At 46.3% G+C, this 257872-nt stretch overlaps 1 protein-coding gene across 1 annotated transcript; it reads left to right on the top strand.

The window, feature by feature from the left end:
- The first annotated feature begins 49357 nt into the window (after positions 1-49357).
- On the top strand, positions 49358-219947 carry LOC134980685 (uncharacterized protein C14orf132-like). The gene is made up of 2 exons (XM_063947609.1): positions 49358-49854; positions 213612-219947. Exons 1-2 carry the CDS (start codon positions 49828-49830, stop codon positions 213834-213836), a joined length of 252 nt encoding a protein of 83 aa, XP_063803679.1. The 5' UTR covers positions 49358-49827; the 3' UTR covers positions 213837-219947.
- The last annotated feature ends 37925 nt before the right edge of the window (positions 219948-257872 follow it).

The following is a 257872-nucleotide window of genomic DNA, read 5'->3' as shown; positions in this document are numbered from 1 at the left end:
ACCAGTATTATACGTTCTCTGCCTGAAAAACGCTCCATATCTGTGCTGCATTGTAGTATATAGTAGGAGGACAGTGCAGAATTTTGCTGACCAGTGACCACCAGTATTATATCAGTACGGTACAGTAGTCCACTGCTCTACCTACCTCTGTGTCGTCAAGTATACTATCCATACATACCTGTGGTGCATTTTAGTTGTTGTGCGCAGTAGTAGGAGGACAGTGCATAATTTTGCTGACCACCAGTATATAATATATAGCAGTACGGTACAGTAGTCCACTGCTCTACCTACCTCTGTGTCGTCAAGTATACTATCCATCCATACCTGTGGTGCATTTTAGTTGTGGAGAAGATGATGTTCATCAAAATTAATTATAATCAATTCCTCTGTGGAGACATTCACCAGCAATTTCCTCCAGAAAGTACACAGGGACCTGAGATGGTGGATTCCAGTGGGGACGAATTAATAATCTGTGGTGAGGGGGATGTACACAGTGAAAGGGGTGAGGAATCGGAGGATGAGGAGGAGGTGGACATCTTGCCTCTGTAGAGCCAGTTTGTGCAAGGAGAGATTGATTGCTTCTTTTTTGGTGGGGGCCCAAACCAACCAGTCATTTCAGTCACAGTCGTGTGGCAGACCCTGTCGCTGAAATGATGGGTTTGATAAAGTGTGCATGTCCTGTTTATACAACATAAGGGTGGGTGGGAGGGCCCAAGGACAATTCCATCTTGCACCTCTTTTTTCTTTCATTTTTCTTTGCATCATCTGCTGTCTGGGGAGTATTTTTTGAAGTGCCATCCTGTCTGACACTGCAGTGCCACTCCTAGATGGGCCAGTTGTTTGTGTCGGCCACTTGGGTCGCTTAGTTTAACCATCCAGCGACCTTGGTGCACCTCTTTATTTCTTAGCATCATGTGATGTTTGGGGACTATTTTTTAAATCTGCCATCCTTTCTGACACTGCAGTGCCACTCCTAGATGGGCCAGGTGTTTGTGTCGGCCACTTGGGTCGCTTAGCTTAGCCATACAGCGACCTCTGTGCAAATTTTAGGACTAAAAATAATATTGTGAGGTGTGAGGTGTTCAGAATAGACTGGAAATGAGTGGAAATTATGGTTATTAAGGTTAATAACACCATGGGATCAAAATGACCCCCAAATTCTATGATTTAAGCTGTTTTTGAGTTTTTTTTGTAAAAAAAAAAACCAAATCCGACAAAAAATTTTCAGGAAGGTTTTGCCAAAACGTGTCCGAATCCAAAACACGGCCGCGGAACCGAATCCAAAACCAAAACACAAAATCCGAAAAATGTCCGGTGCACATCACTAGTTATAATATATTAAGTATGTGTCCTCTGTGTATGCATTAAACTAATACTATAGTATATTTGGTTATGTACTCTGTGATTGGGCGTTGTCATATAAATAAAGGATAATAATAATAATAATGATAATAATAATGATAATAATAATAATAATAATAATATACAATACAGTACGTGTGTGCTATACATGCTATATGTATGTGATCTCTCTGTCTCATGTAATGGTTAGCATTACTGCCTCACAGCACTGAGGTCATGGGTTTGATTTCCACCATGGCCCTGTGTGGAGTTTGTATATTTTCCCTTTGCTTGTGTGGGATTTCACTGGGTACTCCTGTTTCCTCCCACAATCCAAAAATATATTGGGCCGAGGGGGTCATTCCGACCTGATCGCACACTAAGATTTTTCGCTACACTGCAATCGGGTCACCACTGCGCATGCGTATGCACCGCAATGCATCTGAACAATGGATTTAACAAAGAATCCATTCGTACAGCCGATCGCAAGGAGGTTGACAGGAAGAGGGCGTTTGTGGGTGTCAACTGACCATTTTCTGGGAGTGTTTGGAAAAATGCAGGCATGTCCAAGCGTTTGTAGGGCGGGTGTCTGACGTCAATTCCGGACAAGAACAGGCTGAAATTATCACAGCGGCTGAGTAAGTTCTGAGCTACTCAGAAACTGCACAAAACTTTTTTGTAGTGCTTGACTGCACATGCGATTGCACGCTTGCAAAGCAAAAATACACTCCCCTATGGTCCTCATTCCGAGTTGTTTGCTCGCTAGCAGTTTTTAGCAGCCGTGAAAACGCTAAGCCACTGCCCTCTGGGAGCGTATCTTAGCTTAGCAGAAGTGCAAACGAAAGGATCGCAGCACGGCTACAAAAATTTTTTAGAGCAGGTTCTGAGTAGCTCTAGACCTACTCCTAGCTTGCGATCACTTCAGACTATTTAGTTCCTGTTTTGACGTCACGAACATGCCCCCCGTTCGGCCAGCCACGTCTGCGTTTCCCCCGGCACGTCTGCGTTTGTATCTGACACGCCTGCGTTTTTACACACACTCCCCAAAAACGGTCAGTTACCTCCCAGAAAGAAACACCCACTTCCTGTCAAGCATCGCTAGACCTTGTGTGAAACTGCATAGTTTGTTGTGAAAGTACTTCGCACGTGCGCATTGCGTCCCATACGCATGCGCAGAAATGCTAATTTTTAGCCTGATCTCTGCGCTGCGAACAACGGCAGCTAGCAATCAACCTGGAATGACACCCTATAGGCGGCGACTATCTGTTCGCAGCGCTGCAAACAATAGCTAGTGAGTGATCAACTCGGAATGACCCCCTTAATTCAGAGTTGATCGCAGCAGCAAATTTGTTAGCAGTTGGGCAAAACCATGTGCACTGTAGGGGGGGCAGATATGACATGTGCAGAGAGAGGTAGATTTGGGTGGGGTGTGTTCAAACTGAAATCTAAATTGCAGTGTAAAAATAAAGCAGCCAGTATTTACCCTGCACAGAAACAAAATAACCCACCGAAATCTAACTCTCTCTGCACATGTTGGCCCTCATTCCGAGTTGATCGCTCGGTAATTTTCATCGCATCGCAGTGAAATTCCGCTTAGTACGCATGCGCAATATTCGCACTGCGACTGCGCCAAGTAATTTAACAATGAAGATAGTATTTTTACTCACGGCTTTTTCTTCGCTCCGGCGATCGTAGTGTGATTGACAGGAAATGGGTGTTACTGGGCGGAAACACGGCGTTTTATGGGCGTGTGGATCAAAACGCTACCGTTTCCGGAAAAAACGCAGGAGTGGCCGGAGAAACGGAGGAGTGTCTGGGCGAACGCTGGGTGTGTTTGTGACGTCAAACCAGGAACGACAAGCACTGAACTGATCGCAGATGCCGAGTAAGTCTGAAGCTACTCAGAAACTGCTACGAGGTGTTTAATCGCAATATTGCGAATACATCGTTCGCAATTTTAAGAAGCTAAGATTCACTCCCAGTAGGCGGCGGCTTAGCGTGTGTAACTCTGCTAAAATCGCCTTGCGAGCGATCAACTCGGAATGAGGGCCGTTATATCTGTCCCCTCCTACAGTGCACATGGTTTTGCCCAGCAACTGCTAACAAATGTGCTGCTTCGATCAACTCTGAATTTGGCCCATTGTTAGGTTTATTGGCTCCTGACAAAAAAATGAACCCTAGTGTGTTTAGGGCAGTGTACATGTATATAAATTATATTTTTATACCCCGTCCCCCATTTACAAATCCTGCATTTTCCACTTGCACAGTCCCAATTCTGTTACTTGCCATGTAATTCTGGTTCTGCTTTACCTTACTTTTTCTCAATGCTGTTTGATATACAGTGTATGTACAGTAATTACACTGGTTGACAAATATTTATCACAGGGCACCTCAGGGATGCTCCTGAGGCAAAATTCAACAGAATGTCCTATACTTCTACATTTTAAGCGAGTTAATTGTTTACTATACACAGTATGTATTATTAATAATGTAATATTTAAACTTTAATTGTCTGTCACTCAAAATCCTTACGTGATAGAGATATTCTAAAACAATGTTTGAATTCAGCACAAATAAATACTATTTCACCTATATTCACTCTTGACCAAAATGTAAGAAAAATGTGTTAACCAGTGTTATCAGTGTCTATTTTTATGACATATGTACAGATTAAGTATCACTCTTCTTTTTGTGGGGAAACAATTGAAATAATGAATCTCAGGCTGTGCAGCATAAGAATGTACCTCTGTCCTAGATATCACATACAGGAAATGCTACAATAATCTATTGCAGAGAGGGGTGTGGGCAGGGGCACTTTAAGAGAGGAGGAGGCCCGGGCGCAGCCTCCTCCGTTCGGGCCCCCTCCTCTCTGCCGGCAGCGCTCAGACTCTACTGCGCAGATCTACGGGAAAATGGCGCTGAGGCCATTTTCCCTGAGATTTCTCTACCGCGCATGTGCAGAACTCTGTGAAAATGGTCGCTGGGCCATTTTCACAGAGTTTTAATTTCACCGTGGATGTCGCCGTGGGACTCCGGAGGGGTGAGTATTTAGAAAATGGGTGCAGCGTGTGCGGTGGGGACCCCCCTAGACTCAGGGGTCCGTGTGTACCGCACACACTGCACCCATTATAGAAACGCCAGTGGGTGTGGGACATAAGATCTACAGATCTACAGAAATTAGACAGTCATTAGATTGACACCATACAGTCATCATGCATTCGGTCGACAGGGGCAAAAAGATCAACATGGAAAAGGACAGTAGAAAAGGTCGACGGGCACAAAAGGTCGACATGAAATCATCGACACAACAAAAGTCGACACTGGTTTTGTGGGTGTCATTTTCCATGTTTCATCAGCATTACATACCCCTGGGAATGAGCCTGACACCCGTCCCAAAGCATGGATCCCAGATCATAAAACTCGTGGCATCGATCATGACACCCAGCGCATGAAACCCCTGGCAATGTGCAAGACACACAGCGCATGAAACCCCTAGCAATGAGCATGACACCCATCTTGTGAAAACCTTGGCAACGAGCAGGTAATTTAAAAGTAATTAGAAGCTTTACTGTAGGGCATAATGTATCACGGGCATTGCGGTGTATGGCATAATATGGTGCCAGAGGCATTTCTGTGTGGGGCTTTATATGGTGGATTTTTTTTTTCCCCCTGTGGTGGCCAAGGTCTATTGGTGCAGGGTTAAAAACTGGGGTGTAAAGTAGTTTTTTCTTAATCGGGAGTGAGTGTTTTTTTTATGTGTGTGTGTGTTGGAAGGGGCGCATTTTGAATGTCAATTGTTGGCGGGGGGGCGCATTTTCGCCCTGGGAGTCAAACTGTCTAGAACAGGGGTGGGGAACCTGCAGCCCTCCAGCTGTTGTTGAACTACACATCCCAGCATGCCCTGCAACAGTTTTAGCATGGCCAAATAGCAAAACTGTAGCAGGGCATGCTGGTAAGTGTAGTTCAACAACAGCTGGAGGGCCAAAGGTTCCCCATCCCTGGTCTAGAAACAGACCTGCTTGGTGGCAAACATAATTCTATCATATTAGTAAAACAGTAAAAACAAGTGGCAAGGGCTGTGTTTTGTTTAGCTCTCTCTATAACTGTCCAATAGCTTATTATTATTAAGTTTAGTAAAATACCTGCAGTTTGTCAATTGAAGACTAAGCGGGTTATTTAGAGATGAACGCTGCCGGATCTGCGTTCATCTCTGCATGTGCTGATGGCTGCCCAGCACAGGGCATCGGATCAAGGGTTGAACCCTGGCAGCACAGCCTGGCTGTGCTGCCGGGCAGTCGGCTGCCATTTTTTGGGGCGCGGCTGCGTGTGATGTCATGCAGTCGCCACAAATATGGTCCCGACCTACCCCGTTTTATGTAGCCCACCCAGGCAACACTTGGTTTCCACACCCCAAACAGCCTCTCCTGTCAATCAAAATGCGGCTGCATCCTTCAAGGATGCGCGTGCGCAGATGGCCCAAATGCAGCCGATACATAGGAATGCACGGCTGCATTCAGGTCTGGACAGACCCCTAAATGCTGATCGCTGAAAACAGACCGAATTTTTCTTCCTAGTACACTTAGGGGTATATGCAATTGCGGTCGAATTGCCACAAATGTCGAAAAACGGGGCATTTTCGACACAAAAAAAAACCTTGACAATGCAATACAGTAATTTTCGTCAAAAAAACGGCCGTTTCAGATTCGACTTTTTGAAATTCGCCAGTTGTCAAATTCGACATGTCTGCAATGGTAAAATTGCGGCTTTTCGACAAAAGTATATTCAATTGAAGAATGTCGATTCGACAACAGTGCTTTTCGACAGTCATTTCGTCAATTTCAGTCTGCCTCATTTTGCTGGCGGAATCTAATAAAAAAAATTCAAAACATGTTTTTTTTCCCTTACTAATAGCATATCTATTTGTATTAGAAGGGATTATCTACTTGGTTTGTCTATTAGGAGCCACAAGTATTATTTATATATTTTTTTAAAGAATATATATATATTTTTTTACTGACTAAAATAATATGAAGAGATCAGAGCATGTTTTTCAGTGGGAAGGGGTGGGAATGGGTTAAAAATCTTGAAAAAAAATGCGTGGGGACCCCCTCCTAAGCATAACCAGCATCGGGCTCTTTGAGCCGGTCCTGGTTGTAAAAATACGGGGAAAAAATTGACAGGAGATCTCCCGTATTTTTACAACCAGCAACGGGCTCTGCGTCCGGTCCTGGTACAAAAAATATGGGGGACAAAAAGCGTGGGGGTCCCCCGTATTTTTAACACCAGCATCGTGCTCCACTAGCTGGAGAGATAATGCCACAGCCGGGGGACACTTTTATACTGGTCCCTGCGGCCATGGCAATAAATCCCCAACTAGTCACCCCTGGCCGAGGTACCCTGGAGGAGTGGGGACCCCTTAAATCAAGGGGTCCCCCCCCCTCCAGCCACCCAAGGGCCAGGGGTGAAGCACAAGGCTGTCCCCCCATCCAAGGGCTGCGGATGGGGGGCTGATAGCCTTGTGTCAAATAAAAGAGTATTGTTTTTTGTAGCAGAACTACAAGTCCCAGCAAGCCTCCCCCACAAGCTGGTACTTGGAGAACCACAAGTACCAGCATGCAGGGGGAAACCGGGCCCGCTGGTACCTGTAGTTCACGCACACCATGAAAGTAAAACTTTATTACATACATGCAAACCAACATACACACATACTTACCTATGTTCACACGAGGTTCGGTCCACTTCTCCAAGTAGAATCCACGGTGTACCTGAAAATAAAATAATACTCACAAAAATCCTGTGTAGCATCTGTCCTTTTCTCTTTATAATCCACGTACTTGGCAAAAAAACAAACCGCATTACCCATCCACGCACTGAAAGGGACCCCTTTCCCGACTGCCAAGACCCCCCGTGACTCCTGTCACAGATGGTCCCTTCAGCCAATCAGGGAGCGCCACGTTGTGGCACTCTCCTGATTGGCTGTGCGCGTCTGAGTTGTCAGACGCGCATAGCACATACCGCTCCATTATCTTCAATGGTGGGAACTTTGCGGTCAGCGGTATGTGCTATGCGCGTCTGATAAAGCAGTGATAAACGCAAGGTGATAACTAGTGATGAGTGGGTTCGGTTCCTCGGAATCTGAACCCGCCCGAACTTCACCTTTTTTTTACACGGGTCCGAGCAACTCGGATCCTCCCACCTTGCTCGGTTAACCCGAGCGCGCCCGAACGTCATCATCCCGCTGTCGGATTCTCGCGAGACTCGGATTCTATATAAGGAGCCGCGCGTCGCCGCCATTTTCACACGTGCATTGAGATTGATAGGGAGAGGAGGTGGCTGGCGTCCTCTCCGTAATAGAAAAGACTAAGAGTGACATTGTTATAATTGTGGGGAGGATTGGGGACGGGGAGCAGCTGTTAGGGAGTACAGTGCAGGGTTTTGATTATACCACCAGTGAGTTTAATCCTTTGTTTCTCTGCCTGAAAAAAACGCTCCACAATATCTGTGCTCACTCAGTGTGCTGCACTGTCTGCTGCATGATATATCTGTGCTGAGTGCACTGCTCACACTGCCTAATTGTGGGGACTGGGGAGCAGTTATAGCAGGAGTACAGTGCACAGTTTTGCTGACAGTGACCACCAGTCCAGCATACGTTTGTCTGCCTGAAAAACACTGTGGTGTTTTTTTTTTTTCTTTCTTCATGCTAGTTTGTTTAGCAGTCTGCTGACAGTGTCCACTAGAGATGAGCGCCTGAAATTTTTCGGGTTTTGTGTTTTGGTTTTGGGTTCGGTTCCGCGGCCGTGTTTTGGGTTCGACCGCGTTTTGGCAAAACCTCACCGAATTTTTTTTGTCGGATTCGGGTGTGTTTTGGATTCGGGTGTTTTTTTCAAAAAACCCTAAAAAACAGCTTAAATCATAGAATTTGGGGGTCATTTTGATCCCATATTATTATTAACCTCAAAAACCATAATTTCCACTCATTTTCAGTCTATTCTGAATACCTCACACCTCACAATATTATTTTTAGTCCTAAAATTTGCACCGAGGTCGCTGGATGACTAAGCTAAGCGACCCTAGTGGCCGACACAAACACCTGGCCCATCTAGGAGTGGCACTGCAGTGTCACGCAGGATGTCCCTTCCAAAAAACCCTCCCCAAACAGCACATGACGCAAAGAAAAAAAGAGGCGCAATGAGGTAGCTGTGTGAGTAAGATTAGCGACCCTAGTGGCCGACACAAACACCTTGCCCATTTAGGAGTGGCACTGCAGTGTCACGCAGGATGTCCCTTCCAAAAAACCCTCCCCAAACAGCACATGACGCAAAGAAAAAAAGAGGCGCAATGAGGTAGCTGTGTGAGTAAGATTAGCGACCCTAGTGGCCGACACAAACACCGGGCCCATCTAGGAGTGGCACTGCAGTGTCACGCAGGATGGCCCTTCCAAAAAACACTCCCCAAACAGCACATGACGCAAAGAAAAAAAGAGGCGCAATGAGGTAGCTGACTGTGTGAGTAAGATAAGCGACCCTAGTGGCCGACACAAACACCGGGCCCATTTAGGAGTGGCACTGCAGTGTCACGCAGGATGTCCCTTCCAAAAAACCCTCCCCAAACAGCACATGACGCAAAGAAAAAAAGAGGCGCAATGAGGTAGCTGTGTGAGTAAGATTAGCGACCGTAGTGGCCGACACAAACACCGGGCCCATTTAGGAGTGGCACTGCAGTGTCACGCAGGATGTCCCTTCCAAAAAACCCTCCCCAAACAGCACATGACGCAAAGAAAAAAAGAGGCGCAATGAGGTAGCTGACTGTGTGAGTAAGATAAGCGACCCTAGTGGCCGACACAAACACCGGGCCCATTTAGGAGTGGCACTGCAGTGTCACGCAGGATGTCCCTTCCAAAAAACCCTCCCCAAACAGCACATGACGCAAAGAAAAAGAAAAGAAAAAAGAGGTGCAAGATGGAATTGTCCTTGGGCCCTCCCACCCACCCTTATGTTGTATAAACAAAACAGGACATGCACACTTTAACCAACCCATCATTTCAGTGACAGGGTCTGCCACACGACTGTGACTGATATGACAGGTTGGTTTGGACCCCCCCCAAAAAAGAAGCAATTAATCTCTCCTTGCACAAACTGGCTCTACAGAGGCAAGATGTCCACCTCATCATCATCCTCCGATATATCACCGTGTACATCCCCCTCCTCACAGATTATCAATTCGTCCCCACTGGAATCCACCATCTCAGCTCCCTGTGTACTTTGTGGAGGCAATTGCTGCTGGTCAATGTCTCCGCGGAGGAATTGATTATAATTCATTTTAATGAACATCATCTTCTCCACATTTTCTGGATGTAACCTCGTACGCCGATTGCTGACAAGGTGAGCGGCGGCACTAAACACTCTTTCGGAGTACACACTGGAGGGAGGGCAACTTAGGTAGAATAAAGCCAGTTTGTGCAAGGGCCTCCAAATTGCCTCTTTTTCCTGCCAGTATAAGTACGGACTGTGTGACGTGCCTACTTGGATGCGGTCACTCATATAATCCTCCACCATTCTTTCAATGTTGAGAGAATCATATGCAGTGACAGTAGACGACATGTCCGTAATCGTTGTCAGGTCCTTCAGTCCGGACCAGATGTCAGCATCAGCAGTCGCTCCAGACTGCCCTGCATCACCGCCAGCGGGTGGGCTCGGAATTCTGAGCCTTTTCCTCGCACCCCCAGTTGCGGGAGAATGTGAAGGAGGAGATGTTGACAGGTCGCGTTCCGCTTGACTTGACAATTTTCTCACCAGCAGGTCTTTCAACCCCAGCAGACTTGTGTCTGCCGGAAAGAGAGATCCAAGGTAGGTTTTAAATCTAGGATCGAGCACGGTGGCCAAAATGTAGTGCTCTGATTTCAACAGATTGACCACCCGTGAATCCTTGTTAAGCGAATTAAGGGCTCCATCCACAAGTCCCACATGCCTAGCGGAATCGCTCCGTGTTAGCTCCTCCTTCAATGTCTCCAGCTTCTTCTGCAAAAGCCTGATGAGGGGAATGACCTGACTCAGGCTGGCAGTGTCTGAACTGACTTCACGTGTGGCAAGTTCAAAGGGCATCAGAACCTTGCACAACGTTGAAATCATTCTCCACTGCACTTGAGACAGGTGCATTCCACCTCCTATATCGTGCTCAATTGTATAGGCTTGAATGGCCTTTTGCTGCTCCTCCAACCTCTGAAGCATATAGAGGGTTGAATTCCACCTCGTTACCACTTCTTGCTTCAGATGATGGCAGGGCAGGTTCAGTAGTTTTTGGTGGTGCTCCAGTCTTCTGTACGTGGTGCCTGTACGCCGAAAGTGTCCCGCAATTCTTCTGGCCACCGACAGCATCTCTTGCACGCCCCTGTCGTTTTTTAAAAAATTCTGCACCACCAAATTCAAGGTATGTGCAAAACATGGGACGTGCTGGAATTTGCCCATATTTAATGCACACACAATATTGCTGGCGTTGTCCGATGCCACAAATCCACAGGAGAGTCCAATTGGGGTAAGCCATTCTGCGATGATCTTCCTCAGTTGCCATAAGAGGTTTTCAGCTGTGTGCGTATTCTGGAAAGCGGTGATACAAAGCGTAGCCTGCCTAGGAAAGAGTTGGCGTTTGCGAGATGCTGCTACTGGTGCCGCCGCTGCTGTTCTTGCGGCGGGAGTCCATACATCTACCCAGTGGGCTGTCACAGTCATATAGTCCTGACCCTGCCCTGCTCCACTTGTCCACATGTCCGTGGTTAAGTGGACATTGGGTACAACTGCATTTTTTAGGACACTGGTGAGTCTTTTTCTGACGTCCGTGTACATTCTCGGTATCGCCTGCCTACAGAAGTGGAACCTAGATGGTATTTGGTAACGGGGGCACACTGCCTCAATAAATTGTCTAGTTCCCTGTGAACTAACGGCGGATACCGGACGCACGTCTAACACCAACATAGTTGTCAAGGACTCAGTTATCCGCTTTGCAACAGGATGACTGCTGTGATATTTCATCTTCCTCGCAAAGGACTGTTGGACAGTCAATTGCTTACTGGAAGTAGTACAAGTGGGCTTACGACTTCCCCTCTGGGATGACCATCGACTCCCAGCAGCAACAACAGCAGCGCCAGCAGCAGTAGGCGTTACACGCAAGGATGCATCGGAGGAATCCCAGGCAGGAGAGGACTCGTCAGAATTGCCAGTGACATGGCCTGCAGGACTATTGGCATTCCTGGGGAAGGAGGAAATTGACACTGAGTGAGTTGGTGGGGTGGTTTGCGTGAGCTTGGTTACAAGAGGAAGGGATTTACTGGTCAGTGGACTGCTTCCGCTGTCGGCCCAAGTTTTTGAACTTGTCACTGACTTATTATGAATGCGCTGCAGGTGACGTATAAGGGAGGATGTTCCGAGGTGGTTAACGTCCTTACCCCTACTTATTACAGCTTGACAAAGGGAACACACGGCTTGACACCTGTTGTCCGCATTTCTGGTGAAATACTTCCACACCGAAGAGCTGATTTTTTTGGTATTTTCACCAGGCATGTCAACGGCCCTATTCCTCCCACGGACAACAGGTGTCTCCCCGGGTGCCTGACTTAAACAAACCACCTCACCATCAGAATCCTCCTGGTCAATTTCCTCCCCAGCGCCAGCAACACCCATATCCTCCTCATCCTGGTGTACTTCAACACTGACATCTTCAATCTGACTATCAGGAACTGGACTGCGGGTGCTCCTTCCAGCACTTGCAGGGGGCGTGCAAATGGTGGAAGGCGCATGCTCTTCACGTCCAGTGTTGGGAAGGTCAGGCATCGCAACCGACACAATTGGACTCTCCTTGTGGATTTGGGATTTCGAAGAACGCACAGTTCTTTGCGGTGCTACTGCTTTTGCCAGCTTGAGTCTTTTCATTTTTCTAGCGAGAGGCTGAGTGCCTCCATCCTCATGTGAAGCTGAACCACTAGCCATGAACATAGGCCAGGGCCTCAGCCGTTCCTTGCCACTCCGTGTGGTAAATGGCATATTGGCAAGTTTACGCTTCTCCTCCGACAATTTTATTTTAGGTTTTGGAGTCCTTTTTTTACTGATATTTGGTGTTTTGGATTTGACATGCTCTGTACTATGACATTGGGCATCGGCCTTGGCAGACGACGTTGCTGGCATTTCATCGTCTCGGCCATGACTAGTGGCAGCAGCTTCAGCACGAGGTGGAAGTGGATCTTGATCTTTCCCTAATTTTGGAACCTCAACATTTTTGTTCTCCATATTTTAATAGGCACAACTAAAATGCACCTCAGGTAAACAATGGAGATGGATGGATACTAGTATACAATTATGGATGGACTGCTGAGTGCCGACACAGAGGTAGCTACAGCCGTGGACTACCGTACTGTACTGTGTCTGCTGCTAATATAGACTGGTTGATAAAGAGATGTAGTAGTAGTATGTATGTATAAAGAAGAAAGAAAAAAAAACCACGGGTAGGTGGTATACAATTATGGACGGACTGCCCAGTGCCGACACAGAGGTAGCTACAGCCGTGGACTACCGTACTGTACTGTGTCTGCTGCTAATATAGACTGGTTGATAAAGAGATGTAGTAGTAGTAGTATGTATGTATAAAGAAGAAAGAAAAAAAAACCACGGGTAGGTGGTATACAATTATGGACGGACTGCCCAGTGCCGACACAGAGGTAGCTACAGCCGTGGACTACCGTACTGTACTGTGTCTGCTGCTAATATAGACTGGTTGATAAAGAGATGTAGTAGTAGTAGTATGTATGTATAAAGAAGAAAGAAAAAAAAACCACGGGTAGGTGGTATACAATTATGGACGGACTGCCCAGTGCCGACACAGAGGTAGCTACAGCCGTGGACTACCGTACTGTACTGTGTCTGCTGCTAATATAGACTGGTTGATAAAGAGATGTAGTAGTAGTATGTATGTATAAAGAAGAAAGAAAAAAAAAACCACGGGTAGGTGGTATACAATTATGGACGGACTGCCCAGTGCCGACACAGAGGTAGCTACAGCCGTGGACTACCGTACTGTACTGTGTCTGCTGCTAATATAGACTGGTTGATAAAGAGATGTAGTAGTAGTAGTATGTATGTATAAAGAAGAAAGAAAAAAAAACCACGGGTAGGTGGTATACAATTATGGACGGACTGCCGAGTGCCGACACAGAGGTAGCTACAGCCGTGAACTACCGTACTGTGTCTGCTGCGACTGGATGATAAATAATGATATAAAAAATATATATATATCACTACTGCAGCCGGACAGGTATATATTATATAATGACGGACCTGCTGGACACTGTCTGTCAGCAGAATGAGTTTTTTATAGAATAAAAAAAAAAACACCACACAAGTGAAGTCACACGACGAGTGTTTAACTTTTTCAGGCAATCACAATATAGTATACTATACTACTAACTATACTGGTGGTCAGTGTGGTCAGGTCACTGGTCAGTCACACTGGCAGTGGCACTCCTGCAGCAAAAGTGTGCACTGTTTAATTTTAATAATAATATGTACTCCTGGCTCCTGCTATAACCTATAACTGGCACTGCAGTGCTCCCCAGTCTCCCCCACAATTATAAGATGTGTGAGCTGAGCACAGTCAGATACGAGTGTTTAACTTTTTCAGGCAATCACAATATAGTATACTATACTACTAACTATACTGGTGGTCAGTGTGGTCAGGTCACTGGTCAGTCACACTGGCAGTGGCACTCCTGCAGCAAAAGTGTGCACTGTTTAATTTTAATAATAATATGTACTCCTGGCTCCTGCTATAACCTATAACTGGCACTGCAGTGCTCCCCAGTCTCCCCCACAATTATAAGATGTGTGAGCTGAGCACAGTCAGATATATACATAGATGATGCAGCACACTGGGCTGAGCAGTGCACACAGATATGGTATGTGACTGAGTCACTGTGTATCGTTTTTTTCAGGCAGAGAACGGATATATTAAATAAAACTGCACTGTCTGGTGGTCACTGTGGTCAGTCACTAGTAAACTCTGCACTCTCTACAGTTCTACAGTACTCCTAATCTCCAGTAAATCAGGTCAATCTCTCTCTCTCTCTCTTCTAATCTAAATGGAGAGGACGCCAGCCACGTCCTCTCCCTATCAATCTCAATGCACGTGTGAAAATGGCGGCGACGCGCGGCTCCTTATATAGAATCCGAGTCTCGCGAGAATCCGACAGCGTCATGATGACGTTCGGGCGCGCTCGGGTTAACCGAGCAAGGCGGGAAGATCCGAGTCGCTCGGACCCGTGAAAAAAAACATGAAGTTCGTGCGGGTTCGGATTCAGAGAAACCGAACCCGCTCATCTCTAGTGTCCACCAGGTCCGTTATACAGTATATTATATATATAAGCACTAAGCAGCAGTATGGTAGGCCACGGCTGTACCTACCTCTGTGTCATCAGTGCACTCGTCGTCCATAAGTAATATAATACTATACTATCCATCCATCTACATTGTATACCTGTGGTGTTTTTTTTTCTTTCTTCATACTAGTTTAGCAGTCTGCTGACAGTGTCCACCAGGTCCGTTATACAGTATATTATATAAGCACTGCAGTACGGTAGGCCACGGCTGTACCTACCTCTGTGTCGTCAGTGCACTCGTCGTCCATAAGTAATATAATACTATACTATCCATCCATCTACATTGTATACCTGTGGTGTTTTTTTTTTCTTTCTTCATACTAGTTTAGCAGTCTGCTGACAGTGTCCACCAGGTCCGTTATACAGTATATTATATATATATATATATGCAGCAGTACGGTAGGCCACGGCTGTACCTACCTCTGTGTCGTCACTCGTCGTCCATAAGTATAAGTAATAACAGTATACTATCCACCCATCTACATTGTATACCTGTGGTGTTTTTTTTTTCTTTCTTCATACTAGTTTAGCAGTCTGCTGACAGTGTCCACCAGGTCCGTTATACAGTATATTATATAAGCAGCAGTACGGTAGGCCACGGCTGTACCTACCTCTGTGTCGTCAGTGCACTCGTCGTCCATAAGTAATATAATACTATACTATCCATCCATCTACATTGTATACCTGTGGTGTTTTTTTTTTCTTTCTTCATACTAGCTTAGCAGTCTGCTGACAGTGTCCACCAGGTCCGTTATACAGTATATTAAATAAGCAGCAGTACGGTAGGCCACGGCTGTACCTACCTCTGTGTCGTCACTCGTCGTCCATAAGTATAAGTAATAATAGTATACTATCCACCCATCTACATTGTATACCTGTGGTGGTTTTTTTGTGTTTTTTTTGTTGCTAATAGCATATCTATTTATATTAGAAGGGATTATCTACTTGGTTTGTCTATTAGGAGCCACAAGTATTATTTATATATTTTTTTAAAGAATATATATATATTTTTTTACTGACTAAAATAATATGAAGAGATCAGAGCATGTTTTTCAGTGGGAAGGGGTGGGAATGGGTTAAAAATCTTGAAAAAAATGCGTGGGGACCCCCTCCTAAGCATAACCAGCATCGGGCTCTTTCAGCCGGTCCTGGTTGTAAAAATACGGGGGGAAAATTGACAGGAGATCTCCCGTATTTTTACAACCAGCAACGGGCTCTGCGTCCGGTCCTGGTACAAAAAATATGGGGGACAAAAAGCGTGGGGGTCCCCCGTATTTTTAACACCAGCACCGTGCTCCACTAGCTGGAGAGATAATGCCACAGCCGGGGGACACTTTTATACTGGTCCCTGCGGCCATGGCAATAAATCCCCAACTAGTCACCCCTGGCCGAGGTACCCTGGAGGAGTGGGGACCACTTAAATCAAGGGGTCCCCCCCCTCCAGCCACCCAAGGGCCAGGGGTGAAGCACAAGGCTGTCCCCCCATCCAAGGGCTGCGGATGGGGGGCTGATAGCCTTGTGTCAAATAAAAGAGTATTGTTTTTTGTAGCAGAACTACAAGTCCCAGCAAGCCTCCCCCACAAGCTGGTACTTGGAGAACCACAAGTACCAGCATGCAGGGGGAAACCGGGCCCGCTGGTACCTGTAGTTCACGCACACCATGAAAGTAAAACTTTATTACATACATGCAAACCAACATACACACATACTTACCTATGTTCACATGAGGTTCGGTCCACTTCTCCAAGTAGAATCCACGTTGTACCTGAAAATAAAATAATACTCACAAAAATCCTGTGTAGCATCTGTCCTTTTCTCTTTATAATCCACGTACTTGGCAAAAAAACAAACCGCATTACCCATCCACGCACTGAAAGGGACCCCTTTCCCGACTGCCAAGACCCCCCGTGACTCCTGTCACAGATGGTCCCTTCAGCCAATCAGGGAGCGCCACGTTGTGGCACTCTCCTGATTGGCTGTGCGCGTCTGAGTTGTCAGACGCGCATAGCACATACCGCTCCATTATCTTCAATGGTGGGAACTTTGCGGTCAGCGGTATGTGCTATGCGCGTCTGATAAAGCAGTGATAAACGCAAGGTGATAACTAGTGATGAGCGGGTTCGGTTCCTCGGAATCCGAACCCGCCCGAACTTCACCTTTTTTCTACACGGGTCCGAGCGACTCGGATCCTCCCGCCTTGCTCGGTTAACCCGAGCGCGCCCGAACGTCATCATCCCGCTGTCGGATTCTCGCGAGACTCGGATTCTATATAAGGAGCCGCGCGTCGACGCCATTTTCACACGTGCATTGAGATTGATAGGGAGAAGAGGTGGCTGGCGTCCTCTCCGTAATAGAAAAGACTAAGAGTGACATTGTTATAATTGTGGGGAGGATTGGGGACGGGGAGCAGCTGTTAGGGAGTACAGTGCAGGGTTTTGATTATACCACCAGTGAGTTTAATCCTTTGTTTCTCTGCCTGAAAAAAACGCTCCACAATATCTGTGCTCACTCAGTGTGCTGCACTGTCTGCTGCATGATATATCTGTGCTGAGTGCACTGCTCACACTGCCTAATTGTGGGGACTGGGGAGCAGTTATAGCAGGAGTACAGTGCACAGTTTTGCTGACAGTGACCACCAGTCCAGTATACGTTTGTCTGCCTGAAAAACACTGTGGTGTTTTTTTTTTCTTTCTTCATGCTAGTTTGTTTAGCAGTCTGCTGACAGTGTCCACCAGGTCCGTTATACAGTATATTATATATATAAGCACTAAGCAGCAGTATGGTAGGCCACGGCTGTACCTACCTCTGTGTCATCAGTGCACTCGTCGTCCATAAGTAATATAATACTATACTATCCATCCATCTACATTGTATACCTGTGGTGTTTTTTTTTTCTTTCTTCATACTAGTTTAGCAGTCTGCTGACAGTGTCCACCAGGTCCGTTATACAGTATATTATATAAGCACTGCAGTACGGTAGGCCACGGCTGTACCTACCTCTGTGTCGTCAGTGCACTCGTCGTCCATAAGTAATATAATACTATACTATCCATCCATCTACATTGTATACCTGTGGTGTTGTTTTTTTTCTTTCTTCATACTAGTTTAGCAGTCTGCTGACAGTGTCCACCAGGTCCGTCATACAGTATATTATATAAGCAGCAGTACGGTAGGCCACGGCTGTACCTACCTCTGTGTCATCAGTGCACTCGTCGTCCATAAGTAATATAATACTATACTATCCATCCATCTACATTGTATACCTGTGGTGTTTTTTTTTTCTTTCTTCATACTAGCTTAGCAGTCTGCTGACAGTGTCCACCAGGTCCGTTATACAGTATATTAAATAAGCAACAGTACGGTAGGCCACGGCTGTACCTACCTCTGTGTCGTCACTCGTCGTCCATAAGTATAAGTAATAATAGTATACTATCCACCCATCTACATTGTATACCTGTGGTGGTTTTTTTTGTGTTTTTTTTGTTGCTAATAGCATATCTATTTATATTAGAAGGGATTATCTACTTGGTTTGTCTATTAGGAGCCACAAGTATTATTTATATTTTTTTTTAAAGAATATATATATTTTTTTTTACTGACTAAAATAATATGAAGAGATCAGAGCATGTTTTTCAGTGGGAAGGGGTGGGAATGGGTTAAAAATCTTGAAAAAAAATGCGTGGGGACCCCCTCCTAAGCATAACCAGCATCGGGCTCTTTGAGCCGGTCCTGGTTGTAAAAATACGGGGGAAAAATTGACAGGAGATCTCCCGTATTTTTACAACCAGCAACGGGCTCTGCGTCCGGTCCTGGTACAAAAAATATGGGGGACAAAAAGCGTAGGGGTCCCCCGTATTTTTAACACCAGCACCGTGCTCCACTAGCTGGAGAGATAATGCCACAGCCGGGGGACACTTTTATACTGGTCCCTGCGGCCATGGCAATAAATCCCCAACTAGTCACCCCTGGCCGAGGTACCCTGGAGGAGTGGGGACCCCTTAAATCAAGGGGTCCCCCCCCCCTCCAGCCACCCAAGGGCCAGGGGTGAAGCACAAGGCTGTCCCCCCATCCAAGGGCTGCGGATGGGGGGCTGATAGCCTTGTGTCAAATAAAAGAGTATTGTTTTTTGTAGCAGAACTACAAGTCCCAGCAAGCCTCCCCCACAAGCTGGTACTTGGAGAACCACAAGTACCAGCATGCAGGGGGAAACCGGGCCCGCTGGTACCTGTAGTTCATGCACACCATGAAAGTAAAACTTTATTACATACATGCAAACCAACATACACACATACTTACCTATGTTCACACGAGGTTCGGTCCACTTCTCCAAGTAGAATCCACGGTGTACCTGAAAATAAAATAATACTCACAAAAATCCTGTGTAGCATCTGTCCTTTTCTCTTTATAATCCACGTACTTGGCAAAAAAACAAACCGCATTACCCATCCACGCACTGAAAGGGACCCCTTTCCCGACTGCCAAGACCCCCCGTGACTCCTGTCACAGATGGTCCCTTCAGCCAATCAGGGAGCGCCACGTTGTGGCACTCTCCTGATTGGCTGTGCGCGTCTGAGTTGTCAGACGCGCATAGCACATACCGCTCCATTATCTTCAATGGTGGGAACTTTGCGGTCAGCGGTATGTGCTATGCGCGTCTGATAAAGCAGTGATAAACGCAAGGTGATAACTAGTGATGAGCGGGTTCGGTTCCTCGGAATCCGAACCCGCCCGAACTTCACCTTTTTTTTACACGGGTCCGAGCGACTCGGATCCTCCCGCCTTGCTCGGTTAACCCGAGCGCGCCCGAACGTCATCATCCCGCTGTCGGATTCTCGCGAGACTCGGATTCTATATAAGGAGCCGCGCGTCGCCGCCATTTTCACACGTGCATTGAGATTGATAGGGAGAGGAGGTGGCTGGCGTCCTCTCCGTAATAGAAAAGACTAAGAGTGACATTGTTATAATTGTGGGGAGGATTGGGGACGGGGAGCAGCTGTTAGGGAGTACAGTGCAGGGTTTTGATTATACCACCAGTGAGTTTAATCCTTTGTTTCTCTGCCTGAAAAAAACGCTCCACAATATCTGTGCTCACTCAGTGTCATGTGCTGCACTGTCTGCTGCATGATATATCTGTGCTGAGTGCACTGCTCACACTGCCTAATTGTGGGGACTGGGGAGCAATTATAGCAGGAGTACAGTGCACAGTTTTGCTGACAGTGACCACCAGTCCAGTATACGTTTGTCTGCCTGAAAAACACTGTGGTGTTTTTTTTTTCTTTCTTCATGCTAGTCTGTTTAGCAGTCTGCTGACAGTGTCCACCAGGTCCGTTATACAGTATATTATATATATAAGCACTAAGCAGCAGTATGGTAGGCCACGGCTGTACCTACCTCTGTGTCATCAGTGCACTCGTCGTCCATAAGTAATATAATACTATACTATCCATCCATCTACATTGTATACCTGTGGTGTTTTTTTTTTCTTTCTTCATACTAGTTTAGCAGTCTGCTGACAGTGTCCACCAGGTCCGTTATACAGTATATTATATAAGCACTGCAGTACGGTAGGCCACGGCTGTACCTACCTCTGTGTCGTCAGTGCACTCATCGTCCATAAGTAATATAATACTATACTATCCATCCATCTACATTGTATACCTGTGGTGTTTTTTTTTTCTTTCTTCATACTAGTTTAGCAGTCTGCTGACAGTGTCCACCAGGTCCGTTATACAGTATATTATATATATATAAGCAGCAGTACGGTAGGCCACGGCTGTACCTACCTCTGTGTCGTCACTCGTCGTCCATAAGTATAAGTAATAATAGTATACTATCCACCCATCTACATTGTATACCTGTGGTGTTTTTTTTTTCTTTCTTCATACTAGTTTAGCAGTCTGCTGACAGTGTCCACCAGGTCCGTTATACAGTATATTATATAAGCAGCAGTACGGTAGGCCACGGCTGTACCTACCTCTGTGTCGTCAGTGCACTCGTCGTCCATAAGTAATATAATACTATACTATCCATCCATCTACATTGTATACCTGTGGTGTTTTTTTTTTCTTTCTTCATACTAGCTTAGCAGTCTGCTGACAGTGTCCACCAGGTCCGTTATACAGTATATTAAATAAGCAGCAGTACGGTAGGCCACGGCTGTACCTACCTCTGTGTCGTCACTCGTCGTCCATAAGTATAAGTAATAATAGTATACTATCCACCCATCTACATTGTATACCTGTGGTGGGTTTTTTTGTGTTTTTTTTGTTGCTAATAGCATATCTATTTATATTAGAAGGGATTATCTACTTGGTTTGTCTATTAGGAGCCACAAGTATTATTTATATATTTTTTTAAAGAATATATATATTTTTTTTTACTGACTAAAATAATATGAAGAGATCAGAGCATGTTTTTCAGTGGGAAGGGGTGGGAATGGGTTAAAAATCTTGAAAAAAAATGCGTGGGGACCCCCTCCTAAGCATAACCAGCATCGGGCTCTTTGAGCCGGTCCTGGTTGTAAAAATACGGGGGGAAAATTGACAGGAGATCTCCCGTATTTTTACAACCAGCAACGGGCTCTGCGTCCGGTCCTGGTACAAAAAATATGGGGGACAAAAAGCGTAGGGGGTCCCCCGTATTTTTAACACCAGCACCGTGCTCCACTAGCTGGAGAGATAATGCCACAGCCGGGGGACACTTTTATACTGGTCCCTGCGGCCATGGCAATAAATCCCCAACTAGTCACCCCTGGCCGAGGTACCCTGGAGGAGTGGGGACCCCTTAAATCAAGGGGTCCCCCCCCCTCCAGCCACCCAAGGGCCAGGGGTGAAGCACAAGGCTGTCCCCCCATCCAAGGGCTGCGGATGGGGGGCTGATAGCCTTGTGTCAAATAAAAGAGTATTGTTTTTTGTAGCAGAACTACAAGTCCCAGCAAGCCTCCCCCACAAGCTGGTACTTGGAGAACCACAAGTACCAGCATGCAGGGGGAAACCGGGCCCGCTGGTACCTGTAGTTCACGCACACCATGAAAGTAAAACTTTATTACATACATGCAAACCAACATACACACATACTTACCTATGTTCACACGAGGTTCGGTCCACTTCTCCAAGTAGAATCCACGGTGTACCTGAAAATAAAATAATACTCACAAAAATCCTGTGTAGCATCTGTCCTTTTCTCTTTATAATCCACGTACTTGGCAAAAAAACAAACCGCATTACCCATCCACGCACTGAAAGGGACCCCTTTCCCGACTGCCAAGACCCCCCGTGACTCCTGTCACAGATGGTCCCTTCAGCCAATCAGGGAGCGCCACGTTGTGGCACTCTCCTGATTGGCTGTGCGCGTCTGAGTTGTCAGACGCGCATAGCACATACCGCTCCATTATCTTCAATGGTGGGAACTTTGCGGTCAGCGGTATGTGCTATGCGCGTCTGATAAAGCAGTGATAAACGCAAGGTGATAACTAGTGATGAGCGGGTTCGGTTCCTCGGAATCCGAACCCGCCCGAACTTCACCTTTTTTTTACACGGGTCCGAGCGACTCGGATCCTCCCGCCTTGCTCGGTTAACCCGAGCGCGCCCGAACGTCATCATCCCGCTGTCGGATTCTCGCGAGACTCGGATTCTATATAAGGAGCCGCGCGTCGCCGCCATTTTCACACGTGCATTGAGATTGATAGGGAGAGGAGGTGGCTGGCGTCCTCTCCGTAATAGAAAAGACTAAGAGTGACATTGTTATAATTGTGGGGAGGATTGGGGACGGGGAGCAGCTGTTAGGGAGTACAGTGCAGGGTTTTGATTATACCACCAGTGAGTTAAATCCTTTGTTTCTCTGCCTGAAAAAAACGCTCCACAATATCTGTGCTCACTCAGTGTGCTGCACTGTCTGCTGCATGATATATCTGTGCTGAGTGCACTGCTCACACTGCCTAATTGTGGGGACTGGGGAGCAGTTATAGCAGGAGTACAGTGCACAGTTTTGCTGACAGTGACCACCAGTCCAGTATACGCTTGTCTGCCTGAAAAACACTGTGGTGTTTTTTTTTTTCTTTCTTCATGCTAGTTTGTTTAGCAGTCTGCTGACAGTGTCCACCAGGTCCGTTATACAGTATATTGGGGGTCATTCCGAGTTGTTCGGTCGGTAAAAATCTTCGCATCGCAGCGATTTTCCGCTTAATGCGCATGCGCAATGTCCGCACTGCGACTGCGCCAAGTAAATTTGCTATGCACTTAGGAATTTTACTCACGGCATTTTCATCGTTCTGGCGATCGTAATGTGATTGACAGGAAATGGGTGTTACTGGGCGGAAACAGGCCGTTTTATGGGCGTGTGGGAAAAAACGCTACCGTTTCCGGAAAAAAAGCAGGAGTGGCCGGAGAAACGGGGGATTGTCTGTGCGAACGCTGGGTGTGTTTGTGACGTCAAACCAGGAACGACAAGCAGTGAACTGATCGCAGATGCCGAGTAAGTGTGGAGCTACTCAGAAACTGCTACGAGGTGTGTAATCGCAATATTGCGAATACATCGTTCGTAATTTTAAGATGCTAAGATTCACTCCCAGTAGGCGGCGGCTTAGCATGAGCAAATCTGCTAAAATCCGCTTGCGAGCGAACAACTCGGAATGACCCCCATTATATATATAAGCACTAAGCAGCAGTATGGTAGGCCACGGCTGTACCTACCTCTGTGTCGTCAGTGCACTCGTCGTCCATAAGTAATATAATACTATACTATCCATCCATCTACATTGTATACCTGTGGTGTTTTTTTTTTCTTTCTTCATACTAGTTTAACAGTCTGCTGACAGTGTCCACCAGGTCCGTTATACAGTATATTATATAAGCACTGTAGTACGGTAGGCCACGGCTGTACCTACCTCTGTGTCGTCAGTGCACTCGTCGTCCATAAGTAATATAATACTATACTATCCATCCATCTACATTGTATACCTGTGGTGTTTTTTTTTTCTTTCTTCATACTAGTTTAGCAGTCTGCTGACAGTGTCCACCAGGTCCGTTATACAGTATACTATATATATATATAAGCAGCAGTACGGTAGGCCACGGCTGTACCTACCTCTGTGTCGTCACTCGTCGTCCATAAGTATAAGTAATAATAGTATACTATCCACCCATCTACATTGTATACCTGTGGTGTTTTTTTTTCTTTCTTCATACTAGTTTAGCAGTCTGCTGACAGTGTCCACCAGGTCCGTTATACAGTATATTATATATATATAAGCAGCAGTACGGTAGGCCACGGCTGTACCTACCTCTGTGTCGTCACTCGTCGTCCATAAGTATAAGTAATAATAGTATACTATCCACCCATCTACATTGTATACCTGTGGTGGCTTTTAGTTGTGCGCAAAATATGGAGAACAAAAATGTGGAGGTTAAAAAAAAATGGAAAGATCAAGATCCACTTCCACCTCCTGCTGAAGCTGCTGCCACTAGTCATGGCCGAGACGATGAAATGCCATCAATGTCGTCTGCCAAGGCCGATGCCCAATGTCATAGTAGAGAGCATGTAAAATCCAAAACACAAAAGATCAGTAAAAAAATGAGCCAAAAATCAAAATTAAAAGCGTCTGAGGAGAAGCGTAAACTTGCCAATATGCCATTTACGACACGGAGTGGCAAGGAACGGCTGAGGCCCTGGCCTATGTTCATGGCTAGTGGTTCAGCTTCACATGAGGATGGAAGCACTCAGCCTCTCGCTAGAAAAAAGAAAAGACTTGCGGCAAAAGCACAGCAAAGAACTGTGCGTTCTTCGAAATCACAAATCCCAAAGGAGAGTCCAATTGTGTCGGTTGCGATGCCTGACCTTCCCAACACTGGACGGGAAGAGCTTGCGCCTTCCACCATTTGCACGCCCCCTGCAAGTGTTGAAAGGAGCACCCGCAGTCCAGTTCCTGATAGTGAAATTGAAGATGTCAGTGTTGAAGTACACCAGGATGAGGATATGGGTGTTGCTGGTGCTGGGGAGGAAATTGACAAGGAGGATTCTGATTGTGAGGTGGTTTGTTTAAGTCAGGCACCCGGGGAGACACCTGTAGTCCGTGGGAGGAATATGGCCATTGACATGCCTGGTGAAAATACCAAAAAAATCAGTCTTCAGTGTGGAAGTATTTCAACTGAAATGCGGACAACAGGTGTCAAGCCGTGTGTTGCCTTTGTCAAGCTGTAATAAGTAGGGGTAAGGACGTTAACCACCTCGGAACATCCTCCCTTATCCGTCACCTGCAGCGCATTCATAATAAGTCAGTGACAAGTACAAAAACTTTGGGCGACAGCGGAAGCAATCCACTGACCAGTAAATCCCTTCCTCTTGTAACCAAGCTCGCGCAAACCACACCACCAACTCCCTCAGTGTCAATTTCCTCCTTACCCAGGAAAGCCAATAGTCCTGCAGGCCATGTCACTGGCAAGTCTGACAAGTCCTCTCCTGCCTGGGATTCCTCCGATGCATCCTTGAGTGTAATGCCTACTGCTGCTGGCGCTGCTGTTGTTGCTGCTGGGAGTCGATCGTCATCCCAGAGGGGAAGTCGGAAGACCACTTGTACTACTTCCAGTAAGCAATTGACTGTCCAACAGTCCTTTGCGAGGAAGATGAAATATCACAGCAGTCATCCTGTTGCAAAGCGGATAACTGAGGCCTTGACAACTATGTTGGTGTTAGACGTGCGTCCGGTATCCGCCGTTAGTTCACAGGGAACTAGACAATTTCTTGAGGTAGTGTGCCCCTGTTACCAAATACCATCTAGGTTCCACTTCTCTAGGCAGGCGATACCGAGAATGTACACGGACGTCAGAAAAATACTCACCAGTGTCCTAAAAAATGCAGTTGTACCCAATGTCCACTTAACCACGGACATGTGGACAAGTGGAGCAGGGCAGACTCAGGACTACATGACTGTGACAGCCCACTGGGTAGATGTATTGCCTCCCGCTGCAAGAACAGCAGCGGCGGCACCAGTAGCAGCATCTCGCAAACGCCAACTCGTTCCTAGGCAGGCTACGCTTTGTATCACCGCTTTCCAGAATACGCACACAGCTGAAAACCTCTTACGGCAACTGAGGAAGATCATCGCAGAATGGCTTACCCCAATTGGACTCTCCTGGGGATTTGTGGCATCGGACAACGCCAGCAATATTGTGCGTGCATTACATCTGGGCAAATTCCAGCACGTCCCATGTTTTGCACATACCTTGAATTTGGTGGTGCAGAATTATTTAAAAAACGACAGGGGCGTGCAAGAGATGCTGTCGGTGGCCAGAAGAATTGCGGGCCACTTTCGGCGTGCAGGCACCGCGTACAGAAGACTGGAGCACCATCAAAAAAACCTGAACCTGCCCTGCCATCATCTGAAGCAAGAGGTGGTAACGAGGTGGAATTCAACCCTCTATATGCTTCAGAGGATGGAGGAGCAGCAAAAGGCCATTCAAGCGTATACATCTTGCCACGATATAGGCAAAGGAGGTGGAATGCACCTGTCTCAAGCGCAGTGGAGAATGATTTCAACGTTGTGCAAGGTTCTGCTGCCCTTTGAACTTGCCACACGTGAAGTCAGTTCAGACACTGCCAGCCTGAGTCAGGTCATTCCCCTCATCAGCTTTTGCAGAAGAAGCTGGAGGCATTGAAGGAGGAGCTAAAACAGAGTGATTCCGCTAGGCATGTGGGACTTGTGGATGGAGCCCTTCATTCGCTTAACCAGGATTCACGTGTGGTCAATCTGTTGAAATCAGAGCACTACATTTTGGCCACCGTGCTCGATCCTAGATTTAAAACCTACGTTGGATCTCTCTTTCCAGCAGACACAAGTCTGCAGGGGTTCAAAGAACTGCTGGTGAGAAAATTGTCAAGTCAAGCGGAACGCGACCTGTCAACATCTCCTCCTTCACATTCTCCCGCAACTGGGGGTGCGAGGAAAAGGCTACAAATTCCGAGCCCACCCGCTGGCGGTGATGCAGGGCAGTCTGGAGCGACTGCTGATGCTGACATCTGGTCCGGACTGGAGGACCTGCCAACGATTACTGACATGTCGTCTACTGTCACTGCATATGATTCTCTCACCATTGAAAGAATGGTGGAGGATTATATGAGTGACCGCATCCAAGTAGGCACATCAGACAGTCCGTACGTATACTGGCAGGGAAAAGAGGCAATTTGGAGGCCCTTGCACAAACTGGCTTTATTCTACCTAAGTTGCCCTCCCTCCAGTGTGTACTCCGAAAGAGTGTTTAGTGCCGCCGCTCACCTTGTCAGCAATCAGCGTACGAGGTCACTTCCAGAAAATGTGGAGAAGATGATGTTCATTAAAATGAATTATAATCAATTCCTCCATGGAGACATTCACCAGCAGCAATTGCCTCCAGAAAGTACACGGGGACCTGAGATGGTGGATTCCAGTGGGGACGAATTAATAATCTGTGAGGAGGGGGATGTACACAGTGAAAGGGGTGATGAATCGGACGATGATGATGAGGTGGACATCTTGCCTCTGTAGAGCCAGTTTGTGCAAGGAGAGATTGATTGCTTCTTTTTTGGTGGGGGCCCAAACCAACCAGTCATTTCAGTCACAGTCGTGTGGCAGACCCTGTCGCTGAAATGATGGGTTGGTTAAAGTGTGCATGTCCTGTTTATACAACATAAGGGTGGGTGGGAGGGCCCAAGGACAATTCCATCTTGCACCTCTTTTTTCTTTCATTTTTCTTTGCGTCATGTGCTGTTTGGGGAGTATTTTTTGAAGTGCCATCCTGCCTGACACTGCAGTGCCACTCCTAGATGGGCCAGGTGTTTGTGTCGGCCACTAGGGTCGCTTAGCTTAGTCACACAGCTACCTCATTGCGCCTCTTTTTTTTCTTCTTTGCGTCATGTGCTGTTTGGGGAGTATTTTTTGGAAGGGCCATCCTGCCTGACACTGCAGTGCCACTCCTAGAAGGGCCAGGTGTTTGTGTCGGCCACTAGGGTCGCTTAGCTTAGTCACACAGCTACCTCATTGCGCCTCTTTTTTTTCTTCTTTGCGTCATGTGCTGTTTGGGGAGTATTTTTTGGAAGGGCCATCCTGCGTGACACTGCAGTGACACTCCTAGATGGGCCAGGTGTTTGTGTCGGCCACTAGGGTCACTTAGCTTACTCACACAGCTACCTCATTGCGCCTCTTTTTTTTCTTCTTTGCGTCATGTGCTGTTTGGGGAGTATTTTTTGGAAGGGCCATCCTGCGTGACACTGCAGTGCCACTCCTAGATGGGCCAGGTGTTTGTGTCGGCCACTAGGGTCGCTTAGCTTACTCACACAGCTACCTCATTGCGCCTCTTTTTTTTCTTCTTTGCGTCATGTGCTGTTTGGGGAGTATTTTTTGGAAGGGCCATCCTGCGTGACACTGCAGTGCCACTCCTAGATAGGCCTGGTGTTTGTGTCGGCCACTAGGGTCGCTTAGCTTACTCACACAGCTACCTCATTGCGCCTCTTTTTTTTCTTCTTTGCGTCATGTGCTGTTTGGGGAGTATTTTTTGGAAGGGCCATCCTGCGTGACACTGCAGTGCCACTCCTAGATGGGCCAGGTGTTTGTGTCGGCCACTTGTGTCGCTTAGCTTAGCCATCCAGCGACCTCGGTGCAAATTTTAGGACTAAAAATAATATTGTGAGGTGTGAGGTGTTCAGAATAGACTGAAATTAGTGTAAATTATGGTTATTGAGGTTAATAATACTATGGGATCAAAATGACCCCCAAATTCAATGATTTAAGCTGTTTTTTAGGGTTTTTTGAAAAAAACACCCGAATTCAAAACACACCCGAATCCGACAAAAAAAATTCGGTGAGGTTTTGCCAAAACGCGTTCGAACCCAAAACACGGCGGCGGAACCGAACCCAAAACCAAAACACAAAACCCGAAAAATGTCCGGTGCACATCACTAGTGATAACACACCAGTCAATCATTATTGATTTGAAAAATGACAGGAGCTGATTGGCTGGTGCATTATCACCTGGCAATCACTTCCTCATCCCTTCTCCAGGCTTAATACATTTGCCCCAATGGGCCTAATTCATCTTTGTACGCAAATGAAGCTGTGATTTTCTAGGCTACATAACTGCTAATGTTTGTAAGTGAAGCTGCCGCCCAGACATGAAAAGAGACGCCTAGTGGATCCATCGCAACTCATTCACAACTGTGCACACATTAGCAGACTATGCACAAAAATGAGGAATATCAAGGTTAAGGGTTGGCCTATTGCTACTCAGTCTGGACACGGCAGTAGCGACACAGGTGCCATGTTTTTGCACATACAAGCTCGCAGCTGAAGGCAGATACATGCCCTGATAACATCCATGCCAGCATTTCTCCAACGCTCCCTATTAACACCTCTAAATGGTCACTTGCTGTCAATCACTTCTCCATGAAATCCTCATTGCGAGTGAGATCGCAGCAGCAGCACCCTGGCGCCTGAACATCGTGATTGCTGCACATTTGCAGTCTGCTGATAATCGCTTTATTGCGTGAAGATCAGCCATTGCGTACAAATATGACTTAGGCCCAATGACTGCAAGGTTTGGGGAGGTCTCCATTGCTGTCAGTGCTATGTTTATTAGACAACATTCTCAGAAAACAGAGACCTTTGCCTATATTTACTAATAATCCGAGTTTGACCGAATTGTGTTTTTTTTTCTAAGTCCCAACACGGGAATTCACTAAACACAAATCTCGGCAGTGTTTGGGCTATTCGTAATGGTTTTCAAGGCTAAGTTCAGAAATACGAATGAACCATCGTTCAATGGGGGTAATTCCAAGTTGATCGCAGCAGGAATTCTGTTAGCAACTGGGCAAAACCATGTGCACTGCAGGGGAGGCAGATATAACATTTGCAGAGAGAGTTAGATTTGGGTGGGTTATTTTATTTCTGTGCAGGGTAATACTGGCTGCTTTATTTTTACACTGCAAATTAGATTGCAGATTGAACTCACCACACCCAAATCTAACTCTCTCTGCACATGTTATATCTGCCTCCCCTGCAGTGCACATGGTTTTGCCCAGTTGCTAACAGAATTTCTGCTGCGATCAACTCAGAATTACCCCCAATGCTGCTGTTATTTCATACAACACGGGTATTCACTATTAACTCATATTTGGATGTTAGTCTCTGAGTGCTCAAGTGCGGGTGGTTTTTTTTTTGCGACCCACGCACTGAAAGGGGTCCCATATTTACACATGGAACCCCTTTCCCCGACTGCCGAGACCCCCCGTGACTCCTGTCACAGAGGGTCCCTTCAGCCAATCAGGGAGCGCCACGTTGTAGCACTCTCCTGATTGGCTGTGCGCGTCTGAGCTGTCAGTCAGGCTGCGCATGGCAGAGATACAATGTAGCGCATAGGCGCTCCATTGTATCCAATGGTGGGAACTTTGCGGTCAGCGGTTGACCGCGAGTAACCTCACCGCTGAGCAAACCTTCACCCCTGGCCCCTTTACCCCTGGCCCTTGATTTAAGGGGTCCCCACTCCTCCAGGGTACCCCGGGCAGTGGTGACTAGTTATTGATTTAATGCCAGGGCCACAGGGACCTATATAAAAGTGTCCCCCGGCTGTGGCATTATCTCTCTGACTAGTGGAGCCTGGTGCTGGTGTTAAAAATACGGGGGACCCCTACGCTTTTTGTCCCCCGTATTTTTGGCACCAGGACCAGGCGCAGAGCCCGGTGCTGGTTGTTAAAATATGGGGGAACCCCTGTCAATTTTTCCCCCAGATTTTTGCAACCAGGACCGGCTCAAAGAGCCCGAGGCTGGTTGTGCTTAGGAGGGAGGACCCCACGCAATTTTTTTCTTGATTTTTAACACTTTAATTTGTTTTTAAAGGTGCACAATGAAGCCCTGCACGGATCTCACAGATCCGGCCGGGATTTCTTGTGTTTTGTCAGGCAGTGTTTTACTCATCACTCCCGTAAAACACTGCCTGACATTATGAATCACATCGACATCGGAAAAGACGAATGTTGCAAACTCTGCAGCTTAGTAAGTGACCGAATCAGGATTCAAAAAGTTGCAGTAAAATGCACCCGATACCATTCGAGTTCAAACACCCTTAAAAACGGCTAAAACACGAATATTAGTAAATATACCCCCTGGCCGCGGTGATTCACTGCTGCTTGGAACCAACCATCTAATCCTCAACAGTCTTTAGAACTGTTAGCCTGGAGCTGACCTTAGAATGGGTAACATCAGGGGCACCTAATGCAGAGACAGGGGAACTACTTGTCTGGCGTGGAAGTTATTATTATTATATTTCATTTATAAGGTGCCACATGTGTTTTGCAGCACCGTACAAAGGACAGTACAGGGAGACAAAACTTAACATTACAGTAAATAAATAACAAAAATAGAGTACAGGTAACAAAGAGCACCACAATTCTCATACATAATACAGCTTAGATGTAAGTAGTGAGGGAGTAATACGAGGAGCTGGTGGTCATAGATAGAGATGAGCCTTTACCAGCAGGAGAAAAAGCAGGTAAAGATAAAGATGGTTGCTGAGTAGGAGAGGGCTGTGAGTGAAATGTGTCGAGAAGAGGATTTTGACAAGAGGAAAGTGAGCCCTACTCTGCAGAGCTAGCAATCTAGTAGGAAGGGGAGACAGACAGATGACATGAGGTGCAAGCAAGCGGGAGGTAGCCTGATGGCAGGATGTAAGCAAAGCAGAGATGGTCAAGGCATGAGGGAGGGGGATGGAGGACCAGCCTCAGGACTAGGTTATGCATCGGAAGGGTACGCTTTGATGAATAGGTGGGTTTTCAGTGCCCGTTTGAAGCTTTGCGAGGTCGAGGAGAGTCTAATGGAGCTCCTAAGTGTGGCAGTAGTTTCCCATGGGGTTACAGCTAGAAGAGGGACAGTTAGCTAGCTGGGGGTTTGGGAAGGGATACCCCCCATGGAGCTACAGCCAGAGACCCTCTCTTCCTGCCTGATGTGCCCAGGGCCAGATTAACAAAGCCTGCACATAAAAGCAGGCCCATCATCATGACAGCGTGGAGATGATGATTAGCAGCCCAGTTGGCCACACGGTCGTCCATAAGTCATACAAATTATAATTGTATTCATATTTTCCTCATAAAATTATGCATTTTTAAAATATTTTTTACATATATTATGGAGACAATGTTGTTAGTGTAGGGAATATACACACCCACATAACACTGGCCATAGCTCCTCCTCTTCTCACAATTGCATGCCCTCCAACATGACCCAGTCCATTATGTACAAAATGCTCTGTTCCTGGACTTTCTTGCCAGTGGCAGGTGTAGAGGTGGGGCTGCAGGTCAGTCCAAAATTCAAATAGGGGAGCCACACCCACTGTCATTCCAAGCATTGCCGGCCGGGACTCACTGGCAGTTGGTGTGGCTCCCCTATTTGAACTTTGGGTTGTGCTGCAGCCCCATCTCTACAACTGCCACTGGCAAGGAAGTGCAGGACAGGGCATTCTGTACCTAACGGAGTGAGTCATGTTAGAGGATATGCAATAGGTCCTTGAACATATTCAGCCCAAGGCCCATGTGGCCATTAATGATTAATAATCTGGCCCTTGATGTACGACTGCGTTATAGCGGTCAGCGGTAGTGGGAAGAAGAGTAGTGTTCTGTGAAGGGGGTTGGGAAAGATCGCCCTGTGGGCGAAAGCATCATATGATGGGGTGCAGTCATTTTGTATTCATTCCTTTTAGATCATGAATCCCCAAATGGTGTTTTAAAGATATTTGACTCTATGTCTCTCTCTTGTGAGTAGATTTTGATGGCAGCCAAATGGTTTATTCATATCAGTGCAGAAAGGATGTGACAACAAGTCCAAATTTTACCTAGAGTTAACTGATTGTTAACTCGGTTTCCATGGCAACAGAGTTGCAGGGCGACCTCAGAGTTTGTATGCGAGGTAGAAAAATGAAGCGTTACATAACTGATGTACCTGTTACATTCCACACACTTTCCACTAAGCAGTGCACAGCTTGCAAACGATTGTTCTGGGTTCCAAAGCTATTCATTTTCCTTCTGCCCATTATTCATGTGGCATTAAGAATAATTCCATGTTCAAGTCAACGATGCAGTATATATACATTTTGTTGAATCTTTTTTGGAGTCATTTCACCTCAGTAGTATAAGCCCAAGGTATCCACCAAAGGAGTAGTTTGACTCACTACTGCCAGGGAATAGGAACACCACAGAAATGCTTGTAAGGAACAATGGGGCAGATGTATTAAGCCTGGAGAAGGGATAAAGAAGTGATAAAGCAGTGATAAGCGCAAGGTGATAACACCCCAGCCAATCATTATGGATTTGAAAAATGACAGGAGCTGATTGGCTGGTGCATTATCACCTGGCACTTATCACTTCCTCATCCCTTCTCCAGGCTTAATACATCTGCCCCAATGGGCCTAATTCATCTTTGTACGCAAATGAAGCTGTGATTTTCTAGGCTACATAACTGCTAATGTTTGTAAGTGAAGCTGCCGCCCAGACATGAAAAGAGACGCCTAGTGGATCCATCGCAACTCATTCACAACTGTGCACACATTAGCAGACTATGCACAAAAATGAGGAATATCAAGGTTAAGGGTTGGCCTATTGCTACTCAGTCTGGACACGGCAGTAGCGACACAGGTGCCATGTGTTTGCTCGTACAAGCTCGCAGCTGAAGGCAGATACATGCCCTGATAACGTCCATGCCAGCATTTCTCCAACGCTCCCTATTAACACCTCTAAATGGTCACTTGCTCTCAATCACTTCTCCATGAAATCCTCATTGCGAGTGAGATCGCAGCAGCAGCACCCTGGCGCCTGAACATCGTGATTGCTGCACATTTGCAGTCTGCAGAATATTGCTCCATTGCGTGAAGATCAGCCATTGCGTACAAACATGACTTAGGCCCAATGACTGCAAGGTTTGGGGAGGTCTCCATTTCTGGCAGTGCTATGTTTATTAGACAACATTCTCAGAAAACAGAGACTTGGCCGCGGTGATTCACTGCTGCTTGGAACCAACCATCTAATCCTCAACAGTCCTTAGAACTGTTAGCCTGGAGCTGACATTAGAAGGGGTGACATCAGGGGCAGCTAATGCAGAGTCACGGGAGCTACTTGTCTGGGGTGGAAATTATTATTATTATTATTATTATTATTATTATTATTATTATTACAGGTTGAGTATCCCTTATCCAAAATGCTTGGGACCAGAGGTATTTTGGATATCGGATTTTTCCGTATTTTGGAATAATTGCACACCACAATGAGATATCATGGAGATGGGACCTAAGTCTAAGCACAGAATGCATTTATGTTTCATATAGATCTTAAACACACAGCCAGAAGGTCATTTAATACAATATTTTTAATAACTTTATGTATTAAACAAAGTTTGTGTACATTGAGCCATCATAAAACAAAGGTTTCACTATCTCACTCTCACTCAAAAAAGTCCGTATTTCAGAATATTCCGTATTTCGGAATATTTGGATATGGGATACTCAACCTGTATTACATTTCATTTATAAGGCGCCACAAGTGTTTTGCAGCGCCGTACAAAGGACAGTACAGGGAGACAAAACTTAACATTACCAGAGCCGGCCCTAACCAATATGATGCCCTAGGCAAGATTTTGGCTGGTGCCCCCTAGCACCACCGCTGGTTCCGCCTCTGACCTTGCACCTCTTTCCCATCACCCCTCAACCATAGCAGTCCTTATTTTGGTGTTTGTAGCCCCTATATTTTAAATAGGAACAGTTCGCACATTTGGCGCACAGCCCAGAAAGGGGTGTGTTTTTGCTGGCATGGGGCATGGCCACACAATAGTAACCCCAATTCCAATTACACAGAGCCGGCCCTAACCAATATGATGCCCTAGGCAAGATTTTGGCTGGTGCCCCCTAGCACCACCGCTGGTTTCGCCTCTGACCTTGCACCTCTTTCCCATCACCCCTCAACCATAGCAGTCCTTATTTTGGTGTTTGTAGCCCCTATATTTTAAATAGGAACAGTTCGCACATTTGGCGCACAGCCCAGAAAGGGGTGTGTTTTTGCTGGCATGGGGCATGGCCACACAATAGTAACCCCAATTCCAATTACACCACACAGTACCGCAACTTTTTTCACATTTTATCATGCGATAGTGTCCATAATTCATATTGCATCCCACAGTAGTATCACTTTACCTTATAAACGTTACTCCTCACAGTAGAGCCCCTTATTCACATTACATCACAATGAATTGCTCCTTATTCACATTACACCATACCCTATTGCTCTTTATTCACATTAGACGACACAGTAGTGCCCTTTCTATACGCAACGCCACATAGTAGAGCACCTTATACACATAATGCCACACATTAGTAATGCATTTATACACAATTCCACACAGTAATGTCCCTTACACATGAGACACATTAATGTCCTTATAAACATAATATACCTTACACATTATGACAACCTTTATTAATGCCCTTTTACACATAATGTCCCGTACACATATGCCGCACATTATTAGTGCCCCTATACACATAATGACACACATACAGTAGTACCCTGTTACACATATGCGCACATTATTAATGCCTTTATACACATAATGACGCACATAGTGCCCCTTTACACATATGTTGCACATTATTAATGCATTTTTACATGGCACACATAATGCTCCTTACACTTTTTCCGAACACTACTGCACAACTAACCCACTCACATGCACACAGCCTCACACTGCCACTAACACTGTGACCTCTGCCTCTGCTTGGATACAGATGTGCCCTCATAAATCTTGCCTCAATGCTAATATCGGGCACCTTTTTTTATGAAAATGCATCTTATTAGCATTGCTATGTGGCTGGGATGCACAAGCAGCTTCTGCTGATTAATTTGATATGCAGCATGCCTATATACTGTGTGAGACTGTGGCTGTATCTGCATATGAAATGCTGCATACAGAATATAGGCATGCTGCATATCATTTTAATCAGCAGAAGCTGCTGATGCCCCTAGGCATATCAAATGCCATAGGCAATTGCCTAGTTTGCCTATGCCTATGGCCGGCTCTGCAATTACACCACACAGTACCGCAACTTTTTTCACATTTTATCATGCGATAGTGTCCATAATTCATATTGCATCCCACAGTAGTATCACTTTACCTTATAAACGTTACTCCTCACAGTAGAGCCCCTCATTCACATTACATCACAATGAATTGCTCCTTATTCACATTACACCACACCCTATTGCTCTTTATTCACATTAGACGACACAGTAGTGCCCTTTCTATACGCAACGCCACATAGTAGAGCACCTTATACACATAATGCCACACATTAGTAATGCATTTATACACAATTCCACACAGTAATGCCCCTTACACATGAGACACATTAATGTCCTTATAAACATAATATACCTTACACATTATGACAACCTTTATTAATGCCCTTTTACACATAATGTCCCGTACACATATGCCGCACATTATTAGTGCCCCTATACACATAATGACACACATACAGTAGTACCCTGTTACACATATGCGCACATTATTAATGCCTTTATACACATAATGACGCACATAGTGCCCCTTTACACATATGTTGCACATTATTAATGCATTTTTACATGGCACACATAATGCTCCTTACACTTTTTCCGAACACTACTGCACAACTAACCCACTCACATGCACACAGCCTCACACTGCCACTAACACTGTGACCTCTGCCTCTGCTTGGATACAGATGTGCCCTCATAAATCTTGCCTCAATGCTAATATCGGGCACCTTTTTTTATGAAAATGCATCTTATTTGCATTGCTATGTGGCTGGGATGCACAAGCAGCTTCTGCTGATTAAACTGATATGCAGCATGCCTATATACTGTGTGAGACTGTGGCTGTATCTGCATATGAAATGCTGCATACAGAATATAGGCATGCTGCATATCATTTTAATCAGCAGAAGCTGCTGATGCCCCTAGGCATATCAAATGCCCTAGGCAATTGCCTAGTTTGCCTATGCCTATGGCCGGCTCTGAACATTACAGTAAATAAATAACAAAAATAGAGTACAGGTAACAAAGAGCACCACAATTCTCAAAACATAATACAGCTTAGATGTAAGTAGTGAGGGAGTAATCACCGTACTACGAGGAGCTGCTGCCATAGATAGAGATAAGACTTTACCAGCAGGAGAAAAAGCAGGTAAAGATGGTCGCTGATTAGGAGAGGGCTGTGAGTGAAATGTGTTGAGAAGAGGGTTTTGAAAACAAGAGGAAAGAGGGCCCTGCTCTGAAGATCTAACAATCTAGTAGGAAGGGGAGACAGACAGATGACATGAGGTGCAAGCAAGCGGGAGGTGGCCTGATGGCAGTATGTAAGCAGAGCAGAGATGGTCAAGGCATGAGGGAGGGGGATGGAGGAGCAGCCTCAGGACTAGGTTATGCATCGGAAGGGTACGCTTTAATGAATAGGTGGGTTTTTAGTAGTGATGAGCGGGTTCGGTTCCTCGGAATCCGAACCCCCCCGAACTTCAGCCTTTTTACACGGGTCCGAGGCAGACTCGGATCTTCCCGCCTTGCTCGGTTAACCCGAGCGCGCCCGAACGTCATCATCCCGCTGTCGGATTCTCGCGAGGCTCGGATTCTATCGCGAGACTCGGATTCTATATAAGGAGCCGCGCGTCGCCGCCATTTTCACACATGCATTGAGATTGATAGGGAGAGGACGTGGCTGGCGTCCTCTCCGTTTAGAATAGAAATAGATAGAGAGTGAGAGTGAGACACTTGATTTACTGGAGCTTAGGAGTACTCAGAGAGTGCAGAGTTTACTAGTGACTGACCAGTGACCACCAGTGCAGTTTTATTATTATTTAATATAATCCGTTCTCTGCCTGAAAAAAAACGATACACAGTATACCATATCTGTGCTCAGCCTCAGTGTGCTGCATCATCTATGTATATCTGACTGTGCTGAGTGCTCACTGCTCACACAGCTTAATTGTGGGGGAGACTGGGGAGCAGTAATAGCAGGAGTACATTAACAGTGCACACTTTTGCTGCCAGAGTGCCACTGCCAGTGTGACTGACCAGTGACCACTGACCACCAGTATATTGTGATTGTCTGCCTGAAAAAGTTAAACACTCGTCGTGTGGTGTTTTTATTCTATAAACGCATTCTGCTGACAGTGTCCAGCAGGTCCGTCATTATATAATATATACCTGTCCTGCAGTAGTGATATATATATATTTTTTATATCATTATCATCCAGTCTATATTAGCAGCAGATGCAGTACGGTAGTCCACGGCTGTAGCTACCTCTGTGTCGGCAGTCGCTCGTCCATCCATAATTGTATACCACCTGCCTGTTGTGTTTTTTTTTTTCTATCTTCTTGATACTAGTAGCTTACTTTAGGAGTCTGCAGTGCTGACAGTGTCCAGCAGGTCCGTCATTATATAATATATACCTGTCCGGCTGCAGTAGTGATATATATATATTTTTTATATCATTATCATCCAGTCTATATTAGCAGCAGACGCAGTACGGTAGTCCACGGCTGTAGCTACCTCTGTGTCGGCAGTCGCTCGTCCATCCATAATTGTATACCACCTACCTGTTGTGTTTTTTTTTCTATCTTCTTGATACTAGTAGCTTACTTTAGGAGTCTTCAGTGCTGACAGTGTCCAGCAGGTCCGTCATTATATAATATATACCTGTCCGGCTGCAGTAGTGATATATATATATTTTTTATATCATTATCATCCAGTCTATATTAGCAGCAGACGCAGTACGGTAGTCCACGGCTGTAGCTACCTCTGTGTCGGCAGTCGCTCGTCCATCCATAATTGTATACCACCTACCTGTTGTGTTTTTTTTTTTCTTTCTATCTTCTTGATACTAGTAGCTTACTTTAGGAGTCTGCAGTGCTGACAGTGTCCAGCAGGTCCGTCATTATATAATATATACCTGTCCGGCTGCAGTTGTGATATATATATATTTTTTATATTATTATCATCGTCTATATTAGCAGCAGACGCAGTACGGTAGTCCACGGCTGTAGCTACCTCTGTGTCGGCAGTCGCTCGTCCATCCATAATTGTATACCACCTACCTGTGGTGTTTTTTTTTTCTATCTTCTTGATACTAGTAGCTTACTTTAGGAGTCTGCAGTGCTGACAGTGTCCAGCAGGTCCGTCATTATATAATATATACCTGTCCGGCTGCAGTAGTGATATATATATATTTTTTATATCATTATCATCCAGTCTATATTAGCAGGAGACGCAGTACGGTAGTCCACGGCTGTAGCTACCTCTGTGTCGGCAGTCGCTCGTCCATCCATAATTGTATACCACCTACCTGTGGTGTTTTTTTTTTTTTCTATCTTCTTGATACTAGTAGCTTACTTTAGGAGTCTGCAGTGCTGACAGTGTCCAGCAGGTCCGTCATTATATAATATATACCTGTCCGGCTGCAGTAGTGATATATATATATTTTTTTATATCATTATCATCCAGTCTATATTAGCAGCAGATGCAGTACGGTAGTCCACGGCTGTAGCTACCTCTGTGTCGGCAGTCGCTCGTCCATCCATAAGTATACTAGTATCCATCCATCTCCATTGTTTACCTGAGGTGCCTTTTAGTTGTGCCTATTAAAATATGGAGAACAAAAATGTTGAGGTTCCAAAAATAGGGAAAGATCAAGATCGACTTCCACCTCGTGCTGAAGCTGCTGCCACAAGTCATGGCCGAGACGATGAAATGCCATCAACGTCGTCTGCCAAGGCCGATGCCCAATGTCATAGTACAGAGCATGTAAAATCCAAAACACCAAATATCAGTAAAAAAAGGACTCAAAAATCTAAAATAAAATTGTCGGAGGAGAAGCGTAAACTTGCCAATATGCCATTTACCACACGGAGTGGCAAGGAACGGCTGAGGCCCTGGCCTATGTTCATGGCTAGTGGTTCAGCTTCACATGAGGATGGAAGCACTCAGCCTCTCGCTAGAAAAATGAAAAGACTCAAGCTGGCAAAAGCACAGCAAAGAACTGTGCGTTCTTCGAAATCACAAATCCACAAGGAGAGTCCAATTGTGTCGTTTGCGATGCCTGACCTTCCCAACACTGGACGTGAAGAGCATGCGCCTTCCACCATTTGCACGCCCCCTGCAAGTGCTGGAAGGAGCACCCGCAGTCCAGTTCCTGATAGTCAGATTGAAGATGTCAGTGTTGAAGTACACCAGGATGAGGAGGATATGGGTGTTGCTGGCGCTGGGGAGGAAATTGACCAGGAGGATTCTGATGGTGAGGTGGTTTGTTTAAGTCAGGCACCCGGGGAGACACCTGTTGTCCGTGGGAGGAATAGGGCCATTGACATGCCTGGTGAAAATACCAAAAAAATCAGCTCTTCGGTGTGGAAGTATTTCAACAGAAATGCGGACAACATTTGTCAAGCCGTGTGTTGCCTTTGTCAAGCTGTAATAAGTAGGGGTAAGGACGTTAACCACCTCGGAACATCCTCCCTTATACGTCACCTGCAGCGCATTCATCATAAGTCAGTGACAAGTTCAAAAACTTTGGGCGACAGCGGAAGCAGTCCACTGACCAGTAAATCCCTTCCTCTTGTAACCAAGCTCACGCAAACCACCCCACCAACTCCCTCAGTGTCAATTTCCTCCTTCCCCAGGAATGCCAATAGTCCTGCAGGCCATGTCACTGGCAATTCTGACGAGTCCTTTCCTGCCTGGGATTCCTCCGATGCATCCTTGCGTGTAACGCCTACTGCTGCTGGCGCTGCTGTTGTTGCTGCTGGGAGTCGATGGTCATCCCAGAGGGGAAGTCGTACTCGTAAGACCACTTTTACTACTTCCACCAAGCAATTGACTGTCCAACAGTCCTTTGCGAGGAAGATGAAATATCACAGCAGTCATCCTGCTGCAAAGCGGATAACTGAGGCCTTGGCATCCTGGGCGGTGAGAAACGTGGTTCCGGTATCCATCATTACTGCAGAGCCAACTTGAGACTTGTTGGAGGTACTGTGTCCCCGGTACCAAATACCATCTAGGTTCCATTTCTCTAGGCAGGCGATACCGAAAATGTACACAGACCTCAGAAAAAGAGTCACCAGTGTCCTAAAAAAGGCAGTTGTACCCAATGTCCACTTAACCACGGACATGTGGACAAGTGGAGCAGGGCAGGCTCAGGACTATATGACTGTGACAGCCCACTGGGTAGATGTATGGACTCCCGCCGCAAGAACAGCAGCGGCGGCACCAGTAGCAGCATCTCGCAAACGCCAACTCTTTCCTAGGCAGGCTACGCTTTGTATCACCGCTTTCCAGAATACGCACACAGCTGAAAACCTCTTACGGCAACTGAGGAAGATCATCGCGGAATGGCTTACCCCAATCGGACTCTCCTGTGGATTTGTGGCATCGGACAACGCCAGCAATATTGTGTGTGCATTAAATCTGGGCAAATTCCAGCACGTCCCATGTTTTGCACATACCTTGAATTTGGTGGTGCAGAATTATTTAAAAAACGAGAGGGGCGTGCAAGAGATGCTGTCGGTGGCCAGAAGAATTGCGGGACACTTTCGGCGTACAGGCACCACGTACAGAAGACTGGAGCACCACCAAAAACGCCTGAACCTGCCCTGCCATCATCTGAAGCAAGAAGTGGTAACGAGGTGGAATTCAACCCTCTATATGCTTCAGAGGTTGGAGGAGCAACAAAAGGCCATTCAAGCCTATACAACTGAGCACGATATAGGAGGTGGAATGCACCTGTCTCAAGCGCAGTGGAGAATGATTTCAACGTTGTGTAAGATTCTGCAACCTTTTGAACTTGCCACACGTGAAGTCAGTTCAGACACTGCCAGCCTGAGTCAGGTCATTCCCCTCATCAGGCTTTTGCAGAAGAAGCTGGAGACATTGAAGGAGGAGCTAACACAGAGCGATTCCGCTAGGCATGTGGGACTTGTGGATGGAGCCCTTAATTCGCTTAACAAGGATTCACGGGTGGTCAATCTGTTGAAATCAGAGCACTACATTTTGGCCACCGTGCTCGATCCTAGATTTAAAACCTACCTTGGATCTCTCTTTCCGGCAGACACAAGTCTGCTGGGGTTCAAAGAACTGCTGGTGACAAAATTGTCAAGTCAAGCGGAACGCGACCTGTCAACATCTCCTCCTTCACATTCTCCCGCAACTGGGGGTGCGAGGAAAAGGCTCAGAATTCCGAGCCCACCCGCTGGCGGTGATGCAGGGCAGTCTGGAGTGACTGCTGATGCTGACATCTGGTCCGGACTGAAGGACCTGACAACGATTACGGACATGTCGTCTACTGTCACTGCATATGATTCTCTCCCCATTGAAAGAATGGTGGAGGATTATATGAGTGACCGCATCCAAGTAGGCACGTCAGACAGTCCGTACTTATACTGGCAGGAAAAAGAGGCAATTTGGAGGCCCTTGCACAAACTGGCTTTATTCTACCTAAGTTGCCCTCCCACAAGTGTGTACTCCGAAAGAGTGTTTAGTGCCGCCGCTCACCTTGTCAGCAATCGGCGTACGAGGTTACATCCAGAAAATGTGGAGAAGATGATGTTCATTAAAATTAATTATAATCAATTCCTCCGTGGAGACATTCACCAGCAGCAATTGCCTCCACAAAGTACACAGGGAGCTGAGATGGTGGATTCCAGTGGGGACGAATTGATAATCTGTGAGGAGGGGGATGTACACAGTGATATATCGGAGGATGATGATGAGGTGGACATCTTGCCTCTGTTGAGCCAGTTTGTGCAAGGAGAGATTAATTGCTTCTTTTTTGGTGGGGGTCCAAACCAACCCGTCATTTCAGTCACAGTCGTGTGGCAGACCCTGTCACTGAAATGATGGGTTGGTTAAAGTGTGCATGTCCTGTTTATACAACATAAGGGTGGGTTGGAGGGCCCAAGGACAATTCCATCTTGCACCTCTTTTTTCTTTCATTTTTCTTTGCGTCATGTGCTGTTTGGGGAGTAGTTTTTGGAAGGGCCATCCTGCGTGACACTGCAGTGCCACTCCTAGATGGGCCAGGTGTTTGTGTCGGCCACTTGGGTCGTTTATCTTAGTCACACAGCTACCTCATTGCGCCTCTTTTTTTCTTTGCGTCATGTGCTGTTTGGGGGGTGTTTTTTGGAAGGGCCATCCTGCGTGACACTGCAGTGCCACTCCTAGATGGGCCAGGTGTTTGTGTCGGCCACTTGGGTCGCTTATCTTAGTCACACAGCTACCTCATTGCGCCTCTTTTTTTCTTTGCGTCATGTGCTGTTTGGGGGGTGTTTTTTGGAAGGGCCATCCTGCGTGACACTGCAGTGCCACTCCTAGATGGGTAAGGTGTTTGTGTCGGCCACTAGAGTCGCTTATCTTAGTCACACAGCTACCTCATTGCGCATCTTTTTTTTCTTCTTTGCGTCATGTGCTGTTTGGGGAGTAGTTTTTTGAAGGGCCATCCTGCGTGACACTGCAGTGCCACTCCTAGATGGGCCAGGTGTTTGTGTCGGCCACTAGGGTCGCTTAGCTTAGTCACACAGCTACCTCATTGCGCCTCTTTTTTTCTTTGCGTCATGTGCTGTTTGGGGGGTGTTTTTTGGAAGGGCCATCCTGCGTGACACTGCAGTGCCACTCCTAGATGGGCCAGGTGTTTGTGTCGGCCACTAGAGTCGCTTAGCTTACTCACACAGCTACCTCATTGCGCCTCTTTTTTTTCTTCTTTGCGTCATGTGCTGTTTGGGGAGTAGTTTTTTGAAGAGCCATCCTGCGTGACACTGCAGTGCCACTCCTAGATGGGCCAGGTGTTTGTGTCGGCCACTTGGGTCGCTGAGCTTAGTCATCCAGCGACCTCGGTGCAAATTTTAGGACTAAAAATAATATTGTGAGGTGTGAGGTGTTCAGAATAGACTGAAAATGAGTGGAAATTATGGTTATTGAGGTTAATAATACTTTGGGATCAAAATGACCCCCAAATTCTATGATTTAAGCTGTTTTTTAGGGTTTTTTGATAAAAACACCCGAATCCAAAACACACCCGAATCCGACAAAAAAAATTCGGTGAGGTTTTGCCAAAACGCGTTCGAAACCAAAACACGGCCGCGGAACTGAACCCAAAACACAAAACCCGAAAAATTTCCGGTGCTCATCACTAGTTTTTAGTGCCCGTTTGAAGCTTTGCAAGGTCGAGGAGAATCTAATGGAGCTCCTAAGTGTGGCAGTAGCTTCCCATGGGGTTACAGCCAGAAGAGGGACAGTTAGCTAGCTGGGGGTTTGGGAAGGGATGTCCCCCCCCCCATGGAGTTACAGCCAGAGACCCTCTCTTCCTGCCTGATGTGCCCAGGGCCAGATTAACAAAGCCTGCACATAAACGCAGGCCCATCATCATGACAGCGTGGAGATGATGATTAGCAGCCCAGTTGGCCACACGGTCATCCATAAGTCATAAAAATTATAATTGTATTCATATTTTCCTCATAAAATGATGCATGTTTTAAATATTTTTACATATATTAGGGAGACAATGTTGTTAGTGTAGGGAGTGTACACACCCACATAACACTGGCCATAGCTCCTCCTCTTCTCACAAATAGGCCCTTGAATATATTCAGCCCAAGGCCCATGTGGCCCTTAATGATTAATAATTTGGCCCTTGATGTGCGACTGCGTTATAGCGGTCAGTGGTAGTGGGAAGAAGAGTAGTGTTCTGTGAAGGGGGTTGGGAAAGATCGCCCTGTGGGCGAAAGCATCATGTGATGGGGTGCAGTAATTTTGTATTCATTCCTTTTAGATCATGAATCCCCAAATGGTGTTTTAAAGATATTTTACTCTATGTCTCTCTCTTGTGAGTAGATTTTGATGGCAGCCAAATGGTTTATTCATATCAGTGCAGAAAGGATGTGACAACAAGTCCATATTTTACCTACAGTTAACTGATTGTTAACTCGGTTTCCATGGCAACAGAGTTGCAGGGCGACCTCAGAGTTTGTATGCGAGGTAGAAAAATGAAGCGTTACATAACTGATGTACCTGTTACATTCCACACACTTTCCACTAAGCAGTGCACAGCTTGCAAACGATTGTTCTGGGTTCCAAAGCTATTCATTTTCCTTCTGCCCAATATTCATGCGGCATCATGAAGAATTCCATGTTCAAGTCAACGATGCAGTATATATACATTTTGATGAATCTTTTTTGGAGTCATTTCACCCCAGTAGTATAAGCCCAAGGTATCCACCAAAGGAGAAGTTTGACTCACTACTGACAGGGGATAGGAACGCCGCAGAAATGCTTGTAAGGAACAATGGGGCAGATGTATTAAGCATGGAGAAGGGGTAAAGCAGTGATAAGCGCAAGGTGATAACACCCCAGCTAATCATTATGGATTTGAAAAATGACAGGAGCTGATTGGCTGGCTGCTGCGTTATCACCTCACACTTATCACCGCTTTATCACTTCTTCATCCCTTCTCCAGGCTTAATACATATGCCCCAATGGGCCTAATTAATGTTTGTACGCAAATGCAGCTGCGATTTTCTAGGCTACATAACTGCTAATGTTTGCAAGTGAAGCTGCCGCCCAGACATGAAAAGAGACGCCTAGTGGATCCATCGCAACTCATTCGCAACTATGCACACATTAGCAGACTATGCACAAAAATGAGGAATATCAAGGTTAAGGGTTGGCCTATTGCTACTCAGTCTGGACACGGCAGTAGCGACACAGGTGCCATGTTTTTGCTCGTACAAGCTCGCAGCTGAAGGCAGATACATGCCCTGATAGCGTCCATGCCAGCATTTCTCCAACGCTCCCTATTAACACCTCTAAATGGTCACTTGCTGTCAATCACTTCTCCATGAAATCCTCATTGCGAGTGAGATCGCAGCAGCAGCACCCTGGCACATAAACACTGTGATTGCTGCAAATTCACAGTCTGCTGATAATCGTTCCGTTGCGTACAAACATGACTTAGGACCAATGACTGCAAGGTTTGGGGAGGTCTCCATTTCTGTCAGTGATATGTTTATTAAGGGGGCGTACACACGGAGCAATGTTCACCTAATTTCTAACCAATCTGACTAGATTGCTTAGAAATTAAAAACACATCGCTCCTTGTGTAGGGGTGCCGGCGACAGCGATGCGCGGTCCCGCGTGTCGCTATCGCCGGTGCTAGATTGGCCTGCATGCAGGCACAATCTAACAGATTGATCATTTCACCACTGGGTGAAATGAGCGCTCCCCCCATCCATCCCCCCTAGCTCAGCACACATCGCGCTGTGCTGAGTGGGGATAGAGATGTGTGCTGAGCGGTCTGTGCTAGACCGCTCAGCACACATCTCCCTCCACATCTCCCAGTCTGTATGGCCCTTTAGACAACATTCTCAGAAAACAGAGACTTGGCCGCGGTGATTCACTGCTGCTTGGAACCAACCATCTAATCCTCAACAGTCCTTAGAACTGTTAGCCTGGAGCTGACATTAGAAGGGGTGACATCAGGGGCAGCTAATGCAGAGTCACGGGAGCTACTTTTCTGGGGTGGAAATTATTATTATTATTATTATTATTATTACATTTCATTTAAAAGGTGCCACAAGTGTTTTGCAGCGCCGTACAAAGAACAGTACAGGGAGACTAAACTTAACATTACAGTAAATAAATAACAAAAATAGGGTACAGGTAACAAAGAGCACCACAATTCTCATACATAATACAGCTTAGATGTAAGTAGCGAGTGAGTGATCAGAGCATTACTAGGAGCTGGTGACCATAGATAGAGATGAGCCTTTACCAGCAGGAGAAAAAGCAGGCAAAGATGGTCGTTGAGTAGGAGAGGGCTGTGAGTGAAATGTGTCGAGAAGAGGGTTTTGACAACAAGAGGAAAGAGGGCCCTGCTCTGAAGAGCTAACAATCTAGTAGGAAGGGGCGACAGACAGATGACATGAGGTGTAAGCAAGCGGGAGGTAGCCTGATGGCAGGATGTAAGCAAAGCAGAGATGGTCAAGGCATGAGGCAGGGGGATGGAGGAGCAGCCTCAGGACTAGGTTATGCATCGGAAGGGTACGCTTTGATTAATAGGTGGGTTTTCAGTGCCCGTTTGAAGCTTCGTAAGGTTGGGGAGGGACTAATGGAGTGGGAAGTAACACTGAAGGGGTGCAGCATGGGCAATATCTTGAACTTGAGCATGGGAAGCAAGTTCAGTGAATCGTGTGGAGTGCTCAGGTTGCTCAAGTGTTTCAGCAGTTTGAGTGCTCTGCCAGGGGCAAGGCCCGCATGGACTGCCCAGTGGACTGAGCCGCCAGGTAATGGTCTCTGCTATCCTCTGGGTCACAACGCAGTAGGTTATATTGTACACTGACCACCATGGATTGGCTCTGTAACATTAATCACCAGATAATGGTCTCTAGGGTAAATATTCTAGTATATTAGAGTGTCGACAATCGAAATGTTGATATTCAGAATGTTGGCATAGATGGAGGTTGAAGTGTCAAATGCCAACAATCACAATATTGAAATTGCCTGAATTGTGAACACATTGTGAATGCTGACACTTGACAGATGACGTCACCCATGCTATTTTTGGGATCCGTTCAGGATATTAGAGTTCGGCATCCCAGCACCATACATGTATGCCTGATTTCTATTCATCTCTGCCTCAGGCCCTTGAACTTCATATCTTAATAAACTCCACCTAAACTGCTTCCCCAGTTTTTGACCATAAGAGCAGTCCCCATAGCAACTGATAAGGGCTGATTTCATATGGTGATTCAGCAGGCGGCACCTAGTATGAGTAGACACCTCCTGAATTCATGTGTGATCCTCAGCCAACTGAGTACCCCATGAGGTTACGCAGACTAGTTCCTGCAGCTCCATCCTAGAGGCCAGAATATCTCAGCCGGAAGACAGAACCCTGACCTCAGCACTCCCACAAAATGGAGACGACACTCCTTGGTTTGTTGACCAAGGCCTGTTCTTGCCCTTTTGGCGCCCTGGGCGGTAAATAGGGGTGTGGCTTCATACAGGGGGTGTGGTCAGTTACGCCCCTTGTACAGTAGAGTAGCGCCACTGAAAAAGAAAAAAAAAAAGAAAAAATGAATACTTACGATCCCCGCTCACGACCACTGCAGACCTCCGCCGGCGCCGGTCCTCTCCACGGATCTGGCATAGACAGACACTAGAGGTCAATTATGACCCCTAGCGTCTGTCAGTCCCACAATGCGCGATGACGTCATCGCACACCGCACAGCAAAGGTCCTCTCCACGAAGGGAAACTAGACGCGTAGCGTCTAGTCCCCTTCACAGCGGGGAACCAGCGGGGGACATAGCGGGCAGCGGGAGGCACAGCAGTAGCGGATCTTGCCATGGTGCAGCGCTCTCCGGATGGTGCGGCGCCCCGGACAAAAATCCTGCTTGCCCGTGGCGAGATCTGCTACTGACGTTGACGCCACCCCTTATCGCCAAACCGCTGCAGACTGTCAATCACTTGATGTCTGCATCCATAATACAGTACGTCCAACAACGCAGAACCCCTACTGCATATGCACAGTATGGGTCCGGCACTTGTGCAAACATTGGAACTTTGTGCATTTAACACTAATCCATCCACATCTGAATCATGCCATGTATTACTATAAACAGAATGTTTTCTAACTGTGGGGGAGATTTACCAAAGCTCAGAGAGAGATAAAGTGGAGAAGCATAAAGTGCTAACCAATAAGCTCTTGTCATCTTTCAAACACAGCCTGTGACATGCCAGTTAGTAGCTGGTACTTTATCTCTCTCTACTTTACCTCTCTTCCAAACTTTGAAGAATCTCTCCCAGAGTAACAGGGTTGTATTTTAGAAATACCTCATGCGAGGCTGTAACTGTTACAATTAGAATAAGGGTGCTGATGGCTGTAAAAAAAACGATCTCTTAATTTAGCGCAAGTAACAAAATAAATGTACAATTATAATAACTCACAAGAAGTTGTCAGGTTTGGTAATGACCCCAGACAAGTTATCTGGCTGGTCTTAATTAGCTGTTACATGAATACACCGTGCTGTACTAAATAAAATGATATCATCATTAACTGTATGTATTGCTCCTTTTAAAAAAGGTTCAATCTCATTTTTTGCCCAGCATTAACATATGCGAAGATGTATATACTGTAGAACTGTTCTGATCAATAGAGACATATAAATGACATTATTAAAGCATGAAAGGAATTGATTTTTTGGTTCACCATTTGGAGAAACGGTGACCTGTTTCTAAAGGATTCTGTTGCCTCTTCATAAATCAATATAATTGTAAATACATAAACAGTTTCCAATTTGAGTGGAATTCATCAAATGTCGCTATCAGTTGACATTTATTTAATCCCTCCGTCCCTACTGCATTCCCTATGCTTAATGAGCGTACACCTGGAATTGTGACCCTTTAGCGAGGACCAAAACCACGACCGCCACCAACTTCCAAACACTGACTGCATCTGCTCGGAACTTCCCTGTCAGTAGCAATGCTCATTCATTCTGTCCCTAAGGAGCTTTTGTTTCCATAGGAACACAGTTAACCATCACATCACTTTGGAAATGAAACTCGATTCAATGCAGGCTGCAAAATATTCTGCCACAGAGCACAAATCCATGGCAGGGCTTTCGCTCTGGAATAGCATGCTATAGAAGAACACCTAAACCATACATCTGTTCCCTCCCTCAGCCTGGTGACCCCCACTTTGGATGACTGCTCATCTGCCCACAGTGTGATGAAGTTGGCGAGTGAGGAGTTAACCATGGATGGTACTGCTGCCACTTAACCAAGGGGCTTACCCTTCCCAAACAGTGTGAGTGAGATGCATTGTGCCTGGTCAGTGGTGGCCAGTAGTCTTGTGTTGATAGTGTAGCTTGGATGAGACAGGTCCTTATACTAGACACTTGCACACTATCATCTAACGCAGGGAAGCTACTGGGAGAATGATTTCAGCTGAGGTCTATCTGGATAAGACTCTGTAGACCCATCTACAACCACAAAATAAACATGGACCTCTCCTTCATGGCAGCCCAGGTAAGACGTTCCTTATAAAGTACATTTGTTTTGTCTTTTACCAGCATTACAGTGTAACCTACTTATCAAGTGTTTATCATTGTTGTTGCCAATTGTATATGTTGCAACAGATTATTGGACAAAACACAAAATAGCATCCAAGTACTGTAGTAAAACAAACACAACTATTCCTTTACACAATACAGGTTAAAATGGTGCTTAATGAAGTCTTCTCTTAGAATTCTTACAATTCTTAATGAACCACTTGTGCATTGTGCGTGATTACAATGAATCCCCTTTGTGTCGGTGATTTTGTGTTATTTGTAGGCACTCCTCAGTGATTTATTGGATTACATTTGGCTCCATGCTTTAGATATGAAACATCACATTGGAAAAGAGAACTGTTTACCAGAAGGTCAGACTAGAGGCCGCACTCACCTTCATGGGTTGTGTTGGACAAGTTACAAGTGGCTAAAAACTTGAATAACCTGGTTTAAAAATGACTACATTTAATAGCTGGTTTACAGTATACTCTAAATGCAGAAACAGCAGTGTTCTCAAATCTCTAGAGACAATGGAAAGCAGACTGTGGCTCTCGGCTGTTGTGGAATTATAAATCTCATCATACCTTGCTTTCCATTGTGCAGATGTACTAAGCTTTGGAGAATGATAAAGTCGAAAGGGATTAAGGAGTCTATTTACTAAGCCTTGGATGGAGATAAAGTACCATCCAATCGGCTCCTGTCATTTTTTCAAACCCAGCTTGTGACATAACAGTTAAGAGCTGATTGGCTGGTACTCTGGGGGTCATTCCGACTCGTTCGCACGCAGCGGTTTATCGCTGTGGTGCCAACGGGTCGGGACTGCGCCTGCGCAGCGCCCGCAATGCGCACGCGTGTCATTGCCACAGCGACTTCACCAGCGGAAAAAGTGATCGCAGCGGTGATCGCAAGAAGACTGACAGGCGGGGGGGCATTCCGGGGGGGCCACTAACCGTTTTCCAGGCGTGGTGAGGCGTTTGGAGGGCGGATGTCTGACGTCAATTCTGGGACCTTCGTCGCTGGATCCGTCGCACAGGGTAAGTAAGTCTGACTCTGGTCTTCTTTTGCAGGAAACTTTTTTAGCATATCAGGGCTGCACAAGCGAATGCAGCCCTGCTATGCTAAAATACACTCCCCCATAGGCGGCGTCAAGTTGATCGCACGAGCAGCAAAAAGTTGCTACATGCGATCAACTCGGAATGACCCCCTTTATTTCCAGTGACTTTATCTCCATCCAAGGCTTAGCAAATAGACCCCTAAGTACCAGCCAATCAGCTCCTAACTGTCATGTTACAGGCTGTTTAATAAATGCCAGTAAGGAGCTGGTTGGTAGTTTATCTCTCTCTACTTTATCTCCAAGGCTTAGTACATCTGCCTCCATACTACATGCAAATTCATCTGTTCATGTCGTTTTCCATTCTATTGTACTACAACATGACATGTGGCTGAAGTAATTTAGATTTCATGCATCTCGTCTAACAGAATAAAATAAGGGCAGTCTAATATGTGAGACATGTTTTATTCAGAGGTTATTGATTAGTCATTTCAAAGTTATATGCAGCCATTCTGCATGAAGTCATGTTACTATTGTACTCTACAAAAGGGCAACAATATGGATGCAAAATAAATATTGTTTACTGGGGTTCAGTATGATATGCCGGCTGACGGGATGCCGGCTGTCAGGATCCCGACAGCGGCATCCTGTCAGCCACAATACCGGCAGCGAGTGCGGCGAGTCCCCTTGCGAGCTTGCAGTGCTCGCCATGCCTCGGGTGGTGATGTGGACCCGCCACCTGAGTGGCAATACCAGGGGGCAGTCGATATTCCATCTGGCTGCATTTTACCGGCTGTCGGGATTCCGGTGTCAGGATCTTGAAAGCCAGTTCCCGTCAGTCGGTAAATTAACTACATCCCATTTACTGCGCCTGCTTGGTCATCTTATGCATAAAGGCCCTCAATCGCTTTGCGGAAATCCCTTGGTGTTTTTTGTGACCACTGTTAGTGTGATTGTGTGCCCTGATGGCAATATGTAGGTAGTTCATATCAGGGTCACCCAGCAATGGTGCGCTGCCACCGTAGAGGGTGTGGCCACAAAACCTGGGTGTAACTGCACATCTGTGACCGTCCTGGGCCCTGGTACTTTATACCTGTCCCCTTCCCTTCTCAGTGCTCCTACTCTGAGGTCATCAGAGGTGGTAGAGGCTAAGACTGTAGCGCAATTTAAACATGCTTGGGATAGACATATGAATATCATTACAAAGAATTAAGGTTCAAAAAGGGTTGCGATTACCTAAAGGATAAAAAGAAATGGGCAGACTAGATGGGCCAAGTGGTTCTCATCTGCCGTCAAATTCTATGTTTCTATGTTTACCATCATTCCCTTCATTCATTTCATCTTCTCTTAAAATACTGCACCCTCCAATGTAACTTGTGTCTTAAATAAGTTGTGAGAGTGACATAAGCTCAAAGGGGTCAATACTGAAGGGCCCCATATACTAGAACAATAATGCCTGATTTCATCTGATTTCGGCCATTCGGGCCGATATATTGGATGAAATCGGGCATTTCGGATGTGTTTTACATCCGATCCGATGCGCGGTCCCGTGAGCATCGGATCGGATCCCCTAGATTGACTGTGCTGCACTAGCGACATGTCGGACAAGATACATTGTAAGCAAAAGGACAGCATACAATGTATCTTATGCGATCCTGCCACCCGGAGGCTGCCGGGGTGATCGCCTGCGACATGAGGGTCCGACATGTCGCATTAATGTATGGGGCCCTTAAGACTTGGAGAGAGATAAAATGCAGATGGATAAAGTACCGACCAACCAGCAACTTTATGTAATTTTGCCAACCCAGCCTATAACATGTCAGTTAGGAGCTGATTGGCTGGTTCTTTTTATATCTCTGGACGTTATCTTTCTCCCAGGCTTAGTAAATATGGGGGTCATTCCGAGTTGATTTCACCAAGCAACATTTTGCTGCTGCTGCGATCAACTAATCTCCGCCTATGGGGGAGTGTATTTTAGCATAGCAGGGCTGCGATCGCTTGTGCAGATCTGCTATGCTAAAAAAAGTTTCACTCAAAAGAAGACTAGCCCTGGACAAACTCACCCAGTGCGATGGCTCCAGCGATGCAGGTCCCGGTCCTGACATCAGACATCCGCCCTCCATTCACCTGGACACGCCTGCGTTCTTCTTACCACTCCCCGAAAACATCTGGAAACGGTGAGTATCTGCCCCGGAACGCCTCCCGCCTGTCCATCTTCTTGCGATCGCCACTGCGATCACATTTGTCGCTGGCATCGTCGTTGCCCAGTGACGATCATCTCCAGGCAACAACGCGCGTGCGCAATGTGTCCGCTGTGCAGGCGCATTTCCGACTTGTTCGCACCGCAGCGAAGAACCACTGCGTGCGAACGGGTCGGAATGATCCCCTATACCTCTTAATTACATACAGTATGTAATAGTTAAATTTGAGGGGGAGATGTATCTAATCTTCTAAAGAAAAAGTGAAGAAGTTGCCATAGCACCCAATCAGTCTCTAACTATAAATTATCTAACAGATTATAAAATGACAGCTAGAAGCTGATTGCAATTAGATAATTTCTCCACTTTTTTTTGTCAGAAAGTTTGATACATTTCCCGCTGGATATTTAAATTCCTCTGGCAGATTTGCATCTAGAGATATGCTGTCCCATATCAGGGGCAAACGCAGGATTTGTAAGGGGGGGTTTCCAAATATGCCATATGATTACTGTATATATATATATATATATATATACACAGTAAACTATAGATAGATATATAGATAGACTCTAGATCTAGATGGAAGTTGGATACATAGATATAGTATATAGATTGTTCCCGTGTGCTCTCCCAAATGCAACATCAGGGACATCAGGGAGCACACAGGAACAAGTGTCGTATCTGTTGGCTTATTTGCGAACACTTCACAATTTATGAGGCTCTCTCTAAGTGGGACACTTACCTTTGGAACTATTGGACCATCATGGTTTTGGAATGAGGTCCCCTTTTAATATAGTTTAAATTGTCCAACATCTCTGAACCTAAAGTGTTTTTCAACTTATGTGAATATTCATATGGTCACTACATGGACTAATTCTTTAGCTATATTGACCATCCCTCTGAAGAAGTCAACATAGGACGAAACGCGTCAGGGTTGAAGACAGAGTGAAAAATACCCTATATTATCCATCATTTGATACATTGTGTGATTTGTAATTGCATTAGGGTTATCTCTGTCTTTTTTTGGGGCAATAATTTGCTTTTAATAAATGATCAAAACGCTGTATTTATCTGGTCCATTTTCAGTTGGTACTTAAGTGGTATAGAGCGCCCTCTGATTAATTTGTTGGAGGTGTAGTTCTGTTTGATCCTCACTAACAGGGGGATCGAATTAGAGAGCTGCCAAATTAGCGCAGAAATAAGGTTGAATTTGGTATTGATATATATATATATAGAAAACAATAACAGGTGGCACTCACAGGCTTGTAGAATGATGAAAAAACTTCACCCAGTGAAGTATTTATTAAAACAAGCAAGTAACGTTTCGGGGACGTATCCCCTTCCTCCTGAGGAATATACTGTGCATATATATCACCCACAGGCAACTTGCAGCCCAGACTACAAATTGATGTGCATTTACTATAGAAAATTCAACTTGAACAGACTATATACACACCCGTACATACACTCACACACTCAAATGAATACAATTACATACTGTACATACACACTCGTCATAAACACTTAGCTGAACCTCCACTGGAAGCCCTCTGACAGGCACACTTCTATCTACCTTCTACATCATTATAATGTAGCTGGATGCCCGCCACTCCGGAGCGCAGTCCACTTGATTACCCGCTATCAGCTGCAGCTGCCGCCGCTACAGATGACCCGCGGCTCCCCCCATCTCAGCCATTTTCTGTGCACTGGATAGCACAGCAGAGCTCTGGCTGAGGAGCTGTCCGGCGGCAGCTCCGATCATGGCTGCAGCAGACGCTGTCTCCATCTCCCCCCAAAAAATATCTCAGACCATCACATGCTGGTTCAGGACTGTTTGGCCACAGTTCTTGATAATTTGTTAACTATCCATTGCACCTTTTCATACTGGGGCTCCTGTTTATTTGGATATGCTGCTAATTTTTTCATATATTTGTGTTTCATTAAACTGTGCTTCACTATATACATCTTAATGTCTTTGTTCCATGTCAGACTTCCAACTGTAATACATGGGAACTGACTGAATTGTGACAACTGTGACAAGCGCAGGATAAGTTTGCTTTCCACTTTTAGTTTTTGTAGCACATTTCATCTGCCTTGTATGGTTTCAGCTAAATAGTGTGCTGGCTGTTATGTCTCAATGAACAGAGAGTTTGTGGCTTAATATTGGTCACTGTAGTCACAAGCCCAATAGAGCAGACATGCCTGGTGGGTTACCAGTATTACCTTGCACCAACCCTATCAGAGCAACCCTGTCAAGATGGCAGCAGCTGCACCAGCTATGAACCTGTGAAATTCTGTAACACAAAAAGATATTGTCTATAGAATGCACCTTAGGAACAATTTTAGGATTTGACCAGGAGGCTGTACTGGCCCCAGGGTTCAGGGATGAACATTACTTTGTTCCTTTTTCTTTACTCTACTGTACTTTAGTATTTTTAACAATTTATTATGCATTACTGTAGAGGACATGCATGCAATCCAGACTTTCTAAGAGCAACAAAGAACTACTGTATAATAGAGTTGTCATAGAGTTTTATGTGTCAGATTGGTTTTGAGAGCCACTTTCAAGACATCTAGTAGCATTGTCAAGTCACAAATTATTTTCCTTTTAAACTGGAAAGTGAAATTACTTTATTTTAAACCCCGGTACAAGATACATCTACTGTACTCATATAAGTGACAGTGATAAATGGATATTTTATACTCCTGCATGTCAGTTCTGCAATCTCAGCTTTTTCTGACTAGGCCCTTCTAGGATGAGGTCTCTTGATATAATATCAGTACAATTCTGGATGTGTCTGTAATGAGAAGAGTTGATTACTTTACTACAGATGACAGGAGCTTGGGAACAGCAGGGGGGAAACACTAATTGTAAGTTTACTTAGAAATCTTTCAAAATATAATGTAACGACAATGGTGCGTGATAGTAGGGCCAGCATCAGAGAATGGCCAGCATAGGAATAATAACATCAGCGAATGTCCAGTATAGGAATAACACCATATATATATATATATATATATATATATATATATATATATACACTGGGTGGACAGACACTCTGCCCCTCACAAAACAACCATACCCCGGTGCCCTCTGGAAAACATGTTGTAGTCATTCAAAATCAAACAGCAGCAGCACTCATGGGATTTGTAGACAAATTGAAGTGTATTTCACATATCTCTCATCATTTTAAACAGATATGGGGCAGCACTGATTCATAAAATCTCATATCCGTGATATGATTTTCAGTGGCAGATAGAACTCATGGTGAATTATATAACTTGTTACATATGATAAATGGTACTCCAGCCAATCAGCTCTCAGCTGTATTTTTTTTAACATATTACAGTTAGTAGCTGATTGACTGGAGCACCATTTATCATATGCACCAAGTTTTATCATTCACATGTACAGTATAAGCACATATACTGTAGGTCTAAAAACAGAACTTCAGGGGAATTGTAATTTAAGTGTGATCTTGGTGGCGAGTTCAAACTGGGTATAAGTCGCTGTCAATTTTGGCTTCCAATATGTGTGAATTAAACCCTAGCAAGCAGTTTGGAGAGTTAACATGAAAATCACAGTTTATTTTCAGCAATTTGTGCCAAGTCCAAAAGTCGATGGAAATTTGAAACAAAAAATATGTGTCCAAAGAGATTTCTCAAATTCCATTCAGTTGGAGGCATTCATTAATAATTAAGGGGCCCAAACAATGAATAAATATATTTATGGTGGGCAATTATTTATTGAATTTATTATTGGGGGCAAAAGAAGAACAATTTAAAAAGAAATAACAATTTAATTAAGTGGACTACAGTATGTATATTTTTGAATCAATATGATAAGAGCCCAACATATACTGTAAATGAAATAACAGGGCCAAATATATTTTTATGTTACTCTAATCATTAATAATGGAGACACAAGCATGCACTAATAGCAGATCTATATGTACAGTATGTATGATAAAAGTTAATTAATATTATCAGTACATACGGTAAGTGGATATACTATACAGCATGTTAATTCCTGCTGTGTGTAGTAAAACAAGTACAACTGAGATGGCAAGACATATATCTCCCTTCTCTCTGGGTTGTCAGTCATATTCTGCTTTCGGGGCTTTTGCAGTCCAGTCGTATCATCAGAGGATCCACTGGTGGTAATCTGCCTTTGCCGCATGTCTAACACATCAAATTATGGGGTGTTTTTTTGCCTATTTTACCCAATGTTACAATATCAGTCAACTGAATCTAACTATATTGCACATTTTTATCTGCTTATTACACAAAATATGTACCACAGAAAGTGCACCATGTGTTAGTCTACAAGGCCATTGCAAGCCTTTGTTGCTGGGCCCTGCCTACGTACTGTAGCTGCCTCTAGTCTCCGTACCCACTAGTTCAGAGGTTCTCAGATGGTGTATCCATGACTCAGCACAGATGATTAAATCAAACGGACTGAGGTGCTGATTAAGTCACGTGTAGCCAAGCATGGATAAAGTTAAAACCCAGACCGTTGTGTGCCTTGAGGACCGCGTTTGAGAACCTTTGTACTAGTGGTTTGTGCAGTGTGAGCTTAATGTGTTTTCAAGAGGTTTTTTTTTATAGTGGGGAAGGGAAGTGAAAAAAACATAAACAGTTATGGTGGTTGAATTGGAGATGCTGGTCTTGGAAATTTAAGACCAATTTGAGCTCAAATGACCAAGAGCGCCATATGGTCAAGAGTGCCAGATAAATAGCTGTATTTGAGCAATCAGCACCATTATCCATGCACACTCCTTCCTATGCTAGTGTCTAGTGTACTGCCAAAAATATAGGAGCACCTTGTGGCATCTGACTCATGTACCCACAGTTCAGATGGGTGGTATTCATGTGACCGGCGGTCGGGAGACCGACAGTCACATGACCTCCTCCAGCATCCTGACCCCTCACTATCCCGATGGTCGGCATGCCGACCAACAGGGACTATTTCCACTCGTGGGTGTCCACGATACCCATATAGTGGGAATAGAACCCGTGGCGACTGCAGGTCGCCACCGAGCCCGCAAGGGGCTTGCTGCACTCGCCCCTCCCCACCGGGATCCCGGTGCCGGTATGCTGCTGGGATCCCGACGTCGGTATGCTGACCGCCGGTCAGCCATACTACACCCGTTCAGATCTGTGTCCGGACAAGAGGAATCCTGAATTCGTTTTTTTGTGTCTCTAACAGTGTGTTTATTATCCTATGCAGACGGACTACTTTTATGAGTTACATATTTCTGTGATGCTGTTGTCTGAGCATTATTCTATACCATATATGTGCATTATATACCAAATTAAAGGTCTTGGTCCATATATGTGCAAAAAAAAAAAAATATTGGGGTTGTAAATGGTTGCTTTGTTTCAGAGTTATATGGCAAAATATCTGCTTGCCATTTACAATGCATCACCATCGTGCTCTGGAAAATGTGACAGTTTTTCAATCTCTACCTGTGCACCTGCTGGGTGTCCTGGAACATGTGACCTGCTGGGTGGTCTGGAAACTGTAACAGTTATTGCAGCCACACACTAAGCAGTAATATTTTTAAAAATTCAATTCCTGAAGGCGATGAAAAGGGGTAAAATGTTCTGCCCAGCAAACCTTTGCCCGGCTGAAATTGGGCGCATCAGCTAGTTGTGATTAGTGGCCCGAATTGTGTCCACATCCTCTTGTTCCCCTTCTGAGGAACCAAATGACTTGTTATGTCAGAGCTAGTTACCACTGCTCCCCAATATGAGATTTCTGTAGAACACTTTGTGGCACTCTGGTATTCGCTGGTATTATAAAGCTGGGCATTACCTGTTAGTCCCCAAGGAGCCCTGACTTGTGGAGGGTGTGACTATGCTACAGCGGTGAATTGCGTACAGCAAATTCACTTTAACAAATACTAATGCCGGTTGACAAGTAAAAAATGATGATATTATGGCGCATATAAATTATTTCTATCCTGTTGCTGAGCACTAAATTTATTCCTAACATAGTTTCTGTATTGAAGAAACACAGATGTTGCTGGTATCAAGCTTTGTATGAATATTTCATAAGGAATCGTCCTCTGGGCTGTACTGATATGTGGTGGTGATTATATACAGTATTTAAAGGCAGAATCTGAATAAACATCCTAGTGATATTTGGTGGACCCCTTTTATTAAAGTAAACCTTAGTTACCTTCTATACCAGTAAATAAAGACACGGAGACATGATTTTGGCAGAAAAATTGCTAGCTATTTATTTGACCCTAACCATAGCAAACCTGTAAATGGAAAAATTTGTTAAGCTGCCGAATCAGCCGGCAAAATGGTGGCAGAAAAAAGAACGGCTCTATTAACCTATTGGTAAACTTAAATTGGTAAACTGACCGAAACCGTCCAACACCTTATCAAAAACCGGTAATAGGTGTCAACACAACCCCCACAGTGACTTCCCACCGCTCCTGGGTGCCCTGCCGCTGCCTCCCGGATGGGTGGTCGAGCGGCCATTAAGTCGATGGAGGTGAGTGCACCTAAACCAAATAAACTGAAACTTACTACCTATATAAACGATACAACTACAAACTGCCGTTCTTTTCCGCCTATAAATAGCCAACGAATGAAAACCAGCCAGCAATTAAAACGCCAATGCACTCCGCATAAAACAAAACAACCTCTATCCCATAGGGCGGGAGGGCGGGAAGGAAATTCAAACAGCAAAGAGGCCCAAAATGGCCACTGCAGTCTATATATACCCTAACCCTCCCCCTTTTCCTAAGGCTGTACTACCTCACAGCTAGGTCCACCCCTCACAGGATGTTTAACCCATTCCTCTCCTATGTAGTCAATTCTTTCTCCTAAACATCCTAGTGATATTTGGTGGACCCCTTTTATTAAAGTAAACCTTAGTTACCTTCTATACCAGTAAATAAAGACACGGAGACATGATTTTGGCAGAAAAATTGCTAGCTATTTATTTGACCCTAACCATAGCAAACCTGTAAATGGAAAAATTTGTTAAGCTGCCGAATCAGCCGGCAAAATGGTGGCAGAAAAAAGAACGGCTCTATTAACCTATTGGTAAACTTAAATTGGTAAACTGACCGAAACCGTCCAACACCTTATCAAAAACCGGTAATAGGTGTCAACACAACCCCCACAGTGACTTCCCACCGCTCCTGGGTGCCCTGCCGCTGCCTCCCGGATGGGTGGTCGAGCGGCCATTAAGTCGATGGAGGTGAGTGCACCTAAACCAAATAAACTGAAACTTACTACCTATATAAACGATACAACTACAAACTGCCGTTCTTTTCCGCCAAAAGCGAAGGACTCCCTCCCAGAGTCCTCGCACCGCCACCATAACCTACCCTAACTCCTGCAACACTAGGAACAGATCCTCCAGGAAAAACATCATCCCCTCATTGGATAGATGTACACCATCAGGCCGAAAAAGGTGTTTGTCTCGGAACCGAATCCTAGGGTGGCGAACCACTTTGCCTCCGTGGGCCAAGACCCACTTCGCCACCGCCCCATTCACCTTTATTCTGGCCTCATCTATTACGCGTCCGTCCTCCACACCGCGCCAACTCAACCTTGGCACCATCAGGGAAAAAACCAATACACAATTGGTCCATGCTGCGGCCACCTTTGCCAGATCTTGTATCATGGCCCACCGTAGCTCCAAGGAAGTCCTCTTCCCCAGGTCGTTGCCACCTAAGTGGACAACCAAAACCTTGGGAACTCCATGCTTCCTAGCTTGACTGACTAATCTACTCAATAGATCTGTCCACATCATTCCTCGCCAACCAAGCCATCTGATTCCCTGACCTCCAGGAAACCTCTGAGCCGTATCAGAGGCCAAAAACCTAGCTGCCCAAAAGACATAAGAGTGGCCAACCACCCAAACGGACAAGCCATCAGCGAAACAACCTGAATGGAAGGAAAAGGGGTAAAATGTGTTACTAAAATCTATGCCATAAATCGAAATTGCGTTCACCTGAAGGATCTGCCAAAAAGAAAAATTATTTTTATATTCCTAAGTCGCAGCAGTCACGGCCTAGCCGATCTCCCGAGGTTCTAATAAATTTGAAGCAAAAGCATTAAGACATTAAGGGAAAGGAAAAAGAAATCAAAACGAAATCAAACACGGGGGGGGGGGGGGGGAGGGGGGTATGAAAAAAGAGGGTAAAACATGAAATAACTCAGCTGGAGGTGAAAGCATAAAAACCTGCTGAGGGACTTTGATAGCACAGATTAGCCGAATTAATGATTAGAATTCAGTCCGTCAAGTCAGGCAAAAATAGCAAAATAACTCCAGACCCCCGCTGTCGGCTCACGCCCGCAGCGGCAAGTGGCTAATCCCTGAGTAGGATCACACACGGTAAACGAACCAACATACAGTGAACATAACATATGCATAAACCAAGCAAACCTTATCTTACACTAACTTATTGACGCCAGCTACGCTTACGCAAAGTATCTCAGGCGACAGGGCGAATGTACCGCTTATAACAGGACGACTTCCATCGTCCCACCGCCTGGATCTGTGCTCCCGAAAAACCCGAGGCCGCTGCCGCCGTAGCAGCCCCAATGCGGAAGGAGTGTGTACCGAAGTGGGAGGGGGAAAGGCCCAGGCTCGTCAGACAGCGACCCATCATCCACCGAAATTGGAACTTTGTTACCGGCAGCCCATCATAGTGCAGCAACCACGACCCCCGACAGTCGGGCCTTACTGCTCCATATTGTATTGCCAACCGTACCGGGCATATGCTCTCCTCAAGTGCCGGAACCAGTGTGACCCATCGGCCCTTCCCCACCTGGTCCGTCTTAGAGCGTCGCAATCTGCACAGCAAGGACCTCCCACTCACCACTACGTCCCCCACCAGCATGCGCGAATCCGTTTGCTTAGAAGGCGCTACCAACTCCGAAATCCTAAAAGCGCCGTGGTAGGCCATCGAGAACGCCAATCTAAAAAGCAGCGATTCAAACATAGACAATGCGATGGCTCCAACCGACCCAATGATGCCAGGCAGCAAAGCTGCATCAATGGGCCGCCTCTTGTCAGGCGGCGTAGGTGCTACGCGCGCCCATCCTTTCATAGCCTTAAGCAGAATCCCGCTTTTCGTCAGATCGGGAACACCCTTAATTCTGCAGAAGAACGCAATGCCAGCCAAGTACCGGGACACCACCGCTCTAGATCTACCCGAAACATAAAGCTGCCAAATAAAAGAAAGCATCATCCGATGCCCGCTCTTACCTCGTTGCTTCCGTCCTCTAGCAAATTCTTCCCATTCGCTCCAGGCCTGTTCGTAAGCCTTAAGCGTGGATGGCGCGACCGATCGCAGTGCTAGACCTTCCAGTCCGGCTCGATGACCTGCCAGACATAACCGGGACAATGAAAACCCCGTTGATCGGCCTCGGGAGCCAACAAGTAAAATTCTATCCCAATGCCCTCGCGATAGCGCATCAGCGACCCCGTTCTCCAGACCCGGCACATGCTGCGCACGGAACCACACGTTCCTGCGCAGACAAGTAAGCAGCAACTGCCCTAGCACCCGCAGCACCACCAGCGATTTAGCCCTCTGGTTGTTAATCGCGTGCACCACGCCCAGATTGTCGCATCTGAACAGGATGCTGCGATGCGCTAGCCTCTCGCCCCAGATCTCCAGCGCAACCATGATGGGAAAAAGCTCCAGGAGCAGTAGGTCCCTAGTGAGACCCGCCTGGTGCCATTCCGCTGGCCACGATGCCGCGCACCAAGATCCCTCCAGATAGCACCCAAAACCGGATGCCCCTGCCACGTCGGTGAAAAGCTGCAATCTGGCGCTATCTACCGTCGGTGCCTGCCATATTCGAACCCCGTTAAAATCTTCCAGGAACGAGGCCCACACTGCCAGATCTCTTTTTATCTCGGCCGACAACCGTACAAAGTGGTGCGGCCTGGCACACCCCGCGGTTGCTCTTTCCAGCTTCCGGCAGAAAACCCTGCCCATCGGGATGACCCGACAAGCAAAGTTAAACATGCCCAGCAAGGATTGCGCCTGCCGCAGCTTAACCTTACGCGAGCCCATGAACTGGCCAATGGCCTCGCGAAGCTTAGCCACTTTGTCCAAAGGCAGGCGACACTCGCCTGCCACTGTGTCGATCTCGATACCCAGAAATGACAGGCAAGAGATCGGCCCCTCCGTTTTGTCTTCGGCAACTGGCACTCCGAAGTGACAAAACAATGCTCGTATACTGAAAAGCAGGTTGCCGCACCGCGGCGAACCTGCCGGACCCGTACAAAGGAAATCATCGAGGTAATGGGCAACGCCGTGCCCACCCGACGAAGACTCAACGCACCAATGTAGGAAGGTGCTAAAGCGTTCAAAATACGAGCATGAAACGGAACATCCCATCGGCAAACATTTGTCGATGAAATATTCCGATCCAATCCGGAAACCCATAAAACGGAATGAGTCCGGATGGAGGGGTAGCAATCTGAACGCGGATTCGACGTCAATCTTTGCCATAAGGGCCCCAGCTCCGTAGCTGCGGACCAAATTGAGCGCCTCGTCAAACGATTGATATACCACCGAGCAATGACCCGGAGGTATAGCGTCGTTGACCGAGGCCCCCGGTGGGTAGGAGAGGTGCTGGATCAGTCGGAAGGCCCCTGGTTTCTTCTTGGGTACCACCCCCACCGGGGAGATGACGAGATCAGCCACGGGGGGTGATGCAAACGGCCCCGCCATCCTGCCCAGCCTGACCTCCTTATCGACTTTTTCCCGCAACACTAAAGGCAATGCCCGAGCCGACTGAAGGTTCCTCTGCGCCCTAACTGTAACCTCGCTTGCAACAGGCAAGCGGAACCCAAAACTAAAACCCTCGTATAAAAACCCGGCATCCTCCTTATTCGGATACCAACTCAACCATTTACGCATAGCCTTTAACCTAATTGGCGTTGGCGCCCTGAGGAGCACTTCCGCCGGGTGCTCCTCTAGAGTAGGGTTGTTTAGCGCGGGGACCCTGCCGAGTATTCTTGAAGCAGGAGGAGGCAGGGTGGGAACCCCCGCAATGGAGGCAAGCGTGACGGAACCGACACTGCTTGCCGTAGGTACATGCCGCGTTGTTAAACGCGAAGCATAACCCTTTCGTCGCTGTCTGTTTCCCAGTCCGAACGGCCGACCTAACTGGCTTGGCCGACCCGCCGTCCCCGCCGGGCGCATGGGCGGACGGCCCGACCCGGTGTCCGTCCGCCCCTGTGCCCCGGGGCTCCTTGGCCTGCTGCGAGGCCCTGGTGACCCTAAGCCAAACCTCCACGTCCTTGAACCCGAAGTCCATAACGTACAACCCGTCCTGTTTCTCTCTGAACTCTCTGTTTCTCTCTGAACTCTTCATCATATCTACGCCATTCGTCACCCGCCGACGTGCGTTGCATATCATGCACGAGGTGCAGGTACCGGATGACATTCATATGCTCGTCTGGCCTGTCCTCAAGGTAACAAGCAGCGAAAACCCAAAACCCCGCCAGCCAGTTATCGAACGTGCGAAATGCCTCGGCCCCTATGCCCTTCTTAGCGGTAGCTGCCTTGAACTCTTTCTTCGTGCCTTTCGTCAAGACGAAGACATCCACGTAGTCCCCCCTACGAATGCTTTTGCTGCAGCTATCCCTAAGCCCCCGCATGACAGCGGTATATTCGCAGCGAACCACGCCTGGCAAGTCGCGCCGCTTCCTAGCCCTGCTAGATTCTTTGCTAACCCGCCTTCGCCTCTTATGCCTCTCTTGCCTCCCAGCCGCCTTTTTGGCGTATTTGATCGCCCTTTTCCTCGCCTTCGCCGTGCTACTTATGTCGGACACCGCCGAGGAAAGGGAGGAGGAGGAAGAAGAGGAAGAAGAGGACGAAGGGGACGAGCTGCGCGAACTTGAAGGAGTACTCGCAACCGACCCAGACTGCTCCGCCTCACCTGAAGCCGCTCTGCGCATCATGTGACGCCCGCGGCGCCGTGCGTACCGCACTGCTGGGCGAAAGGCCCCGAAAACCTGGTTGATCTCTACCAGGCCTACTTTCCCTCCTCGCCCCGCCGGAAGCAATCCGCAGCGAGGAGGGCTGAGGGGACACGGAACGATGCGGCGTCGCTGCGCGCACCCGCGTGCGAGCGACGCCGCAGCCGCGCGTTGGCGCGCGCGCCCGTCGTCTCCTGTCCCGGCGCCCCCCGCCGCCGATGCAGCCTCTTGCTGAGCATTTCTATCCGACGATCCCGCGCTGGGCTCACCGACGGGCCCAGGCCGGATCGCCGTAACTCCTGACGCCCGCCCAGCTCTCCCCCGCCGCGTGGAGCCTCTAAGCGGCCCTGGCAGGCGGGACCGGCCGGGTGTCACAGCAGCGGGTGCCGAGCGGCGTCCAGCAAGGCGCGCCGGCGCGCGCCCGCGGGCTCCCACCGTCCCGACACCCCCAACCTCCCCCGGAGGCGAGGACCGTTGGTCCCCTCTCTCCAGGAGGTCAGACCTCCGGGCCGCCACGCGCCGCCCACCGCGGCCGCCAGCAGCTACACCCGCGACCGCAGGGTCGCCGGAGGAGCGTGTCCTGCGCCCTGGACCTAACGACCTCGGAGCGGCCCCATGTGCAGCAGAGGCCTCCCCGGCGCCGGACATCCCGGCCCCGGGCTCAGCCCCGCTGGTCTGGTAACGGGCTGGTGCGCCTACTGATCGGCGTGGGCGGCTGGAGGCCATATTATAATTTGATTCCACAAACAAGTGTACTAAATATAAAAGGGTGAAACAATCTGCCAGGCAGAACTCACCCCAAGGAAATTCAAACAGCAAAGAGGCCCAAAATGGCCACTGCAGTCTATATATACCCTAACCCTCCCCCTTTTCCTAAGGCTGTACTACCTCACAGCTAGGTCCACCCCTCACAGGATGTTTAACCCATTCCTCTCCTATGTAGTCAATTCTTTCTCCATATGTGTAATGTTAAAATCCAGAGTCACTTACTAACCACAAACTATGTGTAGTTTGTTTTATGTGCTAAATGAATTATTTGCACGCACACCACATATTTATAAGTAATCATGCCCTCTGCTTCTGGAAAGTAACAATGATCGTACTATAGTTTTACAGCTTTGTGAATTAACATTTATACTAAATACAATAAAAACATAATTATTAATTTCATTAAACTTAATTATTGAAAACTTTGAAATAGAGTAGGGTGTGATCTTGTACAGGTTCTAAATCACAATGGGGGTAATTCCGAGTTGCTCACGATCATGTTCCTAGACATGCGGGGGGACGCCCAGCACAGGGCTAGCCCACCCGCATGTCTGTCCGCCCCTCCCTTCCCCCCCCCCCCCGCACAAGTACAAAAGCATCGCACCGCGGCGATGCTTTTGTACTTGTTGAGTAACTCCCGGCCAGCGCAGCTCCTGCAGCTGTCCGGGAGTTGCTCGTCACTGCACCTGGTCACAGCGGCTGCGTGTGATGCCACGCAGCTGCTGCGGCCCGCCCCCTGCACGGTCCAGCCATGCCTGCGTTGGCCGGGCCGCGCCCAAAACGGTGGCCAAATGCTGCCGTGCCACCCTCTCCCACCCAGCGACCGCCTCTGCCTGTCAATCAGGCAGAGGCAATCGCTAGGGATTGACAGCCTTCGGCCATCCAGCATGCGCCGGCGCACTGTGGCCCCAGCGCATGCACTGGCGCACTGCAGCCCCAGCATGCACAGTTCCGACCCAATCGCTGCACTGCGATAAACTGCAGCGAGTGATCGGGTCAGAATGACCCCCAATGTACGGTATAGATAAAGGATAAAAGTGATTACTGCAGGTGTAATTGACTGTAGAATAAGTAGATTGCAGCACAAAATATGAATTAGTTGGTGGTGCTCTGAGAAATCAGTGTAACTTGTATACAGATATGATAACAGATAAAGATGGCTTCTTTGTGGAGCTCTCTTGTCAAAACAATGTAATGATTAATGTGTTTAAAACAACTTTTATAAGCTGTATTCAAAATATCAATAAGGTGCTGATAAAGATGCCCAACCCAAACACTAATCTTACATCAATGAAGTATGAATCCTAAATGCTCATGTACTGACGCGGTCAGGGAGCTAACCTACAAGAAAGTTATCGCAGCAATCATGCAATTAAGACCACAACTGTCTCAAACTAGAGTATGTACTCAATGGCCCTCATTCCGAGTTGTTCGCTCGGTAAAAATCTTCGCATCGCAGCGATTTTCCGCTTAATGCGCATGCGCAATGTCCGCACTGCGACTGCGCCAAGTAAATTTGCTATGCACTTAGGAATTTTACTCACGGCATTTTCATCGTTCTGGCGATCGTAATGTGATTGACAGGAAATGGGTGTTACTGGGCGGAAACAATCCGTTTTATGGGCGTGTGGGAAAAAACGCTACCGTTTCCGGAAAAAACGCAGGAGTAGCCGGAGGAACGGAGGAGTGTCTGGGCGAACGCTGGGTGTGTTTGTGACGTCAAACCAGGAACGACAAGCAGTGAACTGATCGCAGATGCCGAGTAAGTCTGGAGCTACTCAGAAACTGCTACGAGGTGTGTAATCGCAATATTGCGAATACATCGTTCGCAATTTTAAGATGCTAAGATTCACTCCCAGTAGGCGGCGGCTTAGCATGAGCAAATCTGCTAAAATCCGCTTGCGAGCGAACAACTCGGAATGACCTCCATTATTCTGCAGAGGGAGAGGTGTGACGCTACATTTCTGATGTTTTTTGATAACGCCATTCACCTCCATTTCAATAGTTACTGTATTATACTATGTACTGCTGTACTGTATCATAATCTGTACAATTGACATTGGGGCTAATTCAGACCGGTTCGCTCGCTAGGTTTTTTTGCAGTCCTGCGTTTGCATAGTCACCGCCCATAGGGGAGTATATTTTCGCTTTGCAAGTGTGCGAACGCTTGTGTAGTGGAGCTGTACACACAGATCTTGTGCAGTGTCTGCACAGCCCAGGACTTACTCAGCCGCTGCAATCACTTCAGCATGTCCAGGACCGGAATTGACATCAGGAACCCTCCTCGCAAATGCTTGGACACGCCTGTGTGTTTCCAAACACTCACAGAAATCGGTCACTTGCCACCCACAAACGCCTTCTTCCTGTCAATCTCCTTGCGAACGCCCGTGCGAATGGATCCTTCACACAAAACCCATCGCTGAGCATCGATCCGCTTTGTACCCGTGCGTTGCGCCTGCGCATTGCGGTGCATATGCATGCGCAGTTTAGACCTGGTGGCCTGCTGTATGAAAATGCAGCCTAGTGATCAGGTCTGAATTAGCCCCATTGTTGTCTCTTATCTATGAATGCAGTGATATCATCGCACCATAAATATTTTGATGCGTTATATTATCTAACCAAGGAGAATTACCAGAAGACACTGAGGTCTCTTAAATTGCAATTATTGCATCTTTTTTTGCAGCAGCAGCAATTTCAGCACTCCTCATTCAAGGGGAATTGATACTATTAATAACAATCATAGGATAATCATGTTTTAGTTCTTTTGTCACACACATATTTTGTATTATGTATTTTGGGGTTTGGTATGAAATACTGCTGGTCGGGATGCCGACGGTCACATGACCGACAGCGGCATCCCAACAATGAAGATCCCGATGCCAGGGGGGTATGTATTGTTACCCCCTCCCATTGCTCTACCTTAACCCTAACCCTCCATGATGGCGGCTAGGGCTACCCCTCCCCTCCCCCCCAGTGCTTAACCCTTACCCCACCCAGTGCCAAACCCTAACACACACACCCCCCCTAGGGCCCTGAACCTAATTTGATTGCTGATACTTACCCTCAGGATGTTGTCTGTCGGTGTTCCGGTGACAGTCTACCGAGTGGTGGTGGGATTCCGGTGTCGGTCACATGACCGTTGGCATTCCGACTGCCAGGATGCTAAACACATCCCGTTTATTGTATACATTGACATCTGACATTTAAGTCACTATATTTTGTTACTTTTTTTCTTATTTTACCCATACTAGGTAGCTTTATAGTCCCTATACTGTACATCAGCAACAGATTAGGGCAATTGCCTGATCCCCTGGCACAGGGGTTGGAGAATCATGGAAACCAACAATGTTGGATTTCCTCAATTTGCCAATACCAAGCAAAAAATTATTGGGATTGGCAAATGGGGCTTTTGAAGAATTTCCCCAATTCCCCAACCGATCGCCAATTAATGATGGTCAGATTGGGGATTCCACATTAATTGCATGACCATCGAGATAACTTTGTTGTAGGTCTGATCGCAAAACCATATGCAATTTCCGGAACATAGGGGGTAATTCCAAGTTGATTGCAGCAGGATTTTTGATAGCAATTGGGCAAAACCATGTGCACTGCAGGGGAGGCAGATACAACATGTGCAGAGAGAGTTAGATTTGGGTGGGTTATTTTGTTTCTGTGCAGGGCAAATACTGGCTGCTTTATTTTTACACTGCAAATTAGATTGCAGATTGAACACACCCCACCCAAATCTTACTCTCTCTACACATGTTATATCTGCCTCCCCTGCAGTGCACATGGTTTTGCCAAATTGCTATCAAAAATCCTGCTGCAAACAATTTGGAATTACCCCCATAGTAACATAGTTGATGAGGTTGAAAAAAGACAAAATGTCCATCGAGTTCAACCTGTACTATATCATTTAGATGCTGTAACCTTGGATATTTCTATCAGTTAGGAATTTATCTAAATCATAACTTACAGTACTTAGTAAGTCCACCATTACTACCTCCTCTGGTAGAGAATTCCAAATCCTTATTACTCTTCCTGTGAAGAACCCTTTCCTCTGTTGTGTATGAAATGTTTTTTCTTCTAACCTCAGGGGGTGTCCTCATGTCCTGTGTAGCATTTTTTTGATAAACAAATCGTCTGATAAGTCCTGATATTGGTGGTCATTCCGAGTTGATCGCTAGCTGCATTCGTTCGCTGTGCAGCGATGAGGCAAAAAAAGGCACCTCTGCGCATGCGTATGCGGCGCACGTGCGACGTACTATTACAACGGCCGATGTAGTTTCACACAGGGTCTAGCGAAGCTTTTCAGTCGCACTGCTGGCCGCAGAGTGATTGACATGAAGTGGGCGTTTCTGGGTGTCAACTGACCGTTTTCAGGGAGTGTTCGAAAAAACCCAGGCTTGCCAGGAAAAACGCAGCCGTGGCTGGGCGAACGCAGGGCGTGTTTGTGATGTCAAAACAGGAACTGAACAGTCTGAAGATATCGCAAGCGCTGAGTAGATATTGAGCTACTCTAAAACTGCACAAAAAAACTTTGTAGCCGCTCTGCGATCCTTTCGTTCGCACTTCTGCTAAGCTAAAATACAGTCCCAGTGGAAGGCAGCATAGTGTTTGCACGGCTGCTAAAAATAGCTAGCGAGCGGACAACTCGGAATGACCACCATTGTTCCTTAATGTATTTATAAATAATAAATATTAATAATGTCCCCTCTCAGCCACCTCTTTTCCAGTGGGAACATACTGTATCTAACCTTATAAGTCTTTCCTCATAATTCAGTGCCTCTAACCCCTTAACCAGTTTGGTGGCTCACCTCTGAACCCTTTTCGAGTTCCAAGATATCTTTTTTATAGTGCGGTGCCCAGAACTGTACACAATATTCCGGGTGCGGCCGCACCAATGATTTATACAGTGGCAGGATTACACTCTCATCCCTTGTCTCCATTCCCTGTTTTATGCATGCTAACACCTTATTTGCTTTTGTTGCTGCATTTTGACATTGCGTACTGCTACTAAGTCTATTATCGATGAGCACACCCAGATCCTTTTCAGTTACCGTTATCCTTACATTTTCCCCATTTAATTTATAGGCTGCCCGATTGCTCTTAGTCCCAAAGTGCATAACTTTAAATTTTTCGATACTGAACCTCATTCTCCATTTGTCTGCCGAGAACTCCAGTCTGGATAATTCATTTAGTAGAGACTCAACGTCCTTGTCTGAATTAATTACGCGACACAGTTTAGTATCATCTGCGAAAATTGACACTGTGCTTTCTAGCCCCACTCCTAGGTCATTAATGAATATGTTAAACAGCAATGGCCCAAGTACTGAACCCTGCGGTATTCCACTAAGCACTGAGGCCCATTCAGAGCACATCCCATTAATCACCACTCGCTGTTTTCTGTTATACAGCCAATTACTTACCCAAGTACCAATAGTGTTTCCCACCCCAAGCTCTCTCAATTTGAAAATTGGTCTCTTATGTGGGACTTTGTCAAAGGCCTTAGCAAAGTCCAAAAAGACCACATCCACTGCTTTAACCTGATCAATATTGTCGCTCACTTTCCCGTAGAAGCTTATTAAGTTGTTTGACATGACCTGTCCTTCACAAAACCATGTTGGTTACTATTAATAACCTTGGAGGTATCTAAGTATTCTAGTATACTATCCCTTAATATACCTTCAAGTATTTTACCCACAATAGATGTCAAACTTACCGGTTTGTAGTTGCCGGGATGAGTTTTAATTCCCTTTTAAATATCGGGACTACCTCTGATGTACGCCAGTCCTTCGGTATAATTGCTGATGTAATTAACCCTTTGAAAATCAAATATAGGGGCCTCAATAGCTCTGAGTTAAGTTCCATAAGAACCCTGGGGTGTAGTCCATCCTGCCCAGGAGATTTATTTATCTTAATTTTACTTAGTCTCTACCGGACTACTTCCTCGTTTAACCAAGTACTTGGAATCGCAGCACACAGGGTATCAGTATTATTCATGTACCATGCAAAATGGCAAAATCCTGACTTGAAGACTATTTTGTATTGTACATGAATATATTACGCCATATACTACTGTACAGACAGCATTAGCGACCCCCATACATTACAGAAAGCATCAGTGACCATATACTACACACAGTATTAGTGGGCGCCATTTTGTACATCCCTTAAGGCCCGTACACACTGGTCGATATATCGGCCGTTCTCTTGAACGGCCGATATATCGCGGCTCCGTCGGCCAGTGTGTACGGCCGATACGTCTGTGAACTCCGTCATTCACAGACGTATCGCATCGGCGCCGCAGCACCACCGACGGCCAATATATCTACCGATATATTGGCGCGTCGCTGTGTGTGTTCGGCGGTCGACCGCCTGCCCGTACACATGCTGCGGCGGCCGGCGATGATTGACAGCTTAACTGGGCGGGCGTGTGTACACGCCCGCCCAGTTCATGACGTCAGTCCCCGACGGATCGGGCAGTGTGTATGCACAGCACACTGCCCGATCCGTCCATAGATATATCTGCAGATCAATTGATCTACAGATATATCTTTCTAGTGTGTACCCACCTTTAGTCTACTAAAAATATTACAGCAGTATAGATTTATCTTGGCGCATGGGCCACGCAAATCAAGGTGTGCTGACACCCAACTATTGGTGTAGTTCTTATGTATAGCCGTGTAACCTGCAGTTTTAATTAGAGATGAGCGGGTTCGGTTTCTCTGAATCCGAACCCGCCAGAACTTCATGTTTTTTTTCACGGGTCCGAGCAGACTCGGATCTTCCCGCCTTGCTCGGTTAACCCGAGCGCGCCCGAACGTCATCATGACGCTGTCGGATTCTCGCGAGGCTCGGATTCTATCGCGAGACTCGGATTCTATATAAGGAGCCGCGCGTCGCCGCCATTTTCACACGTGCATTGAGATTGATAGGGAGAGGACGTGGCTGGCGTCCTCTCCATTTAGATTATAAGAGACTGAGAGAGATTTACTGGAGCTGACTAGGAGGAGTACTGTTACTGTAGAAGTGTAGAGACTGAGTGGAGAGAGTTTACTAGTGAGGACAGTGCAGTTTACTTTATAATCCGTTCTCTGCCTGAAAAAAGCGATACACAGCACACAGTGACTCAGTCACATACCATATCTGTGTGCACTGCTCAGGCTCAGGCCAGTGTGCTGCATCATCTATTATCTATATATAATATTATATATATCTGTCTGACTGCTCAGCTCACACAGCTTATAATTGTGGGGGAGACTGGGGAGCACTACTGCAGTGCCAGTTATAGGTTATAGCAGGAGCCAGGAGTACATAATATATTATATAGTGAGTGACCACCAGACACACAGTGCAGTTTATTTAATATATCCGTTCTCTGCCTGAAAAAAGCGATACACACAGTGACTCAGTCAGTCACATACCATATCTGTGTGCACTGCTCAGGCTCAGGCCAGTGTGCTGCATCATCTATTATCTATATATAATATTATATATATCTGTCTGACTGCTCAGCTCACACAGCTTATAATTGTGGGGGAGACTGGGGAGCACTACTGCAGTGCCAGTTATAGGTTATAGCAGGAGCCAGGAGTACATAATATATTATATAGTGAGTGACCACCAGACACACAGTGCAGTTTATTTAATATATCCGTTCTCTGCCTGAAAAAAGCGATACACACAGTGACTCAGTCAGTCACATACCATATCTGTGTGCACTGCTCAGGCTCAGGCCAGTGTGCTGCATCATCTATATATATTATATATCTGTCTGACTGCTCAGCTCACACAGCTTATAATTGTGGGGGAGACTGGGGAGCACTACTGCAGTGCCAGTTATAGGTTATAGCAGGAGCCAGGAGTACATATTATATTAAAATTAAACAGTGCACACTTTTGCTGCAGGAGTGCCACTGCCAGTGTGACTGACCAGTGACCTGACCACACTGACCACCAGTATAGTTAGTAGTATACTTATATTGTGATTGCCTGAAAAAGTTAAACACTCGTCGTGTGACTTCACTTGTGTGTTTTTTTTTTTTTTATTCTATAAAAATAAAACTCATTCTGCTGACAGACAGTGTCCAGCAGGTCCGTCATTATATAATATATAATATATACCTGTCCGGCTGCAGTAGTGATATATATATATTTTTTATATCATTTATCATCCAGTCGCAGCAGACACAGTACGGTAGTTCACGGCTGTGGCTACCTCTGTGTCTCTGCACTCGGCAGGCAGTCCGTCCATAATTGTAATACCACCTAACCGTGGATTTTTTTCATTCTTCTTTATACATACATAGTTACATAGACATCTTCTCTTTATCAACCAGTCTATATTAGCTGCAGACACAGTACAGTACGGTAGTTCACGGCTGTGGCTACCTCTGTGTCTGCACTCGGCAGGCAGTCCGTCCATAATTGTATACCACCTAACCGTGGTTTTTTTTCATTCTTCTTTATACATACATAGTTACATAGACATCTTCTCTTTATCAACCAGTCTATATTAGCTGCAGACACAGTACAGTACGGTAGTTCACGGCTGTGGCTACCTCTGTGTCTGCACTCGGCAGGCAGTCCGTCCATAATTGTATACCACCTAACCGTGGATTTTTTTCAGTCTTCTTTATACATACATAGTTACATAGACATCTTCTCTTTATCAACCAGTCTATATTAGCTGCAGACACAGTACAGTACGGTAGTTCACGGCTGTGGCTACCTCTGTGTCTGCAGTCGGCAGGCAGTCCATAATTGTATACTAGTATCCATCTCCATTGTTTACCTGAGGTGCCTTTTAGTTGTGCCTATTAAAATATGGAGAACAAAAATGTTGAGGTTCCAAAATTAGGGAAAGATCAAGATCCACTTCCACCTCGTGCTGAAGCTGCTGCCACTAGTCATGGCCGAGACGATGAAATGCCAGCAACGTCGTCTGCCAAGGCCGATGCCCAATGTCATAGTACAGAGCATGTCAAATCCAAAACACCAAATATCAGAAAAAAAAGGACTCCAAAACCTAAAATAAAATTGTCGGAGGAGAAGCGTAAACTTGCCAATATGCCATTTACCACACGGAGTGGCAAGGAACGGCTGAGGCCCTGGCCTATGTTCATGGCTAGTGGTTCAGCTTCACATGAGGATGGAAGCACTCAGCCTCTCGCTAGAAAAATGAAAAGACTCAAGCTGGCAAAAGCAGCACAGCAAAGAACTGTGCATTCTTCGAAATCCCAAATCCACAAGGAGAGTCCAATTGTGTCGGTTGCGATGCCTGACCTTCCCAACACTGGACGTGAAGAGCATGCGCCTTCCACCATTTGCACGCCCCCTGCAAGTGCTGGAAGGAGCACCCGCAGTCCAGTTCCTGATAGTCAGATTGAAGATGTCAGTGTTGAAGTACACCAGGATGAGGAGGATATGGGTGTTGCTGGCGCTGGGGAGGAAATTGACCAGGAGGATTCTGATGGTGAGGTGGTTTGTTTAAGTCAGGCACCCGGGGAGACACCTGTTGTCCGTGGGAGGAATATGGCCGTTGACATGCCAGGTGAAAATACCAAAAAAATCAGCTCTTCGGTGTGGAGGTATTTCACCAGAAATGCGGACAACAGGTGTCAAGCCGTGTGTTCCCTTTGTCAAGCTGTAATAAGTAGGGGTAAGGACGTTAACCACCTCGGAACATCCTCCCTTATACGTCACCTGCAGCGCATTCATAATAAGTCAGTGACAAGTTCAAAAACTTTGGGTGACAGCGGAAGCAGTCCACTGACCAGTAAATCCCTTCCTCTTGTAACCAAGCTCACGCAAACCACCCCACCAACTCCCTCAGTGTCAATTTCCTCCTTCCCCAGGAATGCCAATAGTCCTGCAGGCCATGTCACTGGCAATTCTGACGAGTCCTCTCCTGCCTGGGATTCCTCCGATGCATCCTTGCGTGTAACGCCTACTGCTGCTGGCGCTGCTGTTGTTGCCGCTGGGAGTCGATGGTCATCCCAGAGGGGAAGTCGTAAGCCCACTTGTACTACTTCCAGTAAGCAATTGACTGTTCAACAGTCCTTTGCGAGGAAGATGAAATATCACAGCAGTCATCCTACTGCAAAGCGGATAACTGAGGCCTTGACAACTATGTTGGTGTTAGACGTGCGTCCGGTATCCGCCGTTAGTTCACAGGGAACTAGACAATTTCTTGAGGCAGTGTGCCCCCGTTACCAAATACCATCTAGGTTCCACTTCTCTAGGCAGGCGATACCGAGAATGTACACGGACGTCAGAAAAAGACTCACCAGTGTCCTAAAAAATGCAGTTGTACCCAATGTCCACTTAACCACGGACATGTGGACAAGTGGAGCAGGGCAGGGTCAGGACTATATGACTGTGACAGCCCACTGGGTAGATGTATGGACTCCCGCCGCAAGAACAGCAGCGGCGGCACCAGTAGCAGCATCTCGCAAACGCCAACTCTTTCCTAGGCAGGCTACGCTTTGTATCACCGCTTTCCAGAATACGCACACAGCTGAAAACCTCTTACGGCAACTGAGGAAGATCATCGCGGAATGGCTTACCCCAATTGGACTCTCCTGTGGATTTGTGGCATCGGACAACGCCAGCAATATTGTGTGTGCATTAAATATGGGCAAATTCCAGCGCGTCCCATGTTTTGCACATACCTTGAATTTGGTGGTGCAGAATTTTTTAAAAAACGACAGGGGCGTGCAAGAGATGCTGTCGGTGGCCAGAAGAATTGCGGGACACTTTCGGCGTACAGGCACCACGTACAGAAGACTGGAGCACCACCAAAAACTACTGAACCTGCCCTGCCATCATCTGAAGCAAGAAGTGGTAACGAGGTGGAATTCAACCCTCTATATGCTTCAGAGGTTGGAGGAGCAGCAAAAGGCCATTCAAGCCTATACAATTGAGCACGATATAGTAGGTGGAATGCACCTGTCTCAAGCGCAGTGGAGAATGATTTCAACGTTGTGCAAGGTTCTGATGCCCTTTGAACTTGCCACACGTGAAGTCAGTTCAGACACTGCCAGCCTGAGTCAGGTCATTCCCCTCATCAGGCTTTTGCAGAAGAAGCTGGAGACATTGAAGGAGGAGCTAACACGGAGCGATTCCGCTAGGCATGTGGGACTTGTGGATGGAGCCCTTAATTCGCTTAACAAGGATTCACGGGTGGTCAATCTGTTGAAATCAGAGCACTACATTTTGGCCACCGTGCTCGATCCTAGATTTAAAGCCTACCTTGGATCTCTCTTTCCGGCAGACACAAGTCTGCTGGGGTTGAAAGACCTGCTGGTGACAAAATTGTCAAGTCAAGCGGAACGCGGCCTGTCAACATCTCCTCCTTCACATTCTCCCGCAACTGGGGGTGCGAGGAAAAGGCTCAGAATTCCGAGCCCACCCGCTGGCGGTGATGCAGGGCAGTCTGGAGCGACTGCTGATGCTGACATCTGGTCCGGACTGAAGGACCTGACAACGATTACGGACATGTCGTCTACTGTCACTGCATATGATTCTCTCAACATTGATAGAATGGTGGAGGATTATATGAGTGACCGCATCCAAGTAGGCACGTCACACAGTCCGTACTTATACTGGCAGGAAAAAGAGGCAATTTGGAGGCCCTTGCACAAACTGGCTTTATTCTACCTAAGTTGCCCTCCCACAAGTGTGTACTCCGAAAGAGTGTTTAGTGCCGCCGCTCACCTTGTCAGCAATCGGCGTACGAGGTTACATCCAGAAAATGTGGAGAAGATGATGTTCATTAAAATGAATTATAATCAATTCCTCCGCGGAGACATTGACCAGCAGCAATTGCCTCCACAAAGTACACAGGGAGCTGAGATGGTGGATTCCAGTGGGGACGAATTGATAATCTGTGAGGAGGGGGATGTACACGGTGATATATCGGAGGGTGAAGATGAGGTGGACATCTTGCCTCTGTAGAGCCAGTTTGTGCAAGGAGAGATTAATTGCTTCTTTTTTGGGGGGGGTCCAAACCAACCCGTCATATCAGTCACAGTCGTGTGGCAGACCCTGTCACTGAAATGATGGGTTGGTTAAAGTGTGCATGTCCTGTTTTGTTTATACAACATAAGGGTGGGTGGGAGGGCCCAAGGACAATTCCATCTTGCACTTCTTTTTTCTTTTCTTTTTCTTTGCATCATGTGCTGATTGGGGAGGGTTTTTTGGAAGGGACATCCTGCGTGACACTGCAGTGCCACTCCTAGATGGGCCCGGTGTTTGTGTCGGCCACTAGGGTCGCTAATCTTACTCACACAGTCAGCTACCTCATTGCGCCTCTTTTTTTCTTTGCGTCATGTGCTGTTTGGGGAGGGTTTTTTGGAAGGGACATCCTGCGTGACACTGCAGTGCCACTCCTAGATGGGCCCGGTGTTTGTGTCGGCCACTAGGGTCGCTAATCTTACTCACACAGCTACCTCATTGCGCCTCTTTTTTTCTTTGCGTCATGTGCTGTTTGGGGAGGGTTTTTTGGAAGGGACATCCTGCGTGACACTGCAGTGCCACTCCTAGATGGGCCCGGTGTTTGTGTCGGCCACTAGGGTCGCTAATCTTACTCACACAGCTACCTCATTGCGCCTCTTTTTTTCTTTGCGTCATGTGCTGTTTGGGGAGGGTTTTTTGGAAGGGCCATCCTGCGTGACACTGCAGTGCCACTCCTAGATGGGCCCGGTGTTTGTGTCGGCCACTAGGGTCGCTAATCTTACTCACACAGCTACCTCATTGCGCCTCTTTTTTTCTTTGCGTCATGTGCTGTTTGGGGAGGGTTTTTTGGAAGGGACATCCTGCGTGACACTGCAGTGCCACTCCTAGATGGGCCCGGTGTTTGTGTCGGCCACTAGGGTCGCTTATCTTACTCACACAGCGACCTCGGTGCAAATTTTAGGACTAAAAATAATATTGTGAGGTGTGAGGTATTCAGAATAGACTGAAAATGAGTGTAAATTATGGTTTTTGAGGTTAATAATACTTTGGGATCAAAATGACCCCCAAATTCTATGATTTAAGCTGTTTTTTAGTGTTTTTTGAAAAAAACACCCGAATCCAAAACACACCCGAATCCGACAAAAAAAATTCGGTGAGGTTTTGCCAAAACGCGTTCGAACCCAAAACACGGCCGCGGAACCGAACCCAAAACCAAAACACAAAACCCGAAAAATTTCAGGCGCTCATCTCTAGTTTTAATAGGGAAACTATGCCCAGATCATGTGATCAGGAGCGTTGGGGTGGTTACACTGTGACTGCTCTGTGTGCAACATGTCATGCCAACTTGATGTATTCACTGTTTTGTTTGCACATGTCGGTTTGTTGCTTTAAATGATGCCAGATGGGTGGCTGCACTGTAATTGCTATAATGTTGCCAGTAAGATCATGTGTCACACTATTTGGGTTCAGGTATATACAGAGGAGTTGTGGTTAATTTACCGGCAGTCAGGATACTGGCTGTCGGAATCCCGACACCGGAATCCCGACACCAGTCACAATGCTGGCATATCAATTCTGAAAGGCTTCAGAGACCGACCTCGGAATCCCGACTGTTGGCATCCCACCTGAGTTAGGTTCAGGCCTGGGGCGAGGGAGGTTACCTTAGCTGCCCCCAGGGAGGTTAAGGTTAGGCTGAGGGGGAAGGGGAATTAGGCTGCAGGGAGGGGGGTTTAGGCACCCATAGGGAGGGTTAGGTATAGGCTGTGGAGGAGGGGCGGGGATTAGGCACCCATAGGGAGTGTTAGGTAAAGGCTGCGGAGGAGGGAGTGTTAGGTTTAGTACTGCCGCTGGGGGTTAGGTACTATAGGGGGAGATTGTGGTTAAGCTGCGGGAAAGGAGGGTTAGAGTTAGGGGGTAGGGTAGAGGAGAGAACAGCCCCAACTCACCCCCATTGGTATTTCAACCTTTGGGATCCCGGCGTCGGTCTCCTGACCATTGTGATCCAAAGTGCCGGCATATCATACTGATTCCATACAGAGGTGTACCTGGTTTTGGTCAGAGTTCCCTCTCAGGAGCTTGTGGTAATCATAGATGATTTAGCTCTGACTGCAAATTTAGGACAATTGCTCCATCCCCAACTCTTGAACCTCCTTTGTTTTTCTTTTTGGGGCAAGGTGCTGCCAGATATGTCTGGTTCCTTCCATTAGAAAATACCAAGCGTTTCACCCTGTGTAATGGCCACCTTCTTTCACAGGCAGCTATGCCCATCTGATATGAATGACTGCTTATAGGCAAATGCAGATGTATAATGTCACAAGACAGCACTGGCAGGGACGTATATTCTTCCACTTTGGTAAATAACCCTTAGCAACAATATAATCAGGTCCACACAATATAGATTTGTTGCTTTGTCACAGTTCTGAGAACCTTGGCTACAAAATTAGTTTTTAATTTTTTATAAACAGTAATGCAGTATTGGGTGTATGGATGTAACTGCGTTACCTTAAATAAACCTTGCAGACATAAAGTGGATGGAGATAAAGAACCGGCCAATCAGCTTCTAACTGTCATTTTTCAAACACAGCCGGTGACATGGCAGTTAGAAGCTGATTGGCTGGTACTTTATCACTCTTTATCCATCTCCACTCCATTACTTTTTAAGGCTCAATACATTTGGGCCACAGCCTGTAGCATGGCAGTTATGAGCTGGTTGGTTGGTACTTTATCTCTGTGCACTTAATCTGTCTCCAAGGCTTAGTACACAGATCCCCATAGCGGATAAGTGAGGATAGCATTTTAAAAGTGAAATATAAAAAAAGGAGTGCAGTAAACCATTGGGAACAACCAAACACTTCAAGGGTTGTTACATATGGAACATATTTATATGTATGTTATTCCCCTTTCACACCTCACAAATAACCCCGGTATATTGCCGAGTCAAAACGGGTAAGTCCCGAATTCCTGGGTCACCTGACCGGGTATTTCAACCCAGGAATAAAGCAGGGTTATTCCCGGGTTATTACTGGGTCAGGTGCAGTGTGAACGGGTTGCTGGGTCGATACAATCTGGGACCTGTTCACAGTATAGGCAGAGGCGGCATTAGAGGGACAGGGGGCGCATGCGTCATCGCTGACGTCACCCAACCCAGCAATTTGCTGGGTTGGTGCCGCCAGTCTGAAAGGGGTCTCAACCAGGTCGCAACTGGGAAGAACCCGTGAACAAGTTCAGGGTGCGACCCGGTATAGCGATGTGAAATCGGTATTAGAGAGAAGATACAGAGCAGCATTAGGTTTTTGTTAATTACTGAAAAACAGATAACTAGTCATAAAAATCTCATCCACATTCAACTTCATAGATTTACCTTTAAGATAAGTTAAAACCTTTCCTGACATTGGGTCTCTCTGTGTCTTGTCCAATGTGCATCACAATATAGGACACAGAGGAGCATGTCAGCATGAACTGGAAGAGCTACAGTGATGCAAATTCAGACTGTCAGCTCTTTATCACACAAGTAGATGAACTGTTAGTGCACTAAGTGATCAGGAAAGTGGAACGGATAGCATCGAATCTACATCGTGCACTCCATAGAATGTGGTAAAGAAGATGTGCGTGACTGCCCTGCTGGAATAGCAGAATCACTTATATTGTTTTTCTCTGCAGGAAATTATGAGCGCCCGGTCCCCACTGGCCTGGCCTAATCAGCTAATATTAGTGGTCATTCCGAGTTGTTCGCTCGTTGCCGTTTTTCGCAACTCCGTGATTAGGTGGAAAATGCGCATGCACATGGTACGCAGCGCGCATGCGCTAAGTAATTTAACACAAAACTTTGGAGATTTACACAAGCTTGAGCAACGTTTTTTCAACGCTCGAGTGATCGTAGTGTGATTGACAGGAAGTGGGTGTTTCTGGGCGGCAACTCAGCGTTTTCAGGGAGTGTGCTAAAAAACGCAGGCATGCCAGGTAAAAAGGCAGGAGTGGCTGGAGAAACGGGGGAGTGGCTGGCCGAACACAGGGCGTGTTTGTGACGTCAAAGCAGGAACTAAACGGACTGAGGTGATCGCAATCTAGGAGTAGGTCTGGAGCTACTCAGAAACTGCAAGGAATTATTTAGTAGCAGTTCTGCTAATCTTCCGTTCGCTATTCTGTTAAACTAAGATACACTCCCAGAGGGCGGCGGCCTAGAATTTGCAATGCTGCTAAAAGCAGCTAGCGAGCGAACAACTCGGAATGACCACCATTGTCTATCAAGTCTGCAGTGAGGAGTTGCCCCTTATCCCAGCAACCATAATCCTTAGACCAGAGGTTCCCAAACTGTGTGCCGTGGCTCCCTGGGGTGCCTCGGGACACTTGCAGGGGTGCCCTGGGTTGGTGGTCCAGGACCAATTCAAATTATTCATGGTCAATATAATAGGCAAAACCAGTGCTGGTGGCTGCCAGTCATAAAATATGTGGCCATACAGAAGCAAATCTTGTCCCTCACCACACAACTGACCCTAAGGATGACATATAAACGCGATCTACTTAATGTAATATTTCTTTCTAAATTTCTCAATAAGAAATTTTTGGCCTAGGGGTGCCGTGAAAAAAATTCTGATATTCTAGGGCGCCGTGATTCAAAAAAGTTTGGAAACCACTGCCTTAGACTGTAGCAGAGGGGGAGGGAGAATAGATCCACTCTGCCCTATGGCTGTGGTCTAGGAAGAAGTAACAGAAATACCACAATCGTGAGCAGCTGCTACAGGGATGGTCAGTGATAGCCTATCCCTCCACCTTGGCCTTCACTTGTATGTGTTGCCATGGGCATTCTCAAAATATTAAAGAGGATGTCTCTGTAGTACCTGCTTGGGGTCAGCCTCATGGCAGAACAGAACATATGGGGTCTGGTGATACTGTGCCCTGCCCAATGCTGTGTAGTCACTGAGACTACAAAGTTCCCAGCATAATGGGGAAGGGGTCTATACCTTTAAAAGTAAAGATAAAGATAACAAACATAGGGGCATATGTATTAAAGCTTGGAGAGAGATAAAGTGGAGAGAGATAAAGTACCAGCCAATCAGCTCGTAACTGCCATGTTGCAGCCTGCATTTGAAAAATGACAAGAGCCAACTGGTTTGTAAGTTATCTCTCTGCACTTTATCTCTCTTTACTCCCCTCCTTCCCCCACCCGGAGTCCAGCGGAAGCGGCCCTGCGGTGTGGACACAAATCACTTGGAAAATGTCCGCTGCGGCCATGCCCAAGTGATTTACGCATGCATACTGGAGATGACCCCCCAAGAACAAGGTGCAGGCGGCGCCATGTGCCCGGAGACCTGCTTGCTGCCGGAGAGGGCCCACAACTGAGGCTGCACACGGGTCTCCTCTTCTCTTAAAACGCCCCAGGAACATTGATTGCTGCTCTTGCATTGCAAGCTTTATTTCCAGGGCCGACCCTGACCAATTTGATGGCCCAGGCAAAATTTTGACTGGTGCCTAAAGCCTATCCCCCCACCCTATGTGAGAACCATTGCTGATACCCTAGGGCGCCATGATGCAAGTAAGTTTGGGAATCACTGGATTAAACACATACTGTAGCTTACGTTTCCCATCCATCCTTTTATTAAACAGTCCCTAAAATGTGACCCAAGCACTCGCTAAGACCATTCAGAAATTGACGACCTGGAGTATTTGGAACTGAATTTACCACAGGTAGACTCCAATTAAGCTGTAAGAACTAGAGATGAGCGGGTTCGGTTCCTCGGAATCCGAACCCGCCCGAACTTCAGCTTTTTTTACACGGATCCGAGCGACTCGGATCTTCCCGCCTTGCTCGGTTAACCCGAGCGCGCCCGAACGTCATCATGACGCTGTCGGATTCTCGCGAGGCTCGGATTCTATCGCGAGACTCGGATTCTATATAAGGAGCCGCGCGTCGCCGCCATTTTCACACGTGCATTGAGATTGATAGGGAGAGGACGTGGCTGGCGTCCTCTCCATTTAGATTATAAGAGAGAGAGATTTACTGGAGTTTAGGACTAGGAGGAGTACTGTAGAAGTGTAGAGAGTGCAGAGAGTTTACTAGTGAGTGACCACCAGACAGTGCAGTTTATTTAATATATCCGTTCTCTGCCTGAAAAAAGCGATACACACAGTGACTCAGTCACATACCATATCTGTGTGCACTGCTCAGGCTCAGCCCAGTGTGCTGCATCATCTATATATATTATATATCTGTCTGACTGCTCAGCTCACACAGCTTATAATTGTGGGGGAGACTGGGGAGCACTGCAGTGCCAGTTATAGGTTATAGCAGGAGCCAGGAGTACATAATATTATATAGTGAGTGACCACCAGACAGTGCAGTTTATTTAATATATCCGTTCTCTGCCTGAAAAAAGCGATACACACAGTGACTCAGTCACATACCATATCTGTGTGCACTGCTCAGGCTCAGCCCAGTGTGCTGCATCATCTATATATATTATATATCTGTCTGACTGCTCAGCTCACACAGCTTATAATTGTGGGGGAGACTGGGGAGCACTGCAGTGCCAGTTATAGGTTATAGCAGGAGCCAGGAGTACATAATATTATATTAAAATTAAACAGTGCACACTTTTGCTGCAGGAGTGCCACTGCCAGTGTGACTGACCAGTGACCTGACCACACTGACCACCAGTATAGTTAGTAGTATACTTATATTGTGATTGCCTGAAAAAGTTAAACACTCGTCGTGTGACTTCACTTGTGTGTTGTTGTTTTTTTTATTCTATAAAAATAAAACTCATTCTGCTGACAGACAGTGTCCAGCAGGTCCGTCATTATATAATATATAATATATACCTGTCCGGCTGCAGTAGTGATATATATATATTTTTTATATCATTTATCATCCAGTCGCAGCAGACACAGTACGGTAGTTCACGGCTGTGGCTACCTCTGTGTCTGCACTCGGCAGGCAGTCCGTCCATAATTGTATACCACCTAACCGTGGTTTTTTTTTCTTCTTTATACATACATACTACTATGACATCTCTTTATCAACCAGTCTATATTAGCAGCAGACACAGTACAGTACGGTAGTTCACGGCTGTGGCTACCTCTGTGTCTGCACTCGGCAGGCAGTCCGTCCATAATTGTATACCACCTAACCGTGGTTTTTTTTTCTTTCTTCTTTATACATACATAGTTACATAGACATCTCTTTATCAACCAGTCTATATTAGCAGCAGACACAGTACAGTACGGTAGTTCACGGCTGTGGCTACCTCTGTGTCTGCACTCGGCAGGCAGTCCGTCCATAATTGTATACCACCTAACCGTGTTTTTTTTTTCTTTCTTCTTTATACATACATAGTTACATAGACATCTCTTTATCAACCAGTCTATATTAGCAGCAGACACAGTACAGTACGGTAGTTCACGGCTGTGGCTACCTCTGTGTCTGCACTCGGCAGGCAGTCCGTCCATAATTGTATACCACCTAACCGTGGTTTTTTTTTTCTTTCTTCTTTATACATACATAGTTACATAGACATCTCTTTATCAACCAGTCTATATTAGCAGCAGACACAGTACAGTACGGTAGTTCACGGCTGTGGCTACCTCTGTGTCTGCACTCGGCAGGCAGTCCGTCCATAATTGTATACCACCTAACCGTGGTTTTTTTTTTCTTTCTTCTTTATACATACATACTACTACGACATCTCTTTATCAACCAGTCTATATTATTAGCAGCAGACACAGTACAGTACGGTAGTTCACGGCTGTGGCTACCTCTGTGTCTGCACTCGGCAGGCAGTCCGTCCATAATTGTATACCACCTAACCGTGGTTTTTTTTTCTTTCTTCTTTATACATACATAGTTACATAGACATCTCTTTATCAACCAGTCTATATTAGCAGCAGACACAGTACAGTACGGTAGTTCACGGCTGTGGCTACCTCTGTGTCTGCACTCGGCAGGCAGTCCATAATTGTATACTAGTATCCATCTCCATTGTTTACCTGAGGTGCCTTTTAGTTGTGCCTATTAAAATATGGAGAACAAAAATGTTGAGGTTCCAAAATTAGGGAAAGATCAAGATCCACTTCCACCTCGTGCTGAAGCTGCTGCCACTAGTCATGGCCGAGACGATGAAATGCCAGCAACGTCGTCTGCCAAGGCCGATGCCCAATGTCATAGTACAGAGCATGTCAAATCCAAAACACCAAATATCAGAAAAAAAAGGACTCCAAAACCTAAAATAAAATTGTCGGAGGAGAAGCGTAAACTTGCCAATATGCCATTTACGACACGGAGTGGCAAGGAACGGCTGAGGCCCTGGCCTATGTTCATGGCTAGTGGTTCAGCTTCACATGAGGATGGAAGCACTCAGCCTCTCGCTAGAAAAATGAAAAGACTCAAGCTGGCAAAAGCAGCACAGCAAAGAACTGTGCATTCTTTGAAATCCCAAATCCACAAGGAGAGTCCAATTGTGTCGGTTGCGATGCCTGACCTTCCCAACACTGGACGTGAAGAGCATGCACCTTCCACCATTTGCACGCCCCCTGCAAGTGCTGGAAGGAGCACCCGCAGTCCAGTTCCTGATAGTCAGATTGAAGATGTCAGTGTTGAAGTACACCAGGATGAGGAGGATATGGGTGTTGCTGGCGCTGGGGAGGAAATTGACCAGGAGGATTCTGATGGTGAGGTGGTTTGTTTAAGTCAGGCACCCGGGGAGACACCTGTTGTCCGTGGGAGGAATATGGCCGTTGACATGCCAGGTGAAAATACCAAAAAAATCAGCTCTTCGGTGTGGAGGTATTTCACCAGAAATGCGGACAACAGGTGTCAAGCCGTGTGTTCCCTTTGTCAAGCTGTAATAAGTAGGGGTGAGGACGTTAACCACCTCGGAACATCCTCCCTTATACGTCACCTGCAGCGCATTCATAATAAGTCAGTGACAAGTTCAAAAACTTTGGGTGACAGCGGAAGCAGTCCACTGACCAGTAAATCCCTTCCTCTTGTAACCAAGCTCACGCAAACCACCCCACCAACTCCCTCAGTGTCAATTTCCTCCTTCCCCAGGAATGCCAATAGTCCTGCAGGCCATGTCACTGGCAATTCTGACGATTCCTCTCCTGCCTGGGATTCCTCCGATGCATCCTTGCGTGTAACGCCTACTGCTGCTGGCGCTGCTGTTGTTGCTGCTGGGAGTCGATGGTCATCCCAGAGGGGAAGTCGTAAGACCACTTTTACTACTTCCACCAAGCAATTGACTGTCCAACAGTCCTTTGCGAGGAAGATGAAATATCACAGCAGTCATCCTACTGCAAAGCGGATAACTGAGGCCTTGGCATCCTGGGTGGTGAGAAACGTGGTTCCGGTATCCATCATTACTGCAGAGCCAACTAGAGACTTGTTGGAGGTACTGTGTCCCCGGTACCAAATACCATCTAGGTTCCATTTCTCTAGGCAGGCGATACCGAAAATGTACACAGACCTCAGAAAAAGAGTCACCAGTGTCCTAAAAAATGCAGCTGTACCCAATGTCCATTTAACCACGGACATGTGGACAAGTGGAGCAGGGCAGGGTCAGGACTATATGACTGTGACAGCCCACTGGGTAGATGTATGGACTCCCGCCGCAAGAACAGCAGCGGCGGCACCAGTAGCAGCATCTCGCAAACGCCAACTCTTTCCTAGGCAGGCTACGCTTTGTATCACCGCTTTCCAGAATACGCACACAGCTGAAAACCTCTTACGGCAACTGAGGAAGATCATCGCGGAATGGCTTACCCCAATTGGACTCTCCTGTGGATTTGTGGCATCGGACAACGCCAGCAATATTGTGTGTGCATTAAATATGGGCAAATTCCAGCACGTCCCATGTTTTGCACATACCTTGAATTTGGTGGTGCAGAATTTTTTAAAAAACGACAGGGGCGTGCAAGAGATGCTGTCGGTGGCCAGAAGAATTGCGGGACACTTTCGGCGTACAGGCACCACGTACAGAAGACTGGAGCACCACCAAAAACTACTGAACCTGCCCTGCCATCATCTGAAGCAAGAAGTGGTAACGAGGTGGAATTCAACCCTCTATATGCTTCAGAGGTTGGAGGAGCAGCAAAAGGCCATTCAAGCCTATACAATTGAGCACGATATAGTAGGTGGAATGCACCTGTCTCAAGCGCAGTGGAGAATGATTTCAACGTTGTGCAAGGTTCTGATGCCCTTTGAACTTGCCACACGTGAAGTCAGTTCAGACACTGCCAGCCTGAGTCAGGTCATTCCCCTCATCAGGCTTTTGCAGAAGAAGCTGGAGACATTGAAGGAGGAGCTAACACGGAGCGATTCCGCTAGGCATGTGGGACTTGTGGATGGAGCCCTTAATTCGCTTAACAAGGATTCACGGGTGGTCAATCTGTTGAAATCAGAGCACTACATTTTGGCCACCGTGCTCGATCCTAGATTTAAAGCCTACCTTGGATCTCTCTTTCCGGCAGACACAAGTCTGCTGGGGTTGAAAGACCTGCTGGTGACAAAATTGTCAAGTCAAGCGGAACGCGACCTGTCAACATCTCCTCCTTCACATTCTCCCGCAACTGGGGGTGCGAGGAAAAGGCTCAGAATTCCGAGCCCACCCGCTGGCGGTGATGCAGGGCAGTCTGGAGCGACTGCTGATGCTGACATCTGGTCCGGACTGAAGGACCTGACAACGATTACGGACATGTCGTCTACTGTCACTGCATATGATTCTCTCAACATTGATAGAATGGTGGAGGATTATATGAGTGACCGCATCCAAGTAGGCACGTCACACAGTCCGTACTTATACTGGCAGGAAAAAGAGGCAATTTGGAGGCCCTTGCACAAACTGGCTTTATTCTACCTAAGTTGCCCTCCCACAAGTGTGTACTCCGAAAGAGTGTTTAGTGCCGCCGCTCACCTTGTCAGCAATCGGCGTACGAGGTTACATCCAGAAAATGTGGAGAAGATGATGTTCATTAAAATGAATTATAATCAATTCCTCCGCGGAGACATTGACCAGCAGCAATTGCCTCCACAAAGTACACAGGGAGCTGAGATGGTGGATTCCAGTGGGGACGAATTGATAATCTGTGAGGAGGGGGATGTACACGGTGATATATCGGAGGGTGATGATGAGGTGGACATCTTGCCTCTGTAGAGCCAGTTTGTGCAAGGAGAGATTAATTGCTTCTTTTTTGGGGGGGGTCCAAACCAACCCGTCATATCAGTCACAGTCGTGTGGCAGACCCTGTCACTGAAATGATGGGTTGGTTAAAGTGTGCATGTCCTGTTTTGTTTATACAACATAAGGGTGGGTGGGAGGGCCCAAGGACAATTCCATCTTGCACCTCTTTTTTCTTTTCTTTTTCTTTGCATCATGTGCTGATTGGGGAGGGTTTTTTGGAAGGGACATCCTGCGTGACACTGCAGTGCCACTCCTAAATGGGCCCGGTGTTTGTGTCGGCCACTAGGGTCGCTAATCTTACTCACACAGTCAGCTACCTCATTGCGCCTCTTTTTTTCTTTGCGTCATGTGCTGTTTGGGGAGGGTTTTTTGGAAGGGACATCCTGCGTGACACTGCAGTGCCACTCCTAGATGGGCCCGGTGTTTGTGTCGGCCACTAGGGTCGCTAATCTTACTCACACAGCTACCTCATTGCGCCTCTTTTTTTCTTTGCGTCATGTGCTGTTTGGGGAGGGTTTTTTGGAAGGGACATCCTGCGTGACACTGCAGTGCCACTCCTAGATGGGCCCGGTGTTTGTGTCGGCCACTAGGGTCGCTAATCTTACTCACACAGCTACCTCATTGCGCCTCTTTTTTTCTTTGCGTCATGTGCTGTTTGGGGAGGGTTTTTTGGAAGGGACATCCTGCGTGACACTGCAGTGCCACTCCTAGATGGGCCCGGTGTTTGTGTCGGCCACTAGGGTCGCTAATCTTACTCACACAGCTACCTCATTGCGCCTCTTTTTTTCTTTGCGTCATGTGCTGTTTGGGGAGGGTTTTTTGGAAGGGACATCCTGCGTGACACTGCAGTGCCACTCCTAGATGGGCCCGGTGTTTGTGTCGGCCACTAGGGTCGCTTATCTTACTCACACAGCGACCTCGGTGCAAATTTTAGGACTAAAAATAATATTGTGAGGTGTGAGGTATTCAGAATAGACTGAAAATGAGTGTAAATTATGGTTTTTGAGGTTAATAATACTTTGGGATCAAAATGACCCCCAAATTCTATGATTTAAGCTGTTTTTTAGTGTTTTTTGAAAAAAAACACCCGAATCCAAAACACACCCGAATCCGACAAAAAAAATTCGGTGAGGTTTTGCCAAAACGCGTTCGAACCCAAAACACGGCCGCGGAACCGAACCCAAAACCAAAACACAAAACCCGAAAAATTTCAGGCGCTCATCTCTAGTAAGAACATCTCAAGGATGATGAGTGGAAACAGGACGCACCTGAATTTAATTTTGAGCTTCATGGCAAAGGCTGTGTGAATACTTATGTACATGTGATTTCTTAGTTTTTTTTCTTTAATAAACTTGCAAAAATCTAAAAAAAAAAAAATTCACATTGTCATTATGGGGAATTGTGTGTAGAATTTTGAGTGGAAAAAATTATTTATTCCATTTTGGAATAAGGCTGTAACATAACAAAATGTGAAAAAAGTGAAGCGCTGTGAATACTTTCCAGATGCACTGCATGTTTTAGCGGGATCGGTACTAAATGCCGCCGGCCGGAATCCCGGCGGTCGAAATACCGACGCCGGAATCCCGACCACACAATCCCGACAGGGGTGGCGAGCGGAACGCAGCCCCTTGCGGGCTCGCTTCGCTTGCCACGCTGCGGGCACGGTGCCTCGCTACGCTCGGCACACTATTATATTCTCCCTCTATGGGTGTTGTGGACACCCACGGAGGGAGAATATGTCGGGATTGTGGCGGTCGGGATTCCGGCGTCGGTATTTCGACTGCCGGGATTCCGACCGGCGGCATCTAGACCGCATCCCGTTGTAGCTGTCAACTGCAAATCTGCTTGCTGAAAGGAACAGAATCCTGACTCTCCTGTTACATGGAGAGGCTGCTGCCTCATTGCTTTTCATTTGCAAATATTTTACAAGCTAATATTTGCAATGTTTCTAGTCGGGGATAATGGAAAAACCAGACAAAGAACCAACCTTCATATTTATTCACTGGGAACATTATATTCAGAGAATGACATAAAGCTTGGAAATAAAGAAATCTGATATTGGACAGTTTTTCAATATTAAAACGGCATTTGCCACTAGCAAACATTTCCAGAGATTAATTCTCCACATTTTAATTGTTTCTGGAAATCAAGCGTAGTCAATTAATTAGAGCAATGTTCCCAGTGCTTGTCCTCATTAGAGTTAATAGCTATATTTCTAGCTAGCATGCAATAGCTACAGTATGTATTTAACACAATAAAAATAAGGAACAAGTTTTGGACGAAGCAGGAAAGCTGATAAATCAGTATCAAAGGGTCCATATTTCTTGTATGTTATTATGTGATAACATAGACATATATGTAATCACAGGAACATACAGTAGATAATGCTGGCACGCCTGTATTTTTAGGATGTCAACTACATAATAGAAATAAAACGCTGATAGAGTGTGCTAGGGCATGTGGAACTGCAAGTGCCACCATGCCGTAACAGCCAGGACTCAATGTATCATTTACTTCCAAGCAATTAAGGCAAGCTGAAATTTGCAGTTATAAAGATCTGCTTGCAATAATATGTTAAAACATTACCCTGGCACTCAGGATTGTCATCAGAAATTGTGGGGCTCAGGTCAGGACTGATATAATGGGCAGCCCCCTTCCAAGATTAAATAGACTGTTGTGACCATCCCCCCCCCCCCCATTGGGGCATGGACAATAGCAAAGGGGAAGGGGGGGGGCAAAGGAGTTAGTAATATGCCAGTAACTCTGCCAGTTGAAAATCATCTCCAGCCACTTTCCTCCAGTTCTCTTCAGCCTCTGTGTTTCTGCAGCTCCAGCCCATAGTGTCTCTACAGCTCCAGTCAGCCCCCTTCTGTCTCTCCAGTAAGCTCCCCTTCTGACTCACCAGCCTGCCCCCTTCTGTCTCACCAGCTAGCCCCCCTTCTGTCTCTCCAGCAAGCACCCCCTTCTTTCTCTCCAGCCAGCCACCCACCCACCGGTCTCACCAACCAAACCCTTTTATATCTCTAGTAAGCTCCCTACTTTTGTCTCACCAGGCAGCCCCCTTCTTTCTCTCCAGCCAGCCAGCCACCCACCCATCTGTCTCACCAGCCAAGCCCTTCCATTTTTCCAGCTTCAGCCAGCCCCCATTTTGTTTTTCCAGCCAGACTCCCTTTTCTTATTAGCCAGCCCCCTTCTGTCTCATCAGCCTGCCCCCCTTCTGACTCTCTAGCTCCAACCCATGCAGCCCTCGGGCACTTCCCCACTCCTGTGTAGTCAGGCTGCGGCTGTCCTCTTCACGCTGTGGCCCGCTCCTCTGACAACGGTGTGGTACATGTGACATTATGACTTTACACACGCCTTGTCTAAAAAAAAAAAATCAAACATTTTCTTTATACAATGCAGCCGCTGGTGAGTGCCAGCAGGTGCCCAGCCCAGGATTCTACACCACAGTAATAGTAATAGTAATCTGTACTGGATTCAGCCCATGGTCCATGGTTTTTATAGCTCTCCTCAAATTCTGTCCAATGCCAGTAATTATTATATTAATTTCCAATAATTATTATTACATGGTGGTTTCACACCTTGCCTGAATAATGTTTAATGTTCTCTCTAAAATGAGCAAACAGTTAACAGCAAAACATTTAAGAAGGACCTTTATGCTGAATGAATCCACTAACAATGGGGGGTCATTCCGAGTTGTTCGCTCGCAAGCTGCTTTTAGCAGCTTTGCACACGCTAAGCCGCCGCCTACTGGGAGTGAATCTTAGCATATTAAAATTGCGAACGAAAGATTAGCAGAATTGTGAATAGACACTTCTTAGCAGTTTCTGAGTAACTCCAGACTTACTCGGCATCTGCGATCAGTTCAGTGCTTGTCGTTCCTGGTTTGACATCACAAACACACCCAGCGTTCGCCCAGACACTCCTCCGTTTCTCCAGCCACTCCCGCGTTTTTCCCAGAAACGGTAGCGTTTTTTCACACACACCCATAAAACGGCCAGTTTCCGCCCAGAAACACCCACTTCCTGTCAATCACATTACGATCACCAGAACGAAGAAAAAAACCTCGTAATGCCGTGAGTAAAATTCCTAACTGAATAGCAAATTTACTTGGTGCAGTCGCACTGCGGACATTGCGCATGCGCATTAGCGACTATTCGCTCCGTTGCGACAAAAAAATAACGAGCGAACAACTCGGAATGACTCCAAATATGCAGGATTTTTCCAAACATGTTCAGTTTTTCGCACTATTATTTCTTGGTTGCAGAGCATAGAGGGAACAGTGGCAACAAATTTTGCAGAGTTGCTGTTTTAATAATAATTACAAAATGTATATAACAGATTCCAATAATTATGGAGGCATCCCAATGGTCAGAATCCCGATGGATCCTGGTAAGTATTTTTACCCTACCCCTAATCCTAACCCTAACCCACCTCTCCTGCATCCTAACTGTCCCCTCCCACAGCCTAACCCTCCCCCCATAGCCTAACCCTAACCCTCTCCCACCGCAGCATAGCCATAAACTCCCCCACCTCCATAGTCCAACCCTAAGCCACCCCTTAGTACCTAACCCTAATCCCAGTATTTACCATCGGGATCCGCCAGGATTTTGTCCGTCGTTATTCTGACTGTTAGGATCCCGAATGCTGGGATCCTGAACGCAATCCATTATTACAGGTGTATAGAAACTAGACAGGAGCGCACAAAAAAACGCAAAACAGGAAAGTTAAAAACAAGTGCTACATTTATTGAGTACAAGATACATAATTCTACATTGACACAAGCTTTTTTGGATTAGAAACCCATGGTAGCTAATCCAACCAACATAAACCAAAGTGCTGGTTTAAAGAGAGAGGCTCAATAAACTGACTGGGTATTGTTCCCAGGATGCTCTCATGCTGTATAGGAATTGTTGGCACTTTGAGACCTCCAACATTTTCCACATAACTCATACACGTACGCAGACAAAGTGCAATGTTAGGGTTTGCAGTGTCTACTACAACTTGTGCAGGCGGGATTCCAGTAGCACACTATAACAATCTACGGGGAGAAGTATATTCAGCCTTGGAGAGAAATAAAGTGGAGAAGTTGCCCAAATCAACCAACCAGCTTCTAACTGTCATTTATCTATGACAGTGTTTGAAATGACATCTATAGCCACATAGCTTGATGCATCTCCCCGCAAGTCAGATACTGTGCCTTTAAGTACTGAAATTATTGGCCGGATGTAATGAAGTCCGAGTTGGCTGAAGGTGCTGGTTCCCGGCCGAAATCGGATATTTTTTTAAAGCGGCAATCATGTACAAGGCATGATTTTGCCTACATGATTACTGCCTTAAAAAAGTCAGAGTTTGGCAGGGAATCGACACCTCTGGCCAACTTGGACTTCATTACATCCGGCCCTAAGTCTAAGAACTCAGGCATTTGCAAATCAGATTAGTCAGTGATCCAAGAGTCAAGGTACAAAGCCAAAGAGGGTAGCTATCCAAGAGTGAAGAAAACAACACAGAAAATTAGCCATGGAATAAGAAGATCTGGAGTCCTGGTTCAAGTAGAGGAGGTCAATAAACATGCAGGGTGTTGTTCTAAGGAAACAGGTTATATAGGCCTGAAAAAAAGCCTCAGGTGAAACTTAAGGTCCAAGATAAGATGCTACAACCTATCAAGATGCAACCACACCAAACATGGAGCAACTATACAAATGGGTGCATAGAATAAACACATATGTCAAAACTTGCCGACCAGGCTGCCCCTCTATTCCGGAAGGGGGCAGCCTGGTTGTCTCATAGGGGGTATGGGCAGATGGGCGCTTGGCTTGCTAGGGGTGTGGTCAGCTGGACGGTGGGCATGCAGGTCATGTCACCGTAGCTCCGCCCCTCGCTATACAGTGCTGAGGAAACAGACACTGTAGAGTGGGGGGTGAGGCTACGATTACATGAATCAGCGCAAATTGCTTCATCACACCCCGCACCTCCCACTTTCACTAAAAGCTGAAGGGGTATGCGGGGGATGTTGGCCAGAGACGGGACACTTGCCTGCCTTTCCGGGGGGCTGGGGGGGTCATCCGATTTTTAGGGGCCTCCTGGCCGTTCCGGCAGGATAGGCAAGTCTGTGTCAAAGTCAGTATCAAATACAGTCATCTTTCCTTAATTAAAAGTGCATTCTCTGTAATGGTGATGTCAAAATCTGAAAATAAAAATACATCTTAAAAATAATAATAAAAAAAAAAACATTCAGGGCTAACACAAGACCCTTATCTGTTCAATGCTAAATTTGTGGCCTAAAAGCTGTGATCTCAGGCGTAACATCCTAAATCATGCAAGATACTCCCAAACAACATTTCTGCTACAGTAGTACTAGTGGAAACATTGCAATTTTGAAAAAGAATAAACTAAATGACACCATTAGTAGAAGTAACTGAAAGCTGTATAGAATGAAGGCGTGTTGCATGTTATTAGTTGTATTTGTTTTAAAAAAGGGTTTTGAATACCAGAATACAATGTGTCTTTGCTTCTTCACACCCCGGGCCATGACATGCGAAGAATCTCACTGCTAGATACTATTAAAATTTCATGGCTCTGCTAACACCTTTCAAGCTTCTGCAGCAATCATAAATCATGGGAAAATGACAGATAATGCCACGGCCTAACGCCCTTTATTCTTAAGAAATGTAAAACTGAGCAGCATTTTAGTTGGGGAACAGGCATGTGACAATATGATAATGGGGGCATCTCGCAATCTTTGTGGCAAACAGATGTATTAAAGGGATGCAGTTGATATACCGGCTTTCAGGATCCCGGCATTCAAGAGACCGATGCCAAAATCCTAACAGTTGGTGAAATCCGTCCGGACTCCCAACAAATGCAGAATATTCCCACTCGGTTGGTGGGTCCACGCAGGGCCGGTGCTAGGGTGTTCGGCGCCCCCCTGCAAATGATAAATTTGCACCCTCCCATATTTTACAAAGGGTCAGCATGCGGCAAAAAGGGGTGTAGTATCACAAGGAAGGGGCGTGGCCACACAATAGTACCCCCATTTCAAATTACGCCACACAGTAGCACAATCTTATTCACATTACCCTTCGCATAGTAGTGCTGTTTATACACATAATCTCCCCAGTAGTATCGCCTGTTAAATACATAATAGCCCCTGTAGTAGCGATGGTTATACACATAATAGCCCTTGTGGTAGTGCCGGTTATACACACAATAGCCCTTGTGGAAGTTCCGGTTATACACATAATAGCCCCTGTGGTAGCACCAGTTCTACACATAATAGCCCCTGTAGTAGCGCCGGTTATATATAATGCCCTCAGAAGTGCCATTTATACAATTATGCCCCCCCTCCCACCAGTGATGCAAGTAGAAAAAATGTCTCAGTGGTACTGTGTGCGCGCACCAAAGGCGCGTGTGCCAAAAAATGGGTGTGGCCAAATGCCACATGGGGTGTGGCCAATGAAAATGGAGGCTTGATACACATTTGGGGTGCCAGATACACATATACCCCTACCGTGCCAGATACAGTATGCTCCTACAGTGCCTGATATGCCCCCACAGTGCCAGAATCACAAATACACACAGTGCCAGATACACAAATGCCCCACAGTGCCAGATACACAAATGCCCCCAGCAGTGCCAGATACACTGTGCCCCACAGTGTCAGATACACAGTGACCCACAGTGCCAGATACACAGTGCCCTACAGTGCCAGATACACATTGCCCCACAGTGTCATATACACTGCCTTACACACACACACACACACACACACACACACACACACACATACTGTAGATACATAGATTAGACACACACACACACACACATACACACAGATACACACACACACACACACACACACACACACTTTCTTACTGACGTAGCTCCACCCAGGACACTGACAGACACTGCAGGGGGAAGCTTCAAGCTGCTGGCGCCGCTGCCTGTCAAACGGTGTGACAAGCACAGCACAGCAGCAACGGGGGGTCCAGGCGCAGCAGCGGGGATGCAGAGCAGGGAGAGCGCCTCTCCAGTCAGGCGCCTACCTGCTTTGCATCCCTTTGCTGAGCGGGTAGCACCAGGCCTGGGTCCACACCATCAACCAAGTGGGAATATAGCATGATGAGTGCAGCGAACTCCCAAGAGGACTCGCTGCTGGGATTCCGACAGGCGGGATGTCACTGTCGGTATATACCTGTCTGCTGGTAAAATAGGATTTTAATTACCTACCGGTAAATCCTTTTCTCGTAGTCCATAAGGGATATTGGGGAAACTTAGGGGGTCATTCAGACCTGATCGCACTCTACCTTTGTTTGCAGCGCTGCGATCAGGTCAGAACTGCACATGCGTATAAACATGCCATGCACAGGCACGTTGCATGGGTACAAAGCAGATCGTTGCTCTGCGATGGGTTTTACGAAGAATCCATTTGCACAGCCGATCGCAAGGAGATTGACAGGAAGAAGGCATTTGTGGGTGGCAACTGACCGTTTTCAGGGAGTGGTTGGAAAAACGCAGGCGTGTCCAAGCGTTTGCAGGGCGGGTGTCTGACATAAATTCCAGCCCCGAACAGGTTGATATGATCGCAGCGGCTGAGGTAAGTCCTAAGTTGTGCAGAGACGGCACAAGATCTTTTCGTACAGCTCTGCTACACATGCGATCGCACACTTGCAAAGCAAAAATACACTCCCCTATGGGCCGCAACTATCTATTCGCAGCAGTGCAATAAAACCATAGCAAGTGATCAGGTCTGAATTAGGCCCTTAGTACGATGGGGTATAGACAGGGTCCAAAGGAGCCGGTGCACTTTAAATTTCTTCACTGGGTGTTCTGGCTCCTCCCCTCTATGTCCCCTCCCACAGGCAGTTACAGATAAAACAGTGCCCAAAGAAGAAAGGACATACTTGAGAGAAGGAACATAACAAAAATGAGTGGTGAGATTTATAAACCAGCACACCACTAACATATAACAACCAGCAACGGCTGGTAACAAAACAGCAACAGCTGAACAGGTAACCAGAAAAAAAGAACCTGCAGAAAAGTCAATGCACGGACGTGGGCATCCAATATCCCTTATGGACAACGAGAAAAGGATTTACCGGTAGTTAATTAAAATCCTATTTTCTCTAGCATCCATAAGGGATATTGGGGAGACTTAGGGGGTAATTATGAGTTGATCGCAGCAGGAATTTTGTTAGCAGTTGGGCAAAACCATGTGCACTGCAGGGGAGGCAGATACAACATGTGCAGAGAGAGTTAGATTTGGGTGGGTTATTTTGTTTCTGTGCAGGGTAAATACTGGCTGCTTTATTTTTACACTGCAATTTAGGTTGAAGATTGAACACACCACACCCAAATCTAACTCTCTCTGCACATGTTATATCTGCCTCCCCTGCAGTGCACATGGTTTTGCCCAACTGCTAACAAAATTGATGCTGCGATCAACTCAGAATTACCCCCTTAGTACGATGGGAATGTCCCAAAGCCTCCAGAATGGGCGGGAATGTACGGAGACTTCTGCAGCACCGCCTGCCCAAACTGGGTATCCTCTTTGGCCAGGGTATCAAACTTGTAGAATTTTACAAAAGTGTTCTTCACCGACCAGGTAGGAGCTCAGCATAGTTGCAAGGCCGAGACTCCACGGCAGCTGCCCAGGAAGAGCCCACCGATCTTGTAGAGTGAGCCTTCAGAGACTGAGGAACAAGCAATGGACTGGTTTAAAGCAGTACAACCCTTTTTCTGTGCATCATAGAGCACGAACAAGGAATCAGTCTTTCTGATCCGAACCGTACGCTTGACATAAATCTTCAAGGCTCGCAGAGCATCCAATGGGTCCGGAGGAGCAGAAGTGCCAGAACTTGACGTAACCACAATAGGTTGATTCAAGTGGAACGCAGAGACAAACTTCGGCAGGAACTGCTGCCTAGTCCTGAGCTCCACTCTGTCCTCATAAAAGACCAAGTAAGGGCTTTTACACGATAAGGCCACTAATTCTGAGACATGCCTAGCAGAAACCAGGGCCAATAACATCACCATCTTCCACGTGAGGTACTTGTCTTCTACCATCATCAGAGGTTCAAACCAGGAGGACTGTAGAAACTCCAACACAACATTCAAATCCCAGGTTGCCATTGGCGGCCCAAAAGGAGGTTGTATGTGAAGTACACATTGCAAAAAGGTCTGAAATTCTGGCAACACTACCAATTTCTTCTGGAAGAAGATGGAGAGAGCTGAAATCTGGACTTTGTAAACGTCCGTCTACTTACAGGACTAAAAAGCTTATACTTTAACCACACTTGATACACTTTAATATTGAGCCGCTGCGGCCGCTGTAATTAACCTTTCACCCTTATATTGTTCACAAACCTTACGTACACAAGATCGTACAGTGTCCGCACTCTGCGTACGTACGCCGAAAGGGCGTAGTGACTATACAGTTTGCGTACACAAGCCTACACGCTGTTAACACAATGCTGCAGCCTGAGTGGCTGTAAATACACTTTAAACCTTAGCAAGGAAATGGGACATGACACCAATTGTAATTCAAAACTAGGTTGGGGTCTAACCCACCAACGGTTCTTTACTTGCAGGGTGTAACAATATAAACAATACAATACAATACAATACAATAATGGCTACAATCAATGGTACATACGTGTTTGGTTTCGCCTGCGCTTCCCAGTCTGGTCCTCAGGGTAGATGACCTTCAGAGTCTGTGTACTGGCCGGGCATGCAGCTGGCTCTTTTATACAATATTCAAAAACCTAACACAATGGATACTGTAATCTCTTTGTCCATTGGTCATTTACAGTACAGGAGAGGTCATAGGTTGGTTTGAATAGGTGGGCGATGTCTGTTCCAGGTGCCCTTGCAGGTGGTCTCCTCTGGGTTCCCGCCGCATACCAAATGTACAGTAAACACAGATAATATTTATATTCTGCTCCTGCGCATAACTATTTGCAGGAGCGTGCGATCTTCTGCAAACCAACACCGGAATATTGCCCTTAAAATACCCTACAGCTGGATACCAAACACCACCTTATAACCTTGTTCTGTCCTTTAATATCCTGTAAAGGTGAATCCCTTTGTTCTGATACCATTTAAACTGTTGTAACTTGCTGGTGTGATGCAGGGAGACTATGTGTACATTGTGCACTATTTGGATTAAATATGTAATGTGTTTTTATGGCTTTTCCATGCGACTACAAACACTACCGTAAATACTCATACCACGCTCTAATATGCAGGACCGCGGGAGCGACCATACACAAATTGCGAATATGTGCACGCACAGCAGAATAAGTACGCGCACGGAGGCCATCTGTGTGTAGTTTGTACTTGATGTGTGTACTGCAATATTTTTTGACTTTGACAGTCCACCCTTTGGCAGTCACCAAATAACTGCCACTACCTAATCAATAAACAGAAAAATATCTATACAATATATACAGAAGCTTGGATGATCGGGGGAGAGTTGTAGGTGGGAAATGTATGACCTAGTGGGATAGTAAAAAGCATGTATGTATGAAACCATGTCTGAGGGGCATGTATCATTGTGTCGTATATGTTCTAAATAAGCTTCAAGGTATTGCGAAGTATACATTAAATCCGTCTCATCCCATATTAAGGGTCTGTAAATGGGCCAACAAACATTACCGAGCTCTTTTTGCCTTCTTGTTCTAACAAATGGGGGGCACATTTAGTTGATGATACATGGAGGGGGAACATATGTGAGTGCTAGCATATGTGGATATCACCTGTCGACTATGTGTGCCATTAACTGGAGGTTGAAGAGATGAAGGTAAGACACATATATAAAAATACATTCACGTAAACATTTTGGGTAGGGCTGACGTATTTCCAGTTGGATGTATCTGGGCAGAGGGGAGACAAAGAAAAACGGGTGAAAGAAACAGGCCATGAAATTCATTTGCAATCCTTATCATAACGCTGTCTCTATGGATGGATCATAAATTAAATCTGCTGCTGTAACAGCGCACTCTCTCCTTAGACTCATCAAATTTGTGCAGTGCTTGCGCCGCTTTAGAATTTGAACACACCTAAATATCAAACCAATAATTATGATGACTCCCAGGATACAAAGGAGAAACTTCCCCACACTCATAATGACATTCTGAGCCCACTCTCCTTAACCTGAGAACCATTTGCGTGGGTTCAACCATGAGACCCAGCCGGTCAGTTAATTACCCACAGTCGCTAAGGTAAGGTTGTGCTTCCTCCTGAACTCCCACTTCAACTGCAAGATTTCGTCCATCTTCTGATCGATGATCTCCGAGGTGTCGTCAGTGCTGTTTGTAATATACGTACAGCACTTCACACCATATTGAGTTGCCAGAGTAACACAGTACCCACCTGTCACGGCTGTGACGTAATTAAGGACCATCCTGTGCTGGATCAGTTCCTTCTTGTAGGCTTGTAACTCCCTTCCCGTATACCTGAAGGTGTTATCATACATCTCAGTTATATTATCTATCAAGTTCGCTAGCACATGGATATACTTATAATTTATAGTTCCTCTGGCAGTACGGGTGATGTCTAATGCGAGAAGGAACTGAATCCCGGTGGATTCGTGGATCAAATCAGAGGCTGCGTGCTCTGCCCTATATATGAGGTGTGTCTTGATGATGTGTTCGTAGTGAGTATGAGTATAAGGAGCCTGAGCACTGCGGTGAACGTCTTTCATTTTATCATGGGTTATGGTCATGACCTCTGGTAGTACTCTCCCAATATAACACAATCCCTCTGATCTCGGGGCAAGCCACTTGTACGCTTTCCTCCCACATATGAAATAGGCATCATCTGGGAGAACATAGGGGACAAAATGTAACATCACCATATTGCAAACTTTCCAAGTAAAGAAACCAATCCCTACTTCTCCCATCTGCTCAGTACAAGTATCGGGCTGGATGATATGGGCACAATACCCTGACGATACTTTTCCAACCCACATGGTCTTGCTTCCACGGGTATACCTATACCGAAAATACCTCCCACTGTTGGCTATTTGGCGTACAAGTTCAGAGTCTATGGGTATCCTATCAGCTCTGTGTGAAAAGGTCATTGTCTGGTTATTCCACGTCACTTCCCAATTTCCTGGTATTCGGTAATTGGAAATATTAAAGCACAGTAAGGACCTGTCTACATGATACTGGTGGAGCTTCAAACTAGGGGGCCCAGAGATATTGAATTTCTTGTCCACCGGTCTCCCACCCCGTAATTCGAGTACCTCATCTATTCCTAAAGGGTATGGTGCTAATCCTGACTTACTCTGTCCTTGAGGTACCTGTGAGCACACCCAGCATTCTGTCTGGTTTAAAACCTTACCCACTAGTGAGTGGTAATCACTCAACGGATGGCGGTCCATGTCGATATTAAGGTTGGACTGACATCTCTGGATGCACCCATCCTCGACTATATTCTCACAATTCCTGCAAATACAATATTCATCAGACAATAACCCTTCACAGTGCCTCCGAGCTCCATGACTACCAGAGCGCTTACTGATACTAGCCTTTACTCGAGTGATGTGCTGCTCCTGAGATCCTACAAATTCGTACTCACCATCAGAACCCATTCCAGATCCCTGCTCGACCTCTCTGGGACCCTCACCAAAACAAATTGTTCTGATCAAAAACACAATTACTAGTAGAACCCGAAACGCAGTCTCTTGTGATAGATCCATTTTGTTAGGGGAAAGAAGGAAAATAAGGAGAAAAGAAAGGAAAATGCAGGGGGAGGTGAAAAAAGAAAATGGTGCGACAACCGTCCTAGATCTTGTTGCTCTCCGTGCTCAGGTGCCTTTCAACAGTCCTGCCTCTCAACTTTCCTGGAACAAACACTCCAGTGATACGAGGTTCTCTACACTCTGCTCTTTGTCACAAGTCTTCTCCGGGTCAGCGACCTTCTTGCAGTGGGACGAGTGGACCCAAGTCTCTCTTTCGGCGACCTTTAGTGCTGTCGTGCTGGTTAACAAGACTTGGTATGGTCCTTCCCACCTGTCTATGAGGCAACCTGAGCGTAAGACATTTCGAATCATCACATAATCCCCAGGCTCAATGTCATGACAATTACTGTTTGGTAGGTGAGGAATCACCAGCTTTAGATTCCTTTGTTGATTTCTCAGCTGCTGGCTCATCCCAACCAAATATTTCACAGTCACTTCATTATTACATTTCAAATCATCCTGGGGGTCTATAATTACATGAGGTTGTCGACCAAAAAGAATTTCAAAGGGTGATAAGTTAAGTGGAGACCTGGGAGTGGTTCTGATGCTGTACAACACTAGTGGCAAAGCTTCTGGCCACAACAATCCAGTTTCAGCCATTAATTTGCTCAGCTTGTTCTTAATAGTGCTGTTCACTCTCTCTACCTTTGCACTCGCCTGTGGCCGGTACGGAGTATGCAGCTTGCTATTAATTCTTATCAGTTTGCACATGACCTGAAAGACTTCACCTGTAAAGTGGGTACCCCTATCACCTTCAATTACTCTAGGGATACCATATCTACACACAATTTCCTGCACAATTTTCTTTGCAGTGAACGTAGCAGTATTTGTGGCAGCAGGGAACGCTTCTACCCAAATGGAAAATACATCAATACAAACTAACACATATTTCAAATTCCTACAGGGTGGTAACTGTATGAAGTCGATTTGTATTACCTGAAAAGGTCCGTCTGTCGGAGGAATATGGGATGGCTCTGTTGGTATTGTCTTTCCAATATTCTTCCTCAAGCAAGTAAGACATGCAGGTAAGCTCTCTTACCTGCATGAGAAGAGAATCTTGGCGCACATCGGGTTGGATGATATGGGCACAATACCCTGACGATACTTTTCCAACCCACATGGTCTTGCTTCCACGGGTATACCTATACCGAAAATACCTCCCACTGTTGGCTATTTGGCGTACAAGTTCAGAGTCTATGGGTATCCTATCAGCTCTGTGTGAAAAGGTCATTGTCTGGTTATTCCACGTCACTTCCCAATTTCCTGGTATTCGGTAATTGGAAATATTAAAGCACAGTAAGGACCTGTCTACATGATACTGGTGGAGCTTCAAACTAGGGGGCCCAGAGATATTGAATTTCTTGTCCACCGGTCTCCCACCCCGTAAATCGAGTACCTCATCTATTGCTAAAGGGTATGGTACTAATCCTGACTTACTCTGTCCTTGAGGTACCTGTGAGCACACCCAGCATTCTGTCTGGTTTAAAACCTTACCCACTAGTGAGTGGTAATCACTCAACGGATGGCGGTCCATGTCGATATTAAGGTTGGACTGACATCTCTGGATGCACCCATCCTCGACTATATTCTCACAATTCCTACAAATACAATATTCATCAGACAGTAACCCTTCACAGTGCCTCCGAGCTCCATGACTACCAGAGCGCTTACTGATACCAGCCTTTACTCGAGTGATGTGCTGCTCCTGAGATCCTACAAATTCGTACTCACCATCAGAACCCATTCCAGATCCCTGCTCGACCTCTCTGGGACCCTCACCAAAACAAATTGTCCTGATCAAAAACAGAATTACTAGTAGAACCCGAAACGCAGTCTCTTGTGATAGATCCATTTTGTTAGGGGAAAGAAGGAAAATAAGGAGAAAAGAAAGGAAAATGCAGGGCGAGGTGAAAAAAGAAAATGGTGCGACAACCGTCCTAGATCTTGTTGCTCTCCGTGCTCAGGTGCCTTTCAAAAGTCCTGCCTCTCAACTTTCCTGGAACAAACACTCCAGTGATACAAGGTTCTCTACACTCTGCTCTTTGTCACAAGTCTTCTCCGTGTCAGCGACCTTCTTGCAGTGGGACGAGTGGACCCAAGTCTCTCTTTCGGCGACCTTTAGTGCTGTCGTGCTGGTTAACAAGACTTGGTATGGTCCTTCCCACCTGTCTATGAGGCAACCTGAGCGTAAGACATTTCGAATCATCACATAATCCCCAGGCTCAATGTCATGACAATTACTGTTCGGTAGGTTAGGAATCACCAGCTTTAGATTTCTTTGTTGATTTCTCAGCTGCTGGCTCATCCCAACCAAAAATTTCACAGTCACTTCATTATTACATTTCAAATCATCCTGGGGGTCAATCATTACATGAGGTTGTCGACCAAAAAGAATTTCAAAGGGTGATAAGTTAAGTGGAGACCTGGGAGTGGTTTTGATGCTGTACAACACTAGTGGCAAAGCTTCTGGCCACGACAATCCAGTTTCAGCCATTAATTTGCTCAGCTTGTTCTTAATAGTGCTGTTCACTCTCTCTACCTTTGCACTCGCCTGTGGCCGGTACGGAGTATGCAGCTTGCTATTAATTCTTATCAGTTTGCACATGACCTGAAAGACTTCACCTGTAAAGTGGGTACCCCTATCACTTTCAATTACTCTAGGGATACCATATCTACACACAAATTCCTGCACAATTTTCTTTGCAGTGAACGTAGCAGTATTTGTGGCAGCAGGGAACGCTTCTACCCAAATGGAAAATACATCAATACAAACTAACACATATTTCAAATTCCTACAGGGTGGTAACTGTATGAAGTCGATTTGTATTACTTGAAAAGGTCCGTCTGTCGGAGGAATATGGGATGGCTCTGTTGGTATTGTCTTTTCAATATTCTTCCTCAAGCAAGTAAGACATGCAGGTAAGCTCTCTTACCTGCATGAGAAGAGAATCCTGGCGCACATCAGGCTGGATGATATGGGCACAATACCCTGACGATACTTTTCCAACCCACATGGTCTTGCTTCCACGGGTATACCTATACCGAAAATACCTCCCACTGTTGGCTATTTGGCGTACAAGTTCAGAGTCTATGGGTATCCTATCAGCTCTGTGTGAAAAGGTCATTGTCTGGTTATTCCACGTCACTTCCCAATTTCCTGGTATTCGGTAATTGGAAATATTAAAGCACAGTAAGGACCTGTCTACATGATACTGGTGGAGCTTCAAACTAGGGGGCCCAGAGATATTGAATTTCTTGTCCACCGGTCTCCCACCCCGTAAATCGAGTACCTCATCTATTGCTAAAGGGTATGGTACTAATCCTGACTTACTCTGTCCTTGAGGTACCTGTGAGCACACCCAGCATTCTGTCTGGTTTAAAACCTTACCCACTAGTGAGTGGTAATCACTCAACGGATGGCGGTCCATGCAGGGCCGGATTAACAATGGGGCAGGTGGAGCTGCAGCTACAGGCCCCCCCATGAAAATATGCCCAGATGGTGCTGGTAGACATCGGTGACAAGCAAAAAAATAATGTTTTCTTACTGTCACCACCGTCAGTGGCCGTCCGAAGCCCCGCCCACTATGTCCCTCATCCCTCCACCCCACCTGCTGTCCGACTCCACATGCACTTCTTCAGTAGTGCGGCACAGTTGAATGGCTTCTCTGTGCGGATGCACTGAAGTGCTAAGAGGCTAGCCGCGGGCTGAGGCGGTCCGGCCTCTCCCCTCCACTTATGTTTCTTCCCCCTCCGCTTGGACGCTGCCATGTGCTTTTCGCCACGGCTCAAAGCCGCGAGATCCGAATGACCGGGACCCGCTGCTGCCGGCGCTTTGACCGGGACCCGCTGCTGCCTGCACAAATACGGAGAGCCGCTGCTGCCGCAAATGACCGGGACCCACTGCTACCAGTGCAAATGACGGGGAGCCGCTGCTGCCAGCACCACTGATGGGGACCTGCTGCCGCCAATGATGGGGACCCACTGTTATCGAAGGTGCAAAGTACTGATAACAGGGAGAGGAAGAGGGAGGGGATTGGTTAAGGGTTGAGGTCAGCGCACTCTTGGGAAGGGAATAGAAAGGTGGAAAGATAAGTGGGTTTGGGAAGGAATGAGTACTATGTGGGGAGAATGCACCAAGGCACCAATGGTGTCTGTATGTAAATGAAGACCAAGTTGAAATATGATCAGTGAATGGTGTTTTATTGAGTATAGATTGTGGCTTGATCAGGTGTGTCCTGCAGACCACCCTTTATAGTGTACCCTCCTGAATGGTACACTTGACTATAAAAACTAATGTACACCCTTTTATCGGTGTTCAGACATTAGTGATGCATTGTTATTCAAAGTTCCCTGGAAGAAGGAGGGATGAAATGTCAGGTGTGCCCTAGGGGTACACCTTTACCATAGGAGTATGGTCTCCCCCTTCTCTCCCCGTGTGGGTCTCCCCCTTCTCTCCCCGTGTGGGTCTCCCCCTTCTCTCCCCGTGTGGGTCTCCCCCTTCTATCTCTGTCTCTCTCTGTTTCCCCCTTCTTTCTGTCTCCCCCTTCTCTCCCTGTGTCTCCCCACTTCTCTCTCTATGTATCCCCCTTCTCTCTCTCTCTCTCTATCCCCCTTCTCTCTCATCACCCCTCTCTACCCCTTTCTATCTCTAGCACTTCTCCCCCATCTCTCTGTTTCTCACTTCTCCCTTTTCTCTGTGTCTCCCCCTTATTTTCTCCAAGTTTCCCCCTCCTTTCTTTCTCTCTGTGTCTCCCCCTTCTTGCTCTCTCCTCTCCCTATCACCCTCTCTCTATGTCTTCCCCTTCTCTCTCTCTCTCTCTCCCCCTAATCTCTGTGTGTCTCTCCCTTCTCCCTCTGTGTCTCCTCCCATTCTCTCTCTGTCCCCCATTTCTCTCTCCTCTCCCTCTCATCCCCTCTCTATCTACCACTTTCTATCTCTAGCACTTCTCCTCCCTCTCGCTGTTTCCCACTTCTCCCTATTCTCTTTGTCTCCCCCTTCTCTCCCTGTGTGTCTCCCCACGTCTCTCTATATTTGTATCCCCTCTCTCTCTCTCTCTGTATCCCCCTATTCAATCTTCCCTCTCTCTCATCACCCCTCTCTCCCCCTTTCTATCTCTACCACTTCTCCCCCCTCTCCGTCTCCCACTTCTCCCTCTCCCCTGTCTCCCCCTTCTCTCTCTCCATGTTTCCCCCTTTTTTCTTTCTCTCTGTTCCCCCTTCTCTCTCTCCTCTCCCCCTCATCCCTCTCTCTCACCGCTCTCTCTGTATCTTCCCCATCTCTCTCTCTCCATGTCTCCCCCTTTGTCTTTCTATCTCTGTCTCCCCCCTACTCTCTCTCCTCACCCCCTCTCTCACCTCTCTCCTCTCTCTGTATCTTCCCTCTTCTCTCTCTCTGTCTCCCCCTTCTCGGTGTGTCTCTCCCTTCTCCCTCTGTGTCTCATCCCCTTCTCTCTGTCACTCCCCCCCTTTCTGTCTCCCCTTTCTCTCTCCCTCTCACCTCCTCTCTGTCTTCCTCTTCCCCCTCTGTGTGTGTGTCTCTCTCCCCCCCTTTCCTCTCTCTCTGTCTCCCCCTTTCTCTCTGCCTACCCCTTCTCCCTTTGTGTCTCCCCCTTCACTCTTTCTGTGTGTCTCTCTGTATCTACCCTCTTTCTCTCCCACTTCTCCTCTCTCTCTCTCCACCCTTTCTCTCTCTCTCTCTCTCCACCCTCTCTCTCTCTCTCTCTCTCTCTCCACCCTTTCTCTCTCTCTCTCTCTCTCTCTCCACCCCTTCTCTCTCTCTCTATGTCTAACCCCCTTCTCTCTCTGTCTCCCCCATTCTCTCCCCCATTCTCTCCCCCTCTCTCTCCCTCTCTCTCCCCCTCTCTCCCCCTCTCTCTCTCCCCCTCTCTCTCCCCCTCTCTCTCCCCCTCTCTCTCCCTCCCTCTCTCTCTCCCTCTCTCTCCTTTCACTAATATATAGTAAGTATGGCAGGGAAGGTTAGGCTGCGGGAGGGGAGGTTAGGGTTAGGCACTAGGGTGAAGGTTAGTGTTAAGCTGCAGGTGGGGGAGGTTAGAATTTGGCTGTGCAAGGGGAAGGTTAGGGTTAGACTGCATGAGGAGAGGGTTAGGGAGAGGGTAAAGGGTAGAGTTAGTTTACTTACCAAGACGTGTCAGTATTTTGACCGCCGGCATCCTCACTGTTGGGATCCCATACCCAACCAATAGCGGGGGCACATGTAGACATATTCACATACGGACATATAGACACAGGTACATATGGACATACAGGAGCACATTCAGACATAGGCACATAAAGACATAGCAGAGCACATATAGGTATACTACAGACACAAAAGTACATACAGAAGCACATACGTATATAGGCACATATGAACATATAGGAGCACATACAGATATAGGCACATAAAGACATAGCAGAGCACATATAGGCACTACGAGAACATACTGACAAACAGGAGCATATACAGAAATAGAGTAACACATTTGGACATAGAGGAGCACATACAGAAATAGAGTAACACATTTGGACATAGAGGAGCACATACAGAAATAGAGTAACACATTTGGACATAGAGGAGCACATACAGAAATAGAGTAACACATTTGGACATAGAGGAGCACATACAGAAATAGAGTAACACATTTGGACATAGAGGAGCACATACAGAAATAGAGTAACACATTTGGACATAGAGGAGCACATACAGGCATAGGCACATAAAGACACATAAGGACACCCCTGGATGCCACCCCACAGAACAGGTCGCACACCCACATCACTAGTCACGCCACCACAGCACTGGTCACACTCCTGTGCAGGCACACAATAGGCCCTTCAGCAATTTCAGCTCCAGGCCCATGTGGACCTTAATCTGGCACTGGGTCCATGTCTATATTAAGGTTGGACTGACATCTCTGGATGCACCCATCCTCGACTATATTCTCACAATTCCTACAAATACAATATTCATCAGACAATAACCCTTCACAGTGCCTCCGAGCTCCATGACTACCAGAGCGCTTACTGATACCAGCCTTTACTCGAGTGATGTGCTGCTCCTGAGATCCTACAAATTCATACTCACCATCAGAACCCATTCCAGATCCCTGCTCGACCTCTCTGGGACCCTCACCAAAACAAATTGTCCTGATCAAAAACAGAATTACTAGTAGAACCCGAAACGCAGTCTCTTGTGATAGATCCATTTCATTAGGGGAAAGAAGGAAAATAAGGAGAAAAGAAAGGAAAATGCAGGGGGAGGTGAAAAAAGAAAATTGTGCGACAACCGTCCTAGATCTTGTTGCTCTCCGTGCTCAGGTGCCTTTCAACAGTCCTGCCTCTCAACTTTCCTGGAACAAACACTCCAGTGATACGAGGTTCTCTACACTCTGCTCTTTGTCACAAGTCTTCTCCGGGTCAGCGACCTTCTTGCAGTGGGACGAGTGGACCCAAGTCTCTCTTTCGGCGACCTTTAGTGCTGTCGTGCTGGTTAACAAGACTTGGTATGGTCCTTCCCACCTGTCTATGAGGCAACCTGAGCGTAAGACATTTCGAATCATCACATAATCCCCAGGCTCAATGTCATGACAATTACTGTTCGTTAGGTCAGGAATCACCAGCTTTAGATTTCTTTGTTGATTTCTCAGCTGCTGGCTCATCCCAACCAAATATTTCACAGTCACTTCATTATTACATTTAAAATCATCCTGGGGGTCTATAATTACATGAGGTTGTCGACCAAAAAGAATTTCAAAGGGTGATAAGTTAAGTGGAGACCTGGGAGTGGTTCTGATGCTGTACAACACTAGTGGCAAAGCTTCTGGCCACGACAATCCAGTTTCAGCCATTAATTTGCTCAGCTTGTTCTTAATAGTGCTATTTACTCTCTCTACCTTTGCACTCGCCTGTGGCCGGTACGGAGTATGCAGCTTGCTATTATTTCTTATCAGTTTGCACATGACCTGAAAGACTTCACCTGTAAAGTGGGTACCCCTATCACTTTCAATTACTCTAGGGATACCATATCTACACACAAATTCCTGCACAATTTTCTTTGCAGTGAACGTAGCAGTATTTGTGGCAGCAGGGAACGCTTCTACCCAAATGGAAAATACATCAATACAAACTAACACATATTTCAAATTCCTACAGGGTGGTAACTGTATGAAGTCGATTTGTATTACCTGAAAAGGTCAGTCTGTCGGAGGAATATGGGATGGCTCTGTTGGTATTGTCTTTCCAATATTCTTCCTCAAGCAAGTAAGACATGCAGGTAAGCTCTCTTACCTGCATGAGAAGAGAATCCTGGCGCACACCAGTAGGCTCTTACCAACTTGCACATACCCTCTTTGCCCAGATGAGTCAGACTGTGTGCCGCCTCAGCTAGACTTGGAAGATATGCTCTGGGGGCCACCGGCTTACCGTGTCCACCTGTCCAAAGTCCTGAGGACTCCTGGCCATATCCCTTTGACCTCCAGACTGCCTTTTCCTGTAGGGAACACAAATTTTGTATTTCAATTAGCTGTTGTGTGTTGACCATGTTAAATGTCATCAGTGGTGTGATGTTCGTCTGTATGGGGATGCTTGCTGCTGATTTAGCAGCTTCATCTGCTCGGCTGTTACCAAGTGAAATTAGGTCTTGGTTGTAAGTGTGTGCTTTGCACTTGATAACAGCCACTCTGTCTGGTTCCTGTATTGCTGTCAAAAGCCTTTTGATGTGGGACACATGCGCTACAGGTGTGCCAGCTGCCATCATGACATTTCTGAGGCGCCATAGGGCCCCAAAATCATGCACCACTCCAAAGGCATACCTAGAATCTGTGTATATATTAGCTGACTTACTCTTGGCCAATTCACACGCTCTAGTTAAAGCGACCAACTCAGCAACTTGTGCTGAGTGCGGTGGGCCAAGTGGTTCAGCTTCTATGATACCTTCGTCATCTACAACTGCATATCCAGTGCACAAGTCTCCCGATTCTGTCTGTCTGTGGCAACTACCGTCAGTGTAGAAGGTAAAGTCTACTCCTTCCAGTGGGTTGTCACTGATGTCAGGTCTCGCAGTGAAAGCTTGATTCAGGTATTCCATACAATCATGCATATCAGTATCTGCACTAAATCCTCCTTCACTATTATTCTCATCCTCCACCCTTTGTGCCTGTCCAGGCATACTTGGCAAGTAGGTTGCAGGATTTAGTGAGCTGCATCTCTTAATGGTGATGTTTACCGGGGCCATCAGTGATAATTCCCACTTTGTAAACCGAGCAGATGAGACATGCCTGGTTTGGGCGGAGTTTAGCAAGGCTGATACTGCATCCGGTGTAAGGATGGTCAGGTCGTGTCCTAGCACTATGTCCTCACTTTTACTTACCAGCAAAGCTATCGCTGCAACACTTCGCAAGCATGTGGGAAGAGACCGCGCTACGGTGTCCAACTGTGCACTGTAGTAAGCTACCGGTCTGCTGGCATCACCATGTCTCTGAGTTAAGACACCTGCCACGCACCCAGCACTTTCAGTACCGTACAATTCAAAGGGCTTCTCAGAATCTGGCATACCTAATGCAGGTGCCTGTGATAGACACTGTTTGAGTCTCTCAAACGCCAGTTCAAACTCATCTGTGTGAGAGATCCGTTCCGGTTTGTTCAAAGAGACCATTTCTTGCAAAGGTAAAGCCAGTATAGAGAACCCTGGAATCCAGTTTCGACAGTACCCACACATTCCAAGGAAAGTGCGGATCTGTTGCTGAGTTTGTGGCAGAGTCATGTCGCGAATCGCCTGTATTCTATCAGCAGTGAGGTGTCTAAGTCCTTGAGTCAAGCAATGTCCCAAACATTTGACCCTGGTCCGGCACAACTGCAACTTATCCTTTGAAACCTTGTGTCCTTTATGGGAAATATGAAACAGAAGCTGTTTCGTGTCTTTCACGGACGATTCGAGTGAGTCAGAACACAACAAGTCATCAACATACTGTATTAGTACTGATCCACTCTCAGGTTGAAAGGATTGTAAACAGTCATGCAAAGCCTGGGAGAAAATACTCGGGCTGTCAATTAAACCTTGAATGAAACCTTGGGGGAGACGAGTCCAGGTGTACTGTACTCCCCTGTATGTAAAGGCAAAAAGGTATTGGCTGTCAGAGTGAAGAGGGACAGAAAAGAAAGCAGAACAGAGGTCAATGACAGTGAAGAATTTTGCAGTAGAGGGAATTTGCATGAGGATGACAGCTGGATTTGGCACTACGGGGAATTGACTCTCAACTATCTTGTTTATCCCCCTTAGATCCTGCACTAACCTGTAACCCCTCCCCCCGCTCTTTTTCACAGGGAAGATGGGACTATTGGCAGTGCTGGACGTTCTGACTAGGATGCCCTGCTGTAACAGCCGCTCTATGACAGGGTACACTCCTAACTCTACCTCTGGCTTCAGAGGATACTGAGGGATTTTTGGAGCTATCCTACCATCTTTTACTTGTAGTACTACTGGAGCTACATTCGCCATCAATCCAGTGTCCTGTCCATCTTTGGTCCAAAGGGAACCCGGTATTTGCGAGATCATTTCCTCTACCTTTGATGGACACTCGTCTATAACAGTAGAATGCGACATTAGCCTTTGAGGGGTGTCTAGTATATGTTGTACTTCTTGAGCATGGTTCTCAGGTATATCCAAGAAGACACCCTCAGGAGTACAATATATGACACACCGCCTTTTATACAATAAGTCTCTGCCGAGTAGATTAGTCGGAGCCGATGCAGCCAGCAGAAAAGAATGTTTGGTTTGCAAGGGCCCTATCGTAATCTCTGCAGGTCTACTCAAAGGGTATTGTTGCACAGTTCCTGTTACTCCCATTGCCAAAATCATTTTTCCCGTGGTCTTTACACCTGATGTGGAATTCAACACTGACCTGGCCGCCCCTGTATCTACAAGAAATGGTAATGGTACACCAGCTACATCAACCGTGACCTCAGGTTCACTACCAAAGCTAGCAATCAACTTCACTGGCTGCAGACTACAGGTGTGGCCCAACCCCTATTGTATAGTGGAACCCTCCCGCAGTGCATTGGCAGCTACGATATGTGAGGGGGGTAGCTGTGAGTTTTCGGAGGCCTGCCAGTCTCTCCTTGGTGGGTACCTCCTTGTTTCCCCTGCATGTGGCTCGTAATTTCTCCTATGTGGTCCCTGATCCCAATTATGTGAATTGTAGTGTGGTTCGTATCCTGGTCTAGGGGATCGGTATACATTATGTGTCCCTTTATTCCTACATTCTCTTGAGTAATGTCCTACCTTCTGACAATTATAACATATTACTACACGTGACTTACCATCAGGGGTCTGGGGTTTTGGCTGATGTGGTTTTGTTGTAAGAGCATTTATACTTACTGTCATCAGCTTATCCCCCTGTGACTCCCTGTGCTTACTGATGTTCCGGTCGTGCTCGATAGCGGACTCTCTCAATGCAGCCACCGAGATACCTCTCCAGTTAGGTAGAGAGGTTTGCACTCTTGTTCTCAGTGCCTCCTTTAACCCGTCCATTAATACAGAAATGGCTACCTCCCTGTGGTGTGCATTATCTTTAATGTCCTCGATCCCAGTGTATCTAGCCATTTCCTGCAGTGCTCGATGGAAATATTCAGATGCCATTTCACCTTCCTTTTGTCTTATGGAGAAGATTTTATTCCATTTGACAACAGTAGGGAAATACACTCCTAGTTGCAGATTGATTTGCCGTACATTCTCCTGATTGTATTCATCAGTGAGAGGTACCTCTGCGTCTAACTTACAATCGGTTATGAATTTCGTGGTGTCAATATTTGAGGGTAAACACACCCGTAGCACTGTTCGCCAATCTTTATTTGTGGGCTCATGGGCGTTACCTAACTCTTTAACAAACTTCTGGCATCCGACTAGATCTTTTCTGGGATCGGGAAATTCTGACATAATTGACCTTAACTCTGCTCGGGACCAAGGACAATGCATGGCAATGTTCCTGATGGGAGTTACTCCCTGAGCGTCAGTCTTCCCATTGGGGACTGCAATCACCCTAATAGGATTTAATTCAATTAAATAATTCTGGTTTGACTGTATAATGTGATGAGCTATTGTTTCTGCATAGTGTATGGTACCGTACTTACCTGTGGACATGACCTCACTTATCCCTCTGCTAGGGGGCCTTGCTACAACTCTTGGTGGCTGGGCTGTACCCACCTGTGTGTCCTGTGTGGTGGCTGCTAGAGAGAGTGCCGATATCGCGCTGGGCTCATCTTCCTGCTCACAGTCCTGGGGAAAATTTAAAACGGGATACAACTGGCAAGGGTTAGCGTTAGTACATTTATCAATCACTTTCTTATCCTGTACCAATGCACCATTGCTTGTAGCCACTTTCTCCCCATCAATATATGGTGGTGGTGGTGGTGCAGTCACCATTGTTTTCCTGCTAGATTTGGAACCTGCTGCGTGAGCTAATTCCCTTTGCACATTCCCCTCTTGCTGCCATAGATTTAAGCAATCTGTATGTCTAATCCTTTGTTTTCTGGATTTTATCAGACATATCCTTATCCTTAAGTTCTGTAATACCTCCGGCTCAAAGCTGCCCACCCTAGGGAATGGTACCCTATCTTTGTCAGTCATACTTACCCAATCAGACAAAAAGTCTTCAGCGTGTGGACCATATTTTCCACACATAACAAACCTCGCTGACCCCTTGGGCCGCGGCTCTTCAACCTGAACCCTGGCTACCATACGTCCACCGCTTGTGCAATTGGATCCCATCGCGGACTTTTTCCTTTTACGCAATCCCCAATGCATGACACGAATAGACGTTGAAAGTTCTTAGAGCGCTTTCACCCACTCCTTCTCCGCTGAGTACCACGACTCACTCCAATAGTGACCACCGCGTACCCAATGAGGTCCCTAATTGGTTTATATTTACTGGAAGTGTTAGGAGTGACTTACCTTTTCCAGCAAATATCCACTGCTGGAGATTTTCCTGAGAGAGACCAGCAAAAACTCCCTATGCACTTATACACAAATCACGCTTGCGTATGCTCCACATGGTGGTAATGATACCGCGATTTTACGCAAAAGCTTGTAAAATTGGTATCAAGTTGTGCTACGTATCGCACCCACAAACATGCGATCCAATTGCACGGCGTATAGGTACTTGTTACCTAACTGCCGTACGACCACGAGTCGATGCACAAACTGCGACCCTCAGCCGGAGCGTAACAAAAACCTTTTTACTTCAATACTACACAATGCACAATTCCCTATTATGCTCCTTTGCAAATCTCCTCACGATTCGCGTATTTCAATCTATACTAACATGGGTCAGCCGCCTCACGCCGCTAAGCCTCCACTTACTTGGTGTACCAAACGACGGGATCCCGAATTCCACGGGGTTCAACTCACTCACTCCTGCTTTTACTCATTCAAATATGCTTTGTTTTTCTGTACAGAAAATTGTTTTACTCCCTTTAGGTCAGTAGCTTTATTCCAGAGGTGCTTACAGTTTTTAAACTAAATTTTAGCGTAACCTGTTTTTGAAATCATATAGTTATGTGCTATTGTATTAAATGTCTACTATCCCACCTTAATTGAACAAATATTGTGTGGTTTTATTATGCGCACACAACCCTATGCAAGCTTGCGTAATTACGCAATCGTGCGTACCCCTATGCCACGTGTGCGACCTTGCGCCACGTGCACGTTTTTGTACGCTGTCCTCACGTTCCATACCACGTGTACCAATGTGCGTACGCAATAAAACAAATCACACAACTCTATAAATGTGAGCACTGCTAACTATACTCACTCACAAGCACAACCGCTTGTTCTGTGTAATCTTTAACGACTGGGCCAGTCCTGCGTGTTGTGCTTTATTTTTACTTCCTTAAATACTTTTATTTCAAATGTAACTATATAGCAACAAATGTATCCAATTTCACACAGATCTAAACAAATCTAGCAATCTAAATCTTGCGGCAACAATGGCCCTCATTCTGAGTTGATCGCTCGCAAGGCGAATTTAGCAGAGTTGCTCACGCTAAGCCTACGCCTACTGGGAGTGTATCTTAGCTTCTTAAAATTGCGACCGATGTATTCGCAATATTGCGATTACAAACTACTTAGCAGTTTCAGAGTAGCTTCAGACTTACTCGGCATCTGCGTTCAGTTCAGTGCTTGTCGTTCCTGGTTTGACGTCATAAACACACCCAGCGTTCGCCCAGACACTCCCCCGTTTCTCCGGCCACTCCTGCGTTTTTTCCGGAAACGGTAGCGTTTTTATCCACACGCCCCGAAAACGCTGTGTTTCCGCCCAGTAACACCCATTTCCTGTCAATCACACTACGTTCGCCAGAGCGAAGAAAAAGCCGTGAGTAAAAATACTATCTTCATTGTAAAATTACTTGGCGCAGTCGCAGTGCGAATATTGCGCATGCGTACTAAGCGGAATTTCACTGCGATGCGAAGAAAATTACCGAGCGATCAACTCGGAATGAGGGCCAATGTGAGAGGGTATGCAAAGTATCGGTGCCGTTTGTGTACGCTTTTGGCGCCAAAAAAATTTCACAGATTATTAAATAGCTTTTTTCCTGTTTTACGGGTTCTATCAGCACCTCTGCAGACCAGACAGGGCACACGCAATCTAACAGCACACAAATAGGGTTTTCAGCACATCCACCGACCAGGAAAAGGTTACGTAGGATAACTTTCCGCCCTTTGCTGATAGATTAAGTCTGCTATGAATGGTTAGGCTGTGAGCATGTGAAAACTGGATCGAGCCCTCAATTGTAAACGTCCGTCTACTTACAGGACTAAAAAGCTTATACTTTAAACACACTTGATACACTTTAATATTGAGCCGCTGCGGCCGCTGTAATTAACCTTTCACCCTTATATTGTTCACAAACCTTACGTACACAAGATCGTACAGTGTCCGCACTCTGCGTACATATGCCGAAAGGGCGTAGTGACTACACAGTTTGCGTACACAAGCCTACACACTGTTAACACAATGCAGCAGCCCGAGTGGCTGTAAATACACTTTAAACCTTAGCAAGGAAATGGGACACGACACCAATTGTAATTCAAAACTAGGTTGGGGTCTAACCCACCAACGGTTCTTTACTTGCAGGGGGTAACAATATAAATAATACAATACAACAGAATAATGGCTACAATCAATGGTACATACGTGTTTGGTTTTGCCTGCGCTTCCCAGTCTGGTCCTCAGTCATCAGGGTAGATGACCTTCAGAGTCTGTGTACTGGCCGGGCATGCAGCTGGCTCTTTTATACAATATTCAAAAACATAACACAATGGATACTGTAATCTCTTTGTCCATTGGACACAGGGATGGTCATTTACAGTACAGGAGAGGTCATAGGTTGGTTTGAATAGGTGGGCGATGTCTGTTCCAGGTGCCCTTGCAGGTGGTCTCCTCTGGGTTCCCGCCGCATACCAAATGTACAGTAAACACAGTTAATATTTATATTCTGCTCCTGCGCATAACTATACGCAGGAGCGTGCGATCTTCTGCAAACTAACACCGGAATATTGCTCTTAAAATACCCTACAGCTGGATACCAAACACCACCTTATAACCTTGTTCTGTCCCCTCCTATCCTGTAAAGGTGAATCCCTTTGTTCTGATACCATTTAAACTGTTGTAACTTGCTGGTGTGATGCAGGGAGACTATGTGTACATTGTGCACTATTTGGATTAAATATGTAATGTGTTTTTATGGCTTTTCCATGCGACTACAAACAGTACCGTAAATACTCATACCACGCTCTAATACGCAGGACCGCGGGAGCGACCATACGCAAATTGCGAATATGTGCACGCACAGCAGAATAAGTACGCGCACGGAGGCCATCTGTGTGTAGTTTGTACTTGATGTGTGTACTGCAATATTTTTCGACTTTGACAACTTTAATGGAACCTAGACGTAAGCCCTTGGCCACACCAGCCTGCAGGAAATGTCCCAAGTTAAACTCCGCAGGCGGGTATGTGCGGTCCTCGCACCAAGAGACATCTTCTCCAGATATGATGATAGTGTTTTGACGTCACAGGCTTCCTGGCCTGAACCATGGTAGCAATGACCTTCTTGGAAAGGCCCTTGTGAGCTAGGATGTTCCGCTCAACCTCCATGCCGTCAAATGAAGTCGCCGTACGTCCGAGTAGACGACTGGTCCTTGTTGAAGAAGATCCTTTCTTAGTGGTAGAGGCCAAGGGTCTTCGACGGACATGTCCAGAAGATCCGTGTACCACACCCTCCGAGGCCAATCCAGGGCAATCAGAATTGCCTGTATTCCTTGATTTCTGATTCACATTAGCACCCTTGGGAGTAATGGATCAGAGGCAACAGGTAGACCAGCCAGTAAGGCCAAGGCAACGTCAGTGCATCCACTACTCTCGCCTGTGGGTCCCTGGTTCAGTCGCAATATCAACGAAGCTTCTTGTTGAGTCAAGAAGCCATCATGTCTATTTGTGGGCAGCCCCACTGGTCGATGATCTGCTGAACCACCTGATGGTGGAGCCCCGACTCCCCCGGGTGAAGATCGTGATGACTCAGGAAGTCCGCTTCCCAGTTGTCTACTCCCGGAATGAAGATTGCTGACATTGCTCTTGCATTTCTTTCTACCCAGAGAAGTATTTTTGACACCTCTCGCATGCAGGCCCTGCTTTTTGTCCCTCCTTGCCGACTGATGTACGCCCCTGCTGTGGCGTTGTCCGACTGTACCTGGATCACATGATCCCTGAGTAGAGGAGAGGCCTGAAGCAGAGCATTGTAGATCGCCTGAAGTTCCAGAATGTTGATCACATGCCCTGGAACTTAGCCCCTTGGGTGCCCATCTTCTCAGACTCACATCTGTCATGAGAAGGATCCAATCCTGAATTCCAAAACTCCGGCCTTCCAGGAGATTGGAAGTCTGCAGCCACCACAGAAGGGAAATCCTGGCCTGAGGTGTCAGCCGTATCATCCGGTGCATCTGAAGATGTGATCCGGACCAACTGCTCAGGAGATCCAATTGAAATGTTCTGGCATGGAACCTCCCATATTGGATCGCCTGGTATGAGGCTACCATTTTTCCCAACAATCTTATGCAGAGATGGATGGATAGTCGAGCAGGTCGGAGAACCATGCGGACCATCTCCTGGAGTGTTCTCGCTTTGTCTTCTGGGAGGAACACTCTCTGGTTCACAGTATCCAGCAACATTCCCAAGGACAGGAGCCTTTGAGTTGGCTCCAGGTGGGACTTCTGTAAATTGAGGATCCACACATGGTGTGACAGGAGCTGAATAGTGTGTTCTATATAAAGCAGTAGAAGCTCCCCATGTTCTCGCTTTTATCAAGAGGTTGTCCAGATAAGGGACAATATTGACACCCTGGACCCAGAGTTGGAACATCATCTCTGCCATCACTTTCGTGAACACCCTTGGTGCTGTGGAAAGGCCGAAGGGAAGTGCCTGGAACTGGTAGTGATCGTCCAGTAGGGCAAACCTCAGGTAAGCCTGGTGAGGAGGCCAAATTGGGATATGGAGATTGGCGTCCTTAATATCCAGGGAGACCATGAACTCCCGGTCTTCCAGGCCTGCAATCACTGCTCGCATGGATTCCATCTTGAACTTGAAAACCTTTAAGTAAGGGTTCAAGGATTTTAGATTCAAAATGGGCCTTACCGAACCATCTGGCTTCGGAACCACGAACAGGTTTGAGTAGTAACCTTTTCCCTGTTGTTGCAGGAGCACTGGAACAATGACCTGGGTCCAGACCAGCTTTAGGATGGCCTGTTGCAGGGTAACACGCATATCCTCCAAAGCTGGTAAGCTTGATTTGAAAAATCGTTGGGGAGGAGTGCTGTCGAACTCCAGCTTGTAGCCTTGAGAAATGAGGTTCCTTACCCAGATATCCTGGCAGGAGCCTTCCCAGATGCGGCTGAAGTGACGCAGCCGGGCTCCCACCTTGAGATCCACTCGGGGTGGGTGGGTACTGTCATTCTGAGGCCTTGGAGAAAGCTGAACTGGATCCTGAGCACTGGCGGTTGCTGGTTTTCGTGTCTTACCTCTGGTGCCTCTTGCTGCATTAGAGGCACCTCTGGCCCTAGAACAAAATCTGTTAGACCGAAAGGACTGAACAGATGGCCCCGGGTAGGTACGCCTAGCTGGCGGGGCTCCAGAGGGGAGAAATGTGGATTTCCCCACAGTAACCTTAGAAATCCACGTATCCAACTCAACCCCGAAGAGCCATTCCCCCGTAAAGGGGAGAGATTCTACACTGCACTTGGACTCCGCGTCCACTATCCATTGACGTAACCACAAGGTCTGCACGCTGATACCGCCATGGCAGAGGTCCTAGCATTGATATTGCCCATCTCCTTGAGAGATTCACACATGATGCGTGTAGTGTCCTGAATGTGCTTCAGGAGAGTTACCGTAGTGACTGGGGGCATAGCCCTGGAGAGGCCCTACTGATTTTGAGCAGCCCACGTATGAATGGCATGGGTCATCCAGCAACCTGCTATGCCTTTGTGATATACCTGCTGCTGTGTAGATAGACTTTAATGTAGTCTCTATTTTCCTGTCCCCAGGGTCCTTCATGGTAAAGGAGCCCGGGGCAGGCACCGCCGCCTTTTTAGAAAGTCGAGAGACTGACACATCAACCCCCGGGGGTTCTTCACAGAATTTCCTACCTTCAGGAGCAAATGGGAAAGTGTGCAAAAATCTTTTTGACACTTGGTATTTTTTGTCTGCATTTTTCCAGGCTAACTTAAATAGGTCATCAAACTCTGCAGAATCAGGGAAAGTGACATTAGGATTGTTTTGTGTAAAGAAATACGAATGCTGTGACGCAGCGTCCTCTAGAGGGAGTTTTAACATGTCCCGTATAGCCAGAATGAGGGGTTCAATACCCTGAGCAGAAGTGGAATCCTCACTAACGGGATCCAAGTCCTCCCCATCCTCCTGAATTTCTTCATATGAGTCAGAAAGTAAGGCAAGTAAACCACGCTTTAGTAATCATGAGTTAGAGGGGGGGTTGTGTAACATCAGCCCTGGTGGCCAGGTCTGCAACAGCCTGCTGTAGTAGCTGAGTTTTTTGAGTATTAGCAATTAGTTCTGATGACATATCAGACATCATATTTTTAATGGCACCCTCACTAAATTGTGAAGATTGGCTGCATTGTGCACATGATACAGAATCAGTTGATAAGGGAGAGAATCTGGTGTGGCATACACTGCCTAGTTTGTGTTGACCCATGTTCACAGTAAATCACAGTTACATACACATACACACACACAGACAGTAATATTCAGCAAGCCTGCCCTTACTGTATGTGAAAGGGAGATAGAGAGACAGAGGGGGTCATACCGAGTTGTTCGGTCGTTTTTTTTTTTCCACTACGGAGCGATTAGTCTCAAACTGCGCATGCGCAATGTTCGCAGTGCGCCTGCACCAAGTAAATTAGCATTGGTATTTTACTCACGGCGTAACAAAGTTTTTTCTTCGTTCTGGTGATCGTACTATGATTGACAGGAAGTGGGTGTTTCTGGGCGGAAACTGGCCGTTTTATGGGAGTGTGTGGAAAAACGCTGGCGTTTCAGGGAAAAACGCGGGAGTGTCTGGAGAAACGGGGGAGTGGCTGGGCGAACGCTAGGTGTGTTTGTCAAACCAGGAACGACAAGCACTGAACTGATCGCACTGGAAGAGTAAGTCTCGAGCTACTCAGAAACTGCACAGAGAAATCTTTTCGCAAAATTGCGAATCTTTCGTTTGCAATTCTGCTAAGCTAAGTTTCACTCCCAGTAGGCGGCGGCAAGGCGTGTGCAATGCTGCTAAAAGCAGCTTGCGAGCGAACAACTCGGAATGAGGGCCATAAAGTGGCTTTAGTGCATGTGCAGCAGCAAAACATTGCTCCATTGCTTCTCTGATTGAGAAATCAACATTGTGTCCACTCCCGAATCAGGACCAATGTGAGATAACAGTTCAATAACCAAGGCCATGAGTGGCACAAAAGTACGGGTTGGGGCTGGGAGAAAGGCGCTGGGGAACCCGGCGGTCAGCATACCGACCCTGGGATCCCGGAAGCAGAATGTTGGCCGGGGCGGGGGGGGGCGAGCACAACAAAGCTCCTTTTGGGTTCACTGCGCTTGCCACGTAGCGGGCTCGGTGGCTCACTGCGCTCGCCACAGGTTCTATTCCCACTTAATGGGCGTTGTGGACACCCACGAGTGGGAATAGTGCCTGTGGGTCGACGTTTTGTGTGCCAGAGTTTGTTTTGATTGTTCAAGATCCCGGCGTTGGCATGGCGACCGCTGGGATCACGAGCGCCAGTCACATGATCAGATCTCAAAAGTGCTGGGCGTCCCCCCGCATGTCTGTGTGAGTTATAGTAGTTGTGCTAAATTTAGCACAGCTATGATCAGGTCGGAACAACCCCCATAGACCAGTATTGCGGTTTGCAGCCGGGAACCTTGACACGGTGTTACCCGGCTGCAACCCGCGTCATCCCCCTTTCCCACCGCAGTCATCAGCCCGGCATATTGCCGGGTTGGTGACACTTCCTGTGACGCAGCAGGGGCGGTGCTGGGAGATCACATCATCTCCAAGCGCCGCCTGTACATTCACTGTAAATGGGAAGCCGGGTCGATGCGACTCGGCTACAGTTTACACTGCACACGTGTTCAACCCTGCAAACTACTTGAGTTGGAATACCGGGTCACTCAAACCGGATTATTCCAACTCGGCCCTTTAACACCGAGCAGCAACACGGGTTATGCATGCTTATGTGCAATAACCCGTGTTATATATTGGCGGTGTAAAAGGGGTATAAGACGTCCTGCGTTCAGCATCTTTGATGCAGCCACTTTTAGTGACACACCTGCATCAGCTTATCCACCCCCGATTACTTTCTAGGAATGTCCACTAAATTCCACACATCTCGCTCCCAATTCTGTACTACATCTCTGAGCGTTGACAATAGGGATGAATGCGTTAACGTGTGCACAGACTTAAAACATCGGCACACTGCGCATGAGATCGACACTGGATTTGACTCAAAATAAGGCCCAATGGGGGTCATTCTGAGTTGATCGTAGCTGTACTAAATTCAGCACAGCTACGATCAGGCACTGAGACATGCGGGGGGACGCCCAGCACAGGGCTAGTCCACCCCACATGTCAGTTGCGATGCTTTTGCATTTAAGGAGTACCTCCCGGCCAGCGCAGCTCCTGCGGCTGGCCGGGAGAACCTCTTCGCTGCCTGGGTCGCAGAGGCTGCGTGTGATGTCATGCAGCTGCTGCGGCCCGCCCCCTCAATGGTACGGCCACACCTGCATTGGCCGGCCCATGCCCCCTCCCGCCCAGCGACCGCCTCTGCCTGGCATGCCGTCTGGCATGCGCCGGCGCACTGTGGCACCGGTGCATGCACAGTACTGACCCGATCGCACTGCTGCGATAAACTGCAGCGTGCGATCGGGTCAGAATGACCACCAGTGTGTAAGGAAGCCAACCTCGACCCCAACAGGATAGATGAAAGGTGGTAGGCAGAGAGCACCACCCTTATACTTCCCCAGGATTCTAACCCCTACATATACTACCTACAGAATGTGGCAGAGGTTACATGGAAGTAGTTTATCTCTAATTCCACCCATAGCTAAATGTTTGCAATATGTACATGCGGGGGGACTCACTTCCCCGCACAGTGCGAGAGGCCCCAACTATAGAATCCTTCAAAAGTAGACTGAAGACTTTTCTGTTTACTCAAGCATTTCCATAATGTCCCTTTTAGTATCTTCATGCATCTGTATTTTATGAAAATGTACTTCATTATTTTCTGTACTATATTATGCTATGTATCTGTTAAGCGCCTTGAGTCCTATTGGAGAAAGAGCGCTATATAAATAAACTTATTATTATTATTATTATTATTATTATTATTACAAACCTATTCCTATAACTATCACAAAAACAGAAATCTTTAAATTATCCTCACTATCATCTGGAGAAGCAGCACCTCTCTGGGCTGGAAATATAAGAAAGACAATCTCTCAAAAACATCTTTGAAAAAATAAGACAAAGGGACATATGCATCAAAGCTTGGAGAGAGATAAAGTAGACAAAGAAAGATAAAATACCAACCAATCAACTCCTAATTGCCATTTTTCAAACAGCCTAAAAACTGACAGGAGCTGAGTGGCTGGCATCTCGCTCCACTTTATCTCTCTCCAAGCCTTGACACATATCCCCCAAAAAGACAAAGGGGAAATGCAGTTGTGGCCACTTGCAGGCATTGTCGAGATCCCCCCCTTCCCCCCCCCCCCCCCGATCAATCACCAAAACAGTAAACACTAATTTAAATTATAACAAACATAAATTTTTAACCACTTCATTGACGATTCCCCCCCCCAATAAAAAAAAAATGCTCAGAAATTGTTGTTTTTTTTATGAGTAAATAAGGTGAAGAACATGAATTTAGCCCTATGCAAAATGATTTTCGTAAAAAAAAAAAGTAAAAAAAAAAAAAATTTTGCATTTTTTTGCAAAGATCAAAACATCAGCTGGGAACATCGGTAACATCGCGACCATCGCAATTTTACCCTTTAGAGCCCGGACAGCCACCAGGTACACGGGGGGGGCTGGGGGGGGCTTGGGGGAGTTGTTTTACACTTCCCCAGAGGCTGCTACTGTATGCAGCCGCTGGAGGGGGGGATCCTTCCGTGCTGACTGATCAACAATGATCGGCAGTACAGCAACACTGTGGGGAGGGTGCAGGGAGGCAGAGGGACCTTCCATCCCTCTGACAGCAGCAGCAGAGGGAAGTTTCTCTTCCCTACCGCTGCTAACACTCTCTATCTGACTGGTCGCATCCTGTGCGACCAGGTCAGCTAAAACACTGCCTGGTGTCGTAGCATCTGATGTGACCATGCCAGGCAAGTGGTTAAATAACAAGACACAGAGTTTACATTTTCTTCAAGTCTACAAGAAGACATTGGGGCGTATGCAAGGCACTAATTCAACACAGGGTATTTAATTGCGGGCGTTGTTGCTGTCAGTGAGGCAGGGATTTGCTAGAGTCAGTGAGGCAGGGATTTGCTAGAGTCAGTGAGGCGGGGATGACCTGCTGTCAGTGAGGCGAGGATGACCTGCTGTCAGTAGGCGGGGATATACTGCTGTCAGTGAGGCGGGGATGACCTGCTGTCAGTGAGGCGGGGATGACCTGCTGTCAGTGAGGTGGGGATGACCTGCTGTCAGTAGGCGGGGATATACTGCTGTCAGTAGGCGGGGATATACTGCTGTCAGTAGGTGGGGATGTCCTGCTGTCAGTAGGCGGGGATGTACTGCTGTCAGTAGGTGGGGATGACCTGCTGTCAGTAGGCGGGGATGTCCTGCTGTCAGTAGGTGGGGATGTACTGCTGTCAGTAGGTGGGGATGTACTGCTGTCAGTAGGTGGGGATGTACTGCTGTCAGTAGGCGGGGATATATTGCTGTCAGTAGGCGGGGATGTCCTGCTGTCAGTAGGCGGGGATGTACAGCTGTCAGTAGGCGGGGATATACTGCTGTCAGTAGGCGGGGATGTCCTGCTGTCAGTGAGGCGGGGATGTACTGCTGTCAGTAGGTGGGGATTACCTGCTGTCAGTAGGCGGGGATGTCCTGCTGTCAGTAGGTGGGGATGTACTGCTGTCAGTAGGTGGGGATGTACTGCTGTCAGTAGGTGGGGATGTACTGCTGTCAGTAGGTGGGGATATACTGCTGTCAGTAGGCGGGGATGTACTGCTGTCAGTAGGTGGGGATGTCCTGCTGTCAGTAGGTGGGGATGTACTGCTGTCAGTAGGTGGGGATATACTGCTGTCAGTAGGCGGGGATGTACTGCTGTCAGTAGGTGGGGATGTACTGCTGTCAGTAGGCGGGGATGTACTGCTGTCAGTAGGTGGGGATGTCCTGCTGTCAGTAGGTGGGGATGTACTGCTGTCAGTAGGTGGGGATATACTGCTGTCAGTAGGCGGGGATGTACTGCTGTCAGTAGGTGGGGATGTACTGCTGTCAGTAGGCGGGGATGTACTGCTGTCAGTAGGTGGGGATGACCTGCTTTCAGTAGGCGGGGATATACTGCTGTCAGTAGGTGGGGATGTACTGCTGTCAGTAGGTGGGGATGTACTGCATACTTGTCTACTTTTGAAAACTAGTTTCAGGGAGATTGTAATCAGTAGCAGTATGCAGCGCGCACCGCTGAAGGGGTATCATGTTCTGCCAAGAGGGCGTGTCTAGCTCCACCTAAGGGCGTATCTATTGCCACTTAGGGGTGTGTCCTGCAGTGGCCAATGAAAACTATAGTATGAAGTTGCATATACAACTTGCAAATAACATTTGTTACTTTTAAGTGAGGCCACTGAAAGACAGATTTGCTTCCTTTTACACTAGACTAAAAGTGGTACTCAAACTGTGTACGGTAGCACCCTGGGGTGCCTCACGACACTTGCAGGGGTACCTTGGATTGGTGATCAAGGACTAATTCAAATTATTTATGGTCAATGTAATAGGCAAAACCAAAACCAAAAATCTAGACAAACAGAAGCAAGTCCTGTCCCCCACCACATAATTAAACCTAAGGATGACATAAAAACACAATTTACTTAATTTTATATTTCTTTCTAAATTTCTCAGTAATAAACTTTTGGCCTAGAGGTGCCATGAAAAAACTCAGATACTCTAGGGCGCCGTAATTGAAAAAAGCTTGGGAACCACTGCTCTAACCCAAGATCCATATGCTGACAGGAGAAAGGGGATAAACTGGGTGCAGAGTGTCACAGGCATTACCTGCCCCCAGAGAGAACACTCACTGACAGCCATGTCAAAATCCCCATCTCTCTTCTATTCCTCCTGTCTCCAACTAGTCCTACCGTCTTCCCCTATTTCCCCCTATTCATCCCATCTCACCATATTCTTCCTTTACTCTACCCGTCTCCCCCTATTCTTCCCACTATTTCCTACTATTCCTCCCATCTCACCATACTCTTCCTTTACTCTACCCGTCTCCACCTATTCTTCCCACTATTTCCCACTATTCCTCCCATCTCACCATATTCTTCTTTTACTCTACCCGTCTCCACCTATTCTTCCCACTATTTCCCACTATTCCTCCCATCTCACCATATTCTTCCTTTACTCTACCCGTCTCCCCCTATTCTTCCCACTATTTCCCACTATTCCTCCCATCTCACCATATTCTTCCTTTACTCTACCCGTCTCCACCTATTCTTCCCACTATTTCCCCATATTTATCCCATCTCACCATATTCTTCCTTTACTCTACCCGTCTCTACCTATTCTTCCCACTATTTCCCCCTATTCATCCCATCTTACCATATTCTTCCTTTACTCTACCCGTCTCCACCTATTCTTCCCACTATTTCCCCCTATTCATCCCATCTCACCATATTCTTCTTTTACTCTACCCGTCTCCCCCTATTCTTCCCACTATTCATCCCATCTCACCATATTCTTCCTTTACTCTACCCGTCTCCCCCTATTCTTCCCACTATTTCCCACTATTCCTCCCATCTCACCATATTCTTTCTTTACTCTACCCGTCTCCCCCTATTCTTCCCACTATTTCCCACTATTCATCCCATCTCACCATATTCTTCCTTTACTCTACACGTCTCCACCTATTCTTCCCACTATTTCCCCCTATTCCTCCCATCTCACCATATTCTTCCTTTACTCTACCCGTCTCCACCTATTCTTCCCACTATTTCCCCATATTTATCCCATCTCACCATATTCTTCCTTTACTCTACCCGTCTCTACCTATTCTTCCCACTATTTCCCCCTATTCATCCCATCTTACCATATTCTTCCTTTACTCTACCCGTCTCCACCTATTCTTCCCACTATTTCCCCCTATTCATCCCATCTCACCATATTCTTCTTTTACTCTACCCGTCTCCCCCTATTCTTCCCACTATTCATCCCATCTCACCATATTCTTCCTTTACTCTACCCGTCTCCCCCTATTCTTCCCACTATTTCCCACTATTCCTCCCATCTCACCATATTCTTCCTTTACTCAACCCGTCTCCCCCTATTCTTCCCACTATTTCCCACTATTCATCCCATCTCACCATATTCTTCCTTTACTCTACACGTCTCCACCTATTCTTCCCACTATTTCCCCCTATTCCTCCCATCTCACCATATTCTTCCTTTACTCTAACCGTCTCCCCCTATTCTTCCCACTATTTCCCACTATTCCTCCCATCTCACCATATTCTTCCTTTACTCTACCCATCTCCCCCTATTCTTCCCACTATTTCCCACTATTCATCCCATCTCACCATATCCTTCCTTTACTCTACCCGTCTCCCCCTATTCTTCCCACTATTTCCCACTATTCATCCCATCTCACCATATTCTTCCTTTACTCTACCCGTCTCCCCCTATTCTTCCCACTATTTCCCCCTATTCATCCCATCTCACCATATTCTTCCTTTACTCTACCCGTCTCCCCCTATTCTTCCCACTATTTCCCACTATTCCTCCCATCTCACCATATGCTTCCTTTACTCTACCCGTCTCCCCCTATTCTTCCCACTATTTCCCACTATTCATCCCATCTCACCATATTCTTCCTTTACTCTACCCGTCTCCCCCTATTCTTCCTACTATTTCCCCCTATTCATTCCATCTCACCATATTCTTCCTTTACTCTAACCGTCTCTACCTATTCTTCCCACTATTTCCCACTATTCATCCCATCTCACCATATTCTTCCTTTACTCTAACCGTCTCCCCCTATTCTTCCCACTATTTTCCCCTATTCCTCCCATTTCACCATATTCTTCCTTTACTCTAACCGTCTCCCCCTATTCTTCCCACTATTTCCCACTATTCCTCCCATCTCACCATATTCTTCCTTTACTCTACCCGTCTCTACCTATTCTTCCCACTATTTCCCACTATTCATCCCTTCTCACCATATTCTTCCTTTACTCTACCCGTCTCCCCCTATTCTTCCCACTATTTCCCCCTATTCATCCCATCTCACCATATTCTTCCTTTACTCTACCCGTCTCCACCTATTCTTCCCACTATTTCCCACTATTCATCCCATCTCACCATATTCTTCCTTTACTCTACCCGTCTCCAGCTATTCTTCCCACTATTTCCCACTATTCATTCCATCTCACCATATTCTTCCTTTACTCTACCCGTCTCCCCCTATTCTTCCCACTATTTCCCCCTATTCCTCCCATCTCACCATTTTCTTCCTTTACTCTACACGTCTCCCCTTATTCTTCCCACTATTTCCCCCTATTCCTCCCATCTCACCATATTCTTCCTTTACTCTACCCGTCTCCCCCTATTCTTCCCACTATTTCCCCATATTCCTCCCATCTCACCATATTCTTCCTTTACTCTAACCGTCTCCCCCTATTCTTCCCACTATTTCCCACTATTCATCCCATCTCACCATATTCTTCCTTTACTCTAACCGTCTCCCCCTATTCTTCCCACTATTTCCCACTATTCATCCCATCTCACCATATTCTTTTTTTACTCTACCCGTCTCCACCTATTCTTCCCACTATTTCCCCCTATTCATCCCATCTCACCATATTCTTCCTTTACTCTACCCGTCTCCCCCTATTCTTCCCACTATTTCCCCCTATTCCTCCCATCTCACCATATTCTACCTTTACTCTACCCGTCTCCCCCTATTCTTCCCACTATTTCCCACTATTCCTCCCATCTCACCATATTCTTCTTTTACTCTACCCCGTCTCCACCTATTCTTCCCACTATTTCCCACTATTCCTCCCATCTCACCATATTCTTCCTTTACTCTACCCGTCTCCGCCTATTCTTCCCACTATTTCCCACTATTCCTCCCATCTCACCATATTCTTCCTTTACTCTACCCGTCTCCACCTATTCTTCCCACTATTTCCCCATATTTATCCCATCTCACCATATTCTTCCTTTACTCTACCCGTCTCTACCTATTCTTCCCACTATTTCCCCCTATTCATCCCATCTTACCATATTCTTCCTTTACTCTACCCGTCTCCACCTATTCTTCCCACTATTTCCCCCTATTCATCCCATCTCACCATATTCTTCTTTTAATCTACCCGACTCCCCCTATTCTTCCCACTATTCATCCCATCTCACCATATTCTTCCTTTACTCTACCCGTCTCCCCCTATTCTTCCCACTATTTCCCACTATTCCTCCCATCTCACCATATTCTTCCTTTACTCTACCCGTCTCCCCCTATTCTTCCCACTATTTCCCACTATTCATCCCATCTCACCATATTCTTCCTTTACTCTACACGTCTCCACCTATTCTTCCCACTATTTCCCCCTATTCCTCCCATCTCACCATATTCTTCCTTTACTCTACCCGTCTCCACCTATTCTTCACCACTATTTCCCCATATTTATCCCATCTCACCATATTCTTCCTTTACTCTACCCGTCTCCCCCTATTCTTCCCACTATTTCCCACTATTCCTCCCATCTCACCATATTCTTCCTTTACTCTACCCGTCTCCCCTATTCTTCCCACTATTTCCCACTATTCATCCCATCTCACCATATTCTTCCTTTACTCTACACGTCTCCACCTATTCTTCCCACTATTTCCCACTATTCATCCCATCTCACCATATTCTTCCTTTACTCTACACGTCTCCACCTATTCTTCCCACTATTTCCCCCTATTCCTCCCATCTCACCATATTCTTCCTTTACTCTACCCGTCTCCACCTATTCTTCCCACTATTTCCCACTATTCATCCCATCTCACCATATTCTTCCTTTACTCTACCCGTCTCCAGCTATTCTTCCCACTATTTCCCACTATTCATTCCATCTCACCATATTCTTCCTTTACTCTACCCGTCTCCCCCTATTCTTCCCACTATTTCCCCCTATTCCTCCCATCTCACCATTTTCTTCCTTTACTCGACACGTCTCCCCTTATTCTTCCCACTATTTCCCCCTATTCCTCCCATCTCACCATATTCTTCCTTTACTCTACCCGTCTCCCCCTATTCTTCCCACTATTTCCCCATATTCCTCCCATCTCACCATATTCTTCCTTTACTCTAACCGTCTCCCCCTATTCTTCCCACTATTTCCCACTATTCATCCCATCTCACCATATTCTTCCTTTACTCTAACCGTCTCCCCCTATTCTTCCCACTATTTCCCACTATTCATCCCATCTCACCATATTCTTCCTTTACTCTACCCGTCTCCACCTATTCTTCCCACTATTTCCCCCTATTCATCCCATCTCACCATATTCTTCCTTACTCTACCCGTCTCCCCCTATTCTTCCCACTATTTCCCCCTATTCCTCCCATCTCACCATATTCTACCTTTACTCTACCCGTCTCCCCCTATTCTTCCCACTATTTCCCACTATTCCTCCCATCTCACCATATTCTTCTTTTACTCTACCCGTCTCCACCTATTCTTCCCACTATTTCCCACTATTCCTCCCATCTCACCATATTCTTCCTTTACTCTACCCGTCTCCGCCTATTCTTCCCACTATTTCCCACTATTCCTCCCATCTCACCATATTCTTCCTTTACTCTACCCGTCTCCACCTATTCTTCCCACTATTTCCCCATATTTATCCCATCTCACCATATTCTTCCTTTACTCTACCCGTCTCTACCTATTCTTCCCACTATTTCCCCCTATTCATCCCATCTTACCATATTCTTCCTTTACTCTACCCGTCTCCACCTATTCTTCCCACTATTTCCCCCTATTCATCCCATCTCACCATATTCTTCTTTTAATCTACCCGTCTCCCCCTATTCTTCCCACTATTCATCCCATCTCACCATATTCTTCCTTTACTCTACCCGTCTCCCCCTATTCTTCCCACTATTTCCCACTATTCCTCCCATCTCACCATATTCTTCCTTTACTCTACCCGTCTCCCCCTATTCTTCCCACTATTTCCCACTATTCATCCCATCTCACCATATTCTTCCTTTACTCTACACGTCTCCACCTATTCTTCCCACTATTTCCCCCTATTCCTCCCATCTCACCATATTCTTCCTTTACTCTACCCGTCTCCACCTATTCTTCACCACTATTTCCCCATATTTATCCCATCTCACCATATTCTTCCTTTACTCTACCCGTCTCTACCTATTCTTCCCACTATTTCCCCCTATTCATCCCATCTTACCATATTCTTCCTTTACTCTACCCGTCTCCACCTATTCTTCCCACTATTTCCCCCTATTCATCCCATCGCACCATATTCTTCTTTTACTCTACCCGTCTCCCCCTATTCTTCCCACTATTCATCCCATCTCACCATATTCTTCCTTTACTCTACCCGTCTCCCCCTATTCTTCCCACTATTTCCCACTATTCCTCCCATCTCACCATATTCTTCCTTTACTCTACCCGTCTCCCCCTATTCTTCCCACTATTTCCCACTATTCATCCCATCTCACCATATTCTTCCTTTACTCTACACGTCTCCACCTATTCTTCCCACTATTTCCCCCTATTCCTCCCATCTCACCATATTCTTCCTTTACTCTAACCGTCTCCCCCTATTCTTCCCACTATTTCCCACTATTCCTCCCATCTCACCATATTCTTCCTTTACTCTACACGTCTCCCCCTATTCTTCCCACTATTTCCCACTATTCATCCCATCTCACCATATCCTTCCTTTACTCTACCCGTCTCCCCCTATTCTTCCCACTATTTCCCACTATTCATCCCATCTCACCATATTCTTCCTTTACTCTACCCGTCTCCCCCTATTCTTCCCACTATTTCCCCCTATTCATCCCATCTCACCATATTCTTCCTTTACTCTACCCGTCTCCCCCTATTCTTCCCACTATTTCCCACTATTCCTCCCATCTCACCATATTCTTCCTTTACTCTAACCGTCTCCCCCTATTCTTCCCACTATTTCCCACTATTCATCCCATCTCACCATATTCTTCCTTTACTCTACCCGTCTCCCCCTATTCTTCCCACTATTTCCCCCTATTCATCCCATCTCACCATATTCTTCCTTTACTCTACCCGTCTCCCCCTATTCTTCCCACTATTTCCCCATATTCCTCCCATCTCACCATATTCTTCCTTTACTCTAACCGTCTCCCCCTATTCTTCCCACTATTTCCCACTATTCATCCCATCTCACCATATTCTTCCTTTACTCTAACCGTCTCCCCCTATTCTTCCCACTATTTCCCACTATTCATCCCATCTCACCATATTCTTCCTTTACTCTACCCGTCTCCACCTATTCTTCCCACTATTTCCCCCTATTCATCCCATCTCACCATATTCTTCCTTTACTCTACCCGTCTCCCCCTATTCTTCCCACTATTTCCCCCTATTCCTCCCATCTCACCATATTCTACCTTTACTCTACCCGTCTCCCCCTATTCTTCCCACTATTTCCCACTATTCCTCCCATCTCACCATATTCTTCTTTTACTCTACCCGTCTCCACCTATTCTTCCCACTATTTCCCACTATTCCTCCCATCTCACCATATTCTTCCTTTACTCTACCCGTCTCCGCCTATTCTTCCCACTATTTCCCACTATTCCTCCCATCTCACCATATTCTTCCTTTACTCTACCCGTCTCCACCTATTCTTCCCACTATTTCCCCATATTTATCCCATCTCACCATATTCTTCCTTTACTCTACCCGTCTCTACCTATTCTTCCCACTATTTCCCCCTATTCATCCCATCTTACCATATTCTTCCTTTACTCTACCCGTCTCCACCTATTCTTCCCACTATTTCCCCCTATTCATCCCATCTCACCATATTCTTCTTTTAATCTACCCGTCTCCCCCTATTCTTCCCACTATTCATCCCATCTCACCATATTCTTCCTTTACTCTACCTGTCTCCCCCTATTCTTCCCACTATTCCTCCCATCTCACCATATTCTTCCTTTACTCTACCCGTCTCCCCCTATTCTTCCCACTATTTCCCACTATTCATCCCATCTCACCATATTCTTCCTTTACTCTACACGTCTCCACCTATTCTTCCCACTATTTCCCCCTATTCCTCCCATCTCACCATATTCTTCCTTTACTCTACCCGTCTCCACCTATTCTTCACCACTATTTCCCCATATTTATCCCATCTCACCATATTCTTCCTTTACTCTACCCGTCTCTACCTATTCTTCCCACTATTTCCCCCTATTCATCCCATCTTACCATATTCTTCCTTTACTCTACCCGTCTCCACCTATTCTTCCCACTATTTCCCCCTATTCATCCCATCGCACCATATTCTTCTTTTACTCTACCCGTCTCCCCCTATTCTTCCCACTATTCATCCCATCTCACCATATTCTTCCTTTACTCTACCCGTCTCCCCCTATTCTTCCCACTATTTCCCACTATTCCTCCCATCTCACCATATTCTTCCTTTACTCTACCCGTCTCCCCCTATTCTTCCCACTATTTCCCACTATTCATCCCATCTCACCATATTCTTCCTTTACTCTACACGTCTCCACCTATTCTTCCCACTATTTCCCCCTATTCCTCCCATCTCACCATATTCTTCCTTTACTCTAACCGTCTCCCCCTATTCTTCCCACTATTTCCCACTATTCCTCCCATCTCACCATATTCTTCCTTTACTCTACACGTCTCCCCCTATTCTTCCCACTATTTCCCACTATTCATCCCATCTCACCATATCCTTCCTTTACTCTACCCGTCTCCCCCTATTCTTCCCACTATTTCCCACTATTCATCCCATCTCACCATATTCTTCCTTTACTCTACCCGTCTCCCCCTATTCTTCCCACTATTTCCCCCTATTCATCCCATCTCACCATATTCTTCCTTTACTCTACCCGTCTCCCCCTATTCTTCCCACTATTTCCCCCTATTCATCCCATCTCACCATATTCTTCTTTTAATCTACCCGTCTCCCCCTATTCTTCCCACTATTCATCCCATCTCACCATATTCTTCCTTTACTCTACCCGTCTCCCCCTATTCTTCCCACTATTTCCCACTATTCCTCCCATCTCACCATATTCTTCCTTTACTCTACCCGTCTCCCCCTATTCTTCCCACTATTTCCCACTATTCATCCCATCTCACCATATTCTTCCTTTACTCTACACGTCTCCACCTATTCTTCCCACTATTTCCCCCTATTCCTCCCATCTCACCATATTCTTCCTTTACTCTACCCGTCTCCACCTATTCTTCACCACTATTTCCCCATATTTATCCCATCTCACCATATTCTTCCTTTACTCTACCCGTCTCTACCTATTCTTCCCACTATTTCCCCCTATTCATCCCATCTTACCATATTCTTCCTTTACTCTACCCGTCTCCACCTATTCTTCCCACTATTTCCCCCTATTCATCCCATCGCACCATATTCTTCTTTTACTCTACCCGTCTCCCCCTATTCTTCCCACTATTCATCCCATCTCACCATATTCTTCCTTTACTCTACCCGTCTCCCCCTATTCTTCCCACTATTTCCCACTATTCCTCCCATCTCACCATATTCTTCCTTTACTCTACCCGTCTCCCCCTATTCTTCCCACTATTTCCCACTATTCATCCCATCTCACCATATTCTTCCTTTACTCTACACGTCTCCACCTATTCTTCCCACTATTTCCCCCTATTCCTCCCATCTCACCATATTCTTCCTTTACTCTAACCGTCTCCCCCTATTCTTCCCACTATTTCCCACTATTCCTCCCATCTCACCATATTCTTCCTTTACTCTACACGTCTCCCCCTATTCTTCCCACTATTTCCCACTATTCATCCCATCTCACCATATCCTTCCTTTACTCTACCCGTCTCCCCCTATTCTTCCCACTATTTCCCACTATTCATCCCATCTCACCATATTCTTCCTTTACTCTACCCGTCTCCCCCTATTCTTCCCACTATTTCCCCCTATTCATCCCATCTCACCATATTCTTCCTTTACTCTACCCGTCTCCCCCTATTCTTCCCACTATTTCCCACTATTCCTCCCATCTCACCATATTCTTCCTTTACTCTAACCGTCTCCCCCTATTCTTCCCACTATTTCCCACTATTCATCCCATCTCACCATATTCTTCCTTTACTCTACCCGTCTCCCCCTATTCTTCCCACTATTTCCCCCTATTCATCCCATCTCACCATATTCTTCCTTTACTCTACCCGTCTCCCCCTATTCTTCCCACTATTTCCCCATATTCCTCCCATCTCACCATATTCTTCCTTTACTCTAACCGTCTCCCCCTATTCTTCCCACTATTTCCCACTATTCATCCCATCTCACCATATTCTTCCTTTACTCTAACCGTCTCCCCCTATTCTTCCCACTATTTCCCACTATTCATCCCATCTCACCATATTCTTCCTTTACTCTACCCGTCTCCACCTATTCTTCCCACTATTTCCCCCTATTCATCCCATCTCACCATATTCTTCCTTTACTCTACCCGTCTCCCCCTATTCTTCCCACTATTTCCCCCTATTCCTCCCATCTCACCATATTCTACCTTTACTCTACCCGTCTCCCCCTATTCTTCCCACTATTTCCCACTATTCCTCCCATCTCACCATATTCTTCTTTTACTCTACCCGTCTCCACCTATTCTTCCCACTATTTCCCACTATTCCTCCCATCTCACCATATTCTTCCTTTACTCTACCCGTCTCCGCCTATTCTTCCCACTATTTCCCACTATTCCTCCCATCTCACCATATTCTTCCTTTACTCTACCCGTCTCCACCTATTCTTCCCACTATTTCCCCATATTTATCCCATCTCACCATATTCTTCCTTTACTCTACCCGTCTCTACCTATTCTTCCCACTATTTCCCCCTATTCATCCCATCTTACCATATTCTTCCTTTACTCTACCCGTCTCCACCTATTCTTCCCACTATTTCCCCCTATTCATCCCATCTCACCATATTCTTCTTTTAATCTACCCGTCTCCCCCTATTCTTCCCACTATTCATCCCATCTCACCATATTCTTCCTTTACTCTACCTGTCTCCCCCTATTCTTCCCACTATTCCTCCCATCTCACCATATTCTTCCTTTACTCTACCCGTCTCCCCCTATTCTTCCCACTATTTCCCACTATTCATCCCATCTCACCATATTCTTCCTTTACTCTACACGTCTCCACCTATTCTTCCCACTATTTCCCCCTATTCCTCCCATCTCACCATATTCTTCCTTTACTCTACCCGTCTCCACCTATTCTTCACCACTATTTCCCCATATTTATCCCATCTCACCATATTCTTCCTTTACTCTACCCGTCTCTACCTATTCTTCCCACTATTTCCCCCTATTCATCCCATCTTACCATATTCTTCCTTTACTCTACCCGTCTCCACCTATTCTTCCCACTATTTCCCCCTATTCATCCCATCGCACCATATTCTTCTTTTACTCTACCCGTCTCCCCCTATTCTTCCCACTATTCATCCCATCTCACCATATTCTTCCTTTACTCTACCCGTCTCCCCCTATTCTTCCCACTATTTCCCACTATTCCTCCCATCTCACCATATTCTTCCTTTACTCTACCCGTCTCCCCCTATTCTTCCCACTATTTCCCACTATTCATCCCATCTCACCATATTCTTCCTTTACTCTACACGTCTCCACCTATTCTTCCCACTATTTCCCCCTATTCCTCCCATCTCACCATATTCTTCCTTTACTCTAACCGTCTCCCCCTATTCTTCCCACTATTTCCCACTATTCCTCCCATCTCACCATATTCTTCCTTTACTCTACACGTCTCCCCCTATTCTTCCCACTATTTCCCACTATTCATCCCATCTCACCATATCCTTCCTTTACTCTACCCGTCTCCCCCTATTCTTCCCACTATTTCCCACTATTCATCCCATCTCACCATATTCTTCCTTTACTCTACCCGTCTCCCCCTATTCTTCCCACTATTTCCCCCTATTCATCCCATCTCACCATATTCTTCCTTTACTCTACCCGTCTCCCCCTATTCTTCCCACTATTTCCCACTATTCCTCCCATCTCACCATATTCTTCCTTTACTCTACCCGTCTCCCCCTATTCTTCCCACTATTTCCCACTATTCATCCCATCTCACCATATTCTTCCTTTACTCTACCCGTCTCCCCCTATTCTTCCTACTATTTCCCCCTATTCATTCCATCTCACCATATTCTTCCTTTACTCTAACCGTCTCTACCTATTCTTCCCACTATTTCCCACTATTCATCCCATCTCACCATATTCTTCCTTTACTCTAACCGTCTCCCCCTATTCTTCCCACTATTTCCCCCTATTCCTCCCATTTCACCATATTCTTCCTTTACTCTAACCGTCTCCCCCTATTCTTCCCACTATTTCCCACTATTCCTCCCATCTCACCATATTCTTCCTTTACTCTACCCGTCTCTACCTATTCTTCCCACTATTTCCCACTATTCATCCCTTCTCACCATATTCTTCCTTTACTCTACCCGTCTCCCCCTATTCTTCCCACTATTTCCCCCTATTCATCCCATCTCACCATATTCTTCCTTTACTCTACCCGTCTCCACCTATTCTTCCCACTATTTCCCACTATTCATCCCATCTCACCATATTCTTCCTTTACTCTACCCGTCTCCAGCTATTCTTCCCACTATTTCCCACTATTCATTCCATCTCACCATATTCTTCCTTTACTCTACCCGTCTCCCCCTATTCTTCCCACTATTTCCCCCTATTCCTCCCATCTCACCATTTTCTTCCTTTACTCTACACGTCTCCCCTTATTCTTCCCACTATTTCCCCCTATTCCTCCCATCTCACCATATTCTTCCTTTACTCTACCCGTCTCCCCCTATTCTTCCCACTATTTCCCCATATTCCTCCCATCTCACCATATTCTTCCTTTACTCTAACCGTCTCCCCCTATTCTTCCCACTATTTCCCACTATTCATCCCATCTCACCATATTCTTCCTTTACTCTAACCGTCTCCCCCTATTCTTCCCACTATTTCCCACTATTCATCCCATCTCACCATATTCTTCCTTTACTCTACCCGTCTCCACCTATTCTTCCCACTATTTCCCCCTATTCATCCCATCTCACCATATTCTTCCTTTACTCTACCCGTCTGCCCCTATTCTTCCCACTATTTCCCCCTATTCCTCCCATCTCACCATATTCTACCTTTACTCTACCCGTCTCCCCCTATTCTTCCACTATTTCCCACTATTCCTACCATCTCACCATATTCTTCCTTTACTCTACCCGTCTCTACCTATTCTTCCCACTATTTCCCACTATTCCTCCCATCTCACCATATTCTTCCTTTACTCTACCCATCTCTACCTATTCTTCCCACTATTTCCCACTATTCCTCACATCTCACCATATTCTTCCTTTACTCTACCCGTCTCCCCCTATTCTTCCCACTATTTCCCACTATTCCTCCCATCTCACCATATTCTTCCTTTACTCTACCCGTCTCCACCTATTCTTCCCACTATTTCCCCCTATTCCTCCCATCTCACCATATTCTTCCTTTACTCTACCCGTCTCCACCTATTCTTCCCACTATTTCCCACTATTCCTCCCATCTCACCATATTCTTCCTTTACTCTACCCGTCTCCCCCTATTCTTCCCACTATTTCCCACTATTCCTCCCATCTCACCATATTCTTCCTTTACTCTAACGGTCTCCCCCTATTCTTCCCACTATTTCACACTATTCATCCCATCTCACCATATTCTTACTTTACTCTACCCGTCTCTACCTATTCTTCCCACTATTTCCCCCTATTCATCCCTTCTCACCATATTCTTTCTTTACTCTGCCCGACTCCCCCTATTCTACCCACTATTTCCCCCTATTCATCCCATCTCACCATTTTCTTCCTTTACTCTACCCGTCCCCACCTATTCTTCCCACTATTTCCCACTATTCATCCCATCTCACCATATTCTTCCTTTACTCTACCCGTCTCCAGCTATTCTTCCCACTATTTCCCACTATTCATTCCATCTCACCATATTCTTCCTTTACTCTACCCGTCTCCCCCTATTCTTCCCACTATTTCCCCCTATACCTCCCATCTCACCATATTCTACCTTTACTCTACCCGTCTCCCCCTATTCTTCCCACTATTTCCCCCTATTCCTCCCATCTCACCATATTCTTCCTTTACTCTAACCGTCTCCCCCTATTCTTCCCACTATTCATCCCATCTCACCATATTCTTCCTTTACTCTACCCGTCTCCACCTATTCTTCCCACTATTTCCCACTATTCTTCCCATCTCACCATATTCTTCCTTTACTCTACCCGTCTCCCCCTATTCTTCCCACTATTTCCCCCTATTCCTCCCATCTCACCATATTCTTCCTTTACTCTACCCGTCTCCCCCTATTCTTCCCACTATTTCCCACTATTCATCCCATCTCACCATATTCTTCCTTTACTCTACCCGTCTCCCCTATTCTTCCCACTATTTCCCACTATTCATCCCATCTCACCATATTCTTCCTTTACTCTACCCGTCTCTACCTATTCTTCCCACTATTTCCCACTATTCCTCCCATCTCACCATATTCTTCCTTTACTCTACCCGTCTCCCCCTATTCTTTCCACTATTTCCCACTATTCCTCCCATCTCACCATATTCTTCCTTTACTCTAACCGTCTCCCCCTATTCTTCCCACTATTTCACACTATTCATCCCATCTCACCGTATTCTTACTTTACTCTACCCGTCTCTACCTATTCTTCCCACTATTTCCCCCTATTCATCCCTTCTCACCATATTCTTTCTTTACTCTGCCCGACTCTCCCTATTCTACCCACTATTTCCCCCTATTCATCCCATCTCACCATATTCTTCCTTTACTCTACCCGTCCCCACCTATTCTTCCCACTATTTCCCACTATTCATCCCATCTCACCATATTCTTCCTTTACTCTACCCGTCTCCAGCTATTCTTCCCACTATTTCCCACTATTCATCCCATCTCACCATATTCTTCCTTTACTCTACCCGTCTCCCCCTATTCTTCCCACTATTTCCCCCTATACCTCCCATCTCACCATATTCTTCCTTTACTCTAACCGTCTCCCCCTATTCTTCCCACTATTTCCCCCTATACCTCCCATCTCACCGTATTCTTCCTTTACTCTACCCGTCTCCCCCTATTCTTCCCACTATTTCCCCCTATACCTCCCATCTCACCATATTCTTCCTTTACTCTACCCGTCTCCCCCTATTGTTCCCACTATTTCCCCCTATTCCTCCCATCTCACCATATTCTTCCTTTACTCTAACCGTCTCCCCCTATTCTTCCCACTATTCATCCCATCTCACCATATTCTTCCTTTACTCTACCCGTCTCTACCTATTCTTCCCACTATTTCCCACTATTCCTCCCATCTCACCATATTCTTCCTTTACTCTACCCGCCTCCCCCTATTCTTCCCACTATTTCCCACTATTCCTCCCATCTCTAAACAAACAACCAAAGAAGCCGCGCATGTGAATTAATTATACCGGTGGATCAATTTCTAAAAATAGTTTTAATAAGCACAAATCACCATATTACATAAAAATTCAAACAATGCATCTACTTAATAAAAAACTCAATATTATATGCAGCTTAATATCTCTATTGAGTACTCAGAAACACAGTTATTACAACAGCATAAGATGATTCCCAGAGACTATTCAGCGATGATATTAAGTTACAGTGTAAATCACTGTCATTTGCAACAATGTAAACCGCTGTTACTAGATAACTATTTGCATCCTTGCCACTAAAGATGGTGCAATAATGAAGCTGCCAATCCTCCAAGTTTAGATGTAGTATAGTGGATTGCGATAATAAGTACTGGGGTTCTAGAGGTTGTTTAAACAAAGTGTACATTCGGTAATTCCATCTGGGATAAATAACTGTTTGACTAGGAAGTGAGGTTTTATATTAATTAATATTAATTGTAATTGTTCCACCATTAATGTCACTCGTTCATACTCACTGCACACGGTCTCTCTAAAGCACTGTTGTGCCCACGTACATGTAAACTGTGGCAATGGATGTATTCCCCTTCTGGCAGTGTGTATTCTGATAATGCCGTGTAGATAAGGGTTATTTTCCCGAAGCCTCCTCTTGGGTGCCGAAGTTTAATCCACACTTGTGGCCACTCACTGTAACTGCGGCTAGTCCGACAGCGTGGGGTGCAGGGCTCGGTAGTGGTCAGGGTGAAGGCTTTTCCTCTGGATACTGCCTCTCATGTTTTACGTCCTGACGAAATGTTATACAATAAAATGAAACGCTGATTGAGAAAACTCATGCAGACTATGGCCCTCATTCCGAGTTGTTCGCTCGTTGTCGATTTTCGCTATATTGCGATTAGTCGCTTACTGCGCATGCGCAAGGTTCGTAGAGCGCATGCGGTTAGTTATTTTACACAAAAGTTAGGTATTTTACTCACGGCATAACAAGGATTTTTCATCGTTCTGGTGATCGGAGTGTGATTGACAGGAAGTGGGTGTTTCTGGGCGGAAACTGGCCGTTTTCTGGGAGTGTGCGAAAAAACGCGGGAGTGTCTGAAGAAACGGGGGAGTGTCTGGGCGAACGCTGGGTGTGTTTGTGACGTCAAACCAGGAACGAAACTGACTGAACTGATCGCAATGGCTGAGTAAGTCTGGAGCTACTCAGAATCTAAGAAATTTCTATTCGCAATTCTGCTAATCTTTCGTTCGCAATTCTGCTAAGATTCACTCCCAGAGGGCGGCGGCTTAGCGTGTGCAATGCTGCTAAAAGCAGCTAGCGAGCGAACAACTCGGAATGAGGGCCTATGTGAATCCGCTTTGCAAATTAAGAGTGTGTCTGTGAGTGCTGCAGTAATTTCTCTGAACATACTGTATATACATATACTGTATATATTACATACATTCTTTCCATATTAAAAATAATTGCCCCTGAAGGTGGAAATATCACTATATATATATATATATATATATATATATATATATACACAATAGTCCTCACCATGAGGCTCCGGCCGGGACTATGGTTAGGAAGAACCAGCACTCCATAATGCAAATTGAGGTAGCTTTTAATGTCCTTATTCCTTAGACAAGTCACATATGAGTAAGCATGAACAATGCATAGTTACTTATCAGCCTTGAAATTCGGGTCAGGAATGTATTCCCCAGGTCATGTCGAATTTCAAGGCTGATAAGTAACTATGCATTGTTCATAATGCTGCAACTGCATTTACATGGTAGCAATGATGACCCTGAACACACAGTACTTTTACTTACTATAAGCTTTGGGACTTGATGCGGATCTTGCAGCAGAACTTCAGGCTGTTAAGTGGGGCCAAGCACTTTGCGTAATTAAGCCACGCCCCCCTGATGCAATTTGCCGCGATTCGCGGGCCTATAGGGTGGGGGTGGAGCCAATTAGGTTATATGGAAATTGCAATACATTGCCTCTGCCACCTCCCCACAGGTCTGCGAATCGTGTGAAAATGCCGCGGGGGATGTGGGGAGAGGCGACGATCACAGACAGCGGTCACTAGGAAAAAACATATGGGGGAAGGGGCCACTGACAGAGTCTGCAGTTCGGGACCCTGCCGCGACCAATGCATGCCTCAGGGCAGAATACATCACCTGATGCTCACACCAGGGCCATCTTAACAGCATTGTAGGCCCCAGGGCACAGCAATGCACTGGGACCCCTACCCATCCTAAATCAGTAGGGGTGGGGGGTGCTTTGCTGTCCCTCAGGTGGTAGGGGTGTTCTATATTCCACTCAGCATGTAGGACCTGGAGCAGTAATTTCTGCTAATTACTCCTTTACTGTACAGATGGGGCTAAATTGTAGAAGGGGGCATTAGGCTGAATGAAGAAGCCCTGGTACATGACTTCCAGGGAGGTAATACGTAGGGGATGGGTGGATAGTGGAGTGGGCTTAATATTTATCATTTTCTGGTGGGAGGGCAGCTTGCTTGACTGCAGATATCTCAAGTTCTTGTAAATGTATTTCTTAGCCTTAAATGGGATAAAAAAAACTAGAGAATCCCACCTTTCAGGAGGTCCTGGGGACTGGAGATCAGAGTTCAGGAGCCAGAGCAATCCACCAATGAAAATCTAAAACTGCATATTAGGCGTGTGGAGCTGGAGCAGGGACCAGCTGCTTGAAGGCTGATATCTCTGGTTCTGGGCATAGTAGAGACAAGCTGCCAGTGTCCACCAAAAGGGGAGAGTAACAGCTTTAGGATTATACCCTCAAAAAAACCCTATGTCAGACAGAATTTAAGATATCTGGCTGTGAAGGGCAATTAACAGGCTTGGATGGGGACCACTGCTTTCAAGTCGGACATCTCTAGTTCCCTATGGCCGATTTTAAAAAATCTGGTACCCCTGGAAAGAGGGGACCCTCAGCTATCAGCCTAGGGCCCATATAATCCTGGGGCCCTTGGGCAAGAGCCAATTCAGCCCATATGAAAAGACGGCCCTGACTCACACCGCTAATGGCTTCTCGGGTATGGCTGCATGTTCCGGTTACCTGGGTGTTACCTCCTCATCAGTCCCAGACCATTATGGGAATCTCAGCAGCTGGCTATAGTGCCTTACAGGTGACCGCAGGTACCTGGGTCTTCACACTCCTCCAAAGCTGCTAGCAGGGTTTTCTAATGGGGTTCTATTGCACAGGTGTTGAAGCGCGCGGTTACTTTTTCCATGCATGCCCTGCCTCCCGGCTTTTCAGGTCTCGCACATGCGCAGTCTATAATCTCATGAGGGGCAGGGAAAAAGCAGGAGGACTAGCAGGGCTTCCGGGGCAGCGGGAGGCTAAAGTAAAAATCGGGAGCCTCCCGCTAAATGCGGGAGGGTAGGTAAATCTGATGTACTGCTGTCAGTGAGGCGGGGATGTGCTGCTGTCAGTGAGGCGGGGAAGTGCTGCTGTTAGTGAGGCGGGCATGTTCCGCTGTCAGTGAGGAGGGGATGCGCTGCTGTCAGTGAGGAGGGGATGTGCTGCTGTCAGTGAGACGGAGACGTGCTGCTGTCAGTGAGGCGGGGATGTGCTGCTGTTAGTGAGGCAGGGATGTTCCGCTGTCAGTGAGGAGGGGATGCACTGCTGTCAGTTAGGAGGGGATGTGCTGCTGTTAGTGAGGCGGGGATGTTCCGCTGTCAGTGAGGAGGGGATGTGCTGCTGTCAGTGAGACGGAGATGTGCTGCTGTCAGTGAGGCGGGGATGTGCTGCTGTTAGTGAGGCGGGGATGTTCCGCTGTTAGTGAGGAGGGGATGTGCTGCTGTCGGTAAGGAGGGGATGTGCTGCTGTCAGTGAGGCGGGGATGTGCCACTGTCAGTAAGGCGGGGATGTGCTGCTGTCAGTGAGGTGGGGATGTTTCGCTGTCAGCGAGGAGGGGGATGCGCTGCTGTCAGTGAGGTGGGGATGTGCTGCTCTCAGTGAGGAGGGGATGCGTTGCTGTCAGTGCGGCGGGGATGTAGTGCTGTCAGTGAGGTGAGAATGTGCCGCTGTCAGACGGGGATGTGCTGCTGTCAGTTAGGCGGGGATGTCCCACTGTCAGTAAGGCGGGGATGTGCTGCTATCAGTGAGGCGGGGATGTGCTGCTGTCAGTAAGGCGGGGATGTGCTGCTATCAGTGAGTCGGGGATGTGCTGCTGTCAGGGAGGCAGGGATGTGCCGCTGTCAGTGAGGTAGGGATATGCTGCTGTCAGTAGTCTCCCTATATTGTGTACAGTTGGATTTGTTTACATATTGTCATGTGACAGTTGGAAGTGTGCGGTTACGCTTGGAACTGTGTGGTCATAGAGGAATGAATGCACACTCCAATAATAGTAGTGAGTTTTTTTGTCATAATACCATGTCATATGGTTTAATGTGTGCACGTGCGTACGCACACACACACAGTTACGGGCACACTAGCTGGGGCATCGCTGCAGCCATTTGAGCGTGGCTACATCTGTCTGTATATATATATATATATATATATATATATATTATATATATACTGTAGATATATATGTATACAGTGAAAGAAGGGCGGCACTCACAGGTCTTCATACAGCAAGAATAACGACCACTTAGTCAGTTCTGCAATTTTGCTGTATGAAGACCTGTGAGTGCCGCCCTTCTTCTTTAACTGTATGTATATGGTGATCAACTGACCTGGGATGGCCCCAAGTAGTGGAATTGTGCATCTGGAGTGCCGGCAGTATATATATATATATATATATACCACAAATGCAAGGTGGTGCGGCACTCCAATGATTCACAAAGGCAGAGGGTTTTTTGATTGCAACGTTTCAATGCCCGTTTATTAGGATGGCATTTTCGTCAGGTATATATCATATACCTGACGAAAATGCCATCCTAATAAACGGGCATTGAAACGTTGCAATCAAAAAACCCTCTGCCTTTGTGAATCATTGGAGTGCCGCACCACCTTGCATTTGTTGTTTATTCCCTGTGAGGGCACCCGATGTGTTATTTCCATATAAGTGGCTGTGCCGGACCCACCTCGCTCTCTCTATATATATATATATATATATATATATATATATATAAAATCATAAAGACGAGGCGGCTCTCCAAGGCTTTAACATTTGTGCAAAGCAATGACATCAATGTTACGGGGACTAAATCCCCATCAAATCTATTTATATAATGGCATGGTATAGTGACAAAAAACTCACTATCATTATTGGATACATTAAAAAACAATGTATATACTTTATTTATAAGAAATCCAATTTAGTCAAAGTATACAATTTTTTTTATGTGAATATAAATTATTATGCATGTAAATCTAATTTGGAATTTGCACAAAATGAGTACAAACCTTTATGTCCAGATGTGTTATCTAGAATAGATAATGCATACCCTCCAACAGTTTACAAATAAAAATCGGTACAAATTAGGAAAGGAGGCATGGCCACGTCCCTTTTCCTATACTTTCAATCAGTGCCGTAACTATTGATGAGCGGGTTCGGTTTCTCGGAATCCGAACCCCCCCGAACTTCACCCATTTTACACGGTTCCGAGGCAGACTCGGATCCTCCCGCCTTGCTTGGTTAACCCGAGCGCGCCCGAACGTCATCATCCCGCTGTCGGATTCTCGCGAGATTCGTATTCTATATAAGGAGCCGCGCGTCACCGTCATTTTCACTTGTGCATTGGAGATGATACGGAGAGGACCTGCAGCGTTCTCTCAGTTTCTGTGTTCAGTGTGCTGCAAATATCTGTGCTCAGTGTGCTGCAAATATCTTTGCTCGGTGTGCTGAAAATATCTACGTTCTCTGCCTGAAAAATGCTCCATATCTGTGTTGCATTGTAGTATAGGAGGACAGGGCAGAATTTTGCTGACCAGTGACCACCAGTATTATATAGCAGTACGGTACAGTAGTCCACTGCTCTACCTACCTCTGTGTCGTCAAGTATACTATCCATCCATACCTGTGGTGCATTTTAGTTGTGCGCAGTAAATATAGTAGGAGGACAGTGCAGAATTTTGCTGACCACCAAAATATAATATATAGCAGTACAGTACAGTAGGTCACTGCTCTACCTACCTCTGTGTCGTCAAGTATACTATCCATCCATACCTGTGGTGCATTTTAGTTGTGCGCAATATTATATAGTAGGAGGACAGTGCAGAATTTTGCTGACCACCAGTATATAATATATAGCAGTACAGTACAGTAGTCCACTGTGCTACCTACCTCTGTGTCGTCAAGTATACTATCCATCCATACCTGTGGTGCATTTTAGTTGTGCGCAGTATTATATAGAAGGAGGACAGTGCAGAATTTTGCTGACCACCAGTATATAATATATAGCAGTATGGTACAGTGTCCACTGCTCTACCTACCTCTGTGTCATCAAGTATGCTATCCATCCATACCTGTGGTGCATTTTAGTTGTGCGTAGTATTATATAGTAGGAGGACAGTGCAGAATTTTGCTGACCACCAGTATATATATAGCAGTACGGTACAGTAGTCCATTGCTCTACCTCTGTGTCGTCAAGTATATTATCCATCCATGAAAAAGAAAAGGGGTTATGATGGCGCTGGGCAGACCTGTGTGTGTGTGCACCCTGGAATTAGCTGCCACCTGGTGGGGAGGTAGCCAGCCTCCTCAAACAACAAAACAATTGTGAAAGATTACGAGGTGAGCGCTCAATACCAGTGATGAACACAAAAATATAAAAATAAACTAATTTATTACATGAACTAAAAACATATAACACTTTAAAATATACAAGACCACAACATAGTATTCATGTAAAACTGAGGTTTCAAAGACCTCTAGAATAAGCAATGGTATGGACTAATTATAAGTACTTGGAAGGCAGTCACAATAACCTTGGATAAGAGATAATTCTCTAATAACTTTTATCTGTGTTTAATTACTCGCCCAAAAATGGAAGCACAAGAATTTTAGCACGGCCGTGCGTGTGAGTGTCCTCAGATTAATGTAAGTTCGATTCCAGTTGGAAAAAGTTCATCAGTTTCCAAATCCACTAGATGTATGAGCGGTGCAAAAATGGGAGTTGTATAATAACTGTTACTCACAGTCTTGGACGGCTTTTTCCTCGCTGCACCACAGTAATTTGTTTGTAGCCGCTCTATATCACTCTGTGCACGGGTGAGACATCTGTCAGCGGCGGGACTCGTCAGCGGCGCAGTCCGTCTGCGGCACAAGCGGGGAACCGTTCTCCACTCCGACAAAGTGTGGATGCACCAGTACACCATTCTCTACCCCCAGCACAGATAGAATGATGCTCACCAGGGCAAGATGTAAGGTGTTCCCAGTATGGTCCAGGAAAATGAACGGTGCAGTCTTGCTGGAGATGAACAATTGCCAGCAAATGCTGTAATCAGCTGCTAGGAGGACACGCTCTAATTCTTGTGGGCAATTGGGTATTGGTGACCCCTTCTCTCTGTTCCCTCCATACTATCCATCCATACCTGTGGTGCATTTTAGTTGTGCGCAGTATTATATAGTAGGAGTACAGTCCAGAATTTTGCTGACCACCAGTATATATATAGCAGTACAGTACAGTAGTCCATTACTCTACCTCTGTGTCGTCGAGTATACTACAAAAGTTCAGTAAAATGACCCAAAAATCAAAATTAAAAGCATCTGATGAGAAGCGTAAACTTACCAATATGCCATTTACGACATGGAGTGGCAAGGAACGGCTGAGGCTCTGGCCTATGTTCATGGCTAGTGGTTCAGATTCACATGAGGATGGAAGCACTCCTCCTCTCGCTAGAAAACTGCAGTGCCACTCCCAGGTGGGCCAGGTGTTTGTGTCGGCCACTTGGGTCGCTTAGCTCAGCCATCCAGCGACCTTGGTGCACCTCTTTTTTTCTTTGCATCATGTGCTGTTTGGGGACTATTTTTAAATTGGCCATCCTGTCTGACACTGCAGTGCCACTCCTAGATGGGCCAGGTGTTTGTGTCGGCCACTTGGGTCACTTAGCTTAGCCATCCAGCGACCTTGGTGCACCTCTTTTTTTCTTTGCATCATGTGCTGTTTGGGGACTATTTTTAAATTGGCCATCCTGTCTGACACTGCAGTGCCACTCCTAGATGGGCCAGGTGTTTGTGTCGGCCACTTGGGTCGCTTAGCTTAGCCATCCAGCGACCTTGGTGCACCTATTTTTTTCGTTGCATCATGTGCTGTTTGGGGACTATTTTTTTGAAGTGCCATCCTGTCTGACACTGCAGTGCCACTCCTAGATGGGCCAGGTGTTTGTGTCGGCCACTTGGGTCGCTTAGCTTAGTTATCCAGCGACCTTGGTGCAAATTGTAGGACTAAAAATAATATTGTGAGGTGTGAGGTGTTCAGAATAGACTGAAAATGAGTGGAAATTATGGTTATTGAGGTTAATAATACTATGGGATCAAAATGACCCACAAATTCTATGATTTAAGCTGTTTTTGAGGGTTTTTTGTAAAAAAAAACACCCGAATCCAAAACACACCCGAATCTGACAAAAAAATTTCAGGGAGGTTTTGCCAAAACGCGTCCGAATCCAAAACACGGCCACGGAACCGAATCCAAAACCAAAACACAAAACCCAAAAAATTTCCGGTGCACATCACTAGCCGTAACCAGACATTTTAGTGCTGTGTGCAAGAAACAGCATCTGCGCCCCTTCCCCACCTATTTAAAACAGAGCCAGTGTGTGTGTGACCAAAATGTAGGAGCACGGCTTCATGGGGAAGATGCTTAGCCACAAAATAATACCAATTCATATTACGCTGCACCAGTGACGTGCGGTGGGGTGAGGCAGAGCCTTTTCTGTCATACTAACGATTGCACCAGAGTTTTTACTGTATAAAGTATATGTAAAATACAAAGAATATGTTTGAAATATCTTTTTTGTATTATTCTAATCCTTTTTACAGCCAAAACTCTGCCGTGAAAAGTCTATGGCAGGGGAGGCAGTGCCTCACCTTGCAATCTTTTCCTATAATCCTTTTCCACACTGACACAGCCCAACCTGAGGGGGAGACTCACAGGGAATACACAGTGTAGTAGACTCTTTATCCTTGCAATGTGCGTTATCTGACACCCAGAGGCGTCACTAGGGTTGGTGTCACCCGGTGTGGTAACTCATGGTGTCACCCCCCATGATCCTCCTCCTGTATCACACCACACGGAACCCTTAGTAATGTACTAGTACTAGTTTTACTTGTAAATCATAATTCCTGTATATCACTGAATGCAATGGCAATAGTAGTGACATAAACAGCTAACAAAATTAATATCATACCTTTAAATTACAATATCATATGCACAGCCCACATGAACAAAAAAAAAACCTGTAAAAGCCATATACACTTAAAAAAAAAAAGTTACAGCACTATACTCACCATTGGCTGAAGTCTTACTGTTATGCGGGTCCCTCACCGTGGAGCTCACAAACGGGCAGGCTGTGGGAGACCAAGCAGCAGGAATGCGAAGCTGCAATGCATCAGGCCATCAGTGGGATGGGGATAACCAGGCACAGTGGTGGGCGGCCAGGAGCCATTTTAAATGTGGCGCCTACTTGCGAACCAATAGGAGCTTGCGGTCCGGCAACGCTCCTGATCGGCTGTCGGTCCGTGAGCTCAGAATGGCTGGAGGTCGGCGCCTCATTTGAAGTATCGTCAGCGCTATCATCCATAGCTGTCCAGCCCCTGCCTTACCGCTTGTGTCGATGTTCCCTTCGTGATCAGGACCAGGAAGTGACAGCACGAGAGGGCAGTAGATTACTTCCGCCCTTACAGCACCTTAATGTTTTATCCATTCTCCATTCGTTTGTGGTTATTTCGTTTTACCTATGCACCATTGGACGCTCGACACGCTTTGGGCTGGGTGTCTCGCTCTGCTTCGCTCGCCACAGGTTACTATTAAAAATAGTTTGTGACATGGACCCAGGAGGTTATGGGAAAGGTCCCCTCACGAAAGATAACTAGACGCTACCCTACCTGACCGCATGCCCGGCCCCATCCTCACTACTTTCCCAGTCCCCTCCTCATAGTGTTCACGGCCCTGGTCGCCAGGCACCAATACCTGGTCGCCATGGCGTCTTGGCCGCCGGAATTTGTCGTGCCATGCAATACACACTTACAAAATCTAATCTAAATTACCTTTTATCTTTTTGATAATCAAATAAACATTTAGTATCAGTTGTACAGCAGGCACATAGGGTTGTGTCTATGTTGCCTTCGTGCAAAGGACCTGGACGTGACAAAATGAGTGGGCATGAGAGAACTTCCGCCCTTACAGCTCCTACATGTTTTCTTTGTTCTCTGATTGGGGTATTTTTTTTTTGTCTATGCAGCATTGGACCCTCGCCACGCATCGGGCTCGGTGTCTCGCTCGCCACACTTTTCTATTACAAATAGATTGTGACATGGACCCAGGGGGTTATGGGAAAGGTCCTCTGCACGAAGAGAATCTAGACTCTACCAGTCACATAGGTGTACTAACCTCCCCTGCAGTATTATTTGGCTTGTCTCAGAGCTCTTTTTGTATTATCTTTGCGGATACTGGTCACCGCTCCGCTGCCCGGCGCTACCCATTGCTCCCCGTCTTCATTCTCCTCTCTGCCATCCGCATCATCACCGCCGTGGCCACTGATTCCTCTGCTCTCCGTAGAGCTTAGTCAGCACTGCGCTCCCCCTGTCATCTGCCTAACAGGAAGTTGTGACAAGTGCGCATGCGCAGCTGACAGGGGGAGCGCAGCGCAGACCAAGCTCTACGGAGAGCAGAGGAATCAGTGGCCGCGGCGGTGATGATGCGGATGGCAGAGAGGATAATGAAGATGGGGAGTGTGGGGGCGCAACGGGTAGCGCCAGGCAGCAGAGCGGTGACCAGTAGCCGCAAAGATAATACAAAAATAGCGCTGAGAAAAGCCAAATAACATGGTGGGGGAGGTTAGTACATCCCACCCTGAGACTGTACAGGAGAAGCTTATATCCACTTACTCAGCACTGCAGTCTCAGCTCCAGATGAAAATACGGGCCAGCCCAGCCCCTGCTTCAAGATGTGAGCTGCGCCACAGGACTCAGCTACATGCACCGACCCACACAGTGTCAGCTTATCCCGCAGAGTCCCAGCCCGCTCCTCCCAGCGCTCCCAGCGCCTCCAAGCCTCCCTCTACAGCCGCTACAGTGCAGAGAGAAAGACTCGCGAGATGATGATGTCATCATCTCACGAGTCTGTTCTCCGTCGATAGCTCCGCAGCGGCACAGAGCAGCGCCGGACCCCAGTAGCAATGACAATACCCCGGGCGGCAGCGCACACGAAGCGCGCTGTCCGGTGTCTGTTTAACTTTAAACATTGCGGGCGTGAGTGACTGCGGTCCGCTTTAGGAGGAGGGGGTGCGGACGTGAGAGTGCCTGTACTTGGTGTCACCCTATTGAAGGGTGACACCGGGTGCGGGCCGCACCCCCCGCACCCACTAAGTGACGCCACTGCTGACACCAACAGCAGTATCACCACTTGATTTCATCTTTTTCTCTCTATTATCTCTACCCTTTGTATGCATAATCTGTTAATACAATGATTTAAGACCCTCTGAGCTCCTATTTATAAACAAACCACACAGTGCATTTGGTAGGGGACTGGTGGGAAGTGGGTAATGTCTCACTATCCATTGCCGGACCTGACCAGTTCTTTCATATTTGATAATTGACCATAATCTGGTCTCAACAATACAGATTTTCTGTACTGGTCGTGCTGAAACGGATGTAGAATAGCAAAGTGCCTACATCCTTTCTTATCACATCTTGGGCGGGATGTACTAAAGCAAAAATGCGGTAAAACCCCCGAAAACGGGGGTTTTACCGCATTTTCATATTTACTAAGACCCTACCGCAGCGTTTTCGGCGTCCAGGGTTTCGCCATCTCTGGATGGCGAAACCCTATAGAAGCCTATGGGCTTCTTTTCGCCGACCGCCGCAACCCGCCGACACCGTCGACCCCCGCCGCAGACGCCGACCCCCCTTCCCCCTGGCTTACCTTCCTCCAGGCTGCCCTGGACCCGGAAGGTAGTGTCCTCCTCCCCCTAGCAACGCAGCCGGACGTCCTTCCGGCTGCAGGGGGGAGGAGGAGGTGCCGGGGGCAGCCTGCTGCTGCTTCCCGGCATCTAGCCAGTGTGGGGACCCTGGGGAGGTGACGGAGACCCCCCGCAGACCACCTAACAGGTATCGCGGGGGGCCTCCGTCACCGCATCGCGATGTTGATCGCATATGTTAGTACATATGCGATCAACATCGCTGCGGTAACCGGCGAGGGGTGGCGATGTATGTTAATACATCCCGCACCTTGTGAGACAGGACCAGACCATTCCTTCATTTTTTAAAACGATTTCTGTTAAAAAAAACTTTTCAATTTAATATGCATTTTAAATCACATTTAGTTGTTGGATCCTATTTTGTTTAATGGGTAATCATGAGACACTCTTTTTAATGTATATCCATTAAAAGTTATATTTTAACTACCATGTATAATTAAAACTATTTGAACTTTATTTCAACTAATTAAGAGTGCGCCCACACAAGAGCCTTCCTTTTTTCTTCCTTTGTTGACATATGTTCCTTCTGGCTCTGGGCGCATCACCATACTGGACAGAGATTTGATCATTTAAAGAAAATATATCCTAATTGTCCGAATTCTGGTTTGTTCATCATCTGTTATTTCATTTACACTGAGACCAGTGCCGGGTCACCCCTGTTCTTTTCTCCCATTAGGGATTATGTAAACAGGAGGAGTGTCCATGAAGGAGGAGCCGAGGAATTATCCAATCAGGCTGCATGACAGTATTCAGCCTAACCCTCAAATTAATCATTGCTATGCAGGACAGTAAACTACTTACTTAACCCTCAGTCAGACGTAGCTGGCCTGACAGGCGCCGCAAAGCTGTTCTCGCTCCCCTCTCTGCCCCAAGGGGGCGCAGGGGCCTGTCCCTCCTAGTACCTTCATATCTCTAGGTGCTGATTGAAACCCCCCTAGTCAGTTTTCCCGCCGCCTGCGTGGAGTGCAGTAGTGACTCTCCTGGCCTCTCAGGCACACTGAGCCCAAACTTATACTCGTGTGCGTGTTTTCTCTTTTTTGCTTCAGATTTTCTGCTGAAATGGCCCATAAAAACTACGATTTCTCTTTTTGTACGTCCTAATGAAGGTCACTGATCACTTTAAGAGCATTTGAATTGAGTTAATTAGGTGTTAATGATGATTTTCTAACAGGCGCCTGTGAACGTGGGAGTCCCAGAGGTGTGCCTGACGGAGGGGTAATATAGTTATATATAGTTATATAGTTATATAATAAAAACAACCCAGTCAATCTGACCAAGACAGTGGTTATATTGGTATGACTGGTGGAGAGCAATGCTTTTGCTCCTCACACATGCTGCTACTGCATCCTGTGCTTTTATTTTTCCTTTTCTATGTAGTTGTTAGGGTCAGCCCGTCACACACAGTGTGAACTAGAGATGAGCGGGTTCGGTTTCTCTGAATCCGAACCCGCCAGAACTTCATGTTTTTTTTCACGGGTCCGAGCGACTCGGATCTTCCCGCCTTGCTCGGTTAACCCGAGCGCGCCCGAACGTCATCATGACGCTGTCGGATTCTCGCGAGACTCGGATTCTATATAAGGAGCCGCGCGTCGCCGCCATTTTCACACGTGCATTGAGATTGATAGGGAGAGGACGTGGCTGGCGTCCTCTCCATTAGAATAGATTAGAAGAGAGAGAGAGAGAGAGAGATTGTGCAGACAGAGTTTACCACAGTGACCAGTGCAGTTGTTGTTAAGTTAACTTTTATTTAATATATCCGTTCTCTGCTATATCCGTTCTTTGCCTGAAAAAAACGATACACAGCAGTCACACAGTGTGACTCAGTCTGTGTGCACTCAGCTCAGCCCAGTGTGCTGCACATCAATGTATAAAAGCTTATAATAATTGTGGGGGAGACTGGGGAGCACTGCAGGTTGTTATAGCAGGAGCCAGGAGTACATAATATTATATTAATTTAAAATTAAACAGTGCACACTTTTGCTGCAGGAGTGCCACTGCCAGTGTGACTAGTGGTGACCAGTGCCTGACCACCAGTATAGTAGTATATTGTTGTATACTATCTCTTTATCAACCAGTCTATATTAGCAGCAGACACAGTACAGTGCGGTAGTTCACGGCTGTGGCTACCTCTGTGTCGGCAGTCGGCACTCGGCAGGCAGTCCGTCCATCCATAATTGTATAATTATATACCACCTAACCGTGGTATTTTTTTTTCTTTCTTTATACCGTCGTCATAGTCATACTAGTTGTTACGAGTATACTACTATCTCTTTATCAACCAGTGTACAGTGCGGTAGTTCACGGCTGTGGCTACCTCTGTGTCGGCAGTCGGCAGGCAGTCCGTCCATCCATAATTGTATTATTATAATATATACCACCTAACCGTGGTTTTTTTTTCATTCTTTATACCGTCATAGTGTCATACTAGTTGTTACGAGTATACTACTATCTCTTTATCAACCAGTGTACAGTGCGGTAGTTCACGGCTGTGGCTACCTCTGTGTCGGCAGTCGGCAGGCAGTCCGTCCATCCATAATTGTATTATAATATATACCACCTAACCGTGGTTTTTTTTTCATTCTTTATACCGTCATAGTGTCATACTAGTTGTTACGAGTATACTACTATCTCTTTATCAACCAGTGTACAGTGCGGTAGTTCACGGCTGTGGCTACCTCTGTGTCGGCAGTCGGCAGGCAGTCCGTCCATCCATAATTGTATTATAATATATACCACCTAACCGTGGTTTTTTTTTCATTCTTTATACCGTCATAGTCAGTCATACTAGTTGTTACGAGTATACTACTATCTCTTTATCAACCAGTGTACAGTGCGGTAGTTCACGGCTGTGGCTACCTCTGTGTCGGCACTCGGCAGGCAGTCCGTCCATCCATAATTGTATTATAATATATACCACCTAACCGTGGTTTTTTTTTCATTCTTTATACCGTCATAGTCAGTCATACTAGTTGTTATGAGTATACTACTATCTCTTTATCAACCAGTGTACAGTGCGGTAGTTCACGGCTGTGGCTACCTCTGTGTCGGAACTCGGCAGGCAGTCCGTCCATCCATAATTGTATTACAATATATACCACCTAACCGTGGTTTTTTTTTCATTCTTTATACCGTCATAGTCAGTCATACTAGTTGTTACGAGTATACTACTATCTCTTTATCAACCAGTGTACAGTGCGGTAGTTCACGGCTGTGGCTACCTCTGTGTCGGCACTCGGCAGGCAGTCCGTCCATCCATAATTGTATTACAATATATACCACCTAACCGTGGTTTTTTTATACCACCTAACCGTGGCAGTCCGTCCATAATTGTATACTAGTATCCAATCCATCCATCTCCATTGTTTACCTGAGGTGCCTTTTAGTTCTGCCTATAAAATATGGAGAACAAAAAAGTTGAGGTTCCAAAATTAGGGAAAGATCAAGATCCACTTCCACCTCGTGCTGAAGCTGCTGCCACTAGTCATGGCCGAGACGATGAAATGCCAGCAACGTCGTCTGCCAAGGCCGATGCCCAATGTCATAGTACAGAGCATGTCAAATCCAAAACACCAAATATCAGAAAAAAAAGGACTCCAAAACCTAAAATAAAATTGTCGGAGGAGAAGCGTAAACTTGCCAATATGCCATTTACCACACGGAGTGGCAAGGAACGGCTGAGGCCCTGGCCTATGTTCATGGCTAGTGGTTCAGGTTTTTTGGAAGGGACATCCTGCGTGACACTGCAGTGCCACTCCTAGATGGGCCCGGTGTTTGTGTCGGCCACTAGGGTCGCTAATCTTACTCACACAGTCAGCTACCTCATTGCGCCTCTTTTTTTCTTTGCGTCATGTGCTGTTTGGGGAGGGTTTTTTGGAAGGGCCATCCTGCGTGACACTGCAGTGCCACTCCTAGATGGGCCCGGTGTTTGTGTCGGCCACTAGGGTCGCTAATCTTACTCACACAGCTACCTCATTGCGCCTCTTTTTTTCTTTGCGTCATGTGCTGTTTGGGGAGGGTTTTTTGGAAGGGACATCCTGCGTGACACTGCAGTGCCACTCCTAGATGGGCCCGGTGTTTGTGTCGGCCACTAGGGTCGCTTATCTTACTCACACAGCGACCTCGGTGCAAATTTTAGGACTAAAAATAATATTGTGAGGTGTGAGGTATTCAGAATAGACTGAAAATGAGTGTAAATTATGGTTTTTGAGGTTAATAATACTTTGGGATCAAAATGACCCCCAAATTCTATGATTTAAGCTGTTTTTTAGTGTTTTTGGAAAAAAACACCCGAATCCAAAACACACCCGAATCCGACAAAAATAATTCGGTGAGGTTTTGCCAAAACGCGTTCGAACCCAAAACACGGCCGCGGAACCGAACCCAAAACCAAAACACAAAACCCGAAAAATTTCAGGCGCTCATCTCTAGTGTGAACACACACTATGTAATACAAATTTGTTCAATCACACAGAGGAGGTAAAGTTTAATTGAGTGACAGGTTGTGGCAGGTGGGGGGCGGGGCCAAATGCCGGCCAGCCAGAGCCTCAAGAGTGATTGACATAGAGACTGTGGGGGGTGGAGCCAAATGCCGGACAGCTTGAGCCTGGACTCCTGGTGAGACTTGAGTGAGTGACAGACTGTGGGGGGACAAAACACTAGCCAATTCGATCCTGTAGGGGGGTGGAGCCAAACACCGGGCAGCTGAAACCCGGAGAGCAGACAGATTGTATGCTTGTGGGGGCGGTGCCACATGCCGTGCTGATGCTGGAAGGCTCCTTGGTCCTACGAATTTTATTTTTATCTTCTATTACATAAATGACTCGTTCTTAAAAAGTGTGTAAGATAGATGCTGGGAGCAGGACGAGTGCCATGGGCTTAGGGGCGCGTGTGCACAACACACACTGCACCCATTGATAATATTGATAATTCGCCAGCGCTCCCTAGTCTAGTTACTCTGGATCAGGTAGGCTTTGTCCTAATGAAAGTAATTGGAGAGTGGTAAAGTGCAGCGAGATAAAGTACCAACCAATCAGCACACAGAGGGAGAGTTGTACTAACCTTGACAATGTAGCGAAAACTCCAAAAATGCTGTTTATGGAGGTTTGACCGCATTACCATATGTACCAATGCATTCCGGAGCTTGGACCCGTTGGGTAACCCAATCTTTGTTTGTTGTTACCCAATAGAAGCCTATTCCCCCTGAGAGAGGTCCAATCAAATCCCTCCCAGCACCCCCTGCAGCACCCACCTCTCACTGCGAATGCACTGAAGTAGTCCTGTATCCTACTTTAGGAAGTCTATGGATCGCAAAGGACAGCTCTTATCAGGGAGAGCTGTCCTTTGCAATTTTAATTGCATTTCCAGGTACATACCAGCAGTGCTTAAAGTGGTCGTAGAGAGGTGGTGGAACTCACCCCCTCCTCACAGCGCCAAAGTAATAAAGGTATTGCGCGCGCCGTGAGCACACGCCGCAAAAAGGGTGCGTGGTCTCCAAAAGAATGGGGCGTGGTCACACAATAGTAATAATGCCCACAGTAGTAGCGCCCCGTAATACACATAATGCCCACCACAGTAGCGCTTCTTATACAATGCCCACAGTAGTAGTACTCATTATGCACTGTCCACTGTACTCGTAGTGCCCACAGTGGTAGTGCCCCGTATATAGACCCCATAGTACTGGTGCCCCTTATGCAATGCCCGCAATAGTAGTGCCCCTTATGTCCCCAGGAGTGATGCCTCTTATGAAGTGCCCCCTTTACAATGCCCTCATTAGTAGGGCCCCCAGTAGTAATGCCCTTAATGGTAATGCCCCTGTGTAATATTGCCCCCAGTAGTAATGTTGCTTGTAGTAATTGCCCCAATCATTTAGCGCCCTAGTAGTTATGCCCCCAGTGGTAATGCCCCTGCAGTTATGACCACAGTAGTTTATCCCCCCTTTAGTTTAGCCTCCCAGTGGTAATGCCCCCCTGTAGTTTAGCCCCTGTAGTTATGCCGCCAGTAGTTTATTCCCTGTAGTTATGCCCCCAGTAGTTTAGGCCCCCTGTAGTTTAGCCCCCAAGTAGTAATGCCCCTGTAGATACGCCGCCAGTAGTAATGCCCCCAGTAGTTAGCCCCTTTGTAGTTTGCCCCAATGTAGCTTGCCCCCAGTTGCTTGCCCCTTGTAGTTTGCCCCCTTGTAGCTTACCCCCAGTAGTTTGCCCCCTTGTAGTTGGCCCCCAGTCATAATGTCCCCCAGTAGTTTGCCCCCAGTAGTAATGCCCCCCAGGAGTTTGCCGCCAATAGATGATCCCCCAGTAGTAATGCCCCCAGTAGATGCCCCCCCAGATAATAATGCCCCCAAGTAGTTTTCCCCCAGTAGTAATACCACCCCAGTAGTAATGCCCTTTGTTGATGCCCCCCAGTAGTAATGTCCCCCAATAGTTTGCCCCCAGTTACAATTACAAAGACAATTTCATCGCCCAGCTCGAGACTTCTAGAAATACCTTCAGGTGTGCCACTGGCTCTCCCCGACTACTACTGATAAACCCTCTCTCCTTCCCACTGCGTCACTTATTTGGGATGATTCAGAACTGGGAGAAAAGCAAGAAAAAGAAAGTAATATTGCACCAGGGCAAATTATGTGCCCGATTCAGACCGATGCAAACATTTCAATCGCACGGGCGTTCGCAAAGTGATTGACAGGAAGAGGACATTTGTGGGTGGTAACTGGCTGTTTTCTGGGAGTGTTAGGGAAAACGCAGGCGTTCTCAAGCATTTTCAGGGAGGGTGTCTGATGTCAAATCCGGTCCCGATCAGCCTGATGTGATTGCAGCGGCTGAGTAAGTCCTGGGCTGCACAGAGACTGCACAAAATCAGTTTGTGCAGCTCTGCTACACATGCGAACGCACAACTGCACAGCGAAAAAACACTCTCCCTGTAGGCAGCGACTATCTGATCGCAGGGATGCAAAAATTGCTGCCTAACGATCACATTTGAATTACTCCCTTGGATCCTATCTCACAGCAGATATGTTACAGGCCATATCCTTATTGTCACTAGATCAACTCTGTCCCTGTACTGGAAACATCCTGATGTCCCTCATCCCTTTAATATTATCTCTATTGTGCAGAGAATCTATGACATTGGAAACCTTGGGTTTTACATTTTCAATGACTGCCACCTCTTCTCCATACTTACCGACATTCTGGCTGCTCTCTGCGGGAGAGAGCAGCCAGGTCGGCTCAACAGGCGGGCCAGGAGCACTCTGACGAATGGAGGGGGTGGGCCGGAGGCGGTACGGGGGCGGATCAAGGGTGGGACAGGGGCGTGGTTATGGCAATGTCTCCTTTAAGCCAATCACCGGCATTACAATGCAGGGGGCGTGGATATGATGACGCGATTCAGCAAGAATCGCCTCATCGTCTGCCCGGACCGCCCACTTTACACACAAAGTGGGCGGACGGGCAGGGGGGACCCCGTCAAATCGGGAGACTTGCCTGCTCTTCCGGGGGGCCGGGAGGGTCACCCGATTTTCGGGAGACTTCCGGCCATTCCGGGAGAGTAGGCAAGTATGCTCTTCTCTTGTTAAAGGATACAAGGGTCTGATTACTACTCTGACCACTAAAATCTGCCACGTTCCTCACAAATATTGTGACCACACTGTGGGCCTAATTCAGACCTGATCACTGTGCTGCAAATTTGCAGAGGTCTGCGATCAGATAGTCGCCGCCAGGGCAAGTGTACAAATGCATGTGTACGCCGTGCAAAAATTCTGCCAGACAGCGGACAGCTGCAAACCCGTTCGCAACTCACTCACCATCTAATGATTTTTCCAGGTCTGTGCGTAGCCCAAGACGTACTCCTACAGTGTGATAGAAACAGCTGACGTCACACACCTGCCCTGAAAACGCTTGGGTACTCCTGCGTTTTTCCTGACACTCCCTGAAAACGGCCAGTTACCACCCACAAACGTCCTCTTCCTGTCAGTCACCTTGTGATCGAAATTTCCGCACCATCCTGTCGTTTGGTGACATACGCATATGCAGTCATTCGATAATCGGGTTCTTTGCGATTTTGCACAACAGCGAACAGTTCTGAATCGAGCCCCATGTCTTTACCCAAAATGATGTTTATAGCTGGATTCATGCTCTATAAAATGTCCCTGTTATAGTGGTTATCCTGCACTGGTGTACCATTCTGTGTAATTGCTGGTGTATGTCCTTACTTCCCCCTCACTTCTACTTCAGTAGTTTGTTACCCTCTTTATTTTCTGTGTGTTTCATGATTGTATCTGCTGAGATTCACATTCCTATACCTTGTGTATTAGATTAAGTTTTTATATTTAAAATAACTGTGTAAAAAACAAACTGCTGAAAGCGGGAAGTGAAAGCTGCCGTGCTGCCCTAAACACCGACTGCTGTCGCCTTTCCATTAATGCAGAGTTTCAACGTTTTCAATTACAGATATGTATATTTGGTAGTGCTGTGCACCGGAAATTTTTCGGGTTTTGTGTTTTGGTTTTGGGTTTGAACGCGTTTTGGCGAAACCTCACCGAATTTTTTTTGTCGGATTCGGGTGTGTTTTGGATTCGGGTGTTTTTTTCAAAAAACCCTAAAAAACAGCTTAAATCATAGAATTTGGGGGTCATTTTGATCCCATAGTATTATTAACCTCAATAACCATAATTTCCACTCATTTTCAGTCTATTCTGAACACCTCACACCTCACAATATTATTTTTAGTCCTAAAATTTGCACCAAGGTCGCTGGATGGCTAAGCTAAGCGACACAAGTGGCCGACACAAACACCTGGCCCATCTAGGAGTGGCACTGCAGTGTCAGACAGGATGGCCCTTCAAAAAAATACTCCCCAAACAGCACATGACGCAAAGAAAAAAAGAGGCGCAATGAGGTAGCTGTGTGACTAAGCTAAGCGACCCTAGTGGCCGACACAAACACCTGGCCCATCTAGGAGTGGCACGGCAGTGTTACACAGGATGGCCCTTCAAAATAATACTCCCCAAACAGCACATGACGCAAAGAAAAAAAGAGGCGCAATGAGGTACCTGTGTGACACTGACTAAGCTAAGCGACCCTAGTGGCCAACACAAACACCTGGCCCATCTAGGAGTGGCACTGCAGTGTCACGCAGGATGGCCCTTCAAAAAAATACTCCCCAAACAGCACATGACGCAAAGAAAAAAAGAGGTGCAATGAGGTAGCTGTGTGACTAAGCTAAGCGACCCTAGTGGCCGACACAAACACATGGCCCATCTAGGAGTGTCACTGCAGTGTCACGCAGGATGGCCCTTCAAAAAAATACTCCCCAAACAGCACATGACGCAAAGAAAAAAAGAGGTGCAATGAGGTAGCTGTGTGACTAAGCTCAGCGTCCGAAGTGGCCGACACAAACACCTGGCCCATCTAGGAGTGGCACTGCAGTGTCAGACAGGATGGCCCTTCAAAAAAATACTCCCCAAACAGCACATGATGCAAAGAAAAAAAGAGGCGCAATGAGGTAGCTGTGTGACTAAGCTAAGCGACCCTAGTGGCCGACACAAACACCTGGCCCATCTAGGAGTGGCACTGCAGTGTCAGACAGAATGGCCCTTCAAAAAAATACTCCCCAAACAGCACATGACGCAAAGAAAAAAAGAGGCGCAATGAGGTAGCTGTGTGACTAAGATAAGCGACCCTAGTGGCCGACACAAACACCTGGCCCATCTAGGAGTGGCACTGCAGTGTCATGCAGGATGGCCTTTCAAAAAAATACTCCCCAAACAGCACATGACGCAAAGAAAAAAAGAGGTGCAATGAGGTAGCTGTGTGACTAAGCTAAGCGACCCCAGTGGCCGACACAAACACCTGGCCCATCTAGGAGTGGCACTGCAGTGTCACACAGGATGGCCCTTCAAAAAAATACTCCCCAAACAGCACATGACGCAAAGAAAAAAAGAGTCGCAATGAGGTACCTGTGTGACACTGACTAAGCTAAGCAACCCTAGTGGCCGAAACAAACACCTGGCCCATCTAAGAGTTGCACTGCAGTGTCACGCAGGATGGCCCTTCAAAAAAATACTCCCCAAACAGCACATGACGCAAAGAAAAAAAGAGGTGCAATGAGGTAGCTGTGTGACTAAGCTCAGCGACCCTAGTGGCTGACACAAACACCTGGCCCATCTAGGAGTGGCACTGCAGTGTCAGACAGGATGGCCCTTCAAAAAAATACTCCCCAAACAGCACATGACGCAAAGAAAAAAAGAGGCGCAATGAGGTAGCTGTGTGACTAAGCTAAGCGACCCTAGTGGCCGAAACAAACACCTGGCCCATCTAGGAGTGGCACTGCAGTGTCATGCAGGATGGCCCTTCAAAAAAAATACTCCCCAAACAGCACATGACGCAAAGAAAAATGAAAGAAAAAAGAGGTGCAAGATGGAATTTTCCTTGTGCTCTCCCACCCACCCTTATGTTGTATAAACAGGACATGCACACTTTAACAAACCCATAATTTCAGCGACAGGGTCTGCCACACGACTGTGACTGAAATGACTGGTTGGCTTGGGCCCCCACCAAAAAAGAAGCAATTAATCTCTCCTTGCACAAACTGGCTCTACAGAGGCAAGATGTCCACCTCATCATCATCGTCCGATTCATCACCCATTTCACTGTGTACAGCCCCCTCCTCACAGATTATTAATTCGTCCCCACTGGAATCCACCATCTCAGGTCCCCGTGTACTTTCTGGAGGCATTTGCTGCTGGTGAATGTCTCCACGGAGGAATTGATTATAATTCATTTTAATGAACATCACCTTCTCCACATTTTCTGGAAGTAACCTTGTACGCCGATTGCTGACAAGGTGAGCGGCGGCACTAAACACTCTTTTGGAGTACGCACTGGAGGGAGGGCAACTTAGGTAGAATAAAGCCAGTTTCTGCAAGGGCCTCCAAATTGCCTCTTTTTCCTGCCAGTATACGTACAGACTGTCTGACGTGCCTACTTGGATGCGGTCACTCATATAATCCTCCACCATTCTTTCAATGGTGACAGAATCATATGCAGTGACAGTAGACGACATGTCAGTAATCGTTGGCAGGTCCTTTAGTCCGGACCAGATGTCAGGACTCGCTCCAGACTGCCCTGCATCACCGCCAGCGTGTGGGCTCGGAATTCGTAGCCTTTTCCTCGCACCCCCAGTTGCGGGAGAATGTGAAGGAGGAGCTGTTGACGGGTCACGTTCCGCTTGACTTGACAATTTTCTCACCAGCAGGTCTTTGAACCCCTGCAGACTTGTGTCTGCCGGAAAGAGAGATACAATGTAGGTTTTAAATCTAGGATCGAGCACGGTGGCCAAAATGTAGTGCTCTGATTTCAACAGATTGACCACCCGTGAATCCTGGTTAAGCGAATTAAGGGCTCCATCCACAAGTCCCACATGCCTAGCGGAATCGCTCTGTTTTAGCTCCTCCTTCTATGTCTCCAGCTTCTTCTGCAAAAGCCTGATGAGGGGAATGACCTGACTCAGGCTGGCAGTGTCTGAACTGACTTCACGTGTGGCAAGTTCAAAAGGTTGCAGAACCTTGCACAACATTTAAATCATTCTCCACTGCGCTTGAGACAGGTGAATTCCACCTCCTTTGCCTATATCGTGGGCAGATGTATAGGCTTGAATGGCCTTTTGCTGCTCCTCCATCCTCTGAAGCATATAGAGGGTTGAATTCCACCTCGTTACCACCTCTTGCTTCAGATGATGGCAGGGCAGGTTCAGGCATTTTTGGTGGTGCTCCAGTCTTCTGTACACAGTGCCTGCATGCCGAAAGTGTCCCGCAATTCTTCTGGCCACCGACAGCATCTCTTGCACACCCCTGTCGTTTTTTAAATAATTCAGCACCACCAAATTCAAGGTATGTGCAAAACATGGGACGTGCTGGAATTTGCCCAGATGTAATGCACGCACAATATTGCTGGCGTTGTCCAATGCCATAAATCCCCCGGAGAGTCCAATTGGGGTAAGCCATTCAGCGATGATCTTCCTCAGTTGGCGTAAGAGGTTTTCAGCTGTGTGCGTATTCTGGAAAGTGGTGATACAAAGCGTAGCCTGCCTAGGAACGAGTTGGCATTTGGGAGATGCTGCTACTGGTGCCGCCGCTGCTGTTCTTGCAGCGGGAGGCAATACATCTACCCAGTGGGCTGTCACAGTCATGTAGTCCTGAGTCTGCCCTGCTCCACTTGTCCACATGTCCGTGGTTAAGTGGACATTGGGTACAACTGCATTTTTTAGGACACTGGTGACTCTTTTTCTGAGGTCTGTGTACATTTTCGGTATCGCCTGCCTAGAGAAATGGAATCTAGATGGTATTTGGTACCGGGGACACAGTACCTCAATCAAGTCTATAGTTGGCTCTGAAGTAATGATGGATACCGGAACCACATTTCTCACCGCCCAGGCTGCCAAGGCCTCAGTTATCCGCTTTGCAGCAGGATGACTGCTGTGATATTTCATCTTCCTCGCAAAGGACTGTTGGACAGTCAATTGCTTACTGGAAGTAGTACAAGTGGTCTTCCGACTTGCCCTCTGGGATGACAATCGACTCCCAGCAGCAACAACAGCAGCGCCAGCAGCAGTAGGCGTTACACTCAAGGATGCATCGGAGGAATCCCAGGCAGGAGAGGACTCGTCAGACTTGCCAGTGACATGGCCTGCAGGACTATTGGCATTCCTGGGTAAGGAGGAAATTGACACTGAGGGAGTTGGTGGTGTGGTTTGCGGGCAGTGCCGTAACTAGACATTTTAGCGCTGTGTGCAAGAAATGGCATTGGCGCCCTCCCCCGCCCCATCAATCATACACCGCAAGGGGTGTGGCTTCATGGAGCATCTATTAGTTATATAACACCGTACGGTAGCACCCTTTACTCACACTACACCGCACAGTAGCGTCTGTTACTCACATCACTCTGCACGGTAGCGTCCATTAGTCACATTACACCACACAGTGGCGCCCATTAGTCACACTACACCACACGGTGGCGCCTATTAGTCATATTACACCACACGGTAGCATCCATTAGTCACATTACACTACATGGTAGCGTCCATTAGTCACATTACACCACACGGTGGCGCCCATTAGTCACATTACGCCACACAGCAGCGTCCATTAGTCACATTACGCAGAGCGGTGGCATCCATTAGTCGCAATACACAGTGTGATAGTTTCGGTCAATCGCATTACACAGCGCGGTAGCGTCCATCAGTCACATTACACAGCACGGCAGCGTCCGTCGGGCACATTACACAGCACGGTAGCACGGTAGCGTCCATCGGCCACATTATACAGCATGGCAGCATCAGTCGGTCACATTACACAGCACGGTAGCACGGTAGCATCAGTCGGTCACATAACACAGCACGGTAGCGTCAGTCGGTCACATTACACAGCACGGTAGCGTCAGTCGGTCACATTACACAGCACGGCAGCGTCCATCAGTCACATTACACAGCATGGCAGCGTCCGATAGTCACAGACAGTAGTACATATATATATATACACACACATACATACACATACACACACACATACACACACACACATACAAACACACATACAAACACAGATTAATGTATGTGCAGTTTTTGTAGGTTTTTTTTTTTATTTTCTTTACAAATCTTTATTATCAAGGCCAGTATATCTTAATCTTGTTTAGTTTACTGGCCAGAGCATTAATATACACATAGTGGTGTACAGTACCTACATGTTATGGAGTCTGCAGGAGGGGAGGGTAGGGAGAGGAAAGATGAAACTTACTTCACTCGTGTGAAGGCAGCAGCAGCCGGCTAGGAGCCATCCCCAGAACCCGGAAGTGTGTGCACACAGTGCAGAGAAGAGCAGGAGGAGGGGGGCTGACTGAGCAGAGGGGGAATGATCGTGGAGAGACTACATTCACAGACAGCGCGCCGCTGCCTGCTGTGACTGTAATGTAATGTATATTAGCAGCGCTGTCTTCGGCAGGGAAGGTGCCGGGCGCAGCGCTACTAATATTACACTACACTACAGCAGGCAGCGCTGCAGCTGGTGGGGAGCAATCAGTGTGTGCGAATGGTGCGCCCACAGCCTAACTGTGCTGTGTGCAACGCCCCCTTCGCACACACCTAGTTACGGCACTGTTTTGCGGGAGCTTGGTTACAAGAGGAAGGGATTTACTGGTCAGTGGACTGCTTCCGCTGTCGCACAAAGTTTTTGAACTTGTCACTGACTTATGATGAATGCGCTGCAGGTGACGTATAAGGGAGGATGTTCCGAGGTGGTTAACGTCCTTACCCCTGACAAGGCTGTAACGTACTTACAGCCTGACAAAGGCAACACACGGCTTGACACCTGTTGTCCGCATTTGTGATGAAATAATTCCACACCGAAGAGCTGATTTTTTTGGTATTTTCACCAGGCATGTCAATGGCCATATTCCTCCCACGGACAACAGGTGTCTCCCCGGGTGCTTGACTTAAACAAACCACCTCACCATCAGAATCCTCCTTGTCAATTTCCTCCCCAGTGCCAGCAACACCCATATCCTTATCCTGGTGTACTTCAACACTGACATCTTCAATTTGACTATCAGGAACTGGACTGCGGGTGCTCCTTCCAGCACTTGCAGGGGGCGTGCAAATGGTGGAAGGCGCATGCTCTTCACGTCCAGTGTTGGGAAGGTCAGGCATCGCAACCGACACAATTGGACTCTCCTTGGGGATTTGTGATTTCGAAGAACGCACAGTTCTTTGCTGTGCTTTTGCCAGCTTAAGTCTTTTCATTTTTCTAGCGAGAGGCTGAGTGCTTCCATCCTCATGTGAAGCTGAACCACTAGCCATGAACATAAGCCAGGGCCTCAGCCGTTCCTTGCCACTCCGTGTCGTAAATGGCATATTGGCAAGTTTACGCTTCTCCTCAGACGCTTTTCATTTTGATTTTTGTGTCATTTTTTTACTGATCTTTTTTAACCTCCACATTTTTGTTCTCCATATTTTAATGCGCACAACTAAAAGCCACCACAGGTATACAATGTAGATGGATGGATAGTATAGTATTATATTACTTATGGAGGACGAGTGACGACACAGAGGTAGGTACAGCCGTGGCCTACCGTACTGCTATATATATATATAATATACTGTATAATAATAACGGACCTGGTGGACACTGTCAGCAGACTGCTAAACTAGTATGAAGAAAAAAAAAGCCACCACAGGTATACAATGTACATGGATGGATAGTATAGTATTATATTACTTATGGACAACAACTGACGACACAGAGGTAGGTACAGCCGTGGCCTACCGTACTGCTATATATATATAATATACTGTATAATAATAACGGACCTGGTGGACACTGTCAGCAGACTGCTAAACTAGTATGAAGAAAAAAAAAGCCACCACAGTATACAATGTAGATGGATGGATAGTATAGTATTATATTACTTATGGAGGACGAGTGACGACACAGAGGTAGGTACAGCCGTGGCCTACTGTACTGCTATATATATATATATATAATATACTGTATAATAATAACGGACCTGGTGGACACTGTCAGCAGACTGCTAAACTAGTATGAAGGGAAAAAAAGCCACCACAGGTATACAATGTAGATGGATGGACAGTATCTCCTATATAATAGCCCTGTGATTCTGTGCCTGGGTTTCTAACGCTGGGCGTGGCTAGGAGCTCTTATTGGGTTAGTGGCAGGTCTATCACACACAGTCCACAGCTGATTGGATGAGAAACGCCCTCCCACACAGGTTACATCCAATGGGAGGCTCTGCCCTTTGCCTGCTGTGTTTTCATAGAGCAGGATTAGCAATGGGACTGCCAGCCCCACACCACCAAATAGTCCTCCTGCATCTGCAGCATCACACCCTCCAACACTTTACACATAAACATTGATACACATTCGAAAAGGGGGCGTGGCCACCGGTACAGCACCGTGGTCACGCCCCTTTTCCTATACTTTCAATGGAAGCTTGGAGAGTCAAAAAACGGTACATACCATAAAAAAAGGGACTGTACCCGCCAAAAAGGTGCAGCTGGAGGGTATGGCATTGCATCTGCAGCAAGTCTCTGCGCTGTAGATAGGGGGGGAAAAACAATCCTTTTACTGCAGCGTCCTATGGGGGTCATTTCAAGTTGATCGCTAGCTGCATTAGTTCGCTGAGCAGCGATCAGGCAAAAACTCGCTACTTCTGCACATGCGTATGCAGCGCAATGCGCACGTGCGGCGTACTATTACAATGAACTATGTCGTTTTTTACAGGGTCTAGCTATGCTTTTCAGTCACATAGGCAGCCGCAGAGTGATTGACAGGAAGAGGGCGTTTCTGGGTGTCAACTGCCCGTTTTCAGGGAGTGTTCGGAAAAACGCGGACGTGGTAGGCCAAACGCAGGGCGTGTTCATGACATCAAATCAGGAACTGAATAGTCTGAAGTGATCGCAAGCGCCGAGTAGGTCTAGGAGTCACCTGAAATAGTGACTCCTAGATCCCTTTCCTCCTCAGTAGTTTCCAGTATAGTGCCATCTCCTATATATTAGCCATGTGATTCTGTGCCTGCATTTCTAACGCTGGGCGGAGTCACAGGCACAGATCTGGGTGGCTGGATGCAGGCCAGGAACAGTCCCCTCCCTCGGTTCGGCCAACCCCGCCCAGTCCCCCTCCCCATCTCCGCCCATTCCCCTCTCTCCCCCCTCCCGTACACGGCTGTGTGTGGTGACACTGCAGCCGGTGAGTCTTATCAGACAGTGCGGATTAGAATGCTGTGGACGACCTCTGCCTGCCGCACCCGCCCCCGTACCACCCGCGGCACCCACAGCCTTCACAATATACGCCCCCCACCCGCGGCACAAGCCCTGCGCCACCCCGCACCCTCCCACCCGTGGCACCCACACCTGCAGCGCCCCTCGCCCACCCGTGGCACGCCCTCCCTCACCCGCGGCAGATGCCCCTCCCCCACCAGCGGCACTCCTGCCCCTCCCCCACCCATTGCACCCACATCTGCAGCACCCCCCGCCCCTCTCCCACCCGAGGCACTCCCATCCCTCCCCCACCCATTGCACCCCCACCTGAAGCACCCCCGCCCCTCCCTCACCCGCGGCACTCCCGTCCCTCCCCCACCCGCCGCGGACATCCCTCCCCCACCCGCGGCACTCTCACCCCCTCTCCCACCTATTGCACCCACACCTGAAGCACGGGCCCCTCCCCCACCCGTAGCACTCCCGCCCCTCCAGCACCCGCGGTACATGCCCCTCCCCCACCCATGGCACTCCCGCCCCCTCCCCTACCCATAGCACCCACATCTGCAGCACCCCCTCCCCCTCCCGTGGCACCCACACCACCCAAAACATCTGTCCCCCACCCACGGTACATGCCCCGCCCCCACCCGCACCACTCCCGCCCCCACCCCACCCGTAGCACCCTCAAACCCCGGCACCCCCTGCCCCTCCCCCACCCGCGGCACCCCCACCCCCACACCCACCTCTCCCCCCGCTACACCCTCCACCCCACCCGCGGCTCCCCCACCTGTGGCACTCACATCCGCCACCACATCCACCACCAACTTCTGTGAGTATAGATGCCACCAGTGGTCATTGGATTAATTAAAAAAAGTAATACTGTGGCCATTATGTGTCTAAGCGACACTGCTACCTGTGGCCATTGTGTATAAGTGGCGCTGCTACCTGTGGGCACTGTGTGTATACGTGGCTCTGCTACCAGTGGCCATTGTGTGTATAAATGACACTGCTACCTGTCGCCATTGTGTGTATAAGTGGTGCTGCTACCTGTGGCCATTGTGTGTATAAGTGACACTGCTACCAGTGGCCATTGTGTGTATAAGCGGTGCTGCTAAAAGTTGCCATTGTGTGTATAAGTGGTGCTGCTACCTGTGGCCATTGTATGTATAAGCGGCTCAGCTACCTCTGGCCACTGTGTATAAGCGCCTCTGTTACCTATGGGAATTGTGTGTAGAAGTGGCACTGCTACCGGGGGCCATTGTGTGTATAAGCCCCACTGCTACCTGTGGTCATTGTGTATATAAACTGCTTTGCTACCTGTGGTCACGTTGTATATAAACGTCTCTGTTACCTGTGGGTACAGTGTGTATAAGCGGCTCTGCTTCCTGTGGGCACTGTGTGTATAAGCGTCTCTGCTACCTGTGGGCGCTGTGTGTATAAGCGGCTCTGCTACCTGTGGGCACTGTGTGTATAAGCGCCTCTGCTGCCTGTGGGCGCTGTGTGTATAAGCGGCTCTGCTATCATGTGTATTGTGTGTATAAGCTGCCCTGCTACCTCTGGCCAATGTGTGGATACGTGGCTCTGATACCTGTGGCCACTGTGTGTATAAGCTGCGCTGCTACCTGTGGGCGCTGTGTGTATAAGCTGCGCTGCTACCTGTGGGCGTAGTGTGTATGAGCGGCTCTGCTACCTGTGGGTATTGTGTGTATAAGCGGCTCTGCTACCTGTGAGTATTGTGTGTATAAGCTGGCCTGCTACCTCTGGCCACTGTGTGGGTACGCGGCTCCGTTACCTGTCGCCATTGTGTGTATAAGCGGCTCAGCTACCTGTGTCCATTGTGTGTATACGGGGCTCTGATACCTGTGGCCACTGTGTGCATAAGCTGTGCTACATACACTAGCAGTATATACTACACTATGTTATTCATTGTGCCCTGCGGCCACTCTTCACGCCCTCAGCAAAGGGCTACGCCGTCTTGACTATTGCATGCCCTTCCCCCTTGCAATATTTACCCAGTAGCATAAACTTTTGTGAAGGTAATACTCCATATAACAATTATAGCACAGTTGAAGCCTGTGCAGGGGTTAACAGGTCGTAGCCTCTTGCAACGGTATTTTCTGTCTAACACCTTCCCTCTCTTTATCCTCTCGCTACCACCCTGACTCTCCATATCCTTTAACGATCGCACAGCGTTTCTGTACATTCCCTCTCCCCCCTACACCTGTCTATCTTTTCTCAACCGAAACCCATTTCTGTATGCCCTCTATACTGCCCTGCATTTCTGGTTCTGTTATCTACCTGCGTATGTTCAAAGGCGTGCAGGGGCGTAGCCCCTAACGACGGTGTGAAGAGCGCCCATAGGGCGCAATGAGTCACCTAGTAGTATTATATTACTTATGGACGACGACTGACGACACAGAGGTAGGTACAGCCGTGGCCTACCGTACTGTTATATATATATAATATACTGTATAATAATAACGGACCTGGTGGACACTGTCAGCAGACTGCTAAACTAGTATGAAGAAAAAAAAAGCCACCACAGGAGTGTTTTTCTGGCAGACAAATGTATACTGGAGTGGTGGTCACTGTCAGCAAAACTCTGCACTGTACTCCTGCTATAACTGCTCCCCATTCCCCACAATTAGGCAGTGTGAGCAGTGCACTCAGCACAGATATATCATGCAGCAGTGCAGCACACTGAGCACAGATATGGTGGAGCGTTTTTTTCAGGCAGAGAAACAACGGATTAAACTGGTGGTATTATAATCAAAACCCTGCACTGTACTCCCTAACAGCTGCTCCCCGTCCCCAATCCTCCCCACAATTATAACTAAGTCACTCTTTTCTACTATAACGGAGAGGACGCCAGCCACGTCCTCTCCCTATCAATCTCAATGCACGTGTGAAAATGGCGGCGACGCGCGGCTGCTTATATAGAATCCGAGTCTCGCGAGAATCCGACAGCGGGATGATGACGTTCGGGTGCGCTCGGTTTACCCGAGCCACACAGGAGAATCCGAGCACGGCTCGGACCCGTGTAAAAAGGCTGAAGTTCGAGGGGTTCGGTTTCCGAGAAGCCGAACCCGCTCATCACTAGTATTTGGTATGTGGTGAGCCGCTCTAGAGCCTGATGAGAAAGCTTTTTGTCTTTCATATCTCTCTGATAAATCAAAGTTGGGTAAATATTAACCATATTCTCTTTCCCATTCATTTTCCTCTCCATATATCCTCTTTAATACATAGTGGGGTCCACAGCGCAGGTCTCAGACTGTGCTCATAAATCATTCCCATACATAGTGTCTGATAATAGCTGCTTGTTTTCCTACATCCCCCATAATTACCTGAGCTTATTCCCATGTAAGTGGAGCACTCTAGCTGCACTCTCGCTTACAAATGCCACTGTATAATAATATAATGATATACACTATTATTGCGTGGCGATGTGAAGGGTTGTATAATTGTGTCATTTTGATTTTTTGTATTACTTCAAGGGTCCAAATCAGGAGCCAGAGTACAGAATCAATCCTTTGCTTTTTGTATTGCCTAAACTCATTATATTCCCTTGTCACAAGGTTACCACCCCTCCAATCTCCCTCACCGCCAATAATGTCAATTTCCTCAGTCTATTAAGCCCACTGCTTTGGTGTCACACATAACTCATCCCTCTGCTTTATTTCTCGCTACTAGTTTTGTCACCTCTACTGTCAAAATATCATCAGAATACATCCTTTTCTTACCGGAGCGAGACATGAGAAGGCTAAGTCGCAAGTGGAGGAGGAGACTTAAAGACAAAGGAGGAAAGGGCGTGTTGCTGAAAGACTGGGATGGCTGAGCCACAAGGGTAGGGGGAGTAACAGAGGGCAAAGGGGAACAGGGCCGTCTTAACAGCAGTGTAGGCACCTGCACAAAGCAGTGCACTGGGCCCCTACCCATCCTCCAGCGGTAGGGGTAGGGCGGTAGGGGGTGTTCTATCTCCCGCTCAGTTTGTAGGACCTGGAGCAGTAATTTCTACTAATTACTCCTTTACTGCACAGATGGTGGGAGATGGGGGAGGGAGAACACTAAATTGTAGAAGGGGGCATTGGGCTGAATGAAGGAGCCCCAGTACATGACTTACAGGGTGGTAGGGGGTATTTAATATGCAGTGGAGGGGTGGATAGTGGACTGGGATTAAAATTCATAATTTTGCAGTGGGAGGGCAGCTTTCTTGACTGCACATATCTTCAGTTCCTGGAAATAGATTTTGTAGCTTTCAATTTGATAAAAAAAAACTAGAGATTACCACCTTTCAGGACGTACTGTGAACTTGGGGATCAGAGTTCAGGAGCCAGAGCAATCCACCAACGAATTTATAAAACTGCATACCAGGCATGTGGAGCTGGAGCAGGGACCAGCTGCTGGAAGGCTGATATCTCTGGTTCTGGGCACAGTAGAGACAAACTACCAGTGTACACCGAAAGGGGAGAGTCCCATCTTTTGGAGTATACCCTCAGAAAAACTCATACAGAACCCGAGATATCTGGCTGGGAAGAGCAATTAACAGGCTCAGATGGGGACCACTGCTTTGAAGTTGGATAACTCTGATTTCCCAGGGCCGTTTAAAAAAATATGGTACAACTGGAAAAAGGGGACCGTCAGCTATCAGCCTTAGGCTTTTAGTATGGGCTCAATTTGCAGTTGCTCAAGGGCCCCAGGGTCCTTATACTCCTCGGGCCCTTGTGCAACTGCACTTTGAGCCCATACGAAAAGACGGCCGTCATGGGGAAGCTAAGAGACAGGAGAATAGAGAGGCTGAAAGAAACATGGGAATGGAGAAGCTAAGAGATGGCCAGGAGGCTCCTGAAAATCATGTGGCACTCCCAGCTGGCTGGAAGAATGGGCAAGTCCCCCAGACCTGGCCTCCTCCTGCAGCCCAGCTGCTAACTTGCCGAGTGAAGTGGGCAGACCTGGCAGGCAATGACGCAATTCGCACCGAATCCCTTCATTGTAGGCACGCAACCACTTTTCAAAGCTTGTAATCTTTGCATGGTATAGCAGGAGCACGGCCATATTGATGCGATTGCACAGTCATGCACCCTACACATCCTCCTTAGCTTTGTCATGCCCCACCCACCGTCCCCTATACCATGCTGCATCCACCAAAGATAAGTAGTGGCAGAGAGAATGCTTTTTCTTTCTTTTTTTTAACGGCCCTAGACTACAGGTCACAAGCGGGACTCGTCATCCACAGTTCACAGGTGTATGCACTCATCATCCACAGCTAGGGGTTAATGGTTACTGAAAAATGTACACTTTTCTTATGATAAAAAGAAACATACTCCACATACACTGCTGACACTGGCACACACACAGAAATGTCACAGTTTTCATCTAAGCCGTATGGGCTCCTTTTGTTTCCGATGTCTGTGCCCTTTAAAATGTGTATAACAGACACAGATCACTACAGGTGAGTAGATAATAAAAGAGTAGAGAAAGAGAACAAGAAAGCTGAAATAAACTCCACTGCTACATTAGTCGAGAAGAGATATAAAACTCGAGTAATGGATATAAGGCTTTTCAGATTAGTAACCAATGGTACTGTAGTAGCTAAGTCTGTAAAATACCTCTTCTCATGCCCTGAGACCCAGGATCTGCATGTACTTACCCTCAGGGCTATTGAGGCGGTTCTCTCTGCCCTGTCTGTCCTACTTCTCTTGGCAACTTAGGATGTGACACAGTATCTCACAGCAGTTCTTTCTATAAACTGTCAGTTTGTTGTTCTCAGGAAGCTCTTATATTGCTGATTGATAGTCGCACGCAATGCAGATGTTCAAGGAGGTGAGTGATATTTTGCAAACTCCAATAGTACATTTGTGACACAGAGTGGTGCTGTTGCTATGGAGACTCACGCTATCAGAAATGTCTTAGAAAACTACAGGGCGTTCCTGGGCGGTGACTTGGGAGGTTGCTAAGCTGGGGCACAGAGATGGCCTGTCTCTTTGGGGTATCATGGGTGTGTTACTCTCATTGGAGGTGGTATAACAGCATCTACAGGGGCTTAATGCATCCCAGTCCTTGCACAATCATAATGCTTTGGGTGCTGACAAATAATTGCATGAAGTAGGTCATTGGGAAATTCCGTGATGCAGACTTACACAGATGGGATGAAAGCATGCAGCAGGTTGTTAGCTGAGCCTGTGGCCCACTCAATAGAGGCTGAACTGCTTCAAACCAGATTTGGCATTTCCAGTTCAGCATTGGTGTCAGGGTCTATGGGAAACCCTGTGTCTTTGGCAGCAGAGCAGAAAGGCCAAGTTGGAGAAGAGATTTGATCCCTTTGGTAACTCCTCCATGCAAACAATTACATTACATACAGTATGAGATGGTTTCAGTATGTAATCCTGGTGATTGGGATGCCGACGGTCACATGACTGACAGCGGCACCCCTACACTGAAAATCCCGTTATCAGACAGGATTAAGTATTCTAACACCCCCCCCCCCCCCAACCTAACCCTCTGGAGGTGTCGGCTACGGCTAATCCTCTGGGAGTGTTGGCTAAAGCTAATCCCCTGTGGGTGTCAGCTATGCCTACCCCCCAGGTTCCTAACCCTCACCTCCCTAGTGCCTAACCCTATCCCTCCCCCCCCCCCCCCCCCACCAACCCTAAGCCTTGCAGGTACCCTGATACTTGCCTTCGGGATGTCGGCTGCCAGTGTTCCGATGCTAATTGCATCACTATGAGACATACACTAGCTGCAGTAAGAGGCTGACCTAGAAAGAGACCTGATAGTGTCTTTGACTTATCAGTACATGGGGCCAGATGTACTAAGCTTGAAGAGTGATAAATAGCACAGTGATTAAATACCTGCCAACCAGCTCCGAACTGTCATTTTTCAAACCCAGTCTGTGACATTGTACTTAAGAGCTGATTGGCTGGTACTTTGGGGGTCTATTTATGAAGCAGTGAAAAGTGTAGAGGAGTGAGCTAGTGGAGAAGTTGCCCATGGCAACCAATCAGCATTGAAGTAACATTCATAATTTGCATACTATACAACTGCACGGCATTGGCAACTTCTCCACAGGCTCACTTCTCCACTCTTTTCACTGCTTCATGAATAATAGTCCCCTTTTTTTAATCACTGTGCAGTTTATCACTTTTCAAGCTTAGTACATCCCTCTCATTGTTTTGTCCTTGCTATCTGATGACCTTGACCTTTTTGAATTTCAAGGTCACCGTGTTGCAAGGCTTTGGGGAATTGTAAAATCAGGCGGAATAGACAATTGGTACAGGCAGACGTTATCTTAAGTTATCTACTTGTAGGGCTAGAACCCTCAAAATTATGTTTATAAGGCATCGTGGGAAAAGAGAATGTGATGTCAGGGAAAGGAGGAGGAAATAAACAATATTTATGGATGCATTCACTAAGTAGCACAGTGTAGACGAGAACAGCGAGCGTGGCTCAGAGCTAAGAACAATTATGAGAGTAGGTAGTGGTCTATTCATGAAGCAGTGAAAAGTGTGGACAAGTGAGCCAGTGGAGAAGTTGCCCATGGCAGCCAATCAGCATTGAAGTAACATTTATAATTTGCATAATATACAATTTACAATTGTACGGAGCAGCTGATTGGTTGCCACGGGTAAGTTCTCCACAGGCTCACTTTTCCTATTGTTTCATTGCCTCATGAATACACCCCTTAAAGTGGGCAGTGTATGTTGGGGTAGGGTAAGTTATCATTCAGAAAGTGTATAAATATGTCAGGGCTTTGGGATGTTGTAGGAAATTCCTTTGGAGTGCTGCAGGTGGGAGTGGGAGGGGACAATCAGAGGTGCTGGTCAGAAATACATTGCAGTAAAGGGGGGTACACACGTAGCAATGTTTACTTCATTTCTAAGCAATCTGACTAGATTGATAAGAAATTAAGCACACATCGCTCCGTGTGTAGGGTGCCGGCAACAGCGATGTGCAGTCCCACGCGTCGCCGGCTCTAGATTTGGCATGCACGCATGCCAAATCTAGTTAGAATGCTTATTTCACCACTGGGTGAAGTGAGCGGCCCCCCGACCCCCCCCCCCCCCTTCCCCTCGCTCAGCACACATCGGGGGAGAGATGTGTGCTGAGCATTCTGTGATATATCGATCAGCTCAGCACACATCTCCCAGTGAGTGTGTACCCCTCTTAAGAACAGATGGGAAATGTGAACATAGGAAGAGTTTGCAGTAGTCAAAGTAAAAGACTGTATAACAGTTTTGGTTGCATCTGGGGTGGGAAAAGGATGTTTCTGGTAATATTTTGACGTGGAGGCCATAGAACTGGATGTGAGATATAAAGATGAGGGCACTGTCGTGTGTAGCATGAAGGCAGTGGGCTTAGGAGAATGAGGGCTGCCAGGCAGGGTTTCTCCTTCCTCACTGTTTTCTTTTTTTCTTGTGCTGAGGACATTAACAAAACGTCAGATCCCAGGCGGTAACTGTCAACTGCAGGAGGAGAGGGACCCACTCACAGAGGCGGTGCCAGGGAGAAAGCACCCGCCTCCAGCCAGACTGCCTCCTTCTCCCTCGGAATTACAGGCCGCGTCTGCCAGCATACTATAATGAGTCACTCTGACTCTTTGACAGTACCTGGCTGGTGCAGCCGTCGGCTGCCTGCGGCATGCTAAGCTGCGCGATCGGAGCTCAGCTTCGATCACAGAAACAAGGCATCATCTAGGTGCTTCAAAGCAGGGACGGGTCTAGACTTTTCTTTTAGGGGGGGCGGTTTGCTGTTTAATCTTGACTCCTCCCCTCTCCAGTCCCAACTCCTCCCATCCTCCTCTCTCAAATCTGACTGAACTTTTTGAGTGAGACTGAGATAGAGCTTTGTGATTGTTCTATGTACATGTGACTGTGCTATGGGGTAATTGTATTTATTAGCCCTAGTACCCACACACCAGCAAGTGAGGGGCAAATGCTCTGTAACCCTTGCTCTCCTGGCTCCCCTGTGCTGCTGTGGTATAAGGTGCAGCACATCGTTCTGCCTCAGGCTCTCCCCGGAGAGCTCTCTTCTGCTCAAAAGTGGGCATGGCTATGACTGTGTTAGGGAAGGGGGGGACCGACCCCCCCCCCCCTCCTGAATCCGGCCCTGCTTCAAAGCTCTGCTGTTCCTAGGCTCAGAATGCCCTGGCCCTGGGCATTCCAATGCCATAGGCATCAGCCTAGGTTGCCTATGGCCAGGGTCGTCTCTGAGGGTGAAAGTTGGCTAGAGAGGAGAGGTAGACTTGGCCATTGTTAGCATAGAAATAGTACTGGAAGCCAAATGAGACACCTTTTTTCCTTTTAATTAGTCCCTGAGAGCAGTGTTTTTAAGCTCTTTCTTTTTTTACAGTTGGAAAATATTAAGACAGGATAATTTTCTACTTTAAGGATGTGTAGTGTCTGATTCAGTAGGAGAAAAGTAACATAAAACATATATTGTAAAAAGGGACAGGGGTGGCTGCTGCTCCTGGCTACGTCTTCTAAAGTCTGCAGGGGGGATCCGGCCAGTACATGTGAATTTACTGTACATATGAAGTCGTATGTAACATATGTGCTGGCTTCCTTACACGCAGGGCCGGATTAACAATGGGGCGGGTGGAGCTGCAGCTCCAGGCCCCCCATGAAAATAGGCCCACAGACCAAGGAGAATCCGCCGGAGACAGGAAAAAATATTTTCCTGTCACCACCAGCGGCTGCCCGAGGCTTCACGATACCCATTCAAACCCGACTGTAAACAGGCAGCAGCTTCACCTGCCCTCTCTGCGTCATGTGATGTCGCGCCACATGACATCACATAGGCGCCACCGCGCTGTGCTCTGCGCGCGGGTGCAGCCGATGACAATGGAAGTGAGCCGCCAGTGGATCCTCCTGACTGCTGGATGCTGCTGCCTGTTGCTATACGCTGGCAGCACCTGATCTTCCTCCTGTCAGCACCTGGAGGAGGAGCCGAGACAGGGGAACAGAGAGGAGAGAAGGTAAGTAATCTTCAAGGTAGAGACCAAAACACTATCTGTGGGGGGTGGGGTCATAATAATGGACAGAGGAGATCGGTGATATAATAATGGACACAGGGGGGTGGGGGACGGGGAGGCATAATAATGGACAGAGGGGAACAGTGATATAATAATGGACACGGGGGGTGGGGGGGGGGGGCATAATAATAGATAGAGGGGAACAATGCTATAGTAATGGACACTGGGGGTGGGGTGGGGTGGTATAATAATAGATATAGGGGAACAATGATATAATAATGGACACGGGGGGGTGGGGGTGGTGAGGAGGTATAATAATAGATAAAGGGGAACAATGATATAATAATGGACAGAGGGGTTCACACTGCAAGATATATTTGGTATATGTCTATTGATAAAATTGATAGGAGACTTCTCTTTATAAAAAGAAAACAATATTTATTATCCAAAACACATATAAAACCTACACAAAATTCACATAGACATATAAAAAAAACCACAAACATCAAAGCCCTTTTTAGATAAATTAGCTTATTTAAATAGAATGTAAATGGTTTCATCCGTTGAAGATAAAATATAATAACCGTTCATACAAAAAATCCACTTCTATATATTGCCGATGAATAATATAGAACAAGTTACCAAACCATGTTTAGTTCATTAGTAGGAGACTCTTAGATGGAATTCGTCCCTTAAAGTTTGCATGTTCAGGTACCGGCCAGCCACACCGTCACCCGACACGCTTGTGGATTGTTGCCCTGCCAAGCAAATTGGTACTGTAAGTTAATGAGCCGGAGAGGATGAAGGTATCCCCACACATACTGTACATATCTGTTGGAGATCACTAATTCTACTTAAGCTTCCGATGCACTACCAAACCTGCTTGAAGTGGGGCGATATTAGTACTACGGCTGAGGTGTGTGCAAGACAACAATATATATATCCTCATCCTGCACTATCCGGCTCATTAACCGATTTTCTTGACGGGGCAACAATCCACCAGCGTAGCGGGTGCTGATGCGGCTGGCCAGATCCTGAACTTGCTAACTTAAGAAACGATTTCCATATAAGAGTCTCCTACTAATGAACTAAACGTGGTCTGGTAACTTATTCTATATTATTCATCTGCAATTTTTTGTATGAACTCTGTACTATAAGACATTTTTCCTACAGCGGGTGAAACCATTTACACCCTATATAAATAAGCTAACTTAGCTAAAAAGGCCTTTGATAGTTGTGTTTTTATATACAGTATGTCTGTGTGAATTTTGTGTAGGTTTTCAGAATAATAAATATTGTTGTATTTGTATAAAGATAAGACTCTATTTATCGATTTTATCAGTATTCAGATATATACCATCAATATTTTTCACAGTTTTTCCCCGTTTTATTGGGGACAAAATGCAGAACATATCACAATACAGGGAATACAGATGAGGGGGTAGCACAATACAGGGAATACAGATAAGGGCAGGAGCACAATACAGAACATACATATGAAGGGGGAAGCTTAGTGCAACACATACAGGTATGGGAGGAGAGGGGAGGACAATGCAGAACATTCAGACATAAAGGGGTGCAATCATATGTGAAAGATATAGGACAACTTAAAATAAAAAAATGAAAGATGGGAAAAAATAATCTAAACAGAATGTATATTAGGATTGCAATAGTGATATTAGATAAAAGATATCTATCCAAATACTGTATATAAGCACCAAAAAGGTAAATGGGGCTATATTTTTAGAATCATAATATATGTTCCTTTTACCTGTGTGTGTATTTGTATTCTGTATTTTTGCCTTTTTTTTTTTTTTTGTGGCTTTTTTAAAATGGGCGACCACTATGTCCCAGGCGCCAGTGTTGGATAACAGCAACATCTCAAACTAAGAAGCTTCTGCGTAATACATCCGGAGGAAGGAGGAATGCATAACATTGAGTACACTGAGAGGTAGGGCAAATTAATTTAAGAAATTAAAATGTTACACAATTTTCTTTGGGGGCTTTATTTTTTGGGCAGATCTTGGAATGGGTGTTTGTGTGTCTGCTGTGTGGTTAGGGCATGATGGTGAGTGAGGGTATTTATGTATCTATTGTGGTCAGGGCATGATGGCGAGTGAGGGCATTTGTGTGTCTATTGTGTGGTCAGGGCATGATGGCGAGTTAGGGGTATTTAGGTGTCTGTTGTTTGGTCAGGGCATGATGACGAGTGAGGGGTATTTGTGTGTCTGCTGTGTGGTCAGGGCATGATGGCGAGTGAGGGTATTTGTGTGTCTGTTGTGTGGTCAGGGCATGATGGCGAGTTAGGGGTATTTAGGTGTCTGTTGTTTGACCAGGGCAATGATGGTGAGTGAGGGGTATTTGTGTGTCTATTGTGTGGTCAGGGCATAATGGCGAGTTAGGGGTATTTAGGTGTCTGTTGTTTGGTCAGAGCATGATGGCGAGTTAGGGGTATATCAGTGTGTCTGTTGTGTGGTCAGGGCACGATGGCAGTGGAGTGGTGGTGAAAGGAATTAGAGATGGTTAAATATGGAGTTAGGGCAGTGGTTCCCCTTTTTTCTTTTAAATTACTGCGCCATAGAGTATCAGAATTTTGTTCACGGCGCCCCTAGGCCAAAAGTTTCTTACTGAGAAATGTAGAAAGAAATATTAACTGAAATATTAATTGTTTATATGGCATCATTATGTTCAATCGTGTGGTAAGAAACAAGATTTGCTTCGGTTTGTCCACATATTTTATGATTGGAAGCCACAAGCGCTAGTTTTTCCAATTGCATTGACCATAAATAGTTTGAATTGGTCCTAGACCATCAATCCAAGGCACCCCTGCAAGTGCCCCGAGGCACCCCAGGGTGCTGCGGCACACTGTTTGAGAACCACTCGGTTAGGGAGTGGTGGCGAATGAGGAATATTTCAGCATTTCAGGGGTGGTATCTATGAGTAGTAGTTTTGTATACAGAATTGATTGATGGGTGACATGTATTCAGTGATCGCAAAAATGCGCTATGGCACGTATTTTACCCAGAAACAGCCGCCCGGGACTCACATTTAGAAGATGAGCGGGTCCCACAGGAGGCGCTCATCTGAATATGTGTTTTCATGTCTTAAGCCAGTCAGCGGAACGCAGGAGGTGACTGGCTGTTTCCTCAGCCAATCACCTCCTGTAGTCTCCATTCAATCACAGCCTGCAGCATCTCCCGCTTTGAATCCTGCTCCCCGCCAGCACATGAATATGTGCTGCAGGGCTGACAGACTGGCCCCGCTCATCCGGCTCCACCTCCGCTCTGCCGCCAGCACCCTCCTCTGCGACTGGGAGTACAGCTCCGGATCTGCCCGCCGCCACCCCCCTACCCGGGACCCGCTCAACGCCCCACCGAGACCCGACAATCACCTTTCAGCTCCCTGAGAGGGCAGTGTAAGCAGCAGGAGCCGCCCGGGCTGCGCAGCTCCCGCAGCTCCCGCTGTAGGTAAGCAGTAGACAGTGCTGCGTCGCCCCGTTTCATCTGGAGTAGCTGGTGCATTTGCGGGATGTCCAGGGGCTGCAAGCTCCGCGTGTGCAATGTGAGGCCGCCCAGAGTGTCAGGGTCTGACCTCGGGCAGTGGGAGCCGGGCACGCAGGGAGATAGAATGTAAGGTTCGGGGGCCTGACTTCGGACGGCAGATGTAAATGACCAGTATGCAGGGCCAGGAGGCAGACTGCATGAAGGGGCTGTTTGACACATGTGGCACCGGCCCCAGCAGCGACTCACTGACACCATTTTTCTGACAGCACAGTGCATCCTGAAGGAGCTATCTGTGAAATCGCAACCAGAGGCTGGCAAGAAGGAGCTCCTCCAATCACTTCCCCTGGCGGGCTGGCCACTGCTAAATATACCAGTAATCAGTACAACTGGGCAGTGACACTGACTTTCCCATTGCACCTGGAGCTCCACTACTTTGACACAGTTGTAACTGATTGTCGGTATATTTAGCAGTAGCCAGCCCGTCAGAGGAAGCGATTGGACGAGCTTCTTGCCAGAGAACAGCCTCTGCTTGCGATTTCATATAGAGCTCCTCCAGGCTGCGGTCACTACAGGTGCCGGCTGGCTACTTGTGCCAGTGCACTCACTGCACTGTGCTGTCAGAAAAAATGGTGTCAGTAAGTCGCTGCTGGGGGTGGAGCCACATGTGTCAAATGGCCCCTTTGTGCAACTGGAAGTCATAAGTGGTTACTGCAATGTGCCTCAATGCTCTACCAGGTGCATTGTGTATAATAACATGTTCTACCTGGCGCAATGTGTATGATAACTTGCTCTACCTAGCGGCAATGTGTATGATAACGTGTTCTACCTGGCGCAATGTGTATAACGTGTTCTACCTGGCGCAATGTGTATGATAACGTGCTCTACCTGGCGCAATGTGTATAATAATGTGCTGTATCGGGCACATTGTGTATAACGTGTTCTACCTGGCGCATTGTGTATAGCGTGTTCTACCTGGCGCAATGTGTTTGATAACGTGCTCTACCTGGCATAATGTGTATAACGTGCTCTACCTGGTGCAATTTCTATAAGTCCTCTACCTGGAGCAAAGTGTATGACGTGCTGTACCTGGTGCAAAGTGTATGACGTGCTGTACCTGGAGCAAAGTGTATGACGTGCTGTACCTGGAGCAAAGTGTATGACGTGCTGTACCTGGAGCAAAGTGTATGACGTGCTGTACCTGGAGCAAAGTGTATGACGGGCTGTACCTGGTGCAAAGTATATGACGTGCTGTACCTGGTGCAAAGTGTATGACGTGCTGTACCTGGTGCAAAGTGTATGACGTGCTGTACCTGGTGCAAAGTGTATGACGTGCTCTACCTGGTGCAAAGTGTAGCACGTGCTCTACCTGGCGCAGTGTGCATAGGAGGTTCTACCTGGTGCAATGTGTATAAGCGGCACTACTGTGTGGTGTAATGTGAATTGACACTATTATGTGGCCACGCCCCTTCCCTATGAAGCCACGCTCCTAAAATTTTGCGGCGCGCCTAGGGCGCGCTCTACCTATAGTTTTTGGTCTGCGTGGTGTAACACCAATTCACTTTCTGCCTAAGGGCACCAAAATGTCTAGTTACAGCTCTGGTGCAGGGTGTCCTGCATGCTATTCAGCCCAGCAGCACTGTCACCCCCCATCCCCCATCTTGCAACACTTTTGTAGTGTCCAAACAAGATTAAAATTAATAAGAACCTTCATTCCGATGGGACCCAGAAAAAGACCGGTAAAAAGTGAGGGGTCCCTGGGACCCACTTTTTTTTTTGGCTCACTGGGTATTGAAATGTGTGGTGGGAAATGTAGTGTAGCACAGGCAGCAATACTTACACCTGTGCCTGCCCACAGGTGGTGCGATATGTGCATATTACCAAAGGTGACTACTATCATGCAACCAAAATGTGTTTGTGAGGGCGGGGGCATAATATATATATATATATATATATATATATATATATATATGTGAAGAGGGGAGGGACTTTGAGGTTGCCGAAGGTAGGCAGTACTAAGACCATCATGGTGCTAGACATACCACCTTTACAGACCATTCCTCAAAGCACTGGTTATGCCCTCCACATCATTAGACACACCCCCGTGGTGCAGGTCCCACCCCGTTTGGTGGCACACTATAGGCCCTTCATAAATTTCAGCTCCAGGCCCATGTGGACCTTAATCTGGCACTGCTTACACGGGGATCAGCATCAGCTGCAGGCATGGATCATGGAAGATAGGCTGAGCACTGTGTGTGCCTGTGATTTATGTGCGTGGTGACTACTGATTTCCGAGTAAGGAAACAGCACATTTCTTACATACAACTTCACATGAACGTTCATATGTGCTGGTCGGCTCCCCCTGCAGTCTTTGGTCAGCGCTGCAGTCCAGGGGCAGCAGCCGCTACTATAAAGGGATACTGTAGTGTTTGCTGCTAAGTAAAGTTACTTTTTTTTTTTTATCTCTTTATTTGTAAACGTGGGGATCAAAGACAATCTACAAACCTCCGAAGTATATGGTACAGTGGGGGCAATAACCCCATCGGCGGTGCCAGTGCACATGAGCAGGTACCGTCCTGCATGTGCGCAGCCGCCTAATGCGTTCAGCTCGCAGTGGGTGTAAACGCCTCTGCCTGATTGACAGGCAGAGGCATTTGCGGGGCAGATGGGGGGCGGCGACAGACTGTTGTGGGGGCAGCACGTCAAAATCGTCAACATCACACACAGCCGCTCCAATTTAAAAGATGTGGTTGGACCGCCTGCATATGCAGCCTAGCTGCGGCTAAAAGGGGTCACCCACAGTGGCTACGACCGCAATTTAATTGTGGGCGCAGCCGCTGTGTAGGCCATGCTGCATGCTTGGCGGCATTGCCCTGTGATGGGCGACCCCCAGCATGCGATAGAAAGGAATGCAGCTTCTGTTTTTTATCAGAATCTGCAATCCGTACTGAATAACCTCCAGTATCAAATGGTACAAAGCCGTAGAAAATCAAAGATACAGTAACCAAAGAGCAACAACACATATTATAATATCAGAGCATACTGTATGAAGCAACAAAACTCAGTATTTTTTTGACACAAGATACAGTATAAAAGTCTATGGGGGTCATTCTGAGTTGATCGCTCACTAGCTAGTTTTAGCAGCCGTGCAAACGCTATGCCACCGCCCACTAGGGAGTGTATTTTAGCTTAGCAGAAGTGCGAGCGCATGTGCAGCCGAGCTCTGCAAAAACAATTTGTGCAGGTTCAGACTAGGTCTGAACCTACTCTCTGAACCTACTCAGCGCTTGCGATCACTTCAGCCTATTCGTGTCCGGATTTGACGTCATACACCCGCCCAGAGAACGCCCAGCCACGCCTGCGTTTTTTCAAACACGCCTGCATTTTTGCAAACACTCCCTGAAAACGGTCAGTCGACACCCAGAAACGCCACCTTCCTGTCAATCTTCTTGCGGCCGTCAGTGCGACTGAAAACTTCACTACAACCTGAGCACAACCACAACGGGCTTTGTACTCGTATGACGCACGTGCGCATTGCGCCCATACCGTGCGCAGAAATGCAGATTTTTAGCTTGATCGTTGCGCTACGAACAACGGCAGCTAGTGATCAACTCGGAATGACCCCCTATGTACTAAGCCTCGGAGAGAGATAAAGTACCAACCAATCAGCTCCTACCTGTCATTTCTTACACAGCCTGTAACATGGCAGTTAGGAGCTGATTGGTTGGTACTTTTTCTCCATCCACTTTCTCTCTCTCCAATGCTTAGTAGTTAACAATAACATCTACATAGCAAAGATGAGTTTTTAGTAATCAGCATAACGAATGGTATATGCGACAGTATAAATAGCATTATAACAATAGAGAATCTATAAGAATGATACTGAAGACAAGTTAAGAAAAAATCAATTCTATGAAATATCCCCCATAGACAGTGTGATTTATGCTGTCCTGCCAGTCGTACCTCGCTGTGCCACCTCCACTCATGTGCTGCTGAACCCGCTGATTTAATGCAGATCCCCAAACCAAAGAAATGTAATATAGTGTTGAACTTCATTTACAATATGAGGCTGGAAGGTGTATTACAAGCAAACCACCTAAAAACAGATGAGATCAGGGCGCTAGTGGTCTGAAGTCAGACAAGAAAGAGCCACTTATGTTATAACCAATGAGAATGTTCAATCTGGCTTCAAATGCAGAACCAGCCATCTGTTTTATTAAATTAAATTCAAGTTACTACCCCTCGCTAAAATAGCTGAGCGTTCCCATCGCTGATCTAATGGAATGTGAAAAGATCCTCTGAGCATTTATACATAATTCAGAACATTTTACACCAACACAGTCCTGCGCTCTAAATCATACTCTGTTATTTGATATTCTCCAGATACAAAATAATTATTGGACCTCGTGTATGGAAACAAAACAAGGACATTTATATTTATTATATAAAAATCTTAAGGATCTAGGTTTCTTAGCATGATAATAGTTACATTCGGTATTGCAGAATGAAATGAAATGAAATCATCTTTATGTCTGCTTCCTGCAGCGTCACAGCTTATGCTGTACAGCAGGGATGGGGAACCTTCGGCACTCCAGCTGTTGTTGAACTACACATACCAGCATGCCTTGCTACAGTTTTGCTATTTGGCCATGCTAAAACTGTTGCAGGGCATGCTGGGATGTGTAGTTCAACAACAGCTGGAGGGCCGAAGGTTCCCCATCCCTGCTGTACAGGAACAGGGTGTGGATCATCAGATCTACACTAAAAACGACTCTACAGTCAGGAGGTCGGCCACTAATGGTTGGTATGTATTAGGTCAAAAGGTCGATATGGAATAGGTAGACGGTAGAAAAGATTGACAAGGTCAAAATGCATGGAAATGGTCTACAGAAAAAAGGTCAACAAAATTTTATTTTTGTTTTTTGGGGTGTTTTGTCACTTTTCTGCCACAAGAAAAACCCCATTGGTGTACTGCGTCCCATCGCATGGCTCGTTTTACTCGCCATGCTTTGGGCAAGGTGTCTCGCTCCGCTACCGATGCGCCTGGCACAGGTTACTATTCCCTATCGTGGATGGTTAAGTATGAAAAAGTTGAAAAAATGGGGGGGGGGTCGGGGGGGAGAATAGAAACTTGTGTCAACCATGTGTGTCGACCATTGTTATGTTGTCCTTATGAACCTGTCGACTATTTGAACCTGTCTATCTTTTGAGCTGTCTACCTTTTACATGTCGACCTTTTGACTATGTTGAGCTTTTGACCCCTTCAACCTAATGCATGTTGACCTTTAGTAGTAGACCTATTGACTGTAGACCTTTCTAGTGTAGATCTATAGACCGGATACCACAGGACCCAGGAGGCCAATCTCATCCTAAAGGTGTGTACACATGGTGAGATTCGGACTTAACCGATTCTCACTGTGCGACAGGGGGCCGGGTCGGCACTTAGCCAGTATCGCAAGCACATACTAAGTGTGCTTGCGATACTGGCTATGTGCGATTTTGGCTAAGTGTCAATCTTGACTATCTCTTCTATAGAGATAGTCAGGATTGACTTGCCTGCACAGCCTATTTTTTCTGCCGATGCCGACCGCGCATCGGATCGGGATTGCAAGGTGACTGTCACCTTGCGATCTGCACTATCTTTTCTTCAGATTCTGACTATATAGTCAGAATCGGAAGAAAAGATCTCACCGTGTGTACACACCTTTACAGTAGTGCCTGTTATTGGGACTGCACATTAGCTGGATGCCAGTATTTCTGGTCAATACTAGAAGGATAATGGCCAGATATTAGATTTAAGATATTCCAACAATTATAGTCAGTTAAACTATAATTGCTGATAATTATGGGTGTGCAGGTGCTGATATCTATTTACTTATTAACAGTTTCTTATATAGCGCAGCATATTCCGTTGCGCTTTACAATTGGAATATTGAGTTACATAGGCACATACCTGCAAATAAATCAAACTAGGAACAGCCCAGTTACTTAACCAGTGTTGTTGGTTTATTGGTAGATAGCAGGTACAGGTGTACTCAGACAGCCCTAACCAATATGATGCCCTAGGCTAGATTTTGGCTGGTGCCCCCTAGCAGCGCCTCTAGTTCCGCCTCTGACCCTGTACCCCTTACCCAGCACCATCACCCTTCACCCATAGCAGTTCTCATTTTGGTGTTCCTACCCTCTATATTTTAAATAGGAACAGTGCACATATTCGGTGCACAGCCCACATTTTATCATGCACTAGTGTCCTTAATTCACGTTACATAGCACAGAAGTACCACTTTAACTTTTTTTAATTGTTACTCCTCACAGAAGTTCCCCTTATTCACATGACATCACAATGAATTGCTCCTTATTCACATTACACCACACCATATTGCGCTTTATTCATATTAGACCACACAGTAGTGCCCTTTCTATACGTTACACCACACAGTAGAGCACCTTATACACATAATGCCACACATTGGTAATGCATGTATACACATAATACTACACAGTAATGCCCCTTACACATATGACACACATTATTAATGTCCTTATAAACATAATGTGCCTTACACATTATGCCAACCTTTAGCAATGCCCTTATACACATAATGTCCCTTACACATATGTTGCACATTATTAATGCACTTATACACATAATGACACACATAATGTCCCTTTTACATATGCTGCACACTATTAGTGCACATACACACATAATGACACACATAATTTCCCTTACACATATGCCGTACATTATTAATGCATTTATACATATGACACACATAATGCCCCTTATATATATGCCGAACACTACTGCACAACCAACCCACCTGCACACGTGCTGTGGGTTGGTTGCCTACACGCACATGGCCGCTAACACTGTGACCGCTGCTTGGATACAGATGTGTCCTCATACATCTTGCCTCAATACGTCATGCAGCAGTAGTTGCCTGGCGTGAGTCAGCTAACAACGGGTGCCTTTTTTTGATGAAAATGCATCTTATTTGTATTACTATGTGGCTAGGATGCACAAGCAGCTTCTGCTGATTAAAATGATTTGCGGCATACCTACATTCTGTGTGTGACTGTGACTGTATCTGCATAGGAAATGCTATGTTACAGTGATTTCCAGGAATACACTGTAATGTAGCATTTTGCATGCAGATACAGCCACAGTCACTCTCACAATATAGGCATGCCACATATAATTTTAATCAGTAGAAGTTGCTTGTGTCCCTAGGCATACCAAAAGCCCTATGCATTTGCCTATCTTGCCTATTGCTGAGGCCGGCACTGGGGGTACTCACTGTTACATGTACTCTGGTGATGGAGCGAATGGGGTTTCATATACTGTAGCTCAACAGCCAGTGACTGGATGCCGGAACACCTTATAGCTTGTAATAGCCAGGTCTCTCTGGAACTAAGTAGGAGACTTCTGTCTCCCACCAAATCACAGTACACAGTCTCCCACAGTAAAGACAAGATGGCCCCTGCACATGCTCAGTAGAGATCTCAGTGGCCATCTTGGGATAGGGCATGAAGCATCCCCAGAGAACAGGAAGACTAGAGTTTGCGTAGTAGTGGAATAGTGTTTCAACAATAATTGAGGTCCTAGGATGCCTACACAGCAGTTAAATCTAAAACAGTTCATAAAAATAAAGACATGGACACGAGACCACACCACTTTCTCATAGACGCGTGTGAGGAATCCCCAACATGAGATTTTCAAATGTTGTGAGGTACTGTATGGTAAAGGTTATGTTCTGTTACTTGCTTTTTCTCTTACACCAGTGTATGCCAAACTATGGGATCTATGTACTAATCCTTGGAGAGAAATAAAATGGATAGAGATAAAGGGTTCTATTTACTAAGCCTTGGAACGATGTAACGTGGAGAGAGATAAAGTACCCTCCAGTCAGCTTCTAACTGACATATTACAGGCTGTGTTTGACGGGTGGTCTTCTGTATGCCGGCGGTCGGGCTCCCGGCGCTCAGTATACCGGCGCCGGGAGCCCGACCGCCGGCATACCGACACTTATTTTCCCTCGTGGGAATCCACGACCCCCATAGAGGGAGAATAAAATAGTGTGGCGCGCGTAGCGCACCACCGTACCCGTAGCGTGGCGAGCGCAGCGAGCCCGCAAGGGGCTCATTTGTGCTCGCCACACTGTCGGTCAGCCGGCGGTCGGGCTCCCGGCGCCGTTATGCTGGTCGCCGGGAGCCCGACCGCCGGCCAGCCATAGTGAACCCGTGTTTGACAGTTACAGTAGTAGCAGGTTGGTTGGTACTATATCTCCACCCACTTTATCTCTTTCCATTGCTTAGTAAATAGACCCCAAAGAACCCGCCAACCAGCTCCTAACTGTCATTTATCAAACTGCGGCCCAAATGTATTAAGCTTTAAAAAGTGATATAGTGGAGAATGATAAAGAGTGATAAAGTACCAGCCAATCAGCTCCTAGCTGCCGAGTTACAGGATGTGTTTGAAAAATGACAGTTAGGAGCTGATCTTTCTCAACTTTATCACTCTCCAAGGCTTATTACATAGACCCCTGGCCTAACAGTCACTGTTGAATGTCCAAGCCTGAGAACAGGGGATTTAATTAGTACCTCGGTTATTTTTATTTAACTATGTGCTCAAGCATGAATATCCTTAAAACATGGACTGTATGATGCCTTGAGGACTGAGTTTGTGAAACTTTTCCTTAAACTAAGAAGTAATCTGAATGATAAATTGCTAGAACCCTTCACAATATCAATGTACATCATCATTGCGTGCTGGTATTATTATACAGTGGGACCAGTATGTGAGATTGCTGCTAGAGTGCTCCAGTTACAGTAAATTGTATCTAGGTCCAGGTAATTATGTGGATGTAGGAGAGCAGGCAGTTATTATCACGCACTACTTATGGGAATGATTTATTAGTCTCAGGCTGAGAAGGGACCTGCATTGTGCATAAAGAGCTGTGCAGGATAATGGGGCAGATGTATTAACCTGGAGAAGGCATAAGGAAGTGATAAACCAGTGATATGTGCAAGGTGATAAAGGTATCAGCCAATCAGCTCCAATATTTAAATTAACAGTTAGGATCTGATGGCTGCTGCCTTTATCACCTTGCACATATCACTGGTTTATCACTTCCTTATGCCTTCTCCAGGTTAATACATCTGCCCCTATATACTGTAGCTATAAGGAGAGGAAAATCAACGGGGGGAAGAGATCACAGTTAATATTTACCCAACTCAGATTACCGTCAGAGAGATTTGAATAACAAAAAGCTTTATCTAAAGGCTGTAGATTCCCCAAACACATTAAATGCAAAAATTCAAGCCCTGGACGGTTTTTACTTTCAGTGTTTATAGTTTTTCTTGTTTTTATTAGCATGTTAATAAAATATTTTTACTTATGACCAAGTGTTACTATGGGCTGATGTAAAGAGAAACTACTGTACTTCCATGTAACCCCTGTCACAATCTATTGGTAGTACATGGCAGGGGTTAGGAAGGCCGAGCATAAGGGTGGTGTATCGCTGCCTCTCACCTTTCCTTTGCTGGCCTGGGGGTGACATTGACTGCTCTCTACTAGGGCTAACAAAAGAGAAGTTGGGGACCGGAACATTTACACTACCCCTCCTCTACTTACCTTGTACTCAGAAAAGATATCAGTATATACAGTATACAGTATATGCAAAATAATAAAGTCAGTGCGTTTGGTCAGTCCACCTTACAGAAATGTTCTTTTTGAATCACACGCCCCAAAATTAGTTGCTTATACAACAGAAATCAGTCTGACAGATTTCAATGAGTTCCACATCCGGTCTGCAGGCGCACAAGACTTTCTCAGTCAAGATGGCAACCTCCACTCAACAAAACTCTCCCCTATGCGTTTCATCATCTAGACTTTATCAGCGGGCCCTCTGACGAAGTCTGGGTGGCAAAAGGCATAGGGACTTGGTCTGGCGCATTCCTGGTCTGATGTGTGGAGACCGCTATGCTGTTCATGTTCTCCTATGCTAATACACAGTGTCTTACCGCCACCATTGGTACGCAAGCCGTTGACCTGTTTTTCTCCTGACTGCTTATTAAAATTGTCTTTTAATGCACCATGAGGCACACCGTTTGTTCTTGTTGTGACTTTAAAAATATATTTTTATTCTATATGGTGCTACCCTGGCCAGCTGCATTGTTGCCTTGGGAACCTTGGGGCCTGGGGTGGGTGCACCCTTAGTTCCTCCCTGTCGCCGGGCCTTGGTGGATGAGAGGAGAGAATCAGGTGGCCTTCAAAAGTCCATGAGCCACCTCATGGCACTATGCTTTTGAAACACCTCTGTCCAGAGCCGCAACTACAGTTTTTGGTGCCCTGTGCCCCCCCCCCCCCCCCCCCACACACACACACACACACAACACACAATTTTTTCCAATAGGGACATAAGCCGCATGCCTCGCCTCGCAGGGAAGGCATGACAAGATTGATCCCAGAGAAAGCCCATGCTATGATGCCTCTTCCCACATTATATATATATATATATATATATATATATATACATATATATAAAACACCTGTTAGCTCACTTCAAAATAGTTCACAAAACATTTTGTAATTTTAATTACAGTGCTAATTTATTTTAAATTGCATTAAGGTAAGAAGCACCTTTCAATCCATTGAATATAATCTATAATTCAAAGTCACTGTATGTTAGTGTGCGTTGTTTTCAAAGAGCAATGATACAAATGAAACCCTTTCTTATTTGACAAAGTGTATCAAATAAGAAATGGCTTCATTTGTATCATCGATCTTTGTTGAGATAGTAATTATCTCTTTTTATACTATTGATGTGAGTTGGCGGTACGTCTTACTTACTAAGGGCGGTATCTCAATTACAGTAGCTGCAGTAATTTACCGTAGCTAACTGACAGGCAGGCAAAATCAAATCCCTGATAAGTATGGATATAATCTGCGATCACTGCTGCGAAAACACACATAGGTCTGCAGCTTTTTGCGGATTTCATGTGCTTTCATGGGAAAACAGGTAATTTTTCTCAAGAAAAAAAAGTGGGCTATAAAAATACCATAGACAGTAGCCTGTTATGTAAGTGTGCATACCCTATTCAGGTGTAGGATTCTCTGTACAGCAGCTCACTAACTAGTGCAATGTACAATCCTTACAAGCACCAATAAGGCACACTATGAGTTTATTACTCTGTTACACCCATAGGCCCTCATTCCGAGTTGATCGCCAGCTGATTTCGGTCGCAGCGCGGCGATCAGGCAAAAAATCGGCAATTCTGCGCATGTGTATGGCACGCAGTGCGCATGCGCAACGTTCTTTCACACAAAACTATGCAATTTCACACAAGGTCGAGCAATGCTTTTCAGTCGCACTGCTGATCGTATAGTGATTGCCAGGAAGTGGGTGTTTCTGGGAGGTAACTGCCCGTTTTCCGGGAGTGTGCTAAAAAAAACACAGGCGTGTCAGGTAAAAACGCAGCCATGCCTGGGGGGACGGGGGAGTGGCTGGTCAAACGCAGGGCGTGTTTGTGACGTCAAAGCAGGAACTACACAGACTGAAGTGATCGCAAGGAAGGAGTAGGTATGAAGCTACTCTGAAACTGCTTGGAAAAATTTCAGCACTGTTCTGCGATCCTTTTGTTCGCACTTCTGCTAAGCTAAGATACACTCCCAGAGGGCGGTGGCATAGCGTTTGCACTGCTGCTAAAAGCAGCTAGCGAGCGATCAACTCGGAATGAGGGCCCTAGTCAACACATCTGCCATAGATCCACACTACCTTACTGATCTCCTTCAGAGGAGCACACACCCTATTACATGTGTAAAACCTCAGTTCCCCAACCAGCAGCAAAAAGGCATTGGGCCTTATTCAGATTAGTCATACACCGTTCAGTTCACAATTGCTGGTTCACACCCAGGTGCGGGGACCACGGCAGCATCGGGGGTCCCCGCACCGCCTCTCCATATGCTGTGAACGGGTTCCGGGTCCCATTGACCAAGGTAACCTGTTCACACTGCGCCTGACCCGGGAATAGCCCTTCTTTATTCACAGGTTGAATTGCCGGGTCAGGAAACCCAGGAATTCGTCAGTGACCCTTTCACACCGCACAGCGACCCGTGTCGACCCGACAATATACCGGGTATTAGCAAACCAAAAAAGCAAACTAATGAGTAAAATCATATTACACTGCAGGTGGGGCAGATGTAACATGTGCAGAGAGAGTTAGATTTGGGTGGGGTATGTTCAAAATTAAAACTAAATCGCAGTGTAAAAATAAAGCAGCCAGTATTTACCCTGCACAGGAACAATATAACAATATAACTGATCCAAATCTAAGTCTCTCTGCACATGTATGTTACTACATGTTACTTTTGAGTAAAGTCAGTGCAAACCCCCTGAAGGGACATTCATCAGTAATTATTATGGATAAACTCAGATATTAGTATCTTTAAATTATGTTTCTACTCTGTCTCCATTGTCTCTCCAATTACTGATACCACTGTACAAGTGTCAGAATATTAGGACTTCAATATTTTCAACATCAGACTAAACCATATGTGTACCCGGCGATATCGGCGGCGATGGGAAACAGCGGGCTGCCGACATTGGCATTGCTGATGTCGGCAGCAATGGTGTGGCGGCGTTCGGCAGCATGGCACGACTAGTAACATCCCCAGATTGAGCTGCATGTACAGCCGACGGGGGATGCCGCTAGCGACCTGCGGGAATATACATAATTAACGTTCTAGTGGGTACGATGTGTCGTTCCGATCCGTCAGAATCAGGCACATCGTTAAGATAATCGTCTAGGGTGTACTGTCTGCTAGATTTTCACCAGGACAAATTCTGTCTGTTAGAATTTGTAGATTTAGAGGGTAGGACAAAGTATATGAAACCCTGCTATTTCAATGAATATGAAATAAAGCGCAAGTTTTAATGTTACAATCATTATATTGAACTGATCATTTTTTAAGAGTGCCCCATAAAAGAATGACTTTATTGATTAGCCGCTTCTAAATTAGATTCCTTTGTCTGAGTCCACGGTATTCTATTTCTGGGAGCACCACCAACACTGAGTTACCTTCCAGGTATCTTTCAGAGAGATAACCCACAAAAGTTGTTTTTTTAATGAGATTATTGATTATAAATATTAATCCATTGCAGGATCTTTATTTATCTCTTCAAATTACATAGACCCAACAAGGGTAGCCTTTTACATAGATATAAGCTTTCAGTGGTTTTCTAGAATTGTGACACGAGGGCAGAGGCAGTACTTACTTTTAATATTATTGCCTTTCATTTTTTTATGAATTCTATTAATATAATGAAGTCTATATATCACAAACTTTTGTTTATGAGCAGAATTTGAGATAAACTACTTCTACATAACCACTACCTATAGGTAAAACATGGAAGAGGTTCATATCCTGAGGAAGTATAAGGGTGGTGCTTCTCTACATCTCATTTGCTGGCCTGTTGGCGGGTGAGATTGGCTGCTCCCTTCTATCAGGAGAAAGCCAGGCAGATCTCTTCCTTTGAAGGTCACGTGATATGCCAAGAAGATATCTTTACCTTTGTGCCGCTCTTGGCTTTTAACCTTGCCACACATGTACTGTGCCCAGGAATGCAGTACTGTGTGGAATGTAATTTTTCAACTTTAATACATCTGTTTGTCACAGTCATTGCTAGATGTCCAACCAAAATGTGTCTCAGTTTCCTTTTTGTTTTTCTGAGGAATTATGGAAATACAATTCTTAAGAAAGAGCGTTAGGTCACGGCATTATGTGTCAGTACTCCATGATTTATCATTGCTGTAGAAGGTTGAAAGGTGTTAGCAGAGCCATGAAATTTTAATCATATCGAGCAGTGAGATTCTTCTCGTCACGGCCCGGGGTGTGAGTTCTGCATAAGGAGCAAAGACACATTGTATTCGGTACGCTCAACAAACTCAGTAATGTTTTTTTAAAGTACATGAAGTTTATAACATACAACACGTATTTCTTTACGTACGTTTTGCAGTTAATTCTCCTAGTAGCATCTCTTTATGCACTGGTTTCTACAAGCATATTAACTCTGTTAATGCAGTTATACTTGGATGTTTTTGACATTTACTGTATATTAGGTATGCATATATATATAATGCATTAAAAATGTATTAACACCATATTGATATTTTGTTTTTAGAATAGGTCTCATTGCATTTGATTTCTCATTATTTAGCATAATGTGCTAAGATTTTAAAATGCGTTTTGGCATGGAGCACCTTTGAAACCAATTAAATCTGTTTATGATGCAATTTTCTACTTAGTGTATGAATAGTGTATTTACAAAGAATTTGTGTGAATAAGCCTCTAAAAGAGGTGTCACATTATATCCTTCTTAACTGGGTTCCAACAATGGATTTTGGTTTAGAGAGTGGAATAAACATGCATATACAGTAAGATGGATTCAGCAGAGCCATAACTACACTTTTTGGTGCCCTGTATCAGAGAGAGAATTGGTGCCCCCCTCTTTCCCCCCCCCCCCCTCATTTTTCCAATAGGGACATAAAGCACATGCCTCATGGGGAAGGGGGTTGACAAGATTGATCCCAGAGAAAGCCCATGCTGTGTTGTCCCTTACCGCATTTTATATATATATATATATATATATATATATATATATATATATATATATACAGGTTGAGTATCCCATATCCAGATATTCCGAAATACGGAATATTCCGAAATACGGACTTTTTTGAGTGAGACTGAGACAGTGAAACCTTTGTTTTCTGATGGCTCAATGTACACAAACTTTGTTTAATACTCAAAGTTATTAAAAATATTGTATTATAAGACCTTCAGGCTGTGTGTATAAGGTTTATATGAAACATAAATGAATTGTGTGAATATACACACACTTTGTTTAATGCACAAAGTTATAAAAAATATTGGCTAAAATGACCTTCAGGCTGTGTGTATAAGGTGTATATGTAACATAAATGCATTCTGTGCTTAGACTTGGGTCCCATCACCATGATATCTCATTATGGTAGGCAATTATTTCAAAATACGGAAAAATCCGATATCCAAAATACCTCTGGTCCCAAGCATTTTGGATAAGGGATACTCAACCTGTATATATATATATATATATATATATATATATATAAGACCAAAAATCCCTGCACTCTCACACAGCTCAGCCAACTACTGGGGTGCCAATCAGAGTCCAACCCACACAGAGGTGGGACCCATAGTACAATACAGGATGAACCACAAAGTGGAACAGATAGCACTCACCAGATTTCAAATCAAAAATTCAGCAAAAAGAATATTTAATGTAAATGGTAATCTCACAGTTCAAAGGTAATGTCCATATTTATCCGACGTTTTGGTCCAAACCAGGACCTTTGTCAAGGATTCACAGCTTTGTCAAACCAGTCAGCATCACAGCAAAGTCAATATAATAGGTAACTGAAGTCTGGAGATGTTGCCTCACCGGCCCCTGTTATATAGCCAGCATAATTGGCGTGTTTGGCGCCTGAATCCACCCCCACTAGCGTAGGAAGTGGGGTGGAACGCATTGGTGGAACGCAGACATCACTTCCGCCATTGCTGGAAGTGAGCTGGGTCTGCACTATCAGAGGGAGTCATCGAGCGCCCCGTGCTGCACAATCAGGAAGTGGGCAGTGTGTTGGAACGCAAACGTCACTTCCATTTTCACCGGAAGTGCGTTGCGCCCAACTTATGTCTGGTGAATATCGCGGGCGCGCCGTGGAGCGCAACCCGGAAGCGGGGACAGGCATCTGGTGGAGCGCACAGCGTCACTCCCGGTGTTGCCGGAAATGAGCCGCGTCCGTCCACTTAACAACATAGTTATACACACAACTTGCTGTAGCGATGGAAAAATGCCCCACACGAGCCAGTTAGTTATATAATACCCACCTTATGGTTGGTTAACCAGAGGGCTTTAAACCTGATGTAGATTAACATCTCAATTGGGGCACATATGTTTTGATTATAGCTGGGCATAAACAGAGGCCAGTGAGTTCACAAGTTGGGGCTATATCTTTCTCTGCAAGTGAAACAAAGAGCAGAAATAAAATAAATAAACCAGATAATAAACAAGGTGACAAATAGACAATTTCAACAAAAGACAAAATCAATCCCACACCCAGTGGGACTTATAACAGGTGCACCTTATACATGACTAAGTAGTTGTCATGAGGAATATCATTAAACAGTTTGTTGATTTATTTCAGAAAAATAGATAAAGGATTATTTTCATTCATTCCTTTTGGTGCTATCGTGTCCAGTTTATGTATCCAAAGGCTTTCTCTTTTTCTAAGCAAGAGGGCACGGTCACCGCCTCGCGGTAATGGAGGTATCCAGTCAATCAGTTTGGACCTCAGATCTGATACTTGATGCCGTAAAGTCATAAAATGTCTGGCTACCGGCAAAGCGGCAGTCCCTGTAGTGATTGCCTGATGTATCGACGTTCTGTGATTCGCCATCCTATCGCGAAACCGTCTGGTCGTCATTCTGACATAGTACAATCCGCACGGACACGTTAAGATATATATCAGATGGTCCATAGAGCAATGCAGTCTGTATCTGATGGCTATCGGTCTCCCCGAATGGGGGTGCGGGAATGTTGGACCTGTCAACATGCCCCTACACGTGGTGCACCCAGTGCACTTAAAGCAACCAGGCCTTCTTTCATGCAGCCATGTAGTTGTCGTGGGTGATTCCTGTCCAGCCATAGGCCTTAACAGTAGTTGTTTTAAGTTGGCTGCCCTACGGTAGGCCATAATCGGGGGAGGGCTTTTTTTCAGTTTAAGTTGGTCATCTGTGGTTAAGATAGGCCAATTCTTCTGAATGGCTCCTCGGACCCTATTCGATAAATGGTCATATGTAGTCATGAAAACCATCCGGTCAGGTGTGGGTGTGGCCTGTGTTGTAACAGTTGGGGGTTCAAATTTCCTCCTCGCCTTTTTGAGACAATTCAGGACAGTCTTCTTATCATATCCCCGCTCAAGGAATCGTGAGGTCATTTCGGATAATTGTGTTTCCATGGTGTTCTTGTTTGTGTTGTTACGCATGACCCTCAGGAATTGGGAAACAGGGAGATTGTCCTTAAGAGCAGGCGGGTGTTGACTAGTTGCAAGCAACAAGGTATTTCTGTCAGTGGGTTTTCTGAACAGACTTGTGTTGATGCGGCCTCCTTCCAGTGTAATGGAAATATCCAGAAAATTAATACTAGTGGCATCAATCTGGTGAGTGAATTTCACTGGACTGTCCAGGCCGTTCAGCGTGCTAACCATTTGGTTAAATGAGTCCATTGTCCCTTTCCACAGCAGGAAAATGTCATCGATGAACCTTTTGTAGAATAGGATCTGTGTTCCATATCTCGGGAAGATGTGCCGTTGCTCATATTCGGTCATGAAAATATTGGCGTAGGCCAGCGCAAGGTTCGAGCCCATCATGGTCCCCTCGCGTTGCAGGTAATACCTTCCTTGATAGAGGAAGTGGTTGTGCTTGAGGACTACCGTTGCCAGTTCCAGGAGAAAACCAGTAGACGGTCCAGTTGGTGGGTACTGTTGCCAGGCATTCGATAGAGCTTGTAGACCTTGTTCATGGGGAATGATGGTGTACAGGGAACACACATCCATGGTGGCCACCAGTGTATCCTCGAGATCATAAGGGAAGGCCATCAGCTTTTGTAGAAAATCTGACGTGTCACGCAGGTAGCTATCTCCCTGTTGTACTATGGGTTGTAGGAATGTATCCACATAGATGGCAAGTGGCTGTAGCAAAGAGTTCCTAGCTGAGATTATGGGTCTACCCAGTGGTTGTGAAAGGGTCTTGTGAATCTAGATGCCCTATAATTTACACCCTCCCCAAGATCCACAAGACCCTTTCACATCCACCGGGTTCCCTTATGATCTCGAGGATACACTGGTGGCCACCATGGATGTGTGTTCCCTGTACACCATCATTCCCCATGAACAAGGTCTACAAGCTCTATCGAATGCCTGGCAACAGTACCCACCAACTGGACCGTCTACTGGTTTTCTCCTGGAACTGGCAATGGTAGTCCTCAAGCACAACCACTTCCTCTATCAAGGAAGGTATTACCTGCAACGCGAGGGGACCGCGATGGGCTCGAACCTTGCGCCGGCCTACGCCAATATTTTCATGACCGAATATAAGCTGTTTATATTCCCGAGATATGGAACACAGATCCTATTCTACAAAAGGTTCATTGACGACATTTTCCTGCTGTGGAAAGGGACAATGGACTCATTTAACCAAATGGTTAGCACGCTGAATGGCCTGGAAAGTCCAGTGAAATTCACTCACCAGATTGATGCCGCTAAACTGTGAGATTACCATTTACATTAAATATTCTTTTTGCTGAATTTTTTATTTGAAATCTGGTGAGTGCTATCTGTTCCACTTTGTGGTTCATCCTGTATTTATATATATATATATATATATATATATATATATATATGTGTGTGTGTGTGTGTACTGTGTGTATGTATATATATATATATATATATATATATGTACTGTATATATATATATATATATATATATATATATATATATATATATAAATCTATTTATTATATAGTGCATCCGGAAAGTATTCACAGCGCTTCACTTTTTCCACATTTTCTTATGTTACAGCCTTATTCCAGAATGGAATAAGTTATTTTTCCCCCCTCAAAATTCTACACACAATACCCCATAATGACAATGTGAAAAAAGCTTTTTTGAGATTTTTGCAAATTTATTAAAAATAAAAAACTAAGAAATCACATGGACATGAGTATTCACAGCCTTTGCTCAATACTTTGTTGATGCACCTTTGGCAGCAATTACAGCCTCAAGTCTTTTTGAATATGATGCCACAAGCTTGACACACCTATCTTTGGCAGTTTCGCCAATTCCTCTTTGCAGCACTTCTCAAGCTCCATCAGGTTGGATGGGAAGCGTCGGTGCACAGCCGTTTTCAGATCTCTCCAGAGATGTTCAATCTGGTTCAAGTCTCTGCTCTGGCTGGGCCACTCAAGGACATTCACAGAGTTGTCCTGAAGCCACTCCTTTGATATCTTGGCTGTGTGTTTAGGGTTGTTGTCCTGCTGAAAGATGAACCGTCGCCCTAGTCTGAGGTCAAGACTGCTCTGGAGCAGGTTTTCATCCAGGATGTCTCTGTACATTGCTGCATTCATCTTTCCCTCTATCCTGACTAGTCTCCCAGTTCCTGCCACTGAAAAACATCCCCACAGCATGATGCTGCCACCACCATGCTTCACTGTAGGGATGGTAATGGCCTGGTGATGAGCGGTGCCTGGTTTCCTCCAAACATGATGCCTGGCATTCACGTCAAAGAGTCCAATCTTTGTCTCATCAGACCAGAGAATTTTGTTTCTCATGGTCTGAGAGTCCTTCAGGTGCATTTTGGAAAACTCCAGGTAGGCTGCCATGTGCTTTTACTAAGGAGTGGCTTCCATCTGGCCACTCTACCGTACAGGCCTGATTGGTGGATTGCTGCAGAGATGGTTGTCCTTCTGGAAGGTTCTCCTCTCTCCACAGAGGAATGCTGTAGCTCTGACAGAGTAACCATTGAATTCTTGGTCACCTCCCTGACTAGGACCCTTCTCCCCCAATTGCTTAGTTTTGACGGCCGGCCAGCTCTAGGAAGAGTCCTGCTGGTTCCAAAATTCTTCCATTTATGGATGGTGGAGGCCACTGTGCTCATTGGGACCTTCAAAGCAGCAGATATTTTTCTATACCCTTCCCCAGATTTGTGCCTCAAGACAATCCTATCTCGGATGTCTACAGACAATTCCTATGACTTCATGCTTGGTTTGTGTTCAGACATGCACTGTCAAGTGTGGGACCTTATATAGACAGGTGTGTGCCTTTCCAAATCATGTCCAATCAACTGAATTTACCACAGGTGGTCTCCATTTGAGCAGTAGGAACATCTCAAGGATTATCAGTGGAAACAGGATGCACCTGAGCTCAATTTTGAGCTTCATTGCAAAGGCTGTGAATACTTATGTACATGTGATTTCTTTGTTTTTTATTTTTAATAAATTTGCAAAAATCGCAAAAAAAAACAATTTTTCACATTGTCAGTATGGGGTATTGTGTGTAGAATTTTGAGGTAAAAAAAATAATTTATTCCATTTTGGAATAAGGCTGTAAAATAACAAAATGTGGAAAAAGTGAAGTGCTGTGAATACTTTCCGGATGATGATATATATATATATATATATATATATATTTATTTGAAAAGATATAAGACCTTTATCGCGCTAAAGATGTGAAAGCTTCAACTTAGGGAAAATACTCCCTGTTAGATGGGGTATGAACAACAGATAGTGAAAGCAGAGATTTCCCCAGGGAGCTGATGTTGTACTTTGGTATGTACAAGTTTTGTATAATAAAATAATTAAAAAAAAGAGATTGTTTATTTTTTTAAAAAGCAATACATAAAACTGTTTACAATTTGCCCAGAATAACAATAAACAATGTGTTGGTAATTCAAACAACATCAAAATGATCTTCTTTGTAGAGATGTCAGAGAACAATGTGTTAACCCAACGCGTTTCGTCCTACAGACTTCATCAGGGGTGTATTAATCAAAGAATCACAATATGGACATACATCTTATCGTGTCTTCAAAAAGGCAATTTAACAATGCTTAAAATAGTATCGGACCAAATTTCACCATATGGGGTATCAATTTAAATTGAATTGGAAGTAACCCTTTTCACTGATTATCCACTGGGTATAACCTTTTTGAAATTTAGAGTAATTCTGAATCAATTTAATTCATTTAAGCCCATAAGATGGCAAATCACTGGATATCTTCCAGATGTCAATTTAGACAAAGTGGACCACTGTGATAGTACCAATTAGATTACATCAAGCCCATAAAGTGACTGATCACTGAATGTCGTCCCAGTGTTTATTTGAACAGGGCAAATCACCGCAATAGTGCCGATTCAATTAAATAAAGCCAATTGAAGCAGCTAATCACTGGATATCGTCCAGGTATCAATTTGAACAAGGCAAACCACTGCAATTGTGCCTCTCCACAGAAAGTAACACTCCTAGCTGCTGCATGCCCAGCATCCCCAGACAGCCCCTGTATCCTACCCCACCTCATTCATGAAATCAACTTGAGATTTCTTTGTTATTCAGTCACACTATCTTTTATTATATTTCAAGATGCTGACATACCTGGGATTCAAACCGATTGCCTGGGACATTGCAGTCAAACACTCTACTCATTGAGCTACAGTAGCTGCTTTGCGTAGAAAGCTAGAGAATTCTCAGCTAGATAATTCTAAATTGAAGCTTACCTTGTACTTTGTAAAATAATGATCATCATTGCATCTGCGCAGATCTATGTAGAGTGTTGCTGCAAGGGTAAGGATGTGTGGCTGCAAACTACATAGATCTGCTCACTTTCAATGCTGATTATATTTTTTTACAAAGTACAAGTAGCTCTATATAGTTAGAAATAGCATGAGGAAGTATAAGGGTGGTGCTTCTCTACCTCTCATTTGCTGGCCTGTTGGGTGTGAGATTGGCTGCTCCCTTCTATTATGAGAAAGCCAGGAAGATCTCTTCACGTGTTATGCCAAGAAGATATTTTTACCTTTGTGCTGCCCCTGGCTTATAAACTGCTTCCACACCTCAATTGTGCCTGGGAATGCAGTACTCTGTGTGGAGTGAATGTTTTAACTTTAATACATCTGTTTGTCATAATCATTGCTAGATGTCCTATTATCAGATCGTCACATGCCTGTCTCCAAACCAAAATGCTGCTCAGTTTCCTTTTTGTTTTTCTGAGGAATTATTTAAATACATTTCTTAAGAAGAAAGAGCATTAGGTCATGGCATTATGTGTCAGTATCCCATGATTTATGATTGCTGTAGAAGGTTCACAGGTGTTAGCAGAGCCATGAAATTTTAATAATATCGAGCAGTGAGTTTCTTCACATCACGGCAAGGGGTGTGAGTTCTGCATCAGGAGCAGAGACGGATTGTATTTGTTCACTCAACAAACTCAATGATGTTTTTTTAAAGTACATGAAGTTTATGACATACAACACTATTTCTGTATTAAAATGGTGCCGTGAATTCTCCTAGTACAGGTCAGGTATCTGGATACCCAAAAACTAGAATATTCCACAAACTGGTATAGTTCAGCCCTGTAGTGATGTCATGGCCAGCCAGGAAGAGCCCCTTATGCATATTTACTCCAGGTAAAGCCCCTTATACACAATACACCAGGTAGAGCCCCTTTTATACACATTGCACCAGGCAGAAGCCCCTTACACACGTTATGCCAGGTAGAGCCGCTTATACATGTTGCACCAGGTAGAGCCTCTTATACATGTTACTGCAGGTAGAACCCCTTATACACGTTACACCAGGTACAGCCTCTTGTACACATTGGGCCAGGTAGAGCCTCTTATACACATTGCGCAGGTAGAGTCTGTTATACACATTGCACCAGGTAGGGCCTGTTATATACATTGTGCCAGGTAGACCCTTATACACTTTGCACCAGGCAAAGCCTCTTATACACATTGCGCCAGGTAGCCCCTTATACAAATTGTGTCAGTTATCCCCTCTATAGAGAGTGTGTGTGTGTTCTCCAGGTAGCCCCTTATAAACATTGTGCCAGGTAGCCATTATACACATTGCGCCAGGTAGCCCCTTATCCAGATTGTGCCAAATAGCTCCTTCTACACATAGTCCCTTATACACATTGCACCAGGTAGCACCTTATATACATTGCACCAGATAGCACCCTATGCACATTGTGCCAGGTAGCCCCTCTATAGAGTGTGTGTGTGTGTGTGTGTGTGTGTGTGTGTGTGTGTGTGTGTGTTCACCAGGTAGCCCCTTATAAACATTGTGCCAGGTAGCCCCTTATACATATAGATCCTTATACACATTGCACCAGGTAGCCCCTTATACACATTGCATGGTGCATTTAAATTGAAATCTACATTGCAGTGTAAAAATAAAGTTGTCCAGTATTTGTCGGCTATGCAAAGCAGCCTGCACAAAAAAATATAACCAACCAAATCGAAATCTCTCTGCACATGTTATATCAGCCCCACCTGCATTGCAACATTGTTTTGCCAGTTCAGTAGCGGATCTTGCCACGGGCAAGCAGGACTTTTGCCCGGGGCGCCGCCTTCCGGAGGGCGCCGGTGCCATCCGGAGGGCGCCGCACCATGGCAAGATCTGCTGCTGCTGTGGTGCCCCCCGCTGCCGCGGCCCGCTGTCCGTTGTGAAGGGAAACTAGACGCTACGCGTCTAATTTCCCTTCATGGGCTGCCCGCTGTGAAGGGAAACTAGACGCTACGCGTCTAATTTCCCTTCCTGGAGAGGACCTTCACTGTAATGATGTGCGGTGCGCGTTGACGTCATCGCACACCGCACATCAAAGGTCCTCTCCACGAAGGGAACTAGACGCTTAGCGTCTAGTTTACCTTCGTGGAGAGGACCTTTGCTGTTTGGTGCGCGATGACGTCATCGCACACCGCACATCCTACAACAGTACAGGGGGCGTAACTGACCACGCCCCCTGTATGAAGCCACGCCCCCTAATGCCGCCCGGGCCGTCAGAAGCCCCCGAACCGGCCCTGTGCCAGTTGTGTGCTTTTTGGCTTTGCTTGCAACTCTGAATCTGGAAATAGTTTTAAAAATCCGCGCTGCAGCTGGGATTTTTTATGTTTGAGCTGCTCTGAAGGTTAAGAGAAATGGTAATAATATAAAAACCAGAGCGCTTGTAATTATGTATATAAAAAATGTGTTGCAACAATTGTTACCTAAAAAATTTGTATTGTAACTTTGTTTATTTGTGCAATACCTGTAGGAAAAAAAAGTTAGTTAAAAATGTTAACAGCCCTTTTGTTTATTTGCCACGGTGTTCAGATTAGCCAAAAGGGTTCCGTTTATTGCCGTACCCAAAGGAGTAGTTCTTATTACGATAGTCCTGTGTCCCTAACTATCCCTATTCTACCAACCTGGTCCACAGTGACAGAGGCGTCACTAGGGTTGGTGTCACCCGGTATGGTTACTTATGGTGTCACCCCCATGGACCTCCTTCCGTATCTCATATCTATAATAATAAAATATTACATTACAACAAGCATAGCCTCCCCTCCCCCACACTACTCTGTACACACTGCACCCCATATTACATTATTACAGTACACTCAGTACCCCCATACTGAATTACAGTAAACACAGCACCCCCCCCCCACACACACACTACTCCACAGTACACAGAGCACTCCCTCCCCCACACTACTTCACAGTACACAGAGCACCCCCTCCCCCACACTACTTCACAGTACACAGAGCACCCCCTCCCCCACACTACTTCACAGTACACAGAGCACTCCCTCCCCCACTCTAATCAGTGCACACAGCACCACCTCCCCCACAATACTTCACAGTACAGAGAGCAGCACCTCACCCACACTACTCCCCAGTACACACAGCACTCCCTCCCTCACTCTACTCATTACACACAGCACCCCTCCCACACACTACTCCACAGTACACAGAGCACTCCCTCCCCCACACTACTTCACAGTACACAGAGCACCCCCTCCCCCACACTACACAGTACACAGAGCACCCCCTCCCCCACACTACACAGTACACAGAGCACCCCCTCCCCCACACTACTTCACAGTACACAGAGCACTCCCTCCCCCACTCTAATCAGTGCACACAGCACCACCTCCCCCACAATACTTCACAGTACAGAGAGCAGCACCTCACCCACACTACTCCCCAGTACACACAGCACTCCCTCCCTCACTCTACTCATTACACACAGCACCCCTCCCACACACTACTCCACAGTACACAGAGCACTCCCTCCCCCACACTACTTCACAGTACACAGAGCACCCCCTCCCCCACACTACACAGTACACAGAGCACCCCCTCCCCCACACTACACAGTACACAGAGCACCCCCTCCCCCACACTACTTCACAGTACACAGAGCACTCCCTCCCCCACTCTAATCAGTGCACACAGCACCACCTCCCCCACAATACTTCACAGTACAGAGAGCAGCACCTCACCCACACTACTCCCCAGTACACACAGCACTCCCTCCCTCACTCTACTCATTACACACAGCACCCCTCCCACACACTACTCCACAGTACACAGAGCACTCCCTCCCCCACACTACTTCACAGTACACAGAGCACCCCCTCCCCCACACTACACAGTACACAGAGCACCCCCTCCCCCACACTACACAGTACACAGAGCACCCCCTCCCCCACACTACTTCACAGTACACAGAGCACTCCCTCCCCCACTCTAATCAGTGCACACAGCACCACCTCCCCCACAATACTTCACAGTACAGAGAGCAGCACCTCACCCACACTACTCCCCAGTACACACAGCACTCCCTCCCTCACTCTACTCATTACACACAGCACCCCCTCCCCCACACTACTTCACAGTACACAGAGCACTCCCTCCCCCACTCTAATCAGTGCACACAGCACCACCTCCCCCACAATACTTCACAGTACAGAGAGCAGCACCTCACCCACACTACTCCCCAGTACACACAGCACTCCCTCCCTCACTCTACTCATTACACACAGCACCCCTCCCACACACTACTTCACAGTACACAGAGCACCCCCACCCTACTCCTTAATACACACTAATATACACATACCCCCTCCTCCTCAGTACACATAGCCTCCCCGTCCCATATTATCCCATAGAACACACAGCCAGCACTCCCATTGTACCTGGCTGTCTTAATTCTTCCAATACAGAGCAGGTAGCCACTAGCCAGCACATGCAGTCCAGAGACTCGGGCGATGAACAGGAAGAGAGGAGGGCTGGGCACACAGACGGACGGACTCTACGTGTGTGGGGCGATGGCTACAGTGTCGACTGTGGTCTTTTGCTTTATTTCAGGTGCGGGGCTGACAGCTGCACTCGCGGCGATGCCCCGCCACCCGATGAGCTGCTGCCCGATAGGAGCTGTTCTCCGTTTGCGGTAGTTTGTGAACTGGTCCGCAAGGGGGGTGGGCTGCTCAGCTGAACGGGGAGTGTCCAGGCCTCCCGTCGGACCAATCCGACCCTGGCATACTGGGCCGCGGCGGAGTCCTGCAGGAGGTAGCTGTGACTGTGTCACTTTGAGTCGGCGGGGGTGCGATCATAACTGCAGCGCTTAGTACCAGGCAGGAGGAGGAGGGGGTGTGGATGCGAGTCCACAGCTCTATTTGGTGTCACCCCATTGAAGGGTGACACCCGGGTGCGGGCCGCACCCCCCGCACCCCCCTCATGACGCCACTGCACAGTGATAAGGGGACGTTGGTACTTGGTATCTCCCTTCAGCCGGTTCCCCACTCTGGCTAGCCACCTCACTCCCGCCGCGTCTCCTATGCGCCGTGCGACGCGCTGAATTGACTAGGAGTCCCGGTCTGTGTATCAGCTTTGGTGTGCTTTGTAGATGCAAGTCACAAATCTGAAGGTCCATGGGCAGTGCTCTGACGCGTTTCAGACTACAGGCCCTTTATCGAGGATGGCGCAGGTTTAGCCAACTTTTCTTTTTATAATAAAAAAACTTTATTGATACTTACACCGACCTTCCTAATGCACAGATCAATTTTATCATGAGGAGCATAGACTTCATTCTACATAAGACCTACTTTTGGAAGGAAGGTGTCTTCTACAATCAAATCAGAGGCACGGTGATGGGTTTTTCGATGGCACCGAGCTACGCCAATCTTTACATCGCTAAATGGGAGGAAGAAACTATCTGGAAAAATAATCCTTATAAAGAGAACCTTATCATCTGTAAACGGTACATAGACGACCTGCTATTCATTTGGAATGGGACGGAGGAAAATCTAAGTAACTTCCTGCAATATATGGGGAACAACGAATATGGATTGGAGTTCACATTGACAATCAGCAAGGACACGGTGGTTTATCTGGATCTGGAAATTTACATCTCACAGAATGCGTTACACACAAGAAAACACAAAAAAAAAAACTGTTAGCAGTAACAGTACGTTACCAGTTAATAGTAACCACCATGTAAATTGGACTCGGAATATACCAGGGGGCCAACTCAGATGAACAAAGAGAAACTGCTCGCAACAAGAAGAATTCGTCATACAAGCAAACCAACTAAAATCACAGTTTTTGGGAAAAAGATAAAAAGAAACAAGCCTTCAACAAGAAATAGAGAAACTGACAAGAATAGAAAGGAGTGAACTCATCAAGTGCAAACCAAAACAGGAGACAAATGAATTCCAGTTGGCGTTTGTCACTCAATATAATAACCAACATCACTTCTTCGAATCTATCCTACAAAAACACTGGCATATACTTCATTTACATACACAATTAAAATAGCTGCTCCCAGAGAAACCCAGAATAATTTACAGAAGGGCAAAAAATCTAAAACAAGAATTAAGCAGAAGCTTCATACCACCAGGTACAGTAAGTCATACAGAAGCAAGGAATAACGGACATCATCATTGTTTAAATTGTACAGCCTGCAAAGCGACAAATAAAACCTCACAGCACCAACAAGGGGTTTCAAATCACACGTCACGAAGACACAATATAAAATAAAAGATGCCATTACTTGTAATACTGAGGGACTCATCTATCTTTTGGAATGTCCATGCTATCTACAATATGTTGGCCAAATTCAACTTCCTGGTTTTTTAATAGTATCAATAAAGTTTTTTTTGTTATAAAAAGAAAAGTTGGCTAAACCTGTGCCATCCTCAATAAAGGGCTTGTAGCCTGAAAAGCGTCAGAAGCGCTGCCCAAGGACCTTCAGATTTGTGACTTGCATCTACAAAGCACACCGCACAGCACACCGAAACCGATACACAGACCGGGACTCCCAGACAATTCAGCGCGCTTCACGGCGCATATGAGACACGGCGTGAGTGAGGTGGCTAACCAGAGCAGGGAACCAGCCGAAGGGAGATACCAATGTCCCCTTATCCCCATGGACCAAGTTGGTAGAATAGGGATAGTTAGGGACACAGGACTATCCTAATAAGAACTACTCCTTTGGATACGGCAATTAATGGAACCCTTTTGGCTAATCTGAACACCGTGGCAAATAAACAAAAGTGCTGTTAACATTTTAACTAACCTTTTTTTCTTACAGCTTTTGCACAAATAAACAGTTACAAGTTTTTTAAGCAACAATTGTTGCAACACATTTTTTATATACATAATTACAAGCACTCTGGTTTTTATATTATTAACTCTGAATCAGGACCTTAGTGGGGAATTCAATTAGCACTGGGGCTGGCCTCGCCAGACTTATTTAATTATCAGGGTTTCCCCCGTGCGCGAGCCCCCGCAGCCCTTCGCGCTAGTCCCCGGGGGATGGACTGAACCTTGCATAAGAAAAAAAACACTATTTCTGCAGTTTATGCGGAATCAGTGATTTTCTGAGCATGAATCCTTATTTATTTATTTATTTATTTGGGGGGGGGGGGGCGGGAAAAGGGCTATTTCATTTATTTGGATTTTTGCCGCCAGTTAGTCGTGGGGTAAACCCCCTGGGGCTAATTGAATACCCCCTTAGTCACACACAATATACAAGTGTTATATATCAAATTAATCAGCACATTCTCCTCATGCATATTAGTCGCATCATGCATCCTAGTCACATTGTGTTGCGACAAAGACATATTTTCGGTAAAAAAAAGTCGCCCAGTGCTAGCATATTTGCACAGGACCTAGAAGTTGACTTGAGCCAGGCATCTCACACTGTGTGGTGTACTGAGGCTAGTTGTAGTAAGTTTGTTTATATGCAACTTGTATAAGATGACAAATCCATTTTCTGTGTGGATGATTTTTAACATGTAGAATGAGGTCACAGATGAACCAAGTTTGATTGTTTACATTTATTTTGTTCCACAGCTCCCTGTCATGGGAGGAGCCTTCATGGATTCGCCCAACGATGAATTTGGAACGGAATATTCCTTATTCAACTCCTCAGCCAACGTACATGCAGCCTCTTACGCTCAAAGCCCACCGGAAGAGCAAGCACATTCCTCTAACGATGCCATATTATTATGGATTGCAATCATCGCCACTATTGGAAATATTGTGGTCGTGGGAGTGGTCTATGCCTTCACTTTCTAAGAAGACTGAGATTGCTGACAATGGGGCTTGGAGACACAAACAACATTTTTTATTGATGTACATACATTGTTCATTATTTAAGGCCTGTCAGGCCTAAAAAAGAAAAGTCCATGAAACATTTAACAAAAGGAATGATATTTCATTGTGGGGAGTAAACAGGCTTAAGTGCTCTGGGGTTACCCTAGTTCCATAGCCTAAGGGTCTGTGCCGCTATTCCGCTTGTGGAAATGGAAGGCTCCTATGCTAAATTAGATTAATGTTAATTGATAATTGATGTTGTTTCTTATAGTACAGTATTACCACAGCTTTTATTAGTGTTTGCATAACAATACTTTCAAAAACAAACATTTTTTTAAAAAGTTTTAATTTCTTATTTGGAATTCTCAAAGGAATTTTTATTTAACTGGGTCTCCAGCTGTACACTATAGGAAACAGAAATGAGAACATGTGTCATGGTCTAATTAGCTAATTATCTGGCTCTCAGATATATGACCTAGTAAACAAAGGGCGAATGGAACTGCATAACGTAATCCCTGAATTAAACCAAACTTGTTTATTCTTCTTAACAGATATGTGTCATTTACCAAGGGCTCTGAATAACAGTGTTAGCTCTTATTTTCTTATTCTTTATCTTTTTTGGCTGTTTTGATATTTGTATGAAAAATACGTTTACACTGAATGTCAGAGATGGTCAGTTTGTTTTAGTAATTTTTTTTTAAAAAGAGGACTTTAAGGTGATTTTTAAACTAACAAAAATATATTTCTTATTTTTAATACATGTCGTGGATATATTATAGTCAAGCCAAATATTATTGAGGCTATATAATGGAATTATCTAGATAACAATATTTTTTTTTTTACTAAGATGAAGCCCCTCCATGATAAGAGACAATATTTTGAAGTGTTGTTCTAAAGGATGGACCTGAATTCTCATGTAGTAGAATAACACTCTATTCCAAAACAAATTCAGAAATTGCACACTGCCTACTGCCATATTTCTGCAAGTGTCCATCATAATATTACTAGTCACAAAGACTCATTTTTAAAAGCGCGAGCATGCAAAAATACAGTGCAAATGTTGTTTTTTGTCTTACCTCGTAACATAGATGATTTGCTGGCCAAGATGGTGGTATCTATGGGTATGCAATGCATTCGCAGGGGAGCAGCTGGTTGAATACTAGTAGAAAACTAGTAGTGCAGCCATCACATGCAAAAAAAAGGTTTCATTTAGCAGAATAAGAGACATCCATTAATTTCTGGTAGGGTGGCAGCATGTATACCCCCTCAACAAGACTATATCTACCTCTTCTGAAATGGTTGAAATAGGGCATCATCCTATACTGTCAAAGGCAACACTTTTCTACATGCACTTCAGTAAGTGTGACAATAATCAAACACACAAAATGAGCACATGTAATACAGTACAGTAACCGAAATTAGTAGCAATCTGGCACATAATATAATATACTTTATACTGTCCATTATCATCATTATATTCCAAGTCTCATAACTACCTGGGTACATTTGTTGTGAAGCTGCGTTAGGTTTCTACTCTAATCCAGAATTTTTTCCTCTGGGATGGGACCCCTATGCTCATCTATATAGCCACTGGAAATGTCAGTATATGCCAAGTATATATACTATAGTCCATGACCATTTCATGTGTATTTTTATCACTTACTTTGGTGCCTCTTTAAGGGGTAGATTTATCAAACTTTCTATAACGCAAGAAGAAGTTTAGCCCATAGCAAACAATTAGATTCTACCTGTCATTTATCTAGTACATTCGATAAAATGATAGCTACTGTATAAGCTGATTGATTGCTATGAGCAATTTCTCCATCTGTCCTTTTTAGAAGGTTTGTTACATCTCCCCCTTTGTCTTAAATGCTTCACTTGTATTATGGGGACTGTAGGACATTATGGGGACTGTATATCTGTCTAAGTCACTTTTAAGTGTTTGAATACTTCTATTATATAGGTCACCCACATCTTCAGTAGAAATGCTGAAAGGAACAATACTGTAAGTATCATCCTATTAGAGGTATCATCAGGATGACTGCCACCACTAGGCATGTGCAGCAGCTCCATTCCACCCTTTATACTGCATGCACTGGCTGTTGGCCAGAAAGTAGGGAAGTGTGGGTTCCAGGCAACTGGACTCCCCCCACCTTCCCCTGCATTTGCCTATGCCCCTCCCTTCTGGATCATATTTAAATAAATTCTACTTACTAGATGAAAACTTGATGCTGCATGTAATTATATTATTGGGTGCATTCTCAACTTAGCCTTTACTCAGAAAGGAACACTCCGATTCCCACAGATAACCCCATTAGCAGATCTAAAATCTTGCACGTAGATGCTGCCATCCTGGCCCCCAGATTCAGGCACTTCCCTATAAGAACTGGTGCACTTCTTCAAAAATAGATGCACAATGGTACAAAACAGTATTTGCACTTATTCATGTTCAGAAATTACATTTAGAGGGAAATGTATATTAAGTGGAGGTGTGTGACAGGTGCTGTAGAAATGAGAAAACTGTTTCTAATAATTACTGATATACAGGGACCAATAATGCCAAATAACTGAAGCCATATGACTGTAGGAACCTTACATGCTCCCATCCTGTAGTGCACCAACCCTGGTCCTCGAGAGCTACCCACAGTTCACGTTTTCCAGGTCTCCTCACGGAATCACAAGTGAAGTAATTAGCTCCAACTGTGGATCGTTTAAAATGTGTCAGTTAGTAATGAGTACACCTGTGCACCTGCTAGGTGAGCTGGAAAACGTGAACTGTTGGTAGCTCTCGAGGACCAGGGTTGGCTACCAGGGCTGTAGTGACTCCAGAGGTGGGGCTGCAGTGCAGTCCAAAATTCAAATAGAGGAGCCACACCAACTGCCAGTGAGTCCCGCTGGGAGAAGTCTGGCAGCGTTTAGATGGCAGTTGGTGTGGCTTCCCTATTTGAATTTTGGACTGTGCCGCAGCCCCTCCTCCGGAGCCACCAATGTTCCCGTGCTTTAGCATAATGTAGGGAATTATAGATTGACAGAGGAAATGACAGCGTTATATTAAGATGCTCAATAGGAAAAATATAAATTGAGCTAAGGTAAAGAACAGAACTGCAAACCAACATGTGAGGGGGTCCGTATCTTTATTTAACAGTTCTAATACAAATTTATATATTACAGGACATATTTTCCAGTTTTTACATGTAATCAAAACTTTTAAGGCTACAAAGTTGACTTAAGATGAACAATATTTTGAATTGAATTTATTTTTATTATTGAATTTAATAGTTAATTATCTTTTTCTAACTGATCCTAATCAATATGATTGCTAAGTATAATCCAACAATCCTGGTAATACAGTGACAAGTTAACCAAAACTAAAATATGGTCACAGTATTTATGACATAATTGCATTCGCTATAAGTGCATAATTATAATTATGCCATTACTATTAATGGAATAAGATTTCCCTTTCCACTGCAACAAGAATTTCCCTATCCTTTATGGGGTTAAAATAATGTGAATTTTTTTTTTATGTGCTATTTATTGATTACCAAACTTTTTACTGTATTTTTGTGCGTATGTATATACTCTAATAATAGTAAAGAAGAAAAAACTAAAAGAATAATTCACTTTTGGTTACTATTTCCTATTTTACAAGCCGAAGAAAATGAAAGTTTGACATATTTGCACACTGGGCATTAAATGATCTGATACATAAAAAGTTTTGGAAAGTTATGCTGAGCAAGAACCCGGCCTGGAAGCATAAGGGCTAATGCAGAATTGAAAGCAAGAAAAATGCAGATATTCCCCTGTATGGTGCATTCACTTATGCATCCGCTGTGCCCCTACCCAAACCCTTATGCTGGGTACACACTAGAGGATGTGTACCCAGCGTGATGATGTGACCCAGTGGTGGGGGCAGCGTCAGCAAGTGAGTACACACTTGCCGGTGCCGCCAGCATTGAACGACAGCAGCCCTGGCTGGGTATGCATGCACAGCCGACTGGCGATATCGCATCATCAGGGTCATAGTGCGTACACACTGGATGATGTCGTTTAAGGATATGTCGTTATTAGGCACATCGTCCACTATATCATCGAGTGTGTACCCAAACTTTTAGAGTTATTGCTTTCATCATTATTAGCGTGCACTTGCATCTCTCTTGCCTACTCTTCTGGAAAGTCCAGGAGGTTCCTAAATCTCAGGTGGTGCTCCCGGGCACCATGAAGAGCATTCAAGTCTCCTGCAGCTGCCCACCATCCATCTGGCACCACCCACTTTCCAAGAAAGGTGGGCAGCTGGCCAATGATGCATTTTGCACTGAATTACGTCATTGTAGCCATAACCAAATACTGGTAATCTCGGCATTGTATAGAGGGGCAGAGCCACAATCACGTGTCATGCATTCCAGCCCACCAATGCCATGCCATGACCAATACATGCCCCCTGCTGTGCTGATCCAGCTACCCACTTCCCTCACAGGGCGGGTAAAAAGTAGGCAACTATGAGTTGCACCAGGAATATTGGTGCAAGACCTCCACATAGTGGATAATTCCATAGACACGCCCCCCCCCTCCACGCGATCTTATTAAACCTAGTCTACCTGCATATGCCAAGTAACCCCTCAATTACACCCATTCTGCTGCAAATGGAAACATGACTGGGTTGTGTGTGACACTGCAGTGCTCGTACTTGTGTACTGTCAGCTGCAGAGCATTCAAAGTGCTGAAACCCACAGCACAATATCCCTCCGCTAAACTAATTTACATTCAATTCTGCGTTAGCCCTATACTGTGTCAGCCTGTTTGGGGCTCCTCAGTGTAGTTATCTGCTCAGCATGTGAAACTAAACACAGTGAGAACGAGACCAAATTTAGGGAATACAGAAACTCCCTAATTGAAATCAGTAAAACATGCCATTTTGGGGTATGTTTATTTTGTACACATACGGCTTGCTTTAGAGTTGCATGTAAGTCCATTGGCACAAGGAAAACATGGGACTTATGTAAGGCTTGTTGAACTGTAAGCCTACATCTTATACTTACTAGGTGCAACTGGTGGCGACTGATCTGGGGTGATCACAGTAGGGGCGTTTGCAGAAAAGTCAGCCCCTTAGAAATGTGCCTGATTCTAAGATTCTCCTTTTAGGGGGTGTTTCATTGAGTCTCTCATAGGCCTGGTGCAAGTTTCCAAGATTATGAGAACAACGGCTACAGTGCACTTTTGCGCCAGACTTATCTATATGCTAAATATAAAGTTGCACACATGAAGCAGAAGCAGTGAAAAGCGTGAAGAAGTGAGCCTGTGGAGAAGTTGCCCATGGCAACCAATCCGCTGCTTCGTACAATTGTATAGTATGCCAATTATAAATGTTACGTCAATGCTGATTGGTTGCCATGGGCAACTTCTCCACTGCTTCATGAAAAGTCCCCAGAATACATTCTTAGTGGCATATTCATAAATATGTCCCATCTGCAGCCCCAATACTTTGGTATCTGACTCCCCATGAATTGCAGCTGTCCCCATTAGCCTTATCACTGACAGCTATGTCGCTAGTTAGTAAAGGCATAACTTCACGCTGCCAAATCTGACCTGACGGTGTTAACGCACATGCATGACCTGGGTTTTGCAGTCACACTCCGAAAAATGAAAGTTTGCGGCGTTTGACGAATGTAGGTCCCCATATTATCGGGGCTGCCAGGTTAGCAGGATCAGTGATATCTCCTGCATTACCTGTGTAAAGTGCAGACCCGATACTTGTATTTTACAAATGTAAGTGAAAATGTATTTTCACTTACAATAAGTGATGATGAATGGGTCCCTTATGAAACATAAGTATACTGATGTATTTAACTTGTACGCAAAAGTTGTGTTCTTACATTAACTCTAAATCAGGCCAATAATAGAAAGAATATAAGACAGTTACAGTAACTTGCACAAATGACGTTTTTTTCTTAAATTTTAGAAGTATTTTGTAAGTGTACTGTATTTATTAAATATGTAAGGAAAATACATTGTAATGTGTTGCGCAGTACAAAATCATATTTGAATTTCCGATTCAGCTCATTGAAATTCTAATAAATGCTTTTGATTATATTAGCTGTGATCTTACTGTCTTCATTGTATCAGTCTCCTATGGAATGCATTAAGCCCAGAAGGGTGATTTGCTAAGGTGTAACTTTTTACAAGCTTGCTGGGTTTTTGTTTGTTGCTATGCTGTCCAATCAGGGCTGGGAAACTTAAATAAAATCAGAACAATCATGGTTTCTTTTCTCCAGTCCTGATTGGGTGAGTCTATGTGCCGGAGAACTAGAGATGTGCAGTTCGGTTCTTTGGAAATCCGAACCCACATTCATTTTTACGGTTCCAAACCACTTCGAGTTTCAGTTCAGAACACCGGAGGAGATCCGATTTGAACTGAGTCCTGGTTCGGACCTTCCTGCAATTCGGATTTGGATTTAAAATCGGAACCTTGGGTTTTGGATTGAGAATATGACGTTAGCTGTTTTTAGACATTTTAAAGAAATTCAAGACCCAATATTTTAAATATAAATTCCAAACCAAAATACTTGAGGGTGGTTTTGCAAAACTACAACATGATGGTGAAATTAGATCCAAAACACGAGACTCATCTCTGAGGAGAACATGGATGGTACAAGCTGGTGGAGAGTTATGCCTTCAGTATATCAGCTCACCCATGGTATCTATGGGCAGAGACGGATTAAGACTCCAGGGAGCCCTAGGCAACATACAGGTTTGGGCAACTGTCCTCTTCCATTGTCCACTATAAATAAAACACAGCAATGAGTTAGAGCCCTAGGTAGTGGCCTCTCTTGCCTGATGGGTAATGTGGCTATGCCTGTAGGCAAGGGCATAGCTACCAAAGGTGCAGGGAGTGCAGCTTCTATGGGGCCCATAGCTGAGAGGGGCCCAACTTCCCTGTCCCAGTCTTATGTGTTATATACATTTCTCACCACTGCGTGCTACATAGGGGCTCTTACAAACTTGTGGCATAATATGAACTGGGGATACTGTATGTCATAATGGGAACTGGGGGTACTGTGACATAGGGGTCTATTTACAAAGCCTTGGATGGAGGTAATAAGCCTTGAAAAGTGATACATTTCACGGTGATAAAGTACAAACCAATCAGCTCCTAACTGTCATGTCACAAACTGTGTTTGAAAAATGACAATTAGGAGCTGATTGGTGGTACCTTATCTCCATCCACTTTATCTCTGTCCCGGGCTTAGTAAATGGAGCCTATAACATGAACTAAAGCACTACTTTGGTTTAGAAAATAAACTAGGTCACTATTTTTGGGCATATCATTAAGAACTGCTGCAGAGGTGTGTCTGTAGAAGCTTTGGGACAGGGGCCCCTTCACAGTGATGCTATGGGGGACACAAAGTTCCCTGCCTGTAGGTATTCCTAATTTACAAACCAACCTGCAGAAAACAAAAGCTAATAAAATAGAAACAGAGGTAAATAAACTCTACACATTATTTTAACAAAAGACATAGCAACATACTTTATTAAAAAATAATATAGTATATTTAATACATATTTTTTTATATAGAGAAGACGCAACAGGCATACAGAATTAATGAATGTACGACAAAGGAAACTCCAAATGCTCTGTAAAGGATTTTTTTTTTACAGTTTCTATAAAAGTATATACTGTACTTCTTTACGGATAGGGCTACATGGCTTCAATTAAGTTGTATGCTGCGTTTTAAACTTAAATGTTTTATTGATTACTTACGCCTTTGATGTACTATCTCAAAGGACAATCAATATTTAATGTGAAATCTTAGAGGAATGTAGATCCTAGTACTTTAATTAGTTGTTTCCATATCGTTCCAAAAAGGAAACCTAATTAAACGCAGAAGAAAAGGGTGTTGACCTGGGACGGATACTTTCATTGATGAAAGATTTTGGTGGAATCTAAAACCACTGTCTAGTACAGTACGTGTTATACAGGGGAGGCATTTGATATACCGGCTGTCGGGATCCCGGCGCTCAGCATACCGGCGCCGGAATCCCGACAGCCGGCATACTGACAACTATTCTCCTTCTTGGGTGTCCACGACACCCCTGGAGGGAGGAAAATAGCATGGCGCACGTAGCGCGCCACCGTGCCCGCAGCAAGCCCGCAAGGGGCTCTTTTGCGCTCACCCTGCTGCCTGCATGCCAGCGGTCGGGATCCCGGTGCCGGTGTGCTGAGCGCCAGGATCCCAAACGCCCACAAACGTACTACAACCGTTATACAGTTTGTATGTTGTTATCATGACACAGACAAAGGGCTGATGCAGAATGAGTGGTGCGCCGATTATTGTGCCGTACCTTGCGTTATTGTGAATGTTCATAACATAAACGCACTCAAATGTTAAATTGCAGTCATTAATTCATCTGACACTTATGACTCCTTATCACTGGAGAGGTGGAATGGGGAAGGGAAGTGTCAGTCTAATTTTGGAAAAGATCAGTGATGGTGCAGTCACGCAAAAGGGATCCTGATGATAGGGCGACACTAAAGAGATCGACAGTCAATAGGTTGACCCCGTATGTCCGACATGCATTAGGTGGGCATGGTCAAAAGGTCAACACGTAAAAGGTTGATTGTGCTTATGGGCAACATGTACAAAAGGTGGACAGGTTGTAATGGTCAACTTGGCAATTGTCGACGCAACATATAGTCGACACAAGTTTTTTGTTATTTTGCTTTTTCCCCCAAGTTTTTTATACACATGCACTACGATTGGGAATAACAACCTACCCAAAGCATGACAAGTGAAGTGATCCATGTGTGGGGACGCAGTACACTAATTGGGGTTCCATGTGCTTTGAGGGCAAAAATGACACAACCCAAAAATAGAAACTGTTGTGTCAACCTTTTTTGTGTCGACATTTTTTCATGTTGACCTTCTCATGTGTTGACCTTTTGTACCTGTCACCCTTTTCCAGTGTCTTCCATTTACCTATCAATGTAATAATCCTTTTTACTATGTCGACCTTTTCCATGTCGACCATATAGGGTTGCCTAGTGGCTGTCGACCTAAGTAGGGCCAACCTATTGATCCAAACCCACGAAAAGATGTCTCATGCAGATCACCAATAATGCGCACACTTTCTCCTTTGGGCTGCCACAAACTCCACTTTCTCCTCAGGGCGAGCCAGCTGACAGCTCGGCCACAGGAGGTGGGGGATACTCTATTTTGCATGCACTTTTATTTAAAGTAATTCGCTCCCATTTTGCCAACAACTCTGCAACCACCCCAAAATGTTCATTGCTTTAAGGGCTCGTCCACACAAGTAGTTTACTGAATTGCGTTTTATGAGATACGCAACTAGAAAAAATACGCCAATGAAATAGGATAATGCAGAGACCCTTCTATGGTGCAATGCCTTATGTGCCACACTTTTTCTCCAGCAATTTTCCTCAGTTGATTTCCATGTACAACACAGGACAAGAACACAGCACAGGAAAATGCTGTTTAAACAAGCCCTAAAGCAATCAGCAATAATAAAGTATCACAGTAGCTCTGATCAAACACTTGTGGACCATGCTATCATGCAATTTTTCTTTTGCTCTATATTTATAAACTTTTCTTTGATATTTACTTTTATACCCTGTGCAACAAGAATACAGAAAATTTGGGTGTGATATACTGTATACCGGCGACTGGGATGCCAGCGGTCATAAGACCAACACCTGCATCCCAAAGCTCATTATCCCACAGCTTAACGGTAGATGCTAGAATCAAGTGGGCTAAGGGACCTTTTCCATCTGGGGGAGGAGCCACAACACAAGGGGGAGGAGCTAGGCCAGCGGGATAGTTCCTCTGCTATCCACGCCACCAACTATTACCTTTAGTAATCAGGTGGTGAGCAAAGCGAGCCACCGAGCCCGAAGCGTGGCGAGCAAAGCGAGCCCGCGAGGGTACTTTTCGGGTACCCTGTTCGCCCGTAGCCCCTCCCCCTGGTGACGTGTCTCCTCCCCTAGATACGTCAGAAGGTCCCTTCTCCCACTTCGAAATAGAATCAACCACAGCTTAACCCTCCCCAGTGGTGCTCAAGCTAACCCCCCACCCTGCAGCCTAACCCTCCCTTCCCCGCAGCCTAACCCTAACCCTCCCCAGTGGTGCTCAAGCTAACCCCCCCTCCCTGCAGCCTAACCCTCCCTTCCCCGCAGCCTAACCCTATCCCTCCCCAGTGGTGCCTCAAGCTAACCCTCCCTTCCCCGCAGCCTAACCCCAACCCTCCCTGGTGGTGCCTAGCCCTAACCCCCCCTTCCTGCAGCCTAATTCTAACCCTCCCTTCCCTGCAGCGGTGCAGCCTAACCCTAACCTCCCCACCCGCAGCATACTTACGTTCGAGATGTCGGCGGTCGGGATTCCGGCGTCAGCATTCCAAGTGATGTCGGAGTGTCATTCCTCGGGCCAGGATTTCGAACACTGGCATCCCGACAGCATCTCGAAAATTCCATCTTATGTATTGAATAAGAGGAATTGTACTGTGCAGTTGGAAAATTTACAAAAATAGGTTGGAGTATACACATACAGGAAAATTCAGAAGCAAAACATGATATAAAGTAGAACAAAACAAAATCACTAACCAATCAGCTCCTAATTGAAATTATTTTCAAACAAATTGAGAGTTAGGAGATGATTGGCTAGTGCTTTTTTTATCTCTTCACTTTATCTCTCTCTACTGTATGCTTTGATAAATACCTCTCTAAGGCACTGCAGTAGGTGAAAATATATTAGCAATTTACTGTATCACATTCAAGGGTTATGCACACGTCACATGGTCTGTTACTATAAGTACTGTCATATATTTTGTTTGCTTGCGTTTGCATCTGCTATATAGTCCCACTTAGTGGAATTACTGTATCACAGTGTGATCCAGCAGCTCCCTTCCCTCACCTCTCATAAACATGATTATTATAATACAGAGTGTAGCGAGCTTGTAATGTGTCTTTCTGGCTCTTATACATTACATGATGGCTATTCAGTGTTCTGCTGCCGCCAATGACGTGGACAGCAGAGCGTTGGTGTCATTTAAATGATGGCGTGCTGGTAAAACAAATTGAATTAGTAGGAAGCAGGGCAGGAGGCTATAGACAACATCCGCTGTAGAAATAGTATTTTCATGTCATTAGGGGAAATAGATCATCAGGAAAAATGTGTTGACTACAGATCACCATAAACTGTCCCCTACAAAAAAGATTCAACCAAGAGATCCTAAAAGCATTTTAGCTAATAAAATCCATTAGTAAAAATACAGTAGCTTTTCATACTTAACATACTGTACTATACAGTATCTCCTATATAATAGCCCAGATCTTTGTGATTCATTTGCTAACGCTGGGCGGAGTCACAGTCACAGATCTGGGATCTGAAAGGCTGGATGCAGGCCAGGAACAGTCCCCTCCCTCGGTCCGCCCATCTCCGCCCAGTCCCCTCCCAATCTCCGCCCACTCCCCTCTCTCCCCCCTCCCCGTACACTCCCTGCACCCTAGTGACACTGCAGCCGCTGACTGCTCAGCTGCCGCACAGTCCGGAGGAGAATGCCGTGGACGACCACTGACTGCTGCCCCCGCCCCCCTCCCGCCTGCGGCACCCACAGCCTTCACAACATCCGCCACCCACCCGCAGCACACGCCCCTCACCCTCCCACCCGTGCCACCCACACCTGTAGCACCCCCCACCCGCGGCACTCACTCCCCCACCATGGCACACACATCTGCAGCATCCCCCGCCCCTCCCCGTCCCGCGGCACTCCCACCCCTCCCCCACCCATGGCAGCCACATCTGCAGCACCCCCCCGCCCCTCCCCCACCCGCGGCACTACCGCCCCCACCCATAGCAGCCACATCTGCAGCACCCCCCACCCGCGGCACTCTCGCCCCTCCCCCACCCGCGGCCCTCCCGCCCCCTCCCCCACCCATAGCACCCAAATCTGCAGCACCCCCCGCCCCTCCCCCACCCGCGGCACTACCGCCCCTCCCCCACCCGTGACACTCCCACCCCCTCCCCCACCAATAGAGCCACATCTGCAGCACCCCCCACCCCTCCCCCACCTGCGGCACTCCCGCCCCTCCCCCACCAGCAGAAGATGCCCCTCCCCCACCCACGGCATTCCCGCCCCTCCCCCACCCGCAGCACATGCCCCTCCCCCACCCACGGCACTCCCGCACCCACACCTGCAGCACTACCCGCCGCACTCCCGCACACTCCCCCATCCGCAGCACCCCCGCCCCTCCCTCACCCGCGGCACACACAGCACCCACCACATCTGTCCCGCACCCACGGTACACGCCCCTCCCCCACCCACACCACTCCCGCCTCCTACCCCACCCGTAGCACCCACAAACCGCGCCGCCCCCCTCCTCTCACACCCGTGGCACCCCCGCCCCTCCCCCACCCCCATACCCACCTCTCCCCCCTACACCCCCGCACCCCCCCAACCCCATACCCATACCCACCTCTCCACGCCACCCCCCCGCACCTTCCCCACCCGCGGCACCCACAGCATCCACCACATCTGCCCCCCACTCGCGGCACACGCCCCTCCCCTGCCCGCTGCACCCCCTCCCCCACCCGCAGCACCCCCGCACCTCCCCCATCCCACCCCCATACCCACCTCTCCCCACCGCTACACCCCCGCACCCTCCACCCCACCTGCCCCACCCCCACCCGCTGCACCCACAGCATCCACCACATCCCCCCACCAGCGGCACATGCCCCTCCCCCACCTGTAGCTAATACCACCCCTCCCCCACCCGCAGTACCCCCATACCCACCTCTCCCCCCATACACCACCGCTCCCTCCACCCTTCCTGCCCCGCCCCTCCCCCACCCGCGGAACCCACCACATTTGCCCCCCACCCGTGGTACTCCCGCCCCCTCCCCCACCCATAGCACCCACACCCGAAGCACCCCCTCCCCTGCCCGCAGCGCATCCAGACCCCACCACACCCCTGCAGCTGCACCTCCCCTGCAGCTGCACCTCCCCCACCCCCATACCCACCTCTCCCCCGCACCCTCCACCCCACCTGTGGCACCCACAGCATTCACCACATCCACCCCCCACCCGCGGCACACGCCCCTCCCCCGCGCGCTGCACTCCTGCCCTCTCCCCCACCTGCAGCACCTTCGCACCTCCCCCACCACACCCTCATACCCACCTCTCTCCCCCGCTGCACCCTCCACCCCACCCGTGGCACCTACCACATCCATCCCCCACCCACAGCACATGCCCCTCCCCCACCCGTAGCACCCACAACCCGTGGCACCCCCTGCCCCTCCCCCACCCGCAGCACTCCCACCACTCCCCCAGCTACACCCCCGCACCATAAAACCCGCCCGCCCTCCCCCACCCGCGACATTCGCCTCGCACCCCCTACCCCACCCGTAGCACCTGCAGCACCCCCCACACCCACGGCACTCCCACCACCACCCACAGCACCCACCGCCCCTCCTCCACCCACAGCACCCACCACATCCGTCCCCCGCACATACCCCTCCCCCACCCGCAGGCACTCCCGCCCCCTCCCCCACCCGTATCACCCACAACCCCCAAACCGCCCCTCCCCCACCCGTAGTACCCCCGCACCTCCCTCACCTCTCCCCCGCACCCTCCCCTGCCCACAGCGCATCCGGACCACCACCACACCCCCACAGCCGCCACTCCCCCAACCACAGCACCTCCGGCCCCCTCCCCCACCCACATCATCTATAGACACCTTCCCCCATTCGTGGACCTACCACACTTCCCCACCCGCAGCACCTCCGGACCCCATCCATGGCTCCCCTGCAGCCACCCCTCCACCCGCAGCACTTCTAGAACCTATCACCCAACCTCACCCCCCCTGCAACCCCACCTCCCCCCAAAAAAACCCACTACATCGCCCCTCCCCCATGCACACCACCTCCAGACCCCTCCTTCATCCACAGCCCCCCGCACCCACCCCTCCCCCACCAACAGCATCTACACTCCCCTTCCGCACCTGCACCTCCCCCACCCGCAGCACCTCTATACCCCCTCCCCCATCTGCGCCCCCTCCACACCTACGCCTCCCCCACCCACAGCACCTCTGCACCCTTTCCGCCATCCGTGTCACTGCACCCACCCCTCCACCACCCGCAACACCTCTGGACCCCCTCCCGCACCCATCCCTCCACCACACGTAGCACCTCGGACACCATCCGCAGCCGCTACAAGCGATTCCCTGAATCGGGGTGATCAGCGGCATGGATAGGCACCTCCACCTCACTGAACCCACCCTCTTTCCAAACCCCCCCCCCACACACACACTGAACTTCTGTGAGTATAGTTGCTGCCAATGGACATTGGATTAATAAAAAAAAAAGTAATACTGTGGCCATTATGTGTCTAAGCGACACTGCTACCTGTGGCCATTGTGTATAAGTGGCACAGCTCCCTGTGGCCACTGTGTGTATACGCGGCTCTGGTACCAGTGGCCATTGTGTGTGTATAAGTGACACTGCTACCTGTGGCCATTGTGTGTATAAGCGCCACTGCTACCTGTCGCCATTGTGTGTATAAGTGGTGCTGCTACCTGTGGCCGTTGTGTGTATAAGTGACACTGCTACCAGTGGCCATTGTGTGTATAAGCGGTGCTGCTAAAAGTGGCCATTGTGTGTATAAGTGGTGCTGCTACCTGTGGCCATTGTGTGTATAAGCGGCTCAGCTACCTGTGGCCACTGTGTATATAAGTGCCTCTGTTACCTATGGGAATTGTGTGTAGAAGTGGCACTGCTACCGGGGTCCGTTGTGTGTATAAGCAACACTGCTACCTGTGGTCATTGGGTGTATAAACTGCTTTGCTACCTGTGGGCACGTTGTGTATCAACGTCTCTGCTACCTGTGGGCACTGTGTGTATCAACGTCTCTGCTACCTGTGGGCACTGTGTGTATAAGCGGCTCTGCTACCTGTGGGCACTGTGTGTATAAGCGGCTCTGCTATCTGTGGGTATTGTGTGTATAAGCTGCCCTGCTACCTCTGGCCACTGTGTGGATACGTGGCTCTGATACCTGTGTCCACTGTGTGTATAAGCGGCGCTGCTACCTGTGGGCACTGTGTGTATAAGCGGCTCTGCTTCCTGTGGGCACTGTGTGTATAAGCGGCTCTGCTACCTGTGGGTATTGTGTGTATAAGCTGCCCTGCTACCTCTGGCCACTGTGTGGATACGTGGCTCCGTTACCTGTGGCCATTGTGTGTATAAGCGGCTCAGCTACCTGTGTCCATTGTGTGTATACGCGGCTCTGATACCTGTGGCCACTGTGTGTATAAGCTGCGCTGCATACACTAGCAGTATATACTACACTATGTTATTCATTGTGCCCTGCGGCCACTCTTTACGCCCTCACAAAGGGCTACGCCCCCTTGACAATCGCACGTCCTTCCCCCTTGCAATATTTACCCAATAACATAAACTTTTTTGCAGGTAAAACTCCATATAATAACAATTATAGCACAGCTGAAGCCCGTGCAGGGGTTAACGGGTCGTAGCCTCTTGCAACAGTATTTTCTGTCTAACACCTTCCCTCTCTTTATCCTCTCCCTACCACCCTGACTCTCCCTATCCTTTACCGATCGCACAGCGTTTCTGTACATTCCCTTTCTCCCCCCCTACGCCTCTCTATCTTTTCTCAACCGGACACCATTTCTGTATGCCCTCTATACTGCCCTGTGTTTCTGATTCTGTTATCTACCGGCCTGCGTATGTCCAAAGGTGTGCAGGGGTTAGCGGGGCGTAGCCCCAAACGACGGTGTGAAGAGCGCCCGTAGGGCGCGATGAATCACCTAGTATATATATATATATATATATATATATATATATACATACACTGTATTTAAATATCTTCATTATAGAGATTTATATTGTACTCTGATCTTTTGTTGCTGAGTAGAAACAGAAATGTTGGAACCCAGATCAGATTTTGGCTGGAGAAATATGTGAACCCAAACATCAGAATTTTTTTTTTTTTTTATATTTACATTTTTTTTTTTTACAGTGGATCACTGATAAATGAAATTGCTTTTTAATTCCATTTTTGGAGAACTCATTTCTAAACGTAGAATAACATAGAAAAAATGTAACAAATATATATTCTTATTATTTTGTAATCCAAAAACTTCTAAATTACTTTTTTGAATTTGATAAAAGAAAATAAAAATAAACAGAATAAATAGTAGGCTCTGTCCATGCAAGTGGCATTAATGGGGTAAAAGCACATATGATTCTATGTACAGGACTCCTGGAGATTTCCCCATCTGCAGAGATTAATGATTAAATAATAACCAGCAAAACATGATCATATTAGAAATGTAATGCACTTTACTCATCTTTATGGATGCACAGGAACAGAAATGAAAACCGGTGCCAGCGTTCGCTCTCTGGTGCATGTCAATCTCAGGACATGTCACAGCCAATTATTACATAGATAAATTAACCATATTAACCACCAACAAAAGTCATCAGAATTATACTTTTGTTTTAATTATTTAAGTCAAGAAAATCTATTTAAAAATGTAATTCCTTAGTGAAAAAAAATTCCTAGGGGTATTTAGGAGGGGCATGTCTCATGGCGACAAATTGTACCCCATCACATTTATTGCTATAGATTTTCCTGTAACAACTGACCATCCCCCCAATGTCTATATGTCCAATGTCTGGCATTACTGCCACCCCCTATGCCTGTAGGTTTCAGTTGTAACATTACCCCCTACCATCCATAAGTCCCTTTGTTGCCCCAAGGGTCAATATATCCCCCAGTAATTGCCACTAGGTGATGACCTTGCATCATCACCCAGCGGCAACAGACAGCCTATGCCCCTCACGTAACATTAGCCATCCTCCTTTTTTGAAGACCAGGTATTGTTCCTATAGAGGAGAAGCAAGGCAAGAGTGACAGCTCACCATGGGCCCCTTCAAACAGAAACATTGACCCAAGCCCCAAGAGGGAGCAGTGTTTGACCCAGTAGGTAACTGCTAAAGTCCCACGGTGCCTGACACAGAACAAGTATTGTGGAGGTACAAGTACTGCCATGCTAATTGTTGAATAAGCTTCTAAATGCAAAGGCAAACTTACAGCCCTGGGGGGTCAATACTTTGAACTATAGATTTGGGGCTTTTTGACCCCTTTCTCCCTTAAATAAGTTGGTCCCTTAGTCAATGTAGGATATTCAATGAGGAATCCCTAACTATCAATGTCTCAGAACCACCCTAACTATCAATGTCTCAGAACCAGTTGCACGGACCGGCCTTCAGATTGATGACTAAGAAAATCCTAAAAATCAGAACCTTGTGCCTTCACATTAATGTCAGAGCTGTTGCAAAGTTGAATTTGCAATTGTTCATCACTGTCAGACAGATATGTGACATTACACCATTTGTATAAATCACAATATATATGATACCAGTGCATTAAGGGGACAATGGTACAAAGAGATGACAAGGCACGTAGCAGTAAAATAATGAGGTGTGTCAAAGGCAGTAGAATCGCAGATATAATGGAGTACGGCTGCAGAAATATAATGGGATACACACGTACATGTATATTTATGACACAGAAGGAACAATCAGTGTGACGTAGGATCAAGATGGGCCATAATCAGGATGGCTATACGGACAGTTCTGAAGATGCTAGAAAAACAGCAGAGACACCAGGTGAAGTAGTTCAGCAGATCCAATTGAGTCTTGAGGAGACATCGCACCATGGAGATTTGGAAGGGGTCTCCACACTTCTTTCATTTCTTCCAGTACATCTGTTTAAATGCCCACAATGCATCTGGCAGGTGGGCCCCAGATCACGCAGCCTAGAGATGCAGGCACACATTATTCAATATATGGGACCAGCCAAAGGGACAGTGGCCCCTTTGACATCCCTCCGTAGGGGGAAGGAGTGGGGACTGTGTGTTGTAATATTGCCAGAGATCTGAGGGACTGATTTTTTTATTATTACAAAGATTAGAAAAGGAAACTCTGCTAAACTGCAAACCCTATAAGCCTAGATCTACAACTCTTTGGCACCAGTCATATATTCATGAGGAGAGTGAAAATATTGGACACATATAATAACTTCTTTGATTACTATATGAACACCGACATGCTGGTTGTGTAAATCGGCAGCTGGGCTGGACCTCTTGGGTAATCCGTACCCCCCCCCCCCCCAACTCCCACTGTGCCCTTGTGTATATATTGATCTTTTAGTGATTTTACAATTAATATCTGGTCTGTGAGAATATCTTTGTTATTGCGCTTTGCTCACAGGTTTTTCAGTTGTACCATATTGATTGAGAGAAAAACCTATTACGGTTGCTTAATGTTTCCTACTTTGTGAATCCTGCACTAATTCAGCGTTATTGGTTCCAAAAGCTGTATTTTGTATTCCCTTATCACTTCCCAAGACCACTAACCATTTAAGACGTTGTGCTCCTTTGAACTCATGACGTCAGAAAAAAGCTAAAAGGTTTATTTACAGTCTTCATTCAACCATAATAAGTTCTTCTGGGAATTAAATGTACATTTCTATTTTAATCACCTACACAAAGGGATATGAGTCAGACTGAATGCATTACTACTGGGTAAAAGCATCAATTATTCACTGCACTGTCATTTTCTGCTTAAATGTGAGATAAAGATTTCTTCCATCGAAGGTCCATAAAATTGGTCTTTGAGCTTCTGCATATCAGAATCCAATGACTTAACTAAATGGAGGCACACTAGACAGAGAAGGTATTCCTAATCATTCTGGGGTATGAGGCATGACCCTGCCTTGCTCATACTGTACCTTGCACAAACTATCAATATCATCTTTACATGAATAGTGTGAGCTATAAATGACAAGTTAATTCAGAGGAGTCACCAGGGGTGGACAGAAAGGACAGGAGCTTGGGGTGCAGACAAACTGAGGAGGGGTTAGAATTTGAAAGTGATTAAACAATTAACTGGGAATTCTCTGAATCTATTATCTCTTTTAATGACAACTCCATAACAGCATTCGTAGTTGGTATGACCAACCTTGGGTGACAGCAAGGTAAAAACTTGGTGTGGCATAAACAATTTGAGGGCATAAATAGCTAATAACTTCTATGTACACTGAAAAACAATCAAAATAACTATTACCAGTGTCATTTACATTTATAAAATATAAAATCTCTACTTTCTTAACTTAGGACCTTATTCAGCTTCAGTTGCAAAATTGCAAATCGGGCGATTATCGGCAGACCGCGCATGCATTGTAAGGCTAAATTGCGATTGCAATTTGACTGACATTTGTCGGTGTTAACATGGCGTTTGTGGGGAGTGGTTAGAAAAACACAGGCGGATCATTACTGTTTTAAGGGTGTGTATCTGACATAAATTGTAATAGATTGCGACTAAAAACATGGCACCGATGCGATTGCTTTCTCATTATTCTGAGTAGCCCTGGGTCAACCGCAATTGTTGGTGGTAGTTGATTTTTGCGATTGCATACGCACTTTTAGGATTGCATCAATGGGCGTCTTTTACCTTTCTGGGCGGCTCTTCACATGTGATTTTTAGCAGAGGCAGGATTAAGGAAACTGCAATTTCTGAATTAGACCCTTAGGGGTCTATTTACTAAGCCTTGGATAGAGATAAAGTACCAGCCAATCAACTCATAACTGTCATTTTTCAAACCCATTCTGTGACACGGCAGTTAGGACCTGATTGGCTGGTCATTTATCTCTGTCGACTTTACCTCCATCCAAGACTTAGGGGGACATTTACTAAGCAGTGATAAGAGCAGAAAAGCAAACCAGTGGAGAGGTTGCCCATGGCAATCAATCAGCACTGAAGTAACATCTAGAATTTGCATACTATAAAATTATACAGAGCTGCTGATTGGTTAATGGGGCAATTTCCCCACTGGCTCACTTCTCCGCTCTTATCACTGCTTAGTAAATGTTCCCCTCAGTCCCATAGCATAATTTTCATATGCAGTTCCATCCTCCTGTGGCTCCCGCACTCCTCCTGTGAGCAAAATGTAGGGACCATTGCATGTACAATTTCATGACTTCAGATGGTTAGAAGAGCAGAGAGCGGGACTCCCAGCTGCACATAGACTATCATCACTGGTCCATCACCTTCATCTCCAGGGCCACATAGCCACAGCCCCCTGCAGTGGTAGTAGTTTCACCACATTTTAAAAATCTGATAATGTTCTGATTCTGATACTTGCCCTATATGTGCCAGGGAGGAAGCTGACCTTTATCACTATCTTTGGGAGTGTCCAGTGGTCCAGGGCTTCCTGAGGTGGGTTTGGCAGGAAGCGGAGACCCACCTGGTCAACTTTGTACCCTTTACTCCTGAGTGGGCCGTTCTGGGTATTTTTCCGAGGGGGCACAGACTTTTTCAGTAGGAAATGATTGCTTGCCTGTAAGTGCTGCAGCAAAAAAGGCCTCTTCCTGCTTTTATTGCAACTTTGCTAACCTCAGCGCAATCCCAGATTTATAATAGCATGTGTCTGACCCAGTGGACAAAACTCGCATTCTTCCAGGTGATCTTCCTATAACGTTTTCCAACTGGTGAGTGACAGGCACCCTTTTCTTTTACCTTTGTTCTTAATTGTATCTCATTTACATTAATATCCAAGCATCACATACTGTACGTGTTTGTATTTTACACTAATCATGAATTATACAAACTCCTATATTGTAGAGGATGCTCATGGAAGTGTGCTGGGATGTTTTGTTGTATGTTGCTTATCACAGTGTGTAATGTTTCTTATGCTTGACTCATGTCTATGTTTTGGCAAAACTCTATACAGTGTTTTTGCTTCAATAAAGTAAAATAAAAAAAATCTGTTAATGGCAATCATTGGATAACAAGAGCACCCACTAAGACAATACAGAGAGTGTCAGCTATCAGGGGCGCTGGAATGTTTGAGGTTGGGGGGGGGGGGGGGAGGGGGGTGTAGTAAAAATGAGATTTTGGCGCTCCCTCCAAACCTCCCCACCCCCCAGTGCGAATAAGCGGCGCTTACCTCCGGGCGACTCCGGCCCGGCTAGGAGGACATGGGGCATAGCAGGCAGTGGCAGCACATCGATTTTACAGGAGGAGTCGCCCACGGGGATCCGTGGGTAAGCACTCCCCTCACCCGTGCCTGCACCTCCATCTCATATGACGTGGTGGCAACCCCCTTGCCCCCCCCCCCCCCCCCTTCCCGTTCCGACGCCTATGCAGGCCAGTATATTGCACTGATTGGGGGAATAGGATGGCAAAGTGTTGTGATAGTGGTAAGACACCAGCACACTGTTGTGGTTTATGAGAGGAGGGGACTTGTGTGCAGTCTCCGTGCTGGCTCCCTGCTCTCTTGCAGTGCAATCTGAGTAGACTCTGGAACTGTGAGCATGGCCAGGTTTCTGGGAACATGGTCCCTACTCCATGTTCCAGTGATTTCTCTACTGTGCATGTGCAAATCTACTGGAAAAATAGCGGCAGCACCGTTATCCTCCATGATTTTTGCAGTGGTAACACCGGGCTTCTGAGATATGGTGTGCAGTGATAGCCCTGATGAGACCAGGATCCCATGTGCACCGAACACTCTACTCTCAGCTATATGCACCAGCTAAACAGCAGTGCTTTCCAGTGAATAGTTTTAATGTTAGTAACTATGTTAATGTTAATTGTTAGTGAAACGAGTTTCAGAGTTTTACTAGGACTAGCCCACTGAAGCCCAGTCACTGAATCACTGAACCAATCACTGAAGCCCAGTCACTGAATCACTGAACCAATCACTGAAGCCCAATGTGGGGATCTAGCGCTGACTGGGCAGACACAGCAGACTACATTTATCCACAATGTATTACTGTATATGGCACATTGCAGTTTATTAGACAAGCAGGAAATATGCATACACAGAGCTATTAAAACTGTACCCTGAAACTAAGCATGATGGCAAGTGCTGTTATGTGTCTGTATGGGTTTGGTATTAAGTGCTGGTGATCGGGAAGCCAGTAGTCACATGACCGACAGCTGCATCCCACCAATAAAGATCCCAATGTCGTAAGGGGTAAGTATTTTTACCCCACCCCTCTACTCTAACCTTAATCCTCCACGGGTGGCAGCTAGGGCTAACCCTCTGGGAGTGGTGGCTAGGGCTAACCCAGAAATGCCCACTTCATGTCAATCACTCTGCGGCAACCATTGTGACTTAAATGCATCGCTACACCCTGTGCAAAACTACTTCATTCGTTGTGACCGTACATCGCGCGTGCGCATTGCGCCGCATACGCATGCGCAGAACTGCTGTTTTTTAGCCTGATCGTTGCGCTGCTAACAAATGCAGCTAGCGATCAACTCGGAATGACCCCCATAGTTCGCAAAAGTTTCCAGGAGAGGGATCTGAAGGATAATCACTGCGTATGTGCAGTAGTACGGCCGTGTCCCGAACCCTGAAGTAAGATCATCTTATTAGAGATCACTTTAGAATTACACAAATCCTGATATTTAATAAATGTGCCTCATAGTCATTATTTGCCATGTGATAAACTTTGTTAGACACCAATAGTAAATAATTGTCTAATAATACATTTGAAATGTAGCAATTTGATTATGTTAATATTGGCTACAGTATATTATTACACAGAACTTCTTACTGACATACAAAAAGGCATCAGGTCAGGAATCGCTACATTGTACAACACGGACAGGCAGCTATTCAGCCTGCTATTGTCCCAGTGCATAAATGGGCATCACAGACTCATCTAACAGTTGTGTCTGGTAACATTGTCTGCCCATCAACCCAGACAAAGCTAGCAATCTCTCACTGAACATGGAATTGCAATCTGTGTTCCTTCCTAAGCACCAGATGTTTAATAACAGGGATTGTGTTTTCTCCATGCACATATTTTGGAGCAGATGCAGCCTGATTGTGCATGAACTCCTCTGAACCAAGTGCAAAGCAGAGATCATGGATGCGGAACTCTACCAGGAAATTTTCTGATGTAAACAGACCTATTACTCGGTGCATCAGAATTCACTCTCCTCAATGGCACAATGCAATTCACCTGGTTGTGTAAGTAGGTTTATTCTGGTCTGCAGTCACATGCCACGCCGGAGTGGTCTGACAGCCATGAATCTCACTGACCCATGAGGCTCCCGGAGGCTCTCAGCTCTCATGCATCTGTTATTCTAGGCTGCTATTGAATTTTACAAGTTCCCAATGTATGAACTGTGCCAAGATATAAAATCTCACGTGCTCCACAGCTCCAATGAATGGAGTCCCCCACCCCCTTCTATTTCTCTATGCCAGTGGTTCTCAAACTCTGTCCTCAGGACCCCACACAGTGCATGTTTTGCAGGTAACCCAGCAAGTGCACAGGTGTATTAATTAATCACTGACACATTTTAAAAGGTCCACAGGTGGAGTTAATTATGTCACTTGTGATTCTGTGTGGAGACCTGCAAAACATGCACCGTGTGGGGTCCTGAGGACCGAGTTTGAGAACCTGTGCTCTATGCCTTTCCTGTTCCTGGATATTCTCAATACATTTTATATTGTATTCTGATTTTCTAGGGGTATTGAGAACAATTCTGTGGTAGACTGACAAACAGACTGGCTGCAAGTTATAGTGCACCTGACCTCATCCTGTGCTGCAGTTACATAAAATAATACATGAAAAAATAGCTTAATGTGTGTCTAGCTCTAAATCAATATTATAATATACCAGTGGTTCCCAGACTCTGTCCTCAAGGACCCCCACAGTTCACGTTTTCAAGGTCTCCCCCACAGAATCACAAGTGAAATAATTAGCTCCACCTGTGTAGGTGATCTGGAAAACATGAACTGTTGGGAGTTTGGGAACCACTGCAATAGCCCCTGGGCCTGATTCAGGTCCCAACGCTGTTCGGGCAGCAGTCGCAAAGTACATGCGCTGGTCCCGTACTGCACATATGCAGTATGTGTCCTGCGTCTTCAAATATAGAATGGCTGCAGACATCAAGAGACTGACAGTCTGCTCCATTTGGGGACAAGCAGGAGGCGGCAATGGTGTCCGTTTCCTAAAACAGAGACATATCACCTTCATTTTGTGGGAGTGCCAAGGCCATGAACTCTGTCTTCCGAGATTTCTTGGCCTCTTGGTAGGAGCTGCGGTGGCCAGCTTGTGTGACCCCATGGGTGACTCAGACAGCCGATAGAGTCGCAAGTGATCTGATACTGTGTCTTCAGATGCAGCACTGGATCACACATCCATGCAGGAGGCGTTTCTAGACAATTTGTCTCTCAATGCGAACACAAAAAAATGCGCCGCCCCCCATATATATATATAGAACAATTAATATTTGCACAAGCCGAAGGCACGCCCCCCCAGGCGTCATTACATCCGGACTATGGTGTCCCTTGCACCATATTATGCCCCCATTGTAATGCCCCTGACACCATATTATGCCCCCACATGACCCTTTCACCATAATATGCCCCCAATGCAATGCCATTGAAATCCATATGATGCCCCAACATGCCCCTGTCATCATATTGTACCCCCACTGTAATGCCCCCATCACTATATTATGCCCCCACTGTAATGCCTCTGACATCATGTTATGGCCCCACATGCCCCTGTCACCCTATTAGTGTATGTCCCTAATGTAATGCCTCTGACACCATATTATGCCCCCACATGCCTCGTCACCATATTATGCCCCCACTGTAATGCCCCTGACACCATATTATGCCCCCACTGTAATGCCCCCACATGCCTCAGTTACCATATTATGCCCGCACTGTAATGCCCCTGACACCATATTATGCCCCCACTGTAATGCCCCCACATGCCTCAGTTACCATATTATGCCCCCACTGTAATGCCCCCACATGCCTCAGTTACCATATTATGCCCCCACTGTAATGCCCCTGACACCATATTATGCCTCCACTGTAATGCCCCCACATGCCTCAGTTACCATACTATGCCCCCACTGTAATGCCCCCACATGCCTCAGTTACCATATTATGCCCCCACTGTAATGCCCCCACATGCCTCAGTTACCATATTATGCCCCCACTGTAATGCCCCTGACACCACATTATGCCCCCACATGCCCCTGTCACCATGTTATGACCCCTACTGTAATAACACAGTATCTGCTCATTGTCAAGGGGTTCAGCTCATTGTCAAGGGGTTCTGCACGTTGTCAGAGAATCCGCTCCGGCTGCCGCCGCAGTCCCCAGGTGCTGTTCGCACATGCTCCCAGTTCAAAGTATTGAAAATTTTGGGAGGGACATTTTCAATAGTATTCCAGATGGAATACCGTAACATGCAGTTGCTGTGGCCGCAGTGCCCCAGCCCAAGAAACAGCACTGACCAGATACCTCCTTCTGCCTTACCATATTTGTGCATCACTGCTGTTTCCAAATAAGCAGCAGCGATGCACAATCCAACCCCATCTGAATCACGACTCGTGTCAAAAAAATGAGGCAAACACACTAAGCAAAACAGTACAATACAATTGTTTGTACAATAGTTGGCGCTTATGGAGGAGGACAGCAGAGACAAGTAAATCATTATAGTATCAATTATGAAAAGAAAGAATGATGGATATAAATGTAAGTATCCCTTAGATTTGGTATTATTCTCTCAATGTAGATGAAGTGGTGGATCTAGAAGTGTGTTTCTAGGTTTTAAGTTGAACTGACGACCAGCATCAGAGCAGTGATCCCTGTGTGCTCTGTGCCGGTTCTGCCCCCAACCTGTGATGTCACACAAGGGGGCGGGGACAGAGGCAGACGTGTACAGCTTTGCCTATATACAGTAGCGGATCTTGCCCCGGGCAAGCAGGACTTTTGCCCGGCGCGCCGCCTTCCGGAGGGCGCAGGGCGCCCTCCAGAGGGCGCCGCACCAGGGCAAGATCCGCTGCTGCTGTGTGCCCCCCGCTGCCCGCTGCCACCCTGCTGCCGCTGGCCGCTGCCCCCCGCTGCCGCTGGGAAGGGAAACTAGACGCGTACGCATCTAGTTTTCCTTCGTGGAGAGGTCCTTTACTGTGCAGTGCGCGATTACGTCATCGCGCACCGCACAGCAAAGGTCCTCTCCACGAAGGGAAACTAGACGCACTCCGCGTCTAGTTTCTCTTCGTGGAGAGGACCTTTGCTGTGCGGTGCGCGATGACATCATCGCGCACCGCACATCATTTCAGTCTGTACAGGGGGCGTAAATGACCATGCCCCCTGTACGAAGCCACGCCCCCTAATGCCGCCCGGGGCGCCAGAAGCCCCGGAACCGGCCCTGCCTATATACTCTATATACTGCAGGGTGCATGCCCGAAGCATCCTTTGTAAGAACAGCACAACAGTCCTGAAGTGCTTCTAAGGATACTTGTCCATTCCCCATGGCTTAAGCATTCACAGGCCAATGGCCATGCATTTTCATTAGAACTCCGGGGTCATAAAACCAGAGGTCATTTTACTGCCGGGACATCTCTATATCGGAAGAGCTGTCATGGTGCTTAAGTATACCTGCATATCTGTAATAAGAAATACAGTATGCAGGTGATTGTGGGTGGGATCTAATTTTGGTAGTTGATACTTCCCAAGTCATCAGTCATCACATTCTACTTCATGATGATAACACAGACACTCCTGGTAATCACATAAAAACATTATATACAATCAAAAATGTAAAGTTCTGCACCTTGGGACTAAGAACAATCAGGCAGCTTATAAACTAAATGGGGAAAATGTAGGGATAACGGTAGATGATAAGGATTTGGGTGTGCTCATCGATAATAAACTTGGTAGCAGTTTGCAATGTCAAAATGCAACAGCAAAGGCTAATAAGGTGTTATCATGCATACAACAGGGTATGGAGACAAGGGATGAGAGTGTAATCCTGCCACTGTATAAATCATTGGTGCGGCCACACCTGGAATATTGTGTACAGTTTTGGGCACCATACTATAAAAAAGATATCTTGGAACTCGAAAGGGTTCAGAGGAGAGCCACCAAACTGGTTAAGGGGGTTAGAGGTATTGGACTATGAGGAAAGACTTAAAAGGCTTGATATGTTCACACTGGAAAAGAGGCGACTGAGAGGAGACATCATTAATATTTATAAATACATTAAGGGACAATACAAGGATCTATCAAACGATTTGTTTACCAAAAAAACACTACATAGGACACGAGGACACCCACTGAGGCTAGAGGAGAAAAAATTCCATACCCAATGGAGAAAAGGATTCTTCACAGTAAGAGCAGTAAGGATTTGGAATTCTCTTCCAGAGAAGGTAGTAATGGTGGACACAATCAATAAATTTAAATATGGATTAAATTCCTAGCTGAAAAAAATATCCAGGGATACAGCATTTAATTCATTTTTTTTTTTTTTAAATGAAAAAAATTAAATAATGTAATGTACAATAGGTTGAACTCGATGGACATTTGTCTTTTTTCAACCTCAACAACTATATAAATATGTAACTATATAACAGCATAGAAGGAAAGAAAAACACACAGGTCACATAAAAAAAAAAAAAAAGGTGTCAAAGAAAGTACAATAGAAAAGGGAAAAGAAATGCTAATGTTAATCTACTGTATATAATAAAATAAAGTACTGATAAAAAAAATCTATCTTAACATTGGTGCAGGTTTGTGCATGGCGTGCACCTACTCTGATTAAGCCAGTGTCTTGCTGTTGGCTCAACAATAACTGAAGACACACACGCAGAAGAGAAGGTACTGAAGGCTAAAAAAGAGGGCAAGAAAGAAATGGGCAGAAGAGAAACAGAGACCCTTGAGTTGATGCTCAAAGCAGTGAAAAGAATGGAGAAGTTGACCAGTGGAGAAGTTGCCATAGTAACCAATGAGCTTTGAGGAATCATTTATCAAGTACATTCTAAAGAATGATAGGTAGAAGCTGATTGGTTACTATGGGCAACTTCTCCACTGGTCCATGTTTTCACTCTTTTCACTGCTTGAAACATCAACCCTACAGGCAAAGACAAACGAGGTCTGAAGGGAAAGGAGACAAGAGATACAGAGGTCTATTTACTAAGCCTTGGATGGAGATAAAGTCGCTGGAGATAAAGTACCAGCCAATCAGCTCCTAACTGCCATGCCACAGACTGTGTTTTAAAAATGACAGTTATGAGCCGATTGACTGCTACTTTATCTCCAGCGACTTTATCTCCATCCAAGGCTTAGTAAATAGACTCCACAGAGCAGTGGGTGAGAGAAAGAGAAGATGAAAAGAATAAGGGCAAGGGAAGAGGGGGAAGAGTATCAGAGGGAGAAAGAGAAATAGTCAAAGGACTGTGGAGTGAGATGAGGAATGGGGAGATGGAGTAAAGGGGGAAAGAGTGGGACAAAAGGAGGGAGGGAAGTGCTGAAGAGAGAAAGAGAGAGGAGGAAAAATCTAAAAGTTAAATAATAAGTCTATTAAACCATCAGATTTAATTTACAGTAGTGTATTGCGGAATATACAAGCAAAAAAATGCCTTGGCAATAAATCAGATGCAAAATATAAAATAAATTGACATGTTTAAGGTGTTCTTATATGTAATAGGTCCAAATGTATATCTAGCAAAGCAAAATCCCATAACCTTTTGCTATGAATGAAATTAATGTCATTAACCTGTCAATGGAACCAGCAAACCTCAATTAAAAAACTAGATAGATAGATAGATAGTGTATATCTAGTGTCTTTCTGTTACTTATATCATGAAATAAAAATGGGTATACTGTATTATGCTGTGTTATTTTGTTTATTTAACACTCTGCAGTGTCACATGTGTAGTTGGACGGTTTATTCATCTATAACATTATATCCATTTACTTGGCTGGCAAACGATTTATCCTGGAGAACCCACTGTCGCATGCGGATTGCGGTCATCAAGCTTTATACATAATATATTTGTGAATCTCTGCTGGAACAGCCTGTCGTTGTGCATATACTGTACCATTATAAATTTCAGACAGGGAGTCCTTAATATATTATTAATATGCGTTCTGCCTAGAAATTAATGACACTGTGCAATATGAAGCAACAAGAAGGTGAATGCTGATTTCCCTGCCGAGGTTCAGCATGGGGCTGTGAGGGTTAAATGTCTGGATGAGTCAGATTCTCGGCTGGCACAATGAACTCAGGTGACCACAGCTGGACTACAGTACAATGTTATCTACTCAATGGGATAATCTGTACCGCCAGACCTTGTCTAATAGTACTGTCCTCCGCCTGTCATTAGGATGCGGGATTCCAGATGTTTGTTGGAAGATGATATTGCTAAGCTTTACATCATATCAGTTTAGTGAATACAGTACTTTGTGTTCAAATAATTTATGTAGAGGAGGGGGAATAATTATAACAACATCAACATAGAATTTACAAATCCTCATGGCAGCCCTTAGATGAACCTTCATGCCCCCTCCCCACCTTTAAAAAAATAAAATAAAAATGTATAAGTTTATATTGTTTGTGCTAGACCTAGTCACACCAGGACAGTGCTGGCGTTTACATATCATGCACATTTCCTGCCATGCTGCCCTCCTGCTGTTCCATTCCCCCTCTGCCATCTGATTCTAACTTATTGTGGCTACAACCCAGGTTCCGCAGGCAAGATCCCGTCCAGCTTCTCTCACCACCTGATGTCAGTCTGAGGAAACCCAGGCCACAACTCCGAAAAGCAAAGCAAATCAACAGTAAGATAAGAAGTAGCTTAAAAATATAAAGTATATATATATATATATATATCATATGTTTTAAACATAGATAACAAGCTTATTTCAGAGTAAATTGTTTAGGAAAAATGTTGATTATACGCACACACACACACACACACACACATACACATATACACATACATATATACACTACTGAGCAAAAGTTTTAGGCAGGTGTGGACAAAAAGTGTTAATAGTTTATTTTTATCAATGAACAAAATGCAAAGTGAATGAACAGAAGAGAAATCTAAGTCAAATCAATATTTGGTGCGACCACCATTTGCCATTTGGTCTGCTGAGGCTGTCCTCCTAGAGATTCTGATTACTTTAGGTTCCCATGTGTACCTGCTTCTTCCAAGGGATACACATGAGGGGGAAACAAATGAGGGAAGATATGCTGCATGGGAGGACACTGTGCATGTTTGTTTGTGGGGGAGCATTTATTATGTGTATAAGCAGAATTTATACTGTGGACTTTATGTGTATAAGCATCCACTTGATACTGTGGGCATTATGTGTATTAGCGGCACTGCTACCGTGGGCATTGTTTATAAGGGACACTGCTAGAGTGGGCATTGTGTATAAGAAGCACTACTGTGTAGCATAATGTGAATATGGGGCACTACTGTGTGTCGCAACATTAGTAAGTGACATTACTCTGTGGTGTAATGTGAAATAGGTGCACTACGTGCAATGTTATGACAAGATTGTTCTACTGTGTTGCATAATTTGAATTGGGGCACTAATGTTTAGCCACACATTTCTTGTGATACCACCGCCCCTTTTTTTGTGCCATGCACCTTCTGTGCGCACTGTTCCTTTAGACAGTATGGGAGTTAGGGCACATATTTGTAGTTTGCAGGGGGGGGGCACTGCTGGGGGCATTATGTGTATCTTGCACTGCTGGGGGCATTATGTCTATCTGGCACTGCTGGGGGCATTACATGTATCTGGCACTGCCTGGGGTATTACGTGTATCTGACACTGCTGGGGGCATTATGTCTATCTGGCACTGCTGAGGGCATTATGTGTATCTGGCACTGCAGGGGGTATACTGTGTGCCTTAATGTGAATTTGGCTCGTACTTTATGCTGCGGGTATTACGTGTATCTGGCACTGCTAGGGACATTACGTGTATCTGGCACTGCTGGGGATATACTGTGTGGCATAATGTGAATTTGGCTTAAACGGTATGCTGGAGGTATTACATATATCTGGCACTGCTAGGGTATTACATGTATCTGGCACTGCTGGGGGTATTACGTGTATCTGGCACTACTGGGGGTATTACGTGTATCTGGTACTGCAGGGGTTATTACGTGTATCTGGCACTGCTGGGGGTATTATGTGTATTTGGCATTGTTGTTGTTGTGTATGACATGTATTTGGCACTGCTGAGGGTATTATGTGTGGCGTAATGTGAATTTGGCTCATACTGTGTGGCATGATGTAAATTTTGGCTCATGCTGTATGGCCTAATGTGAATTTTGGCTCATGCTGTGTGGCATAATGTGAATAAGGGGCACTACTGTCAGTAGCTGGTTCGCATGGGGAGATGTGTGACAAATGCTGGTGTCCTGCGGAGGAGGGGTCTGATGACATAGAAAGAGGGAGATGTGGCTCTGCTGGCACATGTGTACATTTTTTAATTACTTGTGTTATATTAAACCTCAGATGTTCGGCCCCTTAAATCTCTCATTCTTTTCAGAGTGGCCCACTCAAAATTGGGATGTAGGTGCTGGTTGGTGCAAAGGGGTTGGGTGTGTGCGGAGAGGGGGTTGAGTCTATTTTACCTTTGTGGAAATGTGACATCAGGTGAGGGCGGAATTTCTCTTCTACCCTTACATGCATGTTAACGTTTTCTTGTATCTCCGTTTATGGTAGGGCATTTTGTTTTATTTATGCTGCATTGTACCCTTGCAGGCTCGCTTTGATTGCCACGCTTCGGGCCCAGTATCTCACTCTGCTTCACTTGCCACAGGTTACTATTCCAAATTGTTGGTGACATTGATTCAGTGCATTATGGGAAAGGTCCTCTCAACGAAAGGAATCAAGACACTACCGTGGGAGGGGGTGAGGAGAGGGGAATGGTAAAGCACTAGTCCCACCACTCTCTAATTCCGCCACTGGGTCAGGGATAGGTTGGGGAAGTGTAAGCAGTGATAAAGAGCAGCGGCAGTTAGGACTGAAGGTTATGCCACCAAAAGGTGGTGCTAGACACGCCCAAATGGTGGTGCTAGACACGCCCCTTCTGTGGTGCACCCCCTAATAAAATTAGCTGTGCACGCCTATGCCAACAGCCCAGCGGATACTTAAGATGCCTCCTGCAGCTCTTCATATTTTCACACAGCCGCTGTGTACAAAGATGCAGTGGCAGTGCATTAGCATCCACCTCTGAATCAGCTGCAGAGTCGCAGTTGTAATTTCAGGCGCACACAGGGAGAAGTGTATTGGAAATGTAGTGGGCATTTCCAAGCACTGAGATGGTCGATCTTATTGGCATGCTATGGGACTGTTGCGGGCTCATTGGTGAAAATGGTTGCAAACAGAAACGCTTGACCACACACACAGGAGTTCATACTCGGATGGAAACACTGCAACTGCTGTAAAGCTGGTAAAAGTTTTGATGGTGCAATGGTTGGTGGCATCTAAGGACACACCAATCAGTATTAGTGCATGTATGGATACTAACAGCAGGCACATTTGGACACACAGATGTAGACAACCATCAGGTTTGCATACATGTCCGAATCAGGCCCATTGTACAGCTGTCAATGCCAGGAAAACTATTTTTCTATTTCTTTTACAGAGGGTGTGGTTACTAGAGATGAGCGCCGGAAATTTTTCGGGTTTTGTGTTTTGGGTTCGGTTCCGCGGCCGTGTTTTGGGTTCGACCGCGTTTTGGCAAAACCTCACCGAATTTTTTTGTCGGATTCGGGTGTGTTTTGGATTCGGGTGTTTTTTTCAAAAAACCCTAAAAAACAGCTTAAATCATAGAATTTGGGGGTCATTTTGATCCCAAAGTATTATTAACCTCAAAAACCATAATTTCCACTCATTTTCAGTCTATTCTGAATACCTCACACCTCACAATATTATTTTTAGTCCTAAAATTTGCACCGAGGTCGCTGTGTGAGTAAGATAAGCGACCCTAGTGGCCGACACAAACACCGGGCCCATCTAGGAGTGGCACTGCAGTGTCACGCAGGATGTCCCTTCCAAAAAACCCTCCCCAAACAGCACATGACGCAAAGAAAAAAAGAGGCGCAATGAGGTAGCTGTGTGAGTAAGATAAGCGACCCTAGTGGCCGACACAAACACCGGGCCCATCTAGGAGTGGCACTGCAGTGTCACGCAGGATGTCCCTTCCAAAAAACCCTCCCCAAACAGCACATGACGCAAAGAAAAAAAGAGGCGCAATGAGGTAGCTGACTGTGTGAGTAAGATAAGCGACCCTAGTGGCCGACACAAACACCGGGCCCATCTAGGAGTGGCACTGCAGTGTCACGCAGGATGGCCCTTCCAAAAAACCCTCCCCAAACAGCACATGACGCAAAGAAAAAAAGAGGCGCAATCAGGTAGCTGACTGTGTGAGTAAGATAAGCGACCCTAGTGGCCGACACAAACACCGGGCCCATCTAGGAGTGGCACTGCAGTGTCACGCAGGATGTCCCTTCCAAAAAACCCTCCCCAAACAGCACATGACGCAAAGAAAAAAAGAGGCGCAATGAGGTAGCTGACTGTGTGAGTAAGATAAGCGACCCTAGTGGCCGACACAAACACCGGGCCCATCTAGTAGTGGCACTGCAGTGTCACGCAGGATGGCCCTTCCAAAAAACCCTCCCCAAACAGCACATGACGCAAAGAAAAATAAAAGAAAAAAGAGGTGCAAGATGGAATTGTCCTTGGGCCCTCCCACCCACCCTTATGTTGTATAAACAGGACATGCACACTTTAACCAACCCATCATTTCAGTGACAGGGTCTGCCACACGACTGTGACTGATATGACGGGTTGGTTTGGACCCCCACCAAAAAAGAAGCAATTAATCTCTCCTTGCACAAACTGGCTCTACAGAGGCAAGATGTCCACCTCATCATCATCCTCTGATATATCACCGTGTACATCCCCCTCCTCACAGATTATCAATTCGTCCCCACTGGAATCCACCATCTCAGCTCCCTGTGTACTTTGTGGAGGCAATTGCTGCTGGTCAATGTCTCCGCGGAGGAATTGATTATAATTCATTTTAATGAACATCATCTTCTCCACATTTTCTGGATGTAACCTCGTACGCCGATTGCTGACAAGGTGAGCGGCGGCACTAAACACTCTTTCGGAGTACACACTTGTGGGAGGGCAACTTAGGTAGAATAAAGCCAGTTTGTGCAAGGGCCTCCAAATTGCCTCTTTTTCCTGCCAGTATAAGTACGGACTGTGTGACGTGCCTACTTGGATGCGGTCACTCATATAATCCTCCACCATTCTTTCAATGTTGAGAGAATCATATGCAGTGACAGTAGACGACATGTCCGTAATCGTTGTCAGGTCCTTCAGTCCGGACCAGATGTCAGCATCAGCAGTCGCTCCAGACTGCCCTGCATCACCGCCAGCGGGTGGGCTCGGAATTCTGAGCCTTTTCCTCGCACCCCCAGTTGCGGGAGAATGTGAAGGAGGAGATGTTGACAGGTCGCGTTCCGCTTGACTTGACAATTTTGTCACCAGCAGGTCTTTGCACCCCAGCAGACTTGTGTCTGCCGGAAAGAGAGATCCAAGGTAGGTTTTAAATCTAGGATCGAGCACGGTGGCCAAAATGTAGTGCTCTGATTTCAACAGATTGACCACCCGTGAATCCTTGTTAAGCGAATTAAGGGCTGCATCCACAAGTCCCACATGCCTAGCGGAATCGCTCCCTTTTAGCTCCTTCTTCAATGCCTCCAGCTTCTTCTGCAAAAGCCTGATGAGGGGAATGACCTGACTCAGGCTGGCAGTGTCTGAACTGACTTCACGTGTGGCAAGTTCAAAGGGCATCAGAACCTTGCACAACGTTGAAATCATTCTCCACTGCACTTGAGACAGGTGCATTCCACCTCCTATATCGTGCTCAATTGTATAGGCTTGAATGGCCTTTTGCTGCTCCTCCAACCTCTGAAGCATATAGAGGGTTGAATTCCACCTCGTTACCACTTCTTGCTTCAGATGATGGCAGGGCAGGTTCAGTAGTTTTTGGTGGTGCTCCAGTCTTCTGTACGTGGTGCCTGTACGCCGAAAGTGTCCCGCAATTCTTCTGGCCACCGACAGCATCTCTTGCACGCCCCTGTCGTTTTTTTAAAAATTCTGCACCACCAAATTCAAGGTATGTGCAAAACATGGGACGTGCTGGAATTTGCCCATATTTAATGCACACACAATATTGCTGGCGTTGTCCGATGCCACAAATCCACAGGAGAGTCCAATTGGGGTAAGCCATTCTGCGATGATCTTCCTCAGTTGCCGTAAGAGGTTTTTAGCTGTGTGCGTAATCTGGAAAGCGGTGATACAAAGCGTAGCCTGCCGAGGAAAGAGTTGGCGTTTGCGAGATGCTGCTACTGGTGCCGCCGCTGCTGTTCTTGCGGCGGGAGTCCATACATCTACCCAGTGGGCTGTCACAGTCATATAGTCCTGACCCTGCCCTGCTCCACTTGTCCACATGTCCGTGGTTAAGTGGACATTGGGTACAACTGCATTTTTTAGGACACTGGTGAGTCTTTTTCTGACGTCCGTGTACATTCTCGGTATCGCCTGCCTACAGAAGTGGAACCTAGATGGTATTTGGTAACGGGGGCACACTGCCTCAATAAATTGTCTAGTTCCCTGTGAACTAACGGCGGATACCGGACGCACGTCTAACACCAACATAGTTGTCAAGGCCTCAGTTATCCGCTTTGCAGCAGGATGACTGCTGTGATATTTCATCTTCCTCGCAAAGGACTGTTGGACAGTCAATTGCTTACTGGAAGTAGTACAAGTGGGCTTACGACTTCCCCTCTGGGATGACCATCGACTCCCAGCAGCAACAACAGCAGCGCCAGCAGCAGTAGGCGTTACACGCAAGGATGCATCGGAGGAATCCCAGGCAGGAGAGGACTCGTCAGAATTGCCAGTGACATGGCCTGCAGGACTATTGGCATTCCTGGGGAAGGAGGAAATTGACACTGAGGGAGTTGGTGGGGTGATTTGCGTGAGCTTGGTTACAAGAGGAAGGGATTTACTGGTCAGTGGACTGCTTTCGCTGTCGCCCAAAGTTTTTGAACTTGTCACTGACTTATTATGAATGCGCTGCAGGTGACGTATAAGGGAGGATGTTCCGAGGTGGTTAACGTCCTTACCCCTACTTATTACAGCTTGACAAAGGGAACACATGGCTTGACAAATGTTGTCAGCATTTCTGGTGAAATACTTCCACACCGAAGAGCTGATTTTTTTGGTATTTTCACCAGGCATGTCAACGGCCATATTCCTCCCACGGACAACAGGTGTCTCCCCGGGTGCCTGACTTAAACAAACCACCTCACCATCAGAATCCTCCTGGTCAATTTCCTCCCCAGCGCCAGCAACACCCATATCCTCCTCATCCTGGTGTACTTCAACACTGACATCTTCAATCTGACTATCAGGAACTGGACTGCGGGTGCTCCTTCCAGCACTTGCAGGGGGCGTGCAAATGGTGGAAGGCGCATGCTCTTCACGTCCAGTGTTGGGAAGGTCAGGCATCGCAACCGACACAATTGGACTCTCCTTGTGGATTTGGGATTTTGAAGAACGCACAGTTCTTTGCGGTGCTTTTGCCAGCTTGAGTCTTTTCAGTTTTCTAGCGAGAGGCTGAGTGCTTCCATCCTCATGTGAAGCTGAACCACTAGCCATGAACATAGGCCAGGGCCTCAGCCGTTCCTTGCCACTCCGTGTGGTAAATGGCATATTGGCAAGTTTACGCTTCTCCTCCGACAATTTTATTTTAGGTTTTGGAGTCCTTTTTTTACTGATATTTGGTGTTTTGGATTTGACATGCTCTGTACTATGACATTGGGCATCGGCCTTGGCAGACGACGTTGCTGGCATTTCATCGTCTCGGCCATGACTAGTGGCAGCAGCTTCAGCACGAGGTGGAAGTGGATCTTGATCTTTCCCTAATTTTGGAACCTCAACATTTTTGTTCTCCATATTTTAATAGGCACAACTAAAAGGCACCTCAGGTAAACAATGGAGATGGATGGATACTAGTATACAATTATGGATGGACTGCCGAGTGCCGACACAGAGGTAGCTACAGCCGTGGACTATTGTACTGTACTGTGTCTGCTGCTAATATAGACTGGATGATAATGAGATGTAGTATGTATGTATAAAGAAGAAAGAAAAAAAAACCACGGGTAGGTGGTATACAATTATGGATGGACTGCCGAGTGCCGACACAGAGGTAGCTACAGCCGTGGACTACCGTACTGTACTGTGTCTGCTGCTAATATAGACTGGATGATAATGAGATGTAGTATGTATAAAGAAGAAAGAAAAAAAACCCACGGGTAGGTGGTATACAATTATGGATGGACTGCCGAGTGCCGACACAGAGGTAGCTACAGCCATGGACTAGCGTACTGTACTGTGTCTGCTGCTAATATAGACTGGATGATAATGAGATGTAGTATGTATAAAGAAGAAAGAAAAAAAAACCACGGGTAGGTGGTATACAATTATGGATGGACTGCCGAGTGCCGACACAGAGGTAGCTACAGCCGTGGACTACCGTACTGTGTCTGCTGCTAATATAGACTGGATGATAATGAGATGTAGTATCTATAAAGAAGAAAGAAAAAAAAAACCACGGGTAGGTGGTATACAATTATGGACGGACTGCCGAGTGCCGACACAGAGGTAGCTACAGCCGTGGACTACCGTACTGTACTGTGTCTGCTGCTAATATAGACTGGATGATAATGAGATGTAGTATGTATAAAGAAGAAAGAAAAAAAAACCACGGGTAGGTGGTATACAATTATGGATGGACTGCCGAGTGCCGACACAGAGGTAGCTACAGCCGTGGACTACCGTACTGTGTCTGCTGCTAATATAGACTGGATGATAATGAGATGTAGTATGTATAAAGAAGAAAGAAAGAAAAAACCACGGGTAGGTGGTATACAATTATGGACGGACTGCCGAGTGCCGACACAGAGGTAGCTACAGCCGTGGACTACCGTACTGTACTGTGTCTGCTGCTAATATAGACTGGATGATAATGAGATGTAGTATGTATAAAGAAGAAAGAAAAAAAAAACCACGGGTAGGTGGTATACAATTATGGATGGACTGCCGAGTGCCGACACAGAGGTAGCTACAGCCATGGACTACCGTACTGTACTGTGTCTGCTGCTAATATAGACTGGATGATAATGAGATGTAGTATGTATAAAGAAGAAAGAAAAAAAAACCACGGGTAGGTGGTATACAATTATGGATGGACTGCCGAGTGCCGACACAGAGGTAGCTACAGCCGTGGACTACCGTACTGTACTGTGTCTGCTGCTAATATAGACTGGATGATAATGAGATGTAGTATGTATAAAGAAGAAAGAAAAAAAACCCACGGGTAGGTGGTATACAATTATGGATGGACTGCCGAGTGCCGACACAGAGGTAGCTACAGCCATGGACTAGCGTACTGTACTGTGTCTGCTGCTAATATAGACTGGATGATAATGAGATGTAGTATGTATAAAGAAGAAAGAAAAAAAAACCACGGGTAGGTGGTATACAATTATGGATGGACTGCCGAGTGCCGACACAGAGGTAGCTACAGCCGTGGACTACCGTACTGTGTCTGCTGCTAATATAGACTGGTTGATAATGAGATGTAGTATGTATAAAGAAGAAAAAAAAAACAAGGGTAGGTGGTATACAATTATGGACGGACTGCCGAGTGCCGACACAGAGGTAGCTACAGCCGTGGACTACCGTACTGTACTGTGTCTGCTGCTAATATAGACTGGATGATAATGAGATGTAGTATGTATAAAGAAGAAAGAAAAAAAAACCACGGGTAGGTGGTATACAATTATGGATGGACTGCCGAGTGCCGACACAGAGGTAGCTACAGCCGTGGACTACCGTACTGTGTCTGCTGCTAATATAGACTGGTTGATAATGAGATGTAGTATGTATAAAGAAGAAAAAAAAAACACGGGTAGGTGGTATACAATTATGGACGGACTGCCGAGTGCCGACACAGAGGTAGCTACAGCCATGGACTACCGTACTGTACTGTGTCTGCTGCTAATATAGACTGGATGATAATGAGATGTAGTATGTATAAAGAAGAAAGAAAAAAAAAACCACGGGTAGGTGGTATACAATTATGGATGGACTGCCGAGTGCCGACACAGAGGTAGCTACAGCCGTGAACTACCGTACTGTGTCTGCTGCGACTGGATGATAAATAATGATATAAAAAATATATATATATCACTACTGCAGCCGGACAGGTATATATTATATAATGACGGACCTGCTGGACACTGTCTGTCAGCAGAATGAGTTTTTTATTTTATAGAATAAAAAAACACCACACAAGTCACACGACGTGTGTTTAACTTTTACAGGCAGACATTCACAATACAATATAGTATACTATATACTGGTGGTCAGGTCACTGGTCAGTCACACTGGCAGTGGCACTCCTGCAGAAAAAAAGTGTGCACTGTTTAATTTTAATATGTACTCCTGGCTCCTGCTATAACCTAACTGCTCCCCAGTCTCCCCCACAATTAAGCTGTGTGAGCACAGTCAGATATTATACATAGATGATGCAGCAGCACACTGGGCTGAGCACAGATATGGTATGTGACTGAGTCACTGTGTATCGTTTTTTCAGGCAGAGAACGGATTATATTAAATAATATAAAACTGCACTGGTGGTCACTGGTCAGTCACTAGTATAACTAACTAATACTATCAGCAAAATTCTGCACTCTCTGTCTGAGTACTCCTCCTAAGCTCCAGTAAATGAAGTGTCACTGTCTCACTCTGTCACTAGTATAACTAACTAATACTATCAGCAAAATTCTGCACTCTCTGTCTGAGTACTCCTCCTAAGCTCCAGTAAATGAAGTGTCACTGTCTCACTCTCACTCTCCTATCTATTTCTTCTCTAAACGGAGAGGACGCCAGCCACGTCCTCTCCCTATGAATCTCAATGCACGTGTAAAATGGCGGCGACGCGCGGCTCCTTATATAGAATCCGAGTCTCGCGATAGAATCCGAGCCTCGCGAGAATCCGACAGCGTCATGATGACGTTCGGGCGCGCTCGGGTTAACCGAGCAAGGCGGGAAGATCAGAGTCGCTCGGATCCGTGTAAAAAAAGCTGAAGTTCGGGCGGGTTCGGATTCCGAGGAACCGAACCCGCTCATCTCTAGTGGTTACCAGATGCAGTCACACCCTCTACAGTACCCAGGCCCATGGCTGCTCTCTGTGGCCCTGTGTGTGCTCTGGGCACTGGGGGTGGACAAATAATCAGGAGTTAAGAAAATAAAATATGTAGAGTTGGACACAAAGTGACTGTATTTGCTGGTAGCCATGAAAGTCAGATTTAGGGGAGATTAAGCCTTAGGGGCAGTTGTACTGAGCCTTGGGGAGAATTAAAGTTCAAGACAATCAGCTCCTATCATTTTTCAAACATAGCCTGTAACATGGCAGTCAGGAGCTGATTGGGTGGTACTTTATCTCTCTCTACTTAACCACTCTCCAAGGCTTAGTACATTTCCCCATAGAGAAAAATAAAATAGTACATTTCCCCATAGAGAAGCCTCTAGATACCATTCATCTAGCATAATCTATGATATGACAGCTGATTGGTTGTCATGGGCAAAGTCTCCACTTTATCTCTCTCACTAACCTTCTAACTTATGCTAACATGAGATTCCGTGCATATCATATGCAAGCGGGAAGAAGTGTGCCGCCTGAATTTACACCAGCCGTAACTGTTATCATTAGTATCCATCAGAGACAGGCTTCCCCTCATCATGCGAGCAACTCAGAATTGTGCAAAGCATTAGATACACACTCATAACACTCCCACGAGTCAGGACATTATGTGCAGCTAAAACTCGCCATTTGCATCATGCACAGGGATACATTAGCTCAGCACTCCAGCTCTTACAGATGCTCCCAGCAGCAGCACAGCTCCCCTGCACCAGGGGAGAAAACACAATGGGGGTCATTCCGACCTGATCGTAGCTGTGCTAAATTTAGCACAGCTACAATCAGGCACTCCGACATGCGGGGGGACACCCAGCACAGGGCTAGTCTGCCCCACATGTCTGGCCGCCCCCCCCCCCCTCACAAGTACACAAGCATCACACAGCAGCGATGCTTTTGTACTTGTAGGGTAACTCCCAGCCAGCGCAGCTCCTGCGGCTAGCCGGGAGTTACTCGTTGCTGCTCAGGGTCGCAGCGGCTGCGTGTGATGTCACGCAGCCCTGGGTCGCAGTGGGTGCGTGTGATGTCACGCAGCCGCTGCAGCCCGCCCCCCGCACGGTCCAGCCATGCCTGCGTTGGTCGAACCGCGCCCCTAAAATGGCAGCCAAACGCCGCCGTGCCGCCCCCTCCCACCCAGCGACCGCCTCTGCCTGTCAATCAGGCAGAGGCGATCGCTAGGTAACGATGGCCTTCAGCCATCTGGCATGCGTCGGCGCACTGCGGCGCTGACGCATGAGCAGTTCTGACCCGATTGCGCCGCTGCAAACAACTGCAGCATGCGATCAGGTTGGAATGACCACTAATGTCTCTCCCCACACGGTGTGGGAGCCGTGCGCCGGAAGAAGGGGCGACATGCAGCCGTGGGCAGGTACTGCTGGTACTGTCTCCAGGCTGTCCCACCCAGTGTGGCCACACAGCCCTGATCCATGCAACTCATAATCTTTTCAACTGTGTATAAGTAAACTAGGAGTTAAGGATCCTGTCACATAAAGGAACATTCATATGCAACGAAGTCTGCAGCCCAAGATAAGCTGAGCATGCTATCTATGAATGATGGCCAGCTCAAATGTTGTGCCTGTAGAGGGCAATGACTAAGTGTATCTCCCAGATCTTAATGTTATCTTTTGTAAATGCATTAAATATAAGGAAAGTGCATTAAATAAATACTTTATATAATCTGCATACCACTAAACCACGTGCATTTAATATGTCAGTCATATGTATCCAGGGCCGGATTAAGCCATGGGGGTGCCCGGGGCACTTAAGACAGGGGGGCCCAGATGAAAGGTGGCAGATGTATATTAAATTGTGCATACCTCCCAACATGTCCCATTCCAGGAGGGACAAAATGCTCACTACCCGGACTTCCCACTTAATATATGATTGGCGTCACAGGTGTTGAACTATTTAATTGATAAGAAAGGTACTTCAACACAGGTGATTGCAATCATAAATTAAGAAGGAAGTCCAGGTACAGTAGAGATCGCCTGTAAGATGGCGAATCATCTTCAAGATTGGCTTACTGAGTTTCAAAGCACTACATGACCAGGGCCCAAGGTACCTGAAGCAGCTACTGACCCCATACTTCCCCACTCGATTACTGCGATCTGTAGATGAAGGACTTTCAGCAGTACCTAGAATCTCCCGTAATTCATCTGGGGGTCGAGCTTTTAGTCATGCGGCTCCGACTCTATAGAACTCACTTCCCCGCACAGTGCGAGAGGCCCCAACTATAGAATCCTTCAAAAGTAGACTCAAGACTTTCGTTTTTACTCAAGCATTCCCATAATTGTCCCTTTAGTATCTCCATGCTTCTGTATTTCATGAAAATGTACTTCATTATTTTCTGTACTATATTATGCTATGTATCTGTTAAGCGCCTTGAGTCCTATTGGAGAAAGAGCGCTATATAAATAAAATAATAATTATTATTATTATTAGAGAGCATTTTGTCACTCCTGGAATGGGTCATGGTGGGAGGTATAGATTGTGTACATTAAATTGAAACCAATGGTGTACATTAGTTTTAAACTAATAGTTTAGTAATGCCTAGGTACTGTTTATAGCTTTACCTAAGAGACAACTATTTTATAAAGTTTTCTTGTAGTGGAACAAAGACAACTTAACCTTTAAAATACACATAGAAAACCAATAATTTATCTTGTCACATGTAAGATTAGCAGCAGTTTCTGTACTACTTACACATGGGGACAGGACTCAGGTGGACTCTCTGTTTGTGTCTCTATCTCTAGACCCAAATGGTTTAGTTGCATATCAGTTTACACAGGACTCAGACACCCAGGCGGGGAGGAGGAGAAGCTGGGATCACTGTGTCACTAACAGCTCTCTCCACCCTCCTATCTCTCCTCTGGTCGGAAAGCTCTGTTAGTAGATCATGAAACATGATATTCCCATACCTCCCAACATGACCCTCTCCAGGAGGGACAAAATGCTCTGCTTCTGGACTTTTTTCTTAATTTGTGATTGCCGGCACCTGAACAGGTTAATGGATAAGAAAGGTGTTTCACTACAGGTGATGGCAATCATACATTAAGGGAGAAGTCCAGGAGCAGAGCATTCTGTCCCTCCTGGAGAGGGTCATGTTGGGAGGTATATATTCCTGTGTCTCTACCTGCAGTGCATACTGACCTGCCCGCATTCTGGCTGCTGATTCTGCTGCTGCTTAAGAGTTAAAGCTAGTGATGTCAGTGTGCGCTGGCCGGGGGGCCCAGACGAAGGGGGGCCCAGGGTACAGTATGCCCTGCATCCCCCCCTTAATCTGGCTATGTATGTATCAGTCTTCCAAGGAAGATTGACAGGAAAATATATTTCCAAGGACTCTGGTTAATATATTAACAGCAGTGTAAGCCCCTGGGCAAAGCAGTGCACTGGGCCCCTACCCATCCTCCAGCGGTAGGGGAGGTGGGTGCTATCAACAACAGCTTTGATGTTCCGTGGGCGGTAGGAGGTGTTCTATCTTCCGCTCAGCATGTAGGACCTGTAGCAGTAATTTCTGCTACTTTATCCTTTACTGCATTGGTGGAAGATGAGTCAGGAGGGAGAACACTAAATGGTAGAAGGAGGCATTGTGCGGAATGAAGTGGCCCCGGTACATGACTTCCAGGGTGGTAGGGGTATTTAACATGCAGATGAGGGGGGAATAGTGGAGTGGGCTTAATATTCATCATTTTCTGGTGGGAGGGCAGCTTGCTTGACTGCAGATATCTCCAGTTTCTGGAATGCCAGTAATCACATGTTGATGTTTCAGATGTCATCATTGTGAACATGTCTCCATTCT

This window comes from Pseudophryne corroboree, chromosome 12 (genome assembly GCF_028390025.1).
Source record: "Pseudophryne corroboree isolate aPseCor3 chromosome 12, aPseCor3.hap2, whole genome shotgun sequence".
NCBI classification, from domain to species: Eukaryota; Metazoa; Chordata; class Amphibia; order Anura; family Myobatrachidae; genus Pseudophryne; species Pseudophryne corroboree.
The sequence above is the reverse complement of the archived record's forward strand: the minus strand, read 5'-3'. Positions and strand labels throughout refer to the sequence as shown.

Excerpts from the sequence above, each read along its gene's own strand:
- LOC134980685 (XM_063947609.1), top strand. The coding sequence starts at position 49,828 with ATGGACCTCTCCTTCATGGCAGCCCAG. Across the intron at positions 49,855-213,611 it reads TCTCCTTCATGGCAGCCCAG|CTCCCTGTCATGGGAGGAGC; the intron begins GTAAGACGTTCC and ends TTTGTTCCACAG.